This window comes from Manacus candei, unplaced genomic scaffold (assembly GCF_025592945.1).
Source record: "Manacus candei isolate 608988 ecotype Guabito, Panama unplaced genomic scaffold, ASM2559294v1 h1tg000002l, whole genome shotgun sequence".
Taxonomy (NCBI): Eukaryota; Metazoa; Chordata; class Aves; order Passeriformes; family Pipridae; genus Manacus; species Manacus candei.
The window spans coordinates 7,729,627-7,965,463 of NW_026138050.1; the positions used below are offsets into that span (position 1 = coordinate 7,729,627).

The 235,837-nt window shown below is 41.0% G+C and overlaps 13 protein-coding genes across 36 annotated transcripts; 6 read left to right on the forward strand and 7 right to left on the reverse strand.

Moving 5' to 3' along the window:
* Nucleotides 1–988: 988 nt before the first annotated feature.
* ZP2 (zona pellucida glycoprotein 2) lies at nucleotides 989–6,760 on the forward strand. Its single transcript, XM_051786031.1, has 18 exons — nucleotides 989–1,035; nucleotides 1,112–1,185; nucleotides 1,363–1,446; nucleotides 1,534–1,628; nucleotides 2,256–2,414; nucleotides 2,752–2,796; nucleotides 3,053–3,217; nucleotides 3,626–3,722; nucleotides 3,806–3,987; nucleotides 4,377–4,506; nucleotides 4,681–4,862; nucleotides 4,942–5,033; nucleotides 5,120–5,244; nucleotides 5,512–5,701; nucleotides 5,976–6,111; nucleotides 6,205–6,301; nucleotides 6,387–6,473; nucleotides 6,561–6,760. The coding sequence occupies exons 1-18, from the start codon at nucleotides 989–991 to the stop codon at nucleotides 6,704–6,706; spliced, it is 2,133 nt and encodes a 710-aa protein (XP_051641991.1). The 3' UTR covers nucleotides 6,707–6,760.
* Nucleotides 6,761–11,164: 4,404 nt separating this feature from the next.
* On the reverse strand, nucleotides 11,165–15,447 carry LDAF1 (lipid droplet assembly factor 1). Its single transcript, XM_051779025.1, has 5 exons — nucleotides 15,389–15,447; nucleotides 14,800–14,938; nucleotides 13,738–13,906; nucleotides 13,205–13,343; nucleotides 11,165–12,033 (listed from the first exon to the last, which is right to left on the reverse strand). Exons 1-5 carry the CDS (start codon nucleotides 15,445–15,447, stop codon nucleotides 11,943–11,945), a joined length of 597 nt encoding a protein of 198 aa, XP_051634985.1. The 3' UTR covers nucleotides 11,165–11,942.
* A 1,637-nt stretch (nucleotides 15,448–17,084) lies between these two features.
* Nucleotides 17,085–70,970, forward strand: DNAH3 (dynein axonemal heavy chain 3). The gene is made up of 62 exons (XM_051803978.1): nucleotides 17,085–17,187; nucleotides 19,160–19,267; nucleotides 20,806–20,919; nucleotides 21,932–22,157; nucleotides 23,225–23,273; nucleotides 23,763–23,943; nucleotides 24,474–24,663; nucleotides 25,053–25,248; nucleotides 26,155–26,280; nucleotides 26,960–27,155; nucleotides 28,383–28,562; nucleotides 28,918–29,054; nucleotides 29,209–29,314; nucleotides 29,875–30,053; nucleotides 30,764–30,948; nucleotides 32,280–32,403; nucleotides 32,957–33,110; nucleotides 34,864–35,008; nucleotides 35,290–35,501; nucleotides 35,717–35,808; nucleotides 36,229–36,343; nucleotides 36,897–37,013; nucleotides 37,196–37,375; nucleotides 38,023–38,159; nucleotides 38,839–39,040; nucleotides 39,888–39,980; nucleotides 40,281–40,391; nucleotides 41,019–41,133; nucleotides 41,520–41,718; nucleotides 42,733–42,841; nucleotides 43,161–43,274; nucleotides 44,406–44,582; nucleotides 44,838–44,929; nucleotides 45,337–45,556; nucleotides 46,368–46,502; nucleotides 47,735–47,846; nucleotides 48,383–48,624; nucleotides 49,234–49,334; nucleotides 49,413–49,518; nucleotides 50,197–50,326; nucleotides 50,810–51,046; nucleotides 51,440–51,543; nucleotides 52,276–52,570; nucleotides 53,052–53,231; nucleotides 54,161–54,284; nucleotides 54,377–54,533; nucleotides 55,452–55,595; nucleotides 56,174–56,840; nucleotides 56,953–57,118; nucleotides 57,439–57,655; nucleotides 58,540–58,722; nucleotides 59,602–59,800; nucleotides 60,722–62,863; nucleotides 63,797–64,022; nucleotides 64,344–64,588; nucleotides 65,943–66,059; nucleotides 66,664–66,818; nucleotides 67,588–67,755; nucleotides 68,859–69,001; nucleotides 69,491–69,695; nucleotides 70,246–70,383; nucleotides 70,565–70,970. Exons 3-62 carry the CDS (start codon nucleotides 20,830–20,832, stop codon nucleotides 70,916–70,918), a joined length of 12,141 nt encoding a protein of 4,046 aa, XP_051659938.1. The 5' UTR covers nucleotides 17,085–17,187; nucleotides 19,160–19,267; nucleotides 20,806–20,829; the 3' UTR covers nucleotides 70,919–70,970.
* Nucleotides 70,971–76,833: 5,863 nt separating this feature from the next.
* On the reverse strand, nucleotides 76,834–87,198 carry LYRM1 (LYR motif containing 1). Of its 3 annotated transcripts, XM_051809080.1 has the most exons (5): nucleotides 87,098–87,184; nucleotides 84,970–85,123; nucleotides 79,877–80,035; nucleotides 78,756–78,848; nucleotides 76,834–77,179 (listed from the first exon to the last, which is right to left on the reverse strand). In XM_051809080.1, exons 3-5 carry the CDS (start codon nucleotides 80,033–80,035, stop codon nucleotides 77,063–77,065), a joined length of 369 nt encoding a protein of 122 aa, XP_051665040.1. In that variant the 5' UTR covers nucleotides 84,970–85,123; nucleotides 87,098–87,184; the 3' UTR covers nucleotides 76,834–77,062. The 3 variants fall into 3 exon arrangements, with proteins under 3 accessions (XP_051665040.1, XP_051664961.1, XP_051664873.1); XM_051809001.1 differs by lacking the exon at nucleotides 84,970–85,123 and having other exon boundaries at nucleotides 87,098–87,198; XM_051808913.1 differs by lacking the exons at nucleotides 84,970–85,123; nucleotides 87,098–87,184 and adding an exon at nucleotides 82,332–82,546.
* Nucleotides 87,199–87,211: 13 nt separating this feature from the next.
* Nucleotides 87,212–114,431, forward strand: DCUN1D3 (defective in cullin neddylation 1 domain containing 3). Of its 8 annotated transcripts, XM_051808680.1 has the most exons (7): nucleotides 87,227–87,302; nucleotides 90,612–90,756; nucleotides 92,731–92,801; nucleotides 97,810–97,885; nucleotides 99,853–99,970; nucleotides 102,688–103,216; nucleotides 105,136–114,431. In XM_051808680.1, the coding sequence occupies exons 6-7, from the start codon at nucleotides 102,789–102,791 to the stop codon at nucleotides 105,614–105,616; spliced, it is 909 nt and encodes a 302-aa protein (XP_051664640.1). In that variant the 5' UTR covers nucleotides 87,227–87,302; nucleotides 90,612–90,756; nucleotides 92,731–92,801; nucleotides 97,810–97,885; nucleotides 99,853–99,970; nucleotides 102,688–102,788; the 3' UTR covers nucleotides 105,617–114,431. The 8 variants fall into 8 exon arrangements, with proteins under 8 accessions (XP_051664556.1, XP_051664469.1, XP_051664403.1 ...); XM_051808279.1 differs by lacking the exon at nucleotides 99,853–99,970; XM_051808596.1 differs by lacking the exons at nucleotides 90,612–90,756; nucleotides 92,731–92,801 and having other exon boundaries at nucleotides 87,212–87,302; nucleotides 99,853–99,979.
* A 130-nt stretch (nucleotides 114,432–114,561) lies between these two features.
* On the reverse strand, nucleotides 114,562–133,884 carry REXO5 (RNA exonuclease 5). Of its 2 annotated transcripts, none has more exons than XM_051805414.1 (19): nucleotides 133,785–133,884; nucleotides 127,002–127,123; nucleotides 125,988–126,114; nucleotides 125,050–125,134; nucleotides 123,618–123,767; nucleotides 123,387–123,475; nucleotides 122,459–122,574; nucleotides 121,512–121,650; nucleotides 120,873–120,967; nucleotides 119,940–120,042; nucleotides 119,208–119,344; nucleotides 118,781–118,889; nucleotides 118,325–118,435; nucleotides 118,062–118,199; nucleotides 117,481–117,573; nucleotides 116,785–117,004; nucleotides 116,070–116,263; nucleotides 115,687–115,796; nucleotides 114,562–114,787 (listed from the first exon to the last, which is right to left on the reverse strand). In XM_051805414.1, the coding sequence occupies exons 3-19, from the start codon at nucleotides 126,051–126,053 to the stop codon at nucleotides 114,718–114,720; spliced, it is 2,025 nt and encodes a 674-aa protein (XP_051661374.1). In that variant the 5' UTR covers nucleotides 126,054–126,114; nucleotides 127,002–127,123; nucleotides 133,785–133,884; the 3' UTR covers nucleotides 114,562–114,717. The 2 variants fall into 2 exon arrangements, with proteins under 2 accessions (XP_051661374.1, XP_051661282.1); XM_051805322.1 differs by lacking the exon at nucleotides 133,785–133,884 and adding an exon at nucleotides 128,805–128,951.
* On the forward strand, nucleotides 129,012–134,696 carry ERI2 (ERI1 exoribonuclease family member 2). Of its 2 annotated transcripts, XM_051805676.1 has the most exons (8): nucleotides 129,012–129,132; nucleotides 129,261–129,400; nucleotides 129,724–129,851; nucleotides 130,000–130,156; nucleotides 130,652–130,752; nucleotides 131,769–131,850; nucleotides 132,543–132,631; nucleotides 132,839–134,696. In XM_051805676.1, exons 1-8 carry the CDS (start codon nucleotides 129,110–129,112, stop codon nucleotides 134,162–134,164), a joined length of 2,046 nt encoding a protein of 681 aa, XP_051661636.1. In that variant the 5' UTR covers nucleotides 129,012–129,109; the 3' UTR covers nucleotides 134,165–134,696. The 2 variants fall into 2 exon arrangements, with proteins under 2 accessions (XP_051661636.1, XP_051661718.1); XM_051805758.1 differs by lacking the exon at nucleotides 129,261–129,400 and having other exon boundaries at nucleotides 129,067–129,132.
* Nucleotides 134,697–136,365: 1,669 nt separating this feature from the next.
* On the forward strand, nucleotides 136,366–139,994 carry THUMPD1 (THUMP domain containing 1). The gene is made up of 4 exons (XM_051807994.1): nucleotides 136,366–136,627; nucleotides 136,881–137,061; nucleotides 137,420–137,668; nucleotides 138,251–139,994. Exons 1-4 carry the CDS (start codon nucleotides 136,412–136,414, stop codon nucleotides 138,574–138,576), a joined length of 972 nt encoding a protein of 323 aa, XP_051663954.1. The 5' UTR covers nucleotides 136,366–136,411; the 3' UTR covers nucleotides 138,577–139,994.
* Nucleotides 139,995–140,080: 86 nt separating this feature from the next.
* LOC127479711 (acyl-coenzyme A synthetase ACSM4, mitochondrial-like) lies at nucleotides 140,081–153,544 on the reverse strand. Of its 3 annotated transcripts, XM_051807045.1 has the most exons (15): nucleotides 151,153–153,544; nucleotides 148,804–149,890; nucleotides 148,305–148,641; nucleotides 147,658–147,868; nucleotides 146,944–147,151; nucleotides 144,840–144,983; nucleotides 144,252–144,408; nucleotides 143,422–143,501; nucleotides 142,829–142,952; nucleotides 142,364–142,444; nucleotides 142,057–142,158; nucleotides 141,582–141,709; nucleotides 141,393–141,492; nucleotides 141,154–141,273; nucleotides 140,082–140,836 (listed from the first exon to the last, which is right to left on the reverse strand). In XM_051807045.1, the coding sequence occupies exons 3-15, from the start codon at nucleotides 148,503–148,505 to the stop codon at nucleotides 140,750–140,752; spliced, it is 1,743 nt and encodes a 580-aa protein (XP_051663005.1). In that variant the 5' UTR covers nucleotides 148,506–148,641; nucleotides 148,804–149,890; nucleotides 151,153–153,544; the 3' UTR covers nucleotides 140,082–140,749. The 3 variants fall into 3 exon arrangements, with proteins under 3 accessions (XP_051663099.1, XP_051663005.1, XP_051663190.1); XM_051807139.1 differs by having other exon boundaries at nucleotides 140,081–140,836; nucleotides 141,150–141,273; nucleotides 148,804–153,544; XM_051807230.1 differs by lacking the exon at nucleotides 142,364–142,444 and having other exon boundaries at nucleotides 148,804–153,544.
* A 127-nt stretch (nucleotides 153,545–153,671) lies between these two features.
* Nucleotides 153,672–161,836, reverse strand: LOC127479846 (acyl-coenzyme A synthetase ACSM4, mitochondrial-like). Its single transcript, XM_051807352.1, has 13 exons — nucleotides 161,611–161,836; nucleotides 161,103–161,313; nucleotides 160,497–160,704; nucleotides 160,114–160,257; nucleotides 159,213–159,369; nucleotides 158,506–158,585; nucleotides 157,621–157,744; nucleotides 157,024–157,104; nucleotides 156,812–156,913; nucleotides 156,272–156,399; nucleotides 155,498–155,597; nucleotides 154,553–154,672; nucleotides 153,672–153,986 (listed from the first exon to the last, which is right to left on the reverse strand). Exons 1-13 carry the CDS (start codon nucleotides 161,806–161,808, stop codon nucleotides 153,900–153,902), a joined length of 1,740 nt encoding a protein of 579 aa, XP_051663312.1. The 5' UTR covers nucleotides 161,809–161,836; the 3' UTR covers nucleotides 153,672–153,899.
* A 2,728-nt stretch (nucleotides 161,837–164,564) lies between these two features.
* Nucleotides 164,565–189,303, reverse strand: LOC127479313 (acyl-coenzyme A synthetase ACSM3, mitochondrial-like). Of its 7 annotated transcripts, none has more exons than XM_051806586.1 (14): nucleotides 189,180–189,303; nucleotides 172,027–172,291; nucleotides 170,940–171,150; nucleotides 170,272–170,479; nucleotides 169,706–169,849; nucleotides 169,154–169,310; nucleotides 168,709–168,788; nucleotides 167,893–168,016; nucleotides 167,103–167,183; nucleotides 166,870–166,971; nucleotides 166,431–166,558; nucleotides 166,222–166,321; nucleotides 165,506–165,625; nucleotides 164,565–165,124 (listed from the first exon to the last, which is right to left on the reverse strand). In XM_051806586.1, the coding sequence occupies exons 2-14, from the start codon at nucleotides 172,225–172,227 to the stop codon at nucleotides 165,038–165,040; spliced, it is 1,743 nt and encodes a 580-aa protein (XP_051662546.1). In that variant the 5' UTR covers nucleotides 172,228–172,291; nucleotides 189,180–189,303; the 3' UTR covers nucleotides 164,565–165,037. The 7 variants fall into 7 exon arrangements, with proteins under 7 accessions (XP_051662546.1, XP_051662639.1, XP_051662458.1 ...); XM_051806679.1 differs by lacking the exon at nucleotides 189,180–189,303 and adding an exon at nucleotides 174,765–174,866; XM_051806498.1 differs by lacking the exon at nucleotides 189,180–189,303 and adding an exon at nucleotides 174,664–174,807.
* LOC127479591 (acyl-coenzyme A synthetase ACSM4, mitochondrial-like) lies at nucleotides 175,128–189,309 on the reverse strand. Of its 3 annotated transcripts, XM_051806804.1 has the most exons (14): nucleotides 189,180–189,309; nucleotides 183,984–184,248; nucleotides 182,992–183,202; nucleotides 182,300–182,507; nucleotides 181,316–181,459; nucleotides 180,383–180,539; nucleotides 179,749–179,828; nucleotides 178,693–178,816; nucleotides 178,399–178,479; nucleotides 178,161–178,262; nucleotides 177,172–177,299; nucleotides 176,963–177,062; nucleotides 176,220–176,339; nucleotides 175,128–175,597 (listed from the first exon to the last, which is right to left on the reverse strand). In XM_051806804.1, the coding sequence occupies exons 2-14, from the start codon at nucleotides 184,182–184,184 to the stop codon at nucleotides 175,511–175,513; spliced, it is 1,743 nt and encodes a 580-aa protein (XP_051662764.1). In that variant the 5' UTR covers nucleotides 184,185–184,248; nucleotides 189,180–189,309; the 3' UTR covers nucleotides 175,128–175,510. The 3 variants fall into 3 exon arrangements, 2 of the variants coding, with proteins under 2 accessions (XP_051662764.1, XP_051662852.1); XM_051806892.1 differs by lacking the exons at nucleotides 183,984–184,248; nucleotides 189,180–189,309 and adding an exon at nucleotides 183,842–183,977; XR_007907653.1 differs by lacking the exons at nucleotides 175,128–175,597; nucleotides 176,220–176,339; nucleotides 176,963–177,062; nucleotides 177,172–177,299; nucleotides 178,693–178,816 and having other exon boundaries at nucleotides 178,195–178,262.
* PDILT (protein disulfide isomerase like, testis expressed) lies at nucleotides 186,686–210,484 on the forward strand. 3 transcript variants are annotated; one of them, XM_051807453.1, is made up of 11 exons: nucleotides 186,686–186,984; nucleotides 194,167–194,373; nucleotides 197,232–197,365; nucleotides 199,536–199,673; nucleotides 200,386–200,496; nucleotides 201,415–201,573; nucleotides 202,537–202,734; nucleotides 203,729–203,849; nucleotides 205,258–205,439; nucleotides 209,113–209,202; nucleotides 210,318–210,484. In XM_051807453.1, the coding sequence occupies exons 1-11, from the start codon at nucleotides 186,786–186,788 to the stop codon at nucleotides 210,384–210,386; spliced, it is 1,608 nt and encodes a 535-aa protein (XP_051663413.1). In that variant the 5' UTR covers nucleotides 186,686–186,785; the 3' UTR covers nucleotides 210,387–210,484. The 3 variants fall into 3 exon arrangements, with proteins under 3 accessions (XP_051663413.1, XP_051663501.1, XP_051663591.1); XM_051807541.1 differs by having other exon boundaries at nucleotides 201,448–201,573; XM_051807631.1 differs by lacking the exon at nucleotides 201,415–201,573.
* The last annotated feature ends 25,353 nt before the right edge of the window (nucleotides 210,485–235,837 follow it).

The window sequence follows — 235,837 nt, forward strand, 5'->3', positions numbered from 1 at the left end:
CGTGGCTACAAAATTCAGAGATGACGACAACATTTAAACAACAATAAAAGCTTATTTCTTAATTTCTTAGGGCGGTAAAACTGCTGTGCCCCAGGACATTGCTGCTGGATGTCCTCTTGAGCAGCCAGTTCCCAGAGCCAGGCTGAGCATGACCCACGCCAGGCTCAGTGTGACCCATGCCAGGCTCAGTTGACCCACACTGGTGCTGCCTGAGACCCATGATCTGGGGCCTAACATGATCACTGCTCAGGTGTGGGTCCAAGGGCATCCTTGCAGTGCCTTCACATGTCATTTCAGGAGCAAGGCCTTAATCAATAGGTAAAAATACTCAAAACTGAAAGGCAACAAAGCCAACTCTGCCAAAGCTCTGTCTCACCCCCACACCTCGATGCCCAGCCATACTGGGCACATAGAAGCAAACTGAGGGGCTTCTGTAGGGCTGGAAGCAGTGACATTATCTATTGTATCATAGTGACATATCAAATAAGTGTTTTTGCTGTGAGTGCTCAAAAGTAAAAGCCCTGACCTGGCATTCAGGCTCTTTGGTTTTGGGGAATTTTTTTCCCCCATGATATAATCACCAGTGCTACAAACAGTCCCAAGGAAAGCCATGCTGAGCTCATTGGTGTCTCAAGTGCTGCCAGCGTGTGAGGGACAGGGACAGCAAAGTGGCACAGAAATCTCCTTTTTAAAAAGTAACTGCCAGAAAGACAGGCATTTTTCTATTCACTATCTGACAAGGGAGTGAAGGGAGTACACAATCAGAGCAAGACAAAAATGCCTTCAAAATAGAGGGAAATAACAATCCATGCTAAAGACTCAATATCACCTTAAGGTCTCCTGTGAGCCTTCCCATCTCAACGAGCAGCAGGTGCAAGTGTTCTGTTCCCAGGGCAGCAGAAAGGTGGCACCTGTGTGGAGTCACACCCGGGTCCTATATAACCCTCCCTGGGCAGCCAGAGGGCAAGCTTGTGGTTCTACTGGAGAGATGGGGTTGTTTGTGGAGCAGCAGTGCTGGAGCACCTCAAGGATGTGGTGAGTGGGGTTTGGAGAGGGATAGGAAGCTGAGTCCTTTCCCTGCTGCTCTCTCATTTGGTTCTCTTCCCTGCAGGTTGCTGCTCCTGTTTGGCTTTTTGCTGCCCTTAGCCCCTTGTGCTGATGGCCTGGGGGATCAGGAGCTCTTGGGTAAGGTGCCCTCTCTGGGCTGGCAGTGGTGTGGATGTGGGCTTTAGGCTTGCTTGGAGCTGCTTCCCCTCTGCCTTGGCTTGGAAGGGGGCTCTGAAGCAGGGCTGGCTGGGGGCTTGCAGGGTGTGTGCCTCAAGCAGCCTGGTAATGGAGTTCATGGTGGTCTTCCCTCTGCAGAGAATGTGACCTGTCACAGGGATGGGATGGAAGTTGAGTTTTCCAGAGAGCTTGGCAACTACTCCTGGCATGTGTGTGTTGTTGGTATGTATTGCTTCTGCCCTGGCCTTCCCTGCTGTAGCCTGGAAGCAGGTGCCTGTCTGCAGGGCTAATCTTTCATGTCCTCCCTAGATGTGAGTGGTGAGGAGGTCGTGTCCTGTGACCACACTGTGGATTATGAGAGGCTGGTGCTCAGTGTCCTGTTTGAAAACTGCACCAGCCTGGAGGTAAAGAGGTTTTCCTTCTGGGAAGCTGCTGTGATGGAGTGTGGAATTTCTTTTTTTTTCTTTTCTGGATAGGACAGGGTTTAAAAGGGTTTCTAGTTCTAACTTTCTTCAAGACTGAAAATACATACACTTCTGGTAACTAAAACCCTTACAGAAGAAGAGTTCATGTCAGAAGTTGAAAAAAACTATCAGAATTCTTGTTTTCTCCATGGTGGATTAAACCCCTCAGAGCCTGCCATAAATGCTGTGTTCTCCTGTAAAGGCCTTGAGCTACTTTACAGATTTTCTTGTAGGGATATGGACCAGGTTCAAGTGTTTCAGAGCACTACTATATTTAAATGTATGTATATTGACAGAGCAATTAACAACACATGCTAATCACAGCAGTTGAGGTAGAGTAGTAAATGGGATGCCAAAACCAGAAGATTTACTGGTATCTGTTGCTTTTAGGCATTTGAAATGCTAGAAGACTTGTGGTTTTGGAATTCATTAGTTTAGTTTTTTTGAACAGCTGACTCTGACACTGCAACCTGCCAGTTCTTGAAGCTTTCTTCGGACTCCTGCAGTTTTCTCAGATATCTTCTGTTCAACATATTTTTTTTTTCCCCCAATCTATCTTGTCTGTAGCATGGTCAGCACAAGTTAATGTTGAAGGTGATGGTGAATGACACAATGGGAGAGGAGATGAATGTAACCTACAGCACTCATTGTGACAATGCTGATGCAGATGAAGTCACTACTCCCGTCTTTGCTGGCGCAACAAACTGTACAAAAGACTTCATGGCAGTAAGTAGAGGAACTGGGAGTGCTGTAAATTCTACTTTGAGGCTTACAAGGTGGGATGGCTGTCTCCTGGAATTGTGTGGCTGGGATCTGCAGAAAGCTGGGGAAAGCTCCAGTCACCTTCAGGGAGGTCTCTTGGCTGCGTGTTCATGTTGGCATGGCTGCTGGCTCTTTGAAGAGCTAGTCTGCAGGAGGTCATTAGAATGCACACAGTCTGGCTCCTGCCCCACTGCAGGGGGAACTGGGATGCTGGTGTTGGCTGTCTGCTTTGGGAAGCTATAATAGAAGTTTTCCTCCATGGTTACAGCCCTGCAGCCTTCTGTGTGTTTCTGTGTTTCAGGTTACTTTCCTAGGACTCATTTCAAGCTTTGGTGATGAGCATATGGTATGTGCCTTCTGCTGGCAAAGGGAGCAGGTGGGAGTGTCTGGGTTTTTTGACCTAAACTGAGCCTGATGTCTCCAAGCTGGAGTAGTTATCTCTCTGGTGTAATTGCACCTTGTTGGGAAGTCTTGTTCTATGCTGTCAGTAAAGGATGCTTGAATGTAAAACCTGTGAGGTGGCAGCACTGCAAGGGGGGAAGGTCTAATGCCTTGCTGCTTCTGTGCCTTCCCTCCCTAAGCAAGGATCTCTTGCTTTGCAGGTTCCAGCAGCTCCATTGTCCTGGACTCTGTCAGTTGATGATGGAACCACAATACATCAGCTAAGCCTTGGGCAAGCAATGCAGCAAGGCTACAACTTTCTAGTTGATGGCCACAACCTGATCTTTCAGGTGGCCTTTACTGCCACTGGAGTCGTGTCCTACAAGGTAGGTGGATGGAGAATTGGCACTGAGGAGTTAGTGCTGCTGGGCACTTCCCTCCTGCAGACTGTGGAAAGCATTTTCAGGCCATGGGCAGAGCTGATGTCAAGCTGATGTGCTGAGCTGGTGGGTGTAAAGCTGTTTGACTTTGCACAGCTGTCACTGAACTGCCCAGCACAATGAAATGGGGGAGCACAGTGTTGCACCTCAGACAGCAGCACAGCTATAGCCTGTCCTGGGATCATCTGACAGGCAGTCTCATGAGCAGCTTTTTTTAGAAAGGGCGAGATGGGAAGAAACTGCTGTTGCAAACATGAACAGCAGCAGTAGTCTGATGTAGTCCATAACCCTGTGGGGATGGTCTTGTGATGGATCACAAGCTGAGCACTAACAGAGCTCCATCTTCTTTGTCAGTACAATGAAAAGGTGCTCTACACTGTGGCACTCAAGCTCATGTATGGCTCTCCTGAACGCAGGCTGACTGTGGAGACAAGAATGCTTTGTGCACCAGGTAACCCACAGAAGAAGTCAGAACCTGACCTGCTTTTGCCCCAAGGAAACTGGTGTTAAATGTAACAAAAGATGTTGTTGCAGGTCCAGCAATCTGTAATGCCACACACATGACTGTTGTCATCCCAGCCTTCCCAGGGACCCTTATGGCTGTGGATGTAGAAGATAAGACCATCCCCATGGATCAGCTTCAGGAAAATGGAATCACTCTGGACATGCAAAGAGGGGTCAGGTTGCATATTAGCAGGGGAGTCTTGAAGTCCAGGGTGAGTTCTGATCCTTGAGTCACAGGTATTGCTGTGATACCAACTTGGTGTTTTAAGAACCAGAGCACAGCAGCTTTGATTCTGACTAAAAGCATCTCTCAAGTCAGTCATGTGTCCTGTGGCTGGCTGAAGGCAGGTGTGATTTAACTGACTTTGTAATAGGTGGGCATCACTTGAAGGTAAATTGGGTTTCATGGAGTCTCTTGGCAAAAACACAAGGAGGTGAAATTATTCCTGGGTGTGGGGGGGGTGTAGGTATTCTGCATGCCTGGGGCAATGCAAGCTAACAAATAAGCTGAGGTTGAAGAGCATAATGGCCTCAAGGGGAGCTAAGCAGCTCTAACACATATGTGGAGTACTGCTCCAGGAGAGTAACTCTTGTCCTTCAGCTACATGGGGAGAGCTGCTCAGGACTTCAGTCCTACATGTCCTCCTTGAAACTGGCTTTTCACTTCCATGGGGAGACCGTGGCAATGGTGATGCACCCTGAGTGCCCCTGTGACCAGCACACACCCATAGGTAAGTGAGTGACTTCTGCAGTGCCCTCAGCCCCTGTGCTGCCTGGGTGGTGGTGCTTCAGCACAGCCTGGTTCTTACACTTGCCTGTGATGGACCAGTTTGTCTCACCAACAGCCCTTGATGGACTGAGCTGTCACTGACTGGCATGACAACTTCTGTGAACTTCTGTTACAGCTGCTGTATGCACCCAGGATGGACACATGGATTTTGAAATCCTTGCTGATAGTACCACACCACTGCTGGATTTGGATACCCTTAGGCTCAGAGATCCTGCATGCCGGCCAGCCTTCAAGTCACCTTTGAATGACAGGGTTTGGTTTCATGTCCCACTGAATGGGTGTGGGACCAGGTACTGGGTAAGTCTGTAGCCAGGATTGATGGGGGTGGGCTTCATGCATTTGGAATACCCTCACTAATGCTGCTACTCATCCACAGTTTGATGGGGAGAAGATTGTTTACGAGAACGAGGTGAGGGCATTACAAGCAGGTGTTCCACTGGGCAGGATCTCAAGGGACAGTGAATTCAGGTGTGTCTGGAACCTCTTTAGGATATCCAGGACTAAGTATTACCCATATGCTCATATAAGACTTACCTACTCCTTCCTTGTTACAGGCTAACAGTCCTGTGCTCCTTCAGCAGCGGCGATGCCTCCCTCACTATAAAAGTAAACAACCTTCCTCCTCTGGCTTCTTCAGTGAACCGAGGTTCCCTCTCCTTAGTTCTCCTGAGCTACCCAGGTAAAGCTGACTCTGGGCTCAGTGGCTGGGAATGAAGTAGAGCTTGTGGAGGGGAGGATGTATGAGTGAATTGCTCCAGCACATGGATTTCCAGGGCTTGGTGTTTCCTTTCCTCCCAGTCAAGCTATTTGAAGTAGATGCCTCACATTTGGCTTTAGGACGGACTGCAGCTGTTCAACCAGCTGCTGTTGAAGAGCTTGAGACCAGAGTTGTCTTTGGGACCCTCTTTGCACACTGACTTACGTAACAGGGCTTTGGTTCTTGCAGAGGACTCGTACAGGCAGCCGTACCGTGAGGATCAGTATCCCATAGTGAGGTACCTACGGCAGCCCATCTTCCTGGAAGTTCAGGTCCTGAACCGCAATGATCCCAACCTCCACCTGGTATTGGATGATTGCTGGGCAACAGCTTCACAAGATCCAAGCTCACTTCCCCAGTGGAATATCGTTGTTGATGGGTGAGTGCCCTGCCAGAGAAAAAGAAACATCTTTTGCAGTGCATGGGGAGTATTTCCTAGTTTTCCCCTGCACCATCTGTAGGAATAGAGCCCTGGGAAAAAGGGTTTCATTTGAGGTGGCCTTTCAAGTACTGCCCTGGTATGCTGGAATCTGTAGGAAGATAGTAGCACCTCTATCTTGAACTCTAACCTGTTGCTTAAAAAAAAAAATTGAACCCAACAACCCAGACTTTCTTTACCCTGCTGTTCTGACTTGTTTCTTACTTATTGGCAGGTGTGAGTATGACCTGGACAGCTACAGGACTGTGTTCCATCCTGTGGGGCACGGGGTCAGCTATGCCAACTATCGCCAAAGGCTGGAAGTAAAGACTTTTGCCTTTGTCTCTGGTGACAAAGCCCTCCCTGGCCTAGTAGGTGACATTATCCTCCTACTTGGGAGCAGTAATAAGAGCAGGTATTGTCTCAAAATACAGTAATAATGGAGCTCTCATTCTCTGTCCTAGGTGTACTTCCACTGCAGTGCTCTGCTCTGTGACCGTTTCCACCCAGACTCCCCACTGTGCATGGCAAGATGCCCAAGGCCATCTAGAAGCAAGAGAGGTAATGCCAGAGTAGTTCTTTAGGTTGCACTGATCCAAGATAGTCCACTGCACTCTGGGGTTCAACTCTGCTGTCTCTGTTGCAGAAAGTGGGATGCCAGAGGTGAACTCTGCAGTGGTGAGCCTGGGGGGTCCTGTTCTCCTCATGCCAGTAGAATGGTCCACAACCAGAGGTACTGAGCCAGTCTGGTGCTGGTGGGTGTTTGTGTGGGTTTAATAAAAAGCTGTCTCCACAAACTACCTTTCCCTTTGCTTTGTAGGGAGCACTCTCTTGAGCAAGGAGGCATGGGCTGGCTTTGCAATGACTGCTGTTGGTATTCTCTCTCTGGTGGCTACAATGCTACTATTTTTGGCTCTTCTTAAATGCCTAAAGAGAAGAGCATACATGGTGAATGTGGTACATTAATGTATATTGCTAAATAAACTTGGAGTAGTCACTCTGTCAATTATGTCTGTCATGTATTCCCTCTCCTACACTTATTTATGAAATTCAATACTTCTGGTCCTCTGAATATCTCCTTATTGTAGATTTGGCTTTAGCAATGACTATAACACTTCATTTCCTGAGTCTTTGTTCTGAAATTGCCCACTGCTGTGTTAAATTCCCGTTGGATTCTGCAGGCAATTTGCTTTCTGAAGTGCTTATCAGATACCTTTGTTCACAATTGTGATTTCATTCAAATGGGTTTTTAAAAAATCCATGTTGTGCCAATATCTGCAGTCTGTGCAGCTCCTTCAGATCTTGAGCCCTGTGCTGCAGCTGGAAATTAGAACTTGGCTTTATTGAAATTGGTTAGCAACACACCCAACACTTGTATTAAAACGTTATAGTAAAAAAAAAAAACCCAACAAAACCCTTTCTCCTTACTATGGGAATTGGAGAACTGTGAAAGGTCTTTGAAGGAGATTTATAGTGGAGCCTCCCTTTTTAGAGTACAGCAGTCTAAAAGAACTTCAGGAAAATCAAAGTGGACCAGACTTTTTCTGCTGCCAGAGCTGATCTTTCTGATGGCCAGAAGCTTCATGGCCATGTAACAGGAGCACCAGAAATATTTAATCTGGAGTCTCAGAAAACTGGGTGAGGGGCAAAAGGGGTATGACCATTGGATAAAGTGGTCTCATCTGCAATACTTACATACTGAAGCAAAATCTTTCTGCTGCTGCTTAGGAGCAAAGCTATTCATTATAACTGTTTTCCTCCCCCTCTGCTTAAGAGGCATTTGAGTTATAAAAGAGGGAATGTATAGCATTAACTAATTTCAGTTCACTTTCTAAGTTTTCTTTACTTGCCTGTTTTTTGATATCGTATAAAAACTAGAAAATTCTTCCAATTTATTCGCATGCCAGAAGAGGCTATAATTTCTCTTGTCACCTTTTGCTATTACTTGAGCTATTAATACTCTTTCTACCAAACCCAAGAGTTTGACTTTTTCGATATGTTCCTCTCTAAAGGAATGTCTTCCAAGTTTGAGTAAGTTTGAAGGGAATTACCATGTAAATCAAATAACACTAGATTGTGGGCAGAACAGGGTTTAAGTAAGTTTAGCCTGCAGGCAGGGAGAACAGAGTTCTAAAGCTGCCTTTGCATTAATACAAATCCTCTGAACACTGGTTGTGCCACACCAACTTCATCAGGTTGCATTTGACCTGTGGCTTCCTTATGCTCTGCTTGGTTACAGCAACTGCTCTCCACTCCTCTAGGACTTATTATTGGGACAGGTCTGTTAGTACAGCAAGCTAACATTCATTTTATCTCCTACTCCTCCCATTGTCACCAGTATTGCAGTTTTAGTGCATACACTTGTAAGATGTAGTTTCTTTTGCTTTTGTCTTACGCCAAAATTTTCAGGGAAAGCTTATATTCTTTGCCTTTGGCCATAAAAGTAGACTTGTCTTAGCAGTTACTCCCCTTCAGCAGGGTAAGGAATACATTGAGTGTTTTGTTAAAAGTTCAGTGTATGTTTTTAAAATGTCACTGTAGTTGTCTGTTGCAGCTTTCAGTATAGACAAGGACAGCACTATGTGCAGATGTAACACTGCCCACCTGAGGTGAGACGGTCTTAGTCATGCTGTTGTTTTCTGTCTTGTATTCTGTACACATTACTTTGCACAGTCAAGGAAATAAGGCATAAAATACAGTTGCATGTGACAGAATGAAAAGGGATGACAGTGCTTTGCACTAGGAGTGTAACAGCCTTGGGTTAAACACTGTCTAGCAACTGTGTGAGCAGGGGCAGTGATCATCACAAGTCCAGCTCCATGTTTTTTGCATGTTCAGGGCTTCAGGTCAAGTCACTATGCAGACCCTGCTAATTGTCAAACATGCTATGCATAAATAGCATAGGGCTGGGGGCTCATCTGCCACAGCCCTTACTTTGCTGAAGCATTATTAATGAGCTATTCCTCATGCAACAGGTTTCAGGGGACATTTTCTAAATCCTAACGTGTATTTCATGCAAAAAGAGCATGGAGTACTGAGAATATCAGTAGGAAGACATGCTGGTGTTTAATTAAAATTATACTGTCAGTATAAATACAAGGCAACCATAGATCTCATTGGAGCTACTTATTTTCAAGTCACTTACTGTCTGTTAGGCAGAGGTTAGGGTTGAAGTGGTTACTTAGGCTACTGTCCAGCAAACCTCCTACTATACTTAAGTCCTATTGACTTAGCACTTGGCTGGAATATGAAGTATTTCTGTAAATGCCAGAAAAGTGGTGCCTGAAGAGGGTTTATGTACTTGACAGCATGTTGTACTTACCTGTATGGGCTTTTAGCTCTTCTGACCTAAGCAAACCTACTACTCTTAACAACCTCTCTCTCCATCCTTCTTGGCACGTTCAGGCAGAGGTCTCCTTGTTTCTCATTGCTGGATGGAATCTGTGTGAAGATGGTTGGAGTTTACTAAATAATGTGATAGTGACTGTTGTGTAAACACTATGGGAAAGAAATGGTAGTTTAATATTCCACTGTGTTAAAATATTTCTTACATAGCTTGCATATATGGAGACTTGCACTATGAGGTTATTTAAAAGACCTCACGTTTCCTCACTTAGGGAAGAGGTAAGAGCTTTACTTTTGTTCTTTGACTTCTATATTTTGTACTACTTTTACTGCCCAAGGAAGTGAGACAAAGGTTGCACACAGTGACAGCCATCCAGGTCAGAGGGAGGGTTGTTCTTGCCTGGTTTCTGTCCCTGACTCATACTGTCTGCCTAGGGGAAGATTGTCAGAAGTGGCACATGAGAGATCTGTCGTGGGGAGGATTAAATATAATACTCCCAGGGTGGCTTAGTTATGCTCTATTTGCAGATGTTGAAGGGCCAGTTTAAATGAAGGCTTGTGTAACTTATTTAAATCAAGGAAAACACAGGCTTTTATTCCTAGCTTTGTAAATAGCTTACCTTAAAGCCCAGCCACACATTCCTTCCCTCTTTCTCTGTGTGTGCTGCTGCCTCTCAGTCCCTTGCTGGAGTGTGTTTTCAGGAAAGTGTAAGCTCCCCTTACAAGTCCAAAGGATTCCTTTACTACACTCAGGTCTGATGTCCCTCTCTTCTGACACAGGGGAGGGCAAAGTGGAATGATAATGTGCAGCAAGAGGAGGCAGAGGAATTAGTCACTTGTTGCAGGTGTAGGCAGCACTGGCTCTCTGCAGCCTGAGCTCAAACAGCTGCTTCAGGAACTGTAGCACAGTTGGTTGCTCCAAATTCCCTTAGAAAGACTTCAGATGTTTTGGGTCCCCCAGGACATAGGGATTAGGGCTACAAGAGTGGTTGCCTATTAAGGCATGTTTATGCCTAAAGTAAGGGGCAGAGAGCTGGATCCTTAGGGCTGGGTAGGCTGAGACCTGGTTGGGAATGGTGCCACTGGTATGTGAAAGTCTCCTGCCAGTTCCTTGCTGGGCTGGTGCTGTTCTGCAGGAAGCTAAGAGAGCAACCGAGAAAAAGGGGACTTGGCAGCATCTCCCCAGCCTCTCCTGCTAAGGGCTTCTTAGCTCTACTGCAGTGTTTAATAATTTAAAGAAGAAAACAACCTATGTCCTCATTTAAGGGATGGCCTTACTGATTCCAGTAAAAACACCTCCTCTGTGCTGACCTAGTTTTTTCCTTAGCATATCCCCATGGAAAACCATACTAATGCAGTGATGGCACAGCACAGAAAGCAGCTCTTATTAAAAGGGCACAATGAGAAGCCTTGAAGTGACAGATTGACAAACAAGCAAAGGTCAGGGCAGCAGGAGTGAAACTGTTCCATGTTGTACCTGCTGGTAACTGAGAATTCACAGCTTTAGCTCCCGATAAGTGCTGATGACACAGTGAATTACATAATGAAAAATAAATTTAAAATTCAGAAGGAAATGGTTCATGTGGGGTCAGACTCTGAGTAGGAATAAATCAACTTGCTTTAGTGTCTGCTGAACTTAAGCAGTGCCTGTTCCCTTCAGCAGAAGATGATGGTATAAAGGGATGGCTGGCTAGATAGCTTTGTAATATTTGTTTGCTAAATGAAGGGCTCCTGGAAATCTAAAGATTATTTTATTCTACTGCTGAAGTATGTAGCCAGCTTACCTTAGGGGCTGAAAATATTACCAATACTGTGTGGAAAACATTACAGCTCAGACTTTGCTTCAAGTTGGAGCCAAATAGCATGTTTGTTCATGAAAAACTAAGTAAAATGCTAATTTAGATCCTAGAGTTCTGTATTTTTTTTACAGGGATGAGAAAGGGAGTAATCTACAGTTTGTAACTCAGCAATGCTGGCCAGCCACAGTACTTTAATCAAGGTGAAATGTAGCCTACCTTAGAAGCAGATGTGGAAAAGTTGTTTTTATTGTAGAATACACAGAATAAGTGTAAGACAACCTGGTTAAACAAACAGCACTTTATTAAACTAATATAGTTAGATAGTTTCTTAATGCTTAAAAATATAATAGCTTTTGCAAAAACAAAACCAAAAAAGTTTAAATAACATACAAGAAGTTACAACTGAGAAGCAAACCAGGCAATTTAAAAAGAGGTAAAAATGCACCATTTAAGCATGCCACTGCTATAATGAGGCAATGAGAACAAGAAAAATATCCCTTTGGAATAATGCAACATCTAAAGGTATATAAAAGCTTAGAGCATGACTTAATATATGACAAAACCTTATTTTCCCTGTATAATAAATATAAAGCATTAGCATACTATTTTAACAAAGGCTGTTAAGGCTTACAAGTATTTTTTCCACATTCAAAATGCATTCTGAGCATGTTCTGAGCTTTGGTACTTCTGTTTCAAAATGACCAACTGCTGCACAAAAACTTCAAGAGAATACATCCAGAACTCCAGCAACTAATGAGAAATCAAATCCCTACTCTTTCTTTCACCTAATTACCACTGACTTAACAGTACCAGTCACATCCCTTGCCCAAGCTCTGTGGAGCATTCCATCATGCACATACACTTACTACTGCAATACACTGCTGCTTAATGGTTACTCTTAATATCCATTTTACATTGACTATGTAAGATGTACATTGATTCTTTTCAGTTCCCAGAAGGAGCACACAAAGGCTGAATGCTCAATGAGTAAACAGTTATATAATGAAGGTCAGAACTGGGCAGTTAAGTGCCTATGGAGGAAGTGGGGACAAACCCACTTATTCACTCTTTCCATTATTGGCAGAAACATCCAAGTCAGGTTTCTTCTGTGGCAAACTTCCATTAACATCTTGCTTCCTTAGCTGACCCCTGTATACATAAGAAAAGAATGGCTTTACAGTCTGTTCTTCCCTGAAATTGTTGTATTTTAACTTTTTACTCAAGAAAGCTGAGCAGTGCAGATGTAAACCTGTCTGAGGCTCCTGGAACATCTGCTGCTGGTCTACTAGAACTTCTCTCAAAAGGCACAGGAATGTAAAAATAGCAGGTATTATCTGTTTTAACATCAGAGCTGTAAGTCAATATGACAGGTTGGGTTGTGCACTTGATACACTATGAAAAATAGAAATCTTCTGGAGCGGGTGGGCAATGTTATGGACCTGGCAGCAATGTCCTGGAGGGGTGGTACAGAGCCCTGGAACAGATGTGAACACACTGGGCCTTGCACCATGGTTTTGTCACCCTGCTGGTACCACCAGCTCCACAGGGAGCTCTGTGCTGAAGGAGCAAACTGAGGAAGTCTAAGAGGGAGCAGCTGTAACTTTATTTCTTGCTCTTCCCTACGCTTAAGTGATTATCACGATTCCTTCCCTGGCAGGGATCTCAAGGTGCCAGAGGTGGCATTCCAGCACAATCTGCCAGTGCCTCCTGCTCCCAGCCAGGTGCTCAGGGAAGGGTGGCTGAGGCAATGCTGACTGCAATGGGCTTCTGAGCCCAAAGTCCTGGGAAACATGAATGGCAAGCTGCACACGTGCAGTGTCCTGCAACCTGTTATTGCTACTTTGACCACTCTGTCCCTCTTAAGTATCATTCTGCCTATCCTAGATCTACAACTAATTTTGGTCCATTACTCTATAAATGCAGGTAAGCAGAGAGATCTGGGTTATCATAGAGGAAGAACTGCAAAAAGCTCATCCTCTACACAAAATTTAATTTGGCAGCATGTTTTAATGATATTTAAAGCAACAAACTGCAGCGAGACAAAGCTGTATTTTATTGAATGTGTTGTGTTAGCACAGGCACATTTAAAAAACCATTTACATTTTCTCTTTCCCAAAAAGGAAGAAGAGCATGTATTAACTCTTACTGAAATACATCTTGATGACTGAATATCTGTATACTGCATATTAAGCTATAAGGGTAGCTCAAGATTCAAAGCACTCAAGAGACTGTTAAATGAAGCAACTTAATGCAGTAGTCAATGCAATAGTACAGTTGCAGAATTTGAAATCCAAGCATGGATAAAGACATCCATACTCACCTTGAAGAACACCAGTAGTTGACCAGAGTTGAAAGTGCAATGTAAGAAATACTCAGTACTCCAGAAACTCCCAGGGAAACTGCCCCCAGGCCACACAGCACACACAGGAGGGCTATGCCACCTATGGCTATCACAACACCTAATAAAACAAAAGCAGTTCTTTAAACAAGTTTATGTACAAGTAAATTAAAGAGAACTGACATTCTACCACAACCACAATTTCAAATCAGTTGGGAAAACAATCTTCCTCAGTCAGCTGGCTGGCCTCTATGAAAGCTATGCATGGTTAAGATAACTGGTTCAGATGTATCATGGTGGCTGAGATTAGAAAGGAAAATAGGATTTCCCCTGTATAGACTACACTTAATCAGATTACTATTCTTATATTAATAGTTTTACTACTGCTGAGACCTGAGGACTACACACATAAATCCTCAATTGCTCAGACTCAGAATTCCAGAGAGAAGAAGAAAAGAAGGAAAAGATAACATGCCTTGAAAGGGAATAGGTAAGTACATACATGCATACAGTACCTTCCATGACTATCACACCAATACAGGCCATCACAGCTGTTGTAACAACGAAAATCAGGAAAAATGCAACAGGAATAGCAGACACTGCAATAAACATCAGGAGTGACAAGGCAATAAAAGGATGGTCATCTAAATATTGGCCAACTCGAGAATTCATAAATGCAACAACCTGTGGATGAAAGAAAAACATTTCAGATTTTATTTCTTGTCATAGGTAACTTTCACAGATCACTGCTAATGTAGTGAACTACAGAGAACATCCTTTTGCAAGTCTGCAGCTTGAACAGAGGACAGCTGTTGTCTGTTTCAAAAGCATGGAAATTTGCTGCAAATTTAGATAACTTCATAGCATATAAACTATATATATATATATAATAATTCTAGCAAAACCAGACATTGTTTCTCTTGGACTTCCCAGTTCTATTCTTGCATAAATTAAAAAACAAACAAACAAACAATCTGAAAACAAGTAAAAAAACAAATTGCAGTTTAGCTGCAGATTTCAGTGAGGTCTTTGCAACTATTACTTTGATCTAGAAAACTGTATCTGTTAGGAAAAAAACCCCTGTAACATCTAAAAATTATGATTTTTCTTTTATCTGTGGCTTAGTAATATCTGCAACCTGCTCACTTATTGAATTTAAGTACAACGCAGGCATGTCTGTATCATAGACTTTTTAAGAATTTAATTATAATGTTACCAGTAAAAAAAAAAATTCTTTTCACAGAGGCAGTCATATCTATACACTGGAATTTAACTGAAGTAGGTTTCCATCCCTTAAGGAAATACATATTGTAGTTTTAGTTCTTTTTATAGCAGCACAATCACTTCACTAAAATGCCACTCTACTATCTCTAATAGTTATGCCAGTAAAATACAAAAACACGGAGCAGGCTTCCCTTTTTCTTGATTGCTGAAGGCGTGGGAGGACAGGCCTTCTCACAGGCCTCACAGCTCTTACTTTAAAAAAAGGAGTACATTTAAATAAACTGAGCTATGACATCCCAATAGTTATTAAAGGAGTAACTTCATAAATATATAAAATTATATTCCAGACCCACATTTGCGTTGCTGTGGATGATCTGCACCACAGAGTGCCATTGCTTCTGCAGTTCCTGCATTTCTTTAGATATGGTACAATCCTCAGTCACGATCTCTTCTTCTGGACTACCAGTTCTCACCCAGCCATCCAATTTTCCTTGAAATTAAGGTACAGTTAGTAAAAGGTTCATACGCGTGCTTTTTGAAAATAAAATGTTTCTTCTGTATAAAGAGAGAATGTAGATGCCAGATGTCGATGTGATACACAACAGTGTGACACACTGCTTTCACCAAAGCACATCTACTGTACAGGGCTTGTCCCTGCAAGCTCTTCTGGAACTCCCAAAAGCCGAATATCAAGATACAGATGCCTCTCACTTTCTTTCTTTATAACATTAACCCTGTGTTTAACTGTGAAGGTTAGCAGCAAAACCAGATCAGTTTTAATAATCTGTATGGACAATTTGTTGCTACTGGTGCTGCAAACCAGTTAACACACTGATGAGACTGATTGTCTCGTGCTCAGAATTGAAAACATGCCCTGTACAGCTTCAAAACTCTGTGTATAAAGGCAAAATCTGACAGTTTAAAGGAAGCCTCAGCCCAGCGATCCCCCTTCCCCCACGACCACTCCCATCTGTTGTTGCAGGGGAGGTTAAAAGACGCATTTTCCTGTTTGCAGACCCTCGCAGCCACCGCGCCGGTGTCACTGCCGTGCCCTGTGCCCACGGGCCCCGCGGTGCTCTACAGGCTGTTTTCACGGCCGAGGTTGAGCTCTGGCCGCCGGCAGCGCCGGGCAGGAGCCGCCCGCGGGGCGCGCCCGAGCCCCGGGCGTTACCCCCGCCCGGCCCGCGGCCTGCACCGAGAGCCGAGCTCAGGACGCGTTAATTAATCACCCCCCGTTAATCACCGCTGCAGCCGCGCCGCCGGCGCCCCGCGGAGGTGAGGGGTCCCACAGCGCCGGGGCCGCCGGCCCTCCCGCGGCGGCCGGGCCGCAGGGGCAGCGCCGGTGGCCGGGCTGGCGGAGCGGGGCTGCCCCGCTGCCCGGGGCCGGCCCGTCCCTCTCACCTGCGGCTCTGCCCGCCGGGCCGCGGCCCCGCTCGCTGCCGGGCCTGCCGGGGCCCAGGGAAGCGCCGCCGCCCTCCCGCCGCTGTCTCCTCCCCGCGGGGGCCGGGCAGGGCAGGGCCCGCCGGGCGCGGCTCCGCGGCGGGTGCTGAGCGGGGAGCGGAGCGGGCTGGGCCCCGCAGGGCAGCGGGGGCTGCGATGGGAGCCGCGCCGGTGCCCTTGCGCGTGGCTCCTTCTGCCCTCAGCCCGGCCCTACCTCAGCCGCTCGGGTCCGGGCACCCTCAGGAGTGTCCAAGGGCTTTGTGTTGTTTTAGGACGTGCAGCCCCGTGTTTTCTGGAATTGAGGGTGGGAAATGAGGGTATGTGCGGTATCCGTGCCGCTGTGCGGGCGTGCAGAGGCACGTTCGGCCCCGGGGCACAGGGTGTCCGGCACCGCGGCTCCGAGTGCCGGGAATCGCTCTGTGTGCGTTGGCAATCCAGGAATCGCTCAGTGTGTGTCTATAATCCCCCCGTCCCCAGCCTGGGGGGCCGCTGCCATCGCAGTGGGAGGCAGCCAAGGCATCTTGCGGCGAATTGTGGCTGTTCGCTCACGCCCTGAACAGGCAGCTGCGAAACTCATCACCTGGCACAACCACCTTCCCCCGTCCCGATTACTTGTTCCCACACGTTTCCACCCTGTCCCGAGGCCTCCACGGGTGTTTTGGTGGCCACGTAGCAAACCTGTCTGGGGAGGTGCACCACATGAGGAATAACTGCTTGAAAAACTCATCTGGGTTTTCAGCAAAAACAATGAATCCTACAGTGTCCCAGCATTTTAGATGGCACTGTTCACCTCAGCAGTGATGCTCGGTGAGGTGTGTTGCATGATGGTTTGGCCTGGCTGCTTTCCAGAACCACCAGGATGATGTTAACATGCAAGCGTGAGGCTTCAGGGAATTCTCAGCTTTTGCGACATGTAATTTACATGCTGTAAATTACAATAAGTAAAACATTTGTGTTTCTCATGACTGCTTTAATAATTTTTGATTGCTGCCACCTAAGAGAGTATTGCGAAACTGAATGGTAATGGTTTCATGATTATGTTTTTAAAGGCAACAAAATAAATAGCATGTTTAATTTGGAGCGTGCTGGTCTTACAATGCAAAGAGAGATTTTATGAAGTCTGGGAGTTTTAACCTATCAGACTGTAAGAGCTCTGTGTGTTTGAGATACTGATTTCAATGATTTCTGCAGGTACAAGGATTTGTGTAGACAGTGGAAGTAAGACTTGTATATTAACACAAATTTGGACCATGGGCTCTAAAAGCCCAGCACAAGATACCTGCAAGAAGAGGATGGTGAGGGTAAGTTTCTTTTGCTTGCACTCTTAAAGTGTTTATCTCACATATTATTAAATTGCATCATGTATTGATATTCCTAGTACACTAGTGTATATAATAATAAATTTGAATTTGTTGATTTTGTATACTTTTTTTTAAACAGAGCATAGGGACAAAGTGACTGGCAGAATTATAGTGTGACATAATCCAGTGATAATGGCACTATAAAGTTTAATGGCTCCACTGCATTGAAAGTATATTGAAGATTTTAAATTTCTGGCTCTTTTTAAACATGTCATAGCTGTGGTTTGGAATATAGTCTCGTGCATCTTAGTAAATTATTTTCCTGCTATTCATAATTATGTTTTCTGCTGAAAATTCATATATAATCTCTTTCTATATAAAATAACTAGTTTTAATGTTTCTCAAGTAGCACAAGTCATTTATTTAACTTCAAAGGGCATGAATATATGAGCAGCTGAGTTGATGTGCACAGAGGAACAGTAGTTAGTCTAACTGCTGCTTAGTTGAGCTTGTCTTCATGCCAGTGTCAGCTCCAATTAGCAGGAAAATACTCGTGTTGCAAACCAGCACTGAAATATTTGGAGAGTTAGGCACGCAGTGGGCAAGCAATTACCAGCATGAGCAGTGCTGGTTCTGTACCCCACACTGTTTAAAGAGGAGCCTCGTTTTTGGTAGGAACTTTCACGTCTGGCCAGGCAGGAACAATATTCCATTTATAGTTGGTATTACATCAAAATATAAGGAAAACTGTTAATAGTTGACTCAGGGATATCAGCCATTCTCACAGCTTACAGAAAATTGGAGCAAACAAATAGCATCCAAATATGGTGGGAAAGAGTTTAAAATGGAAATCTTGCTTTGTTGTCAGAATATGGACAAGGCCTCTTTTGAGGGTCGGTGTAAAGAGACTGTGCTAGATTTCATGTTGGGTGGTAATAATTCCCATTTGTGGAGAAATCTGATGGAGGACTCTTTCAGGACATGGTGATGACTGTGAGTGGGAGGCAAATGCATACAAGTGGACTTAGAGGAATGGGGAGGACCCCACCTGCTGCCCTCAGATCTCCAGGGAATTTGATTCTGAATGGTGGAAAAGTGGTGGAGATGTTTGGGTTCAAGATTTTGAATCTTTAATATTTTTTTTTTCCTAATTCCTTCTAAGAAAATTTGGGTTTATATGGCCTTTACTGCTTCAGGAGCTTCCTTGCTCTGTGCAGTATTTTCATGCAGAAGTCAGAATATCTCAAGTGTTTTAAGACTACATTTTTAGTAGCTTTCAGAGGTAAAAGGAGCCTGTACAGTTCCTCATTGGTTCCACAGCTGAATCTCCCTGACCACAGCTTGGCACAACACTGTGCTGAAAGGGGCTGTTTTCTCTCTGCTGGGGAAGGAGAGGGAGGAGGGAATTCCTGTCTCCAAGCACGGGCTATGCTGTAACTGGGGCAACAGAGCTGAGGAGTGAGAGGCAGAGTGTCAGCTGGGACAGGCAGAGGGACTGGTAACAAGGACACCTTGCAGGTAGTACCTGCTCTTACCCTGCTCCCTCATGCATCCTGTGGATGTGTAAGGCACGCTGGGCATTGCTCTCATTCTCTTTTCCCATTCCTTTTGAGTTGTGCTTATTTCTCGTGGCAATTAATGTGTGGCTTTGTCTGCTGTAAACCATAGTTGGGGGCCCAGAGTCCCTGGGGTATTAAAAGAGTGGGAAGGAAGTTGGTTTTGGAGAAGGTGGAAAGAGCTGGGCAGGAAAAAATCTAGCTTGAAAGACATCTGGTGAGAGTTAGAAAGATTAAGGTGAAAAGTGAGCTTGAGAAGAACGGAGAGAAAAAGCATGAAGGTTTGGAGGGAGGGAAGGTTTACTGTTGTAAACAAGACAGGGAAGAGCTGAGATTATTCCTCTTCCTGGCAGTTGGGATAGAAGCTGATTGAAACCTTGTGTACTGCCTGAAATGAGTCTCTCCTTCTTTTACAGAGCATGTAACAACAAGGGTGTTTATAGTGAGGGGAAGGACGGAAAAAGTGTTAGCAAACAAAAGACCAAAACAAAATAAAGCCAACACAGAACCTGAGGCTCCTGAGGGTAAGTTCTTTCTGCAGTTACTGTGAAAGATCAGTAACTTTTTCAGAACTGCAGATGAAATTGGCCATTACGTGTGGTTAGTGGTTTGACATTGGAAGAACTCTAATTAGAAGACACTTGCTGAATATTCTTTAGATCTAATCCTTTATAATGTACTTATTAAGGATTTCTTTGCTCAAATATTTAGCTGTTTGAAGGGTTAGTTGGCATCTAAGTCAAAAGTTGCTTTAGAATGAGTAATGGCTTTTTACATAAGTCTCGTACCTTTACGAATGAATGACTCTCCTAATAAACTTCATAGTTTATTCATGTTTAAGGCACCCTAGGGCCCAATCCTTTAGTCATTAATCAAGAGCAATTCATGCTCTCTTTAATGAGTTACATCTGGCAGTGGTAATGTCTTCATTTCTTTGTGTGTGTGTGTGTGTGTGTCTGTGCAGGCGTACTGGGGAAAACCAAGGAGGTAAATCAAATCAGTCCTTTCTCAAATTTTATTTCTAAATGGGCTCTAATTTGATATTGAGGAGGTCACAATTTTGTCTGCTGGAAAACTAGGTTCCAGCAGCCTAGTTTTTCAGTGAAATATCAGAAAGCTATAACCATGTGCTAAAAATGTGTTACAATTATGTAAAAATAATTATGTTATTCAAACATAATTTTATTGGGTAATGATTTCCTCTTTCATGGTGATTTAACTCACTTGTGATCAGTTACCACATAGTTCTCACCTTCTCCTTCTGGTAGTGTCACTGTGTAGTCAGGAATTTGTTCCTCATGAATCTCCTAAACAAATAGGATTTAGGAAATTCAGAGCAGACTGTGGGTGAGGCTTTGGCCTATACTGAGGAAAGCTGCCATTCAAAAGAATCTTAAAGCACTATGAGACTAAATAATTCTGAGAAAATATCCTGAGAGGACTTTATATGGAGTCTTGGAAAGCCATCTCAAAGTATTGGCACCTTGAGAAGGTGGAACATAATCCTAAAACATATCAGTTCTGACATTTGCAGTAAAACACTTTTCTGAGTCCTTGTGAGCAATCTGTTCTTCCAGCAACATCCTAGCAATAGTTTGTTCTGGCACTGGGTCATTATAGACATGAAAATTATCTAGTGTGTTTGTCTTTTTTTTTTTTTTTTCCTGCCCAGTAATGTGTTTCACACAGCTTCACTGTCAATTTGGCAGTCTGGTAGGCTTTAATATTTTAATATCCACAGTTTATACCATTACAAACTCCATGTGAAGTTTTTAGTATAACTTAAAATATTTAAATAACTTTAAATTGTATACAGTGTTATAAAGATAAGGCGTGGGTTTTTTTTAGTCTGAGATCTGTTGTTGGTTAGAATTTTTATCAAACTGCTGCAAAGAGCATGTTCTGCTGAGGAACCCACTCCACAGAGTGTCTGTTGCCTTAAAATTGGAAAAGTTGCAATATGTAATTTTCAATAAAAACTGAAAGCAGCTGTTTTTACTTCATTAATCTTTTTTGAAACATTTCATAAATATCTTTGAAGTTGTTTTTTATTTCTGTCTAGTCACGAAACAATTCTCTGTACAGCATGAGTCACTCAGAGCAGTTCCCGGACTTCCCGCCCCTGCCTGCCTCTGCCTCTGCTTCTGCTTCAGCTGCACCTGCAGACTTGCAGGAGGTATGTGCTCTCTCCCCTTGTGTCAGGGTTTACATTACATTCCATGTGTAGCAAATTCCCATTTTTTTGCCATGTGGTTTAGTGGGCATGGTGGTACTCAGGCAAAGGTTGGACCTTGGAGATCTTTTCCAGCCTTAATGATTCTGTGGTTCCAAGTACATTCATGATTCTATCTTATGTACTTTTTCTCTCTGAGGATATCCTGAAATATACTTCTTGATCTCATGTCTCTTGTACCTGTGAGCTGTCTCCTTAGAGTTTAGACATTAGGACAAGCCAATCAATAGATCATAGAATCATAGAATCAACTGGGTTGGAAAAGATCTCTGAGATCATCAAGTCCAACCCTTGATCCAACACCGCTGTGGTTACTAGACCATGGCACTGATGCCACATCCAGTCTCATCTTAGAAACCTCCTGGGATGGTGAATCCACCACCTCCCTGGGCAGCCCATTCCAATGTCTGGTTACTCTCTCTGTAAAAAATTTCTTCCTAGTATCCAACCTGAGAAAACATGGAAAACAGAGACAGAAGAAATCCTGTACTGATGTGAGAGAGAAAGATGAAAGATGAATTTGTTAACTTCTACTATTGTTCAACTATTATGAGGGTTGTGTTAAAATTAGACAGGTCATTAACAAAGCTTGAGGAACTGGAATTTTCTAATTTTAAGCAAGTGTAAGGAGAAGAAGAAAAGCAGCAAGATGGCGATGTGGGGGAGTAGAAAGTACCAGATAATGTACTAATGTCTTCTTTTATTTATAAAAAAGACCTTGATTATGCAAAAAAAAAAAAAAAGTAGGAGTACTGCTACTGAAGTGTTGTGTAAAATTATCCTTATGTGTGTGTGGAACACGGTGATCAGAAGGTAGATCAGTGGTCAAACGTCCTTGTCAGACCTTTGTATTTGCTTTTTATACTAATTGGTGTTTAATCCTGTTCTAGCTCTAAGAAGGCTTTTTCAGTTACTGTGCTGTGTAAAACTTTTGCTCTTTTCCCCCCAATTTCAGCTTCTCCTTCAGAAGAGTGCCTATCCCCCTTTGATGCAACAGTCATCACTGACTTTGGCAGCTCCATTCAAGGAACAGAGTCACTACCGGAGCCCAAGTGACTCCATAGCTAATAACTACACTCTTACTGCACGGGATTTAAAAATGAAAGATGTATCCAAAGTCAAGTCCTCTTCAATGACAGAGTTATCACAAGCTTCAGGAGGGGAGAGGACACCCTCACCACGTATCCATATTTCAATGTGTTCATAAGTTTAGCCTTGCTTCTTATACATTTTTATCTCTAATTCTTTATCTGTTAAACTATCAGTGCTGGAAAATCACTTCTCCCTTATAAGCTTATAAGCTTATCACTTCAGAGTCAGTGTAGACAAATTTCCCAATGCATGCATAACTAATAAATGAAAGGCCAGTTTCTGATTAACTAGTTAGGTTCATCCCTCCAGATATTCATATGTAATTGCTTGGAGGGAATTGTTTGCAAAGCAGTAAATGAACAAACTACAAGTTAGCTTTTATTATTGCTAGAAGTAGATGTTAGTACCAACAGGAAAATAGAAACAAATTCTGTGTGCATCCCTGATATGCTCATATTCATGAGTCTTGCCTACCAAACAAGATGGGGGACAGGCATTAAAATTATACCTGAGAATCAAATCCAAGAAATATTGCTTAACAAACTGTTTTCTTCTGAACCATGTAATTTAGTATTTGTTAGCAAACTGTGCATGCACATGTTAATTCTACATTAGGAAATATTTTATGCTCTTGTTTCAACACAACATGTGATATAAAGCAAATAAGATTAAGTTGCAATACTTTTGCTGCTTAAGTTTACCAACAGTTTAGAAGAGCCAAGGTGTTTAGGCTTTAAGTATATTGCCAGCTCAAGATATCAGATAAACTCCATTAATTAGTTTGAAATTTTTTTCTTGTGCAGTTTATTTGATAGAGCTATGCATCTTGTAGAAGTGCTTTTATATTCAAACCAGAAAGTCTCAGTGCAGAAAATAACATTTTTGCAGGGAGATAAGTAAGCTCTGAAGTCTTAAGCATGAGCTGAATGCTTTCCTGAAGCTAGTTTATAGTCCCTGAATCAGCAAGATTATTTAACACGTGATTTTAATGTCTTGCTAAAGACTGACTCAAGCCTAAATACTTCTTTGTGACATTGTAGTTCTCTTTTATTTCATTATCTGATTAGTTATCTTAGCTCTGTTTTTCACCAGTCTGAAATAATATCTTATTTGAAAAATATATATGCATGTGATTTTCCTTAACTGGTATTTAAAGCTCCAAGAAAAAAGCTCAAACGTTCACAAAGACGATGGAGTTCTGATAGGTAACGTACTGTAATGTCATAAAGATACAGATTATTACAACCAGGCTAGTTTGAGTTGTGATTTAATATTTCTTTTTACTTGGATGCTCTGTTAAGCATCCAAGCATGAAATGTTAAGTGTCTACAAAAAAAATGTGTGCATCAAGACTGACTTTTGTGTTGTAATATTTTGATAAGATGACCACGTGAAAATCTTGAGCAACCTAAATAACTAGTAGGGCTAGTAGGTTTGGCTCTGATTGAATGGCTTATAAAATATTGCCTGAGGATGCTAGGCAGTTGTAAGGTTTACATGGTTGTATTCTTTATGTTAAAGTAGTATGCTTTATTAGACAATTTTAATGAGTTTTTTTATTGAGTAATTGAAATACTTCCATAGGTTATATTTGTCCTCAGCATAGGGCAGGTGGTTTATTTAAGGCTTGTGGTTTGTCCTTATCCATTACTATTTCTTTATTCACTAAGCTTGTTTGTTTTTTTTTTCCAAAGTACTTTGTTAAGCATTTTGAATCCTATTTCACTGAGTACACCTGCTCATGTGCCAGACCTGCATGTCCTAAATTACACAGACAACCAGCCACTGACCCCAGAAGAACAATTTGCTGTTATGGATTTACATGAGAAGGAGACAAGTAAGCGAGAAAAGCCACCTTCAAGCAATGATATAGAGGTATTTATAGAATTTCTTTTTAGGACAAAAGTAGCAGCAGTAATCATCCTCAGTATATCTGTAAACTGTTTACTAAAATTAGTTGAGAAAAGAAGGCAGTACATGAGGTTTAGAAGATGTAAGTATTCAATATAGCAGACTGCTGTTAAATATTGTTAACTCCTTTCTCATTTGTTTCTAGCTACTCTGATTTTTGTTGTAAATTGTGTAATTCACAAGTTGAAGTACTTCCCAAATTCTTAACCCCTCATGTTGTTTGCTAGTAGTTTTTCTTTAGTAATTTAATATGTTGTAGTCAGTTCTAGCAGTATATATACTTACAGCAAAACAGATGACTGTGTTGTAAAGATGTCAGGCATCAGCAGTGCTTTAAAAAGAGCCAAGAGTTAGATAGCCAAAATCCATTTCATTCAACCACCTTTCAATTACAGAAGAGGTTCAAGTGATAGAAAAGCTAAAAATACTTTGTAGTAATTTGTTGTCTGTCAGAAAATTCATACAATAAGCATAATATTTTAAACATTTTTTAGCGATACTGTTACTACATATATAATGGAGTGCAGGAAGACATGGTGGCACCTCAGGATGAGGAAGTGATGAATGAAATTTTAAGCCATGTTCCAACTCACATTCTTACTAACCCAGGCCTGGAGAAATTACTTGCAAGGTTGAAAGAAGAGATTAAGGCAGACTATTATATCGGCCTCATGAAATCCATTGGTAAGACTCAAAATCTCTGAACAGTTCCCAGTGTGTAGACATTTATTGCACTTTCAAGGCAAGTCTTCATTCTAATCTTAGCCTCTGTGGAGAATTCCTTTGAGGTCAGCAGAACTACAACAGGTATCTGCAAGAAAATAATCTGTAATCGTTCTACATAACATTCCAGTTTCTCTCATTTTCTTTTCCTGAAATAATTTTATAGACAAATTTTTAGTTTGATTTTTATGCTGTATTTTATCCTAAAAACCTACAATTAAGGATATGACTATGTTAGTTTTAAATGTGCAGAATTCTGCGGCTTCCTGCACTGTTAAGAGGTAGGGTTGTTGAATGTAGGTTTTGAACCATACATGCAGTCTCACCATGATATAAATGATTTGTTGTAGTTGATTATGTCCTGATGGATCCAGCTGAGAGAGAGAGACTGTCTATTCAAAGTACCCCACGCCCTTTTCCCCGGAGGGTTGTCTGTGGACCAGTCCCATGGCACAGCTCTTATGGAGAAGCAAAAACTTGGAATGAAAGGAATCTATTCGTAGTGAATTCATTGATGCTCACTTTGCAAGACCTCTGGCTTTCTGAGTAAGATGCCTTGTTCACGGGATCTTAATGAAATTCAGGATGTGTTTATTTAATGGCTTGATTAGAGAGTGCATCTGCTGTGACTTCTCTATGTATGCTTAGGAGATCCTGGGGGAGCCACTACAAAGTGGCAAAATATGTCTGTTTTCTAAGTAATTCTTTTTTCTGAGCCTCTAAGAATTTCAGTGTAAAATGATTGTTTCCTGCAGTCTCTGAGTGCAAGCATGAACACATTTTACATGTCCACAGTGAAGAATGGGTATATTTGTGCTGTGAAAAGATCATCCCCTTGGTTATAAAATGTAATCCCTAAATTAAGATTCAACACTCAAGTAAATGGTGATTTGGAATTCTCATCCTTATTGCTGAACTTAACAAAATTAACTCATAAAATTGAGTATCTTTCAAATGTCTGTACTTGGACTTTGCTCTGGGGACATTAGAAAATTAAGATCTGTTATCTTATGAAGTTAAATGGTAGTGTAATCCTAAGAGCTGGATTAGCATTTAAGAAACATTTTCAGGAATTTAAAGTCTTGCATGTTACAGACTGTGATATGTGTCCTACAGAGTAGTCAGGATAGGCACTCATTGATATGGAATAGAAACAGTAGGTGTGTTCTTTATTCATTCTGTGTGTTCTTTAATGTCTGGATACACTAATAAAACTAGGAAAAGGACAAGATTTAGTTTTAAATACAGCAAGTCCAAATTAAATTTATTAAGTGTTTCATGTTTGTTGATAACAAAAACCCCATGAGAAATGCACTTGTCAGACAGCTTAGCAATGGAGTGATACCTATCAATGAAATTGTATTTTTAGTATTTATAAGTACATATGAGACCTTCCTGACTATTCATGGGTGTTTTTTTTTTTTAAATCTACTGTTTGTTTTCCTTCCACAGGTACAGCCATCTAAGGTTTGTTCGCACTGCAGAGATGCTTTGTGGACACCTGCCACTGCTGCCTGATGAATTTGAGGAGATCGTTCGAAGACACTGTTTGGAAGCTCGAGACATCCTTCAGAACAAGTCAGTGCCAACTGTAGGAGCAGTAAATAGAGTGTTTTAGGGTCTGATTTACATGAAGGCCCCCTTTTAAAACACAGACTGAGATGACACTAGTCCCAGCCACAAGGCTGTTAAAACAAAGGGGTGAATAGCAGAGGGGAATAAACATCTGGATGATGACAGACCCATTGGAACTGCAAGAATGTTTGTACAAGAGCAAATGGTAATAAAGTATGAGTAAATGTAGACTGAAAATCAGAAGGTTTCTAACTATGAGAGGGGTGGAGTCTAAATTTGTAAAAATAGTGACAGAAAACCTTTTTTTAGCTATGGAAATCGATGAATTAAAGAAAGATTATATGAGGCACATGAGAGAAGGTGCCTGTATTCTGCCACCTGAGATCTCTTCCAAACTCATTTCCCATTCAATGCTAATAAATGAATATTGTCAGTATTATTTTGTTTATTGCTAATAATTTAAACTAATCGTATGGCCTATTATAACAAGAATCCTTAGCTTTAAAACTCAGGTTTCCTCTAAGTCCTGGTAGGTACAGTTTTGTTTCATATCTAGTTAACAATTCTCTTCTAGCCCTTTGCATCTTACTCATTCTTTGGGTAATTTCTGAGCTTAGATTTCATTGCAAGGAGCAAAGTAAGACTAACAAGCTTCTAAAAGCTTTGTATTTTTTCGTTGCAGGTGGATCCCAACCTGTGCATCTGTTTTCATTGATCAGAAAAATAAATGGCTTCATTTTGCTCCTGAAAGGGACTCTGATTCCTCTGAGCGAGTTGAAAGCTATTTTGGTTCAGTGGCAGCTCTGATGTCGTTACAGTTACGTGAGATGGTTGTTAACTCCTTAGAAGATCTTCTTGAATTTTTTATGATCCACAAGGTATATGCTGTGAAGTGTATCTATAGTTTTTTGTCTTACATGGAGGTGATTCACGTAGCCATAAAATCTAATGCTCTTTGAAGGCTAAAATGTCCCACGTGGCTCTTGCCTCCATAAAAATTGGCTGTGTCCTTTAGTTGTGCATACTCAGTGGATTGTTAGCATGGTCAAGAGCTGCTCACTCGAATAATCACAGGCCTGGGGTTACAACCAGCAGCTTATAGGAGTTTTCAACTCTGTCTTGAGAGAGCGTGCATTTATTTTATTTTATTTTTAGTTTAATTTTTCTTGGTCTTAGCAGACAAAACACTTTTACACATGATTCTCTGAAAGCTCATGAATAATCCACTTTGAAGTCAAAAGTGTGCAGAGTCAAGTGTGTAATCCTTTGCAGAGGTGATTTTTGTATGTGCTGTTCCTGTCTATACCCAATGAGTGCCATATATTATTTCAAGTAATGTACAAAGTTATAATAATAAGCATTGCACCATGAGAGTTTTTACCACTGTTTTGAGTACCATAAAGTTGCCTCTTAGTAGAAATGAATTTTTTAAATATAGCATCACCCAGGAGCTACCATAAGACAAAATGAATGAATGTGGCAGATTAAATACTGCATTGCAGCCAGAAGATCACACTTAATATAATACTGTCAGACCTTGCACTAAACCTTTCCACTAAGCCTTGCATCTGGGTGATGATTGGGTTTTTAAAATATTTTTTAATTTTTGTCTTGTGACTTGTTTTGGGTGGGCTTTGTTTTGTTTTGTTTTTGTCTGTTTGTTTGTTTGTTTTTTAAATCATTATAATATCTACATTATGAGTCTGGTCATGGATTAGGACTCCACTATTGTAAAGATAGTTTGGGGATAGGGCAGTTCTTACCAACCTAAGGCAATTAAAAAACCCACAGGATTCTAGATTTTATGTCTGATTTTTGTTTTCCAGAGTTTTAGTTTAGTGATTAGTGCTTTACTTCTGTTATTTAATGGAAAATCAAGGCATTTAGGCTTAAATCCAGTTTCTTAATTCCAGCTTTTATAGATTCCTTTAGGAGTCAGCACCTTAAGATCTTATTTAGAACATCAGGTTTTGAATAAAAATCAGGAAAGATGATCTCATTGCTGCTGTGTAGTTAAGATACTTGGTGGAGTTTAAATATTTTTTAAATTATTATTCTTAGGGCTCATTTCATTGTTAAGTAAAATTTTCATTCTTTTCCCTAAGGATGGAAATGATTTTACAGAACCATATCGAGGAATACAGTTCTTTATACCTCAGATACTGAGAGTGGGACTGTGTGTGAAGGAACCTGATATTGTCTTTGAGCCATCCTTGAGAGGATGTTGGGATTTAATCAGTCATGCCTTCAAGGAGATCCTGCACAGTGCTGAGGAACTTCCAAAGGTACTGGATAAGTTATGGCTCCATACAAAATACAATATTAATAAAAATTGTCTATAATGTAAGGTTGAAGCAAAAAACTGACAAATAGAAGATAAAGATGAGGGTTGTTCACACAAACTGTGTGAACTTCTGTGATTATAGAAGATATTTTTCAGATTCACTGGTTTGATTTTCATATAGTTTTCACAAGCAAACTATGTGTGTAACAGGGTGTTAATTATGGATCAGAGCCTTTTGACATTGCAGTGTTTTTACCAAATAATAAATATTTTGAAGTGGTGGGTGAATGGGTAATAGAATACCTTATTTCCACTATTCTATGTTTTATTACAGTATTTACAATGATTCCCTTTAGGTAGAAAGACTTCTGTTTCCAAAATTACAAAGAGATAATCTCACTCTCAGTACAGTCAAACCAGAGGAATCATTGTTTTCAGACTATATCAACAAACTTGAAAAGATCTTTAAGAGCAACATACTCGGTCCACAGAAGTAAGTTTTGGCTGATAACTCCATTGACCTTCCAAACCCTCAGTTTTGTAACACTGTCCATTTGACAAAAATAGTTTGAGTGTGTTTGTTTCTTTTTATAGAGAAGCTTCATATTGGAATCTTATGGTCATTTTTGTGATCTTCTGTGTTTAAGGTATTTAAATGTGTACAGGAAATACAGCAATCTTTTGAACAATGAGGCACTGCAAGATGTCACAGATTTCTGGAAAAAAGGTCCTTCTTTAGAAGCTTTAACTGAGGTAATGTGTTACCGACAACTGCAACATGTTCATAAGCAGCTCACACATCACACTTGACTTCCTAATATATGGCCTAAAGAATGAACTACTTGTTTCACCCTTGGGATTACACAATTTACATAGCCTCTTACTGTAGGGCTGCAGTGCAAATGGAGGAGGAGGTTTCTTTATGACCATCTTCTGTGAGTTTTGTTGTTTTTCCTTAGCAGAAGTCCAGTGGAAGGCTGCCCAGAGTATTTGGTCAATCTGCAGCTTACTTGTCTTTTGAATGTCTTGTCCTCAGTCAGCCCTGTCAGCTCTTCTCTCTGCATTCCTGAGTTAGCATATGGCTAAATACTTCTTTAGGCATCTTGTGGTCTTCCCTAATATGGCATATTACACTGCAAAGCTTTCAGCCCTGGAGTCTGTGGGTAGGAGCAAAGCTCTGGAAAGATAAAAATTAGTTTTCCTTCTTCTGTTTGGAATATACTATCCATTTGTTGGATGGAAACTCTTAGTTTAGCATTTTTCATCCATAGACTTTTAGGGAAAATAACAGATGTATTATTTTCTGTTTGTAGAAGATTGACAGCTTAACAAAACTGAAAAGAGAGATTGCTTCTATGCATGTCACTATTCCTCTGGCCTTGTTCTGTCTGGATGCTCTACACCTGCATGAGGAACTCTGCAATCGGACTCAGAATCTGAAAGACAAATTGATTGAATTTCAAGTGATAGAAAACAGAGAGTTAAATCAAAGGTACCTGTTGTTTGCGTGGATGGTTCTTGCTCTCTGCCTGGACTGGTGCTCTCTGTCTGTGGATGGGATAACTTTATTCATTTGCTAGGTTTCTTAGTGCTGACCAGACACGTGCAAAGATACCAAAGTGAGTATTTAAAATTAACAGGAACAGAAATAGTTGAAAATAAATGTCTAACTTAGGATGTATGAAAGGTAACTTCCTGGCTCAGCTGGTGAGGGAGCCAGCCAGGGGTGATGCTGGACCTGCTGTTTGCAAACAGAGAAGGACATTGTGGGCGATGGGGTGGTTGGAGGCCGTCTTGGGCACAGCGATCCAGGTTTTGGGTCTTGGAGAACTAAGGAATGGGGTCAGCAGAACTGCTGCCTTGGACTTCTGGAGGGCAGACTTTGGCCTGTTCAGGACACTGGTTGATAGAGTCCCACAGGAGTCAGTCCTGAAGGGCAGAGGAGTCCAGGAAGGAGGGACATGATTTAAGAAGAAAATCTTACAGATACAGGAGCAGCCCATCCTCGTGTGCCAGAAGATGAACCAATGGGGAAGGCCAGCCTGGCTGAACAGGGAGCTTTGGCTAGAACTCATAGGAAAAGAGAGTTTAATTTATGAAGAAATTTAATATTTTTGTTTCAAAGACAAAATGAATTTACAAGATCTTACATCTCTTTTCACTTACAATCCCAGTGATCTGTCCATTTTCTTTTTGTTGTAGAATTTGTGATGATTTTAACTTCATTGCAAAGAAAATGAGTGAGGTGCCTCAGAACACTGAACAGCTGGTGGAATATGATGCATTCTTAAAGAAATCCAGTGAAGTTACTGTTGTTAAACTGAAAAAGGACCTCGACAAAGCAACACGCAGACTGCAAGTGCTCATGGACTATGCTGATCTTTCTCGTATGTCTCAACTACAGAATATAAAATTTCCATATGAAAATTTTATGTGTAGATAATGGGCTCTGCATGCCCAAATGTTACATCTTGTAGAATGCTAATGGAAAGTCCCAAAAGAGACAGAAAGGAAATAAAAAGAATTCAATAGAGGCCAAAATGTACCAGTACTGCAAGGAAGGAATGGTAGAGAAACGGCACCCAGCACAGACAGGGCTTTTCAATGTGTTTTAGAGAGTGTTTTGGGTCTTATCAAATTAATGTCATGTAATCTGGCCAAATGATGTCACACTTCTATGTTATTAAGTAGAAATTCTTCAGAGAAAAGTCATCTAAGAAACCTTGTGCCTGAAGGCTCTACTGACAGCATGTGGGAAGTGTGAGAACTTGCATCTCTGTGGTTGAGGATTACCTCAGAGCAGGCCTTTTGTTGGCTTGCTGTGATGGTTTGCTACTCTTGGGTAATAAATATACTTTAAGACAGAAGAAACATCTGTAGAAGTTGCTTTTAGTTTGCACTGTTATTCAGATGAAAAATGTGCCATTCACAGATGCTGTCTGTTACTTGCTGAACATAAAAAGGAAGAGCAGTTCTATGAATGCATACCAATTTTAGTGGCAGGATGATACCTTGTCCTTAAGCAGAAAACACTCTTGGATCAGACAGTGATAGAAATAACTAGGATATGCCATGTTCATTGATTTTATGATAAAAATTAGGATGCCTGTGGAAGCCAGGACATTTTTCTGTTACATTTTGGACTGGAGTGTTTGTAATTACAGTATTTCACCATTACATATTCTTTGTAGCTGGGATTATAAGCATGTGTCCTGCATTAGTTATAATGAGCTAAGTGCACTGAACAAACAGACAAATAGGAAGATGGAGATGTCTGGTCATCGTAGTTGTTATGCTCTAGGTTTTGTGAATAATTCAACATTTACAGAGTGTGGACTAGAAATGTTGTAAACCTTTATCCATCTAATGTAGGTATAATATATATATAGTTAGGAGTGGTCTGTGTCTGTGTGTAGTGGAATGGGATTGATATTCTGGAATAGCTGCTCTTACTAATTGTCTCTGCCTAGCTAAGGTCTTATTTAGAGAATTTCACATTCTTAACTTGATTTTACAGTTTTGCTATTAATCTAACTGGTTTTAGGGAACAGTTTTCTTTGCAGTGAAGATAGTCTAGCCACCAGTTTCTTAGCTTATTCCTAAACATAGTTTTAGCTATTTTGCTTATTAGTAGGCATTCTGTTATATAATAGCCATTCTCCTGGATCATTGGTTAAAAGGCATTTTCTTAAAGATGTTTATGCGTTTTTTATTTTAGGTGATGACATAAATCTGAATAGTGCAGTTTTCCATTGGCCTGATCAGATTCAGAAAATATTTGACGACAGTAAACAGCTGTCAACTAAAAGGAGGGATCATGTAGAGATGCTGTTGATTGAAAGGTATGGTGCTGAGTAATTTTTTTTTCACTGGGTATTTTTAGACAAGAAAAATCTCATTATCAGTAGAAAGGAGATAATGTTAAAGAGGGAAAACTTAGAAGGGGGCTGAGAAAGTAAGGAAGAAACCTAGTTTACAGTGTGATGGAGATTTCAGAAAAATACTATTGGTGAGAGTAGATTAGAATATTCCTATGCTTAAAGAGATCTGAAAGGAAGAATGGAGGATTGATCCAGAACATTCATAATTTTATGTTGTCATATTGATTAGTACAGCATTACACATAGTTTTGTTACATTCTTTTCACTCTTCCTTTATTTTCTCCAGGTAGTAAGGCAGCAAAGGTAAGTAAAGTAAATCATCTGTTAGGTTTGAAAATGAGCCTAGAATTCTAATCTTGTGAACTGCATAGTATTGATGCAAGTGATCAATGGGTTTTCACTGGCATCCGTGTTTACGCAGATTTCATTTGACAGTGCCTGTTAAAATCAATAAAATAATCGAAACCTGAAAAGGAATGAAACCATCGTATTACCTGAACTGTCTTTGCCTCAGGTGTTCTCAGTTTGAGAAAACTCTTCAAGGTTATAATAAAGAACTAGACAGCTACAAAAAGCGGGATGTCATGACCGTAGAAGACATGAAGAACAGCGCTCGGCATTTTGAGGAGTTGAATAAGAATCTAGAAAATGCACTAATAGAATTTGAGGTTAGTACTTATTAGTCGAGTATGGAATGGGTTGCAATGTGCTGGATGAGCAAAATCTTGGTTCCTGCCTCTGATTTTTTGTTTTCCAAGGTTCTGGCCAGGATGTCTTTAGAATTTCCAAATTCACAAAGGATTGGCAAATATCTTCTTGTCTCTGTGTACTGAGTAGTCCCCACTACTGGGTTGAAGAGCATATTTTGAGGGAAAAAAATTTAAGGGAGTTTTTTAAATTGAAATACTGAACTTCAGTGTTTCCAGGCAGTCAGTAGTAACAAGATGCTATCCACAGAAAACAGAATTCTGGCAGAGTTGGCAGAGGCAGAATATTAAGGAGGTGGCATTTTCCCTGAACCATGGTTTGTGCACTGGAACTGTGTTTTCAGTCCCTCTGCTTGTTCTCTAATTAAACCCACATGTTTTTCAGCTGTTTGTATAATTGCCATTTAATGCTGATAGGCATTAAATATATATCATATCACATAAAGGGAATTTCTAGAAGGAAACTGAAGACCAAGATTCCTAACTTCTACTCAGGGCTCTCCATCCAGTGTACTGTGTCATTCTAGGTTAAACAGTTTGTCTTAGCTGTGACTTCACTGGGAAATGAGGAGAGTTGTCTTTGAGAGATCTCACAGGCATTGTGAGGCTTAATTAATCTTCTAAATCACAGTGAGACAATGGGATTTCTGCATATGTGGAAGCTTAAGGGTCAAGATTTTAATTAAGTCCCACTCAAAAGAGAAAATGGAACCAATTAAATGAGCTTGGAATTTAGATAAAATGCTAGTCCCACATATCAATACTATTAATCTGATTTAAAGGCATCTAGTATATTTAATTAGTTAACAGCACTGATATCCTGTTATAGGTAGATCAAAACAAGTAATTAAGTGTAAGTTTCTTAATACATGATCACAGTGAGAGGTGTATCCACACAATTCAAATGACATGACAATTAGCTTAGTGAATACATGAATTTAAATATTATCTTGGAATGTGGATCTTTATATTTTTCTGCCTACATCTCACATTGAATTACTACAAGTTTTATGGAGGATCTGTTGGCATTATAACAGCACAGACTTGGGACTCAATCTGAATTCAGTGTCTGCATTTCAGGCAGCATTTCTCTGTGCTTCACCTCCCACCTGTAAAATGAAGGAGGCAATACTCTTTTTTTATTTTTAGATCTAATTCTTTGCACATTGGTTTATACTATAAAATCTTTTGGACAAAAACAATATCTTACCATGAATAAGCACAGAAATTAATATGTGTTTTGGTTGGAACTCCCAGATGTTTCGGTAAAAGAAAAAAAATAACAATCTCAAGTTAAACAAAATTCCTGTAAACCTCTTTGACTGAAGAGCTTACATCCAGATTTCAAAGTGGATTGGAAACTTTTGAGCTTTGGTTTCACTGAATGCCAAGCTACATTATCTTATTCTAAAATGGGTATAGATTTTTTTAATTATTTGGGCAGTAAAAGATACCAACAAATGCCAGGTTAAGAGTTGGACTTGATGATCTTAGAATTGTTTTGGCTGGAAAAGATGTCTGTGATTCCATAAAATAACTAGGGGAATTTTCAAGAACAGTTACCTTATGTCCCTAAAATCCACAGGCCTATATCTAGAGATCTGTCTGGCTTTAAGACGTGTAAAATAATTGTATTCAATATTACCTGTTTAAAAGTTTAAACCCCAGTAGGGATTTTTGATGGAAATAATACACTTTTTTTTCCCCTGTAAAGGATATTACTAGAGAAGAAGATTTGCTTGGGCGAGAGAAGAGTCAGTTTCCTCTATTGCAAAGTATAATTGCCAGGAAAGAACCCTTTGAGCAACTTTGGGTAACAGCATATCATTTCCATACCAAATCTGAGGAGTGGATGAATGGTGAGGCTTTGGTGTTCATTTGATGAAACATGTTATTTTCAGTGAGTTAAGTAGAAGCTGGAAGGGTTGATTAGTTGTGAGAAGATAATTTTGAAGAAATAAATGCTCTTAAGCAGTGTGAAACAGAGTTACTGACTTGGATTTTGTATGAAGATAATTTTTTGTAACACAATTGATTTCCAGTTAAAGGAGAATGACTATAAATAGCTGTAATTAAACCACCCTAGAAATCCCCTTGTGCTGATGTGCCTGATGTGCTTTTTTTATACTGTTGTGTTCAGGAACTCTACAGCAGTTTAGTGCTGATGAAATTACTGAAGAAATTGGAAATATGTGGAGGATTATGTACAAGCTCTGTAAGAGCTTCCCAGACCTGCCTGGGCCCAGACGTTTGGCAGAATCTATGAAATATAAACTTGATAAATTTAAACAGCATATTCCTATCCTGGTAATTGCCTGCAATCGTGGAATGAAGCAGAGACACTGGGAGCAGGTACTTCAAACTCTTCCAAAATCTTTTATCCTGTCACAGAATTAATCCAGTTTCGAAATTTATAATTCTACAGACAGGAGCTTCTTTGAATTAATAACTTATGGTTATTAGGGGGGCTGCACTAATACTTCTTTAGCATTTATGGATTGCTGTTTGAGAAGTCTTTTATGAAAATGCATGTTGTTAATAGGTTTTATTTCTTACTTTATTTTCAGATTAGCGAAATTGTAGGGTGTGAGATCAAACCTGATGAAAAGACTACTCTTAGAAACATACTGGACTTTGGACTCTCAAAATATGTTGAACAGTAAGAAACTTACTCTAGTCTCATTTTTAAGACGTTGTGTTTCATAGGTCAGATACCAAATATTAGTTCTTTTGGGGTTTTGTGTACTGTTAGAATGTGCTCTAAAATCAGCTGTATTTTATCAAGCTATGAACTGTCAGTTGTTCTTGTAGCACAGAGGCATTAAAATCCAGAGTTGTATTCCTAAACCACTTAATTTGCACATTTAGAATTTTCAGTCTGTACTTGTCTTGCAGTTAATATTGATATCTCTAACTTGGTGAGCCTGAAAGTTCAAAAATATTTCTTGAAGTAAAATTCTATATTATTAACAAATTATTATTAAGGGTATTCTGATATGCAGCTCTACCTACAACTGCTTTTTTTTGCTCTTCATCTATGTTACAAAAACTTTCAGAGCTATGTTTCATTTCAATTTAGACTGGAACCTGTTGGAGCAGCTGCAAGTAAGGAGTATTCCTTAGAGAAATCAATAGAGAAGATGCAATCCGAGTGGGTCAATGTGCATTTAGTTTTGGTGCAATACAGAGATACTGTAAGTAAACACCAAACATAGCTGAAAAGAGCTACTTTGATTCTGAATACCAACTGAGAAATATTAGAGGGAAGTTACCACTGATTCATTGTGGCATGATGGAAAGTTGTATCATACCCCAGAGCTGGGCAAATGTCTCCATTACTGTAAATATCCTTTTATTTGGGCCTTAGTATCTGGACAGCATATGATCTCACATACTCATCCTAACAAATCTGTAAGCTCGAGAACTTCTCCAGTGTTGTATGGAAACCTGGTTAGCAGTGAAGTTTTAACTTGGCCAGAACATACAAGAATCCCAGTGCAAAAGATGGAGTGAGAAGGCACTGGCTTCCTATTCACAAAACAATCTGTCTCTGGACCTTTGAAACAGAGATGTACAGAGGAGATACCATTTGATACCTTCCCACATTTGCAGGCTTTCTCAATTCCTTGCTGCTTCAACCATCATAGAGATGGAAAACTCAAACAGGAAGCTGAATGAGTGGGAGGTTGAAGAGTGGTGAAATAAAGTGACTGCCTTTTGCCTTAACAAAATGTGATGTATTTACAGGACATCAACATCCTGGCGTCAGTGGATGAAATCCAGCTTTTGCTGGATGATCACATCGTTAAGACTCAGACAATATGTGGCTCTCCCTTCATCAAACCAATCGAAGCTCAATGCTTGGTAAGGAAAAGCCAGTTTGATTGAGCTTACATGTCTCACAATATGCTTTCCCTAAGTGCTTTAAGCTATTTTGACATGGTAAGACATAATACAGTTTTTAACTGTTCCTAAGAACACATATTCATATTTCTTGATTTACTCTTGAGGTAATTTTGCTTAACTATTAAATGTTTTCATTGTAGGCTTGGAAAGATAAGCTGTGTTTAATGCAAGATATTCTAGATAGCTGGCTAAAATGTCAGGCAACATGGTTGTATTTGGAACCAATTTTTAGCTCAGAAGACATTGTAGCTCAAATGCCTGAAGAGGGCAGAAAGTTTCGGATTGTGGATTCATACTGGAAAAACATTATGGCAGAAGTGGTAAGTGCTTACATTTCATAAACTGTGTATTTTTATTAAGTAAGTGCAATTTGGCATCCTGTTCAATTCCCTGTAAATAAGAAGTTTGGTAAGAGGCAGATACTTAATGTTGGTGTGAGCTGAAACGTTTGTCAAAATTGCTGGGAGAGTGGGGTTGTGTGATAAAGGTGTTGAAATAACCAGCATAATTAAATAGAAGTTGAGACCTGTCCAACAGCTCAGACTGTGAACGATGAAGCCTGTTCTGAAATAGGACCCTCTGAAGAGGAGTGTTACCAGGAAGAAAAAATGCAACCTAAATAGAAAGAGCAGAGAATAATTGTCATCTACCGTGGCTGTGTTTGACAGAACTTATTTGTGAATGGAAAACAATGTAGCAAGCTCAAGACACAGGAAGAAGTGCCAAAGATTTTAATTCCTGATATTTCTTTCATTACTGTCTGTAAAGTTCAAGTTGGTAAAACTGACAGTCTGAAAACTGAAACTATCAAATAATGAATGCATATTTAGTGACATAAAAGCACACTACAGAGAAGAATATTTAGCTTTTTAGCCTCCTGCAATGTATGTGGTTGACGATAATAATTTTATTGTACAAACTTATTACAACTCTTAGCAGTTTCTGTTGTGTGTTTATTTTTACAAAGGTGAAAGACACAAAGGTTCTTGTAGCAACTGAACAACCCAAGATGTTAGACAGACTTCAGGAAGCAAATACTCTCTTAGAAGACATTCAGAAGGGGCTGAATACTTACTTGGAGTCGAAAAGATTATTTTTCCCGAGGTAAATTAATTAAACAGGCCTAAGTTAGAAACAAGAAGCCATAAGCTCTTGCAAACCATTTCTACTGAACTGAAAAGTCTCATTTTACAAACACCTGTGGAACAAAAGTCACATGCAGCAAAAAATGAAAACCTATCCTTATCTCCAGACATAACTCATTTTCCTCAGCTCCAGTTATGAAATGCCAGGGAGGGGCTGGGATGGGGAGGCAAAATCTGTCTAGCACAGTGTAAACTTGTGATTAGAAAGGCATTATTTCTTACAGGGTATTTTTGAAGGAACTTGCTGCCTTCCCATGGCTGATATGCAATTATGGCTCTGCCCTGCCCTCTTAAGTTAGGGGTGTGTGGTGCATAGAAGTGGTATATGATCATGAGGAGCAGGACTCAGTGTTTTTGCAGGGTGCTTATTGACCTCATAGAGTTATCTGGTCTTTCTCATGTGAGTTTGAGAACCCTTATTTCTTCCTTTGCATAAAAGAGGGGTCACATTGAAATTCTGTAAAAACAGATGTGATGAGTTTTATAATGTTAAAAATTGCTTATGGAAAGCAATTTAATATAACCATTTCCTCTCTGAATACAGTGTCTTAAGCAACAATAAAACCAATTCCATCTATCTTGCACATATAGATTATTAATGACAATTTTCATGATTGGAAATTGTATTTTTCTGGCAGATTCTTTTTCCTGTCTAACGATGAGCTGCTTGAAATACTGTCTGAAACAAAGGATCCCCTTCGAGTGCAACCACATTTAAAGAAATGTTTTGAAGGAATTGCTAAACTGGAGTTCACAGAAGATCTGGAGATCGTAGGCATGATTAGTTCAGAGAAAGAAGTTGTTCCTTTCATAGATAAAATCTATCCAGTGAAAGCAAATGTAATTTTTTTGAATTTTACTATATGAAATTAAATTAATACTTTCTGTAAAGTGCACATTTTTGAGGGAATTAGGTTTAAACTATTTAGAGTCACATCATGAAAGGTGTTTAGGAAGTGAGAGTGCAGACTGGTGTTCTAGAATAAAAAGGATTTCCTACAAGAAGGAGTAAGACATAGCAATTTTCCAGTAAATTGCTCTAGGCAATTCTCTGCAGCTTTATGCACCTACTGCTTTTAAGATGTAGATAGAGATATACACACAGACATACACATATATAAAAACTCAAGCTCTCTATGTATATATGTAACATTTCATAGCATGGCTGAAATAGAAATGAGAGAAATGATGAATGGTTGACAGTGGAGAAACAGGGCATTAGTTCAAAAGGGATCTGAGTAGAAAAAGTAGCATTATACATTTTGAAAAGTATCTCAGCTCTTTGTATCTTCTGCTGTTCTCAACATGGAGGTGAACTGCTGAATTGCTGTATGGTAACCAGAAAGAGCTGAAAGGTGGGACAAAACATGCCCTGGGTTAAAATGCCCAAGGTTAGCTGACCATGCAATCTGTGATGTGTGGTTTTTTGTTTTGCTTATTTGAAACATATCCAGCTACTTCTTTAGCTGGATTGTCTTTAGAGTTAGGTTAATATACCTGCCTTCAGACATTGTAAACTGCAATATTGCCTGTCAGAATTTGGTAATTTCAACCTTTATTCCTTTTATAAATGACACCCAGATCAGAAGGAAGCATATTTAAGCCTAATGCATTTCAAATAATTTGTCCTTTAAGAGGAATATAATCAGGAAATGTGTACTGACTCTTTAATATTTTTATCTTAAAGGGCATGGTAGAAAAATGGCTTTTTCAAGTAGAGGAAATGATGTTGGCCAGTGTAAGACAAGTTCTTCATGATGGCATAAAAGGATATAGTGAGGTAACTATTTCTGAACTATAGTATAAATTAGATTTCACAAGCAAATGTACAAGAATATGTTGCTGAAATTCTTAACCTGGGAAACACATTTGAAGCTAAGTGGAATCCTACTCTTCTTGTTCAGTAGTACCAGTCTGAAGTTCTAACTCTAAATTTCTTGAAGAAAAAGTATTAAGGCCTTCTGTGCTAATTCTCATTTATTTACAGCATGAGGCAAAAGACATTTGGGGAAAGTAATTGTTATCACTGCCATAATCTAATATGTTCATATGACTTCTGGAATGAATCTTTTTGTTTAAGGTTCCTCGTAAAACATGGGTACTTCAGTGGCCTGGGCAGGCAGTTATTTGTGTTTCATCCATTTACTGGACAGAAGAAGTCTCTGAGGCCATAAGCAAAGGAATTTTACCAGTAAGATTTTCTTCTAACTTTCTATTTCTAAGTACTGAACTCTGATTAATTAGTAAAAAGCTCCTTTGAGCAAAGAAGATCCTCAGTCAACATATTGCAATTTATTCATGCAGTGTGCTTTATTTTCTATTTCCTTTTTTATTGTGTCTTGGCAAGGGTTTGTTCCCACTTACTCTGGTGTGTATCAGGAGAAATCCTACGGCAGCAAATTGTATTACTTTATTTACAAGTGATACAGGTGTAAATGAAAGTACCAAACAAAAAGTTTGGTGACCTCTGGACATGTAGTCCAACCCCTGTTTGAAGTAGGGCCAACCAAACCAAGTTGCTAATGGACTTGTAAGGGGGAGAATCTGTTCTTCTCCCATCGCAGAATTTTGTTATTTCCATTAGGAAGAAAGATAAGACTTCTGCTTATACTATTTTTAGGCCATAAAGATTTTTGAAGCGTTCACAGTGAAATAAAAGGCTGGTATGCAAAGGAGAATTTTAGATGTTTGTGTAGAGCCCAGACTTCCATTATTATGTTTCATTGGAACAGGCTGTCTCCAATGACTGCATCCAGGGGAGCATAGGAACTGCTACCTACAGCATGACATTAATACCTGGGTTCTGTTTCTGTGGCAGGATTTCCTGGAGAAGAGCAATCTACAAATTAGGGAGATTGTTGAGTTAGTGAGAGGGAAGCTGTCCAGTGGAGCCCGGCTGACACTTGGAGCTCTTATTGTCATCGATGTGCACGGTAACATGCAGTTGCTGGTACTTCTGTTCCATCTGGTGCAGTGCTCCTATTGGTACTTGGGTGAACTATTTGAGAGAGGCAGCTAAAATGCTTTTTCTAACTTGAAATAACCTTTACAGAATTATTGCTCAGTGTCTCTGAGCAAATGGGGATTGCCCACTACTGCACAAAGATCTCCCATCTACTTAGGCACTGGAATCTAGATCAAGTTAAGCTGATCCTCTATGCAAAACAATTGCAAATTCCTTTCTAACATGAAAGTCAGCCTACTACTCTAGATGTTCATAAGTATGAGTAAATATTACTTTTACTTATATGTTGTTTTAAGTAAACTAACACAGTAGAAGTATTTACATTTTTCAGATAATCTATTTCTTACTCTGCAGCTCGTGATGTCGTTGCAAAATTGGTTGAAGACAAAGTCAAAGATCTGAATGACTTCCAGTGGATTTCTCAGCTGAGATACTACTGGGAAGGGAACGATGTAGTAGTGCGAATGATTACAACAGAAATGAAATATGGTTACGAGTATCTGGGCAATTCCCAGCGTCTGGTTATAACCCCACTGACAGACCGATGTTATAGGTAAAGCCACACTGTCTGTGAATAATGTTTTCATTTGTTGGATTGATCTGTATTTACTTTCATTTGTTATAGTTAATAATAGCAGGAACCTCAGCAGCTAAGATTTTCCTGTAGATTTTGGAGGCAAATCTTGTATATCTTCTTTGCCCAAATATGGTAAAATATTTACTGTGTGTAGGTTTCTACACCCAGCAGTGTAATTGTTTCTGTTGTATCCAGGAAGGTGCTTCTGAAAAGAGGTGGCAGCTCATGGTACTGGAATTATAAGCAATTCCACAGTAGCACTGGTCAATTAATTTATCTGAATTAGGACACACAGGTTGGGTGTGCCTGCCTGTAAGATAAATGAGGCAATTACAGAGCCCTTCACAGATGTTTGAATGCAGTTAGCTTCCTGTTCCTCCACTGGCTTGCAAGAGGTTGAAATGAAAACACTTCATTCTCAAGGTTGAAATATTCAAGGGCATTTGGTATTTCACTGCTGGTGAGCCCTAGAGACACAGGTCAAAGCCTTTGAATGAGTCTTTTGTAAAATAATCAGATCACTGCAGCGTTAACAGGGATCTCATTTTAGAAGTTCTCTTGGAGAGCAATACCATTTCTAGGTTTTTGAAACAACCTTTATGCTTTCTCACCCATTTCTAAAGATTGACTTAATTTATAAAGTCAACCTGAAGTTCTTGCCAGTTCAAATACCACTTGAGGAAAATGTGTGTTTTTGCAGACTCTGGCATTTTGCTCATGGCACTGTGCATTTTCTTGTGTAATTGAGGATATACAAGGTGGATGTTATAAAAGCTTTGACATTCCTTTTAGGCCAAGTGGGTAAATGTAAGCATCCACAATGGGGAATCACTTAGGAGAACAATACTGGTTTTTCAGGATAAGCTGCAAAGTCACTAGAGAAACAAGTAAATTCTTTTCAAGGGAACCTGTGTAGGAAAATACTTATCAATCTGTTCAGAAACAATCTAAAGCTTACTATTTCTAATGCCTATGTTCTTGATAATGTAGGACATTAATGGGTGCCTTGAAATTAAATCTTGGTGGTGCTCCAGAAGGGCCTGCTGGAACTGGCAAAACAGAAACAACAAAAGATCTAGCAAAAGCACTAGCTAAGCAGGTACTTAAACCCCCTTTTTTCTTGCTATGTAGATATTTCTTGAAATGCTATTCTTTAATAAGTACTGCTTGTTTTGTAGCTGTTCATTTATGGTTGGACTTGAAGATCTTAAAGGTCTTTTCCAACCTAATGATTCTGTGATTCTCTATTCAGAGAAATAGTTGGTAAGAAGCAAACATTTAGGGCTGTGTCTATATGGCATCCTGGTCTTGTAATCCAAAATTAGCAACAATAATCCCTTCCCATTTTATATGCTAAGAATTTTGTGGTGGACTTTATGTTAATACTGAGAAATGTTCTCTGTGTGTTTCTGTTGTAGTGTGTTGTCTTTAACTGCTCCGATGGTCTTGATTACAAGGCAATGGGCAAATTCTTCAAGGGACTGGCACAAGCTGGTGCATGGGCCTGCTTTGATGAGTTCAACAGAATTGAGGTAATGTTCTAACTCAGACAAATAAAAGGAGAAAGCTTTAATTTAAGACACAAGAAGTTTTAGATTTAGGCATGACAGCATTATTGCCGACTTTCTACTTTTACTTGTGGTGAAGCCTCTTTGTTTTGATAATCAGTGACACAGAAATAGGCACTCAGCTGCCTGCTCTAGGAGCACATGCCTACCTGTGCTGTGTTGCAGCAGTCTTTTATTCTGGGTTAATTTAGCTGAAAAAAGTTGTTCCTGTACATTTTTTTCTCTTGTATGTGACACTCATTTGTTGGGAAAGAACTGTTCTTGTCTTCTTGAGAAATCAAGCTACAGCTGTGGGGTTGCATTTGTCTATGTTCAAATCCCAGTGGAGGGCTTCCTGTAGTGACTAGCTGAGTGGCACTAGCTGAGTGACCTGGTTAACTAACTGTGTAAACAGACACATCTAAATCCCTCCTTGATCTTGCTCCAATCTTTTTGAGTTTGTTTAATTTGGTCACTAATGACTTTGGATAAGTTTTGTTGTTATTTTGATGGAGTTTGATTTAACTATATGCTAGTAAATGTGGAAATTTCATTAAATTCTATTTTATATTAGCATTCTTAACTCCTTAATTTTTCCATTTTTCTGCTGTAGCTTGTTTTCTACTGAATTCAAGTGTTAGCATTCCTTTTCTGTTACCCTGATGTGTTATATTCTGTTACCCTGATACTTTAAAACACTGAGGATTGACACTGGGCAGCCTTACCCATTCCTTACCCTCAATTTGAGGCATTGAATGAATCAATCTTTCTGAAGAGCCTAAACTATGTCATTTGAGTTGAAGGGAAAGTGCTTTTAGAGGCCTCCAGAGGGAGTTCCTGTCCAGCTAACTTAGATGTCTACACAGGCACATGGCATTTCCCTGTGGAGGCTTTTAGAAGTCTCTGTTGATCTGTCTGTGTTGGTTGAATAGAGAATGGTGGCACTAACTTTCAGAGGATGCCTTCAATAGGCAGCTAATATTTCGGCTCAGTTATCAGACACAGGGTGATTTTCACCTGGAGGAATGCAAAGATAGCCATCAAAAGATATAAACAAAGCCATTTTATATTGTCTCCAAGTGTCTTATTTTTTCCAATCTGTTCTGTCTGTATTAGGTTGAAGTATTATCTGTAGTTGCCCAACAAATCCTTAGCATCCAGCAAGCTATTATTCGCAAACTCAAAAAATTCATCTTTGAAGGGACAGAGCTCTCTCTTAATCCTACGTGTGCTGTGTTTATCACGATGAATCCTGGGTATGCTGGACGGGCAGAGTTGCCTGATAATCTGAAGGTAAATCTGAAATCCTGATTTCTTGTAGAAATTAAAGAGAATTTGCAACTTCTAGTCTGTTGTCATAAGAAAAGTCAGCAATAGAATAATACACTGATGTGTGTAATGGTTAAGAAAAACACCATCACTCCGAACGTGCCCTTGCTTGCTGCTTCTGCCAAGCATGACACTATATGGTCTGGAATATTCCTGCAAAACTGGCACAATTTATTGCCATATTTCATAGTCAAAAGGTGGTATCTTTTTTCCTTACAGGCACTGTTCCGAACAGTTGCCATGATGGTTCCAGATTATGCTTTGATTGGTGAAATTTCCCTTTATTCAATGGGATTTCTGGACTCTAAGAGGTAAGACATGCTGAATTTTCCATCTCAGTTGAGTCTGATATACCTCATTCCTCTGTAAGGCATATATGTGTGTTTGAGGCATATAATTCTGGAAGGCTGTCCGTGTTCTGTGTCTCCAGAAAGTACTTTTCAGCCTCCTGCTTTATCATCAATTCCTATTTACCACCTCATGTTGACAGATATGCACTTCTACACAGGATCTTTTGGAAAATGAAACATAATATCAAACAGAATTCCTAAATGGCACACAGATTTTCTACCGTGGCATAATCTTCCTTCCCAGGTGTTTTGGGCCATCTTGTCAGCTGATACGTCTTATCATCACTGCAGTTACTTTGTGTATGTTAAGGATTTTCCTTGCATGGTGAGATATTTGTCTTTTACATGTTGTGTTTTAATATCCACAGTCTTGCCCAGAAAATTGTTGCCACGTACCGTCTGTGCTCGGAGCAGCTGTCATCCCAGCACCACTACGACTATGGGATGCGTGCAGTCAAATCTGTCCTGACAGCAGCAGGAAACCTAAAGCTGAAGTACCCAACTGAAAATGAAAGTGTGTTGTTACTTCGGGCTTTGATGGATGTTAATTTGGCCAAGTTCTTGTCACAGGACGTGCCATTGTTTCAGGTAACCTGTCAGGCCAGTGTGTTTGAGGTTTTTTAATGAGATCCATTAAAAGAACCTAGAGAAACAGATCATTATCTTCTTTTGGAACATTTTGATCTAGATGATGCCATATTAGTGTCAGTTTTCAGTCCACTGATTTGAATGAACTCTTTGGTTCTGTTAGGATTATTTTGAGAAGCAAACTTTCAGTGGTGCCTTTTAAATTATTCTATGGAATGTTTTAGAAGATATCTTGCTAAAAGTCACCTTGTGCTGTTTCATTTGTAGAAATTATTCTTTGAAGTTTGTATTCTGGCTTTGTGCTGCAAGAGATGTGCACAATTAAATTAAGCTCGATTAGAAATTTGAAGTCAGAATAAAAATTATGAAGCTTCTGTTTGCATGCTGCTTTAATAGAAAATAAAGACTATGTTAAGCTACAAAACAATCAATATTAAAGACTAAAAGCTAGGGTAGAAGCACACACAGTCACTGCTCTGATATTTTGCAACACATACCCTTCTACTTAATCACTGAAATTCTTTCAACAACTTTCACATCCTTATCCTGAAATACTTTTGGGGACAAACTTCTTTTTACAATATCAGTGTGTTTATGAAAAATGCAGGCACTGGTTTCTGTTTCATGCATACAGAAAACTTCCATGGCTGCAGTTTGCCTGGAAGTTAGTTTTATCCAGCTGAGGACATTTGCTTTCAAGCTCCTGTTTTCTGTATGACTCTTGTTTTACTTGTAGATTTTTATGCTCTGGGAATTTTCCCTTTTTCTAGCCTGTGTTTAAGTAGTGTTCTATTTTGTCTTTCCTTAACAGGGTATCATATCTGACCTGTTTCCTGGAGTGGTTCTTCCTACACCAGACTATGACCTATTTATCAAGGCACTAACTAAAAATATTGAGAAGATGAATCTTCAACCAGTTCCATGGTTTATTGGAAAAATTATTCAGGTTTATTTTCTAATACTTCTAGGGAAGAAAAGCATGAGAGCAGAAACACTCTTCATTTCCTGTCTGTGTCATGAATGAATACCTAATAGTTTCCAATATCAGTTAATGGAATATTATCAATGGGGTATTTTTACTGAGTGAAAATCACGGAATAAAAGCCTGATTTGCTCATAGTGATTCTGTAATTTAACCAGCCTGTGAAAGAGCTCATATGTGCAGCCACATTGTAGGTCTTGTGGTTCAGGATAGAAAATTGAGCTGAATCTGTTGCTGGCTAAGGCAGTGTAGCCTAGTGAACAGAATGGGACTGGGAGTCAGGCTTTGTTCCCAGTTTCATTCACAGTGTCCTTGAGAAGTCTTGAAAGAGGTGGCATTTCTCCCTTTGCGTATGCTTCACCTCCAGCTCTGTGTTCCCACTCTCTCCCATATGGTATTGGTGACCTTTAACTTTTTTTCCTTGTGAGTAGTGCAGCCTAGTGACAGGGTGATGGAAGGGTAAAAATGTGTGGTCTGGATCAGGGTCATGAGTGGCCTCTCCAACAGCAGTTCAGACTTTGTGGCTTTTGTTCAGATTTGCCTTATGCTGCTTTGCAAACTGTGCTATATCTTTCTTTTAGATAGGGGTAGTACTAATTGGTTAGGAATTTAAGATAAACCAGAAAATATCAGCCTTAACCTGAGATTAGAAAATAATCTTCTTAGGGGTTCTTATTACAGGTCTGTTTGAAGGTGTTTTGTCAAGGCTTCGACTTGAGCTTTGACAAGATCTTGTGGGGTGACTGAAGAAGTTACTACTCTTGCAGTCCAAAGTCAGCCTCTGTGGGACCAATCCTATGACAAATCCTCAGAGCTGGAGTTTCAATCCATTTGTGTCAGATTTATTGGTAGCCATTGGTTTCCACTTCAGGCTTTTGCTGGGCTGTGATCTGCAGTGTCTGGGTAGTGCACTGACCCTGTACAGTGATGTTGTTACAGCTGAGGGATAACATTTAGTAAGGAGAAAGGCAGGATGTTGGGGGTAAATGACTTCTTAAATTATATCTGTGAGAATTGCCATGCAAATATGACTGCCCTCTGATTGGAATTAAGGATTTGGTCAGCCAACAGAGTGCAGATCTTTGACTGATATTTTGTCCTGTCACATCTGAATGCAGAAGAGAGACCTCTGTTTTCATACACATGATGCTTGTTTTGTGCTGTGCTAAAGAGCCAATGTCTCATCCCTGACACAGGTCTATGAAATGATGCTGGTGCGCCATGGTTTCATGATTGTTGGAGATCCTATGAGTGGGAAGACCTCTTCATACAAAGTGCTGGCTGGAGCCCTGGCAGATTTGTGTGCAGGTAACATTGTTCAGCCACAAAATTCTTATTAAGTTCATTCCATGACTAATATTTTTCCTTTGCTGAGATATGCCAAGGTTGTTAATTGTCCTGTATTCTGCTTTTTTGACTGCAAAATTTCTATTTGTTTAACTGGTTTTGGCTGGTATATTTGTCCAAAAGTATTTTTGTCTGCATCTACTGGAACAGTAAGCCATACTAATGTGTTTATGCTTTTCTGAATTTTGTTATACATTGTATTTGTCCATAATACTCTTGAAAAAACTAGCTCTGATAGGGAGATTGTAAGAAGCTCCCATAAATATATGAAGTCTATGCTGCTCTGCTTTTTCATTTTTTCATGTGTTTTTGTACAGAGGACGTCTTACTTCCCTTGTACAAGTAATGGATTTTCTTATTTACTGCCAGATGTCTGGGGGTTTTTACCTTGAGCAGCTAAAGTAGGATCCTCAGGAATCATCTTGTTCTGTACTCCAGCTGTTGAATGAAGCTAACCTATCAGGTTCTCGAGCTCATCTATTTGTCTTTTTACACAGCAAAATGCATGGATGAATTTGCTGTTGAATACAAAGTTATTAATCCCAAAGCCATTACTATGGGACAGCTGTATGGCAGTTTTGATCCTGTCAGTCACGAGTGGTCAGATGGAGTTCTTGCAAAGGCCTTCAGGGAACAAGCATCTTCTACCACAGACGATCGCAAGTGGATTATTTTTGATGGCCCAGTGGATGCAGTTTGGATAGAGAACATGAACACTGTGCTGGATGATAATAAAAAGGTAGCCTAATTTTTGCCCATAACCTCGTCCTTGAAGAAACATACTTTATTTTGGTAGTAGCAATATTGTTACTACGTTAGTCAAAGGACACGTGGGACTCGGGAAAGGCTGATGTGCTTAAAAGCATCTCTGTATTTTCCTAATGGTATGAGTGGGTTTGGAAGGTATTAGATGATATTAACCTGTTACTTCTCCCTAGAAGCTTTGTCTTACTCCTTCTTTATTGAAATGAGGTTGCTCAGTGAGGCTCTTTTATTGACCCTTTTAGGAAACTGAAATGCATGAACTCAGTTCTGTGACTGAAAACTGAACTTGCTTAAATTACCTAGTGAATAAATGAATTTTAAAAAAGCTACGGGTCATAATGGCTTTTTCTTGCAGAGTTATTTAAAGATTGAGCATTGTTTTCTGTGTCTCTGCAAGCCTTACAGTAACACATGGAAAAGTTGAGACAAGGTCAGAAAATATCGTGTATTGTGAGAATACAAATGATTGAATGAGGAGTGACACTAGGTAGAATGTTCAGTGATTTTATGACAGACATTGCTTCGACTGGGTTGATCGGCAATGACATGACTAGACCATGTTTATGTGATACTCTTCTTCTAGCTATGCTTAATGAGTGGTGAAATAATTCAGATGAATTCACAAATGAGTTTAATCTTCGAACCAGCGGACTTAGAGCAGGCATCTCCAGCAACCGTCAGCAGGTAATGTGAAAGCATCCCAGCTTGAACTGTCCCACCTTGCACATATATTCCTATATCAAAGATGTTTGTTCTTTCCAGGTGTGGTATGATCTATATGGACCCACAACAGTTAGGTTGGAAACCACTGAAGGATTCCTACCTGAAAACTCTGCCTCCAAACCTGCAGGAAGAACACCGAGCGCTGGTGCGAGACTTCATTTTTCACATGGGTCTAGTTTAGAAGATTGACTATAAGGTGACATTCACAGTTTGCCTACTTGAAGGCAGGCATACAGAGTCAGAACTTTTTTATTATTGTCATTAACAGCTTTTATCACCTCATTGCTTGCATAAATGAGAGCTCTTTGTGTTGTGTATTGTATGTCTTCAGTGTAAATGCAAATAAAAGTAGGTTTTGGTGAGAATCAGCTTTTAATCAAAATTTAAAATTCCTATTACTTGGCATCAAAGTCTAGTAAAAGAATTGGAATAATACTAGGATTGGAGCTGTAGAAGGCTTATTCATGTGATTTGACAAGACTCTTGTTGAGGTTTTGCAGGAAATTACGATCAAAAGTACCAAGACTTGAAGAGCTCTATATGGACAGTTTTCTAAGCAAAGCAGGGATCTCCCTGGGCTGAGCTTCTGCTCTGCTGTCTGGATTAGTAACTGGGTAGATGCAACTTGTTGTCACCATCAAATAAGGATGGTGTGACTTTGTAAACATTTCACTACTGCTTCACCCAAGTCCTTTCTTGATCTTCTCTCTGCCAACCTGGAGAATTTCTGATGCCTTATTTTTAATTGAGAGTGAATTGAGGGACAATGGGAAATGTGGCAAATTCTGAATTGTTATACATCCATCTCCTTTTCTCCTGGTAGGTCGATGACTTGTTTATGTGGCTAGTCCAGCCCTGTTTAGATTTTGTTTTTCATCGTTGCAAAGCCATTGTACAAACATCCTCTATTCATCTGAGTTACAGCTTGATGAAACTCTATACTTGTCTGCTTGGTAAGTACCCTGAACCTTTTTCTTTTTATTTCAATTTTTCTTTTTTTCCCTGCCATATCCTGTGATAAAATGCAGGTTATCAGATGCAAGGAAATACCAAAAGAATTCTTTATTGTTGAGTTCATAGAACACACTCAGTGATCTCGATGATCAGTATTAGTAACAGTTCTTTGACCAACATACAGAGCTTTCACATTTGGAAACTGATGTCATTACAAAACTGATATTCCATATGTTTTGCTTGCTGTTTGCTGGGATTGGAAGAAAAGAGTTAGGACCTCTTATAAATATTTTTTCTTCTAACTTTATTTTTATTTGTAAACAGTATTTTACACAGAGAAGATCCTCACTTTGTAGACTGACTTTGTACCACTGAAGACAATTCTCTAACTTTGTCTCAGAATACTTTTGCAAAAATGTATATTGCATTGGGATTTATGGTTATTACTGGCATTTAACTAAAATCCAAAATATGTGTTTCAGATGAAATACATGGATCTGAGGAAGAGGAGCAGGAAGTCATGTCTAGTCAGCAAATCACCTTGTGGCTGCAGAGCCTTTTCCTTTTTGCTTTGGTGTGGACAGTTGGTGGGATCATTGATGCAGACAGCAGAAAAAAATTTGATTCATTTTACCGCAACTTGCTAATGGGAATGAATGAGGAAAACCCACGCCCTAAAAGTGTGAAGCTTACCAAAAACAATATCTTCCCAGAAAAAGGTGCTTCTTCATAACTGTACTTGCCTGGCCTTTTATAAAGCACTAAGAAAACTTGTCACTTTAAGGGAGAATAGAGTGCCTGGCAGATGTTAAGTCTGCAGCAGAGCCACCATCTGCCAAGCCTTGGCTGCACAGTTGGATGCTCTTTCCTGGCTCTTTTAACCAGGAGTAGCATATGCCTCCTGTTGTACTCAAACAGTGTTGCTGCATCTGACCTAAAATAATTTGGTGATGGTAATGGCAGTGGGGGGGTGAGGTGGGGGGTAAAGGGGGGTCTATCTTGTGTAGTAGAAAGCTTCTGTTATCTCACAGTGTTGGACATCTCACACTAAAATAACTGAAGTCTGTTATTTAATCAGTGAGTTTTCCTATGTTGTGTTTTTCAATTAACAGGGAATGTTTATGACTTCTATTTTCACAAGCATGGCAGTGGGCAGTGGCACATGTGGACGGAGTACATCACAAAAGAAGAGCAAGTCATCTCTCCTGGGGCTAAGGTTCACATTAGTATCTTTATAATAGAAAATAATTATTTGACTAAATGATTTAGAGGTATAATCAACTAGCTTAGCAAGGTCTGATCCTATTATATTAGGCTGTTTAATGATATTTCTGCAACATTTCATTAATCTCTGTAGGCTCCTTTTCACAGCTATGTCTGAATTCTGGTAACACTGATACTGAAAGTTCAGCACTGCAGGTGCATGTGGAGCCCTGAGGTTGCCTAATGGTTAAAATTTTGGTTCTGCTTTGTTTTCTAATAGCATCTGACATTGGGGAAACTATGGTGGGGAAAAAGCCAAAGCCTGAATTTCCATTCCTTCTTTTTTTGTTTTCTGTGGTTGATCTCATGATATTATAGTATGAGTTACTTAGAGACAGCAAGCAAAGAGACTTATTGCTTCTTTGGGATATGGAGAGCAGTAGTGAGAGTAGAGGAGCAGAACTAAGCCATACTTTACTCTGCAGTTCTCCTTCCAGTCTTATATAATGTCTGTGAACCATAGGTAGTTTTGCTACTTACTGAATAAGCCCTGAACAAGAAGTAGGGCCATACTATCTACTAGAACCCCACACTATCTACTGTTATAGCCTAGGTTTTCAGAGAACAGAATTTTTAAAAAATGCATTTGTGCTACAGGATTCCTGGATTTGCTTGCAAATATTCCTGTTGATTGAGGTATCAGATGTTTGGTTTTCATGTGCTGTTTTACTTTCCTGGGTAACAGGTATCTGAGCTGACCATTCCAACAATAGAAACTGCCAGACAAATGTTTTTTCTTAAAACATATGTGGAACACAGTGTGCCTTTGCTTTTTGTGGGTCCCACTGGCACTGGAAAAACAGCTATAACAAACAATTTTCTACTAAAACTTCCAAAGGAAAAATACATCCCGAGTTTCATCAACTTCTCTGCAAGAACCTCTGCTAGCCAAACCCAGGATATTATTATGTCCAAGCTGGACAGAAGAAAAAAAGGAGTATTTGGACCTCCTGCAGGGAAAGAAGCTGTAATATTTGTGGGTAAGACATTTTTTCAGGGTTTTTTTTCTAATCATTTTAATTCTGGCTTTTGGCAAAGGAAGTGGTTCATTGAGACTACTAAATTTGGATTGCTTCAGTGCTCTTTGGCTTTTTTCAGGCACCCAAAGGATCATAATCCTAGAATTTCCTGAGTTGGAAGGGACCCCCAAGGATCACTGAAGGATTAGCACTGTCCCCTGCCAAGAGGTTCAAGTGGTGGTTGTCTTCAGAGTAGTTCTTAGAGTTTCAGTGAGACATGACATGAAATAAAACAAAATCACCAACCACACTAAGTTGAGCCATCACCCCTAATTATGCCTGTGAGGTATAATGGCATTTGATTCTGGTTAGTTTAATGGGAAGCAAGAATAACAACATACAGCCTTTTTCTACCTCTAGTTCAGTTATTTTTCCTTCTTCGAAGAAAACTAAATTCCTAAACACTGAGACTTTTTTTATTCAATGTCCATGTTCTCCATAGATGACCTAAACATGCCTGAAAAGGAAGTGTATGGAGCCCAGCCAGCTATTGAGCTTCTCAGACAATTGATTGATCATGGTCACTGGTATGACAAGAAAGATGCATCCCAGATTAGTATCATAGATGTACTGCTTGTTACAGCCATGGGTCCACCTGGGGGAGGCAGGAATGATATTACAGGTAGGAAATACATTACTGTGGGAAGTGGTTATCTGGTTCATTGAAGTTGAGAGGTTCAGTTTTGCTGATGACAAATTCTACATTTATCTGTGACTGCTGGACCTACAGATACATTCACTGGCTGGGTCATTCCAAATGGAGGTCTGTATGTTCAAGTTCAAAGCTGTGCCTTTTCCAGCAGTAACTTAATCAACATTAGACACAATGTTTTTAGTGTTGATTAAACTGTGAATGATGATTAAACCGTGATTTCTATTTCTTGGCAAAGAGAGGGAACACATCTTCTTGCAATTCTCTTCTGAAACTGTATCTCCTGCTGCTAAGATAGGCTGCCTGCATTTAATTAACAAGCATGTTACCTGCAAGGCCATCATTCCTGACACAGCACCGTAAGGAAAGTTATATTTTCTAATGAAAAAACTATGTAAATAAAAGCCCTAATGTAGCTGCACCTACACTGCTATAGGGCACTTCAGGCTACTTTGCTTTATATAAACACTGATGTAGGTATAACTGTATATGCTCTGAGAAGGCTTTATGAAAATAACTGTTCTGATACAGCTAAATTTGTAAAATCTACTAATGTATAAACTGATTCTTTTTAGGTGAAAGCCAATAACAAGGTACATGATTTTGTAAAGTTTTATTCTGTCACAATCACAGTCAAGAGGGCTGAAGTGAGCTGAAATTTGTTTAATAGAGGCCTTGCAATGAAGATGCATGTTTTACATATGCAAAACACTTATTCCAAGTGAAATACTGATATAAAACAGAAACATGTTTATATTTCTTCTGCATCACTGCTGGGGCAGAAATTTGCTGGAAACAAAATCGTGTGGCTGGAGCCAGCTTCAAATGTTGTTGGTGGAGTGAGGTGGAAAAATATTGGGACATTTTAAATCTCTCTGCATCCTTCTGTTGTGTTACAGGACGCTTCACTCGGCACTTGAATATTGTGTCGATCTGCTCTTTCAATGATGACATATTAACCAAGATTTTTACTGCAGTTACTGACTGGCACTTCAGCAAAGGCTTTGACTCTTCATTTCTGAAGTAATGTGATCTGTTTCCTGTATCACCTTTGTCATCTTTTGTCCTGTGATTTATCTGCAGAAGTTAAAATTGTACCTCTTTTCCTTCTTAAGGCTGGGTAAGATGATGGTCCAGGCGACATCAGTGATTTATAAAATGGCAGTTGATAATTTTCTCCCAACTCCTTCAAAGTCCCACTATGTCTTTAATCTGCGGGATTTTTCCAGGGTTATTAAAGGAGTTTTGCTCTGTCCACACACTCATCTGCAAGTAAGTTGTAGTTTAATTATGTTAAAATAAAAGAGAGCAATGGAAAAATTAATTATTTTTATAATAGTAAATATATAAGTAAATATCTCAATAAGTAAATATCTCAAAATACATGAACTATGATTTTAATAGGGTTACAAGTTTTAAAATCCAAATAGTCCCTGAATACCTTGTTATATATTTTCTGTCCATCTCTGAGGGAGAGAGCTGTTGTTTCGTTAATATTCTTTAATGTATTACAGTTGGACCCAGAGGTCCAAGGTTCTCCTTTAAAACCTGTACATCAAGTTAGACAGTCCCCTCTCCTGAACTTGCAAACTTAATACACAAAGTGGGAAGAGACTCAGTATCTCCTTTTCACAATGGCAAGCTTATCATGAACAAGACTAAATAATTTAGCCCTGAGTTTGTCTGTTGTCACAAACTACAAATGAATACTAATAGATGTGTATGATTTTCACCCTTCTACTTTTTTCATCCATTTCCAGAAAAATGTCAGGTTAAAAGAGTATTAAAATTTTTATTTCTGCTGGGGGAATGTCTTTGGTGCAGAAACAGAACAAAACAGCCACAAGCTATTCAGGAGAAATCTTAACCAGGAGGAGTTTTGAGAAGGGATTGAGTTAGAGCTCACGAGCCATATCTTGGAAGAATGGGGAGATTTGATACAGTAGAGAAAAAAGCCTTGACATAAGAGTCTCAGTTTGTGTTGGCAGGAAGGACGAGATGGTAACTAGGTGAGGAATCCAGTTAGGTTGGCAGATGCTGAGCCATGTGCTGAATGGCTTGGAATTGAAAGATTCCCACTGAGTTTAGTACAAGGTATAGCAGGGTCCAGATGGACATTTCTAACCTTTTCTTTTTGAACAAATCCTGCCTGAGCTATATTTACCTGTTTTCTCATATTTGCATTTTCAGGATGGAGACAAACTGATCAGACTTTGGATTCATGAGGTTTACAGAGTTTTCTATGATCGCTTAGTTGATGAGGATGACAGGAAGGTATTCTTTCAGATGGTACAAGATACAACATTAAATAGCTTCAAGCAGAACTTTAATAAGGTATTTTTGGGTAATGTGCTGGGACCGAGAATGAGACTGATGCCTTTTCAGAAATACTTAGACATTGAGATTAAATTAGTATTGGAGACATTTTGAATTATTTCAAACAGTGCATTTAAAAAGTGTGGACCATCTCCTATTCAGCACTGAGTATTATACATGTTCTTAGTCAAGTTAATACAAATGACTTCTTATCAAAATGATTCATAACTTCAAAAGTATTCTGTGTTGGTACAGAGGACCAACTGGAATGGAATAAATGTCTTGCACAGCTTTTATCTGTGCTTTTACTGAAGTTAATTATTTGAATAAGGCAATGAATGTAGTGGGTACATTTCTGAGAAGCCTTTTGGGAACTTGTCCTGTATTTGACAGCAGTAGCTCTCTGTGAGGTGTGCATATGTGGAAACTTGCATGTCAACCTACAGTATTCTTTCCCAGACTAGGGTAGTAACTAGAATAGTGGAAAACAGTGCTTTCCACAGTAGCAGTACTATACAGATAAAGATTATTATGACTTCAAGGAAAATAATTCTCTAACAGATAGAATTATCTGTTGATTCTTGTCTGTTCCCTAGGTGCTGAGCCATCTCTCACCTACTGGAAAAGTCACTGATGATAATATTCGCAGCCTGTTCTTTGGAGACTATTTAAAGCCCAGCAGTAGTGTAAAAGTATATGATGAAATCACAGACTTAAAGCAGCTGACAAGCGTGATGGAATACTACCTGGAGGAATACAACAATGTCAGCAAAGCACCAATGTCCTTGGTCATGTTCAAGTTTGCTATTGAGCATATCTCCAGGATATGCAGGGTATTGAAGCAGGACAATGGGCACCTGCTGTTGGTGGGGGTTGGCGGGAGCGGCCGGCAGAGCGCGACCAAGCTGGCCACCTTCATGAATTCCTTTGAGCTCTTTCAGATTGAAATCACCAAGTCCTACGGAGTCAATGAATGGAAAGATGACATTAAACAAGTCATGCTGAAAGCAGGTGTTGGAAACACCAACGTGTCCTTTTTGTTCTGTGATAATCAAATAAAGGATGAATCGTTTGTGGAAGATATCAACATGCTTTTAAACACTGGTGATGTGCCCAATATCTTTGCAGCAGATGAGAAGGCTGAAATTGTTGAGAAAATGCAAGGTGCAGCAAGGATGGAGAACAGGAAGATTGAAGCCACTCCCCTTGCTATGTACAGTTTCTTTATTGAAAGGGTGAAGAAAAATTTGCATATTGTTTTAGGTGTGTATTCAGTATGTTTTTTCTTAGAATGTTTTTATTTAGGTTTGGGGTTTTTTTTCTGCTTCTTAACTGCAAACAGATTCAGGTAACAACCATGATTTTATTTTTGTAGCCATGAGTCCTATTGGAGATGCATTTCGGAATCGATTACGGATGTTCCCTTCACTGATAAACTGCTGCACCATTGACTGGTTCCAAACCTGGCCTACAGATGCTTTGGAAATGGTTGCTAACAAGTTTTTAGAGGATATTGAACTCAAAGATGACATTAGAAAAGAGTATGAGTTTATCTGTCAAGAAACATATGAAGCAAATATTTTTTCCCCTGTCCCCCATGCCCACAGCATATTTGACCAGGAAACTGTCCTTATAAATGGGCAAAGCTAAGCCAAATCTGGGATTTCAGTGCAAGTCAAAGATACTCAGATGTATATATCTGATGTTTCTTAGAAAGGAGTCAAAAATATTTCTAATAACAGGGAAAATACATCTCTGCCTCCCTAAGACTAATTTGATTTCATAACCTTAGAGTAATTTTCTGATAGTTAACATATAGACAGACTGTACTTTCGAAGTAATGTGGAAAAATTTTCTCTAGGGTTGTGTCACTGTGCAAATATTTCCAAGAAAGTGTGAGGGAACTCTCTGTCAGCTACTACGCGACACTGCGAAGACACAACTACGTGACACCAACTTCCTACGTTGAATTGATTCTTACCTTTAAGAGTCTGCTGAATAAAAAAAGGGAAGAAGTTGACATGATGAGGACTCGTTATCTTGTGGGACTTGAGAAACTTGATTTTGCATCTTTACAAGTAAGTTTCAGATGAAAATGCTGAATATGTGCCGTCTGTGTGGTTAAAACTTACAAAAATAATACTAAGTAAATTTGCTCTTCACTGTGTTCATGATGGTATTAATAGTTTTCTATAGAAAGCCAGCAGGAAAAGTTAGATTACTGCCTAGCCACTTTAAGGAATTGTGATCTCTAAATTTGAATTATAGCTCTTAATAGAATAACCCTTATAAATGTCATCATTTTCTCAAAACCTTATATGGAGAATCCATAGCACAGCATCTTAGTGCCTAATACCCTTTTCAAAATAGGGGAGAAATTGAAGAATGTTGTAAGACAATAATAAACATTAATTCCTGAGTAGATTCCTAGGAAGAAGTTGATCAGTTCCAGATAAATAACCCACTTTTCCAACCCATGTGATCCAGGGATTGATCTTTCCAAGATGCAAAGTAAAAGGGCTTCCAGATACTTTTTGAAGGAAGAACATTCAGTTTGCAGCTGTTGCTGTCACCAACTCTTGTTTCCTTCCAGGTTTCTTTTGGATTTTGTTTTCCACATGTGCAGTAATGGATTATTTGGGGATTTCACAAACTGAAACTGACTGTGAGGAATAAATAGAATTAATCCATTTATTTCTCATTATTGAAATGAAGTGGATCTTAAAAAAGCAAGTGTATTGCATAGATGATGATAAAAATATGTTTAAAAATCTATTCAGTTAAATAAAACAGCTCTTAGTAAAAATAAACTGGAGAACTATTAATAATTCTTTAGATCAAATGTCCCTTTTTAGATTGTATTAATATAGTGTCTTCTGATATTTCTTCCGAAGACATCATGATGTGAAATGCAGGCAATGTTTACACAGATCTTTTCTTGACTTCCTGTTACATTCATCAGGTTGCAGAGATGCAGAAAGAACTGACTGCCCTTCAGCCTGAACTGATTGAAACTTCTGCTGAAACAGAAAAAATGATGGTCAAGATTGAAAAGGAAACAGTTGAAGTAGATGCAATAAAGGAAGTCGTGTCAGCAGATGAAAAAGAGGCCAATGATGCAGCTGCTGTTGCCCAAGGCATTAAGGTAGAGCACAGGGGCCTGAGCTTGGAGCTGGATGGGTTCTGAATAAATGGGAGCTGTGATGATGTGTTAATGGGCTTAGCCAGTTCTTAAAGTAACAAAATTGCAAGAGATGATGAATGACATGTTCCTAATACAAACAGGGTAAATTTTGGCTGTTTGGAGAATGACTGCATCTCACAGTGCTGCATAGCTTCCCTTTCTAGTCCACATTCCAAAAGCTGTAGAGCTCTTGCTTCTGTACTAATATATCCTCATTTTCAACAGATTGAATAATGAGTTTATACTGTCTCCAGGCCCAAAGACAGTTCATTTAGAGTGAGCTGAGGTAATTTGGCACAGTGCTGTAGGGAGCTCTGTTAAGCATAACTTTAGAGATAATGCCATAGCCAGATGTCTATAACAGAATTTCCTGTGGGAAGCTCCAGGATTCCTCATTTTTTTTTTATAACTAATTGGAAATGTCAGTGATAGATAAGATAGATAACTACTGAGATCTGAGTATAAGATAAAGAATTTAAGCTACATCCATTTTTCACCTGATGAGCGCTGTAAGATTTAACTAAGAACAACTGTATCTAACCTTTATTTTAATTCTTATTGCCAGACCAGAGAGACAGTTATCTTGAAAGCTTGTCTGGCTTTTTCAGCTATCCATTCAGTTTATGGAAGTTACTGATTTCTCTACAAACCTTCTCCCTTTAAACCGTGCAGTCAAATTGTGAAAGTAGTTTTCTCTCCAAGAAACACAATGTTGTGAAGAATCTCTTTACTGGGTACTTAACAAGAGAGAAGGTTCTCTGGGGCTGTGTGGGGTAATCAGGCTGCAGACCTGGTACTGGATGAAGCTTTACAGGTTTCTGCCCAATGTCTGCCCCACAGGACGAATGTGAAGCAGACCTTGCTGAGGCCCTGCCAGCTCTGGCTGCAGCACAGGCAGCTCTTGATACCCTGAATCCTTCAGACATCTCTCTTGTGAAATCCATGCAGAATCCACCTGGTCCTGTTAAGCTCGTCATGGAGAGTATCTGTATCATGAGGTCAACTAAACCAGAAAGAAAACCTGACCCAAGTGGCAGTGGTAATGATGTGGCTTTTGTTATCCCTGCACTAGGAATGAATGGGGTACTGCTGTGGCGTGCTGGTGAAGTGCTTCTGGTGTGAATGCAGCCATGTGCACATGCACTCAAAGTGCATTTTGGCAAGTGGTGATTTACAAGTACACTGAATAGCTAAGGCTGCTTTGGCCATGGTCACATACTGCCCTGGCTCAACACTGTTGTACAGGCTTTATAAATGTGATCCCAGTCACCAGCACAAAGTCATGTCTTCAACTTACTTTGACCTAGTCTTGAGTTTTGCATTGCCTGGAGGAACTCGGGGAGCTGGAGATGTGCTGTGCACCATTCACCTCCATTTCCCCCTGTAATTCCTGCTTCCAGACTATCAGTTATGCTGGGAGGCAGAATTCTAGTTATACCCCTGCCATAGGTAATGACTCTAACAAGCTTTTTATGTGTAGTTTATGTTGTTATTGTGGGATTGCACAGAATTTGTAAGGTGAGAAAGAGACATTTTTCTTTCACTTTTCTTCTACCTTATACCTTTACAGTTCAACTCTTCATAACTGAAAATAAGAATTCTATAAATGCCTTTCATCCAAAACTGTCTTATCTAGGTTAGGAAGAAATACTTTCACATAGTTACTGATTTATCTAATAGACTATGCTAAGAAAGACCATATAGTAATTTGTTTCCCTTAATGTGCTTGGTTGTTTTAGAATTAATATGCAATTAATAAATATTACATTGGTTAGTGATGCTGAAGTTCCTGTCTGAATTCCTTTAGGTAGTGATTTTCCCAAACTATTTAACAGTCTTTGCATAGTAAAATTCCATTGCAAAATCATTGATGTTAATTCTTCATATTATGTTTCTAAGTATTCTTTTCAGTTTGAACGTGCATGTACTAAGCCTGATTTTAGTCTCATTTGCAATATAGGTAAAATGATTGAAGACTACTGGGGACCAGCTAAGAAAATTCTTTCAGATATCAAGTTCCTTGAGAAATTACAGAAATACGACAAGGATAATATTCCTCCCGCTATAATGAAGAGAATTAGAGAGAAGTTCATTGGTCACGCAGATTTTCAGCCAGATGTGGTAAAAAACGTCTCCTCTGCCTGTGAAGGACTTTGCAAGTGGGTGCGAGCCATGGAGGTGTACGACCGCGTGCAGAAGGTGGTCGCCCCGAAGCGTGAACGTCTGAAAGGGGCAGAAGAAGCACTGGAGGTTCAAATGCAGAAGTTAAGAGTGAAACAAGCAGCGCTGAAGGAGGTAGTCGATCGCCTTCAGGCTTTGCAAGATGAGTTTGACAAAATGAACAACAAGAAGAAAGAACTAGAAGATAATATTGAACGCTGTTCCCAAAAGCTCGTGAGAGCCGAGCAGCTGATTAGTGGTCTGGGTGGAGAGAAAGAGAGGTGGACAGAAGCTGCACGATTGTTGGGAATTCGGTACACGGACCTCGTGGGAGATGTGCTGTTATCATCGGGAACTGTGGCGTATTTGGGAGCCTTTACTGTCGATTACCGCCTCAAGTGCCAACAGCAGTGGCAGGTTCTGTGCAGTGAGAAGAACATCCCGTGCTCCAGTGATTTTAGCTTAAGTAACACGTTGGGGGATCCCGTCAAAATCCGGGCATGGCAGATTGCTGGATTGCCAGTTGATTCTTTTTCTGTTGACAATGGTATAATTGTTTCCAACTCAAGACGATGGGCTTTGATGATAGATCCCCAAAGGCAAGCTAACAAGTGGATAAAAAATATGGAGAAAACTAACAAGCTGTCAGTTATCAAGTTATCTGACACACATTATGTGAGGACATTAGAAACTTCTATTCAGCTTGGAACACCAGTCTTGCTAGAAAATATTGGTGAAGAGCTAGATGCTTTCATAGAACCCATTCTATTGAAACAAACATTTAAACAACAAGGAGTAGAATACATGAAATTAGGGGAAAATATAATTGAATATTCAAGAGACTTCAGGTTTTACATGACAACCCACTTAAGAAATCCTCATTATTATCCTGAGGTGGCTGTGAAAGTTTGTCTACTCAATTTCATGATTACACCTTTGGGTCTTCAGGACCAACTTCTTGGAATTGTAGCTGCAAAGGAAAAGCCTGAGCTAGAAGAAAAGAAAAATCAACTCATTATAGAAAGCGCAGCCAACAAGAAACAACTAAAAGAAATAGAAGATAAAATCCTGGAGGTCCTTTCCCATTCAGAAGGAAACATCTTAGAAGATGAAACAGCAATTAAAATTTTGTCTTCATCCAAAGAGTTATCTGAAGAAATCTCTGAAAAGCAAAAAATTTCCTCTTTAACTGAGCAGGAAATAGATTCTACTCGAATGGGGTATAAGCCAGTTGCTGTTCATTCAGCTGTTGTCTTCTTCTGCATCTCTGACATGGCAAACATTGAGCCTATGTACCAATATTCATTGGTTTGGTTCATTAACTTGTATGTTCAGTCTATTGCTAAAAGCAAAAAGAGTGGAAATCTAGAACAGAGAATTAAAAATATAACCGATCATTTCACAGTAAGCATCTATAACAATGTCTGTCGTTCACTGTTTGAAAAGGATAAGGTGTTATTCTCCTTCCTTCTGACAGTAGGCATTATGAAGGGAAAAGGCCAAATAGATGATGAGGTTTGGCGTTTCCTGCTGACAGGAGGTGTTGCTCTTGACAATCCTCACCCCAATCCGGCTCCAGATTGGCTGTCTAACAAATCATGGGCTGAGCTCGTCCGTGCATCTTGCCTGACAAACCTCCAGGGACTTATGGAACACATGAGAGACAATTTTTCCAAGTGGAAGCCAATCTATGACTCTGTCAAACCCCACGAAGAAGCCTTCCCAGATGCGTGGAGCAGACTGACGGGGTTGGATCGCATGGTTATTCTCAGATGTTTGCGACCCGACAAAATTATCCCGGCAGTGCAGATGTTCATTGTGGAAAATATGGGAAGGACGTTTATTGAACCACCCACATTTGATCTTGGGAGAAGTTACAGTGATTCAAATTGTTGTGCCCCTTTGATTTTTATATTATCACCAGGTGCTGATCCTATGGCAGGTGAGATTGGTATTAAAAATATCTTTTTTTATCTGGTTAAATGTCACTGAGTATGACTAAACTGATAATAGGCCCCTTCATTTGATCCTTAAAGTGTCTTTAAAGTACAATACAGCAATGATGGAATATCAAACATTTGCATCTGCCCATATATAAACAATGATAATAAATTTGTTAGAGAGTGGGATGAATGTAGTGGTGATGAAATGTCTCAGTGTCTGAGCTGCAATTTAGGGATCTACCAGATTGTAGCATCCAGACCAGTTTATAATTTATACTTTCATTACAATTCTTTCAGTGGGTGTTGGAGGCTTGCCCCACTCTTTGTTGCAACCCCTCCTCCAGAAAATTTCCTCCCTCTTAGTTACTAATTAAATGGTGTATATGGCCACACTTGAAACACATTTGTTAAATGTCCTTTAAAGTATAACCACCCAGTTTATTTTTAAATCTGGTTTTCTGCCAAAAGAATTGTAATATGGAGCCATACCATAAGGATGTATTTCCAGAAGGTACTGGTTTTGCTAGCAAAGCTGGAGGGCTATTTTTAACCAGATCTAATTTTCAGCTCAACCCCCATAAACAATTGTACCCAGGCAACAGGGAGAGTCAAGAGCCATAGTGCAGGCTGGAACTGAACTCTTGGGGCCAAGGGAGAGGACAACCATTGCCATTTAACCTACCTAGTTTTTGCTTTGAGGGTTTTTTTTTGTAATACCTTATACCCCTAAATTTTAGTACATGCCTCAGAAACAGACTGATCAGCATTTGATACTACTGGGTTGTTGAGGTGGTTTTGTTTGGGTTTCTTTAATTACGATATGTGTTGACTTTTGTTCCTTTATTTTCATTATAAAAATGATTAATAGAACATATTCTACTTTCTAATAGACTTTGTCTTTGTTTGCATGTATGAAACACTTGCCATCACAGGTTTACTAAAATTTGCTGATGATGTCAGCATGGGAAGTACAAGCATTCAGACTGTTTCACTTGGACAGGGCCAGGGCCCAATAGCAGCAAAAATGATTTACCAGGCTATTACTGATGGAACCTGGGTAGTGCTGCAAAACTGCCATCTTGCAACCAGCTGGATGCCTGCCTTGGAAAAAATCTGTGAGGAAGTTATAGTGCCTGAGAATACCAATGAAAAGTTCAGGTAGGAGTTTCAGTGTTTTGCACATTTTAATGGGAGTATTTCTTGTTTGCTGAGGACACTACAAAAAAGAAATTAAACTACTTTTGTGTGAATGACTAAGAATATAATTGATTATGTGTAGCGATAAAATAAAGATCCATAATTAAATGTCATCTTTTCTACCTGTCCAATATAATCTACTTCATGCCTGCATTTCAGAACAAAGTTAGATGTTATCATCCTAGTTAAGCAAATAGTAGAACTTTGTCTTCTATGATCAACACGCAGGATTTGTCAGTATTAATGACTTTTTGGTAATGTGCCTTTTGAACTTCTTTTTAGGTTGTGGTTAACAAGTTATCCATCAGAAAAGTTTCCTGTTAGTATCCTCCAGAATGGCATTAAAATGACAAATGAGCCCCCGAAAGGTGTTCGAGTGAACCTGCTCCGATCGTACCTGAATGACCCCATCTCCGACCCCGTGTTCTTTGGCAGCTGCCAAAAGCCAGTGATGTGGCAAAAACTTCTGTTTGGCCTTTGCTTTTTTCATGCTGTTGTACAGGAAAGGAGAAACTTTGGCCCATTGGGTAAGGTTTAGATTATTTTGCAGTTTGTTTCAAAAAAGATTAGTGGAGTTGAAATGCATCGTTGGGGTCTCTCTGTAAGAAGGCAGTATTGTTAGCAGTGTTATAAGAGTTTAAAAGTTGTTATTTGCAGGAATTCTTTTTCAGGCAAAGCTACTCTTGAATCTACTAAAAGTATTACCCGGGGGAGAACCAGAAAGTACCGTTTTTCCAAAAATTACATTAAATTATAGCTTACTAAATTATCAATTTATTACTGTAGTTTTCACTAACAATCAAATCCAGTTCCAGTTTTAAATTTTTGTAAGGAAAGATGTGCCTTCTTCAATTCTGCTTTTGTTGTTATGTTATGCATACTTTGTTTTATTGAAGTCAGTGCATACTCAGTGTGAAACAAATTTATGTAGCTGCAACGTGTTGTTCATAAGACAGCAATGAAAAGAGGTGTATCATAAGATTCGTGCTTCAGCTTTTTCTGTAATCTTGACACATGTGGAAAACTCTATAGAATTTCTGCATGACAAATAGAACTTATGGAATTATAGATTCCAATTTTATAACACTATAAAGTTTATGCTCTCCACTGGTGCACATGAAGTTCTCAGTCTTCCAGCTGAGTCTGTCTTCCTCATAACAGGTTGCTGTTATTATTTTGACTGAAAACCACTGTCATTATTTTAATAGGCAACTGTTTAAATAAACACTAAACTGCCAGTATGAAGACACTCATATATTGCTATGAAGTAAAAATAGAATTTTTGAAAGTGACAAAGAGGCCATTTTCAAAAGCAACATCTACTGCTTAATGGGACCAGCTATCTGGGGGAAGCAGGATAGTTGCAGCAATAGCCCTATTTTTGATTTGCACTAGGGTATAGGTTTTCTGAAGGATTCTCTTATCTGGAGTATGTTCCTGTTTGCTTGTTTGTTTTATTGCACTGTTACTCTGAATGTCATACACAAATAGTATTAATAGATGGGCAGGTTGATGAAAAATTGGAATCAATAAATGAATTAAAACTCCTGTTTTCATTGTGTCCAGATAGCAACAGATTAACTGAAAGTACCAAGCCAGTAAAATATCATTTTCAGGAGAGTGTGATGTCAAAATGCCTATGTTTGTTTATGTTTTAATTACATAGAATGATGATAATAGTGCCTTAGGATACAGTATTGTTATGGAGTCCTATTGTCCCTCGTGCAGTACACAGCCTGGTATTCCAGGGCTCTTCTAGGTATGTCTGGCAGATGATATCTTCAGCTCTGTGTAGCAGTGTGGTCCCAATACCATCATTTCCTGAGCCCAGCTGTCAGTGCAGTGCACCACTGCCCTGTGTATCTTTTCTGAATTGAACAGGTTGGAATATTCCATATGAGTTCAACGAATCTGACCTCAGAATAAGTATGCAGCAGATCCAGATGTTTCTGAATGAATATGAAGAAATCCCATTTGAAGCTCTGACCTATCTAACAGGTACATGCACTACATCCTCTCCTGTGTTGACTTTGCTGGGCACTTTCAGCTGGTACAGTGACAAACTCGTGAGTTCCTGACAAATCAAGTGGATTCCACTCAGGTTTATTTTCTTGGCCCTCCACATACAATTGGTTGTTATTGGTGGATGCTGGAGTTGAACTGTCCTTGGAGTTGGATCCCAAACCCTCAGTTGCTGTTTTGACTTGTATATAGGTAGAAGAATTACTAATGGCCCAGCAAACCTTCTGGTCTTTGCTTCATTTACATCAAGTAAAAATGTCGATGGCCTCTGATTCACCTTTGCTGATCAATGTGAGCCTGACACAGTAAACTTTGGCAGTTTACCAGAGGATGTGATAATAGTCATGAGTTTTAAAGCAGGAGGTGTTGAGCTGTGTAAATAACTTGGTTGCTGTGGCTATTCAGTAAGATAAGATGCTTTTTGGCACCTCCTTTGTCAGCCTTGTCATTCCTTATTTTTGTTTATAGATCTGGAGCTTTGGAGCTTCAGTGTACCAAACTTACACATTATTGCAAAACAGTTTTTATTTGTTCATTTAGTTTCAGTTTTTTTGTCCTTGTTTTCTTTGTCCTTTCCCAGGGGAGTGTAACTATGGAGGTAGAGTGACAGATGATAAAGACAGGCGTCTTCTCCTGTCCCTTCTGTCCATAGTCTATAACAAGGATATAGAGCAGGACAAATACATGCTCTCAGCTGGAGGTGACTACTACATACCACCACATGGCCCATATGAGGTGAGAAGAAAATAGGTGTAAATTCTCTCTGAATTTTTGGGAAGGAACTTACCTACACTATACTTTGATATGCTGAATACAACAAATTGAAAATAAACCCCATAAGATCACAAAGCCAGGCCAGAACATATCTAATGTATGAAATATGAATCTGGTATTTAATATCTACCACACCCCAATGGGGACATAGTGACCATCTAATATTCTGCCATTTGTTGATGCAAAGAGCCACCCCTGTGCAGGTTTCCAGTACAGTCCTAGATAGTCAGTAGGAAGCTACAGGAATTCATAGGGTACTTCTGTACCCTCTTGCACCACTTTTGCCTTGAAAGCAGTGGTCAGGAGGAAGAGGTGGAATGACAGGTATATACTCAGTTTTCATCCCCTTTTTCCCTTTTAACAACTGCATAAAGATAACAAATGTGCTCAAATCCCACCTATTTGTGTAGCCCACAGTTGTAGGGGTGACACATACAGCATCCTACCCTGTTCTGTGACTGCTGCCAGCACTCCTTGGATATTTCTAATGTACTTTCCTTTTTCTTGCCACTTACATGAGGGTGGTAATAACAAATCCTCCATAAGTCTCTGAATCACTCAAAACTTTTATATTTATCTCTGTGGATTGTGTAAGTCAGTCCCTGGATATGTTTAACAGGGAACTACTGTGTTTGGTTGTAAATGGGAAGGTTCTGTCCAAGTTGGATATACCAAGTGTTTATGAATTTTGCATTGTGTGATGTCTGGTATCTGAATGTTTGCTTTACAGTCTTACATTGAATACATACGAAGTTTACCAATTATAACACATCCTGAAGTGTTTGGACTTCATGAAAACGCAGACATCACCAAGGATAACCAGGAGACTAACCAGCTTTTCCATGGAGTGCTCCTGACTTTGCCTAGGCAAGCAGGGGGAGGTGGCAAGTCCCCTCAGGTAACTGGGGAAGAAAGATGAACTTACACTCTGGAAAGGTGCCCTTTCCTGTCATCTCTAGGCAATTGTTAAACTATGACATTTAATTCCAGTCTGCAAATTCTAATGATGGAAATTCATGCACTGCCTGACTTCATCCAGCACTGGTTGTATGACCATCCCTGCTATTCTCACTAGGGAACAGAGTCCAGAGTGCCAGGAAATTAGATCAAGTCATTCAGCCATCAGGCAAGGCGTATAAGCCCATTGGAGGCAGAAGTTGTCTTCCTGGTGAAGTCTGTGCTACAATGTCTGTTATTACTCATTGAATGCTGGGTTTTTGAGATGTGATTTTTTGCTTCCCCTTTGCTGCTTCACTTTCTACAGTCCCAAACACGTCACTGTGTTTGAGGCTTATGTGGCACAAAGGGGGGGGCAGTTTGACAGGATGGACACAGACCTCCCTGTCATCCTCCCCTCTGTGGGACTTGGTTGTGAAGGTGCTGGGAATTTCTTCATCATGTCCTGGCAACTCAAGCCAAATCCATGCCCCTTTGAGATATAGATAAATGACATTTCAAGCCTCTCAGATTTGACATCCTATATTTTACACACAAGTGGATTCTTGAAAAGTGGAATTAATGGAGCCTCATATCTGCAGGGTTGTCTAAAGACAATGTTCTCTGATGTCTAAGATGCTGTAAGTGAAGCTTCTTTCCTGGCTGGGGTATTTGTGTGGTCTTCCCATAATTTCCCCCATGCTGCATGCTTTGTCTTTTCCTTCATTGTGGCAGTAATAGGATTATACTTGTCTGCCCTTCTGCCAATTTCCTTAGAAGTCACATAAAACCTTTTTGAAAATAAAACCAAAATTGCTAACAAATTTAAATGTATTGAGAAGGAAAAAGGAGCCGGCAGGCACATGTGGAGACTGGCAGACAGGATAATGCTCAAAGCAAGTAAGAGCATGTAAGCACTATATCTCTAGAAAAATGGACTAAAATAGCTATGTGGTTGTGCAGAAAAAAATACAAAATCTATAGTATTTTGTGGAATTTATTCAATAAAAATATGGGGGGTGGAAAAAGGAATATTCCTTATTCACTGCAAACTTGTGATTTCAGGAAATTGTTGAAGATTTGGCACAGGACATCCTATCCAAATTACCAAGTAGCTATGACATGGAAGAGGTTATGAAGGCATACCCAGTACTTTATGAAGAGTCCATGAATACAGTTCTCAGGCAAGAACTAATTCGATTTAACAGGTAAGGCTCAGTGTTTTGTGTAGTACTGCCAATACCGAAATATGCTTGTGTTCATCAGTACAGGCCTTAAACAGTTGTAAGCTTTTACAAGACAGTTTTTTTAACATGTTATATTCTGCTTTGGGTGAATCTTTTAAAAAGACTTGAAAGCTGCAGCTGAGTACCTGAATATAGAAACTGTACATGTATTCTTGGGAATATGAACTTAAATCAGATTTGAGCTTGTTGTGACAAGGTAAGGCAGCCTACTTTATTCTTTGTCAGTGATAGCCAATATTCACAGCACACTATGTCAGTGTTACAAGCTTTAAACCTCTGGCCCCTAATTTTTCCTTGTTTAGAGTGGAAGTTTTCATTGTCTTTTATTTCTCTGTGTGTGTTTTTTCTTTGTTTGCTTTTCTAAAGTTAAGTAAATGTTGTGATAACTACAGGTGAGAGAAGGAATTTCTGACAGGACATTGATGACAGTTTCTTTGTTTCAATCTGAAGGCTGACTGAAGTTGTTCGGAGCAGCCTCATTAATATAGGCAAAGCCATTAAAGGCCAAGTGTTGATGTCTTCTGAACTTGAAGATGTTTTCAACAGCATGCTAGTGGGAAAAGTGCCATCAATGTGGGCTGCCAAATCCTATCCATCACTGAAACCACTGGGAAGTTACGTGTCCGATCTCCTCTGTCGTTTGGTCTTCTTCCAGGTATGCTGAGCTGGACTGACAGGGTGCTGTAGTTGAAAGCTGAGTGGGTACAATGTGTATCAGTGCTGTCCTCACTCAGCAGTACTCTGAGAGCTCCAGGTTGTGAACTACTCACACATACACTGCATTAAAAGCACTGGAATTAGCTGGGCAATTGCTCAGCAGGGTGAGTTTGGAGTATAATCCCTGGGTGCTAATCCAGTGCTGCTTTTGATAGTTCCCATTTTTCTATTTCTAGAAGATTCATTTTAATTGGCATTGATGTCTTAACAACTTCCCTGCTCAAAGGGAACTGGGTGTGAGAATGCTTTGGAAACAGTGCATAGCAGGCACTATTAAATTTTATATATGTGACTGTAAATCTCTTCTCTTTCAATTTGAACAAAAAGTGACACTACTTCCAGACACTTTTTGAACAGCTGTTTTGTTCTGAACTCACCCTTCCATTATTTGTCTTGCTCTCACAGCACATCCTTTTTCTGGTGAATTGGCACAGTGAAGACACAACTGTACTTTTTTTCTTACATTTGTTTTTTCTCTCCATATTCAGGATTGGGTCGACAATGGGCCACCCACAGTCTTTTGGCTCTCAGGATTCTTCTTCACTCAGTCTTTTTTGACCGGTGTTTTACAAAACTATGCCAGAAAATACACCATCCCAATTGACCACATTGGATTTGAATTTGAGGTAAGACAAATGCAGAAGAATTTTGGTTTTCTTGAACAGCTTGAAACATGTTATAGGGCAGCAAGAAATAGTCTTCAGATGAAAAGAGATTTTATTTAAAGGAGAAATTTCAGACTATCACTTACAGGATTTAATATGCTACAGGTAAAAACAAAATCAAGCAATGGTTTAATCATTTTAGGTGATGAAGGAGGAGCACACAATGGAGAAAGTGCCACAAGATGGGGCTTATGTGAGAGGCCTTTTTTTAGAAGGTGCACGATGGGATAGAGAATCCTCATTAATTGGAGAATCACTACCAAAAATCCTTTATGATCCTTTGCCCATAATCTGGCTGAAACCTGGAGAAAGTTCCAAATTTCTTCATATGGACATCTATTCGTGCCCTGTATACAAGACAAGCGCAAGAAGAGGTGTCTTATCCACCACTGGCCACTCAACCAACTATGTTCTCTCCATTGAACTCCCTTCAGACAAGCCCCAAAAACACTGGATAAATCGAGGTGTGGCAGCTCTGTGCCAGCTGGATGACTGAGAGGATCCAAGTCAAAACACATTTTGTTATTGTAAAGATATACTTTACTCCTCAATGGCTGCATGGTTTGTTTTTTTTATGAAATTGGGCCTAAAGAGTTTTGATGCTGATTTTAATGGGAATCTACTTCACAGCTCCTGCAAATAAGACTCTGTGGATTTGCCAGCCACTCCTGTGTCTCAGGAGTATGTAGGGCAAGGAGGGAGGAGGTGAGAATATTCTGTTGTCAACATATAAAATCAATCCTCATCTAGAATGAACTGCCAGAGCTATATCATAAAACTATAGTCATTCCTCGATGATGTGTCTCAGAATTTCCATGGAAAACGTCTAGACAGCACATGTATGGGGAGCCTGCCATTTCTCAGAACAGTATGCTTGTCTCATAATTTTTTAACTTTTTTTTTTTTAATTTCATTATGATTTTACTGCATATCCCAGGTACCTGACAAAAGGAACTGTTTCCTTTCTCCCATAGTCTTACTTTACTTCCTTCCAGTCAGCAGCCAAGCCCCACACAGCCACTAATTACCCCCCACAGCAGTCAGGGAGAGAACTGAAAGGGTAAAAGGGAGAGAACTCTTGAGTTGAGATAAAGGCAGTTAAATAGGAAAATCAAAAGCCATGTACACATGCAAAGCAAAAAAAAAAGGAATCGATTCGCTGCTTCCCATGGGCAGGCAGGTGTTCAGCCACTGAGCCCTGCTCAGCAATAACAAAAACATTTCTATATTATCAATCCTGTGCTCAGCACAAATCCAAAACACAGCTCCATGCCAGCCACTGCGAGGAAAATTAACTCTATCCCAGCCAAACCCAGCACACTTCCTCATCCTGCTCACTTGCATATTGGGCTAATGAGCGCCTGAAATTTTGTACTTGTTTAAGCCCTTTCATCAGAGAAGCTCAAAGTAGCTTGCAAGCATTAATTAAAAATAAAATAGCCTGAACATCTTCAAAGAGCTGTACAGTCATTAACTAAACCCCACAGCATGCCAAGAAGGTTCTAAAGAAGCATCATTAGACTTGTTGTGTACATGGTACAAGAGAAACACAAAGATCAAGGCAGACATTTAAGAAAACACACACTGCATAAATATCCACTAATTTGGGGTCATGTACTTTTTTCATTCCCAGATTGTAGCATTTTAATGACTTGCTCAAGGCCTCACAAAGTCAGAGATGCAGCCATCATTCAGCAATTCCCAGTATCCTGCTACAAGCATTAAGGGATGCTGCTGCAACTCTTTAAAACATAAAGTTCTTGTCAGAGGAATTTATCTGCTGTGTTGTGCTTAGCTGTGACAGGTGACAACAGTGTTCATTATTGTTTTATTAACCATTGGCTTGTTTTATACAGATATTCATAAAATAGTAACTGTTAAGAATGGTAAGCCAGGAGTGTTAAGGGTATGTTGTGCAGTGCTGCTCTGCACAGAGATGCACACAGGGAAACACACACACAGGTAAACAGTATCTTCATGGAGCACATTTGATGCCTCATTAACAGTACAGTGTGCAGGTATTTGGTGCATCATTATTGTTACATGGTGACTAAGGCAAAGGTGTCAGGCCAGTTCACTTCATGGATGTTTGTTTTAATAAAAGGGACAGATGTGCAGGTGTTTCAAATTACTGACAGGAAGCAACTACTCTTAGACTTAGACTTAGACTAAATGATATTTGGCACTTATAGCAAAACAAAACTTGTTTATGAATGCTACAGCACAGCTATCCAAATAGAGAACAATTTTTAAGAAGAGAATCGTGTTTCAGCAAATCTATAAATAAATTAATTAAAATTGGTCCTTTACATTTTTTTTTCTTAGGCTTCTTCTTGCTAGTATTGCAAACACAGTCCTCTAAATTAAGCCATTAAAAAAAAAAGTCAGATTTGCAACCTAAATTATATTTTATGGACATCAATTACTTTTAAACTGTTGGAAATCTGTGTCATAGCTTGCCACGTGGGTTTCTTGTTAACACCTTTTTGTGAACAGTAATTGATAGTTTATTAAATGACACACTTGTGGTTCTTGTGAACTTATAGTGACTTTGCTACTGCAAGTGTGCAATGTCCTTGTTACCGTGTGGTTTTCTAAATGCTTCCTCTGTGTTGACGTTTAGTTTGGATATGAAGGCATCTCTTGGAATGTAATTAAAGATGTATTTCAAGCTTTTGTAGATGTGACCAAAAATATATAGATAAGAGTCCGTAAAGGAGGGTTTGTGCATCTGTTGCTTGCCCCTTTGCCAGGGATCAGGCATGGCTGAGTGGCTTTAGCTGATGATTACTGCAGGATGTGATTTCCTGGGCTGCCTTCCCTGTTTGAGAAAAAGTAATGAAATTTACTGTCAAGGGATATCTGTCTTAGAGATATTTTTCTGTGGTTCTTTGAAATGAGCTTCTCAACCTTATTTCCTGAGCATTGTCTAGACCTTCCTGGAGAATGATAAGCTGGCTAAACGTTAGAATTCACCAACTTTCTTGGCTGAGATGCATTTTAAGAAAGACAACTCAGCTGCCAGTTGGACATGATAAAAATGTGAAAAATTTTTGGACAAAGTGCCTTATAACAGTAGTATTAGAATTCTGGCTTTACAGGTTTAGTATTTCCATTTCTTAATTAGAAGCACTCATTAAATAAACCACAAAAACCGCCTGTAATTACAGCAAACCATAGATTCACAGCCTTGCTAATAACTCAAAGCAGATGGAAAAAAATGTAGTATACAGACATTATGGAGTAAGAGATATTTCTGCCTTAGCAGAGAAAGATTTTCAGCTAGGGGTGCTGTAATACAGATAGGTTTGTACATTTTCTTAGGAGATTGAAACCTTTCTCTTATCTGTGCAAATAACCATTTCAGAAAGTACTGTCTCTGTTGATTTTAACGTTGTTGGGCTGTTAAAAGGAAAATTATACAATGAAAAAGCAAAAGACCATGCAAAGGCCCCAAATTCTTCTACTTATAGCTAGAATGTTTTGCCTAGTAGGATTAGAAAAATCAGTGAAAGTTGCAGGTCTCAGCTCTAATTAGCATTCTTGAAAATGAATTTATAGGTATGATCAAATAAGTGACCTGTGGATAAAACGTGGATGTTACTGATATAATTTCTGGTGGATACATAGCAGGGCCCCAAGAGAGTGAGGTCCAGGTTGCCTTATTTTCTCCAGATCTAAAAGGTATTACAAGAAGAAACTTGTATTAGTAGGGAGATAGATCAGATAACCTAATCCATCTTAACATGTTTCAGTGCTGTAATGCTTCCCTTGGGTTGCTGCTGCAGCATAATGAGGTTTTCCTCACCCCCAGACAATGCTGAGGGATACATCCAGCAAGCAGGTGCCAAGTGCATCTTCCTAAATGATTGTGTGCTTGCTAATGTTAGTCATAAGTGCATGGCTTCATAAATTGCAACCTTACTAGTGATGGATTTAGGGACAGAACATTCAGAAAGGAGGTGTTATTTAGATATTCAAGACCAGATATCATGTCAACAAATTATTACTGCAATTTATTGCCTACCAGTTAGCTTTGCAGGAGAGTTCATGCAACTAACTCAGGGTTTTTATTTCTAAAAAATATAAAGTTAATGTAATCTTTTCTTCTAAATCATGCTAAAGCATCTCCTGACTACTGTGATAAATTAGAAAGAGACGGTATTTACTGGTAGGGGAATAAGAGAAAGTTCAGGAAGTACAGGACAGAGTGTACACGGACTGGTTGAATCCAGTGCATTATAAATTCTGCAGAACTCAGAGGCATTTTAGGACAACATCTTTTTGCAAGTAAAATTAATGTGTAGGAATGACATATTGGGCAGTCATTGGGATACTTCTTGACAGAAGCTGTACAGTCCTTGGCATTTAATACAAGAGTACCGGTTGAGATGTTTGCTGACCTGCTGCACTGAGTTGCAGATGAATTTTTTTTTTTTTATAAAACTCACTCAAAATGGTTTGACCTCCAAAACAAAGGACTCCAGTTAAGGCAGATTCTCCTTTCCATACAGAGTTTAACTTAAGCTGCAAAATAAAGGTTTTTCTCTCCAGACTTGACAAAAGTGCTGATCTAGTCCTTCCTTTAGCAGAACAGCCTGAGGTTTCAACAAATCTTAGTCTTTGCTTTCTGGTGCTGGAGAGTAATGAGGATGAGGCACTAGTTAATAATTTTTCCAACACTTATTTTGAAAAATCATTAGGCTTTCTAGCATTTTAAGGCATCTCAAATAATGTGATGCTGTCACTACAGTTCAACTTGCTGGCTTCTCAGTTAAGCAGTAACTCATTTGAGTTATCAAGGCTATTTGATCCTTTTTAAAATTGCTTGTTTGTATTTTCCTTCAGTAGTAAACTCAAACTCATGTTGTTATTTCAATTTGGTGTAAATCTTCTGTGATTTTAGGGATGTTTTTTTGAAATAATCTAAATCTTATGGTATGTGCTTAGGAAAGAGTTGTGACTATAACAGAGACAGTAAATTCAGACTGCTTGTTTACAAAGCTGTTTATTCACCCGATGTGTCACAGCATCAGCACCTTCATTAACCACAGGAATTTTAACAATTCAAAAGATTCAAATGATACTTAAATGGCAAAAAGGGAGCTTAAACTTCCATTCAAACCCCTTGTCTCTGCACATTTTGATTTGGCTCAGTTGACACATGCCTACAGTGGTGTATCAGAATGAGGGTAGGAAAAGACTGTATTTGGACTTCTTTCAGTGAAGGATTAAGCACTGTGTATAATCATGTTATTTTTTTACTCTCTTTATTCCATCCCCCTTTTCCTAGGCTAAAGGACTTCTGTGTCTTCCTGACAGCACTAAATTTGCAAAGATCCCACTGACAGGCAGAACAATGGCATTTTACCTATTACTTCCCACATGTGGCATCCAGGAAATAACTATATGGAAATAGATACCTTTGTGGACTGGAGCCATGAAGGGCAGTGAGAAATTGGGCCAGCCAGTACCTGTCATGCTGATTCACTCCTGTTATTGTTTCCTTGTACTTTCTCATCTGCTTGTGCTTTTTTTCACTCTTAGGAGTGCATTCCTGGGGGAGGGACTGTCAGTCTGTTCTGCACATGACCAGTTCTCACTTACTTTTCAGGTTGACAAGAATATTTCTTTGTCATTGTCTATTAGAGCTGGGAGAGTTTAGGATGAATTGGAGATCTCAGAAGAGGAGATTTCACTGATTTCCCCCACTTTAACAGGAAATCATACACACTGCATTTTTAAAATTTGCTTTTTTTTGCCACTGTTAACTTTGGGCTAGAATAGGTTTTCCTTAAAGCTCTGTGGACTGTGCTTAGGTAGTATCCAGTACAGTGTGGCTCTTGTCCACAGCTTGGTCTCATTGGCACTTTCAGCCTGAGGGATGAAAGCTTCCCCCAGCTTTCCTGAAGGACAGCCTGGTAAAGTCAGAGGACTGAAAATGAGGCAAAGTAATTGACGGCCAGTGAGAGGAAAATTCATTTAATTTTAATTCCATTCAAGAGGCACCTGTAAAACAGAAATACCCCTCAAACTTTAGAGACTTGTAGATACTTCCTTTTACTAAAGTTGGGGTTCTGTCCATAATCTAAGAGTTAAAACCTCACACTAAAGTTAAAATAATTGTTGAGAAAGTCCCCATGGTGATTATGCTGCAAGACTGACCATGTGAAAACATAGTCCTCACACCAAAGCATCCTAAGCTTGTTTCCATAGTGATACTCGTGATACTCTGAAGGGAGAGTCCATACATGGGAACCTAAGGAACCCAACACTGGAATGTTTTACTCAGAGTTGTGTAATGGCATTCCAAACTTTGCATTTCACATCCACACCCTCTCCAAAGGAAGGAGGAAAAGCTGACTTGGAGTCTCTAGACCATTACAAAGTAATCTTTGTATCACACCTCACTCCTTGAAAAGTGTTATTTTTATTGATGAGTCAGTGGTTAAAAAAAAATATAAATAAATAATAGACCAACCTTATCCATCACATGCAATGTATCAATTGGCTTTTTGGCCTCAGGAAATGTGTGAGCAAGTGACCAAAACACCTTAGTTCACAGTTGTGCACACGAATCACCTGGACTGCAGTTCACAGCTTAAAGGATGTGATTACACATCACAGCTTAAGTGGTGGGCTATGAAACTTCATCATGGGATTTCAGGTATATTGGCTTAGAAATCTTCCTTAACTTTTCCTGGTGTCGCAATGTACGACCTTGTTTGTGGGCGAGACCCATAGGAGGCAGATGGATCTGGAAAAGAAAATCCCACCAGTTAGGAGCAAACTGGGAAGAAAAAAGTCAGCATATATACAGACTAGGTGTCACTGAGATTTAAATAGTTTCTTCACATGTTGGAGAGGGCAAGTGTATTGTCTCAATCCAGGTTATTAGATTTCTAGGAGGAGCACTGTCTAAGGAGAGATTAGTGGTGTAACTTTCAGGCCCTAAATGTTGTGTTTATTAAAATCCTATGTTTTAGGCCTTAGTAACCTTGTTTTGCAGTTTGATATCAGACTGTAATGATAAAATACTTGTTGAAGTAGGACTGCTGTTCCAGAACAATAAGACCTAGATAATCCTAAAAATTCCTCAGTAGATGTCTTGAAGCACTGTGTGATTTATTCATACCTACTTAAGAAGTCACAAAATAACCCCAAACTGTATGTATTGAAAGCCTGCCTTCTTTTTGTCGTGATTATATATGCCACATTAAAATGCACAATCAATGTCATTGACTCCACAAGCAGAAGGAGCAATAGGTGACAGGCTCTTCCTTTGACTGACAAAGTCTTTTTATTTCATAAGACTCTCCGTGGGAGTCATGCAGCTGTAACCCCCCTAAGTGACTGGAAAACGTAGGTGGTAGCAGTCAGATGTTATTGTTGCTGAGGCTGTCAGGCTGTAAGATGGCTGTTTAGGTGCAAATAGTAGTAAAAGCACTGACTAAAGCAGGAGTAGAGATTTCTAGAATCTCAGAAATAATAATCATCTAGTTTGTCTGAGAGAGCTGATCCTTTGGGGTTTTGAAGCCACTGTAGAGAACGCATTTTAGGCCCATTTCTAGGAACACTGTTTGCCAGATGTGCACTGTAATTCTGTATTGTGAAAGAGATGCTGACAGTGACCATATTTTAAGCAAGAATCTGATGAAGATACAATTTGCTTTTCACCGTGACTGCATTGATCAGGGAACTATAGATGTGAAAATATAAACTAATTAACAGGAGTAGAGAGGAAGCCTCTTTGAGAGGCAACATAAAGTACTACAGACAAAAGTGACTGGGCAGGGAGGAAACTGTATTGAGTGGTGCAACAGAAGACACTGCTGCAACTTCCAGTATTTCAGTAATCTTTGGTATGTTTTTCTGTAGGAAGAAGGGAAAAGAAGCAGCAACATAGACAAGAGTTTCCACAGGACTTGATTTATGACCAGTAATGTAGGCTATGAAAATTATTGTATCTATGGCAGATGCAATTAAGTATTTTTATTCTCTCATTCTTGTTTGTTATTTGATTCCATTACCATCTTTTTCTACATTCTTTGGTCAGACAAGACTGGCTAAATATTCACAGGCCTTGGGAGTTTGGCTCAGACAACTCCATTTAAGCTTTGACTCCTTATTTTGAGAAGAAACCCGACAATTTACAGTGAAAGAAGATAGATGGAGAAGGTTTAAATGTACACTTGGCTCTGATTTAGCACACATTTAAATGCCAGCTCATCTGAAAATGCAGTGCAGTGACAGTGATGTAAACTCATGGTTTCATTGTGCAGGGAGAGCTAAGCAGGTAATGCTGAAGACTTTGTGACTGGATTTGTACTCACAGGTCTCGGGTAGGGGATATTATAGTGCAGTCCAATTTCTATTCTTGCCTCACATTCTTCTATGCACTGCTCAATCAGCTTTGGATCTGTTACCTAAGATCATACAAACAAATATTTTGTAAAAGTACAGCAATTAGCACTTGGAAGCACAAGTGTAAATGATGCACAGCCACATGACTTTCTTTAGCTTGTTCTGGCAATCCCAAGGATACAAGGATTGTATTGTTCCCATCCATAAAAGGTAACATCAGTATTTTCCTTGACTCAACAGCTCTGGGTGTGATGGTGCTGGATGTTAAGGCCCAGAGGCTGTCAGGACTGAAGCTAAAGGAGGAGTTTTTTACCCAAACATGGTATTTTCTCTGTAAAAAGACAATACACACGTAAACTACTAATACATCCATGAAAAAGCCACACTCACCCATCCGTCACTCTGTGAGGTAGCTAGAGGAGAAAGGAAAGACACTCCTTGGTGCACATTCTCTTATCATGCTATCCAGAAACTCCCTTTGAAGTCAGAAATGTGGTGTAAATTATGACTTAAATTAATTTTTTGACTTTGCATTACTTCAATTTAGTCCCAGAGCAATATAGGCTATAAATAAAAATTGTGATCTTGAATTACAAGAAGGACCTTTGATTACCATGGAGTCTGTATCGCCTCTTTCAAAAGGGGTTTGAAATTTCTTCCTTAAGAAAAAAATTAAAGTGGTTCTTTTAAAAGAAGTGCCAATAATTGCTGCTTTGAAAAGAAAAAAAGAAGCTGCTGAGCTCTGTTTGCCATTGCATGGGTAATGATACACTTAGCTAACTTTGTAAAGATCAAAAGCTGCTTCAATTACACAGGCAGTATCTTTGGAATTTAATTTTTCTTGGCACTTTTTTAGTGAAAAGAGACCTTTTAGACTTCTACAGCAGTTAATGAAGAGCTGAAATGGTTTGACTTTTCTCAAGGATGAAATTTAAATTATAACCCAAATACACCCAAACCATTTAAGGTGAATAAAATTTTGGGAACTCAGTTCTTATATTCGTATCTTAGCATCCAGTCACTGAGACAGTGCAAAGAGCAAGAGGAAAGAAGCAAAGAGCAAGAAATTCAAAGCTGTGAGGACACTCACGTGTTTGTTTTTTCGGAATAATGTTCTGGCCTCATTTTTAATGTACTCTTTCTCTTTAACAGTCTCCTCTGTCTGTCCTGATGCCGACTGCCATTTTTTGGCTATTTGAAATATCTTGCGGTAAAGGCCAAGAACTTTTTGTCGAGTCGCTGGGGTCATCTAGAAAAGACAACACAAACCCCCAGACATATGCATGAACATTTGAGTTGCTAAAAGGCCAGCAAGCAGTACGTGTTTTCACACCGTTGAATTAGTTTAAAAATATTTCCATCATCTAAAAATATGCTGAGCTGTATGAAAAAACCCTGAAATAGCTGTAAACAATAATTAGCTGTTGAAAGCTGGAGACCCAGTCCAGCAAAGTATTTAAACTGATACTTAAATCTGTCTCCATTCAAACAGCTTGAGCTCATGCTCAAAGTTAAGCACTTGGTTTAGTGCTTTGCTGAATCACAAGCCTGGTACAAGAATGCCTGGGTTCTGTTTCACGGCTGTTTTGCAACAGACATTGGGCAAGTCACCGAAACTGTAAGTGCCCCCCTTCCTGAGACGTCGTTGTACCAGTGCTGACCCTGTCTTTGCAAAGCATCTTGAGATCTGTGAATGAGATACGTGATAAACCCACCACGATATTGATGAAAACCTGTGTAGGCCTCAGGGGCTGAGAAGCTTGTTTGTGGTACCGTGACAGGAGGCAGTAGTGATTCAGCTGGAGTTTGATGTGATGAAAAGGTGATGAAAGCTATTTTATCTAAGCACTGCAGGAGAGGCAGACTAACTGTGGATTTAGGAAAGTCCTGAATGTCTTGATTTTCAGAGAGCTGTGTACCTGCTGAGCCCACTGAATCAGCCTCCAGGTGTGATAAGAATATTTGTCAGAAGAAAGAATGAAATCCTATTCTTGTTTTATGTAATTGAGCCTTTTATCATATAAATGGTTACACTATTTCATGCCAGACCACAGATATCCCTGAGACAAATCCACTTCTGGAATAACAACATTTCTGACGTGGATTAAGTTAACAGAAACAATGACTTCTGCTTTTGGGGCACCACAACTGTCAAAGGCACTTTACTGTCCCAAAGGAAGATGCAGCAGCACTCCCAAGTAAGTGTATGGATGCAATGAGGAACAAGTGTCAGGGACAGGACATTATCTGACTGTCTCAGGATCCATTTGCCAACCTGGAACCCTAATTACTGTGGCTGAATCTATCCTGAAATCAGACCTGTGTGCTGGGAATGGCTCCTCCAGAGGACAGTTTGGAGAAGGGTAATTCAGATAGCCTGAGCTGCCCTCTGGAGGGAGTGCTCTTTCCCTCTTTTCCTCCCACATGAGGAAAAGCTGCTTTCTAATGCGTGCACCCAAACTACTGTGGGAAGCATGGCAATGTGCTATCGCTCATCTCCTTGCAGTCTGTGGCAATTCCTGTTTTTCTGGGCTGTGGAAGAGAGGCTTGAGCCAAAGTCTTCCCAGGCCATTCCGTTCTCAAGTGGCTGCCTCTGCCATGGTGACTGACCAGAACGGGCCTCCTGTGGCTCCAGACACTCACCAAAGTTGGAATTACTGATACTAACGTGAAGACAGGATTTGGCCCATAGTTCTTTATTGTAAAAAACCCCAAACTATTAAATCCTAGGCTTTTTTGTCTTAACTGTTGCTATGATCTGAAGACTTTCATGGTTTCATGAACTCTTTTTCTCTGGTTTGTAAGAGAGAACAATTTTATTTTGCTATTTGTATTTTAACATGTTTAACTAATCATATTTTTTCCCCTAGATGGAAAATTGTTCTTCCTACCCAGCAGAAGGTATTTCTAGTAAATGTTTACGGTATTTCTAGGAAACAAATATCCACAACATTATAACTAAGTAGTCCCAGCTCATCAAACACTATGGAGTAAGTGCTTCAATTTATCCACTCTACAGCTCCACTTCAGGCAATGAAATTAGTCAGACACAAAGCCACAGATGAACATATATCTGAAAAATCACTGCTTACCCCTGCCCCATGCATATTTTGTACAGAAAACAAACAGTTCAATTACAAGGTCTGACCAAGCACAAACTGAGTCCCAAATCCTGGCCTCACCCCTGTGCTTTTATCTGAAGGTGTCACCTTTGTGGAGCTGATAATACTCTTTGTTCCCTGCTGACAGCTAATAAAAGGCAGTACTGTGCTAGAAACTTTCACCTTAGGTTCTCATGTAATCCATAAAGAAAACAAGAGGAACAATGTTAGGGGAAAAAATGTTTAAAATACAGGTTTCAGTTCTGATCTACACAGAGAATTTCCAAGGCCACAGCTTGGGCCAGCCCTTTGTTCAGAGCTGATCACACCTTCTGCTCTTGGATTTTAAACATACCGAGTATCTGTTTATAAAGATGTTATTGAAAAGTTTAGAACTCACTTTTTTTCCCCACTAGTTGTTCCACTGCCCTATCTAGAACTTACCCTTTCATTCTTTAACTTCTTTGTGTTGGAATTGCTACAGAAGTGTGTAGCCCCTCGTCTAGGCATGGGCTGTGCTTTTGCATTCTTGCTCTCCTTCCCACATATGCTGGATGATGTAAAAGACATTAAGCAGCTATTCATGTACACTCAGCAACCAGCTGCTCCCAGGCTGATTTAGTTGACAATTCCTAACAATACAGACCTGCTCAAAAGCCATTTCTGCAAAGATACATAAATGTAGGTGTGAGGAGCCCTTTACAGATTGAGGACCCCTGCCTGTCATAGGAAAGGATGAGAGAAAATAAGACAAAATTCAAAGCCTAGGTCAGATTCTGATCTGAGTGGGAGTATAAACAGAGAATAATTCCACTGAGAGCAAAATCACTTCCAACTTAAAATGTTGTAAATGAGATTGGAATTTTTTCTTTGGTGTAAACAGAGCCCACACTGACAGAAATGTAAGTGACGGTACAAGTCATGTATCAGGTGTAATTTCATCAAGTGACACTACTTTTATTAGTTTTGTGGGTGTGCAAAATGATTCTGAGTGGGATAGAAAGGAAGATAAGGAAGGCTTTCATGTCCTTGTAGTTACTCATCCTGCAACTTACATCTTTGGCATTTAAATCATAATTATATTTCACATCTCTGGAATGCTAAGTGGATGTTACACCACTTTCCCACTAACACCCATCTTGTGGTAGTCACACCCATTGTTTAACTTCTACCACCCTTCATTTTATTGCAGCAGGCAGCCCACAGAGGTTAACCACAGGCGTTTCTGTCAAAAAGTACAGGGCTATTGTATTAGCTGAGCAAATTTCGGGTGTTTGCTGCCACAGAACAAACCAGGAGAGGTCAAAGGTAGGTGTGTGCGCACAGACGTGTCACTGGGAGAAGCGGGAGGCTGCAGCTGGTTTGGAGCCCCCTGTCAGAGTCCGGGCTTTGGAGGGAAGCCAGGCATTGGCTTCCAAACAGGCACAGCTGGATGCTGGGGCAGAGCCCGGCAGCGCGGGGCTGTATCGCTCTGGGATCTACATGCAAACCCCTCTTATCAACAGCACATCGAGCACCTGAAACATCCCATTGTATCCAAACTCGCAGCGGAGATCTGAGCAGTTAATGAGTTACTGCGTGGTGAAGATGCAAACTTTTTTAACTGTTAATTAAAACAAATGATACCTTAGACTATAAAATGCCATAAGTTTTTCTTTCAGGAATAAACATTCCTTTGGATTTTTAGATAGTTGACCAAAAAATTCAATAATCTGAATAATCAGTGAAACATCAGTCTTCTTTTGCTATTTGCAGGCTTGTTTATAGAATTTAAAAGTTTATATAAAAATAACAAAAGGAATTTGTCAACTGTAAAATGACCCCAACAGTGCAGTGTCAAAGCAAAGCCAGGACTGCAGGCAGGCTGCACTGAGCCTGACCACAGATATACAGGCAGCTCAATCCTACCTGCTCCCCAGTGAGGGATGCCTGGCTCCAAACGCCTGTCCAGCACTCTCCTGCTCTCCGCACGGTGCCTTTGCTGGTTTTAAGACTATTTTATTTGATCCTTTCTTCTCACATCAAGCATTAGCTACTGACTTTAAAGGTAAAATGTGCCAGCAGTGAGTACGTAGAGGATTTTAGAAAACAAAGAGTGAAAGTAATGGCCCATGGGGAAAAAAAGAGGATCTTTTAAAACAATAGATCTCTTTTACATGCCAGCTAACTGGGGCATGTGTTAGTAATGCACACGTTGTGCTGGTGCTGAGAAATTATTTGCTCGGGGAGGAGATGGTGGGGAAAAGAACTCTGCATGAAGTAATTGGAAAAGGCTGCTTTGAACTTCTCAGATGTAAAATGTTTTACTTAGGAGCAACACACCTTTTCCTTGACAGCTGGTTTGTTACTGGCAAGGAGTCCTAAAGACACAGTGACAAACTGCTGGGCTGACTTGCCTTCCAAATCAAGCTGTGCTCACATCTCTTGATGGGAATAAATTACATCATTCAAGACCATGGTGTATCAACATTCTAGTGCAGAACACCCTCATGTTCCATACAGTGTGCCCCTATGACAGTCCAGCCTGTATGACCATCCACAGGTCCTCTCTGCTAATGTTTATTTAAGGAGATGCAGAAAAATGCACATATCTGGCCTTTTTTTTTTTTTTTAAGAGCTAAACAATACCACTTAGCTAAAGAGCGACCTGCAGTCTCTCTCCCGCTGCTAATGAGCAGATAATCAATCATTCCTTCCACAGTTCTCCCCAGCAATGAGAGGTCAGTAATCCATATTCATCTTTCCCACAAGTCTGCCAAAATGAGTCTTTAGTTCCTAAGGCAGCAATGGTTTTGGTCTGTTGGTTCTTTGAGGGACAGCAACTGAGACAATGAGTTCCTGTGGCACAAAGAGGAGGGGTCACAGATTCCTGTGATAGCTGGGCAGCTCACATGCCTTCCAGCAATACTAAGTTTCAAAATTCAGTTTCCACAAAAGTAATTTTGTCTTCTTTTGCTCAAATCAAGGTCTCAGTGGCCTGTGACAGCTGGCACCCTGCAAACGCCGAGCACATGTGGCTGCAGGATGTGCCTGGCAAAGTGGAAACTTCATTTGATTGTCATTCTTGATTGAACATTCATACCTCTTTTTTTTAAGATTCAGCCAAAACCAAATCATAGCGAAACTTCAATCACAGCTAAAGTATTCCATCTCCACATAGTGAAAAACAGACTAGAATGACAGATCATATTCTTCTATGATGGTGTCACATCCTCATTTCTACCAGTGACAGAAGCCTGCAAATTTCAAGACATTCCATTAAGGATTTATTTGACTCAATTCTCACTGTTTCCATCTGCAAGCTGCAATCACAAATATATGCATCTTTGGTGAAAAAGAATGAAATTACTGAATCAAGTTATTCAGTAAGGGTATCTGAAATCAGGGTAACTTTCACAGTGTTTAGGATTTTCTAATGCCAGTGTCTTTCTGCTGGCAAATTGATCTGAAACTCTGATCTGAAACCCCAGTCGATACCTCTGAACCTGCCTCTCTAAGTCATTGAACTGACACTGTTCATCAGCTGGGATAAGAACTCTGCCATTCTATCTCATGCCTCAGATTTCTGACTGAACTTGGATCTCTTTTAAGCTTTCTCTTACATATGGAGCAGTATTTTGATCAGAAAAAGAAAACTGCATGCAAAGAGAATATAATTAAATAGTAAAAGCAAGGACATGGATTTTATCACTGGTTTCCTGTATCATTTTAAATAAGCCAATTTGCAGAAAATTAGTATTCTACAACATTCTTTTAATTTGAATAAACGAAAGTCTAGTCCCTTTTGATCAGTTTTCATTCTTTTAGTCTGAGGTGGTCGAGGTATTATCTGGTTTTAGTAGGACATACAGACTCTTGCCCTGGGAATGCCTCCCATGCCATAGGAGCCTGAGGAAGACCAAAATGCTGACTTAGACTGTGGAGAGGGGGAAGGGAAACAAAAAAAATTGCTTTACTTATTTCTTAGCTTTCTCATGAAAAGCACACAGTGTCCAGGTAAACTCTAAAGCAGTATGAACTTGTCTCTTGTCTTGTCCAACTGTCACTCATGTTTTCATACAGTTAGAATGGTTTTCTCCTCCTTTCTGTTTAGTTCTCAATTACTTACAAGTAGTGAAAGAGGTTTTAATGCAGTGTGAGAAATATAGCAGAGAAAATGAAGTCTCTGCTATCCTTGGATGGCCTTGCTTATATAATATAGAAGCCTACAGAAATATAACACCATGGACACAAACCCCAGTATAGATTTATGCACCTTATTCATACCTTGGCTTCCAGCCAAATGCAACTGAATGCATGAATAGAAATATTTCCCAGCATTGGAAACACCCAAGCTTAAAAACAGGTATTAAGGCCGGCAGAGACACAACCCTCCCTGCCCCTTTTCTTACTTCATTCTGAGGGTCACTCAGTGAAACTCATTGATGCTCACTGATAGACATGACTTTTAGTCACTATTTGAGAAGCATAGCAGGGCTGTAGGCTCAGAGAGCTGTGGGCACTGAAGGCTGTGGGGCACAGAATCACTGAATCAAAGACCTCTGAGACCATTGAGGCTAATGTGTGACCAAACATGAGCACGTCAACTAGACCACGGCACCGAGGGCCACGGCCAGTCTTTCCTTGGACACCTCCAGGGACGGTGACTCCACAACCTCCGTGGGCAGCCCCTTCTGATGTCTAATCACTCTTTATGTGCAGAAATTCTTCCAAATGTCCAACCTAAACCTCTCCCGGCACAACTTAAGACTATGTCCTCTTGTCCTATTGGCACTGAACGCTGTGGGCACCGAGCACTGCGGGCACGGAGCACTGTGGGCTCTGAACGCTGGGTGCACCGAGGTTTGTGGGCACTGAGCACTGTGGGCTCTGAATGCTTAGGGCACTGAAGTTCGTGGGCACCGAGGTCTGTGGGCACTGAGCACTGTGGGCACGGAGCGCTGCCCGCCCCGGGCGCCCCCGCAGCCGCCGCCTCCGCCAAGATGGCGCTGCCACCCCCGCCGCGGCCTGGAGCTGAGCGGCCGCTGGGGGGCGCTCCAGGCGTGGGCTCCCTTGCGCCCCCCGGCGGCCGGGGCGGCCCTGCCCCCGCAGCCGGGTGGAACCAACGCGCGACGCGCGGGGGGGAGAGCGGGTCAGCCCACTCCACACACCTCCACCCCCTCCTCTCCCTCCGCCCTTTCCGTATATCCACACCCCCTCCCCCGCTTTACCTTGGAGCAGCCGCGCCGCGGCCCCGCCCCCGCGGGGTCCCGCCGCGCTCCGGTGGTCGCCTGCCCTGCCCTGCCCTCACCGTGCGTGCGGCGTCGCCGCGCACGCCGCCCCGGCGTCACGTGTCGTGACGTCACGGCGCGTCCGCCAGCTGAGCGCTCGCCCGGAAGTGATGCGGCGGAGGCAGAGCCGGCCGGAGCCGCCGAGGTGAGCGAGGAGTGTGCGGGACCGACCGCGGTTCTGCCCGCGGCTCTGCCTGCACCGCCGGCAGCGCAGGGTGGCGGCGGGGCGGGACTCGGCGCGGCGCGGGCGGCGGCGCTCGGCCGGGGCCGCCGCGCTGCCCCTCAGCCCCGCGGACGGCCGGTTGGGTTCGGGGGGGGGCCCGCGTCGCCGCCGCCCCCTCACGGCAGGGCCCCCCCCGAGCCGCAGCCCGGCGCTGCAGCCCCGCGGGAGCGCCGTGCCCGGCTGGAGCGGGGCCGCCCCGGGGCCGCGGGCGGGGCGGTCCCGGCGGGCGCTGCCCCGGGAGATGCCGGCGGGCTCCGGGAGCGCTCGGTGCCGCCGGGCCCGCCCCGCGCTCACCCCCTGCCCCGGCGGCGGTGCCGCCTCGCCCCGGCGGGTGGGTGCCCCGGGTTGTTGTGTTCCCGTGTGCGTCGCCCGCGGAGTCCTGAACGCCGCTCGCACGCCGGCGATGCGGGGGCCCCGCAGCCCCCGGGCCGGGCAGCGGCTGCTTTGTTCGGGTGCGCTCCGTACCCGGCCCTCGCACGTGTCGCGCCGGAACGTTAACGTTCGTGGTGTTTTCAGGAGAAAGGCAGAGAAATAAACTGCAAAGCGATTTATTTCCGAGGTGGTTCTGGCAATCTGAGCATGCCCCCCCCTTTGCATAGCCACTTTTCCTCCTGCCTGAGCTCTCTCCCTCCCCCGAGCGTGTTTACCCTGCAGTCTGCGCTCATCACTCTCTCTCCGAGGCTGTGGTGGGACTAGTAAGGTGCTGGTAACAACTTAAATTATAACTTGCATTATCAGTGTTTCAAGCAAATATTGGTTGAAAGAATGTGCCTTTCCTATCGGTGCTGTGGTTGCTGGAAAGAATCATTGATTAGCTTTTAAATAGTTAACACTGCTGATATGCTGCCCTTCAAAATGTTACATTGATAACTGGACAGGCTGATGCCAAGTGTCAGGATACAGCATTGATCCACAGCTGGTAATTTTTTTGAATGGTAATGTCTGCCATATAATTTAAAGGACTAATAAGTTCTCTGAAAAAAAAAGGGGTATAACTGTACAAACAAAAAGCACAGAACTGCCCTACCTTCCTGAAAATTACAGGCCTCACTGGCATGGTAGTCTTCTTTTGGCAGATCAGTTGATAAAAAGACTGATCATCTAAGCAAATTCTTATTATCTAAGAATCTCTTTGTTAAACAGTTAATGTGTAACTACAGTATATGTATTTTATTTGGGCTGTAGCAAGGGGAAGAGAGAGTGTCTGAGTGCTGGTGTTTTTTGAGCACCTCTCAATGGTGCTGCTTGTTTCCCTGGTGAAAGCTAATCCTCAGAAAAAGAAACATAGTCCCTTAGTTAAGGTTGCATGTGAAAGTAAAGAGATCTGACCTCCTGTTCTTTTCAGTTCTGTAGTCTGTCCCTAAAGTCTTCCCCACACAGGTGTGTTGTGGTGGTCTGTGGAAAACATTCATAGCCCTTCATGTGAAAGGCAACTCACAGTCTAAAGCAAAGGTTTTCTGACATCAGCAGAAAAAGGAGAGCTTGTGATCTGTGTTGAATTAGTTCAGATTTGCAAAGTACAACTGGCTTTACGAACTTACTGCAAATACCAGCTCTTGTAATGATTTCTAAAATTCTGATTATTTCCTAATAGCAAGTTGTGGGCAGGCATGAGTTACTATAATCCTTAAAAAATGTCACAAAGCTATCAGTGGAGGAACTTACAGCTTTGGTAATACTTGGCTGCTCAAAGTGATGCTTTTGAAATTGCTTTCATCTTGACACTGACAGCCTGCAGTATGAGCTGTAATCAGCTCTGGATCTTTAAGGCTGGATTAGGTGCCTTCTCTGTACAGTTTCTTGCTATATTTTGAAGCTGGATGTTGTTTTGTTTATAGCAAATTCCAACTGATTTGTGTCAGTAGTTCTCATAATTTGCTGATCTTGGAAATTCATTCATAATTACATCGTGCTTCCATTTAGCATGAATTGTATGGAAAAAAGGTGATCACAGGAAGGAGTGGCTTTGAGAGGAAACTAAGAACAGCTCTTTTGGAAGACTGTCATTGAAACTAATTAAAGAAGTATATATTGAGCAAGAAAGGCTGCCAGACAGTTTGACAGACTTCTAAGACAAAGGGACTTGTTCTGACAAATTTGTGAGTGGATGAGGAAGAGCCTCGATTCTGCTGCTTGCCTGGGTTCAGCTTAAGGAAGAGAAAGAAATCCTGTGTGTTGTGTGTCTGTGTATAGGGGCAGATGCAGAGTAGATGGAAAGGGGATGGAAGAAGCACAGACAGGACTCTTCTACACTTGCACTTCCTCGTGGCAGAAAGGGATGTACAGGTGGTTTGGATGTAAAGAGATGCACAGCTGTGGGTTGGCAGGAGTGCCCCAGCACTGCTGAAAACTGAAGCACTTGGTTCTCTTTATTGGTGCTGGGGAATTGTTGCTAAATTTAATTTAGAGCTTTGGAGCACTGTAAAATCCATCGTGGTGGGATTTTGGCAGTTTGGAAGAACTTGCAAATTACAGAAACAATGTTATTGTTTCATTAGGCACATGGGTCTGTGCGAGTGAATGTAACAGGAAAACTCTGCTCTGAGTAAGAAGAGACTATAAAAATAAAGGCATGGGATGTTAGAAAAACAGTCCTTTCTTTCATCCTTGTAATTAATAATACAGAAGGAGCTGAAAATTGTAGCCAGAATTCTTGGAAGACTTAAAGAACAATCTGTAAACACTTGAGGGACTTGGTAGTGGCAGGAAGATTAGAGGGAACCCCCTTAACAGCTTCATCAGAATTCCCTGGCTGGGCTCCTTCTCTCTGGCTGCTTCTCCCTAGGGGTCTGCATCTTATCTCGCTGGCTTCCTTTCTTCTGTTTGCCTCTGACTAATAGGCTTTGTCTTCTGGTTACTGGAAGTCTAATAATTTCTTTTGTCTCTTCCCCCTTCCTCCTTTTTAAAAACACTAGATTAATGGCTGCAATGTTTTGCAGACTATCTGCATTGGTGACATGGATTAATTGTATACTTGACTCTAAGTTATTCAGCAGTAATGACATAGTAACTCGACTTGAAACAATTGTAATTTCGTGGCAAATGTTCAAGGCAAATGTTGCCTTCTGGTAAAGAGCCACCTGCAATTTACCCCCTGTAAACATATGACCCGAGTAAACTGTCTGTGCTGGTTTTCTCAGTGTCCTCTGTACAGTAAGTTGTCTCCAGTGTGTCTTCTGAAACAGTCAGTGATCTATCTTTTCTCCTCCCCCCCCTTTCTTTTGACTCCAGCTTGAGTCAGATAATTACAGATCTGGGTTGAAACCTTCCCTGGGAGTGATCAGAAAAGCCAGGACTTGCAGACGTGCTCCCATCGCTCACTCGCACCTTGGCTTCCCCCCTCCATGGGAAAGGTTGTGGAACCTCCTGGCTGTTGGTGAGCAAGTCAGAGAGCCCTGGGGGAAGGGGGGTTGGCAAACCCAGGGAGAGCTCTGATTTCCACACAAGTGCCAGTGTTCTTTGTGGTGCCATAAGGAGGTTTTCCGTGTCACGTGTGGCTTTGGTGTGACAGTGTGGTGATGTCTTTACATTCTGATCTCAGTGCTGACCATAACAGAGCAAGCAGGGGAAGAGAAAGGGAATCAGAGCCTCTTGCTCTGATAATCTGAGAACTAGCCCATTTAGGTCTCTGTTTTATCCATATGTCTTGTGGGGCACTTTCCAGTCCAATGATCTGCATCTTAAAGGAAGCAGAAAACCTGGATTTTAGGTAAAGGTTATTTAAATGCAGCATTTTGCTGCTAGAAGAATGATGGCTAGGGGACTACTTAGCTGCAAGTATTAAAGAACTCTTTCACAGAAGTAGGAATACAGTACAGAAACCAGCAAAAGCATGGGTGGAGAGACAGGATTCCAGTAAAGGGAATGAGCTAGAATAATCTTCTGGTATCTCAGAAAGAATAGTTATAAATGCTGTTCTGTCTACAGCATCTGTTTTGTGAAAGACAAAACTTACTTTGCAAAATGTGAGAATGCTGTTACTGACCTCCTGTCACAGTTTGTTATTCCCAGAAAGTCAGACTGCCAGAGACAGTATGGCAGTCATAGTTGTTTGTTGTCTCACTTTTCTGTTTAGTGAATAGAAGTGGGTTTTTTTGAACCAAAAGGATTCAGTGCTCCTGAAATACACCAGTCTTATTTTTGCATCCATGTAGTAGCAGAAAGTGACAGTTTTTAGTTCTTACTCTGTTTTTTTTTTTTTTAGTGTAATACTTTTCCTCCTGCAGCTTTGAAACTTCTAATGCAGTCAGTCTCATCTTTTTGTTTCAAAACTGAAAGGGAGGGAGAAAAATCATCATAATGCCTATGATTATGGGAGGCATGTGTAGCTTAATGAGAGTCTCACAAACATAAATATCCTGGCTCTTGGTTTTGGTCATATGCTGACTGTTCAATATTTTCATAGCCAATGAGTCTGTGCAGAAAGCCTTGAGAATTCTGGATCAGCACATAAATGGGCGGCCTGGAAGTGCCAAAGGTCTGATGTGTACCAGCTTCCAGCAGTTACCTGTACTTGGAGTTAGTGATTATGTCTCATGAAGCACAGGATAGAGACCTACACACCTTGTCTCTTGTGAGGCACAGGACATCAAGTGAAACCAAAGAGATGTGAAAATCTGTGAAAAAAGGTGCGTGTTGGTTGAAGCTGCCACCAGATTTCTTGAGGAGAGTGGAGAGTCTTTGTTACAACTGGTGACCAAATTCAGGTTCTCAAAGGAGCTCCTTTGAGGCATGGAAGTACTGCAGGATCCTTGTACAGTGGGAAGGGTTGTTGTTCTCTGCAATAGGGAAGTTGGGACACAAATCAGGAGAGAGAACTAGGGCTTCTGCAGGTGGCTGTGTGTATTTTCTGCTTTAAAAACTGTGGTCAGTTTAAAAATCCAAGTGTATGCTCTTGAAGCACTTTCATATGTCAGTGCTTTCACTTAGAACAATTTGTTGTACATAACTTAGATATGATTCCAGTATTTACGTGGTCAGCTGGTACTGAAGTTCCTACACAACTGCATGCAATGAGTGATTCTTTTGGCTGGCAGCCTGTAAACTCTGTTACACTTACTGAGATGGCCAGCGGGCCTTCTGTAAACTCCTCAGGAACATCTGCTGCCAGCATGGATCTTATGAGGTGGTCTGGCTATTGTCTTTAGACTTGTCCCTTCACTGCCTGAAGGCTGTTTGGGTCACGGTCCTCACATCTGCTTTGTGCTGGAGAAGGGACACTGTTACCCAGAGCTGCTGGAAAGGCTTCCTTTTTTTTCTGTGACTGCTGTCTTTATTGCTGAGAGCAGTATGAGAACTATAAAGTTATTCTCTTACTACAGTTAGTTGAAAGCATATCTTATTATTACAGGAGTCAATTGATATCTACCTGAATTATATTCAGCTGAACATAGTGGATGAAGGCGCCCCAGACACTTCAAGGTGAAGTCTGATAGCTGAATTCAGTGTAAAAGAAAATCTGTGCACACTTAGCTCAGTTTAAAAGTAAATGTTTTTTTTTCCATTGCAGAGTAGGTTGTAGACCAAGGTGGTTTTTCAAAGTTATTCTGGTTTGGCTGCAAATAGTTGCAGTTTTCCGTAGATTAATTTGTGGAATGGACTGAACCAGAGTAAGATAAATATTTGCAGCACAGCTGCTTTCAGATGCTTGCAGTGAGACACATCTCTGTCAAATATCTGTGGGCTGTGGTTTCTTTTGGTCCCATAATCTGCAGTTTTGCTGTAGAGATGTGAACTGGTTGTGTCAGAGCACAGAGTAGCTCTGCCCCTGGCATGTGCTGCTTTAATTATTCATAATACAAACCGAGGTGCTAAAGGTCTGTCACGCTGTGCAAAAGTTACAGCGTACCCTGGAAAAATACTGAAGGATTATTCTTTTATAAGCCTCTGCACATGAAAGGGAAAAAACCAAACACTCATTAGAAGATGATTTGCTTTTTTGTATGTGCTGGACCTTGAGAGTTGTGTGGCCTTTGAGAAGGATCTTGGGGGAGAGGGAGAAGACCAGTAGTTTTTAAATGGATGGAGGTGAATTGCTCGGTGACCAAACCTTTGTTTTTTGAAGGTGGTTGAGTTTTGTGCAGTGAAATAAACGAGTTTGTTCATGTCTAAGTGTGTATGAGGTAGGGAATTGGATGGAATCTGATTTGGGTTCTGGTTTCAGCTTTACTGAAAACTGATGGCATGATCTTAAGCAGCTGTGTCGTTTGGCTGTCTTGATTTCCCCTCAGCCCCTTGTCTTGCTCATAGTCTAAATAGACTTCTCAAAACAAGTACTGCTACTGCATGAATTAGTTCATTAATTTATTTATATTACAGAGACACCTGAAGGCACCCTTCTAAAGTTATATTTTGTTTAGCTAACTGGACTTGGATTTGTTCTTTGAAAATACAATAATCCTAACAAATCATCCCACCCACCTAATAAAGTAAGATGAAGCACATAATAGGAAAGGATTTAAAACTTTTTAATGGGACCAAGTGGAAAAACAATAAGAAGTAATCAGTTAGTAAGGTATTGTGTGGTTAGGGAATGTAAAAGAAAGGGAGGGATTCAAGGATGATGTATGTGTCTCTGTTGAAAAAGCTACGTAAGGAATGTGTCTTACAAAAGAAAACATAGTAGGATGCCTTCGGGCTCTCTCTCCCTATAATTTTTCATATTATTATTATTAATTTTTCCTTATATAATTAGCTGCACACAGTGAACTACAGTTCCGAAACATCTGTTCCATTTTTTTCTTAAGACTACTTGTTGGACTTTGAACATGAAATGTGATGTCATGCTCTGTGTGTTAGTCAGGTGCTCTTCAAGAGTGCAGAAAGCAGGTTTCTTCTGCCCCATCTTGAATGGAAAAATCTCCCTTGATGTCCCAGTTCGTGACTTGAAGTGACAGCACACCATGTTGTGGTTCAGTTGTTTGTTAAGAGGCTTTTGCCTGCATCCTGGTGACTGTGGGAGCTCCTCTAGGAAGAGATCTGGGGTAACTCTGGTTCTTGGCACTGAGACCTGGCCCAGCATTATGGACTGTAAGCATTGTTTCTGAAACTTTTTGGGATTTTTGTACCTGGTCCTCTCTTCCCTTCCAAACTAGTTAAGCCTTTCCAGTATGGCCTTTCTCAGAGAAGTCCACTTCTCATTTGAGGAGGTATTCAGGCTTCCAATATATGCGTTCCTGGCTTGGCTTTCCCATAGACTGCCGTGTAGCTTTCTACCAACTCTGCATGGTCCCTTTTCATGTGTTTGTATAACTAGCTGTATAGGCATGTTCTGTAGAGACAAATTTTACCCAGTTTGATCACGTTTCTGAAGCTGGTTTGTTTCCAAAGCTCAAACCAAGGTTAATCAGAAATAGTTTGTTACCCCGCTTTGGAACACATCGACAGAGTTCCCATCTATCCGCCCCCAAAATCATAACCTCTCTGGAGTTCACTGAAAGGTGCTTAAACTGCAGGAAGCCTCACAAGCTAATAATTCATTTTAACTAATTGCAGCAGGACATTCCTGCTTTTAGACTTCCTCTTAAGTGACTTTGCATAAGTGTATTTGTGCAGCAGAGGTGCAGGGCAGATTAATGTGACAGTCTGGTGCTGGGGATGTGGTGAGGTGCCTTCTGGGCTCCTGAAAGCCCTTAATATGCCATTGTGCTGCACTCAGAGTGCTTCTGCTGGGAAAGTTTCATTGCAGGTTAAGACTTGACATAAGCAGTTTCCATACCATGCTGGCTTTGCTGGGCAAAGCTTGGTTTGTGCTGTAACACTTGTGCACCAGGTGCTTTGGTGCTGGGGTGTAGAACTCTGAGCTGCACTGGGGAAGGTTCCAGCAGAGCTGATCCTCTCCATTTCTGCCTGCTGAAGAGGGAAAGGCTATCACTGATTCCCCACGGAGTTGCCTTTGGTGAGAGCTCTCTTAGCCCTGGCAGGGCTGCCGAGGCTGGGTGAGGAGGGGATGGCAGCTGTGGCACTGCAGGGCCCTGCAGGGATCTCTGTGCCCCAGTGCTGGGAGAGCCAGAGTCACCAGGGGGTCACACACAGAAGGAGGCAGGTGAGCAAAACTAAGGCCTCCATAATCCTGAGGGTGCACACTATCTACTTATCTATTTCCCTGTGGATTGCTGAGGGCTTGCTAATGAGCAGTGCAGGGCTAATGAGCAGTGCAGGCTGTTGTCTGAGTTGCTGTGGCTCCACACGCTCCTGGGGGTTCCTGGTACTGGGGGATGTGGGTGATCACAGCAATCGGCTCCACCTTGCAGCCCTGACCCAAGGACTGAATGAAAACCTGGGCCACCAAAGTCTTGAGGCTTCTTTCCCCCCCCTACTACAGTCACAGTGTGATTTAGGATGAAGTCAGCCACAAATGCATTGCTGTGCTATGATAGCCTTTAAATACAGACTTGAAGAGCTTGATTTTTTAAATACTAACTCATACTAACGTTTTATTCCACATCCCATAAGTGTGTTGTCACCAAAGTTTACATATGCTGCTACAGTAAAAATTTTCAAAAAGGTTAAATGGGCAACTTGGAAGAATAGAAATATAAAGAAAGGGAAAGAATTGTAGCTGGCAGTTCTAACAGATGTTAAAATTTCTGGCTCCAGACAGTGTGTGTGTGTGTGTAGGTCAGCCAATGTGGAAACTACTTCAAACAACCTGAAAAGGTTTGGCTTTTGCTGGGTAGGGCTGAACTCCATCAGATTCAGCTTCTTTTGAACTTGAAATAAGTGTTTGCTTCCAGTGTGTGTAGTAGTCAACTGGAAATGTAGATTTGGTGGATCACAGATTTCTTCCAAAGAAATACAAATATATTTGAAAAGTAGTTTGTTGCATAAAGTTGCCATGACAATGATCTTCAAAATGTGAACTGTAAGATGTTGCTTCTCCTCTGTTTAAACAGGTTCCTGGGGGAATGAGGCTTTGCAGTGCCCTGTGTCCCTCCTCTCTTCTTTCCTCCCTGATGATTTATAAAAGGAATTATTTAGATGCAGGGGACCAAAAGAAATTAACATAGAGTGCCAGATGTTAGATTTTCTTACATTCTTGAAATTCATGGGATGCTATAGTCAAATAGGAAGAAATCCAAGCTAGTACTTCCACCACGAGAGAGGCAGGCGCTCCTCTTCTCCTCTGCACATTAAAGTTGGCTGATGGCTGTGCACCCACAGGACTGTCTGCTAAAAGAGCTGTGAGGCCTTGGAAGAGAGATTGCTTGTGTGGAAGATGAGGTTTGAGAGCTAAGAATATAAACCCAGCATGAAGGAGCTTTTTGGTCTATCCACCTCAATGGATAAATGGTTCAGTGGAGATACGTTTTTGCTCTGTGTGTGTATATGTGCAAAAGTACAAACCAGAGTTTCTAGGTGTTTTGAAACCTTTTGAATGCCCATTTCTCTGGGCTTTTAAAGCTTTTTAAAAAACTTTGATCTGAACTAGGTTTTATTTGTCAGTCGAATTTGTCCTAGTCCAAATACAGGACTCGGGTTTTGGGAAAACTCAACTTTTGTGGAGATTGACATGTATGATAAGACCTTGTTTCATGGTTGTCTGTCTACATTCATTCCCTGCTTTCTACTGAAGAAAGCACTGAACAAGCTAATGTTTCTACTTGTTTCCTAAGGAGTAGATCTTATGCAAAAGGTAAGCATGCAGCAAGGCAGCTTTTGATCACTTGTCTGCTCCCTAGATGTACTAAGAGCTGTAAAAACAAGACATTTTAGTGTTTCTGTTTGTGTGGTAGGGCAGGGGAGTGTTGCCAGAGATTTCTTGTTTGTTGTTTTTCTTCTAGATCAGATACAGAGGTGTTGACTAGGGGCTACAGTTGTAGCTCTTGCTACACAAACCAGACATACCTTTGTCTGTCATCTCTTCAGAGGTTCCTAGTTGTATAGCAGAGCTGGGAATTTAAGAGAAGCGAAGTTGAGCCAGCTCAACTGAACATGGGAAAACAAACATGGAAAAGAATGTGCTAGAGAATGAAAAAAAAGAGAATTACCCTCCAGACCCAAATCATGCTTTGCTAGGTAGCAGCTGTCTGGCATTCACAGATTAAACAGCTGCTTAGCTAACATGCAGTGACAATGATAGCATGTCCTCTGTTTTGCTTTGAGTGCATGAAATGAGGAATTAACTCTCCCATGCTGAAAGCCATAAAAGTATCCGGAAGTGCATGTTTACTCCTAACAAACATTTGAACTTGTCTGTAGTTTTCAGTACCTGTTTTATTCTTGATATGACAATACAGAGTGAATGGTGTTTAATGCTACTTTATAAGTTAAAAATGAAGTAGTTTTTTATAAGATGACTTTGAACAAATGGAGTTTGGCTCTGAAGGGTTTTATTAAATGCATAATTGGTTCTCAGTGGTTTGGTGCATTTCATGGTTTTCATGACCTCTTCTAAATGTGAAGATTTGTGTGGTCTTTTGTCTTTCAGCATTACATGTGGAACCCAGGGAGCCTGAAGGAAGCTGTGAAGCTAATGGAATGATTCCCTGTGTAGCTGGAACTACGTAAGTATTAGATGTTTGCTTGCAAGATCACCTGCCCAGTATCAGTTGTTGGAGCAAGGACTCCTTCGGGTTCAGCAGTGGCAATGATCCCCTCCTGCCTCCCCAGTGGAAAGCTCTGTGTGTCTGTTCAGAGCTGGAAGAAGACAGGGCACCCATGATACTGTTCCCTACTCTCAGCTGTTTTGGAAGTCATGTATCCCTGTCCACTAAAAGGTAGACAATGCATAGTGGAATTCTGTGAAATTCTTACAGACTATGCTCGAGTGTTTGTAAAAAGCTGAGGTGGATTGAGGCTTAGTTAAGCTCTAGCAGTGTTGTCTTTGCCTTAGCTAGTGAACTGCTACTTGGAAAGGGATTTAATGGTTGGCTGAGCTGTGTCCCCTTTTGTTATGAGATTTCCCAAAATTTGTCTTGGAGGTGTTCTTGAATGTATGGAAGGTTTTTTTCTTCTACTCTCTTGATACTTTCTCTGTTTGGAAACTCATTGTAAATACTTTCTGATGCAACACTTTACTAAACAGCATAATGCTTGTTTTGCTTGTTATTCTCTGGACATATCCAGTAATTTCTATTACTACAATAACACCAGTCATCAGACAAAAATACAGGGTTGCTTAAATATCTCCTTTGCATCTTCTCCCCTCCTGCCAGCTCTCCCCCACTTCAGTGCTGCCATTTTCAGTTGTACCATGGTGTGCCTGTATGACAGAGAATTATTACTGAGTCACTTTGTTTTGCTGCCTTCAAATCTTGGGTTATGTGGGATCTGGTCCCTTGAAAATGGAGAAAAACTGAATTCCTTACAGCACTTAGAAAAAAATCCCCCACAAAACCCCCACCAAAACAAAAAGCCCCACCAAGCATTAGCCAAGGCCTTTGCAATCTCCTCTAGGTTTTTCATTGTATAATGAGGCCATATGGTTCTGTTCATCCTTTTTTCTTAGAGAGTCACTTGCCTTTCACTGGCTGTATTCACCAGCACTGATCCTCCTGTGTTCCCCATTGCTGCCTCCTTTCTAGAAAGGTGCAGAGAACGTCACTGTCAGTCTCTGCTTTGCAGTTCCTGTTATGTGGAAGATGGCCTCATGGGCTTCTTGGTGATTCATATGTGCTGGAGGTCATTGCTCAATCCTTGTCTGACTAATAAACTTCTTTGGGACTTCTGCATCCTGTAGCACTGGGCACATTCCAACCTTAGCCCTGAATTTTGACCTTTTCTCGCAGAATGGCCAAAGCAGTGGTCAGTGCTGCCTTTTATGTCTTGCTTTTATGTTGTACAAGCCTCTTACAGTAATGTTGCTCGTGGGAATTGATCCTTTTGGAATTGGTGCTTTGCCACCAATCCAGTGTAACCTTTGGGCACGGGAGGAGTTTATACTTGTAGTTCCTGATCCAGCTGGGAGAAATATCTCTGCAGGTCCTTGCACTCCTGTGGCTGTGCTTGGCATGACCAAGATGTGACACTGGCATTGCTGTGCAGGAAAATGACAGCTTTGCTCACCTTCCTGAGAGTGCCCTCTCTCACTCCTTGGACACTGGCTTCAGTGCAGCCCCTGATGCTGCAACTAGATCCTCTCTCCAGCCTTCCTTAACAAAAGGGCCGACTTCTCCCACTTGTTTCTATCTCCTTCCGAGGCTCTTGTTCCTTTCATGCCTTGAAACCTGAGTCATGTAGGAAGCGGAGGTGACTCCTAAGTGAAGTGGATCCAGCTCAGTGAAGGCGATTTACAGAAGGGTAACTGATGGAGTGCCAAAAGACTTTTCTCTTACAAAACCAGATACATGCACAAGCTGCCAGCGGATGCAGTCTGGCTTTTTTTTTTTTTTTTTTTCTTCCCAAGCTGGTTTTGCTATTTTTGGGGTAGAATGCTTCTAAGTATCTGGCACATGGCATCAAGTTTCGTGTAGTACAAAAGTGAGGAATTGCAGCAACTGTACATCAATATCTTCTCATGTTTGTTCATAAGGAGTAGGATTGTGCTCTGAAAATCTCGACAGGGAGGAGGAAGGAAGAACTTACTGCAGGGAAGAGCAGTGCTGGCAGTGCCCAGGCAGGAGCTGTTCAGGTGCAGCGCTGGGCTCCTGGTAAGGCAAGTAAGAGTACAGAAATTGTGTTTGTTAGAGGGGTACGATGCAGGGGACGTGGTTACTTTGCACTCTGTGGGTAAATGCTGCTGTGCTTGCCAGGGGTTTTTGGGAACAGCTGTTGGATTGGGACACTTTCTCACATACAGGTGTCTAATAATGCTGGCTGACCTTCTCTCTCCGTATTGCAGTGCTTTTTTTGTGACAGCAAATGACTTTAAACCCCATCTCTTTCATCAGGCAGGTGATGTCACTTTGTACACCTGAATATTGGATTATTATCATCTTTAATACAAGCTGTTGCTTAGGAATGGCAGCATGAATGACTTGTATTAGGAAAAGTTACAGACACAGTATGTCAGTCTCACAAACTGCCTTTTTTTTTTTTTTTTTTTAGCTTTAAATTGGGATCCTAAAGTGAATTGGATTAATCTCTGTCAATTATGCTGTGTGTGATTTGAGTACTACCAGCTACTTTAAAGGAAAGTACTGCTCACTAATAGGCAGCTATTCTTTAACCTGCCCATAGGGAAAAGCTGTTCCAAATCACCAATAGCTAAAAACTGCTGTTATGTGTTTGAGCAGAAAATTTTTTGTACTGCTTAAACTCTGCTTTAAACTCTAACACTGATCTTTCCTCCAGATTTTTTTATTCTGCTCTTTTACCTGCATGTTTCTCTCTAAAGAAAAACTCGTCCAGTGTAGTGCTACCTGCCCCTGAGAAACTGACTGAAGAACAAGAATTAGTGTAGATTGAGCGTTTGAGTTCTGCTGAATTTAAAGATAAGGGAAAAAGCTGGTATCTGGGAGCTAATCACTAAGCAGTTCTTACTCTGCCTACTAATATCCTGTTTATTTTGGTGTAATGAAGTAATAACTGGTGGAGGCTGGAGAAGATGATGTTGCTCAGGCACATGGCAGCACAGGAATCAGTGCCAGGCTGTGCTCTGCAGTTCACAGAGCTATGAAGTACTGAGGGCCAGTGAAATTGTCTTTTGGGTTGTTTATGTGGACATGCATATTTTCAAGAGTCCTTTAAGATACAAATTACTAAGAATTTTTTTAATACATTAAATTGAACTTTACTTGCCTATAAAAATGATGCTACAAAGTTCATCTTCAAAGCAGTGTGATGACAGGATGTATTAGATGTTTGTTCCTTTGGCTGCTTAAAAATAAGTATTTGTTTGTTATGTGTATGGGTTATGTGCTTAAGAAAAGGGATTGGGGAAGGAAAGGGAAGACAGGTAGTTGAAACCAGCATCTTGGCTGTTGTAACCAACATACAGGCCTGTTGTAGTTGCAATGGCAAAAGTTTTTGTTCATGGAACTGCATGTGTGCTGTTTTCTCAAAACAGGGACAAATGGCTGAGAGAAGATTTATGTCTGAAAGCTGAGAATTCATCTGTACTTGTTGCTGCAGTTGGTTTACAGCTTAAAATGGGCTCAGCCTCATAAGAGCTCTAGTGAAGAAAGAATGAATACAGAAAAACTGATATGACATCTATTTTATTATATTTATTTATTTATTTATTAATTTTTATCTCTCTTCTTTCTTGTACTAATTCTAAGCTGGAAGCAGTACACAAAGACAAGGCAAACCAAATTTTTGTGTTTGAGGCTTTTGCCTAGCTGACAGCAGAGATGAAATGCAAATGAGTGGGTAAAGGAGGAATATGATAAGCAATTGCTTTCTTGGAGTTGATGTTTCTGAGAAAGGGACTGTCCACAGCGTGGCTGCCTGCTGATAGGGCAGCGTCAGAGTGTTAGTTTGGCTTTAATAGGGAAAATTTGAGAACCCTTTTCTGTGGGTAAAATATCTTTTCCAAATATGCAAGGCTTTGTGATTTATAAAAACAGAGTATGATGAAATCATTTTGGCATTTTAATTTTTATTTAAAAAAAAAAAAAAGAAAAAAGCCTGAACTGGAATTACTACTTCTTATCTGCATGTGTCTGTCTGAAGAAGATTCATTAAGAAGGCCCCCTCCCCTGTCTGTCTCATTACCTGAAGGGAGGAGCCCACTTGAAACAATTAACAATTCCTGAACACCCTCTTGGATGAAAAGTGAGTGTTGCCTCCTTTCTGCAAACACGCTCTGTGTACGTTTTAAGTATTTAAAAAAAACCTAATTCCAAACTCTGTTTAAAAACAAACACACAACTTCCACTCTCTTTCTTTCATTAAAAAAAAAACAAAACCAACAGCCAAACCCCCAAGCCCCCTTTTGCTGATTTGCTGAAGGTACAGTTTACATTCAATGCTTAGGTCTCTGCCAGGTTGTCCCATCAGTGTCCCTGTCCCCTCTCCCCTGCTTTGTTTCAGTGTTCTATATTCTATATATAAAATGTGGGTATACTTCTAAAAACCATTTCCTTTAAAATATTTCTAGGTTAGAGTAGTCTGTCTTGATGAAGCCTGTACATGAATCAACCTCTTTGTAACCTATGTTGCGGTAAGAATTTTAGGAATTTCCTTTATTAGGACCCGTTAGGATACTGCAGCCACTGAGTGAGCTGCATTGATTTCTAGGTAAAACAGTCTGAAATTGCCTGAAATTTATGGCATTGCCAGCCTTCTGTACACTGCTCCTTTTCAGTATTTAGAACTTAAATATCCTGAAGTCGGTCGCTTACTGGCAAATGTTATCCCACATTTAATACTTAAAATATCCTTTGTAGACAGACAGCAATGTGACTCTGAAACTGTTTTTCAGGTTAGCTGAGTGCTGCTAATGGCATGGTGAGATGTGTTGAAGAGCAGCTGCGAGGGTGTCCAAGGGCAGGGGGACTGCGCTAGGAGCTGGTGTGCAACATCATGGGCCAGTGCGTCACCAAGTGCAAGAATCCTTCTTCCACCCTGGGCAGCAAAAATGGGGAAAGGGAATCCGGCAGCAAGTCCCACAAGAGAAGTGCAGTCCACAAAGATGACCATGGCTCAGCTTGTGGGAAGGCTTCAGGAGACATCCTTGTGAACGGGACAAAGAAAACGGACACTGCTTTGGAGTCCAGTCAGCCCCCGACGTTTCCTGGAGATACAAAGAAAGACTCTGTTTGCAGTGCGGAAGAATCTTCGCTTCAAAGGATCGGGGAGTTGTTTAGGAGGTACAAGGATGAACGGGAAGATGCCATACTGGAAGAAGGGATGGAACGATTTTGCAATGACCTCTGTGTTGATCCCACTGAATTTAAAGTACTAGTTTTGGCTTGGAAATTCCAGGCTGCTACCATGTGCAAATTTACAAGGTTAGTTCTTGTAGAACTTGTAATTATTTTCATATGTTAAAGTATATCCTGTCAGCTGTATGTTGGAGACACAGCCTCATTAGCTTCACTTATTTCTTCTAACACTTGCATTTTGATCAAATTAATTCCTACCACTGCAGAAGGGAAGCTTTGTATTGCCTTCTTCTCCCCTTCCCCTCACAGTGGGTTTCAGAAGACGTAGTTTTGGTCATTATGGTGCTAGTGATGAACAGTGTAGTGAGACTGTAGACATTCATTTATTCTTGATTTACCAAAAGCAGTTTGCTGTACCCAGCATTATCTTGGACACTGAAATTAATTTTTCCTTTAAAGTAATGTGAGATTCTTTAGTAATTGCTACCAACTCCATTACCAGTCTGTGGAAGAATGACAAAATTGTTCCTGCCCAATCAGTGTTATACTTAATGTCTTTTTCCAAGAGTAATCCTGTTAGAGCGTAGTGAGGGAAGGAAATGTGAGGGGTTTGACTCTAGCAGCAGTTTCGTACCCGCTGACAAGCGATTGCTATTCAAATGCTGTCTGCCCTTCTGGACAAGGGGCTCAGTCAGCAGGCTCACAGCACGTGTGATGCTCCAGGAAACAACAGAATGGCTAAAACCTACCCCACAAAGCCCACAGCCAAAACCCAAACTGCAGCAGCCTCCCCCAACTTGATGAGCAATGCCCAGGTAAGAGCAAGTAAAGACTGTCTACAGGGACTTGCCAGCAAAGGAGAAATTTTTTAATTTTTTGGTCTATCTAGATTGGTTTGAATAATGCTGCCTATTTTTACTGAGCTTATAACTTTCAAAATTATTTTGGTGTTCAGAGCCTTCACCCAAGCCTTTGTTGTGCACTGAACACAGATAACTATTCCAGCGTCTTCAGAGTCCTTGTGTCTGTGGGTGTGTGTCACATGGGTGAGTTACTCTGGAATGCAGATGTGGATTTACTGGAGGCTGAAGGCACAAGTATTTGCTAAGATGGTAAAGGAATTGTAAGCAGTGTCTGTGATTCTGCACTACCACCATGAGTGTTATTAATATGGTTTTGGTCTTTTGGAGGGGCCAGATCTAGTGGTGAGCAGTTACCATTGTTTCAGGGCATGCTCCATGATACAAGTGCTGACTGACTTTTTCCATTAAGGAAAGCTTCTCCTGCGTGCTGCTCCATCTCTTGTCCTCCCTCCAACCCATTCTGCAACACCTGCTGGCTCTGGTTAATATTGACTGGTTATAACACTTGCTCATGAGCATCAGAGATCAGAGCTAACACTGGTCAGAGTGTTAGTCAGCCAGTGAGTCCAGCAGTGGAGCTTTGAGCAGTGTTGTTGTGCTGTAGCCCATGTTCTGTGATGCCCTGCTCCCTTCCACACTCCCAGCAGGTGCCTCGTTGACCATCACTGTTGGCACCCTTTTGATTTTGCAGGTTGGAAGAGCAACAAAAAACCACAGGCAAGCCACCAGTGAAGTACTCTGTCCCTTGAGAACAGCTGGCCCAGAACATGGGCATTTAGACATGGGCAATATTGAATCAATTTGGGGTAAATGTGTCCATTTCAAACATTTGGAATTTCCTCTGTGGTACATTGGAATTCACTTTTTAATGTGAAAGGCACTGGATGTGGCAGTGTCCCATAGTCAGAAAGCCAGACAGCAACATCTTCCAAATGCTCACAGTGCCCCAGTGGATCTGGGGGCTGGGTGTGGTTCTCCAGACCATAAGGAATGCCTTGGAACTGTCTCTCTTTTCAGTAGGTTCCATTGCCAAAATCTTTGTGCCACCTGGGCAGAGTGTGCACCTTGTCTTGTCCAGGTGATCCTGTTCTGATTTGCTGTAGCTGAACGGAGATGGGAAGCGCTTGGCACGCGAGGTCGGTGGGAAGTGCTCACACTAATTTCTCTTCTCTTGCTTCATAGGAAGGAGTTTTTTGAAGGCTGCAAAGCAATAAATGCAGACAGCATTGATGGCATTTGTGCAAGGTTCCCCAGCCTCCTAAACGAAGCCAAGCAGGAAGATAAATTCAAGGATCTCTACCGTTTCACCTTCCAGTTTGGCCTGGACTCTGAAGAAGGACAGAGGTCGCTACATCGGGAAATAGCCATTGCCCTTTGGAAATTAGTCTTCACCCAAAACAAGCCCCCTATTTTGGACCAGTGGTTACACTTCCTCATCAAGAACCCCTCAGGAATCAAGGGAATCTCCCGGGACACGTGGAACATGTTTCTAAATTTTACTCAGGTGATTGGACCGGACCTTAGCAATTACAGCGAGGACGAGGCCTGGCCGAGTCTCTTCGATACCTTTGTGGAGTGGGAAATGGAGCGAAGGAAAAAGGAAGAGGAAACCAAATGTGTTACATCTTTGGACACAGAGGGCCTGTGTGAGGAACAGACTTAGCGGTGTCCAAGCAGCAGTGACGAAAGCAACTTGTTGTCCTTCACAAAATGTAAACTCTGGATGTTTCTGGAAGTTACCAAGGCTCCAGATTTTTCTACTTTACACCTTTTTCTGCCTTGTCTTTGAAAGGGCTCTAAAATGCTGTATCATTTTTAGGCACTTTCTTAATTTTGGTTATTCCTTTTACTCTTGCCCTGAAATATTTGACCCTGGCTACAAGTTAAGCGTTTTTGGGGGTTGTTTTTTTTTAAGACTTCAGATTAGTATAAGTAAGTCTGATATTTCTTGCACAATGTAGATCTTTTTAGTTAGGTTAAATTAACATTGCTAAGTTATACAGTGCCAGATTAAGTTTTTCATACTACATCTGTCAGGGCAGGTCTGTACTGTGTGTAGTGCTGTTTACATTGTTGAAATTTTAGGCTATAATAATTTTAAGGTTTTATACCAAGATGAACAGCAGTGTTAACTATAAATGCATTAATCCCAGGTAATAAGGCTCTAAAAACCAACATAAGCAACAGCTTTTTGTAATATGGCTAATTCTCATGTTGAGCTAACTCTTAGTGAATGAGTCCAGATCATTCCTTTTTTTTGGACTTTCAAACTAAATGTTGGGATTGTTTTATAAAATTACTGTACCTGTCAGTCAACTGAGTGGTAGATGACGATTTGTATCTAAATCTCTTTACACGTTCATGTAATAAAAGAGCAGTACTACCTCAGTTTTATTGAAAGTGGACTTGTTGATGGACTTCCATTTTCTCTGGAAGTTGTATTTTTGTGGTTACATGAGAATATTTTTACTTGACTAAAAGAACCAAAGGTTCTGCTTCTTAAGTTTGCTAAACATTGACAGAAGCAACACACAAATCCTAAGTCTTCAAGGAAAACTGTGGTATAATTCTGCTTTAATTTGTTTGATTTATACCTAAAGTATTACCTTACTTGTCTGGCAAGCACAGTACTTCTATGTAAGGAACTATCTTTTGCATTAATATTGACGAACCAATTTTTTAAAACCTATGTTTAATTGCTAAATTGCAGTTAATACTCCACACTTTCTGGAGAAACAATATCGGCATCTGATGACAAAGTGAATTCTTAATGTGTTCTTAATGACAACAGTGTAGATGAGTCATTTTTAGACTGATTTGATAATATTTGGATAGGAGTCAATTTATTATTTTACAATGCCTGTATTGGGACTATTTGCCTGTTGAAATTGTTGTGACTTAAAGGGAGTTTTATTAACACTGGTTGAAACTTTTTTGGTTATTGATGCTACCTTTTTCAATTTTAGTATGTCAACTTTTTTACACCTTTTGGTAAAAGGAATGATTGCCAAGGCTTTCTCTATAGCCAAGTGCTGGCTTAGTTAATTTGATAAACTTCCGTTACACACCTTTTATTTTCAGAACTGCATTTCAGGATCATAAAATGACTTCATCTGAAAAAACCAAACCAAAAAAAAAAAAAAAAGCCTGGACAGTCATCCATAGCATCCAATGGCTTTTGTGCTATAAGGGTTTTAAAGCTGAAGGGAAACAGGTTTTAACTGGTGAGCTTGCCACCAGATGCAGGATGTCGTGCTTTGCACGTGTGCTGTGCCCCAGAGGGGTTAACAGAGAGAGGAGCAGGATCTGCCCCAATTCTGGGACTGGCTTTGCTGGTGTGCAGCCTCTGCAATAGCTTGGCTCTGAGGTCATAAATCACTAACAAAATGTGGGTAATGGAAACTGTTTAAAAACAAACCCACAAGCCACAGATAGCATCTCTTTCATCTAATTAAAGGAGAGTTTGGTCCATGCTGCTCTTGCTGGGAGACAAGCTGTGGAAAACAAATGTGTTTGGTTTAGATGCAGCTGAGTCTGTCCCTTGGCAGGAGGAGAGCCCTGAAGTTGCTGTTTCATGGGTAAATATGCCCAAAGCTTTGTCCTTGCTACTCTAACCTTCCAAGCTACTGTGGCACGAGCACTGTTTGGCAGCAAAACCTGATTCTGGTTTGGTGAGCAAAGCAGGCCAAAGCACTTGTGCTGGTGTTGAATTTATGGCAAGACTTTTGTTGGTGCTGTTACTTTTTAAAAACTAAAATAAATTCCCCAACAGAGGCTGCTTTGTTAGGAAAAGTTCCAAATGAAGACTGTATTTCTAAGTTTGAGACTCTTCATTCATTCAGCTATTAAACGCTTTGTTCATCACTTAAGTTTTTTTTTTTTTCCTAAAGGGAAATTAAAATGTCCAGAGTGTGAAGACTCTTCAGTTGATAGCCAGTGCATGCCTGCACACCAGATCAGGGCAGGGGCTGCTTCTCATTTACATGCTAACATGCAGCAGCTCCAAAGGATGAGGGATAGAGCTTTTTTAGGAAGATGTTTATCTTGTGGTTGGAATGTGGACAGCAGGGAAGAAATCAATCTGTGGCACATCAAGCTCAGCCCATTTAATGTATCAGATGTAATACAGCTTCTTTTTAAGGCAGAGGTGAACACACAGGAAGGGAAAATCTGGTTTCCTGTTGGGGAAAGGACATACCATTGCCAGTGGCTGAGTCTCCATGTGTTCAGTGTGGGGGGACAGCCCTACTCCTGCTCTTCTGCTTCCAGGAGCAGGAGCAGCTCCACCCCCTGGACAGAATACTTGCAAAAATAGCCAAATGATCTATCTAGCAAAGTACCATTTATTTTTAGCCTAATTTCAGTCTTTTAATTACCATTTACAGAATGCAAACCAGACCTGTATCAGTTTTAAGCTCTGAACCAGGAGCTGGAGTTGCAGCTCTTTGACAGTGCTGACAGTGAGCAAGGCTGTCAGACCTTCCTTGGATTGCCTGGTGATTTTGGGATCCTAAATGAGACTCACCCGTGCTCTGTAATGCTGGGGTGGGGGACTGGGGTTTGCACAGGTTTCTGAGAAGTCTTTCATAATATTGGAGCCTCTGAAAATATGTTTGTTTAATGGTTAAACTGTGAATTTCTGTGGAACAGGCCAAATACATTCACTCTTCATTTTTATATAATTTAAATCTTTATTGTGTAGGGCACAGGACTGTAAATGAGCAGTGATGCTGATGAAATCCTTGAAACCATTGCAACTGTTTAATTTTTTTTTTGAATTAGAGTATGCATTAGGGAACTTTATGCATGTAGTGAATCTGCTGCAACTTGGGATAAATAACTATAGGTAACTATATAATTCTAGTAATATACTGGAAAACTGGTCTGACATCCACAGTCTGTGGCATTTTACTGCCTTCTCTTATATGCAAAGAAATACAACTCCTGTACACTTTAGTCCCTGGTAATAAAAGGCTGACCACCTGCACCATATTATAGTTTGCAACACCTTTAAAATTTGCCTTCCAGGTCAACTGGAGGCTCAGTTGTGCTAAATTTTACTCGCATGGGTGCATTTCTGAGGTCAAAGACTGATGACTGATTGATTCAAGTAAGGATTTGAAAGGTCCTGCCCAGAGAACACGACTGAGGAAATGAATTGGAATTGAACACTGTATTGTGAGTTTACTTACTGCTGGTGCTACTTTCCATGGAGAATTACAGCTTTTTAGTACTGTGCAATTGTAATGAAAGAACCACAGGAAAAATAACTGCAGGTGTGGCAGGTGGTGCAAAAGCAGACAGCTGGAGCCTGCAGAGGGAATGCCAGGAGCGGCTTCCCCAGGCTGGGCTGCCAGATCCACTCATGGATCAGCCTCTGGACCATGGCAGCTTCTCAGCCAAGCACAGGTAGAGCATGAGGGGAGTTCCCCCTGCTCTGCTGACTGTGAGTGACTCGGGTTGGGGCACAGATGCAGCCCCTGCTCCCACGGGCAGGGTGGGTGCCAGGTGGGTCAGTCAGTGCTGGGGCAGCAGCAGCTTTGCCTGTGTAACTTTGATCATTCACTCCTCCCATGTCCACCAGAGCCTGAAGAACCCATGGATGTAGGACTAGGCTGTCATCCATGGTTCCCAGGCGTGGCTATGCACTGCCCAGTGACCTTAGTCTTTTCATGACACTGTCAACATAAGTATCTTCCTTACAGTTCTAAGCCTTGGTTCTAAAAAAAGCCCAGCAAAGTTAAAAGAAATGCCATGTAGTTAATAGCCACCTCAGTCGTGATATAATTTGTTGGCTGAGGTTACATCATTCCCATTCTTTGGAAAATAATAGTCATTGTGAGTTTCTGGGTCTTGCAGCCTTGTGTTCTGCAATGTGATCCTTTTTTAGAAGGTCCTCAGTAAATTAGGCACTCAGTTCTTCCCTTGAGTTCACTCTGCTCAAAGTGTGTGCATGTGAATTTAGCTCTTCCTGTTAAAAAAGGAAGATGCTTAACCTGAAACTCCAAATTCTTCAGGATAGTGCTTCAATATAGAGCAAAACGTATTTTTTCAAATAAGTATTACAAGCAAAGTGTCTGCTTAAACTTTGTTGTGTGCAAACAAACCCACCAGTGTTAAGATTTTCTCTCTGGACTATTGAAAATCGAACCTTTGGTTTGATAGTGTCAACTGAAGTGAAATACATGAGATTGTAAGACAGAAAGAAGGCTGTAACTCCTTCACCATGAAGTACATAGGTATCTCTACCTCTTGTTCTTAGACTTGAATAGTTGAAGGTTACCATCCTTTTGTCCCAGGATTTTATGCCTGGGTGAGTAATCTATTTTTTTTAATCGACCCAAGTTAAGTATTATCTATTTGCCATAGTTTTTGGTATACTGTGTTTAATGTGTATGCAATGGACCCTTGGAAAGGGAGCCGGGTCAAGCTGCAAACCAGTGTGTTGGTCCTCCCGGGTGCTACTTTTGGAGTGCAATAGAGTGGCCGAGCAGAGCTCCACGGCCTGGGCTCAGGGGCCTCTGTCAGCACATCCTCTTCCCTGCTCGGGCTGCCTGTACTGACAGTGAATTGAAGATGGAGCAGCTGCTCCCCAGGAGGGAGCCACCAGCCTTTTTGTTTGCCCTTGAAAAGCTTTAGGAACCCACCTGATGCAGTGCCATGAGTGTATTTTTATTTTAATCAGAAATACTGTGTTTTGTTCATGTTGGACTGGACCTGTAACACCCAGCAAAGATGGGAGCTGCAAAAGCATAAAGGCTGCACTCATCCTTTTCCTCTTGGAGGTCAGAATCCTGCTCAGGATAAAACCCCTATGCTGAGTAAAGCTGGAGTGTTCTCAAGGGCACTGGAGGTGCCAGAGTGGCTCCAGTGCTCAGCTGTATTAATTAATGCATTGAGGGGGGGTGTTTTTTTCATGCAGCACATCTGTGTCCCCTGCTCTCCTTCCCCAAAGCAAACTACAACACAATTACTGTCATGGCAAATCCCCAGGAGATGCGATGCTGTAGCAACTGTTGCTGCAAGAGTCTTCTTCCAGTGTGTGTGTGAGGGCTGCTTTTGGGGTGTGACCTCTTGCACTATTAGGATGGGCGTGGGTTTCAAGAGAACGGGGGGACGTGAGACAATAGGTAAAAGGAGCATGGACGTTCTTGTCCTGACAGCTTGCCTTAAATCACTGACATTGCAGCGGTTCCTTGCTACTATTGCAATCCTCAGTCTTTGAAAATCCAGCAGGTTCTGTAGGTTATACTATTTTTGGTTTTAATTTTGTTAATAAGTATCTATCTTTGCATAATTGCACTCTTCAGATAAGCCCTTTTTGGATAACATGTCATTTCTCACACAGGGGAAAAAAAAAAATCCATCTCCAATGTTTGTGTTGTAAAGTGGGGGTTTTTTTCCCTCCTGTAAATTATATTTGGACTAAAGGTTGCCTACTCTTGAACCAGCGTGTTTACTTGAATGTTGCCATTTTATGCAGTTACAGCTGCTGACTCTTGCTCTTCTCTGGGCCCATGAGAGTGGAGATCGTGTGACCAGAGGTGGCAAACCTTGCACAGAGGATCAGTGGAGCTGAAGGCTGTGCTACTCCCAGGTGTATTCCACATCAGAGGACTGAATAGTACTCGATATTTTGAAGTTGTGATTTTTTAAGTCACGTTAAACATAGTTATCTTAAATATATGCTTGCTTTCTTACCTGTAAGTTTGAAATAGTCTTTAAAAAGGACATGGACTGGCAGGAGTGGTGGGAGGGCTTCATGCTTTTAGTTGTTGAGTAACTCGAGTTCCAGGAGCTCCAGGATGGGACTGTCAGAATTAGGTCCTGATCCAACACTGTTGGGGTTTGCACTGGCTGGTCTTGAGGGCATGAAGCAAATGCAAGGCCTTGATGGGCTCCCTGGAGAAGGGTCAGCCTGGGAGAGCTGGTTGGTGCAGCTGGGTTTCTTTCTTGAGGCCCCAGTTTAGCCTCACATCCCCCTCTGTGGAAGGAAGGCATTTTGATAGTGTTTGCTCCAGTGTAACCAAGGAAGTCCCGGGAGCACAGCTCTGTGTGGCTGTCACTGATCTCATGTGAACACAGCTCCCTGATCTCTCGGCTCCTCAGTAACCAGCAAGAGTGGGCAGGGTCAAATCTTCATGCCAGGAGTGTGTTTTGCCTTTTCAGACTTACCAAGAGAGAACCCAATTTTCTCACTCTGGGAAATGATGAATGTGTTGTGTGTCACAGAGCAGCCCCTGGTTCCTCTCTGGGCCAACAGTGTCAGAAATGTAAATGTAATGCTTGAAAATGGCTGGAGTAAATTCTGTTTCCTGGAGGACCTTTTTTTCAAGGGGATGCAGCCAAATTTGAAACCATGATCTAGAGGAAAAGTGGGAGAATTTCAGGACGATTCATCTACTGAATCCCATTTGGTTTTTAGTTTTACAGTTACTCTTCTTGTATCAAATTTTGCTCACTGTTGTTGTCTGGAACAGAATGAAAACAGCGTCTTATGGAATGTGCAATCTAAGGCACAATGCAAATAGGGTGTGATAAGAAGGTTGTCTTTACTTGATAGCAATCCTGAGTGCAATGTTTTTGTTGTGTCCCTTTTGGAAGAAGAGCATTAAGTGCAGTCTGAGGTGTTTTTTTTTCTTATAAGCAAAGCATTGGTTTGTTCATTACTGACTTCTTGTGAAATTTGTGCCAGATGTATATTAAATATTTTGGTGCTTTTTCTAATCCAAGCTGCCATTCATTTACCTGTGAGATTATTGTACTTCTGTATATTTAAATGACCAATCCCTTAAAGAAAAAAAACAAAACAAAATCCTTTAGTCACAATGTATCCTGACTACTGTAGCTTGTCAGTGTTCCAAAACTTCTGGGTTTCCTGTATTCCAGTAAGGTCTGAGGGGAGGGGAACAGCTACAGAAATCTACCCCACTGGAAAGGGAACTCACACACTGTTCTGTGCGTTACTGAACAAAGGAGTAACATTTGTGGTGTTTACATAACGACACGTTGGTGTTCACTTTTTTGTGCTCAAGCTTTGTACAAAATGTCTTATTTAAAGCTGAAGTCCTTTTTACATTTTTCAATTAAAAAGGGACAAATTACTTATTTTTTCATGCCTATAAATAGGACTCTTGCTACTTTTATTTGTCACCTGAGTTTCTCAAGCAGGAATTCTGGATGCTTACCTGCCTACTCCTTGCAGCGAGGTGACCACATCATTTTAGAGTGTGTGGGATGAAAACTAGCTGGGTTTTTTCAACTTTGCAGTGCAAGTGTCTGCAACAAGTGTCTGCTGGATGTGAACAGTCTGATCAGGAGCAAATCCTTCCAGAGATGGGTGCTGGAGTCAGTACCATTCACCCTCTCCTCCCCTAAGCTGCCTGACCCCGTGCTGGGCTGGGTCAGCAGCAGGGAGGGATGTGCTGGGGAAGGCACTGGTTCTCTTTCATGTTGATGTTGTTGCTTATCCCAATTTGCAATAACTGCAGCCAAAGGATGCCAGGCTCACTTGGAGTGGCTAAAGTACCTTTTTATAAGTAAAAAAAATTGGCTGCATTCATCTTGCTTAATAACAAATTTCATTTCAGGAGTTTTGGAGGCTTTAAATTTAGTCATGACTGACAGTGACAGGAGCTCACTGCCCGCTCTCACTGCCCGCTCACTGCTGCTGCCTCTGGGCTCGTGCTGCACTTGCCTATCTCCTCCTTGCCTGTAATTGCACCTGCCTTCTCCACACAGCTTCCACTCCTTAAACAGAGCCCAGCACAGTGAACTTGGAGTTGGAAAGTAGGAAGGTGTAAGTACTCTATCAGCTGTATTTAATAATTTCTGGAATAATAACTATTTCAGCTTTATCTCAGCTTATTCGAATTCACATCAAGAAATCTCTTGACTCATGGTCAAACCTTTAAACAAGCGTTTCCTTTTACTTTTACGTTTTTCTGAATGCCAGAAGCTCTCCTAAGCCATCCCTATGCTTGGAAATTCCCTATGTTAACAAGAGGTGCTTGAGCAGCCTCTATTTTAGGTGGCAGGTGCTGGAGCACCTCATCCTGCCTCCAGCTCCCTGTGGAAAGTGTTGCTGTGCTATGTCCACACAACCATGTGCTTTCCTTAAAATGGCCCTTGCCCCTCCCACAGCCACACTAAAACTTCTTTTTTTCCTCTTTTTTTTTTTTTTTTTTGTGTGCAAGGGGTGGGTGGGGGTGGTCGGGGAGGGAAGAGAAAGTGGAGATTGTCCAAGAAGTATGAATCACCAATTCCTCCTTTCCATGGACTAAGTACAGTACTTTCCTGGAAAGGAGGCAACGACTCCATTTCAGGGGCTGGCACTGCACATTTCCAGAAATCCACACAATTCCTGAGGGAAGCTGTTAACTGCTGAGCAGCTGCTGCAGGTTCTACACTAACCTGGCTGGCTGGTTTATGGCCTGGGTTTCAGTGAAGATGCCTCAGCTGGTCCCTTGGTCTCCGGCAAGGAACGACATCCTACAGGCCAATCCTGATCTGATCCTAAGCAACACTGACCCTGGTTTGCCCCAGCTCTGCCCAAGCACTTGCCTGGCTCAACCCACAGCAAGAAGGTCTAATGGAAAAGGTTTTGTGTTTTAAGATGTTTTGAATGGCTTTTATTTTTAGACTTCATAGAAGATACAAAGTGAAAGCCTATTGTTCTTGTGGTAAGAGATCTTTACAAAGACATCAATATTTCAAGTAATTAAAAATATCTTAACAAAAGACTTTGCTTAAAAACTTGGCAGTTTAACAAGCACTCCTCCCTCCGTCATTTTTTATTCCCATCAGACCAAGGCCGGGTTGTGATCCATGTGTGCTGCAACACAAATAAGAGGTGTGTTAGTTTTGCTCAGGGCAGCCTTGATGCACATAACCTCGGCCAGTCCGGGAGCGAGGCCTGCAACCCTCAGGGTCAGCATGTTGAAAAACTGTAACTTTTTTCCCACCCAGCAATTATTTGGCATTCTTTTTAATCAAGAAACCTCCTCGGGACTGTTGGTCCTCTGGGAAACAGCAATACAGGAACCTCGCCTGGCAAGAAACCTCTTTGGAGCCTGAGCAGGAGCTCCTGTCCAACCACTCAGCAGTCTGAGAGTGTGGGCCAGGCTCTGTGGGCTTCCATAGGCTCCCTGTGGATGCAGATCACTGAATCCACCTGTTCTGCTGGTGGGATTATACCCCTCGGTGGTGCAAGCTTGTGTGAAGTGAGGGCAGCTGGAGATGGCCCTTGAAGAGTCAATTTGGACCTGCTGAACCCAGTGACTACTGCAAAAGCCACAGGGCGGACTGTAACTCACAGCCATCCTCACCTCAAACCTTTCCATGGGGTGACCACCCAAAAAACCTGCCTCCTGTGGAAACTGCTTGATTCACGGCCACAAAAAACTTCCTTCATTGTCAGCGGGGATGAAACATTCATCAGGGGAAAGAGGGTGAACTGATACGACTTGTACAATTAATTAATACCGTGGACCCTCAGCTACATGAGTGGTGTCAGCTTTTGTGCTTGTTGTGTCTTAGGCCTGGCTTATGGGCAGGACTTAGGGCTGAGGTTTTATTGGCTGGACAGGAAAATCAGACTAAGTACAACAGCTTCTTCGGGCCTTCTCTCAGGCTTTCACTCCCTTGTGCAGGGTTTTAATTTTTAACAGATTAAGATAGAAATATTCAGCTCTGTATTTTCCTTGGTTCTGTGCAAAATAGGTGGCAAGTTACCTGTTCAGTCCAGGAAAGAGAACAACACACAGGGTGTTATTCTGCAGACTTCTATAAAGTTTTTTGATATGGTGGTCTAACTTCTTCACCTTTTTCCTTAGATCCTGCTCCTGCATAAGAGAATATAAGCATTAAACTCCCAATTCATCAGCAGCTGTACCTGGGGAGGCTGCATCCTGAAAACATCACGTTATCTCGTGTGATATTGCCTCTCCAAACTGCCCTAGAGAACTGATCCTTGGCAGCCCCTCTGCTCCAGCACAAGGAGACCCTTCTGTCACAAGCAGCTCTGCACCTAAGTCAGCTCAAAGTTACCACTCCAGGTTCCCAGGGCAGTCCCTCCTCAACAATTGCAACAAACATCAGCATAGCCTCACACTCACAGAGTCAGACAGCTGCTCCATTTTCTCATAGAAGATGTGTTTTCCTTGTTTCCCGTTCCTGTGATTCATTTGCCATATCCATCTCCAGAGGTGACCTGAGGCAAGAGCATTCCTACTTCTCAGCTCGCTACCCTTCACAGTCCATCCATTTATAGCTTCAAGGGCATCCATGGCACTCTGTGATTTCTGGAATTCTGAAATGCAATGAGAAGGGAACATGCTTTGGCATTGCTGTTCCTGCCTTCCTCCTTGGCACCTGCAAGGCAGGGCTAAAGGTGTGGAGCAGGAGAGAGATGAGAAACTGAAATCACTGCAGCAAGCAGATCCTCATTTTGCTACAGATAAACATCAGACTGTGGAAATGCCAGTTGGCTGCAGCAGCCCTCATCCAGCTGTCCTCACCTTTTAGAGGTGATTACTGGGCTGTGTGAAGCTGCACAGTGGCCAGCCCTCACTCTGAAGTACTAGAGCCCAACACCTAGCTTTGGAATTTTTCTAAGGGTTATTTTTTTAAGCAGGCATTTTTTCCTTTTAAAGATTTAGCTGTAAAAAGTGTTCTTCCAAACAATATGTGCTTTCACTGGAGTATTTTAAATACCATCCCTTTGAGCATACCTGAGTTTCAGTAGTTCTTGCTGTGTCTGTGCAAAGTCCCAAGGGCTGCTGAATAAGCTTATTTGAAGGAAATAAGCAGGCTGTGTGTGAAGCTACTTACTGAGGAAACAGCAATTTCTGTGCTTTCCACTCTGGAGATCCTTTGGCAGGAACAGTGTTTCCAAGTCTTTCAACTGGCTGAATTCTTCTTGCAAGTCTGTCTCTGTTAATGACTTCTTTAGACCCGCCACATAAATCACACCTTCATTTTCTACATCCAGTTCTAATTCCTTTATCAGAACATCACAGTCCAGCATTGCTGCAGTGACAGGTCTCTGCACCTGGGGTGGATGCAGCAGGAACAAACAGCACATCAGCCCACACAGCTCTGTGTTCAGAGCTTCTATTTTAAAGTATTTTTCTCCCATTACCAAAAGTTGCCAGGCTATTTTCCCTCCCTTGAAAAAAATATGACTAATGAAGGCTAACTTAATTAGTCATGAAAAAGGAAGAGAGATCATATTTGTAATGCAGAAACAGTACAGAACTAAAATGCCATAGCCCTGTTACTTGGCTCTTGCTTTTAAAGCTCCGGGTGGAGGTCAGAATGCTTTCTAACCCCCTTCTGCTGACAAGCAGAAAGGAAAAGAGAGGGATATAACCACTTGCTTTCTGCCAATGGGCCTAAATTGTCCAGGGACAAGAAGACTGTGACAGCACAAGCAGCCAGCAGTTGCCCAGACACTGCTGTGAGCAGATGTTAGAGACAGACTGGAGGCTGAACCTAACTTGTGCTTTGGCCATTTGCCTTGTTTACCTTAATGCAGGATCCTGCCACCTCAGCTCCATTTAGGCTTTCCACAGCAAGCTGGGCAGCTTCCAGCACTTCATACTGGACACAGACATAGGGCTTGAAACAGAACAATAAGATACTTCAGGGTTATCAGTGAGACACATTAGCCTTCCCTTTTTAAAAGTCAGGCCTCAATGAAGTTGTGTTTTCTTTTAAAAATAGAATATAAAAGGGTTTGGGAGTAATATATATATAACATTCCATATACTCCAGCCATTAAAAAAACCCTTCAATTAGTTCATCAATTAGTAATCAGCTTTCCTCCTCTGGGCATTAAAGGCCTTAACCTATCAGTTCTCTTGAGGGAGACAAAAAGCATCTTGGTTTCCCCAATGCTCAAAGTCCTCTGAGCAGCAGACGAGCTGCGTTTGTTCTTGTCATTGTGTGGAGCAGTTTTAGGTACCCTGAATTGTTGTAGCTGTGACTAAACAACTAGAAAAAACCTGGACACAGAATAACTAGTATTTCTGTGGTTCTAATCCATATCTTTCCAAGAGATTACTCAGGTCTTCCTGACCTGTCAGCAACCTTTAAGCGCTCCTCACCTGGAATGTTTCAGTTACCACTGTAAGAGACTGGATTGGTCCACACCTCCCAAATTCTTTCTTCACAGTCTTCAGGCAAAAGCTTTCTTCAAAAGGACCTGCGTAAATTGTCAGCATGTCAGTCAGCTTGCTTCTCACCTGTTGGAACACAGATTATTGAAGGAACTTCACAAAGCAAAGGAACTAATGACTCAGTGCCCCCAGATAAATCACATCTCTTTACAAGCTCAGTATGAAGATTGTTCTCAAAAAAAAAATAGTACCTTTTCGTAAAGTGCAGTATGAAGGTGAGATGCAATGTACTCTGGACCCAAACTGAACTGAATGATACTGAAGGTGGACAGGGGAACATCTTCCAAGGCTCTCTGAAGAATCTGGAGGGAAAAAGAGTGTACAAGGCTCAAAGAGGTACAAGACAATGGTACTGCAGAGGATCAGAAACAAAGCTATTGAACTTAATTCCCAACTTTAATTTTCATTATTGTCCAAGAAAGCCCTCAGGCAGAAATTCTTCTTTCATGAGTCAGGAGAGGATGCAGAGGATCAAAGCTCATTTCTGAAATGTTCAAATGGATTCAGCTAACCTGGTATTAACACTATTGTCAACAGTACTGTCAGTCAGCTTTTTAAAATAGGACTCATCTACCCACCCCCAGAACAAGAACAACTTTGAACTACTTTGATGCTTGCTTAGACCAACCCACTCTAAGTCCATTCACCTGTTTGTTTGACGTGCTCAGGTTACTCTGACACAGGCCGGAAGAGTCTAGTCCCTGTCTGCCCAAAAGGAGGGGTTTTTGGCCAGTCACCTGCAGGCAGTCTAAAAAGCTAGCAGAGAGGAGCAAGCTGTGAATCACACTGCTTATCAACGTGGGGGATTAAAAGCTTTCAAGAAACGCTTGTCAGAGAAAAATGATACAGTTCATTAAAGAAATCTGAAAGAATGTTCTTGTCCACAGCATCAAAAGAAGCCTAGGAAATGTGCTGTGAAATTTAAGATGCAACTGCTCAAAGTTTTTCAGAGCTACACTACAATTATTTGTGTCTCTCTGAAGACCCTGATGGCTTCTAAAAAACATAAGGCACTTTTTTGATCTTACTGAGAAATCAGGTGAAGGAAAAACGTGTACTTGAGAATCTTTTTACCATGGTTTAGATAAATGTGGAGGCTCATTCAGCTCTTTCTGGACCCCACATCCTTGTGGCTGCAGTGCAGCTTTGTTCTGTGAGACCTCAGCCAGTTTTTCAGCTGTCAGAAGCATCTCCAAGTTTAGTTCTGCTACCTTCAGGAAGGAAGGAAGATTAGTAGTTGGCTTTCATCTCATCAGCTAATTGCAGCTAACCAAAAAGCCTGTGCTCTCCCTATGAGTCACACAGGCACACTCTGGCAGTGAAGAAACATGGGCATTAATTTCTTGCCTTATTATTTTCTGTTGTCATTTTCAAGCATGCAGCACTCACAGCATCAACCAGCAATCATCTCCAAAAAACTTCTCTCAGAAATCAAAAACACAAGCAAGGGACTCATAAGACCAGCTGAATCACTACCACAACACACAAGGTGTCTCTCTTCTTTCATCTGGAAAAATTACAGGCATTCCTGTAGGTTGGAAGTGTCTCAATCCTCCTTCACCCAATGCCCCTCTTCAAGATGAGCAGCAATGCTGACTCATGTCAGTGAGTACTGAAACATTGGTAATGCTCAGGTTATTCAGATAATATATGGATATATGCTGAAAATTGAGGCCTCTATCACAGCTCCATTTTCTCTTTTAAATCAGTGAGAGGATGGGCAGGAATGGTTCTTTTTTCCTTCATAAGCACAACATGTATGTTCTGTGTTTAAGGATAGAAATCTTAATTACATATTACAATTACCTTTGCTGGTCCTTGCTCAATGAAGAATTGAGCTAATTCCAATGCAGCTCTAGCATCTTCTGTAGGATCATGCCCAAGCTTCTGCTCACACTGAATCTCCTTCCTAGGGCATCAAAATTACGTGTACAGGCAGGTTATCTGTTTTTCCACACTGACCAACATCCTGTCTTTTCTAAACTGGGTCCTTTTCAGGCAAAAGAGCTTTCCCTTCTCCAAAAAGGATTTCAGTTCTGTGCAGCAGCATTCTTGTGAAATACTCCCAAAAGTTACTGCAAGAAATGTTTTTGCAATGTTGAGCAAAACAGTTTACGGGGTTTGACAGAAGCAGTGCTAATACTTGGTACTCTGATACATGAGTATTTTTAATTTTACTTCTTTCTTGACCAATGACCTAACTCACAATTTGCACAAAGAGAAGGAGGCAACCTCCAGCCCAGTGAAGTTTTGTGCTGCAGAGTATTAACACACACTGTGAGCATGGTGAGAACTGTGTCACTAAGACATACTATGCAGTGGTAGGTGGTACACTGAGGAATATCATTTAAGTCAGTAAATTATACTTTCATGTATGTATTAGCCTTTTTTTCTTGCCAACTGCAACAGATCTCATTTGTGTGAGGCAGAGTGTCTCTGCTGCTCCACAGTTCAATTCACCTGTACTGCTCCAGGTGTGCAGAAAGGCCAGTTTTGCTGGGACTCCAATCTGGTTGGGTCACAGCATTCCTTGCTTGCTCAAAGACAAGCCCAGTTATTATGCTGCCCGATGTTTAAAGCAGCCAGTAAACACTTCTTTACCGTGTCTTACTTGCACAGTCATTTTTTTAATTTTAGTAAAAAGATAATAATTCTCATGTGACTAGTGGCAGAACAAGACCCTATGACCCACCATGACAGTTTATAACATTTCCCATGACAATACAGTAATAATCTTACCCTAAAACAGCTTTGGCTAGAAATTTTAGCTTAAATCTTCGACCTTCAGTTCTGGCAAAAAGCAATGAAGTATCAATAACACTGGGGTGGATCATCTGGAAGAGTAAAAAACATCACCCATTTAATTTAAGAACAGCAGTCATATAGAACTGGGCAGTAACTTCATAGTTTCCTGTGCACTGCCTTTTCATTTCAGTTGCCAGTGTCTCACTGACAAACACCTGATCCACAAAAAAAGAACAACTGGAATAATGAAACAAGTCCAACTCTGCTCTCTAAAACTCTAGTGGGAAGATCTAGATTGGGTTAGAAAGATTACTTATGATTCAAGCAGTTCTTCAGTTCTTCCCAGGACAGAGCTCTCAGAAGCATCTGGGTGAAGCAGAGGTAAAGCTTCAGCTGCAACCATACCTATGTCTGGACAGACTCCTCCCTTCCTTTTGGGTTCTGAACAGACCCTGCAAATTTTATAGCTGTAAAGACAGCCCTTCTTCTTTAAATCCTTATAGGTATAGGGCTATTCATAATTAAAAAAGTAATTAACAAGTATTCACTAATAAAAGAGGAATTACTAAGAGTTTTCATGTCTGAAAAAGAGTAACACAGGGTTGAAAAAAATACTCTTAAAAACATACTCACTTCCAAAGCCTGAAGATCAGAGTTTAGAGAATGACCCACCAATACTGCATCATGGGGAAGCATTTTTTTTAGCTTGGTTTGGATGTCTGACAGTCTTGTTTTCACTGGAAGAAGCATTTTTTTTGTGACTCCTGAGAATCTTTAAAACAAAAGTTGGATGAGGTAAAAGCAACATATTAGCAACAGTGTCTGCTGGAGAATATTACAAGCAGGTAATGTAAAATATGAACTAGGTGTAACTAATCACAGAATGCCATTTACTGTTTTCTGTTCCAACATCAGAGGATACACTGCAGGTGTTATTAAACTGCTGTGAGTGCCACCACATCTCTTTCAAAAGTTTATTTCTCTCAAGTATTCTTAAATGATGCAGTTGGTAGGATCAGATAGCACAGCAAAGGATATACTGCAAGACTGATGGTGGAAGGAGATTCTTCCAAGTAATCTGAGGGGACTGGCATGTCACCTTCTGCATAAAGCCAGGTAAAGTTTTGGAGAAGACAAGGCTTGAGTTTTGCCTGCTTTTGTTATAATCCTGAGCCTAGCCTTAGAAATGTGTACAAGCTGATAAGCTGCTCTATTAATATTTTATATATGAGCAAATTTAGCTATGGAGCAGAGAGATGCAGACTGCAATCCTGTACTCTTACCCTCCATCTTATTTTATAGAGAGCAGTAAAGAATAACTTGCACTGTGTATCACTAATTTGTAACAGAACTTTCCCTAGAGTGCTTCAGAATGGCAATGTTTCTGCCTAGCAGCCACATGGGCACTGTGCAGCAGAGTGTACATACAGTGTTGGTTATTTTAGTCACACAGCAAGAACTGTATTAACACTGAGGGAAACACAGCAGGCACCTGTGCAAACCAATGCCTTCTGACAGGGCCTGTGTAACAAAGAGGCTGAATCTGAAAGACAGAGATAAGAAGCATGTGTGCCAGGGACCTGGTGCGGTAGTTCCTCACTGTGCTCTCAGGTTTGACCAGCTCGTTCAGGAGGCACTGACCCCGCGCGTCCACCAAAGACACACGGGTGACTTCGTTTCCTTTTGCAGTCAGGCACTGTCAGGAAGAAGCAGAGGCAGTTGTTGGATCAGCATGATGCTGCCACTCAAAAACCTTAGCTCACACCTGCTTTGGCTGCAGCCAGCATCTACTGCTAAGGAGTTACTTGAGTTGGAGATCTACCACTCATAGCTGGTTGTTTTATACTGTAGCACGCTTCATTTTAACTGATAAATGTGCACCATAAGCACAGCAAACACACAGGCAAGCACAGCACACAGAAAACCATTATAAAGAAGTGCTGATTTCACAGAATCAGTCTGTGCTCTGCACTGCACAGCTGTCACTGACAGCATCAGCACCAGAGACGCTGTACAATTTAAAAGAGCCCAGGCTATATCATTAGTTATTCAGTGCTGATGCCAAATAGACATCTCTGCAAGGGCAAAACTGCACTAAAGGAGGAATCTTCACCACAGCATGCTGCCAGAGGAACTGTGATGGCTAAAGGCAAGATGTATGACAGGGAAGTATCCTTCCTTTCCCAAACCTCGGGGAGAGCTGAGGAGGAATTCCACAGCAGTCTCTGGGGTTACTGCAGCATTGCTGATAGGCCTGGCAGATCCATCTGCTGCTGAGAGCCAACACAGACCTGAGCTCTCTGCTCAGCATATTATCTCTGTCTTGTTGCCAGAACCACTTCCTGTGCCCTTCCCAAGGCTGCATTAGTGCTGGTACCATCAGTGAAGGGACTGGCAGTAAATATTAATATATCGAAATTGGTTTAGCAAATACAGAGGGGGCTTGGCTCACTTGGGAATAGCTGGTGCTTGACTCTATTTTGTAAGGCCACACACATTGATTTTTACCATTTCACAATCCAGACCAAAGAGGGGGCTGCTGTCTGTCCTCTGCTGATCACACTCTGTAGAGATATAGTCCTTGCATCCAGGGGAGCCTAGAGGGAAAACACATCCATGATAAAAGAAAAAGACCTCTTTCTTCTAAAACTCATCATATCTCTTACATGACAGAACATATAACTGTTAAAATTATAAAAACCAAACCCAAACCCAACCAAACAGCCCTCAAAAACTGACCTTCTATGGGATAGTCATTTTTTTTCTGCTCTTCTAAAGTCAGAGTATAGCTGGTAAGGCCTCGTCTTTTTTCTCCGTATCTCTGAATGATGGGATCACATTGCAAATCTGAGCTTTTAGTAACACAGTCACTGCTGGTGGAAGTCAAGCCTGTAAAATACAGAAGCACCTGTCAAGCTCAGAGAGCACTCCCCACTTGCAGGCAGTTTCTGCATTAGTTGAACACCATTTCAAATAATAACACTACCTAGAACAATGGACTGGAGAGAGATGGGTAGATAGAAAGACTGACACACAGTCTGTCTCCAGTTTATTTTTCTCTCTCTCTCCAGTTTATATAATATATCTCCAATTTATATCTCAGTTATTGTGTGTAAATATACACATGCTATATACATTATATATACATAATAGTATACCTTATGTATACTATATATAATAAATATACTTGACATTCAGCATATTTTATTCTTTTTCCCAGTTCAGCTACTGACACTGTTGGCTGAAGCAAGTCACATCACAAGTCTCTGTCTCACATTCCTTTCAGAAACAGAGAGAACAAACTTGCTTCATAAGCATGACAACATAATCATGTGTTACTTCATGTAAGCTGTGAAAGAAGTTCTCTTTTTCTTTTCCTACCTTCTCTGTGAAATTTTTCCCTTGAGAATTACTAGGAGACAAATGTGCTTTAAGTGTGGCTCACAAAGAAGTAAACACTGAACTGACCCCAGAATCCACAGCTGTATCAATTACCCTGAGGGTGATTCTCTGAAGATTGCTCTTGAAAGAAAAGTATACCTGAGCTCCCTGACCTGTGACTGTGCAGTAGATTTACAGTCAAGATGCTACAGGACTGTTGATACACTGACAGTCACAGCTGCTCAGTCTCCTATTTAGGACCTGAATTCAAAATTCTTTGCTATCCTTCTAACAGTTTCAGTGAAGTTCTCACTTGAGTGTCTTGCAGGCTTTGTACAAGCCTGTTGGATTACAACCACCTCTATAAAGAGGGTAAAAATAGGAAATCAGTTGTCAACACACTTGTTCTTCTCCTTGATTTGCTGCTCAGTATAACAAAGCAAACTAAGAAGAAATTAGTAACTTCTTAGCTCAAATCTAATTTATATCTCTGTGTCTTTTATTAGGTACATCTTAGAATAAAATAATCAAAAGATGGGTAATGAAGCATCAGAATTTGGAATTAAATATGTTAAAGACTTTCTCTCTTTTTGCATTTACTTGTAACAATCAGCCCAAGAAGTGTTACTGAACTAGTCAGGGTAAGAAGTCTCATGGTTTCAGTCATTGCAGGTGTTCCTTTGTAAACAAGTTTACAGCCTGCTGGGATTGCAGAGGATGCAAAGTCATGAATTACTGCTCAAAGTGAGTCATTGTCTTGAAAGAGACAATGCAAACCCAAAGAAGGTACCTTGTGCTGCATTTTGAGGTTTCAGGTCTGTTCCTTCCCCATACAGGCTGGCGAGGAAGTCAGCAGATGGTGTTAATGTGAATCTCTGAAAAAAGAGATTTTGAAACAGAGGCAGAAATAACAAGCAAATAAGTTTCTTCTTGATCCCCAAATCAGCCAAATTTAGGGGAGGACAGATAAAGAAATAGTGGAAATACGTTTGGTGTTTTCTCAAGTAAAAAAACCAACAGAAACCAAACCTGTTTTAATGACATATGGTATGGGATTCTTTGTACTAAGGGACAGATTTGCCTTGCCTGATACAATCAAGAAGGCAAATCTCAAGACTTTCTTTGATAGAAACTAAAGCCAGTTCCAGTCTTTCCAGTTAAGTTGTGATTCACATTTGCTGGAGTTCAGGAAGAACTCTCTAGGAGCCTAGAAGTGCTTCTTTCTTCCTTCAAAAATGTTGCTTGTAAGGCAGAAAATTAAAAAAATTATTTTAATAATCCTTTTGGGAAATGGGAGAAACTTAATATAAAAGTGCAAATAATAAAAGTGAAATTTTCCAACAGTGGGACTAGCATAACTCTACTTGGAGTCTCCTCACTCAGAATAAGTTCCAAGTTACTGAATTATTCCAAGATATTTTTAATCTCATTGGCACCCTGAAGGTGAGGATATGTAACAGTCAGAGGACTGAAACATCAATACATGTTTCACCTGGTAAGGCTTCAAAGACATAAAAGTCTTGAAATCCTGTGTCTAATATCAAAGCCCTGGCCTTTGTTCTGAGCTGACAACTGCAGCAAATAGATCCTCTCATTTGCTTGCTGTGAGAGTCAAAGATGGCCACATCCTGAGGAAAGGCAGTAATTCCACTGTAGCCAGTAATCCCTGGGATGTGGTTTCAGAACTGGAAGAAGTTTAGAAGACACCAGTGCAGTTTGGGGACTTACATGCCGGAACAGTTTTCTGAGGTGTTTGAACTGTAAATAGAATCTGTAGAAGTGGACTTGGCTCATTTCGTGTAGAACAACAACCACAACTCCAGCCAGGTGGCTTTGGTGATAAATACGGCACCAGCTGCAGGCAGAAAATAGCATTAATTAAAAAAATAAAATAAAAATCAAAGCAAAACAATTATCAAGTACTCTTAAAAACAAACTTGGAACCAGCCCAGCTTTTAAGTCAGTGAGTGGCAAAGTGCCAAATGACTTCAATGAGAAGAGGCTTTGTAGCTTATCTCAAGAAGACACATATTCCTGGAAGCAACAGAATATGGGAGACAGAGAAAGAATGAGTTATAGCCAACTTCTGCTGCATACCATTTCAAGACATTTATACCTCATTTATATGCATCAGAATGTGCATACACGTAAGTAACTTCAGCTGCAGTGATGCAGTCTAGTGAGTTAATGCATCAAAAAAATCCCACAAAATAATTTTCTATTCACTATTAAAAATCTAAAGTGGGATCATTTTTGCTCTGAGTTTCATTTTAAGAATCATTTCACCATATTTTTGTTATCCAAGGACCGTCCTCAGCCTTTCTCTTCCAGTGCTGAGAAGTTGCCCTGAGAAAAGGAAAAATGATTAAAAATGTTTTTCCCAAAGCATTCCAGAATGCTGTTTCAATTACATCTAACACGAAACATGTTAATATTTGTGTTAATATTTTAACATGGTATTTTGTTCGTCAGTGTGTGAAGCTTCTTCAGTTCCACCCACAACAGTAGTTTAGTTTTTCATAACTGCACAAAACAAAACTATGAAATGGTGGGATTTTTGTCAGAAGAGGAATTCTGGTCTCTGGTCAAGTCTAACAACAACTGTATCTGCACAATCCAGGCTGCCATTATGGCAACCGTGCTGCGAGTGTTTCAAACCCAGTGTGCCCAATCCTGAGGAATGTTTTCACAACACAGGAGAGCACAGGACAGGGCTGATTCCTGACTGTGGATGTTTTGTACCTGGGTTGTGCTGCATTGTGGCATTTTCCCAAAGCTGCATACTTCAACAACTCATACAGCTGGTCATGGCTGATTTCACAGTCCTCCCCAAGCAAAGCTGCTGACAGGCGACACGACTTTTCCTGTGGAAAGGGAAATGCCAGTAAAGAGAGGTTTTATGTAATCACACCAGTTCATGGAAAATAAAGTAAAAGGAAAACTATTTAGATACAATCAACGACATTTAAAATAAGTCTTCCACTCGTTATAGGCAAAAATTTCCTTTCAGATCACACTTTAATATTAAATTCACTGTCAACATTTCAGTAATTCAGGTATTCTAACTTCAAAGATTTCTTTAATAAAGATTAATGTAAGCAGCTATATGCAGTAAGGAGATTTAATTCATCTGCAAACACAATGTTCTACTCTCTCAACTCTTTCACCCACTTCCTGCTGTACAGCTTTGAATATTTGTACAAGTACCCACTCCATCTGAGGTTTTATGAAACCCATTTACTCCATTTGCAGTGTGTGATCTGCTCTGGCAGAGGGGTTTGCTGACCCCTGCAGGGAAAAACGTCTCAGTAAAATCCAAAAAAACTGCAGAAAGCAAACACCGAATGGATGAGGTGGGGACTGTGCCACACTGTTCAACACAGCAGTTCTTTAAGCCTGAATGCACAAATTCTTCTAAAGGCTAGTCAGCGAGGAAATGCAGGGTTTTGGAGACCTCCACTGACCAGATGGCCTGTTCCAAAGAATTCCTCCTGTAAACATTTTAAAGATGCTCCTCTCATATGTGATGAAAAGACATCACCCCATACAGAGGGGAAAAGGCCTCAGAACACTACAGAATATCACACCCTAAAGAATAAACAACCACCAGAAGTGCTTTCCTCTGCACACTAACAAGTCTTTGCTCAGTAATTTGGCCAGAGCCTGCTCATGTGGGACTGTGCTCTTAAAGACATTTGTCATTGGGTAAGGAAGTTAAAGAGAGGTGACAACCTTCGAGGTTCCCGTGGTTAAGAATCATCTGGCAAGATCAGCACAGGCTGGTGCCTCATCTCTCATGCTAAGTTAGAAAAGTAAGTAATGACACTGTTGTTTTCAACATGGCCTAATTAGAGTTTTGCAAACAAACAAACAAACAAAAAAAAATAGACAAAGAGTAGAAGTTTTGATTCAGCAGGTAGAGGGTACTGCCAACCACAGGAATTTCAGTCTTCAGTTGGGTACAAACAAGGCTGATCTCACAGGTCGGACACAGCGACTCCTGTCCCGCACTGAGTCAGGGCACCCTGGGGGAGGTGTTCCCTGAGGCTGCTCTGCACCCTTCAGACACAACGCTCCTTCCAATATCTGCTTTGTTTAGCAGATTATACTGGAGGACGTATGTACTTTTTAAGCAAAATTCCTTAAATGTAACGCTGAACACTCCAAATGAGTTCGTTTCCACATTCCTTGGAGCAGAATCCAAGCCATTAAGAGCCTCCCCAGGGCAGCAGTCACAGCATCAAAGCTGACACAGGTCAGGAAGCATTTGGACAACGCTCTCAGGCACGTGGTGGGATTGTTGGGGTGTCCTGTGCAGGGCCGGGAGTTGGACTCGATGACCCTTGTGGATCCCTTCCAACTCAGGGCATTCCATGGTGTTACCCGCAGGCACAGCCTGTAGGCGACCCTCCCGGTGCACTGTTGGCGAAACATGAACTCGCTGTTCCCGGCGCCCCACCGTGTGCCACAGCAGCACCTCGGGAAGGGGCCGTAAGGGACATGCGGCCCGCACCGCTCTCCTCCCGCTCCTCCCGCCGCTCTCACCTCGGGGCCCGGGCCGGGGCCGCCGCCATCCGCCTTCCGCCTCTTCCGCGCCGCCCGCTCTCCCTCGGCCCCCGCGGGCCGCTTGCGCCCGTTGAGGCAGAGCCCCTCCGCCATGGCCTGGGCCGGAGCGCGGGGCCCTGCTGCCCCTCACGGGTCCGCTGCTCCCGGCCCGAGGGGGGCACTCGGAGCCCGCCGGAGCCGCGCTCCCGGCCCCGCTCTCCCGGCCGGAGCAGCCGAGCGCCGAGCGAGCGATGGGGGCGGGCCCGCGGCACGTTTGAAATGGCAGCGGGGCGCTGAGGGCGGCCATGGCCACCAAGCGCCTGGCCAGGTGGGGCCGCGGCTCTGGGGGCACCGCGGGTGGAAGGGGCCGCGGCTCTGGGGGCACCGCGGGTGGCAGGGGCCGCGGCGGGGGCCGGAGGGTTGTGGGCTGTCCTTGACCGCGGTCGGTGTCCGCAGGCGGCTGGGGCTGGCGCGGAGCAGCGCCCGGGCGCGGAGCGGGGCGCGGGCGGGCGCGGGGCAGCGCTTCGCCTTCCTCATCGTGCTGGACTTCGAGGCCACGTGCTGGGGGGAGAGGCAGCAGCGCTGGCCCGAGATCAGTGAGTGCTCCGGGGAGCGGGCGGGGGGCACAGGGGCCGCGGTCTGCCTTCGAACGTTGTGTCTTCATTACACTATGTTCCTTCTGAATCCTGACGTTTCAGCCCCAGTTTAATGGAGTAATATAATATCTAAATTATATCTATCTGTCTATCTAAAAAATATATATAAATCATATTTATATATTATATCATAGATTCAGCTGAGTTGGAAGGCACCCATATATAAATGGAATAATTTCTCTGGACAGCTTTAACCTTTCTGGCTTCTTTGTGTGTTGGGTTGTTTCTCTTTTTTTTTTCTTCTCCTTCTGTGTTTGTCGCAGTCGAATTTCCAGCAGTCCTGTTAAACACTTCAACGGGAGAGATTGAATCTGAGTTCCACATGTATGTCCAGCCTCAGGAGCATCCTCTTCTCTCTGAATTCTGTACAGAACTAACTGGCATAACACAGGTATAAATTGTGATTTAGCATTGTTTTACACTTGTATAATTGCTGTTTACAATTTTATTTAAAGAGGCCTTTAAAGGGCTAAAAAGAAATAAACCTCAAATGAATTTCATTGCATTCTAAGACACACATGTTGTTCTGTTTCATAAAGGATCAAGTTGACAAAGGGGTCCCTCTCAACATTTGCTTATCACAGTTTATGAAATGGATTCAAAAGATACAAAAGGAGAAGAAAATTATATTCAGTCCAGATACAGAGAGTAATTTCTCTTCGGAAGCAAAAGCTTGTACCTTTGTTACTTGGACAGGTAAATAATATTTTCATTTGCTTTTTCTGCAGAGTAATAACATTTGGTGGCACTAGTGAGACTGTGTCTTCACTTCTGTTCTGCCAAAATCCTGGTATTAGGTATTAAAAATGTGCAATTTTGAGATAAGGCTGAAAATATGGAATGCTGATGTGTTTGCAGCACTTCTGTCTCCAGGGTCTGACATTGTTACATTTTTCTGCTTTACATAGTGAACTCTGTCACCGTTCTTAATCTGTCTAAACAATTTAGTGATTGAGATCTTTACTTGTCTGAAGTCATTTACTAACAGCAGGGATTCGCTGCTCCTGATGTCCCATTGCAGCAACCCCAGTGTTTTCTGTGGACAAAGACTTCACAGCCTGTGCTTCCTCTCCTATCGATGTTATGTCTCTTTATGTAGATTTTAGGCCACATAAAGGGCCACATAGGCCACAGTATGTGAATTTTAGGCCAGTGCTGTAGTGGTGCATTGACTGTGGTTTTCCTGCACAGACTGGGACCTGGGTGTGTGTCTGCAGTACGAGTGTAAAAGGAAGCAGCTGCGAAAACCTGACATTTTGAATTCCTGGATTGATCTCAAAGCAACATACAGGGTGAGAATATCTATAGACTGAAACATTTATATCCACATTATCACCCCAAAGGGTAACTATACCTGAGCTTGCAAGCCAGTGCTGTATGTCCCAGTGACCAGAGTAACCTGTAACCTGTTTTCTTTTCATGTTGTTATCACTCAGTAACCAACTGCATGGCCTAGAACTGTGTGAATTTTAATAGAAATCTTAATGGTAGGAAAAGATTGTTGTCTGATAAATGATTGATAATCTCAAGAAAATTTTGAGCTGCTCTTCCTTTCTTTAAACCTTTTGCTCTGCTTGTTTCCTGACATCCCTTGTTTTGAGTGCCTTATTGCTGCCTTGCATTGCTGTGTTGAAAGTTATCATCATAGAGGTACTTACAGGTCAAGACCAGAGAGTACATTCTGAATAGTATGGATAACACTGAAAAAATGAATGTATATTTTATTACATAGTCTATACCAGAACAGAGTTCTAACCTGGGGGCTAACAGCACCTAAATGTACCTTTCCCTGTGTAATCAAGAAAACTTTCAGAGGGTGACCCACAAGTCTACCTGTGCAACAGAACTAGGTCTCTAAAAATAAACAATGTGAATATTGCCCCTTCCTAGTGATCAAATCAGATACTGGGAGTAAGTAGCAAAACTCACTTTTTCTCATTTTAAAAAAAAATCCCATACCTATGTCAAATATATTAATGCCTGTGCCTTTGATTGTATATTTAAATATGTCAAGGTATTATTTATAGTTATATTCTTCAATGCTGGTCTGTTAAGGCCTTCATCAATGTAAGCCATAGAGTGCAGACAGAATGGATTTGCTTAAGACTGAGAGAGGGGATTCATGGTTCTTTCCATTCTGATTTGTTACAGGGTAAGTCACGGTCTTATCCTCAATGCAAACACCCAACTTGCACAGTTGACTTGTGAGACTTATTATTCATAAGGTGATATTTCTGAAATGGTTTTCATTTGACTAGGAAGAAGTTTCGAAATGCTTCATGTTGAGCACCTGCATTTCTTTCCTTAGGCCTTCTATAATAGGAAGCCTAAAGGGCTAAATGGAGCTTTGCAGGATTTGGGGATAGCTTTTGTAGGACGGGAACATTCTGGTAAGTGATATGATGATCCTCATTTTAATATAGGTATATAATGCATATTAATATCTTTTTTATAAAGCTAAATATTTCCTATTTAGTTTAGTTAGCTAAACTAAAGCAGCGAGTCAGTAGCTAGTCATTACTCTGAATAGTAACAATTGTTTCCAGGTTATGCAATGAATTTGCACAACAATGTTCTGTCCAAAGGAACAGCAAAACAAGAAAGGCAAAATGCTTCAAAGATCAGAGTTAGTTATTTCAAGACTCATACTTTTTTTCTGAAATCTCTCTTAGTGCTACTGAGTGCATGTTCACAACATCAATTTCTGAATTGCTAGGATGCAAAAGAAAAGAGGTGGAGGGAGGATAAGAAAACTTGAGCTCTGAACAGCATGTTAATGTGAGAAAATTCCAGCACAATATGAATTTATATTTTTGGACTTGATTAATAAAACAGGGAAAGGATTTTTAAAATTGTGAATAGATATTCAAGTCTGTGGATTGGTCCTTCAGATGTTTCAGCACAGGGAATTCTTTGGAATTTTCTACTTCCACTTTCCTTTTTTGAATTAGATAACTGTGTCAGAGTTCTGTGACTCCTTGTCATTTATGTAAGGCTTACCTAGATCACATTTTTCCTCTAATAAGAACTGTCCCCAGTAGCAGTTTTACAAGAAGTCATTAATATAATCATACTTTTGAAGGGTTGGACGATTCTCGGAATACTGCTCGTCTTGCTTGGAGGCTGATTTGTGATGGATGTGTGCTGAGGGTTACTAAATCTTTGGATAAGGTTAGTAACTACTTCGTCTACTTGCTTGGTAGCTTGGAATACAGATGAAAGATGAGCTATTCAAATAATAAACCCAGCATCCTGACTTTGATTTGAACAGAACATCCGTAGGCTGATACGCTTATTAATTTTGTGCACTGATTCCCAAAACTTCTGGGTATTCACTCTCCAAAATTTCCTTTTTTTTTTTTTTTATGGACTCCCTAGGCACGTCTGCAGTGTAATTTAATTGCCAGAACACTGGCTGGAAACTTCACTGACAACACTCCACTGGGAAGTAAGAGCAGGCCTGAAACATCTAGAGATAGAACATCAGAAACAAACTCTCTGGCTGAGAACAAACACTCTTTTGCTGGAAACAACATAACTTCTAATGTACAGACCAAGGAACAACAGACCAATTGTACCTCAGCAGATGTCCATGCTGTACCCAGCAGCAGCTCAAGGACTGAATTCCATGCTCAATGCCAAAGCCCTTCAGCAGCATCTACTGAGAGATTTCCTGTTCCTCCTGAGCTGGCACAGCCATCTCCCAGTCCTGCACCAACAGGCATCCAGCAGGGATTGAGCAATGGGCAGCTTCTGGGTACAGCCAGATACAGCCCCCCAGTACAGGGACCAGGACTGGTGCTCGTCTCCACTACCATCCCCTCAGTTACTGTCTCCAGTGAGGAGATCAGTACCAGTGCTGACTGCTTGTCTCTGCTGACAGACTGGGAAGATGTTGCTTTAATACCAGAATCTCAATATGAACAAAAGTCAGACTCTGTTCAGCTCAAGGATGACTCGAGTACAGATAGTTTAACAGCGTTTGAAGAAAAAACAATTTCAAAAGAATTGGCTGTGGCAAGTTCAGATAATCAGAGTTTGGAGAAAAGTGCAGTATCCGTGGAACCTCTGAAACCTGTCATTTACAAAAGTCCTGATACTACAATCTATAATGTAGGAACAGTGCAAAGGCAGACTTCAAATTTTTCAGCTTTTAAGTTACCATTTGCAAAGGGAAATACCATTTCAGCACTAACTGGAAATTACTCTACTTCTTCAGAGGTTCCTAAAAGAAAGCCAACTAGTCCAAAAACATTCCCACCAGCAAAAAAACAGTCTTTTGCTATATATCAAGAGAAGACTTCATCTTTTGATCATTCCTTACCTTTGAGAAGTTCAAATTTGCCGAGAGTGTCTCCTGCCGTTCTCAACTCCACAGTCAACTTGAATCCACGTGTAAGAGCTGTGAGAAGTGGAAAACCAACTCCCCCTCTGTGCAACTGCGGTCGAAGAGCCAAAAAACTCTGTGTGTCAAATGCTGGCCCAAATCATGGCAAAGCATTTTTCTGTTGTCCTGTTGGCAAGCAAAACAGTGATAGAAAAGGTTGTGGATACTTCAAGTGGGAATATGCATTTCTCAAAGAGAAGTCTAATGGTCTCACCCTGAATGCGGATGCTTTGACCTCTCTTAGAACTGTTTCTAGTAATTTAGGAAATTCTTCCAACAAAAGCTATTTATGTCTTAGACCCTCTATGAGAACATGAAAATGGATAAAATTTTTTGTCTGAATCTTAAACTCGCTAAGTTTCATGCTTGATGTAATCAGGACAGTCAAATGATATCAGATACATGTTCTCAGAATGGGACAAAACAGTTCTTGGTTAACATAGATAGAAATGGAAATTGCTGAAGCACACAAAAATATCAGTAGATCCTGAAGTAACTCATTAATGACGTGTGAGAGAACAGGTAATACTGTAAGTGCTAAAATTAAAGTATGAGTAGCTGTTGCTACAGATCTTAAATTTCTGCTTTATTATATATTTTAAATTCTTTACTAGCCCAGTCTTTAAAGACAATTTTAATGACACAGATTTTATTTGCACTTTTTTGTAAATATACTTGGGATGACTATAACTAACTTTTAAAAATCTATTTAGAAGTTGTCGCACTTCTTGAAAGTGATTCTTGAAGCAATAGTATCCTCTTAAACTCCTACTGGTTTTTTTTTTTATCCTTTAAGTAACAATAAAGATGAGATGTTGGTGACACTTCATTAAATAACTTTAACTCCCATCACCTGTTGTGCTCCTGCCTCCCTGAGTTTCCCATTTCATTTGTACCAGTGCCTGCTTTTGTCCTGTTAGCTGTTGGTGTAGCATCTGGGACAGCGAAATGGTGGGAATCAAGTAAGGGTGTATTCAAACCTAAACTAGGAATGATATAGTGCCATGTCTTTTACTTGGTGTTACTGTGTAAATCTGCAATACCTTACTTTATAAAAAATCCTACGAAACACCAAGTATCTTAATTTTTTTCTCCACTCTTTCCAGCACAGTTCATTTCTTCAGATCTTCCCGCTAACAGTCTTCCCATAGGAATGAGAAACAGTCCTTGGATTTTGGGTTCAGCTATTATAAGTGGTCTATGACTTACAGAAACATTTTTATAGTGTTGCTTATTGCAGCTGACTTTTCCCTTGGAAGTTGTGTCTGATAATCAGTTCAACTGGAACGAATAGGACTCAAGAACAAAATTCGTCCTATATAGAGAGAACCCTACAGTGCAGGAGCACAGTAGTGGATGAGGCACAGCAGGGAGCTGGCTGCCAGTTGTGTTCTCTTTTCCACTAAGCTCTACCTTCAAAAGCTGCAGCACTGACTGCTGGGAAACAAATCAACCCACGGTGATTAGTGGAAGAACGGAAAGTGCAGACTGGGCTGGATATTCATGAAGGCTGTGGACAGACAGAAACAGTATGTTCTGCTTTGCCAATGTAGAAATGTATGCTTTGCAGATACAGCAGTGAAGTCTATTCAGGGTGCCAACAAAAAGTAATTCAAATGATTATCAGATACAACTTCCAAGGGAAAGTCTCAGGTTTCCATTTACCTGTTCAAAAAGCTTCTGTTTTCAGCTGGTCCCTCTACACTGTGACACTTTCAGGACTCCGCCAGCCAGGGGCGCAGGGGTCGGTGTTGGATGTGGCGTTGCAGTGCAGGACTGAGGGCTGCTCGCTCCCCTTCAGCCACTGGGTTTAGAGATGTAACAAGAATTCATAGTATTTACAACATAGAAACTACACATAGCCAAGCCAAATGATTTAAAGAAACAATGAGGAGGAGAACTGAGGCAGCCAGCAAGGCAACACCCAGTTACTTTTTAACCATGTGCATCATCTTGAACAGGTTTACAAAGCAGTCTCTTAGAAGCTGGGGGGGGTTTCAGACAGAGAAGAGCACCAAGACCCTCGATGAAGACCCTCAGAGGCCTTATAAGGACATGCATATATGATAATGAGCGTTGGGAAATATCATGACTATGTAATGAGAATGAGGGGAATGAAAAATAAATAATCATGTAATATTGACATATAAGCTGTCGCAGTGATACCTCAGTGTGCACTCTGGCGAAATGATTCGCAGGGAACCTGGCGTCGCAATAAGGAATGCCTGGCTTCTAAAACTCAAAGACTGAGTCTTAGAAGTTTAAGTGCCGATTTTAGGCAACACGTTCCCTGCCCTCCCCTCAATTCCGGAATCATGAACACAGGCTAGAGTTCGAGGGAAGCGAAAGCGTCAAGGGCTATAAGGGACGGCGTTTGGCCGCGGCTGAGCTCGCCCCGGAGCGCGGGTCACCGCGGGCCCGGCACCCGAACCCCCTCGCCGCCGCCCCTCGGGCCCGGGCGGTGCCGCGGCCGCCGCTCCAGGCGCGGCGCTGTGCGGGCCGTGCGGGGCCGCGGGGCGGGGGCGGCTCGGGCGCCATCGCGGCGGTGCCGGCGGAGCTGCCCGATGGCCGCGGCGGAGCCGGGGGCGCGCAAGCGGCGGCCCAAGGGGCACTTCGCGGCGGCGGGCCGGGCCAAGCGGCCCCGCGGCGGCGGCGGGCGGCAGCTGGAGGCCGGCATGCGGGGCATCCTCATCACCTGCAACATGAACGAGCGCAAGTGCGTGGGGGAGGCCTACAGCCTGCTCGGAGAGTACGGGGACCTGCTCTACGGGCCCGAGCAGGTGCGTGCGGCGGGGCCGGCCGGGGCTGGCGGGGGCAGCGCGGACCCGGCGGGGAGCGGCGCCCCCAGGCCTCTTGTCCTCTCCCTTTCTGTGTGTGAAGCAGCCCGGCTGTGCTCACCACACCCCCCCCCAGGGCCGGTTTCTGTCCGCGACCCCCTGTGCTGGCTGCGGGAACGGCCCGTGCCCAGCTCCCCCCGGCCCCTGGTGATCTGCGGGCGCTGTGGCTCGGTACTCACCGACAGGCTGTGTGAAGTTTTCAGATCACGAGGAGAGGCTGTCTGGAAGCGACAGGGAGGAGGATGAGGACGACGTGGAGGCGGCCCTGAAGAAGGAGGTTGGCCAGATCCGTGCCTCGACGGAGCAGAAGCTGCGGCGGTTCCAGTCGGTGGAGAGCGGTGCCAACAACGTGGTCTTCATCAGAACCCAGGGCATAGGTGGGACATCGGCTGATGCTGAGTAATGCAAACTGCTCTGAACACCCTTAGTGATAGGCCACAGAGCCTGGCTTCCAAGAAACACGTGGATATAAAAAAAATAGTGTTTCCCCTTCCCTTTGGCTGTGCCACTGAGTTTTGTCATTAATGGAGAAGCTAAGGCTAGAGGAATTGTGCTTTCACAAAATAAGCTTTGATTATCCAGTTTTGGTATAGTAAATCAGCTCTTTACATAAAAAAGATTTGAGGCTGACAGCAATGGAGCCAAGTGTGCATTTCCCCAGCTTATTATTTAGAGGGGGAAGGAGGGAGATAATGCCTTCTATTTGTTTCTCATACCTAACTCTTTTCCTTGTAGAACCTGAGAACCTGGTGCACCATATATTAAAGGATATGCATACCACTAAAAAGAAGAAAACAAGAGTCATTCTGCGCATGCTGCCCATTTCTGGAACTTGCAAGGCTTTCATGGAGGATATGAAAAAGTACACAGAAACGTTTTTTGAGCCTTGGTTTAAAGCCCCTAATAAGGGCACTTTTCAGATTGTTTACAAAGCTCGTAATAACAGTCATATGAGTAGGGAAGAAGTAATTAAGGAATTGGCAGGTATGTATGGATTTCACACGAAACAGATCAAGTATATCCACAACCCACAGTTGCATGCACAGCATAGGTCAGACAGTTAAAAGTGATCTTAATGGGCACACATGTTTGTTGCTGAAAGCCTGTATGTCGAATTATAAAAGCTTCTCTAAGACTTAAAAAAGCTTGACATCAGTATTTCTTGTTGCTGTTGATGTCTTAAGAGACAACAAGCAAAATAGAGAACATTGATTATAATTTGCAGTGTCGGTTAAATGTGCTTTGAAATACCTGTTCTCAGGCTTTTTCTCTGGCTGCTATATTGAAATAATGTGATACTATTTCCGTTGAATTTTTGACTTATAAAATAGCTTCACCTTACTTGAGCATTTTGTTTCTTGGTAATTGTAGTGGGATAGTTTTTCAGCTACTCCAGTCTTACTGGTGGTGTATTCTGAGAGTCCTGCTCTGTTCTGCTATTTTAAGCAATTACAAAAATGAGTAGGATCTTGCCTTCTCACTCTTAACTTTTATCCTTTCAATAAGGTGTACTTATGCTCTGAAACACTTTTCCCAGCATCTTTTAAACTGCATCTTCTTTTGCAGGAATTGTGGGCAGCCTCAATCCAGAAAACAAAGTTGATCTTAATAATCCACAATACACAGTTGTGGTAGAAATAATAAAAACCGTCTGCTGCTTGAGTGTGGTGAGAGACTATGTTCTGTTCAGAAAATACAATTTACAGGAGGTGGTGAAGAGCAACAAAGAAGACACACAACAAAACCCATCAAGTGTGACAGAAGAACAGAACTCAAAGGTAGTAAAACCAGAAACTGAGGAGGAGAAGAGCTCAAAAGAAGTAAAACAAGAGAACAAGAATCAAGGTGAAATAGAAGCTGAGCCCAAGGGGAATGATGCACTTACAGTGTAAAAAATGCGACAGAAGGGAAAAGTAAACATAATCGAAACATATAAAAAAAGTTGCCCTAGAGTTCTGAAAGGGTGTTTTAATGAGGAGAGTGGGTTTTGTTTTGAGATCCTCTTTTTAAAATCCACATGTGTAAGAATTTTAAAGCTCACTGCAGGTGGAACAGATACTACAGCAAATGTAAGGGTGCTCAAGAGGATATCACCTTTCTGGTGAAGCTGGCTGTCCTACAGCTTTGTTCTGCATTTCCTTTACCTGGCACAAAAAACAGGAGTGTGTGCATGTATATGTAGCTGTAGCCATCCTGACATGTATGGAGTCTCCTTTGTTATATCTGATGGCTACAGTAACCAAAAGGCAGCACAGAAACAGCTCTATGGTGAGAGATCTGGAAAAGACAGTTGATTGCAGAGGGTTTTGAAGGAAGTGATCTGACAACTGTGTAACTGCAGAACTCAGTAACATTTTTCTGTGTGAACAACAGAATTAGGTAAACCTGATAATTTCCTGTATGGGAGGGTTTTATACATATATATATATATATATATATATATATATATATATATTTACAGCTCTACAAGGATATGCTGTCTTGAAATGAATGGAAAGAACTGCTGTGATCAAAATACTTGAATGTTATGAGACGATTTAGAGTAAGAGATTGAACTGTTCTAGAACAGTAGAAGTACAGTGCAGGCATTGCAGATGGTTTTATCAAAAACTACACGTGTTTACATTAGCTGTGTATGCAGCAGTTACTGGTTTATAGAAAATGCTGTAGTCACTGAACAGAATCCTTTTGACTAATTTGCTGCAAATAGCCTTTTGCTGCTCTTTCCAAAGAATTAATCCTTGAGGGATTTTATAAAGTTTTTTTTGTTTATATTCTTTTCTTACATCTAAAAATTTGAATTTAAATACTGCTTGGAAACTTCTTCTGAAAGAAGCTCTCCATTTTACTATGCTACATAAGGGGAATTAAATTTTATTTTTTGGTACATTTTTGGCTTTACAGTAATAATTTTGTTTCAGATTGAAAGTAATGTTAGTGAGTCTTTCTGTTGTCTGTTACAACAGCTGTTTGAATATCCCAGTGACTTTTAAAAACCAACCAAAACCAGTGCAGCTATAACTTGTTTTCCAGTAGGGTTTTGAATATGCTTCCTGTACAACTGTCTAGTTTTAGTATTTAATTTCTAGCATAAAAGCCTGTGCATTGCTAATGGGAGAAGACTCATCTTGAAGAACGCTACTTGTTACTTGTCTTGGTTTAATGAAAATGATGTGTTCAAGTCTCTCATAATTTATATTTTCCTGTTCTCTCAAAATTGTTTTAGAATTTGGAAAATGCAGATGACTTTTTTTCCCTAGTCCTGTCTTCCTTACCACCCATTTATTAAAACTCTGCTTTCTTACCTCCATTGGTGTTTTTTTTATATTTTAAAGCTTTTTGTGTGTGGGATAAAACCAGCAATGTGTAGGTCACACAAAGGAAAGAACCATTTGAGACCAGATAGGAAGGCCAGCTGTGAATGTTTATTGGTGGCTGATGTTGGTGATTGATTTGTGACAGCCTATTCATCTCCCAAGGACAAAGACTCAGGGGTAGTTAGTGGGGTATTTTTTGTTTACTTTCCTTCTCTCTCTCACTAACTCCTGTGCCTACACAACTTACAGTTTACTTCTGATTTTTCATAATTTGCACTTAGTGGACATCCACTGTTAACACATTAATTCCTAAATCTCAAGTCTTTCAAGATTCATACAGGCTGCTTAATTTGGATGCATGCAAGATCTGTGGCCATTTCTGGGAACTTCATTCCATACTGTCATGATTTCCTCATTAATAAGCCTCTTGTGAGTTAAAATACCCAGTCTCAAAGAATGAACACACTGCACTTTCACCTGACGAACACTTGTACTGTAATTCTGAATTATGTTAGATGGCTGGAAGATGTGTTTGCACATGCCTTGCTAAGGATGCTTGGTTTTTGTTAGGCAAGAACACAAGCATTTAAAAACCAGACAGTTGGAGTGTTTAAACTTTGTGCATTATTGCACAATCACTGCCTAACAGGTGAAATATAATCCCATATTGGTGTTTACAGTTGTAACAGAAGAGCTCCATTATGAATGACACTGATAGGGGTAGGCTGTTTTAAACCATTTATCAACACTAAATCTGTCTCCACTCCTTGTTCCTCAGTTCATTCCGCCTGATTTTCCCAGAGTTTGTCTTTGGCAGCTGCTGGACAAATTCAATCTGATTCAAAAGAGGAAAAAAGTAAAATGAGCATTTATGATTTTTTTTTTTTAAAGCATAGATCTCCATACTACTTAAATTTAAACAAGATTTTGGGAAAGTAATTTAGTTTTAAACTGTGTTATTTTTCAAAATAATCTTTAAAATAATACTTGACATATTCCTGCACAGCACATATTTGGCTTTTTTTTTTTGTCGTTTGTTATTGTGTTTTAACTGAGTCTAATATTTCTGTTTCGAAACTTCCCATGGTTAAAATTGGCGTTTGGGATTGTTTTTTTTATTTTTGTTTTTATTATTTGTTTGTGCTTACTTGCCTTTCTGGGGTATTTATATGGAGCAGTGACTTTCTTGACATGCTCTTGCAATTCACAGGCCAGTTTGTTTGGATCCTGTGACTTAAAAGAAGGAGACAAGACCACGAAAGCTTTTACCACCTACAAAGGGAAAATAAATTAAAAATACAGCATTAATTCAACTAGAGCAACCTAAGAAATGAAGCAATTAATTGAGAATTAGGGGGCCCTCTTTGAATAGATGAGTGAGCACTAATTACCTCCCCTCTGATGGGATCTGGGCTGCTTACAACAGCTGCCTCAGCCACAGCTGGGTGCTCTATCAGGGCACTCTCCACTTCAAATGGCCCGATACGATACCTGGGGGAGACACAGTAGATGTTTAATACATGACAAGGTATAGGGTTATTTCCAGACACTTCTTGGCATTTTAACTGAAATCTACAAACCCAGAGGAGATGATGACATCATCAGATCTCCCCATAAACCATATGTATCCATCCTCATCCATGCTCCCTCTGTCTCCAGTGATATAGAAGTTCCCACGGATTGTGGAAGCTGTTTTCACTGGATCGCCCTGTTGAACAAGCAACAATAACATGTTCTAAATATTGAGAAACCTTAAGCTTAGAGATGAGTTTTGCCTTTTTGGACACTACTCATAGTGTCTTTCACTGCTTGTTTTCTCTCTCAAGAATGTAAGAGCTTGTGCTTCCTTCTTTCAGAGGGGAAAGCTTATCACAAGGGCAGAGAGAGATCACACAGAAGGTCCGCAAAGAACGGAGGAGAGAATGGAAGTTTCATAAGAACTTTGTCAAGTCAAGAAGAGCAACAGCTCTTTGGTGTTGCAGCTGCTCCTGTTGGTGTAAGTACATACCACGCTGCAGACCTAAGGGGGCTTCTGAAAATTTGCTTTTGACTTACCACATATTGAGTGAAAAAAGTAAATGGCCGCTTCGCATCCACTTTGATAGCAATGTCTCCTTCTTCCCCAGGAGGCAGAACACTGCCATTCCCATCTATAATCTGCAATAGTAAAGGCAAATGGGTGATTAGAACTTCCCATTTTGAGAGAGCCGTGTTCTAAAACTTACCAGCAACCAACAGCTCAACCAAAAAAAGTCAGCCTGCCCTGAATGACCACTGTATGGTACGGAAACTTGGGCAGCAAGTTGCACTCTTGTGTTTTACTTCTGTGAAATCAACAACAAACAGAAAAGGGAACCCATACCTGAACATTGTAGGGGGGAGCTGCCTTCCCCAAGGAACCTGGCTTAATTTTCATTCCTTTCATATTTACACATATGACTCCCTGTTGGAAAAGACAAACAACCAGCCCAGGTAATTCACTGTCATCCCTGAGCAGTCACATCCCTGTTCCTATTCATGTGCTACTGTTGAGTGAGCACAAGATCTAAATCTTCCATCTGTGCAAGCCAGAACATTTGTGAACTTCACCAAGAGTCTTGGACAGATAGCTCAAGATGTTTTACAGCGTACGTAGTCTTTAGAAGCAGTATCATGACCAAGCCATTATTCCAAGCAAAACAATAAACCTTGTAGCAATGCCACAGATTTTAAGTCTCTTAGTCAAATATATGTATGGCCAAGTTCCCTATTTACCAAGAGGAATGAGATATCAAAGTCCCCTGAGTGACAGCCAAGTTGTAACCCTTTATAAAACATCTGAACATACAATTTCGGTTTGGCCATAGCCTTCGTAGATCGTCAGTCCTGTTTGGCGTTTCCACTGTGCCATCACTTCTGGGTTCAGTGGTTCCCCTCCAGTCAGACAGTGCCTCAGCGTCTTGAATGCATACCTTCACAGACAGAGGACATTGCTGAGAAGCAGAGGACAGAAAGGGACAAATTCTGCTCTCCCTGACATCTGTATGGCCAACCCCATGACTTCTGGACACACCAAGCTCTCATTTTAAGAGGTGAGGTTAGGGTTGAGAGAAAGCCTAGAGTGCCTGTTGGAGTGGGCCTGGAAGGGGGCTGCCAAAGGTGAACTGCAAAGATGCCCAGGACTGATGGCAGTGCAGCCACACATGTACTTGCAAGGGCTGACTTCTGTATTTGCTGTCAGTAACACCTCGGGGCAGTTGGAAGTGCCCGAGGGGTGGATTTCCTCACCTCTCTCTGCTGTGCTAAGGCAAAGACTCTGCCTTCTCACAGCCCCTGCCTATAACAAAGAATCTTCACCACTCTGAGAGTTTAAGTGGCTATGAGGGCCATCAAAATCAAGTGTTCAAGAGCCAGGCAAAAGTTTGAACAGACACGTGGTACCTGCTGAGGTCGTGCTGTACCAGCATGCGGTAGACAGTTGGGGCACTGCACAGAGTGGTCACTGGGTATCTGCACAAGGTCTGCCAAATTAAAGAAAAAAGGAACAGAAAGAGAATTAAACAATATTGTTTAGGGGGAAAAACTGCTGCTAGCTATTCTACTCTGTACTAGGGCACAAATTGTAAGACATGATTAAAATCTCACTTACATGAAAAGCAAAATAATTGCTGTCACTGTCAGTGTTGAGGAAGGATGTTACAGTGCCCAAACACCAGCTGAAGAGGTGATACACTGGCTGTGGAATCATTGGTGTACCTAATTTGTCCTAATGCTGACCTGAAGCACGAGCACTATCCCTTGGTGTGAAACCTTGGCCCTGAAGGTGTACTCTTACCCTTGTGCTAGATTAAAACTCAGATTGGTTTGAGAAGCTTGAAAATAATTTCCTTTAAGAACAAGCCATTCTCACAGCTTCGGCGTTTTCCAGTACTGACTTGTCTTTCTTCAGGGTCACAGCTGTGTAATTAAAATATTAATTTACATGTAATTCAGCTCATTTATCATTTCAGTAGTGAAATACAGTAGGGGAGAGGTCTAGGTAACACCAATAACTCCTACTGATTGGAAGCTACTGATAATATCCTGTGCCCAAAAGAATCATGCTGCAAAAATCCTTCCTGTATTATATTCCTATTCAAAGAACAATCACCCTGTGGTTATGCCATCTTAAAACAGCTAATCCCATAAACCTAAGAGGCTTAGTTTTGTGGCCTGCCTGGAAAACAACATGAAATATGAGTAACTGTTCATTGTGAGCATGGTGTTCTTACATTTAAGATTCCTCTTGGATCAAACTGTGGCATGGCATGTACAAAAACACACGTGCCCTGGGACCATGGACCAAAAATGCTTCCAGCAGCTCCCTTTACCCAAGCAGGGTCTGATATGTTCCACATGATGTCTGAGGGAGTCAGATCCATCCAGTACCTGTTGAAGACAAAGGTGGCCAATATAAGGAAGTCCGCAAGTGGGAATTAAAAATGTGACGGTTTGTTGTTGTTTGGTGGGTTTATTTTTTCTTTAGAAAGGCATGGTAAATTTGATCTGAAACTCAAGAGCTCGAATAAATGCCTTTTGCCTAACCTTTATACTGACGGCAAAGATAAAGAAAATCAAATGGTATCCCAACTCATTATTTAATCTGGATAAACAGGCAAGTAGTTTCTAAAACGGAGCCATATACTGTATTGAACGAGATCCTTGTCTTATGCATACAATTCAGCTGAGGAGACCAAAAGAAATGGCACATACAAGATTGTGGGAGCCTCATAATCTATCATAATTTTACCACATACAAAAGTTCTTCTGTTTGCTTCACATTTCAGTGTTGTAAAGGCATAATTAGATTAATACTTTACCTTCCACAGAGGAAAAAACCCAGACCAAAGCTTCCATAGGAATGTTCAACCATTTTGGGAGAGCCTGTGGTGCCACTGGTAAAATAAATTACCATTGGATCCCGACTTTTAGTCTTCACGCAGTTATGGACAGCAGGGGCAGCCCTTAAATAAAAAAGGAAAGGTTATGTGAAACAGTGGATGGTGTTATTCAGCATCCTTAGCTTGGATCCCTTGTGCCTAATATATGCAGGACTGTATAGTGAGCTATAAGGTATAAGAAATTAGATCCCCTTGCTCTTGCACTGCTAGTTCTGTATTAAAGGGCTGCTGATTTTGCTCCCTAACCATATTCCATGTCCACCTTGTCCTGAGTAAAAATGCCAACTGACTCTCTTCTATTTGGCTTCCTTAACAATGACCAAAATGCCCAGTGTCTTGTGTTTGACTCAAGTCCCCCCAGTAAAGCGTATCTCCAGTCTTAATGGGTTTGGCTGAGGGAGGACCCACCATTCACGTTGGTAGGTGGACCCAGTAGTTAATTATCTTTACCATGTTTGAGAAGTGTGGGGAAGCTCAAACTCCTGGTTGTCTGGCACATGACAGGGATATATTGCTCATCTCTTACTAGGATGAGAAAGCAAAACTCTTTTGTTTTCTCTGCCAGACTGATATTTGAAAAGGTTTTGCTTGACAAGCAAACATTGCCCATTCCTGCAAGGTTATGTGTGGGAAGTCTGCCTCCCCAGGCCAGCTGTGTCCTGGTGCTGGCTGGCAGGCAGAGATGCTGCCCAGGAGCTCCCACTCCACAGTTCCACAGCCTCTGGCCAGCTCAGCAGTCAGCAAAGGCACCTGAGGACACGGGGAGCTGGAAGTCAGGGCAATCAGCCAGGCAGACAGACTGACAGTGCTCTGTGGAGACCACGAGCCAGGCAGGATGGCAGGACAGAACTCTGGGAAGACTGGGAGCCTGACAGCTGAGCAGCCCTGGAGCCAGCCAGCACTTTGAAGGCAGCCTGTGGGGAACCCTGCCAGCCCACCTGCCTGACCGCCAGCGACAGCCTCTGCAGGACTGACACAGCTCCAGACCAGACGGAGGTTTTATCAAATCCGCTTTACCCTCTGCCATGGAGCTGAGCCATGCAATATTAGCCCAGCATGAAAGAAGATTCATCAAACTGACAATGTTTTGGTAGCTCTGGGAGGTTTGAGAATGCAGTGTTACTGTTTCCTCTGCCTTCCACTTTGGTGACACTGAAGTAGGCAATTGACTGAAGGAGCAGGTGGAAATACAGTGGGACTGTACAGTGGTCTGCACAGATGATGCTTATTCAGACACCTGTGGTTGTGAGAACGTATGGTACATCTTATAAAGCTCTTAAAGAGACTGGAGAGCTTGGATCCTACCTTGAAAGAACAGTTTTAGCTATACAGTGGCTTTAACAAAGTATCAGCTGGTAAAATCACACTGAGGGGCCTCGAGGACATTGCAGCAGGGTGTTTGCTTCCCTGCCTCACTCTGCCCCTCCACCCCTTTCACAATCCCTCACACTGCAGTGAAGAGCTGCCTGTTGGGTGCCATTTCAGTAGCTGCTTTTCAGCAGCCGCAGAATCACAGAATATTCTGAGTTGGAAGGAACTCACAGGGATCACTGAATCCAACTGCTGAGCAGTGAAGCAGGTGGATTCCTAATACATTAGGTTCATTTTACAGTGCCCTTTTTAGCCGTTCATAGTGAAAAGCTATTCAAATAAGCCTCATTATCATCAAGTTTTAGGAATATGTATGGGAATACTTTGTATAGAGTATTTCTCTTTGTCTTTTAGATGGTAAATAGGCCACGGCTATCAATAAAAGAGACATTCCTGTCCACTTTTCTGTATTGTTTCATAATCTCATGTAACAAACTTAGACATCATAAGACTACTTATTTTTTTAATTAGAAGTTTGGCTACTCTCAAATATTCCTTTTCTACATAGAAAAGAGACTAAATTGCCTTCTTTTCTACCTCCTCAAAGCTTTCTAGTTCATTAATAAGATACAAGTGCACAGGAGTGTTTAAATGACATGAAAAATTTTGTAGTAGAGGAAACTATAACAGAGTTAAGGTAGAAGGCACTTACTTGAGCAAATCACTAAAGTTCAGCCACTCAGCCCTGCTGCTTTCAGATACAATTAGCTTTGTTTTCAGAAACTGGCACTTAGATGCAACTGAGTCCACTGCAGGAGCAAGAGCATCAGTTGTAATAATGCACTTGGCCTTCGAAGCCAGCAGTCGATAACAAATGTCTTGTGCTGTCAGTTGTGTTGTCCCTGGGATGATGATAACACCTGAAAGTGCAACAAAATTGGAAATTCACTAAGTATTTTCCCCTTTTAGTCCTTGTCACTTTACATCTTCTCCTGATTTGTTGAATACCAGCACTATTCAATCCAGAAATGAGAAAGTGTTAAAACAGGTTCCACACACCTGAACTTGAATACAGATATGAGTACAAAATAGCTTCTGTTTCTGTGAGGTCCTATACTACAGGCACAATGAAAGTAGAAAGTATTAACTTTGGGGCAATAAACACTATCAGCTTTAACTGAAGCCTGTTGAAGCTAAACTGATTTAACACAACCAAATTGACTTAACAACTGCTGCGGAAGGTGAAAGAAAAATGATGAAGGTAATTCCATCAGTCACAACAGACTTCCTCAGTCACCCCTTTGATTGTCAAATGTACAAGCGAGGAAGTCAAATAAGGAATCCAATTATTAAATGAGTTGTTAATCAACTTTTGACACAGAAGGTAACAATCAATCTACAGACCATTAGGAATGATACAATTCACCTGTTCGCATACAAGCCACGTTCAGCAGCCACCACTCTGGGATTCGGGGTAGAATCACTAAAACCCGGTCTCCCCTTTGCAGACTGCAGGGTCCAGAGAGCACATTGGCCACTTTTTGGGACAGGAAGCCCAGCTCTCCAAAGCTCCATTTAATTTCATCTCCTTTTCCATTTATCCACCACAGAGCTGGGTTTGATGGTCCCTTTCGTTCCTACACACAATAGGGGCAAATAACATTCTGGTTACTTCGGAGTCTCCTGTAGTTCCTTACAGAAGTTTTGGGATGCTCCAGTCAGTGGAATCTGATAGTACTATGTATTCTAGGGCAGGGATATCAAGCACATTTTGGTTAAAAGAGCCCTTTTCCAAGGTGTGTATGTCTACTTGATTTGCAATTCTCATAAATTACTTAGAGGCTTTCACGAACCCCGCACTGCTGAATCAGAGTCACAGAGACAAACCACCAGGTCCCCTCTGATGCAAAAGCAAATTGCCTCTCCTTTCTCTGCAATGTAAGATCATGTTAGAACAGAAATCAAGGAGGAAATTCTGGTCCCAGTGAAGCCAGTGATGATTTTAGACTTGGCTTTGGGGACTGGAGCACAGTTTCACTAAAAATACTGAATCTACAGGGTCAGAAGTGCTACCTTTTCTATTTGAGACCACTTGTCCAGCACATCACTTGCAAAATTGAAGTACTCAGGTACTTGCTTTTCACAGCGACCGATAGCTTCATAATCTGAGAAATTCAAAGGTGCAAAAGTCTTGTGATACTGGTGGAATAACCTCCCAAGTGTCTGGATGCTCCGTGGGGACCGCAACGCTTGAAATTCAAGTAAAGTCTTCATGGCACAAAAGCAGGTATACAGGGGTTTTGAAGAAACCCCTTTCTTTGCAGAAAGAAGCTACTTCAGTGTTCTTGATAAAAAACAGCAAAGTATAATTGCTCTCTGGTACTTCACCCTTCTTCATAAAAGCGAGAATCTTGTGAAGAAAAAAGAATAAAACACAGCATTATAGTTTGGTTGGCTGTTGGGTTTTTTTTACATTAGCAGATGGTGTCTTCAATTTTTCAGAAGACTAAGTATTTTAACAACTATTAAGTAAAAACTTATTTATCAGTGTGTTTAAATAAGTTGTGCTTACCTGGAGAGGTTATTTGTGATCAGGTGAGACTTCTTACAACTCCTCCTCATGTACCTTGCCTAGTACTTAATTGGCAAGTATTCCCTCCTCCTGGCTCCCTCCAGTTCTGTGAGCAATTGTAGCTCCTCATTAGTATCACACATCACATTCCATAGTGGGCATTACTTCCCCCAAGAGCACAGATTTCATTTCTGCAGTTAGCTTCCAAAAGAAAGGCACAATTGCTGAGAAAGTTTAGAGCAGATGGAAAGAGCACTGAGTATGAGTGACTGCATTTCTGGTTCACTGCCTTTGGAGAATGGATAATCCACCATAAATTAATATATAACTCTATTCTGTGGCATCAGTGACTTTGGAAATGGTAACAGTGGGGCTTTATTTTCAGATTCCAGACTTAAACATAGTATGAGAATTGGTATGATATGAAGATTTGAAGATTTTCATAAGCCTGGTGCCAATAAATATCACCTATAATGTCTGATGGACACTTCTATGGAGCAAGTATGTGCACTTCAGACGTGGGCCATCAGCTCTGTGGAGGACAATAAGAACTCAAACTACAAAGTCATTGCTATGAAACTGGGTGACAAAGGGATGAGACACAAAATCCATGCTCTGGAATCCATGGTTTAGTGGTGGATTTGGCAGTGTTAGGATTATAGCTGGATTGTGTGACTTGAAAGGTCTTTTCCAACCAAAATGATTCTGTGATTCCATACAGAGGCAATAAAGGGTATAATTAAGGATCAGAGTTAGGAAACAGTCAGAGATGCTGCTAGAAACAGCAAACACAGATAGCAGTGGTGGAAGTAATGGACGATGGAGAGGCAGAACCAGGCTGTTAGAACCCATGTGTGGAATCTCTGCAGGCATCAATGCATGGCCAATGTTTCAGGAAAGCTGCTGAATTACAGTGTGTTAGTATCTGAAAGTTTTCAAATCACTTTTGCAAATGGAATGTAAGCTCTGAAATTACTCAGAACTAAGCTGTCCAATCTGGCATCTGTTGTACAACCTCTCTTTCCCTGTCTTCTGTGTCTCTCTGGCATGTCACCTTCTTTCAGGCAGCTTCAAGTTTTACAATTCCCTTGAAAAAATGTAATACTTTCAGCAAGCAAATACCCCCTACAGTGGGGTTTATTTTTTGTTTGAGGTCTAATTCTGCTCCTAAAGAAATAAATTCTCAACTATTCTCTGGTTTCAGTAGTGCAAGCTTAGACGCATTTAGATTAATGTAATTTACACAGACACAGCATTTTGTGCGTTTGTTTTCTCTCTGTCTTTGACCTCAGACAATAACGTGCTTTGTAGCTGGAAAGCAAAGCAATATCCATTTCAGAGCTTAAGGGGGTGAAAGAGGTGAGATCCACCTGCAGAACCCTCCTGGCACAGCCTCTCCTGGGACTTGTGTTTGTTAGCCAGTTAATTGTTGTCCTGAAAGGTCATCAACAGCTTTACCACAGAGCACATTTGCTGTTTTCCCAGGCTCTGGTACAACAGCAGGTGTGTTTATGGGTAGTACACAGCAGAACCAGGAAAACTGAAGATAAATGACCCTGTGCGCTTTTTTTGGTTCACTGGTGTTTTTGTGCTCCTAGTAAACACAGCCTTGGTCAGAGAGTTCAACTACTACTTATATCTTCTGAATCAAGTGCTGTAGCAGCACTGTGTGAAGTGCAAGTGCTACAGAGAGGTAACAAGAAATGTGAGATGTGCCCTAACAGGGATGATCTAAACCTCTGCTGCATCCATACCCACGTTATGGAAATATCTCACAGTCTGAACTGACTGCTCAGTCCAGGAAATCCTTGATTATATTTAATCCTGAAACTACACAACACAGAGATAGAAGTCTAATCATCAACAACAGTTAAAAAACATTCTCACAAAATAATATTAGTCACATACTCATTATTTATAATTTCCTTTAAAAAAATGTAACACTCTCAGCATGCAAGTACTCCCAAGAGTGGGGTTTATTTTTCATTTGAGGTTTAATTCTGCTCCTAAAGAAATAAATTCTCAACTGTTTTCTGGTTTCAGTAGTGCAAGCTCAGATCCATTTAGATTAATGGAATCTACACAGACACAGCATTTTGTGCATTTGTTTTCTCTCTGTTTTTGACCTCAGACAATAATGTGCTTTGTAGCTGGAAAGCAAAGGAATATCCATTTCAGAGTTTAAGGGTGGCTTTGAGTAATGCACTGCAGTTACAAAAATAAAGGCCAGTCTGATTTCCCCTCTTCTATCATTATTTTCAAAACCCTCCCATGTACATTTAAAATTATAGAGAATATATTGCTTTAGAAATATCCCAAAGCATCAGAATAAAAATTGGTATCTTCTACTCTTACTCAGAAGGTTGTCCAGCACCTCTTAAGACTGACAGGGAACAGGATGCTAGAAGACACAGAAGTCCAGGATGAGCATGTTCTGGCCAGGAGCTCAGCAGCAAAGCTAAGCTCTTCCCCACTCTGTGTTTCTTAGTTTCTTCCTTTGAATGTTCCCAGAGATCCTCTTTGGTAGTTGTTGAACAAGCCCCAACTCATCTGTGAAGAGAAATAACAATACTTAGCAGTTTGACACAGTTTCATTCCAAGTTGTGTTTCTGTGGCAAGCCTGCAAATATAAAAGCTACGGGCTCTTTTGAGGATTAAGGGGGCAGGCAGCACATCAGTCCCAGTGCCCAGCACAAAGAATGAGTTATGTTTTAAAGAAACAGAGAATATCAGTTGGTTGACTCAGTAATTCCTGAAATCAGTAGTGCAGGACAAGCACACACCACTGAACTTGAGCCCAACCTGGACTTCAAAGGGACCAACTGAGAGGCTTTATTTGGTCGCTTAAACCCTGGGCAGTGAGGCAGAGACAGGACTCCTGCACACATAGCAAACACAAATGTTTTGATTCATCTGTTTGTTTCTTCCTTTTCTTCCTGGTCAGGTTCAGGTTTTGTGTCATTACAAAACTGCAGTAACATGTTGGCAAGTCTGACGGACCAACATGCAGCCTGAGCAGTCTGTGACTGCAGCAGAGAGGAAACCTCCTGAGCCAGCCCTTCCCTGCTGAAATGAGCCATTTGCACCACGAGACCAGGGGACAACCTAGCCAGATCTGTTTAAAGCCCAACACAGACCAACACCAAACCCCAAGAATCTGTCCCAGGATTATATTTTTAAAATTGCTTTAAAATCAATTATTTCCCAGGGTCATAACTAGATTATGTTTAAAATGTATTACTTACAAAGAATAAATGGATTACATGAAAAATCTGATTACTTCACTTCAAAGTGGATTACTTTTCCAAAAACTACTCACATTTGAAATCTGAATGCGCTTAAAAAAGAAACAGATTCTGATATTGTGAACAGGTTACAGTTTTCAACATGTTTTTATAATTGCGCTTAAAAATCAAATCCTATTTCTTTTTATTCTGCTCCAAAAATGGGATTACATTTAAAATATCCAACATGTTTTTCCTCTGTCCTGATTGAATCAAGGAGGAAAAAATTTAATCCCTCAGAACAAACATGTAATACAGGAAAAGTGAAGGGAAATTTAAAACCGTACCTCACGGTTATTGGAACCCTGTGCAGGAAGTGAGGGAAGCCAAAGACAGTGAAGTGTTTTCTGAAGACTTTTGGTGGGAGCTGGTGCATCATTGCTTAGCCAAGGGGAGCTTATTGTGCTATTCCTGATGAACTATTCATGTTTATCTCCGAATGTGAATGCCCTGGGGTTCTTTTCAACCACTCTAGATACTCTTCAAGTGGTGTCTGATTCCTGCTTCACTTGGAAAAGCTGTAGTACTGTTTCACCTCTGCAGAGCCCACTGCCAGCAGCAATGAGACGTGAAACTCGTGCTGAAATTCCCCCAGACCTGCTGTACCCTTTCAGCCTGGTAATCTGTGCCCAGTGCACACTGTGACAACTCTGCTGAGGAACCCGACAGGATATTGATCGTTGCCAGCTGAGGCTTTCAAACGTGCTGTTGTATTCAAACCCTCTCTTATTGTAACATCCAAGCATTATCTTTCTCTGTTCAACTAATTGTTCAGAATGTCACTCAAAATTCAGTATTTTATAACTGTATTGAATTGGTAAAATCTGATTCTTTTGATTAAAATAATTAGGATAAATTTATGTTCAGAGACACAACTTGATTAGGCAAATGAACATTTCATTTCCCTGTACATAATCCCAGTGGTATCTAATACAGGTTCATCTGTAGTTTCCATGGAAGAAGACAACATCAGATCCTACCCGGATAGGCCTATGACATTCAGCTGTGTTTACTTATGGAGTCAGCATGAGGTCAGATTGTCAGTGTTACATTTCTTGTACACTCTGATGGTGCTCGACAGTCCAGTAAAAATATCAGGATGCAGATTTTTCCCCCAAAAGAGCAAATACTTTGTCAAAACCATCCATGGTACAAAATGGATTGGTCTAAGGAGAAGTTGCATCTCTTGGTAATACAGATTCTTTCTTAGTAAAAATGAGTAATGACATCTCCCTCTCCAGCCTGAGGCACACTCTGACAAGACGTTTCAGCAGCAGAAGTTGCAGCAAATGGAACTCCTCTTTTAAATGCCCAGAGTCTGTCAACATTTCCTGTCTCATGAGGTTGCAACATGATCTTACCAGGTATCCCTTCCACTAGAGCCACTTTGCAGGCTGGAGCTTTCCACCTCAGTCCCTTCCCACGTGGTGACTAAACTCTTAGGAAATAATGCATCAAAATATATTTGATACAGAATACCTTTTCTGATGCAGATATCACCTATTCTATTGTCTCTTGAGAATAACATCAAATAGAAGCTGGGCTGTAAGAGGGATGGAGAGAAGGTCTCAAAGGGAAAGGCTATTGAAATAGTCTATTGAAAAATTTATTTTTCAGCCAGAATAATACAATCCACTCAAGTACTGACATTAGAAACTTTGCAAGCAAGCATTAATATCACATCTTGGTGTTATCTGTAGTTTTTGGTGCTCAGGTATTTAACAAAAAGCGAGTAGAATGAGGGCAGTTATATTAGTGAAATTTATGTAGTGCTAATGGAATGAAAGAAGTTTTGTTAAATTCCTAACAATGCTACATCCGTCCCCACTCTTTGTCTCTTAATTCATTCCTCTTGATCTTCCCAGTGATTGTCTTTGGCAGCTCTTGGACAAATTCCACCTAAATAAAATAAAGAGAGAAAACAATGTAGCATGTTCTACCGTGTTGGTTTTCCAAGACCAGCTCTCAGCATATGTGGAAAACTGAGAGGACTCCTGTCAGTAAGAACTGCCTGCCTAAAGGATCATGTCCAAGCCAAATCAAGGCAGCACATTGTGCCACTTGTGAAACCACTCCTTTGCCTCTTATTTATTAACTGTGAGGAACAGTAGATAAAAGCTTATTCAGATTCAGTCATGTGCTCCCCTAAAGGCACCAGTGAGTGCTTGGTTGAAGGTTAAATACAAAATGGAGAATTATGATTGTGGGTCTGACCTAGAACATGCAGCTCTAACTAAGGATGTATGAAGCCTAGAAATTTTTGAGATATTTAAACAAACACTTTACTCAAATGCATGAAGATCAATGTGAACTAGTATTATTTAGGAAAGCTCTTCTGCAGCCAGTGGTCTAGAAGAATCTTTACTGCTGCCTCTTTCAGCTGAATCATGAACCTGTAAATAGTAATTCTCCAGAGACTTATGGAAGGGTGTCCTGGTTTAAAGTTTCTCCTCAGAAGCATTTACCTTTCGAGGGTATTTATATGGAGCAGTGGTTTTCTTCACATGGTCCTGCAAGTCCTGGGCTAAGCTCTTCAGGTCACTGGATGAAAAGGCTGGTGACAGAATCACAAATGCTTTCACAACCTGTGAGATAAGATTAACGAAAGCGGTCTGATGTGGTCCATTTTTAAGAGCTGATATACAGGTCACCAGGGAGCAGTGCTGCTCCGAGTCATGACATTCAAAAGGGAGGAACAGGGAAACCAGCACACTGTAAGAAATGATTGTGCCAGCTTCTGCACATGCATGTGCAGAAGGGAAAGTTGAAAGCACAGCTTTCCTGCCCTCGTTACAAAGCAAAAGCCTTTGCTGTTTCCTCTCAGCAGCAAGAGGAAGGGGCAACAAAAGGTGTCTGTAGAATTCTCCCCAAGGCTAAGGGACAATTTGTTTCTTTCTGAAGTTCACACTGAGGACGGTAAGCCCTATTATCCTAGCACAGGACTGTGCTTTCACCACCCCTGCAGCCCAAATCTAATGCCAGGGCAGTTCAGTATAACTTTGGCTACACCAAGACAGTCATAAATGACAATTTCAGTATACAGAAAAATGCTTAGGAACAAGGAGAAAGTAAACATCACTAATATTCTCCACAAAGGAGACCTGTTTGGGATCAAAAGAAACTCAGAAGAGCAAAGGCATGTAAATGGGAAGGGATTTTACTTGTCGCCCCAAGTAGGATTATGCATGATACAAGTAGACGAGGTGCTTAAGGTCATGGTTTTGTGGTGTATGTGGCAGTGCTGGGTTGGACTCAATGATCTTAGAGGTCTTTTCCAACCTAAAGGATTCCTTGATTCTAAGATGACATGACTGCCTTAGAGCTGTACATTATTCAGTAGAAATTTCTTTATACCATCATATGTTTAGACAAACACATTGCTTTCCTCCTCCACCACTCAGAGTCATTACCTCTCCTCTGAGGGGATCTGGGCTGCTGACAACAGCTGCTTCTACCACAGCTGGGTGCTCTATCAGGGCACTCTCTACTTCAAATGGCCCAATGCGATACCTAGTAAGGAAAAATAAAATGGGATTTGGCTTTTTTAAGTGGAAAACAAGTGCCAAATGTTTTTTAATTGTACTATTGAAGAAAAAAAAACCTCCAAACCAGAACAAATTAACAAACAACTATAGAAACTTCAGCCAAAATGGGGAAGCTGGTTGTGTTAGAAAGTAGGAGCATTTCAGAGTGGTCATGTTGTAGAGGACTGCTGGGGCTGTGGATTCCTCTCCATCCTTTCTTCGGGGCTCCTAATCTGGAGCTCCATCCCACTGATAGTTGGGATCTGCAGTAGCAGCTGGTGCCACATTATGGTATCCCATCATATAATACCAAATTTTGTCATTTTATTATGTTAAAGTGCTTCAAATGCTCTTTGAATCCAATAGAGACGTCCTTCAATTCTAGTCAAAAATGAACTAGATAAAAATCCCTCCTCAGCCAGTTGAAGTCTTCATTCTTTGTTGAAACAGATGAGATGTTGCAGGGGAAATGGATACAGAGATGCCACTGATATCACCAAGATGATACTGCAGGTCTATGAAAAGCTAATAATAAAAGCAAGTATTCCTAAATCAAGAGGTCAATACATTCATCACAGGATTATTATGTCAGAAGCTCACTAGGAACACGACATGTAAGATGATATAATGGCAGATTTAGAGAGAAGTGTGCAGACTGACCCTGAAGAAATGATGATGTCATCATATCTTCCAATAAACTGATAATACCCATCTTCATCCATAGTCCCTCTGTCTCCAGTGACATAAAAATCCCCACGTTCAGTTTCTGCAGTTTTCTTGGGGTTATCCTTAAAGTGGTTTACAAACAGTAGTTTAGATTTTGAGCATGAATTAGCTATTTATCATGCTATAATGCACATACTGTCAAATGCACTGGAGCTTAATTTTTCAGTCAAGGATGTGTAAGAATTGTATTGATACTGTTATCATCATCATCATGGCTAGGCTTTGTGAAATATTTGCTATATGATATTGCTATAAAATACAATAAAATATTTTTAAAATAATTGTTATTCTTTAAAAAAAATTAAACTCAATCTTGAGCAAATTCTTCCCTTTTCTAACATCCACCAATCCAAATAAACAAATTACTGTGGTAATAAATAATAAACTGGTGAGAAATATTCAGCCTTTTGAACCACTATGCAACTGGAGAGATTTTGGAGGAGATTGGTGGTGGTAAGAAAATAAAGTCCTTACTACATATTCAGAGAAAAAACCAAGTGGTCTTATAGGTTTGCTTCTGACAGCAATTTCTCCCTGTTGTCCTGGAGGCAGGATATTAGCATTTTTGTCTACGATCTAGAACGAAAAACAACATGTATATTAGTTCAGTGGGAAAACAAACCCTAAACACAACCCCAAATAAACAAAAAGCCCTTATGATAGAATCTGAAGAGCAGTCAACAAACCTGAACATCATAAAGGGGAGCTGCCTTCCCCATTGATCCAGGTTTAATCTTCATTCCTTTAAAAACAGAGCAGATTATTCCCTGTAAAAATCAAACCAAAGTTTTGCAATAGAAACCTGCTATGTTTACACTCAATTCATTACATATATTTTCTAGACTAATTACAAAGTAAGGAATTAAGATTCATAGGATCCTATATGCCAGTGCTGTATGGTAGGGGTAAGAAAAATCAGGAAACTCCCTGGAAGAATCCTGTTCCACGATCTGGGAAGAATTCATGCCCTGTGCTAACCAGTCTTCTTCCCTTAGGTTCAAACTCTGCCCTCTTGACTCTCACTGTTACTTGGAATTTGCTTAAGGACATTTGTGGAAATATTAGGGAACATCTGCTCCCAACAACCCACGTTTCTGGCAGGTTCTGTGGGGGGAGCCATGACAGGACCTTCTTTCAGAGGTTATCAGGGGAGGAGGTTGCTGAAACATTCACGGAAACATGAATGAAGAAACACACCGTATTCATTCATAACAAACCTTAAAATATCGTGAAGCAAAAAGGAATTCCAAAGATTTAATAGAACATGGACCCTACAGATGTACCGTTTCAGTTTGGCCATAAACTTCATGGATGTCCACCCCAGTCTGGCTCTTCCACTGCTCCATGACTTCTGGGTTGACTGGTTCCCCTCCACTCACGCAGTACTTCAGGTTCATGAATTTGTAGCTTCACAGGGAGTTAACAAAACAAGAGGCAGTACTTAAACTACTGGGCAAGACAAGGAGCACACAACTGTAAACAACATTGGAGACGCGTTTACTGGGAGAGTTAGTCCCATGAAGGGGGGAAATCAGAGCATCCCTGATCCTTCAGCTCCTGATAGAACAAGGACGTCGGTCTGTGCTCAACACCTAACATGAGTAGTAGCAGTCAGAGTTAAGCACACACGAAAAATAAAGTAAAACTTTTGCTGAAGTCAGCCTGGATTATAACTAACCACAGACTGATTTGCTGAGCCAGGGCCCTGATTGCTGACCCTCTGCAACAGGGCAAGGGAGAAAGTGCAAGAGGGGAGGAAGGAACAGGCAGTGAGAACTGGAGCAGGGGATGATGAGCAACTGCCACAACCACTAACTCCCTCACAGTTGTGCTGACACACACTTTCTAGGATGAATTCCTTCCCAAAGCATGGACAATGAATGCGGTAATCGAAAATTATGATAAAGAATTTAAGAGACTGTTCCATACCCTCAGGGGTTTGCTCACAAGTTCAGTAGCGAAGTCTCAAATTTCTTAGGGAAAGCATCAAGTTTCTCTATGTTTGATCACTAAAACTCATCAAAACTCAAATTTTGTATGACGGCCTTTTCATGGAGAATATTGTGAACTAAATTATTGCCCTATTTTGGGTCAAACAGCTGGATATGGGAGATCACTAAAGCTTAGTCAGGGTAAATTAAACATTAGTAAATAATTTCTTGGCATACCTGGAGAGATCATTTTGCACCAGCATGCGGAACAACGTTGGAGCACCAACCAGCACGTCAATTGGGAAGCTGCAGAGAGTCTGGTGAGTTAAACAAGATGGGCACGTGAAGCTCAGACAAAAAACTGCCTTGTGAATGTACAGTAAACAGGTGACATAGAAAGGAGAACTACATTTGCCCCCTCTGTAAAAGTACCACTCTGTTGGGTAAGGAACCCTCCTGCAGTTGGTGCAATATGCAGAGATTCACAGTATATCTGACTGGACAAAATCCCATGCTCATACACGACAACTAGACTCCAGTGCTTGGGGCATGATCAAAATAAGCCCATCTCTGTCTGCATCATAGGGAGGTTTTCACTTTCTTCTTGTCCAGTGTAGGCAGAGAAATGCTTTAGTTTCAGTCTCTATTAATACCAGCTGATATCACTTCCACAGTCATTAGAATGAATGAATGGCAAGCAGTAAGTGCTGCTTTTGGATGATTTTCATTGACATGCTCACCAGTTTTGAGCAAAATGTATGAATGAATCATATGTTTGGCCCCTTCTGTATACATGAAAAATGCAAATATGGGCTTTACACAACAGATGGAGCATCTCAAACACAACCATGGACACAACCTTCATGAAATCTATGGAAGCTGTTAAGAATTATTTTTTGTGCCCTTTCTGCAGGTTAACACATTTTCATGAGTTTTTCCCTTACATTTAGGATGACTGCTGAGTCAGTCTGTGGTAGGTTATGTATAAAGACACATGACCCAAAAACCCAGGGATCATAAACAGATGCCACTGAAGTTAGTATCCATCCTGTGTCTGCTGTGTTCCATATCATGCCAGAAGGTGTCAAATCTAACCAGTACCTGATGGAGCAGGAAAAAAAAAGAATGAAAAGATAATGAAAAATATTTGCTTAAAAAGCCCAAACCCAAACCACAAACAAAGAAAACAAAGAAACCCAAAGAAACCCAAAAGGCCAAGATTTCTGACAAGATACATGTGCACTGAGCACTCAAATAAGTTTAAGAGATAGCTCTAGGATAAAAGGACACCTACCTATATGTTTGCACAAATATACATATACAAACCCACATATGTATATCCTACATATATGATGGCAGTCACAATATAGGATAGAGTGGAGCAGAGAAGGGAGTCTGAATATCAATGCAGTGGCTTTCCAGTAGGTAGGAGGATAGGGCTGAAACTGCAGCATTCAAGGATTCTGTGTTGGAGACCAGATATTTCAGTTCTAAGGCTGCTGAGAGACTGAGTGACCTGTGCAACCAACAAACTCTGCTCATCTACACACATCACAGAGCTTTTTGCAGCCCAGTGTGGTATCTCTTGGTTCTCTGCACTGTGATATTCCCAGCTGACTGCTGTCCTTTGAACCACTCTGGAAAGAGGGTAAGAGATATTAACTGAAACATAGAAACATTGGGGATGATCCTACTCCCCTGGAAATTTGCTGGAGTTTGTAGTCCGATTTCAAAGGGAGAAGGACCAGAGCTGTACATTGGTATTTCTTACTAAGTAATTTTTCACCAGTTCTACTATGCAGCTTCAATTACCTTATGTTCAAATCAGGCTCAAGCCTTTCATACCTTTCACTTAAAAGGGGTCTGAAACCAAGACTACCCTGGGAATGTTGAGTCATCTTAGGAGAACCTGTGGTTCCACTGGTAAAGAAGATAATCATTGGGTCTTGAATCCTTGTTTTGACACAGGAATGGTCAGCAGCTTGGTTTCTTTAAAAGAGAGAACATAATAATGATTTCAATGGTTCCTTCACACAGCCTTCAGAATGTAATGAAGTATTCCAAATAAGCCTCACAGAGTTTCACAAAATTATACTAAAATAATGTGATGTTATACTTCCTCAAAGACAGACCTCCCCTTAAAAAGAAGAGGGTAGAAGCATCCCAGAATGAGACCACTGTTAGCAAACATCTCAATGTGGATTAGCAATCTATTAACTCATACTCACTTGCAGAGCTCAGTGAAGTTCAGCCACCCTTCCCTACTGTCCTTGGACACCATTAGCTTGGTTTTCAGAAGCTGACACTCAGATGCCACCGAATCCACTGCAGGAGCCACTTTGTCAGTGGTAATTATGCACGTGGCCTTTGATGCCTGGAGTCGATATAGGATGTCTTTGGCTGATAACTGGGATACCCCTGGAATTAAGACAATTCCTGGAAGAGAGATAAAGTTAGTTTAGGTTGGCATATTTTTTTTTACATCTGATTCTTTTCTAGGAATCTAAACTATAAACTATTCCCAAACTGACCTCTGATATGGATTTGTCCCGGTGTTCCCCAGACAAACAGTTATACTGAATAGTGCAGATGCTTGTGCTCTCCTGTAAGCAATGACACGTGGACCTGCCTGGTGACTTCCATGGCTCTTCCCTGTGTTCTGGTCAGCTGTCCTATTGCACCTAGTGCAAACCCTTCAGGACTGCCTGCATAATTGGTAGTTGGGCCACTCACTGGATTATTACATTACTTTTCCTTCATAAACCACATACATTCTTGATCCTTTCAACCTAATTGCAGTAACCATTTTGCCAGTCTCAGATATGCTCACTGACCTGCTCTCATACAGGCCACATTCACCAGCCACCACTCTGGGATTCGTGGTAGGATCACGATAAGTCTGTCCCCCTTCTGCAGCCCACAGTCTTTAGTCAGCACATTGGCCACTTTCCGAGACAGGAAGCCCAGCTCCTCAAAGCTCCACTTCACTTCTTCTCCTTTTCCATTTATCCACCAAAACGCAGGGTTTGGTGGTCTCTTTCCAGCCTACAAAGCATAAGGATTCAAACACAAAACATTTTCTTCTGACAGACCGTGAAATTATAATGCAAAACCAACCACAAATTATGGAAGATCTGACTATTTCACAACTGGCTTATAAGCTGTTATTTTTCCCTTGTCCTTAATGGATTGAGATGTGCTATGCGTCACGCTCAGGTATTCCCAACAGATTCTCCTTTTCTGAACCTGAAATGTTTACCAACCTAATTGTCTCCAGACCCAAATTATTTCAAATGAATTTCAAATTAGAGTATCTCCTTGGCACAACAAAAGATCATCTACCTTTTCAATCTCAGACCATTTGTCCAGTACATCACTTGCATAGTTAAAGTACTTTGGTATTTCCTGTTTGCCCCGTCTGATGGACTCATACTGGGAATGCACATCAGAGGCAAGCAGCCTGGGGTGTCCATGGAGAGCCCTATTAGGAGGCTTCAAAGTCCACAAGAATTTTAGACTCTGCAATTTAAACAACTTCATGGCAGAAAATGAGGTCTGTAGATGCTGTAGACTATGTAAGGAAATGAGCAGAACTGTTGCTATGAATCCTGCAACAAAAACAAAAAAAAACAAAAAAAAAACAAACAAAAAACAAAAAGAGAAAAATAATATTAAGATTATCCAAAGAAAATCCAGTTATGAATTAATGAGTTATTAATTGAATTCACTTAGGCTAGTAACAGCCAGACTGATGATTTTAACACTCCAATTAAATGTGAAGTTCCCTATCCTGCTTTCTCATATTTTTGATTTTTTATTTAATTGCCTACAACTCTCCATACTCAAAACCAACATCAGATGTTATTGTTTGCATTAGAATAAGGTTCCTGCTTTTACTACAAAGCATTCAGTAGCTAATTCTCTATTCCTTTTCTACTAGACTTCTTCCACTAGATACTGACTGCTTTAGCTTCAACAGTTGCTGACTGATATATCCACTGACCACATCCATCCAAAGAGCCTTCACTTCAGTAATCCCTTATGCAGGCACCAAATTTGATACAGACATTTCTGCATATGCTTCTTGTAAATTCTCTCTTCCATCTGTATTCACCGTAACGATCCTAAAATTCTCAAGTCTAATTACTTCCTTTCCACTGCTACTTTTTTCTTTCTCCTTATATAATCTTATAATGCTGCTGCTGATTATTTCTTTTCCACAGACCAGAGGATTATTCCAGAGCTGTGCTCAACTCTAAAGATTGTAATGGTATTTAGAGGCTTCTCATAAGTGCACATGAAGATTATCAAACAGGGGGAAAAGAAACTGGCTTGGGTCTGGAAAAGCCCACAGTCAGAGCAGGAGCCAGGGGAGTCCTGGAGGCCTCTGATGATTTCAGAACCTAAGTCCAACTATCAATTTGCCTTTTTCAACCACTAAACTCAATTACTCAGTTACTATACTCAGTACAAGGTTTAGGGTAAGTGACTCCTGAAATACAGGGTAATTTTAATTTCTGTTCTTACAAAGGATGAAATCATCCACAAACTATCAACAAAATTACAGGTAAACTCTTAATCAAATTCTTTTTGATGCAGAATTTCTGTGGCCTGAGTGAATCTGCAAAGTTTTGCCCTTTGTCCCAGGTTTTTAAGTACACTTTGTAGTCTTTCACCCCTTGTCCCATGTCTTCGACCATAACCATTTGTCCTCACATCTCTGATGCATGGATCTCAGTCTTGATCAAGTTTTATTCCTCAAGAAAAAGTAACTTCTTTAACATTGGAATTATTTCCTTATTCCTCTGCAGAAGCTTTTACAGGAAGATTTAATCTGCCTATCAGGCAAATTAATTCAAATACATAGAAATTAACACATCTTAATTTTTCAGCCATATCTGACAGCATAAAAAATCTGGATGCAGATTTCCCCCCAGAACAGAGACTTAGTCAAAACCAAGAGTAAAGAGGAATTCCTGGTGTTCTCCATGTTCCATGGAGGTTGTGGCAGAGAAACACTGACCAGTTGTAAACAATCCTATAGGATATCATTTGCTGCTGAGAAAGAGTCTTAGGACCTGGATATAAAATTAAGTGTTATGATGTCCCTAAATGCCACTGACTTCAGAATCAGGATTACATAAGAAAAAGTTCTTTAGAGAGTACTTACACTTCAAAGCAGAGCACTATTAACAGGACTTGGTGGAAAAAAATTCTTTTAAAAAAGTTTGAGTGGTGAAAACTCCTATTTGAAATATTCCCAAACTCTGTGCAGAGAAAATGGGCATTAATAAAGGGGGGGTTTATGTCATATTTTGGGATATACAATAATAAGTATTGTTTTTCTCTTACTTAAGGAAACAACTACCAGTAAAAATATCACTATTTTCATGAAATGGAACATTTCTTTGAGGTTGTGAGCTCTACTGTTAATGCTAAAAAACAATGGATGCACTTTGATTCCTTGAACAAACAAGCCTAATCATTTTGGTTATTATTTTCAATAACTTAAAAGGATATTTATAATTTCTTAGTCTGCTCTATTTCTATGATTTAACCGTGACCTACAGATTTCAGAGCATTACAATGACAAGATCTACACAATACCCTGTCAAGGAAAGAGGGACAGAACATTCAGGAACAGTATTCAGGATCAGAAATGGTATTCAAGACTGTCAAGATGAAAGACATTTTAAATTCAGGATTCCCCAATGATCTACCAAAACGTCTGCTAAGTTTTGCTGTGAGACCCTTCAAGATCATAGCACTTTCTCACCTGCAAACCTGGAGGTGAAAATGAAGTAAAAAAAAAGACCCAGTAATGGCAAAGTCCTTTGAATGACTCCAAGAACCAGGAATTATTATTCTTGGTTTAGTACCATCTGCTTCTGCTCAACGATCATTAACATGAGGAATTCAGACAAACAACATTTTACTGACCTGTCTGCTGTGGACAGGAGAGATTGAGAGCTGGCTGGGGCAGATCCTCTCCGTTCAGTTTGTTTGGCTTTCACAACATATTTCCCAAAAGAGACGCTCACCTGGAGACGTGAAACCCGGACTGTCTGTCAAAAAGGATCTGAAGTGAAACCCTTCCTACTTTATCCTTTGCTTCTTCTGAAGTAATGAGAACAGAACGTAAAACAGACTAAGTAGGAAAAGTGTTTCCATGAAGTAACCTTTTTCTTGTAATCATTTACACCCTTGTTAATTGTGCATAATTTGCACCTTAACCTGAAGCACTTTGGATCTTCTTTTACCTCCACTTTAACCATTCAAGTAGAACAGAAATTCATCAATGTCTTTCTCTTTCCACTCAGAAAGAATTTGGAAATATTACAGTGGTATTCTTTGAAGATAATGTATCAATGCTCTGCTGGTACCCACTACTGGAAAAAGCAAGACAAAGACTATTTTTATTATTTTCCCTTTTATTTATATGTATCAAAGTATTGTAATTACACTTTTTAAATAAAAACAATCCTTTGTAGGCTCCTGGGTGTGTCCTTTCTCTCTCCCATTCCACACTCCTAATTATTTGCATCTTCTGTGTTCTGAAAATTTTTAGGTTGATGGCAAAAGAGGTTCCAATACCAATACCACACATCCTCAAGCCATATGAGTGTTTTTGCCTTTTTCTTCCATAGTTTGTTTTTCTAGATGTTCTCCTAGTTCTCTGGGTCATGACCACATGCCAAATTGATGTGTTATTGCTGGTACCAGTGATGGAACTTTTCTCTCCTCGTTTTCCAGATCACTCTTGCCCTTGTCATTCTCTCCCCCACTCTCTGTTCCTTAGGACTTTTCTCTGGATTTTCCCACTAACCGTCTTGGGCAGATCCTGAACAAACTCCACCTGAAAGGCAAAAATACATTCAGGCTAATTTCCCAGCTGAAGGAAAAATACATTTTACTAAGAGTGGGGGTAAAAAGATGGGAAGCTGCACAGCGAGGGCTGGGATGATGGAATTCTGACTGAATGTCTTGCCCATTTGTGCTGGTGGGAAAACCCCAGTATTCCATGAAAGGAAGTACAGTCATGAGTCCCTTTGGGTTCTTTTGAGCACACACAGTGAACCCAAAGCTACAGCTGCAACACACCCTGTCATCTATTCTGATTTTATTTAGCTGTTGTTGGAGTGTTTGTCAGAGTGCAGCTGAAAAGGAGCTGAGGCAGGACAAAAAATGCTCAGTTTCTGGCACAATTAGAAGACCTGTCTTTTGGGGCTGTACTTACCTTCCTTGGATACTTGTAAGGTGCAGTCACTTTCTTGACATGCTGTTGAAGCTCCTGAGTCAATTTTTCTGGATCATGTGATGCAAAAGCAGGAGTTAAAACAATGAAGGCTTTGACTACCTGTGTCAGAAAAATTAAGGGATTCCATTAACTTTCAGAGGTGGGAATAAAGAGATACATTTCTTGTGAAAAGTGTCTAAATTCATAAAAAAAAATAATCTTTTTCTTTAATTTCCCTTTCATTGTCTCTTTGTGACAGAATGGTGTGTTATGAAGGCTGTGTTCTGCAGCAGAGGATTTTTTTCCACTTTTTTTCACTTAATTTTATATCCTATTAAAGCTGAAGATCTCATCCCAGTTGCTCAAAGAAATGTTGCAAGGTTGAAAAACATAAAATAAAAATTAAACACCCTGGATATCATGGCTACCATGTGCTTAGTGACAAAAAGAGGAGTATATAAATTCCATATCTTATGCAAAAGGATGCCACAGTAAGTCTGAAAAGCCAAACTTTTTTTTCCCACATCAAACCCCACAAACAAAGAAATAATTCTGAAATTCTAAGATTGGCCAAGATATGGATTTAAAAAATTGGGTTTAGCCCATTTCATTTGAAAAATCTGCAATATGCTGAATTCCAAGGAAGCCTAGGACATATAGGCAACTTGATGTTTAAAGAGCATTTTTTTCCACATCTTTTTTCTTTTCCTTTTTACCTCCCCTCGATCTGGATCAGGACTGCTGACAACAGCTGACTCTGCTACTGCTGGGTGTTGGATTAAAGCACTTTCCACTTCAAATGGGCCAATACGATACCTGGGAGAGAGGGAAGATGTGTCAGCTGCAGCAAGATGGGCCAGTCCACTGGTCTTCCCAGATTGCATTTTAACAGGCAAATGATCAAATCTAAAAGCAACTGACTTACCCAGCAGAATTAATGATATCGTCATCTCTTCCAACAAACCAGATATAGCCTTCTTCATCCATAATCCCTCTGTCCCCAGTGACATAAAAATTTCCACGCACAGTGGCAGCAGTTTTCTCTGGATTATCCTGACAAATAATTATCCAAATATTATGGAGGTTCAGAAGCAGATTAAACACAAAGATAGGTCCTGCAAAGCTTATTCAATGATACTTCAAATGCAGTGGACAATAGGTTTGCCTGATTCTACTCTTTTCTTAAGAATATACTGCACCTCAGCACCACCACACAACCAATCAGGCTCAAAGTCCTCAAGTAACCTAGTGAGACCTTCTGAAGATCCTGGATGAAGTCCTGCTCCTGGCATAAAGGAACAGAACTTTGCTCTGGGTCTCCCCTGAGTTTCTCAGCAGGCACAGACACAGCAGCTCAGGCTCACCAGGTACTCAGAGAACAGACAGAAGGGTCGTGTCGGCTGGATTCGGACAGCAATGCTGCCCTCTTCTCCTGCAGGCAAAACAGCCCCATGGTCATCTATGATCTGCAGAAAGGACACATCATTATTCCTTTGGTTAGCTCAGAGGAATGAATCTCTGTTCCAGTGCAGGACAGAGAAGGGACACAGACAGCATTCCTTCCTCATCTACCCCGAACTGCAACATATCGACGTACCTGCACATCAAAAGGGGGAAGGGCTTTTCCCAAAGAGCCAGGTTTAATTTTCGTTCCTTTCATGTTGGCACAGATTGTCACCTGCGTAATAGATTTTAATTTAAAAAAATTTTTTGCAACACCTTGTAAATTTTATTATTGTTTGCATTAGGCAGGACATGTCTTTGTGACTTTTTGTGACAAGGGCTGAATCAGGACCAAAGTACTGTGGTTCTTGAGAACATCAGAGAGGGGTTGAGAGGCATTTCAGGTCAGATCTGTGGAATGAGGTTGGTTGTGCTCAGTCTGAGGCAGTGGGTTCGTCTGCAAACACTTGACTTTGCAAGAAAATAGATGCGAAATTATTACAGATCTTATTTCAATAATCTAGGACCATTTCAAGGGTAGGATGAGAGAATGCCTGACATCTGACTCTTAATAGCTTTGTTAGTGTTCACTTCCAGAGAAGTCTGAGATGTGAGCTGCTTTAATATTTTTCATTAAAACCTCGGAGAGGCCAAATTTATAGCCAGAGCAAATTATTCCTTTTTAGTTCTGCCTTTGATGTAAAGATGATGACAGGATCACCTACCACTTATTTCATCTGAGGTGTCTCTGGCATGGTGCTTACAGGGATGTGAACCATTAAAATATGCAGCTAGCTGATTCTGAAACTATATAATCATAATTATAAAAAGTCTTTAAAAAAATACGATGGATTCTCACCTTTTCCACTGATTTATCAAGGACATTGTGACTCTGGTGTAGTTACCTTTGAAAGGGCATAATGCAAGAATTAATGGAAACGTACTGTTTCAGTCTGGCCGTAACCTTCATGGATATCCACCCCTGTCTGGGACTTCCACTTTGCCATCATTTCAGGATTGAGTGGTTCCCCTGCAGATATGCAGTGTTTCAGACTCATCATCTTGTACCTTTAGAGGAATAGCAAATGAAATAATTTTTTTTAACTTTTGAAGAGAGCAGTGAATGGTCTTAACCACACAGCCTCCCTTGGCTTTCCAAGTACACCCAAAGCTGAGGGTAAGGCTGAATAGGAACACACATCCTGAGCTTTCTGTTTAACCTGTGTTGGCTTCTGCCAGGATGAAAGACCTATGTGAGAAGAGTAAGTACCTTACTGAAGATGTGAAAACTCCTTACAAACCACTTCTCACAAGCTGAGTATTTTACAGTGTAACAAACTGGTGGGAACAGCTGCCAAATAACTCTCAGCACGTGAAACTCCTCTTACTGCTCATTTCATTCTCAAGCATATGAGAATAACTCCACTACACTCCAGTAATTCCTTAATCCAATGTTGCCTGAAACTTGACATAAGTTTAAATTATGAACAATAAGTTCAGAGGAAGTGACAACTTAAAAAGATTTCACTTGGGCCTTCTGTGCTGTCTTTTCAAAGACCCAGCCTGAAGCCTGAGTGACCTATGGTGTGACTAGCTATTCTCATATTTCAGAACACAACTCTCTTTCCTGAGAGCACTCTTCCTAATTAGATTTCCTTTAACTGGAAAAAAAAATAGATTAGAAATAAGGAGCTGGAGGAACTAAGCAGCCAGAGCTGTCACAGCATTATATCCCAGCCTCCCTCCTACCCCTGCAGTACCTGCTCAGATCATGTTGGACCAGCATGCGGAAGGCAGTGGGAGCAGTGCAGAAGGTAGTGATGGGGTATCTTGAGAGAGTCTAGAAAAAGAGAAAGTTATTTTGTAGAGAGAAAATGTAATGGTGGGTCCCACTGCTGTAGAACACACAGAACTTTCTGTCCTACAGAAGTCATATACGAAAATGAAAGACCACTGAGCGCAGTAGTTCCAATTAAGATTGTTTTGTGCTTTCCAAGGTGTCCATGTCCCAGGCCCAAGCCTAAGTGCTGATAGGGAACTAGACCAAAGCTTTTCCAGATTTATTCTTGGGAAAGTCAGGGTCCCATCCCCACACAAGAGGCCAGGGTTGAGGAGAGTTGGTCAGCTTAGTGGTTTTGAGAAATGGCTGAGAGAAGGAACAGGAATTCTGGCAACTCTGGATGGCTTGAGAAATGGATTACTAACCTCTGCAATAACTGCTGGTTTAAATTGTGGCATGTGGTGTACAAAGACACAAGATCCACAGATCCATGGTGCAAAAACACTGCCCCAAGCTGCTTTTGCCCATCCAGTATCAGAGGTATTCCACATTATATCTGAAGGAGTCAAGTTCATCCAACGCCTGGTGATAAAGAAGAGGTGAAAAAAATGCTACATAGAGTGTGAGAGACTTGGGCACAGTTCACAGCAGAATTCAAGGACAGGGCAGGAGGCTTCCATCGGAAGAAGTGGTGTCAGGAGGCAGGGCCCTGTAGAAAGTTTGTAAGAGTCAAAAAGGACACTCCTTATTTCTCCTCTGCAGTCTGAGAGACAGAACACTGCACACAATGATCTCAAGTGAGTCTGCAAGAGGGTTTTAATATGGAGGGTTTCACTGTGAAAGGGAAAAGATGGGGAAGAGGCAAGACCCTACAGTCATTGAAGGTCTACATTTACTGGAGTTTTACAGTCACATTTTCAATGTAATGGGGATCATGTCACTTAATGAGGACACTGGGAGCAACTCCAAGGTAATACCTGCCACCAGATACAAGTCCGATGCCATAACTGCTGTGGGACTGCACCACCATTTTTGGAAAGCCTGTAGTTCCACTTGTAAAATAGATCAGCATTGGGTCTTGACTTCTTGTCTTGACACATTCATGTTCAGCAGATGCCACCCTTCAGAAGAAAAAGTATAATATAGTCACTATATGCATTTTTCCACCAAGGAATCTGTATTTCTAAGGTTTAGGAGTTAAACAGGAAAATAGCCCCAAACTGTATGATCTCACTAAATAAACAGATGCATCAGATACCACAGGCAAGAGATAGAGAACACATTTTGCCTGTCACAATTGCACTCTGAATCACAAGGCTCCTGAGTGAGGAGATGGTGAAGGACCTGAATTTAGGTCCCCAAACCTGTCTTGGACAAATCTGTACTTAATACAGTGCAACAATAATGCAGTGAGTTGACAGAAGGATGCAAAAATGTAACTTATTTGTGTTATGGAAATGAACCCCAAAACTCAGCAATGCCACCTGACTGGTACAGCCTCCTTCCCCTCTCAGGCATGAAGGTCAAACAACTGCATACTCACGCAATGAGTTCTTTGAGGTTCAGCCACCCATCCCTGCTCCCTTTGCCTACAATTAGTTTACTTTTCAGAAACTGGCTGTCAGACACAACAGATTCCACTGCAGGTGCCAGTGTGTCACTGGTAATGATGCACTTGGCCTTTGAAGCCTGGAGTCGGTATGAGATGTCTTTGGCTGTCAGTTGGGATGTTCCTGGAACAAAGATAATTCCTGGAAAAAAGCAATGAGCAATTGAGAAAACTCAGCATTTCTCCAAAACACTTGATCTCGTCCCTGTTGATGCTGAATTGTTCCATCATAGATGATTAGCAGTTTCAAAATGCAATGGGTCAAATCCTTCCTAAGCATTTGCAAAACTGCAACAGCAGAGAAAAATACTGAGTAATTAACCCCTTTGATAATATAGTTACTGCATTAGCACTGTCCAACCAGATAATGTATCTGGTCAAGGCTGGCCATTCAATCTTCACTGGCTTCAGCTGAGGGTGCTGTTTAACTGAACAGCCTATCCCTTTTGTTCCTATGTGGGTGCAGCCAATTCTCCTTCCATGCAAAAGCTGAGTTGTTCAGGTCACAACAGAATATTCCTGCTTATGTTTTCTCCACATTAATTTTGCATATTGACTGTATCTTCTATTTATGTCCTTTCTGCATCCAAGAGGTCACTCACCTGTTCTCATACAGGCTACACTGAGGAGCCACCACTCTGGGACACGAGGCAGAACTGCTATAACTCTGTCTCCTCTCTGCAAACCACATGCCTCAGAAAGTACATTGGCTGCCTTCCTAGAGAGAAATCCCAGCTCTTCAAAGCTCCACTTCACCTCCTCTCCCTCCTCATTTACCCACCAAAAAGCTGGATTTGCTGGTTTTCTTCCATCCTAGAACACAACAGAAGATATTCAAGTAAGAAGAAAGGCCTTGAAAGGTTTCATTTCAAAACAAAATAACTCCAGACTAGGCACATCCTCTCTGGTGACTAGTCTCAGAGTGATACCTATATTTATGACAAGCAAAACAAAATGGTGCATTCCACTCTGCAGCTGATCTATCCAGTATCCATCAGGAAAACTGATTTGTATCATCTGAGATCTGTTCTAATGTGTCCTGGTTTCGGCTGGGGTAGAGTCAATTTTCTTCCTAACCACTGATAAAGTGCTATGCTTTCTGGATTTGGGATGAGAATAATGTTGATAACACACTGATGTTTTAGTGGTTGCTAAGCAGTGCTTACTCTAAGTCAAGGACTTTTCCATTTCCCACGCTCTGCTGACAAGGAGTTGCACAAGGAGCTGGGAGGGAGCACGGCCAGGACAGCTGACCCAGACTGCCCAGAGGGGTATTGCACAGCATAGAATGTCCTGCTCAGTATAACCTGGAGGAAAGTTGGTCTGGAGGTGCCAATCACTGCGTGGGCACTGTCTGGGGGTGGTGAGCAATTGTGTTGTGCATCACTTGACTTTCTTGGGTTTTCTTTCTGTCCCTCTGCCTGTTGTCTCTGTTGTCTCTTTTCATCACTACTACTACTGCTATGATGATGATTATTATTACTATTATTATATGTTATTTTATTTCAATTTTTAAACTGTTCTTACCTCAACCCACGGGTTTTACCTCTTTTTTTCCTGATTCTCCTCCCCATCCCCCTGGGGGCTGTGCCTGTGTGTGTTCATGTGATCCAGTAGCTCTGTGGTACTTGGTTGCTGGCTGGGGTCAAACTACAACACAATGTCTATAAAGCAAAAGAAAAATACTACCTTTTCCAGTTGTGACCACTCATCTAAGACATCACTTGCAAAGTTGAAATATTTAGGCAGTTCCTTTTTATACTGGTGTATTGCTTCATAATGGGAAATAATCTGAGACGTCAGAAGCCTGTGGTATCCATGGAATGATCTGCAAGGCGACCTGAGAATCTGCAGACACCGAGGAATCCATGATTTAATAAACATTCTCATGATAAATGATGTTTTATCAGACAGTGGGGGAAAAAATCAGGAATACAGCTTAGGAATCTGTCACCTGAAATGAAAGAAAACACATTTAAAACTAGCCAGGTATAGGACACCGTGTTGTTTTTGATATTGGATAAATTAATGCAAACCAGCTTGAATATATGGGTTGTTTGTTCACATCCTCATTTTATGATATGCTATCTGTATTTTCATTATGTGAATATTTAATATTACAGTATGCAGAAGGGATAAGCACAATCATTTTGAGGTTAAATCAAAATGTGGACTATAGAAAAAAATTAGCAGAATTGTTGTTATGAATCCTGCAACAACAACCACCAGCCAACCAACCAAATTTAGAGAGTATTCAAAGACAATCCAGTTCTGAACTGATGGGTAATTCTCTGAAGTCACTTAGGGAAGGTGTTCTGATATGCTTAGATGTGGAGGGAAACCAGGTTCTAAAACACTCCCATAAGTGAGATTAAGGCACAAACTAGGCCAGAGGCTGGATTCCAAAACGATAATTCAACTTTATTTTGTAACACAAAAGAGCGGAGAGAAAGGAAGAGGATAGGAAAGCAGGGAGAAGCTAAGGGTGACTGTTAAAAGCACAGCACGGGAGTTACCACCACCACGAAGTGCTTCTCCCTGGGTTGTGTTGTAGCTCTGAAGCGGGAACAGGCAGGCAGAATAACACAGGGGCACCAGTCCCTCAGCAGGCCCCGGTACCAACCTGGGCACCCCCTGGGCACCGCCCTAAATACCCTCTCCAGCAGAGCCTGGATGCCCATTGGCCACTTCTCCAGTATCCAAGGGATGGTACCAGAATGGACCCTGACTGTCCATTGGCTGGTTCCCCAGTATCCAAGCGGGATCTGCCTGGCACACCTTATTTGGGAGAGTAAGTACTCCCCGTGTTCTTGATTGTAACAACTTTTCGCTCGCTGGGGATCTCCTGGAGCTTTTGAAACAGCTCAGCTCCTGCAGCAGCTCAGCTGTTGCATCAAGATGTTTTAGCTCCACACTCAGTGGCACAGCAGACTCCACCTTTAATCAGTCCATTGCAGTAGGTCACAGCCAAACTGATGGTTTGAATAGTCCAATTAAATATGAAGTTCCCCATCTTGCTTTCTAGTACTTTTTTTACCACCAGATTTTCAAGGACCTAATGTCCTGTACTGATCTGGCACCTTGTCTGTAGCTCAGCTGATCCTTGCAGAATTTTGATGTATTCTTTGGGGATTTGAATTGCCAGCAAGTCTCCTTCCTTAAACACAACATCAGTTGTTATTGTTTGCATTAGAATAAGGTTCCTGCTTCTTACACCAAAGCACTCAGGAGTAGATTCTCTATTCCTTTTCCTTCCCATGGAACTCTGAAGGATGTTTCCAGATGACTTCTATCAAGGTGCTCACTGCTTTAGCTTCAACAGTTGCTGACTGATGCTTCCATTCAGCACATCCACCTCAAGAACCTTCACTTCAGTAATCCCTTATGTAGGCCCCAGATTTGATTTCAAAACCTGAGTCCAACTATCAATTTGCCTTTTTAAACCACTAAACTCAATACAAGGTTTAGAGTGAGTGATTCCTGAAATACAGGGTAATTTTCATTTCTGTTCCTACAAAGGATGAAATCATCCACTAACTATCAAAAAAATTACAGGTAAACTCTTAGTCAAATTCTTTTTGATGCAGAATTTCTGTGGCCTGAGTAAATCTGCAAAGTTTCGCCCTTTGTCCCAGGTTTTAAAGTTAATTTTGTAGTCATTTGACCCTTGCCCAGTGTCTTCGACCATAACCATTTGTCCTCACATCTCTGATGCATGGATCTCAGTCTTGATCAAGTTTTACTCCTCAAGAAAAAGTAACTTCTTTAACATTGCAATTATTTCCTTATTCCTCTGCAGAAGCTTTTACAGGAAGATTTAATCTGCCTATCAGGCAAATTAATTCAAATACATAGAAATTAACACATCTTAATTTTTTCAGCCATATCTGACAGCATAAAAAATCTGGATGCAGATTTCCCCCCAGAACAGAGACTTAGTCAAAACCAAGAGTAAAGAGGAATTCCTGGTGTTCTCCATGTTCCATGGAGGCTGTGGCAGAGAAACACTGACCAGCTGTAAACAATCCTATAGGATATCATTTGCTGCTGAGAAAGAGTCTTAGGACCTGGATATAAAATTAAGTGTTATTATGTCCCTAAATGCCACTGACTTCAGAATCAGGATTAAATAACAAACAGTTCTTTAGAGAGTACTTACACTTTAAAGCAGAGCACTATTAAGAGGACTTGGTGGAAAAAAATTCTTTTAAAAAAGTTTGAGTGGTGAAAAATCCTATTTGAAATATTCCCAAATGCTGTGCAGAAAAAATGGGCATTAATAAAGGGGGGGTTATTAGGAATTCAGACAAACAACATTTTCCTGACCTGTCTGCTGTGGACAGGAGAGATTGAGAGCTGGCTGGGGCAGATCCTCTTCGTTCAGTTTGCTTGGCTTTCACAACATATTTCCCAAAAGAGACGCTCACCTGGAGATGTGAAACCCGGACTGTCTGTCAAAAAGGATTTGAAGTGAAACCCTTCCTACTTTATCCTTTGCTTCTTCTGAAGTAATGAGAACAGAACGTAAACCAAAACAGACTAAACAGCAAAAGTGTTTCCATGAAGTAACCTTTTTCTTGTAATCATTTACACCCTTGTTAATTGTGCATAATTTGCACCTTAACCTGAAGCACTTTGGGTCTTCTTTTTCCTCTGCCTTAACCACTTAAGTAGATCTCAAATTCATCAAGATGAAGAGAAGTATTAAAATAAAACAGCTTTCCACTCTGAAAGAATTTGAGAATGTTACAGTAGTAGTTCTTGAATGTCAATTAATTGTTGATACTCACCTCAAGACAAACATTATTTTTATTTTCAATTTCCTATTTACTTGTTATCAAAATCTTGTAGTTACACCTATTTTTTTAAGGAAGTTGTTTATATAAATTCCAGTACAAAAATTAAACCTTTGTATGCTCCTAGGTGTGTCCTTTCTCCCTCCCATTCCACAGTCTTAATTACTTGCAGCTTCTGTCTTCTGCAAATCTGTAGGTCGATGGAAAAAGTGGTTCCAACATCACACATCCTCAAGCCATATGGGTGTTTTCTCCTTTTTCTTCCATAGCTTGTTTTCCTAGTGCTCTGGGTCATGACCATATGCTCAGTGTCACGCTGTATGACCAGCACAGATGATGATTTTCTCTCCCTGCTTTCCAGATCACTCTCACCCTTGTCATTCTCTTGCCCACTCTTTGTTCTTTAGAACCTTTCTCTGGACTTTCCCAGTAGGTGTCTTTGGCAGATCTTGAACAAACTCCACCTGAAATGCAAAAATGCTCACTTGTAGCTAAATACTTTCTAGTTAATTTCCCAGGTGCAAAAAAAGACACACATTTATTATGACTGGGGATAAAAAGATTGGAGGCTGCCCAGCGTGGTCTGGGACAGTGAAATTCCTTATTACACACTGTAGTTGACTTGTAGGGACAAGTACCACAATCCCAAAGAGATGAGTGCTTCAGCAGTCAACACATGGAGCTACTGGTGTCTTTCTTGGGGTAAAGAGGTGAATTCCACCCCCACTGATGCCAGCAGGAATTTCCCCTTTTCTTTGGCTGAGAGTCTGAACAGAGGTCAGGGGAGGAATGGGTAAGTTCAGTGTCTTGCCCATTTGAGCTGGTGGGAAAACTCCAGTATTCCATGAAAGGAAAACTGGACCCTGATGAAGTAAAACCACACAAGCATTGCCTCCCTTTGGGTTCTTTTGAGCACACACAGTGAACCCAAAGCTACAGCTGCAACACACCCTGTCATCTACTCTGATTTTATTTAGCTGTTGTTGGAGTGTTTGTCAGAGTGCAGCTGAAAAGGAGCTGAGGCAGGACAAAAAATGCTCAGTTTCTGGCACAATTAGAAGACCTGTCTTTTGGGGCTGTACTTACCTTCCTTGGATACTTGTAAGGTGCAGTCACTTTCTTGACATGCTGTTGAAGCTCCTGAGTCAATTTTTCTGGATCATGTGATGCAAAAGCAGGAGTTAAAACAATGAAGGCTTTGACTACCTGTGTCAGAAAAATTAAGGGATTCCATTAACTTTCAGAGGTGGGAATAAAGAGATACATTTCTTGTGAAAAGTGTGTGTCTAAATTCAGAATGCAAAAATTCAAGCTTTTTCTTTAATTTCCCTTTTATTATCTCTTTGTGACAGAATGGTGTCTTATGAAGGTTGTGTTCTGCAGCAGAGAATTTTTTTCCACTTTTTTTTTCCCTTAATTTTATATCCTGTTAAAGCTGAAGATCTCATCCCAGTTGCTCAAAGAAAAAATATAGCTCAAAGGTGAAAAATATAAAACAAAAAATGAACACTCCAGATATCATGGCTACCATGTGCTTAGTGACAAAAAGAGGAATAATACAAATTCCATTACTTAGGCAAAAAGATGCCACAATAAGTCTGAAAAGTCAAGTCTTTTTTCCCACCCCAATCCCTGCAAACAAGGAAATAATTCTGAAATTCCATGATTGGTCAAGATATGGATTTAAAAAATTGGGTTTAGCCCATTTCATTTGAAAAATCTGCAATATACTCAATTCCAAGGAAGCCTAGGACATATAGGCAACTTGATGCTTACAATAAAGGGCATTTCTTTCCACATCTTTGTTTTTTATTATTATTTCTTTTTACCTCCCCTCGATCTGGATCAGGACTGCTGACAACAGCTGACTCTGCCACTGCTGGGTGTTGGATTAATGCACTTTCCACTTCAAATGGGCCAATACGATACCTGGGAGAGAGGGAAGATGTGTCAGCTGCAGCAAGATGGGCCAGTCCACTGGTCTTCCCAGATTGCATTTTAACAGGCAAATGATCAAATCTAAAAGCAACTGACTTACCCAGCAGAATTAATGATATCGTCATCTCTTCCAACAAACCAGACATATCCTTCCTCATCCATAATCGCCCTGTCCCCAGTGACATAAAAATTTCCACGCACAGTGGCAGCAGTTTTCTCTGGATTATCCTGACAACAGTCAAAAAATATATCTGACTGTTAGTGAAACATAACACATCAACTTTGCAGTGGTGCTAAAAACGAACAAGAAAATTGTTCTCAAAATGAGTTTGTTCAATACTATTGTGTGTCTTCAACTGAAAGAAACAGAGCCATGTCAAATAGCAGTTTGGTGGTAGAAATATGTGAGAGGGGGGAAAGAGCACTTGTGTATGTACAGATTAGAGTGTTAGAGAGAAAAGGCTGTGCTATAGCTAAATTCCCATCCATCACAGCAAATGACTAAAATGTGTAGCCCCCTGTCTTCAGGGAAATGATTTTTCATTGCAGGGGGTTGCCACAATGACCTCCTGTCTATGGAAACTTTACCTTTAACTGTCAAGACCAAAACTCAAATGAGGTGACCTTCAGAAAAAAATTTCATCCTCTACATTTTCCTATTACACAGGAAAAACATGTTGACAACAGACATAGTTAAAACCTGAAGTAGCAATATTGAACATAAAGAAATTTTTTATCACACAGCGAGCAATTACGTTGGACAAGTGGTTGTTTGAGGATGCTACAAATATCCAAGTATTATTTGGATTCACAAGAGGATTAAACACAAAGAAAGGTCCTCCAAAGCTTATTCAATATGATACTTCAAATGCAATGGACAATAGGTTTGCCTGATTCTACTCTTTTCTTAAGAATATACTGCACCTCAGCACCACCACACAACCAATCAGGCTCAAAGTCCTCAAGTAACCTAGTGAGACCTTCTGAAGATCCTGGATGAAGTCCTGCTCCTGGCATAAAGGAACAGAACTTTGCTCTGGGTCTCCCCTGAGTTTCTCAGCAGGCACAGACACAGCAGCTCAGGCTCACCAGGTACTCAGAGAACAGACAGAAGGGTCGTGTCGGCTGGATTCGGACAGCAATGCTGCCCTCTTCTCCTGCAGGCAAAACAGCCCCATGGTCATCTATGATCTGCAGAAAGGACACATCATTATTCCTTTGGTTAGTTCAGAGGAATGAATCTCTGTTCCAGCACAGTGCAGGACAGAGAAGGGACACAGACAGCATTCCTTCCTCATCTACCCCCAACTGCAACATATCGACTTACCTGTACATCATAAGGGGGAACAGCTTTTCCCAAAGAGCCAGGTTTAATTTTTGTTCCTTTCATGTTGGCACAGATTGTCACCTGCGTAATAGATTTTTATTATTCTTTAAATTTTTTGCAACGCCTTGTAAATTTTATTATTGTTTGCATTAGGCAGGACACATCTTTGTGACTTTGTTGTGACAATGACCAAAGTACTGTAATTCTCAAGAACATCAGTCTGGGATGTGAGCTGGGATGAAGTAAAGATGGTGAAGGGATCTACTACAGTAATTTCATTTATTGCAAACGTACTGTTTCGGTCTGGCCATAACCTTCATGGATATCCAGCCCTGTCTGGATTTTCCACTTCGCCATCACTTCAGGATTGAGCGCTTCCCCTCCAGATAGACAGTGCTTCAGACTTGTGAACTTGTAGCTTGAGAGGAATAGCAAATGAAATAATTTTCTTAGCTCCTAAGAAGAGCAGTGTGTGGCCTTAACTGAACAGCCTCCCTTGGCTTTCCAAGTAAGTACATCTAGAATTTCACAAATTCCTTGGAAATGACAATAATCATCCTGTTACACAGGCCTCGACTGGACTCCTAGATTGCTTGTGTTACCACTGAAGATAAAATGGTTCAACTCTTTGTCACTACAAGTAGGTTTTTCTGCTGGCACATGAGTGAGCAAATGTTTTTTTTGGAAGGGCTGACATGAAAGGAGAAATCTAAACAAGTGCATCAGATATTTGCAGGAAGCTGAGTTATGTACCAACATCCAAGATCAAATAAAACACTGAGAATTTTATAGAGCAAAAGTAAGCCTGAGCTCTCTGCTAAACCTGAGTTGATTTTTGTCAGGATGAAAGACCTATGTGAGAAGAGTAAGTACCTTACTGAAGATGTGAAAACTCCTTACAAACCACTTCTCACAAGCTGAGTATCTTATAGTGTAACAAACTGGTGCAAACATCTGCCAAATAACTCTCAGCACGTGAAACTCCTCTTACTGCTCATTTCATTCTCAAGCATACGAGAACAATTTCACTGTACTTCAGTAATTCCCTGATCCAATGCTGCCTGAAACTTGACATAAACTTAAATTATGAACAATAAGTTCAGAGGAAGGGACAACTTAAAATAATCTCACTTATTTTCTCTGTGCTGTCTTTTCAAAGCCTGAGTGACCTATGGTGTGACTAGTTATTCTCATATTTCAGAACACAACTCTCTTTCCTGAGCGCACTCTTCCTAATTAGATTTCCTTTAACTGGAAAAAAAAATAGATTAGAAATAAGGAGCTGGAGGAACTAAGCAGCCAGAGCTGTCACAGCATTATATCCCAGCCTCCCTCCTACCCCTGCAGTACCTGCTCAGATCATGTTGGACCAGCATGCGGAAGGCAGTGGGAGCAGTGCAGAAGGTAGTGATGGGGTATCTTGAGAGAGTCTAGAAAAAGAGAAAGTTATTTTGTAGAAAGAAAAGGTAATGGTGGGTCAGACCTTGTAAAGGTGCAGGTGAACAACCCAAGAGGCCAATGTTGAGGAGAATTGGTCAGCTGACTGGTTTTGCAAAGTGCCTGAGGGGAGGAATAGGCACTCTGGGAAGTAATTGAAAATTCAGGATAACAGTGCCCTAATTTTGGTCTATGCCATATTCTGATAACTGGCCCTCACATTGGGCCCAAAGCAGCTGGAAGGCCATACCTGAAGTGAGCTTTAGGCTCAATATGGGACAAGGTAGCAGTGATCCCATGATTTTTATATCCTGCGTCTTTCACCAGTTCTTCTCTACACTGAAGCCATGTCACATGGCTTAACCAGGAGTGAAAATACTTGTTCCTCTAGCTTATTGGGCACCAGAGGCAGGGAAGATTGCTTGGAATGTGGGGAGTACTATCCCTGCTGCTACAGAGCAATGGTACCCATGCACTGGAGCCCAGCTTGTTTGCTTCAGTTTTGTGAAGGGGAAATAAACCTCCCAGTATAAAACATTATGCTTACCTCTGCAATAACTGCTGGTTTAAACTGTGACATGTGGTGTACAAAGACACAAGATCCACAGATCCATGGTGCAAAAACACTGCCCCAAGCTGCTTTTACCCATCCAGTATCAGAGGTATTCCACATTACATCTGAAGGAGTCAAGTTCATCCAATGCCTGGTGATAAAGCAGAGATGAAAAAATTGCTACATAGAGTGTGAGAAACTCAGGCACAGGACACTGCATTCAAGAAAAAGGCAGGAGGCTTCCACTAGAAGACGTGGTGTCAGCAAGCAGGGCTCTGTAAAAAGTTTGTAAGAGTAGAAAGGTCTCAAACATTTTCTTTTTTCCCTTCATTCCCTTTTGTTTAACATTTCCAGCATTTGCTTTTCTCCTGAGCAGTGCAAAACACCCTTGGTTTGAGTTGCAGAATCTGGATCTAGATCAAAATATGAATTATTTCTATGGACTCTCTATCACCAACTTCCACCTCAGAATGCCTTGGGAAAGGCATCCTTTGATTTTCATGAAAATTCTCACTCTTTAAGAAGCGTAATTAAAAGACATTCAGTGAAAGCAAAACAGCACCAAGCCACAGATTCAACCTGAACTGTAACTTTTAAGGTATAATGCTATAGCCAAGATTGCTTTGGTTTCTCAAGGAAGGTTGACCCAGTACTAGAGCACTTGACTTTCTCTGGTTTTGCCACAGGGACACTCCTTATTGCCCTCTGCAGTCTGAGAGACAGAACACTGCACACAGTGACCTCAGCTGAGTCTTCCAGAAGCTTTTATTAATGAGGGTTTTACCATGAGAGGGGAAAAGATGAGGAAGAGGCAAGATCCTAGAATCATTGAATGCCTACATTTACTGGAGTTTTACAGTCACATTTTCAATGTAATGGGGATCATGTCACTTAATGAGGACACTGGGAGCAACTCCAAGGTAATACCTGCCACTGGTTGCAAATCCGATGCCATAACTGCTGTGAGACTGCACCACCATTTTTGGAAAGCCTGTAGTTCCACTTGTAAAATAGATCAGCATTGGGTCTTGACTTCTTGTCTTGACACATTTATGGTCAGCAGATGCCATCCTTCAGAAGAAAAAGTATATTACAGTCACTATATGCATTTTTCCACCAAGGAATCTGTATTAGGAGTTAAACAGGAAAATAGCCCCAAACTGTATGATCTCACTAAATAAATAGTTGCAATAGATACCACAGGTAGGAATCAGAGAACACATTTTGCTCGTAACAAGTATCCTCTATATGCCATAACATTTAAGACGTGAGCACCTGCAGTGTATTCTGGTGACTTTGTCTGCAGCTGTTTTGCAAGGGCATACAAGGTACTTGCTATGGCACACCAGGCAGATACAAAATCAGCTTCTGCCTCAAGACATACTGACTCCCAGCCTGAAATCAACAGCAGCCATATGGAGGTTGTCATGCCAAGTAAGGTGGTCTTATTACTAACAGTATGCCATTTATGTTCAAGAGATTGATGAACAAGTCAGATTCTCTGGACTACCAAGACAGCATAGGGAAGAAATAATTGAGCACCAAGAGCTGGCAGTGGGTATTTTAGAATTGAATCAAGAGGCATTAGAACAGGTTCTAGGAAGGCAAGCACAAAACAACTGATTAGGACAGTGTATGCTTGTCTTGTGATCACAGCAGAAGCAGAGAGCTTCTAAAAGCTGGCAGGGTGCTGAGTGAGGGGACGCTGAAAGACCTGAATTTAGGCCGCAAAAACTGTTAGATGAATCTGTACCTAATGCAGCGTAATCACACTGAAGTGAGCTGACAGAAGGAGGCAAAAATGTAACTTATTTGAGTTATGGAAATGAACCCCAAAACTCAGCAATGCCACCTGACTGGTACAGCCTCCTTCCCCTCTCAGGCATGAAGGTCAAACAACTGGATACTCACGCAAGGAGTTCTTTGAGGTTCAGCCACCCATCCCTGCTCCCTTTGCCTACAATTAGTTTACTTTTCAGAAACTGGCTGTCAGACACAACAGATTCCACTGCAGGTGCCAGTGTGTCACTGGTAATGATGCACTTGGCCTTTGAAGCCTGGAGTCGGTATGAGATGTCTTTGGCTGTCAGTTGGGATGTTCCTGGAATAAGGACAACTCCTGGAAAAAAGCAATGAGCAGTTGAGAAAACTCAGCATTTCTCCAAAACACTTGATCTTGTCCTTGTTGATGCTGAATTGTTCCATCATGGATGATTAGCAGTTTCAAAATGCAATGGGTCAAATCCTTCCTAAGCATTTGCAAAACTGCAACAGCAGAGAAAAAAAAGATTACACTGATTTATTAATCTCTCTAATCATATAAATTAATGCATTAACACTGTCCACCTGGATAATGTATATGGTCAAGTCTGGCCTTAGATTGTAACCATTCAACCTTCACTGACTTCCACTGCAGCTGCAGTTTAACTGGACCATATCTGTCCCTTTGGTTCCTGTGTGGGTGCTGCTAATTCTCCTTCCATGCAAAAGCTGAGTTGTTCAGGTCACAGCAGAATATTCCTGCTTATGTTTTCTCCACATTAATTTTGCATATTGACTGTATCTTCTATTTATGTCCTTTCTGCATCCAAGAGGTCACTCACCTGTTCTCATACAGGCTACATTGAGGAGCCACCACTCTGGGACACGAGGCAGAACTGCTATAACTCTGTCTCCTCTCTGCAAACCACATGCCTCAGAAAGTACATTGGCTGCCTTCCTAGAGAGAAATCCCAGCTCTTCAAAGCTCCACTTCACCTCCTCTCCCTCCTCATTTACCCACCAAAAAGCTGGATTTGCTGGTTTTCTTCCATCCTAGAACACAACAGAAGATATTCAAGTAAGAAGAAAGGCCTTGAAAGGTTTCATTTCAAAACAAAATAACTCCAGACTAGGCACATCCTCCCTGGTGACTAGTCTCAGAGTGATACCTATATTTCTGATAAGCAAAACAAAATGGTGCATTCCACTCTGCAGCTGATCTACCAAGTATCCATCAGGAAAACTGATTTGTATCATCTGCACATTGTTCCAATGTGTTCTGGTTTTGGCTGGGACAGAGTAAGCACTGCTTAGCAACAACTAAGTCAAGAACTTTTCAGTTTCCCACAGTCTGCTGACGAGGAGATGCACAAGGAGCTGGGAGGGAGCACAGCCAGGGCAGCTGACCCAGACTGCCCAGAGGGGTATTGCACAGCATAGAATGTCCTGCTCAGTATAACCTGGGGGAAAGTTGGTCTGGAGGTGCCAATCACTGCGTGGGGACTGTCTGGGCATTGGACAGTGAGTGGTGAGCAATTGTGTTGTGCATAACATGCCTTTCAGGGGTTTTATTTCTCCCTCTTTCTTTCTATTGTCTCCAACTACTACTGCTATGATGATGATGGTTATTATTATTATATGTTATTTTATTTCAGTTACTAAACTGTTCTTACCTCAACCCACGGGTTTTACCTCTTTTTTCCTGATTCTCCTCCCCATCCCCCTGGGGGCTGTGCCTGTGTGTGTTCATGTGATCCAGTAGCTCTGTGGTACTTGGTTGCTGGCTGGGGTCAAACTACAACACAATGTCTATAAAGCAAAAGAAAAATACTACCTTTTCCAGTTGTGACCACTCATCTAAGACGTCACTTGCAAAGTTGAAATATTTAGGCAGTTCCTTTTTACACTGGTTTATAGAATCATAATGGGAAATAATCTGAGACGTCAGAAGCCTGTGGTATCCATGGAAGGATTTGCAAGGCGACCTGAGAATCTGGAGACACCGAGGAATCCATGATTTAACAAATGTTCTCATGATAAATGATGTTTTATCAGACAGTGGGGGAAAAAGTCAGGAATACAGCTTAGGAATCAGTCCCCTGAAATGAAAGAAAATACATTTAAAACTAGCCAGGTATAGGACACCGTGTTGGTTTTGACATTGGATAAATTAATGCAGTTTGAATATATAGGTTGTCTGTGCACATCCTCATTTCCCCCTAGTATTTTATGCTCCTTCTTATCTGTCAAAGAGATTGTGCACTGCTTTTTCATTAGAATCTTTCTTCTCCACTTTGTCAGCTGATAAATGGTTCTCATATCTCATCTCTAAATTTCACTTACCAGTCCTTTTCTAAATATGTGTCTTAATTCCTGTAAATTTTATATTTTACTCTGCCTGCTTACAGAAATGAAATGCCACTAGTTATTAAGTGCTTTGAGGACAGCATCACCTTGACTTAAAAGGGTCTCTGTAATTATGCTATGCCTTAAATATGCACTAGATGGCGAGTCATACTGAATTTATGCACCAATAAAACCAATGAATCCCTGAAATATTTCCTTGTGAGTTCTGTTTTCTTTGGGGACATGGAATAAACACAAAATAAACAGTGGGTGAGCACAGGTGAAATGCCAAAGAGTTCCATTTGCTCTGCAGTTCAGCTGAAGTGTGCAACTTGGGAAAAGATACTGGTCATAAAACAAATTCGCAAAGAAAATGTCAACACTTCCAGTTTCTCCTAGTGTTTCCTGTACAATATACAGGTGTATGTCTAAAAGAAAACATTGTACTCCACCAGTTTCAATTTTCTGTTCAGCTCTGCAAAATCCCACTTCTTTCCTCACTGCAAACTGTCCCGGCAGGATGGACTGTTGTATGACCCTCCTTTCACTGCCGTTTCCTTCCAGGACACAAAGCTTAGAAGCCCTTCCAAAATGGTGCCTATTTCCTGGTAGGAGGCTTTCAGGAGGGATTTAAGTTGACTGCTATTTCAGTGGCAGATAGGGGAAAACCAGCTCTCTATTCAAATGGTTCTGTCATCCTACCTGTGCTCTGGGAGCCTTAGGCTGCGTTCTGAGCTTGCAACACTGCCTGTTCAGATCAAACAGACCTTGTCAGTTTAACCTGTAATTCTAAAAGATGGGTTTTAACCTTACTAAGATGTTACTTGAAAGATGTCTATGGAAAAGAGCCTGTTATGAAGAGAAAGAGACCACAAAGTCAAATGGGAGACTCTTATCTTTCTGCCTTTTTTTTTTCTCTCCTTTAGTACCTGATTGCTGAATCTGTATTTATGTGTGATCTTATCTTGCAAGCAGCCTGAATACACAGTTCCCTCTGATTTCATTAGGCACCCTGTACAAGTACAAATAGAGCACATCTTAAGGTGCATTACAACCCAAACCCTTTGAGACTTAGGAAAGAATTCTCTTGAAACCCAGCCCCACTCACACCAGGTGCAAAAACAACCTAAACTAAAGCAACGTGTCACACAAGATCCTTCACCCTCCAGAAAATGGAGGCTACCATGAACACTCCTTCCTTTTAGTAGTACCCTCCTTGATAAAAAGTCTGCTAAGGGCATGAGGAGCAGAGCAGCACTTACTGCTCCTTGAGAAGGAAGAGTCATTATTGGAGGAATTCCTTTAACTCTCACTTTGGTTCTACTAATCCAGACCCACCTGTCCCCAGGTCAGCTCCATCCTTTGTTCAACTGAAACAACCACTAGGATGCCTGATCCCCTACAGAGAGGCTGCAGCTCTGGGGGCACAGTTCACAAATTTCAGCACAGTTTAAGGGTCAAAAATGTTTCTGCTACAATTACAGATATTTACAGAAATAATAACTTAGTAACTTGTACCTTCTCAATATTTTTGTAAGATATTTTTTAAAATGTTCTGAGAAGACAAGCTAGAAAGGCCTCATAGTTCACAGGCATGGTTGATAGCTATCCAAAGATGAAAGAGTACATTTAGTCCCTTTAGTTTATTGTACAGATATTATAGCTGCATGAAATTGTGCCACCACTGAAAACCAATGGTTTAACCCACAAAGTACTATCTTACTTGAGCCACAACTTGGCACTTAAGTAGAGAAAGGAGTCTCAGAGACAAGACACTGAAGAGATGCAGATATTAAAATTACATATACAAAACAATGAGAGTTTTTCCCTGCACACTCTCAGTCAGATCCACAATAAGTAGCTCCGTAAGTGCAAGAGACAACCCTCAAATACTGTCCCAGGTACCTCACCTGCTGTTTTGTCTGCAGCCCTGCACCGGGTAACACTGACAACAGCAGGGTGTCTAATTACAGAAGTGCACTGGCCGCAAGCATTTCCTCCTGTGCTCTCTCTCTCACCCTCTACCCAGGGTTCTGTTACAGAAACACTAAACCCAACTTTCCCACAGGTACTTTTTCCCCCCAAACATTGCTCAAGATCAAGAAGCAGGTAACTGTCTTAACCTTGTTGTGGAAAGGGGCAGTTGGCTCCGCTGGTGGTAGACTCCTCTATCAACCTTATCAACCTCTTGGTTTGGCTGATACAGCCACAGCCACATGAGCAGCAAAACCTACTGCTTAGTGCTCCTTTGTTTCTTTCTTTCTCAGTATCTGGATAAAGGCAGGACACGATGAAGACACATCTGCTTTTCCCTCTTCTATTGCTATTTCTTACAGGCTTCCTGGTAGCAGACACCATAAGCCCAAATGAAGCAAAGCTAAAGAAAGACAAGCTCCCCAAAATAAAAAAGGAGAACAATGTTCTTTTGCTGAAAAAGAGCAACTTTGACAGAGCATTGAAGGAAACCAAGTACCTCCTGGTGAAGTTCTGTGAGTATCAATTTGCACTGTCTCTTACCCTGGTGGCTCTGCAGAGCATGACTGATGCTGGGGCACTCAAGTACTCTTGTTTTACCATTGCTCTGTCCCCCAGAAGTCCTTGTTTGTTTTGTTTTTCTCCATGTATCTATTTCTGATCATAACTGCAGTAATTTATTCCTTTTGGGGTGGTTAAATACCAGTCTGCTACATAAGACAGTGCTGAGTTTGCATTCTTCACTTCCACTGCCTAATTTTGCAAGTATGTGTCTCACAGCACATGGTGAAACATTAGGAAAAAAATAAAACTAAACAAAAAATAATCAGCAACGCTTTTCTCCCTCTTACATTTTCATCAGCACTTTGAATGAGGTTTTTTTGGATGGCAACTCCTCTGGGAGTGCTTGGGCTTCAAGGAACATCATTTTACAACATTTTGGTGTTTGTAATATGGCCTATTTCCCTGAAATTAGCACTTGATTAGGTGGATGTAGGTTTGTGATCCTTCTATTAGGTTCATGTTCATTCCTCACAGGGAGAAAAGTAGTGGGGGCTTTTGAGTAACTAACTTTGTTATAGGGTCTGGCCATCAGGTACATCACAAAAGCAAAAGCCAAAATGTGTATTCTGGATGTAGTCTAGGTCAGTCTGAAATGAAAACACTTGTATTTTTCCAAAAACAAAACCTAAAATACACTGAAACTAAACATATATTTGGATCATACCAAACATTCACTAATCCTAAAACAGTGTTATAAAACTTTAAATATTTTTAAGCTTTCAGAATAACCACATTAGAAAATTACTTAAAACATAATGTTTAAAACTTTTAAACACTCTTGAAAGTGTTGAAATTTAGGAAGATTTTATTTGCTAATTATGGATGTTCTAAAGTTATTTGCCAAATTCACGCTACAATTGTGAACTGTTTTATCTCTCTGAAGATAAATTATTTTTTCACCAAAATGATGCATCAGAAAAACCTTAGTAATTCTCTAATCTTAGCTTGGTAAGAGCTGATTTTATGTACAGAATCTAAATGTCCAGGTCAGAGAAGAGTTTGTAGCCAAACCTTCTTAGTACTGGCACACATTATCAACAAGGAGATATTGCAACACACTTTAGGATTGCAACCTAATACGAATGGAAAGCAGACATGTGAAGAGACTCATAGAGGGACAGAAGTTGAAGAAAGAATTGTTCTGAATACAGTAGCCCAGGACTTGGGCACTCAAAGGACGGGGAGATCCAAATCAGGTTTTCTTCTCCCTACTTCAGAGGTCTTGGACCTCTCCAATATCCCATCACTCTCACGACTGGCTTCTTCAGAAGGGAAGGACAAACACATTCCCCATTCCATTCCCCACTGCATCTTCCAAAAAACATCAGAGGTGAAACGCTGCTCCACAACCACACCTTGCTCCAGTGATCCTCATGCCTTTCTGGTTTGGACTAAAGGTCAAGATATCTGAAGGGCTTATTGAAAACTCATGAATTGCCTTTCCCCCACAAAACATAAAGGCATCTGCAATCCCTCTAAAGAATTATGAAATCAGTCACGAGAGTGATGAGCTCCACAGCCCAGATACATTACCTGGAAATCACTGGCCTCATCCTCTCTGGCTCCCTTTGGAGACATGCCAGTAAACAGCCTCTGGAGAGTGAAAAACTATCCTGCAGTGAGGCAATGCCCCAGGATGTTGGAAATCTGACTCCACAGCACTGAACAAGATGATTCATTTGCTGTAATCATTTCATTGCCACAACACAAAGAGACTAAAGATGAGACACGCATGTGCACCTGCACAGGGAAGCCATAAAGCCCTAATATTTTATGTCCTACTCCCTAAAACAGGTTATCTGAATAAACAATCTGTGTGAACTATTCAGGAAACTTAGATAATGTGAGAAAAGGCAATATTGCCCAGATCACACAGGAAATCTGTGGGGCTGTCAGGAACTAGGTTCAGAAATCCAGAATGAATGCAAGACTTGAGATCTTTCTTTTCTTGACTCACTCTCAATCACAGAGACAGTCAGAGAATGGGAAGGAATCCCAGGCTTCCCAGAAGGTGGGATTTTTTCTAGTGCTGTTCCAACACAGGGAAAAGTTTGAGCTCCAAACTTTGGTTCAACACTCTCTCTTAGACATGTTGATTATGAGAAAACCCCAATGCTTTCCCTGTGGCATAAGATTATTTACTTACCAGTCCCACAATATTTATCAGGTGAGGTCTGTTTTGATGTCTTCTGCCCAGCGACCTCCAAATCCTCCAAAAGCCCGTCAGTTCTACCCTCACAGCGTCCCAGGTCTGCCTTCCTTCAGGCAAGATTTACTATAAATACACTCTGACTTTGTGCCAAGCAGTGTACGGGTACCCTCTGGAGCTGGGCAAAGTGCACAGGGCACGTACCCAGCAGGAACACAAAGTATTGATCCAGAAACCCAGCACTCTTCTGCCCTCATCCCAGCTGTGCTGTGGAACAAGACATGTCTGAAAACCATACAAGCATCACACAGGAATGTGCAAGCCCTGCTGCCTGCCCAGCTGAGTTATGTGCCCTGCCTGTGCCAGGGGCACATGATCTCAGTGCTCAGTTGAAAGTGGTTCTTCTGCTGTGGCATCTCCTAATTCACGTTAAACTGACCCAAATTTCATACAAATGCCTTTTGGCACAGGGAGTACACTTGTCACCAGCAGAAGGTAGATCAGTGATGCCTCCATGGGAGAATTTCACTGTTTACGTTATACATTGGCTGAATAGGAGTCCCTCTGTTGGCTTTTACTGCAGAAACAACCAAACACAAAAAAGATCCCAAGCACTGTAACAAATAGGCTTATCAGAGGGAGGATAAACTCATAAACACAAACACTAGAAGCACTGCTTTCAGAGCACATGCTAACACCACTTCCTCCCACCTATCAGAAGAATTCAGGAAAAGGCACAGCTCCCACTGAATGCTTGATTCCACAGATCTCTGAGAATGCCTGCTCCTGTCCTTTCCAGTGAAAAATTGTCAGTTCCTGGATAAACATGTGGTTAACCTAAGGACAAGCACACAAATGGTACAGACCTTGTCCAGCTGCTTTGTGTACTAAGCTCACTCTCATTTATGGAAAAGTGATGTTTACCTTTTCTAGCAGAACATTTGTACATCCAGTGAGGCACCGGGTCACCCATAGGATTCCTGCAACCTATGACTGACCATTAGGCTGAGATAATGACATTTAATAGGCAAGAAAAGGGTTACTCTTAAAGATAAATATCTCCTTTTAAAGACAAAAAGGCTGAAGGTGATGTTATTTAAAAAAAACACCAAGAATTTGCTGCCTGTGTATGTATATACTAATTCATAAAAAGGGAGATTTCTAGAATGCAGGGTGGGGCATGACTGATCTTAAATCAATTATACAGCTCAGATGATCATCTCACTTATAAAGCCAATATCCAAAGCATACTCACTCCTGTGATATGAAATGATTTCAGCATTCAGGTGTGGTCTTCTCACCACAGGAGGTGAATGCAAACAGTTCAAACCCACATAGAATAGTTATTTCTTACAACTAAGCTTCCCACAGGAACATAGTGCAGTTTGTGAAAGACAGTGGAATGTGGATGCCCCATTCCACTTCATGCCTCATTCTGACTTCCTCAGAAATCTGTGACAGTCTTTAAGGAGTAAATCTTCTGAAAAGAATCACTTTAATTGTTTGCAAACTATGCATATAAAAATGCCCAGGACAGTGGAAACACATGTGTGGACAGGTAAAAGAGTCACTAGACGATGTTCTAGTTGCCTGCTGCAAACTTACTGACTACCATGCGTTCCTCATGTAGGTGCCCTCCTTTGAGTAAGGATCCAAACTTAAAATAATCCTCGATGTTTGCATAGCAAAAGATCTCAAATGTACTGCAAACATCAGTTAAAAAGTAGAGGTCAGCACAGACCATGCCTGTATCTCACTGTAGAACAAAATGGGAGAATTCAAGGTCATACAAGAAAGTTTGCAACTGCAGCAAGATTAACACCCTTCCACTCTGATCTGTTAAACATGAATCTATTCTTCATCTCAAGAGTCTTCTACAGAGAAAATTATATATCTGTAACACAACAGTAAAAAGTAGCCTACAGGGAAGATGAAAAATGGGACTGCTAAAATGATTTTGTGACCATGTCAGAAACTAACAGGTAGGAAATCAGTATCCAGCATGACAACAGGCACAATCACAATGACTGCAGCAACCCCTAAACCATGAAAACAGACAGCAGATTAAGATTGGAGGCCATCAGCAATTAGCTAAAGGAAAAGGAACTCGTCGTGCTTCCATGTATACTGACTTCAAGAATGCTTTATGGTCATTAAACACATCCATGTATCAGCAAAAATTTCAATCCACAGTTCAATATATTTTAGCTCAGTAAACTGCACTATGAAAAAGAACCAGCAGCTTACTCAGGTTATTGATGTACTCAAGAGGAAGAGTTTCTCAAAATACAAGGTTTCTGGTTCTCTTACCACTTTTAATTTTCCAACCCTTAATTTATCCTTGTTTTTATTTACAACACAGCTAAAACTACAGATAATGAAGACACTCTCCTACTGTGATACAATGCTGTTCCTGAGCTGATGGCCTTTGAAGGGCCTCTACCTTCTGGCAGCTGTGGCACAGCACCCTGGTTTACACGGGTGTCCCATCACCCACGAATGCCTTCCCTGGTGACCTTGTCACCAACTCCGTTGCCTCTCATCTGTGTCTGTTCTTGTACTCTGCTGATGCTCAGCTCTCCTTAAGTTTGCAGCCTGTGATACCACGTTAACCTCAGCAGCTGCTTCCTCATCCCAATGCCTGACGTGATCGGTGTCAGTAAAAATCTAAACCAGAGGAAGCGAAACAAAACTCAAGAAAAGGCTCCAAAGAAAAGGAGTGATGATTTGCTGCAACACTCAAGCGACTTGAAAAATAAAGCACCTGGGAGGCAAACAGAGAATGAGTGGAATGAAAAGGAATTGATGGAAAGCTGAAGAGGAGTTTAATCACTCAGGAAAGCAGGGGAAAGGTGCACGATGGATGTTTCCACATGGTTTCTGGGTAGCCAAGGAAACAGTTTTTATCTGTCTGATGAAGAAGCCTGTTCACTCACTGAACTTCTGTCTCACAGTTTTCAGGTTAATGGTACTTGAATTTCTCCTGGTCTCTGACTGCAGTGATTACTTTTTACATGATGGAGTCATGCACTTTTCCCAGCTCCAGCCTAGAGCTGCTAACTCTACCAACTCTCATTATCTAAACATTCTACTTGCATTACTAGTTACCTGCAACTCTGACTACTCAAGTCATTCAATGATAGGAGATCATTCTTAAAATATCTGTTTGGAACTGAAATATTTCTGAGAAAAATGGATCTTAAAACCCCCCTGACAATCTACATCAATGTCTCATGTGCATAAAGCTTAATATTTCCTGTATATTTGTGAAGCTTCAGCTTCTGTGTCTGGACTTCAACAACAATTTCTTCTATCCCTTCTCATTTCACTGTGCAAAAAGCACATAAGTTTCCAAGTTCCCATCTGTGGTAAAAGAAGCTGTGCAACATTAGGTTATTAGGAAAAAAATCGCTATATTGAAATTGCCTCTGGTGTAAAACATTGGCTTGGAATTAGCTAGAAGGTGCTGGATCCTGATTTTCTCTGTGGTTTCCTGATCCTTATTCCAGCTGCACTCTGTCCAGACCCGGACACCCTTCCTCCTGGAAAGCCCAGTAAGTGTTCTGGGCTAGCCCTACCACCTGCGGTCACTGTTTATCAGCACACTTAAACTCCATAGCAAAATGTCCCAGGACATAGCACATTACAATCTTATGGGGGAAAAGGTTCATAAGACCATTTTTATAAATTGGAAAAAGGAAGTTAAGGTTAGGATGAAATTTCTTTGACAAATTATAAATTTCTTTGATGAAACAATAATTTTACAGGCAATTAGAACATAGTTTGTTTTGGACTGTTGTCTTAAGGCTCATTTACTTTAGAGAAGCACCTTCTTTTCATCACCACAGTATCTGAGTGTCCCCTGAACAGGCACTAAGTTTTGTCCTACTAACAAGCTTTGGCATGTGAGCAGCTGGAGCAGCTGTTCCAGTCCATTTACTTTTTGGTTATAACTACACTGGGTAATATCTGCAACAGGTAGGCTGTAGGGAAGTGCATCTGTAGTTTTGTGATAGAATAAAAGACAGATGCTTTGTTAGATTTATGCTTTCGTGCATTTGTGTGTGCGATTGTGCAAGTATGTGTCTGATCGTGTGTGTACACAAACACACTCATGTAGGCACAAAAGAGTAAACACAAATGTACGAAATCAAGATTAACTGGATGTTTTTCATCTGTTCGCAAAGCACATTGAAGAAACTAAACATTTGCTGTGCAGAATCTAAAGAAAAAAGTTTTGCTCTTTATAATAAAAAAAAATTTAACAAGACAGGGTATCTCAATTTTAATAAAAATTATTATTTTTTTTCAACTGAAGTTGCAAAACTGTAAAGCTTCAGGCCTTCACCTCTTACTTAACTTTAAATACAGATATGTGACTTGTTTCCTTCTCTTGTCCTTTTTTCATATTTATATAACTTACAGCTCCAGATCCCAGACTAGGATGGCCCTTCTCCTTCCCCCAAACACAGAGCTGCCATGTGAGCTAGAGAAGGGTTGGCACACAGCACAGCAGGCAGAAATACATTGCCAGTCCCTAAAAGACTCTGTTCCTCTGTTTCTTTCCTCGTCTCTTATCTGGAAAACTAATTTCTGCATTACAAAGGTTTGCCTCATGAAGTGCTTACAAAAATAGGATCTTATCAAAGAGTGTTAATGTGAGTGATATCTAACTCTATCTTTGACCTCCCTTTAACTCATACCCAGCACAGTCAGTCAAATTACTTCTTAATTCCTTGTCATGTCTTCCCAACAGAAGACTACTGAAATGTTAGTAGTTGTTCACCACGGCTAGTCAAAGGACATGCAGAGTGGTGAACAACCAGCATTAATATAAAGAAGTAAATATAATCTCTCATTTATTTCTGAGTCGTATTTCTGCATTATTCAATTCCTCCAGCTACTACTTGACACAACAACCTCCACTAGAAAGCTTCACCCTGTGGCTTATGTAACCCACTTGCTTTTGATTGGTCTTTTCCAGATGTTTCTTTATCTCAGTCATCTCAGAATTTCTCTGAAGAATTTGCTGAGGCTGCACGACAACTTAAAAAAGAAGCTCCAAGAATCCAGTTTGGCAAAATTGATGTGACACACCAACCTGATTTGAGAAAAGAATTTAATATTCAAGCATTTCCTACTGTGAAACTTTTTGTGAATGGCAGCAGGGAAGATCCAATAGACTGCAAAGGTAAACTATCTTATACACTGATAAGATAATGATATGTAATGACAGGATGTACCTCTCTATTATGCTGTTGAGAAGAAAAACATAGATGTTCAGATAAGAATACGCAAGGTAGCAAACTGGGTTTTACAATTACCTTTGTACCAGTACAAGAACTTGAATCTAAATTCATCTTCCAAGTGCATAAGTGAATATGCTTCTCTGTGTTATGTTCACACAGCCAAATTAATTGCTGGTGTTATTACACTGAACAGAGAATCACCTCAACAAGACAACTTACTCCCATATACTACAATAAACATTAATGAGCTATGCCAAACAAGAATTTGGTCCCAAACTGCTCCATTTACCCCTCTGGTCCACTACAATTCCCATGGGTAGTGTGCCTACAGGAGCAGGCTGGAGCAACACTGTGCATCTATCAATGAACTGTGAATTCACTAGGTTCCCTGATATACAGGTATGCTTCCTAAGCTAAGGAAAATAATTTTGCAATTTAGCCATCAGAGGGAGCTCATACGTGGCTCAGAAAAAACGTGGAATAACTTGAAGTCTTTTGGAGAAAGTTGTTAAGCAAAGACAAGGACAGACTTGAGCAATCCCAGCAATCCAGGCCTTATTAGAGATTTTTGTTCACTTACGGTATGTACAAGAAAGTTTGGGCTTTTTCCTAAAATGATGAACTTTTACAGAGATGATAAAAATTGCATGAGTTGGGCAAGAATTTCTTAGTGCACTCTGAGCACATACAGGTGAATCACAAGTTTAATACAACTAACAAAAGAAAGGAACCTAAAGTTTGCCTCCTGAGTCTGTACACAACCAAGTGCTAAGATATCTTTAACTGCTGAGCCCCCTGTGGCTGCTGCTGAAAGCTGATCTTCAGTATTTTTAGTAACTTGCTCCTCCTTGCTATTGAATTTCTTACCAAGTTCCCACCACCTAGACTTGTGCAAACAGCAGCTTCTGCACAAATGCCACTGAAAGCGTGATGTGCCATACTGAACTTTTATTAGAGGTGCTGATATCTGAAAGCAAAAGCCCCTGCCTTCAGTCTCCGATTAAATCTATAGCATTGAGAAGAAAACCTCTTTTAAGCTGGTAAACCTGACACATTTTCTCATGTGAACCAGTGAGTACAGAGTATCTTAACAATGCACACAGAGCCACCGTTCAGTAGAGCTGCTCTTTCAGACACACTTCCCAGCAAGATGCAAGAATTAGGAAATTGTCTTCTGCTCTGTGTTTTGTACACCAACTGTTCAGAGCACACGTGCCACCAAATAATGACTTAAATTACATTTTGCTAACTGGTGAATGCTTATGTGCAACAATGAGTAAAACCTCACCTACCATGTATGACTCTTAAACCACCGAGCATTGACAACTGGAAATGTGCAGTGACCACCCAGTGACTCCTCATGTAGAACTCTGTGCATGCTTCATACCACAAAAAACCCTGCAGAGTTTGCTTAAATCAATAAATTAATTCAAACATTTTATGGAAGATGGAATTTTTGAATTGCTGCCCTGGCAATGGACAGAACATGAAAGCCAAATTCTAGGCTTTGTAAAATCGTCACTTACAACTGCCAGGCCAGAATTTGGCCGGTGGAAACAAGTTACATAGGCTGTTTAAAGCAACCCAATAGAAAAATTAACCACATGGAAAATATGCTAAGGGACTGTAGCACTGATATAAGCCTCAAAATCTCAATGCTGGATTTAGACAGCAGAAGTCAAGCACTATATGACCACTAGATATTGCTCTGTGCTTTGCTCTGCAGCCTGTACACTCCAGAGTAGATGTCTGCCTGCTTAACCTTAAAAAAACCCTGTATTTTAAACAAGTTGCAGTATTGCGTGCTGTAAAATTGAGGACAGTAAAATGGTCAGACTCTATTTTGATCTTGTCATGCTGCTAAGTCCAGTACCAGGACTTCCATCTTTGATAATCCACTTGTTCTGTACATCTTGACTCTAGCACTTCACAGCATACAGGCTTTTTCTTTCTCATGTATGATTTTCATTAGCCCTTTCATGGACTCTTGCTCTGGTCCAACAAGGCTGTCTCTCACAACAGACAGAGATAAAAGGGTTACTTTACAGCTGAGATTTTAATCACCTGAGCCTCAATCTGTTGCTTCAATTCCTCTGTAAAGATGATAGCTTGAAAACATATTTTTTAAAGATACACGAGATTCTAAAACTCCTGAAATCTTGAAGAGAATTTACCAAAGAAACAGACGAGATGGAACAATCCAGAATTAAAGAACAACTTCAACACTTGCTTTTTTTCTTGTGTCTAAACTGAAGTGATGCTACAGCTCCACAGAGGAATTTTAACATGTCTCTGTGCCTATCAGATCCCTCCTGCAGCACCAGAGGAACAGTTTTGACACCTAATTTAATTGAACAAACAGTTCAATAAAATCTGCAATTGGTTTGAAGTAATTTTGGATTAAGCCTCAGGTCGATAGTGCTTTGTAGCTTACTGTGATTTTGGGACATATGAAATCTTGCAGGACAGGTTTTCTACTTGTCTGAATTTCCTCATCTCTATTCTCCCTATGTGATTAAGAATTTAACTGGATTTGCAACTATTTGCAGGGGTCCCAGAAAACACAGTACTGATCCACCATTGATCTTCCAGAGTCAGCAATAGTTTAAATGATGACTAGACCCTGGGGTTGAATTTAGATGTCCCAACCCAATCTGAATCAGCTTTGACCTCAGTCTTAAGGTGTCCAAGTCCATTTGTATTCAGCAACCCCCTGTACCTACACTGCCTCTATCCTGATTGCACAGAAATTTCTGTTGTTCGTTTTGGTGGTCATTTTAACTTTCTTTTCCTTCCACAGGAGTCAGACAAGCCTCAGCCTTTATTACATGGGTGAAAAGAAGAACAGGACCCAGCACTGTTTTAATCAACTCTACTGCTCAGGCTGAAGCCCTCATAAAAGCTGATGATTTGGCAGTGATCGGCTTCTTTAGGGTAATTCACTGGAAAGCTTAAAAGGCTGGTTTCTGTTCCAACTTTGGGATATACTGCTCGCTCTCACCACCAAATCCCACACACCCAAAAGACCTAGAATTCACCTGAAAAACTCAGGCCCTCAGTTTTCTAGACATTTAAAAAAAAAAATTAATTGTTTCTATCTACTCTTTCACACTTCTAGACAAGCATCCCAAGCAGAGATAAGAAAACCTCACACCACAACACATTTCCTTAATCAGTACCCAGGCACAGAGACCCTGAGAACAGATTCTGAGAGCATAATGCTATAGCAGTGTTTGCAGAGCCCTGGTTGGTCACAGCAGTCTTTCCTGTATCCTCAGAGAAAGGGCTTCTGCCAAACCATCCCATATTTGGTGAGTGGTGGGAAGAGGGCAGAACTATTGAACTTCATTCTTTGGTTCACAGAGACTTAACCCATTGCTGGTGTGAGTTACACTGCTACTGGAGTCTGCAAATGCAAAAAGTTGTTGCCCAGAGTTGCTACCTATCACTGCATTTCTGTTCAAACACAGTGTAAAATCATAGACATGATTAGTTGGAGGCTGTTCTGGTGAAGGAATGTTCCCTTACTGCTAAAGTCCATTAAAAAAAAAAAGGCAGTAGATATTATCTAATATACTGAAATGCTTTTTTTTCATCTTTCCAGCTGATGATTTAAACAACTTCAGTGAAAATCAGGGGTCAGAGCACAGTTCTATGAATATCATGCTAACTGTGGTTTTCAGCTCCTGTCAGCTGCCAAATCTTCATGGATAGGAAGTCATAAAATACTACCACTGTACATAATCCAACACATGTAGTCCTTTCTCAAGCAAATTCTGCCAGTTCCCAGAGCAGAATAAGATTGCTAGAGTTTGGAGCTGAATGCTTGTGAACAATAGTCAATAGGCATGCTGTCAGAAGTCAGTAAAACAGGAATAGTTTTTTCCTGTTTTTTCAATTTTTAATATCTGAAACATTCAGTCAAGGATTTTCTCTATCTAAAGAGACTTTTATTCTGGTATCTCTCTGCCCAGTTGAAAGCACAGTGTCTGGACTCATACCTGAACTGATAATGTCCCAAGTGTGCTGGCTAGAGTAGATAGTCCAAGTTTAATGGATATGGAAAACAGGATTCATTAGCAAAATACCCCATAGTAAAAAAGCTGGTGAACACACCCAGCATAATAGGACAAACTGTGAAAGCGCTCAGAGTGCCCAGAATTTTTCTTTGCAGCAATCTGCTCATGGGCATTTAGGAAGGAAGGTAGCTTTTCTGTGTTGGGCCAGATTGAGAAGCCCTTCCTATCACAGTGATGCCAGAGTTCCCTGAACCACACTGATGGCAGATATTGCCTGCAGATGTGTTTGACAGGACACTGATTTCACTCGGGGGCTGAAATGACAATCGATGAGCATGAGCTAGGGCATGTCAGAATTCTAGTGGGTGGAAGCCAACAAAATAGTGTTCAAGCAAATAAAGAGCTGTATTTGGCCTTCTATTAGTCACAGATTGCTCACAATTGTGAGTGCCAGGATGTGTTAGAAGGTCTCAGCATATAAATTACTATTCATCTAGCATGAAATAATTGTCTGATTAAATCAAATCTGGAAGTACTGCCGCCTTTCATCATGCTTATTTACTATTAGTTTGAGGGTGGACAGCACAGTGACTATTTGACAGATGTAGAAGTCAAGGTCCTTGCCTTGAAGAGCACTCAGTCAAAGCCCCAAACACATCAGTCAGGTCCTCTTGCAAGCAGAGAGCCCTCCTCTCTAATCTATCACATCCTGCTGGCTGTGCAGGTACTGTGGAAGGGGAGCAGCTGGTGGCTCCATCCCTCCCCACTGGCAGAAGGGGAGTGCAGGGCAGGTGAGATTAGGGCAGGAAGGACATAGGGGACCACACACCATCCCTACTCACCCATGTCAGCCAACACTAGCTGGAAAGGTGAACACACTGGCCATGTCACAGCATTTCTATGATCTCCCCTGTGGTGAAGAACTCCCCTTGGAGCTAATCATGGCAAGCTATACCCACTTCACAATTATACTCTCCTCTCTACATCACAAGCCTTTAGGGGCCTGTCTCTCCTGTAGCTCTCACTCCCATGCGTCTTGGCAGGATGCAGGACACAGTCTTAATAAATACTCTTTCTTGGACTAGGAACTTCACAATGACAGTGTGGAAGTTTTCTGTGAGATGGCAAGAGATGTGCCAGAGATGCCTTTTGGGATGACAGCCAGTGAGGACGTCTGTGCTGACTACAGCATCCAGAAGAACACTCTTGTTGTGTTTAAGAAGGTAGGAGTACAAAAGCCTAGCTGTGCTGTGGCAGTTTTGGGCTATGGAAAGGCAGTTTGGGAGTTTTTCAAGTTAAATAATTTCCTAGTTGAAATTCAAACAGCTTAACACAAAAAATAATGCATTTACAGACAGGAGAGACAAGTGGGTGGCAAAATGAGCAACCTTTGGACAACTGATATTTTCAATCTGGCTGCCTATATTCAGGCTTCTAATTTATGCTTAAGGATCTGGATGTAACAGCTTCACTTGCCAACCTGCATTTTAATCAACATGTGCTGCCAGGTTCAGTGAGATTTGCAGACATTCACCTCTTTTCCTATCTGTTGTTTTTAACCAAGAATCTTCTTTTCTTTCAGTCCACAATATAAGAAGTGGCCAACAGTAAAAACAAAACTACACAGAGTAACACCACTATTTAGGCTAGGAAGCAGTCAGACCTAGAATTTCCTGAGAGAGTGTATGTCACAGATAGTGTGTATAGATGTAGAAAAGATTTTTCAGTACGTTAAGATTACTGAACAAATTAAAACTGTCAGCTGTACCTTGAATTTTAGCTATGATTTCATTCTGTAATCTAGCTGTGACATTTATTTCACAAGTTACGGAATTTCAGTTGTTAAGGATCATAAAACTCTTACTTTTAAAGACTGTCATTTTGCTGCTTTAGTTGATAAGGCCAACAACCTCACAAACTTCACTATTTGTCCAGGGAAAACCTGTGCATAATGAAGTGCTTGAAGATGACAGACAGAACAAACTGGGTCTAACAAGGCTAATCAAAACCTTCACTTTGGATTTGGTCACTGAATATAATATTGAGGTATGTATTTCTCTGCATTAGCAAAAGCCACAAGAGAAAGACAGGAACCCACGCAGAAAGAGACCTAGGGAGCTCTTCTGCTCCTTAGTGACTGAGAATTTTGTTTGTTTGTTTGAAAAGGCCAGCCCTAAACACATCTAATAACACCAGCAGAACCCAACAGACAGCTTTTGGTCTAACCCAGGCAAAATGATGCTCTCCTCTGGCAAGACATTGTTTCCTAGAGGAGAGGAGGAGTGGCTGGTTGAACAATGAACTCTGAGCATGCAAACACCTTCCTCCTGTGGAGCCAACGCAAAGGCCTGGGCTGCCTCTGCAGCAGCTAAGTGGGATGGGAAGTTGGAAGGTCCTGGCTCCAATCATTCCACTCCAATGCAGCAACCAGGTGCTCTGGCCAAGACAAGGACAAAAGAAATCAGCAATAATTGTTGCTAGTGCAGGCAGGGAGGGAAAGACATGGAAATACCTGCTTTCCTGGGGGACACCCCACTTCCTCTGATCATGGGGTGGCATGAGAAAAAGGGCAGCTCTGTGCAGGGAAGGAGACACAGGCTGCTGATGCCACGTAGAAGTGAAGGATGTGCCCAGCCAGGTCTAGCTCCTGCAGCTGGGCCTCCCACGGTAACACTGCCTTTTACTTTCAGCATTCATTCTTCAGCGTGTGTTATACAGGAGGGCAGACTGGAAGATCACAGTCCCTTCTGACTGTAAAAATCTATGAATAATTATGAGGTTTTCCCTGGAACAGAAAAACACCAATCAGCAGCTGCTGATTCTTCTCACTTTATCTTCTTTAAAACAATGAAAAAAACCCAACGGTTGTGGAAATGATTGGGAATTGAGTCTTAAAAAGTAAAATTTGCAATAACAGAACTGAGTGATACACTGAGCCTCTGATTCACTGTTCTGCTTACAAAGAGTGGAACAGATGTTGAGCCTTTTGTTTCCCAGACATCTGTGAAGATTTTTGATGTCCCTGTTGAAAATCACATCCTGCTGTTCACCCCAACGAACTCGGAGACGTTCAGTGAGATTTATGAAAACTACAAGTCTGCTGCTGCGGAATTCAGAGGACAGGTTTGTAATGCTGAATCCAGCTCTGCAAATATGAGTGCCAAAAGATCATGGAAAAACACTCACCAACATTATTACTGGTGAAAGTACTGCTGTCAGCTCATCTTCTAAGTCTACCAAACCACTTAAAAACAGTTTCAGTAACTATTTGAATTTGTTAAGGACAAGCTGAAAAATAAACTTTACTAGGACATGATTTTTTAAAATATAAAGTTCACACAAAGGAAGACTAATTCCAGCTGCTCCCAATTAACCTGTTTCTGATTTTACAAATATGACTTTCCAGGAGCAGCTTCCCACCAAAGATAGTTTTAGCAAGGTTCTGGCAATTTCTGGCACTACCAGGAAATGCCATGAGGATCTCAGAGTATTGCCTGAACCAAGGGCTGGAACCAGCTACAAAATCTGAGGAATATTGTAAGGTATGTGCATAGCCTTGCTTGCAGCATGTGTTTGCATGTGTATGGACAGTTATAGGCAGTCATACTCACAAGAATTTCAGTTTTCCATTGTTAATCACTCTGGTGCTTTTCCTGCTCCAAGTACATGACACATTGAAGAATTGTACTAAAGTCATCTTGTACTAAAATATCACATGTTGGTAAAGACATATGGTTACAGGTGTTTCAGCTCTTCTGTCCTGTTAAGATTTATGAGGAAGAGCAATAAGCACTCTGAGGAGTAATTTAGAAGTGTTGCTAAAAGACGTGATAGCAAACCACTGTGAAAGGACAGAGGGGAAAACTCCATTACTTTTGGCTGCTTTAGCAGTTGTTATTAAGTAAGGATGAAGGTATGATAAAGTCCATAGAGCTGCTGGTTTCTGGTCTGAGACCAAAAATTGTTCTACACAATTCCTTGCATTTAAGGTTAGATCCTCCTGCCCTGCCAAGCTCCATTTCTCTAAAATGGCTAATCCAAACCTGGAAGAATCAACCAGATGCATGACTCTCTCTTTACTATCAGATACTGTTTGTTTTGGTGGATACTAATGAAGGAAGGAATGGACGAATTTTTGAGTATTTTCGCATCAGGGACATTGATGTTCCTGCTGTGAGAATCCTGAATCTGACAAGTGATGCAAAGTACAAAATGCCTGCAGACGAGGTGACTGTGGAGAACCTTAGAGAATTTTGCCAGAGCTACCTCAATGGAAAAGCAAAGGTATGTCCATTACTAATAAGACACCTCTCTACTACACCAGCTAAAACACTAACAAATTTGCAAGGCGCCCCTTTTTAAGTTAGAACAGTGTCCTGTTCTGATCATCAGTCTGTTAATCTACTGTCACCCTAATGCATTCATCTACAGTTGTTGACAGAGCATTCCTCTGTATTTAACAACTGAGGTGGATTACAAAGTTTTCCAGTCCTTCAATGTAAAAACTGGATGGAATAATTTCTGACTCAATAATTTAGTTGATGTCAACTGTTGCATTTTAGTGGTTTAAAAACTTCTGATGTCTCAATCTTCCCAATACTATAACGGAGATATTTCACTCCCTTAGTTGGGATAGATGCAAACAATGATTGTGACAAATGTTGAGGTTACAGAAAAGTCCAGTAAACAGAGAATTGACAGTTTCAGAGTGGAGTAGGATTTGGTATTTGTTTTAAGCTAGTTTAGCAGAGTGAACTTTCCCAGGGGGATTATTCCCAATGGTAAATACAGCATTTGTTGTCATAATGAGGCATCATCACACTCATGTCAAAAAGACATTAAAATGTTTTGCTTATTCAGTGCTCTTCAGACTCATTTACAGGGAGAAAAGATGGTCAGTCTGACAGCAGGCAGAATTTAAGAAATTTGAGTAGTAGATCCTGATGTCAGTGTTTGAGGGGGGCAGAAAGACAGAAGAGACAGTATGTCACCTTATCCCCATCAAGATCCTCTGGAGTGGCACAGTCCCACCAGGGACTCTATTATAGTAGAGTCTGTATTCAAGAGAGGGATGATTAATTCTGACTAATAACTATGTGAGACCCCAGCTCCCGCTGAAGGGAGAGGAGGTAGTACCATGTGGAGGCTGGCTGAGATATAAAGATATAAAATAATTATCACGTAGTAACAGTGCACATTAGGTAATGTTCCACCATTCTCACATTAACTTGAGCTGGAATCCCTGCATTTTCACAGCAGTGTTTCTGTTTCTGCTTAGGTACATCTCTCTAGTGAAGAAATTCCAGAAGACTGGGACAAGATGCCTGTCAAAGTGCTTGTTGGGAAGAATTTCAACAGTATCGTCTTCAATAAGACCAGGACTGTGTTTGTTATGTTTTGTAAGTGTTATTGTTGAATTCAGATTTTAAGCTGCTTTAACATGATCAATTGGAAGAAAAAAATGAAAGCTCATGCTCATATACCAAGCTAACATGCTTATATACCAAACTAATTTTTTGTACTTTAGAGAAGCTGAGCTCAATGAATCTTTATTGCTTGTGGAAAGCACTGAAGAAAAATTTGTGTCATATCTATGGTAACGCTGTGATACCTTTGCTGACTTAGTGTTGCGCTGAGTAGTGCTGGATCCCTTCAGTAAATATTTGTCAGGGCCATATCAAATCTCAGTGTTGAAAGACAACATGACACTAGAGCATCATGTTGTACAATGGAACATTACAGCGTGTTGTACAGCATGAGTCAGGCTGTCTTCCAAGGGCAGAGGGAGAATTAAGTGAAATGGTCTGGTTATAATGCTCTAGGATTAAATCCCAGAGGAACTGTGGTTTAGCAAATCATAGCTCCTTTTATCCTCCTCTGTCTGCAAGGGAAGTGGCTTTCCTACATGACTCTTTCCAGCAAGAAGCCACTGCCCTATCCTTGTACCAGCCAGCACGGATTAGTTTGTGCCTTGGTTACTTCAGTAAAGCAAACATGCAGCATTAAGAGAAATAGAGATGACTAGCTGTACTGCCCCAAATTCCAGAGGCTCACGAAGGCAGTACATTCCTGCCACCCTCCTTGTTGGCTGCAGCCATTTCACTCACACAATTAATTTTTACATTTCAGTGCCACGAACAAGCTGAATGATCTAAGCAGGAATTGAACCAAGTCCTCTGGAAATGAAAGGCTGGTAAATGGGAGGTACTCTACTCAGCAAAGTGCCCCAGAAATTTTAATTCTGTATAAACTGAGTATGAGCATTGTTCTCCTGACTGAAGGACTGCAACTGTGTTTTATGCTGTTTCAGGGGATTCTGGGTTTTCAGCAGTTTGCCTTTCTGCTAACCTGCATCAGTGCAGTGCTCAGAGTCAAAACAGCACCATACCTCAAACTCCTACTTTTAGTGTAAATATAGCATGCTTTAGGAACACAGTTAATTTTAGTCTTCAGGAAGTATTTTGTGCCTCAGACAAATATTTCATCATAGGAATGATGCAAGACTTACCTGGGTGGCATTGGTTACCTGGCACACCTCTCCAGCAAAGTTGTCCAAGTGTTGCATTTATAGTCATAAAAGGCTAAAGAGAGCTAAAGCAGTGCTGCTACCAGAAATGCATTAGTGAATAACTAGTTATCACTACATGAAAACCTGAAAGTCATGAAGGGTGAATGGTTTCAAGCAGAGACTGACCACAACTGAAATCCCAAACCCTGTTAACTTGAAGAGCTAAATAGGTCCTAGTGATCGCACCAGCACATGCTCTCCTGTCAGACTGTATCCTACCTTTGTTTTTTAATTTGCAGATGCCCCTTGGTCCCATGACTGCAGAAAACTCCTGCCAATCTGGGATAAGCTAGGAGAGCAATACAACAGTCGTGAAGACGTAATCATTGCAAAGATAGATGTCACAGCAAATGACATCCTGTCTGTTGGATTAGCTCGATATCCATTCTTCACACTCTTCCCTGCTGGATCAGATTACCAGGTGAGAAGCTGTCACAGAAGAGTGTGGAGACACAGCTGCACACCAAGGGAGAGGGGGTGTGTTTGCATGTGCACATGTGTCACAGTGAGAAAGGACTCCTTTAAGTAAGAAACCTTTGGTCCTCATCTACTCAGCACTGGTTTTTGAGCAGAAGACATTGCTGTCAAAAACCTGAATTAGAGGAGAAAACCTTCTATTGTGTCCTTCTGTGTATGAGGCTGTGGCAAGAGCCCACATATAATTTACTGACTTGGACTACAAGTCATTACAGCCTCACATTCTGCTGTTCAACAGCCTCCAATCTTCCTGTTGGGTTCTAGCAACAGTCTGAGTGAATTTACAGATACCTCCTGATGACTGCAGGAGATGTACTGTCACAGAATTACCTATGCTAGTTGTTTCCAGAGCAGGTATGACCATAGTCTCTAAAATGCTGGTACTGCTCTTGTTATAGCCTCTACATTTTCACAAAACTCAAGTCCCAAAACTTTCTTCTATACACTCATGCCAGTAATTTTACACAGCCTCAACTGGGAATAAATATTTGTTGTCAAGACCAATGATTTTTGCACTATGCAAATATGAATCAGCTATGTTACAAAATAATCAGAAAATGATGCTAAAAGAGATGGCAAGGAAAAATACTAAATAGCTTCATTTTCCATCTATGTAGATTATCTAATTAAAAAGAAAATATTTCTGAAGAAAAAATCAAGATACTGCTATAATTAAGATATTACTAAGCTATTCATTTTTCTTCTTAGTACTAAACTTAAATTAAATTCTCAGACATTTGCCCATGTCCTCATTTAATCTTTGAAGGAGAGATTTTCCTCTCAGATGTGCACGCACATCTTCTAATGAATTGAACTGCCGTCCTGCACACTCACACCAGGTTTAGTCTTCATGCAGAAAAGCAGAAACCCATTAAATGCTCATAAGAAATGTCAGTTTGCAAAAAAACCCAAAACAAACAAACAAAAAACCAATAAAGACTTCCATTAACTATTAAGGGACTGCTTCATACTTAAAAATACCCTGAAATGAAAGAGTATTTGAAATCTCAATTTCATCCTTGTGCACCATGTTTTTACACTAGTTCCCTCAAATACAGAGATTTTGACTTGTACTTGACCAGCAATGCAGGTGTCCTGTACATGTCTGCAGTCTTGTGTTCTGACCTTCTTTCTTATGGCACAGTTGGCCACAGACATCTTTTCTCACTACAGATGACCATAAATGGTCTGAGACACAACTGAACTGATAATACACAGTCACCTCAACATATTCATTTCCTGCCCAGCCAACATTTACACTAGGAATTCTCCCACATGTCCTTCGCTAGAAGTTAATGAAAATCAAAGCACAGGATACAAATGTCAAGGCTCTGAGTATCTCCCGTGTTTTTCACCGTATAGGCACCGCCCCAAAATTACAAACCCTACTCCCTTATTCTGGCCAAGAAAAGAGCAAGGGGTTTGGAGCTGAAGAGAAACTGGTATGTTCAGAATGAAGAATAAGAGGAACAGGAAATATATGGAGTCCAACAATAACACAGTGTCTCTTCTAGCCTTCAGTATCTTGTTAGATTTAGAAACACAAACACATGAGCTTTCCAATGATCCCTACTGATCCTTCCCATTGTTTAAGGACTAAGAATGAATTGAACACTAGCACAGAAGTAGGACCTCTAAAGATGAAATAACTATGAAAAGACTGTAGAAAGCACACCAAAATGCATGTAAAGAAGTCTAGACCTGCTTCTGATAAAGCAAGGGAAATGTGGCTAACATAACACAAACCAAAGCTGTTTCCTAGAACTCAGTTATTGCATTCACCACAGACACCCTCACACCTTGTTAAAGGCACAGCCATAGGCAGAACACATTGTTGTGCAGTCCCTTCCAAGCACTCTCACCTGATGAGATCATATCAGATACCCCCCTCCTCCAAACAGAAGTATCTGCCAGGTCTGCAGGCTATGAACTGTCTTCTTTCCATGGACTGCCACTCCTTTGTCTGTTTAAGAACAGATTCAGCTTTTCATGGAGTTAGAGACAAGTCACTCTCTTCCTTTCAGTGTATGCAAAACCTGATGAGTGACAATATTTTTAAATCAGGAACCACTTCAACTTAACTGGAGTTAAATGGAGCTGGATGAGCCTAGAGACCTAGATTACAGCTAGGTGTTTAAGCATGTGTCCAGTTTTCCAAAGCACCAACTAAGTTTCCAAGGAACAGTTATAGCCAGAGCTGAAGGAATTACAATTAATCTGATGATTTATATTGAGGAGGGAGGTAACCAGGCATCATCTGAGCTCCATCTGTGAAGCTGATGAACAACTCATCCACTGCATTATCCACTCCAAATTTAAGAGAAAAACATGCAGCCTTTCAGATCAATTTAAGATGATTCTATTTGTTTCCATGGGTTAAGTGAGAAAAATAACATTTATATACTCTTATCCCCTGATTACTCTAATGAGAAGTGTTGACACCTATCCTCAGTAACCAGTGCAGGAATCAGCTTCTTCTCTGGATTTACAGGTCTTCAGGCCCTGAGAAATTGCTGTTCCAGCCATCATCAGAGTCAATAAAAATCAAGACTCATCTGAGAATATTAATTGCCTCTGGAGAAATAAAGTAATTTTTCTCAACTGAAGCTTGCAAACATATAAAAGTAGTTTAAAAGCTGACACACTTTTTATTACAAGAGAATACCTTACTGATTTGGAATAAAAAACTTTTCGTATACCAGAAGTGTACACTTCTAGTGAATTCACCAAAGACTGGAGGTGTTTTGTTTACAGGCCTTTGAACTCAAGTAAGGTAAAAACGTGACTAGCGTAAAGCAACACAAGATTATTGGTCTCAGTGGGAGTAAGTGAGCTTAACCCACAGGATAATAGGCATCTAAATAATAGGCCTATTTCTAAATACACTCAGGTAACAGCAGACAATTCCCAGTGTCACGTACATGAGCTTTTACAACTTTTTTTTAGAAGACTTGTGCAAAACCCTTTTATACTTCCAGAGAGCAAAGGTTTGGTGGGGCGGCATCTTTGAAACACAACACAGTGCCTAGACCCACTCAGAGAATTTTAAAGCTCTAAACTGAAACTTCTTCTTTCATTAAACTTCCTCAGGAGAAAGTCCTCAGTAAATCCCCAACTTAAGGTGAAGGATAAGAAAATTGATGTCACTGCTCATCTTCATCCTGTTCTTTCAAGTTGTGCAACACTTGGTACTTCTGGACTGTGTATTTCAAAACTATTTCAGAATTTGAATTTCCATCAAAATCTTTAGAAAACTTTGAATATCATGGCTGGACACAGAAAAGAATTCTCTTCAAAATATCTTGCCAATATTTATTGTTAAGAACAAAGAACCCCACTGATGTCAGCAGTTGGCAGAATCCCAACTGAAACTATACAATAATAGTTATATTTTTTATACAAATCCTTTTCTTCTCAGGGATGTAATCTACTTCTTCTCTACACTTGAGTTTCAGATGACGTCGGAACCTGCTGTGCCTCTGCCCTCACTTTCTAAACTGAGCACGAAAGTCTAGAATTTGGTCAGTCTAAAGAACTGAAATGCTCCAGCTGATTTTGCTGTTATTTACGGAATTTTATGTACAGAGTTAAATACTTAACCTTAAAATTCTTTTCAGGAGGTGGCCTATGCTGGGGACTATACACTGGAGGCATTTTCTGAATTCTTAGAAGAACAAAGCAAGACAAAAGTAGAACCAGGAGAGAAGGTAGGCATTTGACCCAGACACTGATCTGCTGTGTGATCCAAGGCACGTTCACACCTTGTGTGGGCATACCTGAGCTGGCCATGGCACAGCCACACTCCTGGGCCACTGTCATGTCAATGCTTAGGTGGTTCTTACCAGCTCGTAGCTGGTTTCAAGCTGACTAGCTTGGCATGACCACACCAGTTGCAGTCATACACACAGCCTGGCAGGCACACACCCCCTCACATCCTTGTTTCCATCACACAGGAACCTTTTCTCCCACTGCTCCTGTTATCGCTGAGTCACTACATCAACACTCTGGCAGTAAGTACTGCATGGCAGAAAGGAGCCTGTACCCTGAGAGGTGTAAGAAACACTTGGTCACGATTTTAGCCGGAAAAAAAAGCCCTAGCTAAGGAAGATTCAGCTGCAGCTGGAGTGGTTCAAATATCCATTGCCCACCTCATTCTGTTACATTCATTGCAGCTTCTCTTCATGAAAAAAGGACTAACTGAGAGCAGATGATGTCTGGTTATGATAATCTGGTTATGATAATTGTCTGGTTCCTTGACCCTTTCTTCTCCACTGTAAATCAGACCAGATAAGTGCTTGCTGTCCCAGATCAGCCTGTTATTTAATCACAGGTACTCCACTGCAAAAAGACACACTTTAAGTGAGTGATGAGAACAATCTCCACACAGACAGCTACAGGCAACAGAAAAAACCTGACATGTAGATGGAGACACTGTCCACCCACTATAAGAACCCTGGACCTATTCTACTCAGACATGAAGTGGATCCACAGGATGCCAATATTATGAATGCTCTTTTCAACTAGTAGGGAAGCTGTCTGTGGCTGAAGAAATAGTTTTAAGTTTTCAGACTTATCTCCACCAGACCTTTGGTTTGCTCATGCATTCACTGCTCGAATATAAACCAGTGAAAAGGTTTGAAAACCTGAAAAGCACATTTTAGCAACAGCTGCTCTACTTCTGACCTCATTAATAAGACCTCAAGCTGCTTGCTTGCTGTGCTTCAACCAATCTTAAAAATTTTTTGAAGAGAATTACTAGAGCAATTGTCTTTGTGAATATTAGTAATAAGCAGCTTTTCTCTTGCATTTCATTTTTTAAAAGGATCCTTTGGGAGGAATCAAAGAGGATCGCAGCCAAAAAGAGACTGTAATAACAGAGAAAGAACTTTAGTAGTACAGAGAAAGAGAAAAATTCTGAGGATTGTGGGGAATCATTCCTGGAAGGAGCTCACTGGAAGAATGAATCATCTCAAGTGAACACAGAGCTGAATTAAAAAATAAAAATAAAGAATTCGGTATCAATGGCTCATTATGTGTGACTTCTCTTCTGAATCTGATTTAACTCCTAGTTTTACAGGGATTGGTTGTCATGGGTTCTTAAAATAAATGCCTTTATTATCAGTAAAACTACCCTCATTTAGAAAGGTATATGTGCCACGGAAAACAGATCAAGATATAAAACTATTCTTTCTGAACAAGATCTGCAACAGGATGACAACCAATTTCTCTCCAATTTACCCTAAGACAGCCCTTTTGTTTTCAAGAGGGATTAACTGCTCCCACAAGGATGGGTCTAACACTGCAAAGAGCATTTTTACAGTGATCTTCAAAAGAAGTAATTGAACCTAGGGGCTGTGCCCGAAGGGGCAGCAAGGCACAGTTCATGATTTTTTAAAATCAAGCAGTAAAAAATGCAGAAATATATGAGATATAATTTAATTCCAGTAAGGAAAATACCATATCTGATACACAGGCACAGGTATGACTCACATTTTACTTACATGAGGTCCCTTAACTACTCCTCACATGTTTTAAAAATGAAACAGGTGAAACTGCTGGAAAACACTAAATTCTTCCCGCAAGGACCAGATAAAGCACAAATAATTATGAAGATTTTAAACCTTTTCTTACACAATTAGAGAAGGGAGAACACTTATTAAAATTTCATTTCACAAACAGGTGCCCAAAGTCTTTGTTCCCAACTTGTTATTGCTAATAAGTTACTTTCTTAGATAAACAGAGGAAAAAAATGATGAAAACTTGGAAAAAGAAAGAATGCCTATTTGAATGGAAGAAGGCTTAACCATTGCAGTGCGAGAAATCATGGAGACCTCCTAACCCACCTGTCACACAAGTCAGCAAGAGAGGGACAATTTTAAAATACTGGACCTCTTACATTTTACAACTATTTGCTAAAAAGTGCAGTTCATGAATGATGGCTTGTTTGCTGTCCAAGTTGCAACATGTAATCAAATAAGCACATGCAGAGATTTAAATAACTTTTCTACTTCACAGTTCTTGCAAATAAATGGGATTCAACATGCAACACTCCTCATGGGGCTATCAGTTGTTCTTCACTGATGAGGACTTAACAAGAAGACACAGAATGTAAAACAGTTTATGTTGATTCTTCATGGGCACAGTTTAATCTCTGCTGGGGTCAACATTCGTTGGGACTGCAATTAAATCAGCCTAATGGAAGAGTATTCTTGTGGAAGCATATTCAGTGCTAGATCACCATTCCTAATATGGTCCACCTGGGTTTTGTAGGTCTAGTTTCTTGAGCAGTTTACTTCAAACTATCTGAAACTGCTGAAGACCACAGAGCAGATGGGTTCCACACATTCAGGTTTCTGCCAGCTGTAGCTCCCTCCTCATCCAGAAACATCACCTACAACGGAGAAGAGACTTAAAGCTACACAGGGAAACTGTAGCTTAAAAGTCAGCATGGTAGAGGTGAGAGATGCAGCCCACTTTCACTTCTAGTTGTGAACCACAGCCAAGTTATTATTATTCGAAGCAATTCTCTGAAGATGACAAGTAAAGTTTAATTCTCATGTGTTCTAGGACAGATCAAATTTTTGATAGAACTGCAATATGGTACAAATCAAATCTAAGTGTCACTTAGTGGCATGAGGAAAAGATGGGATGGTTTTGAAGAGTTCAAGCTGTTTGCTGTGGGTGGAAACTCCCAGTGCAGCTGGACAGTGTGGGATGCAGTTAACAATAAGTGTTTCTCAGCACCCTTGTTAAGAGGACTTCATTTATGAATACCACACAGAAAAAATAACTTGTCAGTTTGATCACTGAATTATACCCAAACCGCCTCTCTTATACACACTGAAGAAGACAACTCTCCATTGGATGTCAAACATGAGTTCTCTGGGACACTGCCAGCAGGACCTTGGACAAAGTAAACCTGATCACTGCTGGATATTGGGTTTCATTTGACTTTCATTTAACATTGGGCATTCATTAACAAACAGAAGCCCTCATTTGATATCCCAGGAGGTCAGATTAGAAAGTGAATGAGATGAACTGAATCCCAAAGAGAAGGAAGTGTCAGTGTGCTTTCCCTTTGCTGCTTACATGATGAAATCTGAATGGCAAGCAGTGCCACCAATATATTTTGAACAACTATTTAACACAGAAGCTATAATCTTTTAATTAGTTTCCTTACAGAAAAACAGAGCAAGTGATGTTCAGCACCACTCTGTATCTGGCAGATGGGTTTACCATTCAAGATAATGAAAAAAAATTAATTTTCACTGCGTCTACCCACTGTACACAAGGCTCAATCCTGAAACTGCTATCTATCCTATTATAAGGTGCAAGATTACATTTTAATGAAAACATGTGCCATCTCAGCAAATGATGTTCTCATTTCTATTCCAGCCACTCTCAGATGTTGTGTCAAGACAAGGGGCCAAGTGCAGACTCACATGCCAAGCCCTGACACATGACAGGAGCTGCAAATCATCTGGTAAGAGCCTGACTGAAAAACAAGTCTTCCCTGGTTGAAAGTTTACCTTGTTGCTGGCTGGGTTCCTCCAGCCCTCAACAATGGCAGGATGTGCCCTCAGTGCCAGGCAAGTGACCTGGCACATTGTCTTATTTTTCCTCTGACTCAAGTCAGGTACGGAATATTTTCCTGGAACAAAAATTTAAAAATGTCACAAGGAGAATTGAGCCCTAAATGTGTGAAATGGAATTACTTCCTCAGGCTTTGCTAAGTCAAACACTACTTGTAATTTAGTCTAAACATGAAGTAAATCTGTTTAATTTTAAAGAGTACATAATTATAACCATGCTCAGACATTCTAAGCATTACTTAAAACCATATAAAATATTTTAAAAATCAATATTTATTAGTCGAACTTGTTCCTGTAAATGAATACCCATATTTTGAATGCCACAATCACATGAAAAATCTCCTCATGCACATAAACAAGCCCTATCAATTAAGACTGACAGGACTAAGTAAAGAGATATCAATGTTTACCAACAGTGGAGCTGCTTTAATCTGCAGTGTCAAGCTGATTTGTTTATCAATGTGAAACAGCAAAAGCAACACTCCTAGCTAGGGATCATATTTATAAAAAGCCCACCAAAAAAAAAAAAAAAAAAAGCAAAGCATAGCAAAGTTTAATACAAAAAAGAGGTAAACCTGAACCATCCCCAAGAAATGCTGACTTGTTTTTTACTAAATACCAGCCTATTCCGCCTTAAAATACAAGTTTTTAGTACCTTGAAGATAGCAATTAATCTCATTAAGTTCTTTTCTTAAATCTTGAGGAAGAAAAATGATGTTCAGAATTGACAATCATTCATAAATGCTCAGATGAACAGGAAAAATAATCAATCCTAAAGAGAACAACAATAATTCTTTTTCTCTTTACAACCGTTTAATCCTAGCTTGATTTCCCTGGAATTACTTTCAGCTGGCATTAGCATAATAACAGAAATAGAGCCACAATATATCAAAAGAGATTGATACAAACACAAATACATTGACTGTTCAAAAAAAACCCAACCCTGATGTGTAGCAGTGGCATAATTGGTATAACCCAAAAGGTCTGGCTTGGAGGTCAGAAGTTTGGTGTTGGTAGAAATACATACGTGTACTATGTGCTTGAAGACTGATGGGACAGACAGAGAGAAGTGTCTAAATCCAGTATCTCAGGCATTTAATTCAGAGAATTGGATTGTCAAACTTCACATTAGGAAGTTTGATGTTCTTGTCATTCCTTTCTCTCATACTCCTGATAGTAAAGAGAGGAGAGTTTGTCCAAGGCCACAATGATTTGATGCAGATACATTAAAAAAAAAAGAAACAACTTACACTTTAATAAAAACATGCTCTTGTGTTAACTCAAGTGGAGTTTGACCAGTGGAAATTACTCAGCTCAGATGTCTGCAAACCATACTTGGTATAATCAGCTGTGATGGGGAAGGAGGGTACGTTAATTTAAAAACTTTCATTTTGGAAAAGCTTTAAACCCATTTGTCCTCTGGGTTTGTGGCCATGCTATTGTGGCTTTGCATCAGGAGTCCCACACAGACTGTCAGCCACTCACACAAGCTCATGGACAGTTCAGAGGGTTCCCAGGTGGATTTCACTGCTCACGTTTCATACTTGATTCACTACATTTGGGAACTAACATGACTGAAAGGCCAAGCCCAATGCAGCTCTTTTGTTGGTTTTAGAGGAGGCAGCTGTTTCTCATGGTGCAGTTTTGGACCAACAGGATCACACATTGCCCAATGTGTCCTCGGTTTCCAGTTTCTGAGAATCACCTTGGAAATATTTGCTTTATGTAAAACATTGACAGAACTAAAGCTGTGCCAGCCCTGCTGCCCACCCCTCTCTCTGCTGAACAAACATGCAGTGGCTGCCCACCCCTCTCTCTGCTGAACAAACATGCAGTGGCTGCCTTTTCACCAGAGCCTGCCAGTTCCCCTGCACCAGGTCCTGGGTGGGGAATTTACTGCACAAGGACTCTCACTGTTCACACGCTGCATCAGCACTTAAACACCATGCAGTGAACACAAACAGCTAAAGAATCGTTTTCTCCCCCTCCCCAGCAAGACACACCATGTTGTATTTCATTTCAGCTCTCCTGGGCAAATGCATGTTACCAACAACTGCTACCAGCGAGTAATAAATATTAATAAAACATTTAATTGGAATCTTATTGAAAAGCACTTTCACCAGCACAGCTGGCAAGATCCCCCTTGAACAAATGCTTCTGCTTGCCAAGTACAACATAGGTAGAGTCATAATTAGTCAGCAGAGGCTAAGGACCATACACGTGTGAACATCACTGCTGAAGCCTGAGCTTTTCAAAGCACGTATTTAATAGACTGAAATAATTAGGGAATTCTGTCTAAATTTTCCTCCTCTGGCCTTGTCATTTTTGAGCAGATGTTGGTTATTTCTTAGCACACACACTACATACTAACCAGCATCCTGGGAAATCATTCCCTCCAGCCTCTACATCCCAGGATACATCACCTATGGCTGCCAGGATAATAAATCTTTAAGACCAGTAATGGATGAAAGGTTTCATAAAATCTGGTTAACTATCGTTTCCCTTTACTTAGTTTGACACTGGTGGGTCCTTGTCTGCCTCACTCTCCTGTCCTCCAAAGCACTGATATTTGCTGAGTCAGGGGAAAAAAAAAATCACCCTCTTCCTCCATATCCCAATCCTTTTCTTAAATAACTGTTTGCCAAGGTCTAGGAGCTTCAATGGACCAAGGCATTTGCCCAGAAACCACATTTGCTTTTAAGACTCTGAGAACATAGCAAAAATCTGTACCACTGTTTTACACTGGCTGCTCAGCATCAAGTGCCTCTGGGAATACTTGGTTTAAAGGTGGCAACTACAGTCTTTGTAAGAGTCAAGTGTGGGATTTAACAGCTTTCCAACTGGCATTAAATACACACTCAAGTCTAAACTATTTCCATTCCAGTCTTCAATATTTTCCTGTGTAATCCTTTATTAAGATTCACAGAAAGAAGAGATTGGACACTTTTTAGTGTTCACTTAATTGACAATCTTTGCTGCAAATTCATCTGTGTGGTTTCCCACTTGAAACCCTTGCACTAAGATGCTGCTTGGCATAAGAATTCTCAGGACAATTTCCTCAGAGAGCACACTGGTGTGGAAATGTGAAGAATGTGCTCCCTCAGTAACCAGAGGACTTCATACAGAAACAAGGAAGATGGTCTTCTACGGAACAGTCATTGGGGAAAGTGAACCATAATTTGTGACAAATGAAAAGAACATTCATTTGGATAAATGAATGCCTTCATTTTGAAATTTTGCAACCTGAAATCTTCTCTTACAACTGACAGTCACTGCTGTTTAGAACGGAACAAATTCTCATTTATGTTAGGAGCATGCAAAATACTTTTTCAAATATGTTTATTCTTCTACAGACTTGTTCCTAACATTTCATTCAAGCCAAGCACAACAACGAATTCCAATCATATGGTCAGAGATGAGAAATAATACATGACTTAGGAAAATCACACTGAGTGTTGGACAACAGAAGCTTAAGGTAGTCATTCTGCACAAGATTTGAAAGTGTCAGAAAAGCTGCCCAGGTGCAGCCTAAGGGGATGGGCTGGCAAGCCAAGAGGTGACAAGAACAAGCCCAGTTTCGCAGGAGCCACTTCTGCTAATTCCTTTAGCAGTTCCCACGGCACTTCCCTCTCTGCGCTGCTACCACCACCTGCTGGGGGACCGGGAGATCCCACTCCCTGTGTTGGTTCCCTGGGACGCATCCTGACCTGGGGAACAGCACGTTCCAGCACCAACGGAGCCAAAGAACAGTGTATTTGGGAGAGAAAACACTCATGGGCTACGCTTATGGGGACCCAAAGGATCACAAGTCCATCCATGTATCCTCGTGAAAAAGAATGGCTGAATGAAGATCTACCAGATCCTTCATACCTGTACATAACACACTCACATGACTGGATTATTTTTATGCTCATTTCAGAGCATTATACAAAATAGATGTACTACTTCAGAAGAATCTCCAACTGCAGCTTACCAGGAAAATACACTCATACTACAGGACAGCAGGATATTTATGGTCCCAAAGCAGTATAAGCAACCCCATGCCCACCTCTCCTTAGTCAGAATATTCATCTGTCACCACTGAGCATCAGAAGGTGCTGGGGCAGGATTAGCTAAATAGGTAAGTACAAAAACTTGAGGTTCAGTTTGTGCAAGAACTGCAGATCTCTATGTGTGGGAAACTTCCTCAGACTTTTTAAGCTTTCAGGAGCAGCAGGGGTTCTTGCTGTCACCTCTTTTCCTTCTTATCGATTTGTTGATTTTAATTTCCTGTTGTAGAATTGCTTTGATGACAACAGCAACAGGGCCAGACACATGCTCTTCTACTCATGGAGCTAAGCCGACTGATACATGTCGAGGGTAAAATCATTAGTTAAAGTTAGTTTTATTGATATTGTCCTAATTCTAATTTTTATTTGCTCATGAGCATGACTGACCACTAAACATACTCATTTGAAAGTTGCTCATGTTGCTGTGTTGAATAAACTCTTCCAATTTTTCTTTGTATATTTTTGACTAAAGAAGCCAGTTTTCTTCTTTCCCCTCTCTGAGGAGACAAGAAGGAAAAAGGGTAAGTTACAGTTTTACACTTGCTCCCTGAAATGGAAATGAGGGAGGCAGAGTTTGTGTTTCCCTGCACAAATCAGCTTTTTCTGTACACAAACACCACTAATTACCTTATCTTCATGTCTGAATATCAGAAAAATTATCTATATTTAGCAGACTCAATATAACATAAGGAGTAGGATGAGGCTTTGGAGCAAAATACATTGAAGATCTCATTCAAGAGAACTCAGCGTTTCTCAAAGCTTAATGCAGTCAATCCATTTGCTTACAGAGAGAAGAGAATGAATTTGATTAAAATTTCTGCTATCCTTTCGATCTTATGGGTTCTCAGCAGAAATCTTTTAGAAGACAACATGAAAGACTTGTGTTCTGTGCATGTTATTCCTTCTGTGGATACTACTTTTTTATGTGTTCTACACCATACTAAAGCAGATAACAAATGACACAATCTCCTATCTTCAGTATGTTGTATCCCCTCTTCCCTCCTGTGTTCTTCTGGTGTCACAATAAATACAGAGGTAAGGGCAGAGTGCAAGAAAGGCAAGGGAGATTTGTGAAACGGAGAGATGCCATGGAACTGGTGAGAGACCAAGCCACTGACTAAATATGGGACTCCCAAAGGAAGAAAACCTAAAAGTGGTAAGTAGGACAGGACAAATAAAGATCATGAGAGGAGATACATATAAGTGTGAAGAACTGAAGAAAAAAAGAAAGAACCAGTTTTACAAGAGGGGAGAAGCTCTACTGCTAACTAATGCTGCATCCAGTCCCAAATACAGAGCCCTATTGTACCTAAGACACCTCACATTTGGAAGACTAACTATCAGTGCAAGTCTCCCTCTACAATTTTCTGAGAAGAGCCTTTGGATTCTTCTATGGAATTACTTGGGTTTGATTCAGAAAGCCTCTACTTTGGGGAAACAGTTTTAGTGCAGTTTTATTGAACCCCAGAAGAGTGCCAGGCAGTGGAGAACATTTCAACTAAACCTAAAGTGAAAACTGTCAATATGTGATAAAACCAGTTCCCTGAAATTTTTCTGATCATGAAGTTGCCATTAAAACTGTGCAGTATGCCCTGTGGAGGTTACATCAGGCTGCACTGTGTTATTTTTCCAAGTACATCATTACCATGTTGTCAGGATAACAACCAAGGAGAGCTGAGAGATTATGACATCCCATGACGGCACTCGCCTCATCTCAAGTCATGAGAGGTAAAATGTACATCTCAGGAGTGAGAGAACAGCCCTCATTCTCATTCTAGAAGACACTGACAAGTGAGTTTTAGTTAGAAGTACTGTAATTATCCACTTTGCAAGAGATAGTGATCAGTGTTTCTAATTAAAGATAGGTGACTGTACAGAACTTTGTAATTATGTGAGATAATCTTTGCATCAAAATAACACAAGACCCACACTGCATTTGTGTTACCCAGACATGTAGGTTTGGAGCATGGCAAAACAATTTCACCTCTAGGCAGTTACACCAAAAACAGAGGTACAGACCTGTATGAAGAAGATCATACCCTCTGTACAACTCATTTCACTCAGGGAACTTGCACACACATGTTAATTTGGGTGACATCAGTAGCATCTACAAGGAGAGTTTGCCAGGCTGCTTGCCATCAAGCATTTTCTAGTAGAAAGATCTATAGACTCTACAAAGATCATCAGACACCTACTGAAGCTTCAACCATACGGGTCAAGCCTATTTCAACAAATTTATTGGGCATCACTTTGAGGAATGGAGCCTCTGGGAACTGTCAGTGCAGGCATTTCATCTTAGTCCCCTTCACAATGGTTTCTATGGTCTTGAGCCAGCCTGCTTCCTGTGACAAACCTTTTAGCTTGGCCAGTTGACCAACCATAACCCAGGCAGAGAAATCACAGGCAATCACTTTCCTAAGCAACCCCAAATTTTCAGAGGCATGAGTAGAAGCAGCTATGCCCCAGAATGATCTGTAGACCATCAACATACAAGTTATACAGTGAATTATTTGATGAGAATCTGACCTGCACTTTCAAACCAACAATTTGTTCTTCAGTTTCTGACTTTTGTCCTCAGGGCTAATCATTTTGATGGTTTTATACCCAGAATGAACCTGCCCTTGTGTGCTTATGGTTGTTCCTTCAGTATCTACATACTTTTTCCTCCTTGCTTCAGCACAGAGATAGGAAAAGACAATGAGTGCTTCAAGACAGCAGTAGAGCAAGGTAATAGCAAGCAGTGATGAAGAAATGTGGATGGAGGTGTTACCATGGCAACAGGGGGATAGAGAGTTTTCCAGCTTTGGGAAAGCAAGAACATTTTTCATCACTGCTTCTACTCTGAGTTCTGAGCAGCCCTTGTGACTTTTAGGGTGAGGGACAGGAGTTTAAACAGCATTTGGCCCCAGGGAGCTGTTACGTTATGGAAGAGGGTAAAGGATAAAGAGCAGTTGAGAAAGCAACAAAGAAATTCAAATTGGTGTTCAGGTCAACACCTTCAGTATAGACTTACACTACTGAATTTTGCAGTAGATCCATAAATCCATTATTTTTCAGAATAACTTAAAAAGATAACACCTATCCTTTTCTGAAACAAAATGTTTATTATCACATTCCCAAGCAGTGGCTACATTTGCCATGTTTCATGTAGGCACAGCATTTTCTTGACGGAACTGACTCCAAGTAGAAAGCACCATATGTGACAATAGGTGTGGAAGAATCACATTGCAAGCAAGGGATACCATAGGTCTGCAGCTAAATAAGACCACCTATTGACAGTCGTTTAACAGGGCTAACTTTGTGCCTTTTTGTTGGTAGAGGTTTTCCAGATGAACAGTATAGCATGTGGGATACACAGACAAGCTCCACGTGACTATGGCACAACGCTGTGTACAACATTCTCTCTTTAACAGGCACAACAGTGAAGACACATTGCTCACACCAGCTATCACTTACAGTAACTTGTTCCTAAAGAGCCCAGCATAAGCACAGAGAAGGCCAAAACCAGAACTCATTTCCCCACTAAAGTTATCAAAACATCAAACACAGTGACTGGCCAGTTAATGTGGCTATACTATAAGAGAGAGCACCAATTTTCTTTTAAATGTGTAATGAAATAGCAAGAAGGCTGCAATGCTTCCCTAAGATACAAAGGGTATGTATACATGTGTTCTTAAATATAAAGAAGCTGTTAGCCTAAAGGACGAACCGCATGAACTCTGCAAGTAGGCAGAAGATTTACAGAGAGGCAAAGCTGCCAATTTGCAGAGATCACCTCCTGGGGCAAGCAGTCTACAGCAGTTATAATTTCTGAAAGATACTGTGGGAGTGCTATTAGGGGGAAGTGCCATTTGGAGTAAAGGAACAAAATGCAAGAAATTGTATCTGAATATGTAGGTCTGTGGATGGCAGATGTCTCTCCTGGTCAATACAAATACATTTTAGAGGAAATAATGGTAGTTCTAATGTCAAAGCAAAGGCTGCTAATATCAAAAAGAAAATGCAAATCTTTCACCTTCTCAGGGGTGTGATACAGCTGACAGTGATATATGATATAATCTCATCTCCTGTTTCTTAGGGAAGCTGAGTGTGACAGATAATCTCACACTGTTTTTTTGGAGGAGTAGATAAATTCATCTGGTGAGCCAGGAAGACCCTTGTCTAGGTCACAGCAGTTTTTGCAGGATGCCATGTCACAGCATCAGTCATTTGCACTTTCCAATTTCTTTCTGACTCAGTCCACAGTGAGACCTCAGCAGCACACAGAATACACTCCAGACCACTTTTAGAATATGAAACAATAACCTAGGAGCAGGAGTCTCATGGTATTAACCCACCATCAGTAGTGACCAGTGAGGCATTCAGGCTGCTGGCTGCATCAAACAGAAAGCTTATGGACACAGCTTTGCTATTCCCACCCAAACGTTGCCTGCCTCTGGCTGACAGCTCGCCCAGAGCAGGAAAAAGCAAATCCCTCCAAACCTGTGGCCATATACTACTTTACATTTGTGGGATGGTGAGTATTAAAGGAGTGAATTGATCCCTTCACCCACTGACAATGGAGTTGTGATCTTCAGGTTTTCTAGGAGATGCTCAGCTGTTATACTGCTGTTGGCTGGAGTAGAGTTAATTTTCTTCACAGTAGCTGTATGTCTTGGATCTGTGCTGTAAACAGTTTCCAGAGATACAGAGATGTTTTTGTCATTGCTGAGCAGTGTTCACACAGAGCTAAGGCCTTTTCTGCTCCTCAACCCACCTCACCAGCAAGGAGGCTGGGGGTGCACAAGGAGTTAGGAGGGGACACAGTTGGGACAGCTGACCCTGACTGGTCCTATTCCAGACCATGTGATGTCATGCTCAGTGTATAAAACTGGGTGAAGAAGGAGGAAGGCAGAATGTTTGGAGTGAAGGCATTTGCCTTCTCAGTTCACTGTCACTGTGATGGAGCCCTGCTGTCCTGGGGTGGCTGAACACCTGCCTGCCCATGGGCAGTGGTGAATGAAGTCCTTGTGTTGCTTTGCTTGTATGTGTGACTTTTGCTTTACCTGTTAAACTGTCTTTACCTCAACCCACGAGTTTTCTCACTTTTACCCTTCTGATTCTCTCCTCCATCCCAGTGGCAGTGTCTGAGCAAGTGGCTGTGTGGGGATGAGTTTCTGGCTGAGGTAAAACCATGACAGCTGCTCTCAGCTGTGCAAAGCCTGTGCTGAAGCCTCTGCAGGCCTTGGGAGTAAACTCTATAGACACAAATACCCCATTAACATCACATACTGAGAGAAGCTCTGTTATCAGAGACACACAGTACGTTCCCAGGCACCTTATACCTCTGTTTCCCATACCTAGTCCTTGCTATATTCCACTTGCTGGTAAATGTGTAATAACAATGGGCACTGTCAGCTTGAGTCAAATATGCAGGAAAAAAAAGAGTCTGATGTTTTCTGAGAGGACTCAACATCATTCACTAATCTAAGGTGGGGGAAAATCTGGAATAACAGATTTTTCTCAGTCATATGGTATGGAGACTTCTATGTGTGCCCAGATGTGCCTCTGGGAAAATGAGAGGTCACAAGTGGAGTAGGCAAATGGATACGATCACTCGCTTTGTACTTCCCAGAGAGCTGTTTTCTATGTGTATATTAACTCCCAGGAAGATTGAAATGATGTGGTTTCAATTGTTACAAGCAACCTCACGCCTGAAATGATGACTTTCTTCAACAAGCAGAGGAATCTTCTCCCCTTCCTGTATCACCTCAAATGGTAATCCTACAACTTAGCAGATGACAGTGCTTGCAGAAGCAGCTGTTTTCACTTATAAAATGGTCCCTGACAGTTCCTGCCCACTCATTAAGAGCACATTTATATTCACAGTGGGGTGGATACCTCTCAAACTGGCAGTTAATACACTATCAGACTTTTCTGAATAAAGAATTTAGTTTTCCTTATTCAAATCTCAGTCCCAAAGGGGATTTTCTGTTACCAGCCTGTTAACAGTGGTCTGGATCAAAATAATGTGGTGACTGCAGCCAGATGGTCGAGCAGGAGGATTTCAATCAGCATAGCCAGCAGTTTCTGTGGAACCAAGACTTCACTTACACATGGCAATCACAGGCAGGAATGTCACTGTGCTGTCTCAATGTATGCATTTTGGGTAGGAAAAATTCATCAGCTCTAGTTTTGAACCTGAACTCCATTCCTAACTCCCATCCACATTGCAATAGTGAACATGGGCCACAAGGCACCAGGAGACTATCCTCCAGGCAGCAACCTGACCAAGTCATTGCCCAAGGTTGGGTTGGAGGTCTGAATAACTAAGATGTGAACAAACAGATGTTCCCCAGGTGCTTCAATACCTCTTCATCTGGGATGAAAAAAAAAAGAACTGTTTCTCACTTGGCCACCCCACCACTGAGCCATGTTTCCAAGAAATGCCGAATACATTTCTGTAACTCTGTCCTAACTATTTCATGGAATACCATGACAAATAAAAGAAATAAAAGAAAGATATAAAAGAAAGATATAAACTATAGTTGCCCAACTCTTTCATGCAACTATCACCTTCTGCTACAGAAAAGGAACCAAACATCAGCATGGGAGGAAAATACAACAAAGTGAAAGGAACTAAACAGAACAGGTACAGACAGAAAAACTGCCACATACTTTTAAAGGCTTTTGAGGTTTAATAAGGAAGAAATACCTTACTGAAAGCAGAACCACAAGTTGTGAATTTTTGCCTTTGCCTCCAATTTGTCTTAAAATACTATCAATCATATCTCAACGGATAAACACACTGCTGGCAGTTTCACCTTACCATAGGCATCATCTCCATCTTCAGCCAACAGAGGTGAGCATGTTTTCTTTTGCACTGCTTTGGAAAATCCTGTAGACCTACCTGGAAAGGAAAATTCCATCTCAGGAGTCCCTCAAGCTATAAGCAAGCAGAAAAGCCTCAGCAGAAGGGGATCACTCAGCTGTTTGCACCAAGTGCTGCAGCAACACTTTCAGGGCTGCAGAACAGAAGTGTGGGCCAAGCAACTGAAATGCTCAATGGTCCGAATTCCAGCCTGTTCCCTAAACACAAAGGCCATATCAGTGGAGGGATGGGCACTGAATGGGCACTGACAACAGGAGACTGGATAGTGCTCAGGTGGGAGTCGAAAGGAAGTCTGTGGCTACATTTGGTGCAAGCCTACTGACATGTCTTCTCCTCCCAGGCTGATCCAACAACAAAAATGTACATGTAAATTAATATCTAGGAATCAAGGGCAGGAAGGTTAAAGTTATTATTTGCTCTGGATCACAGCTGCACCTTATTACTGCTGCAGAATACATTTACAGGGTAATCTTGAGGCTGCGAGTTGTTCTTTTTTACACCACTAAGTTAAGGAGGATCATCTCTAAAGGAGTCAGATAGGGATAGAGTATTTTTCATGGAGCAGTTATGAAAAATGTACCAAATAGCTTGGGAGGAAAAAAAACCATCCAGAAGCGTGAAACTATTTTCCAGTTCCTACTGCCTTTCCTGCTTCATTCCCAAGGCACACACCAGGGTTGGCAGTCCTTCCCCCTTCCACCACTAAATAAACCTCCAGGTAAGAAGACACACAGTTCAGCAGAGCACACGGTGTCAGAATTGATTCCACCCAGCATCCAACTTGACTTCTCAACTTCGCTTTATTCAGTTAGTGCCTATGACTACTACAGCACAGTTACTGTGTGTATTCTGTTTTGATCTAAACTTCTCTCCATAATTGTGGATTTAGGCTACTTCAAGGGGGAAGAACAAAGAACAATGGCAAAATAATTTTATTCTTACAGAACAATCTATTTGCAGGAGAAAGAGATGGTAAATTGCTGCCATTTTACTGTCTTGTTTGAATAATTTTCTGTAGGAGAATTTTAAATGCCTTGTGTATCAGGAAGGGGCAGCTGCTCCGTTTTCCATATGGGTATTATGGTACGAGGCACTGATGCAATTTGGAAGATGGACTATTGACTGTTGTGAAATGATGCTGAAAATGATGCAATCAATTTAATTCTCTAATGGCCTAAGGAAAAGAGGGGAAACTTTCTGGGAATTGTTTGACCTGCCTTATGAGAGGCTGAAAACCCTCTTCTGGGTAATCAGAAGATGGATCTCATTTTATACAACTTTTTTTGATTCAGTAGCTGAAGGAGGAAGAACTGAATCTCAATTTATAATTCTAGTTCCTTCCACTATTACTCAAAATGAGTGAAGACAACAGTTTTCATTCCAAAACCCAGAGTGCTCCAAGCCTTTAGATGACCTTCAAGAGAACTTCAAGATAGTCTCACCATAGTCACGAAAACATTTCTGGTTCAACTGATCTTGTAGAAGTGTGCTCTTTTATCAAATATTTTGTGGCAATCAATTAGTTTGAAGTTTTCTTTTTTAAAAAAATAAATACAGAGTGGGATGGCTGTATCACAGGATGAAGGGAGGCATCAGTTCAACTCCCTGTTCTGACCAAGTCAGGGATATTTGGAATGAAAAATGACCTAAGCACATGAACCTCTGTGTGTGATTTAGAGGGTGAGAGAGTCCATGTGTCTTGGAGTCACACAGAAAAATGGGCTTTCATTCTGAGAATATAAATTGTGGCAATTCTACATTCACAGTAAAAAAAGGGTTCATATTGCTCCCCTGCAGAATTAACATGCATTTCAAAGCATAAAAAGTTGCTGAAATTGGAATTTTTGCCCTTTAATCGATAAAATATTGGCATCAAAAAAGAGGGAAATTGTTTCTGAGGTACACGCACTCCCTTAAGCAACCTGTATTGCCCAAGAGGATGTGACAATCATTTCTGTTCCATTATTATTATTATTTATGTACAGTGGAAGACAAATATCATGTTATCATGTTCCTTTTTTTCTTATTAATGAAGAATTTTTTAAAAGAACAGGGAAACTACAAAAGATAGTTTTACCTCACACCTGGTGAATAGAGATTCCGTGGACACATTCAAAACAGGTATCATTTAAACAAAGCACCCCTAAGTTCAGAGTATTATCCATTGCTCTACACCTGAAGAGCTCCTGTGCATCTGCAAGGTCTCTCCTGAGCCATACCCTGGGCCATACTACTGGGATGGCCATAGTATTTCTCTCTGTTTATTGTATAATGAATTATTGCTTTGTAACAGTCTTCTGACCCTAAACAGATTAACCTGAGCTGCTCTCAATCACATCAAGGTCCAGGGAGCAACACTAATCCAAAAGTTGTTTGTCTGCATTAGCCTGGTGCTGTCTATAAAGGACAGCTTGGCTATAAAGGCATGGGATAAGGATTCATGAGATCTGTTTTCAATTCTCAGTCCCACTACAAGTTTCCTTAGCAGAGCATTTAATTTCATTACAGCTTTCACCCACTCCAAGTATACACTTCCTGCTTAAACTCCAAATTACCCAAGAGCAGGGCCACCCAACCCTGAGTACCTTTAACAGCTGGCAGAGAGCAGAGAAGGAGTTGCAGCTGGACTCCAGTGCAATATTGCATTACGAACATTAATGTACCAAGCAAGCTCCTCCCTGCCAGTGAGACCTGGCTGGACATTTCTCCCACTGTATCACTGGCATTCACAGGCTGAACATGCAGTGAGACACTCTGAAAAAAAGTCAGGCACTCAGCTTTTTGCAGGAGGATTTGCAAGGTAAGCAGGTCCAGGACCTGATGCAACCTTGCTGGTTCAACCTGCCTCCCCTCTATCCACCACATATTCCCTTTATAATGAGTCTTCAGGATAAACAATGCCTGAACATTTTTGATTAAATGCTTTTCGAGCTCTTAAAGTCCCCAGCAAGCGAGTTAGTTTGGACTGTGATATTGCATTATACAAGAATGATTGATTGAAACAAACCTTTTTCCCCTTTCACTCTGCAGCTATTTCCACAAGTATTTTGAATCTGGCAAGAAGTATGACATTATTGATTTGCTCTGCACTGCTTGGTCTGGAGCCTCATCTGCAAAAGCATTATTCCTTATTGCTTCAATAATTTCCCTGAGTGCAGAGAACTCCATTGTATTTTTTTTTACATAGCATTTAGTGATTCCTTAAATTTTTTATGTGCTCTGAAGCTGAATATCAGCCATTTGCAGAAACACACTGGAAGGTAACCAGAAATTCAGATGTCTCCATAGACATATGACTATACTCCTGCTGATCCAAAGTTCTCCACAGACATTTTGCTTGGTCTGGGACACTGACAGCACAAAGCACTTATGCAAGATTTCAGGTGATAAGGAGGACTGGGCAGAGAAGAGAAACTGATTCTGAGCTTGGGGCAGAAAACATTTCTGTGCTAAATGGCTCCTGGTCAGTAGAAGTGAAAGCAGTGTTTGATGCCTGAGCCAGGCCCTCAGCAGATCCAAGCAATGGGTATCAAAGCACCTTCATTTTACCCCTTTTCCTTTCCAAAATCAGCACGAGGAGAAGGAACATCTACAAAGTCAGGCTACAAGGCATTCATCCTAGGAGCCTCTTCCATATGGAAGAGAAAACAGACTGACAGTGGGGTCAGGAACATGTTGGACACTCCAAGGAAATGCAATCCTGTAGCCCACTCAAACTAAGGGAAGCCCGAGAACACACAGATACAGAGTGGTGAGACTTGAAGGAGCTTAGGTCCAGTCGTTTTGTAATGGAGAGCCAGTGACTGCTGCTTATTTTCACAGGCTGTTCCCTTGTGTTTCAGCTACGTGCTGTAACCCAGCTTGCAGGCTGAGGACCAAAACAATTACAGTAAGACAGAAAACCTCCCCCTCTCATTAGAGATGTGAATGAGCTGTGATCTTCACATTAAGTAGCATTTTAAAGTTTCCAGGATACTGCAACACAGAGAGTTATTTAGCAGCCTGAAAAGGTCACATCTACTCTGCCTCCCACCACTGTTTACAGAGCACAGTAGGCATCAAAAACAATAGGTCGTGTATTTTCATGCTATAGATTTAGGGGGAACAGAAATTAGAAAAAAAGAAGCAAAATAACACAACTGTGAATGGGGCAAGTGAACAGCAAATGCATCCTCTGCTATGAAAAAGTTTCTTTTCACTGGTTTTAAGATGAACACTGAACATTTTTCACATCTCAGGAGTCAGACTCAAGCCTTGAATAATGAGCCAAGAATAAATCCATAAACTAAGATTTCATTATACACCACATCTGCCCAGAAGCCATTTTACACCTCAGTCTTTGCTTTATGGCCAAAGAAATTAACAGCTTCATGTGAGATGTCAGCCAACAAGTTCTTAACACTGAAACCCCAAAGCTTCTCTTTGTCAAGCAGCTAACTTGTCTATTTTGGGTAGCAAAGAGCATTTCAAAAGAAAGGGACAGTATTATACCCCAAGATATTGCACTATGACACTTAAAAGATATATAGTCTTATAACAGATTGTGTGGTAATCTTCCCCTGTAGAAGATAAATATCTTTAGAGGATATGTTTAGAGGAAGGAGAATGCTATAAAATGTCCAATGCTGCTAGCATATACTGAAACTCAATATATAAAACCTTTCCATGTTTTCTCTCTCTTCAAGCAGCTGGATGATCTGATGCAACACAGCTGACATTCCCACTGCCACTACCCCAGACTGTATTTCCTGCAGGATGGAGGCAGAACATCAGCCCAATAACCAACCTTACTCACTCCTAGAAGTGCTTCACTAACCATCTCCTTACCTAGCTAAAAAATAAAATGTCTCTTTTCAAAGTAATGAAAGTCCCACCCAAATCCTCACAAAAGCAACTCTCCTGTGAAGGCACACAGACCTCATCCTGGTGGAACACACAGAGCCTGGGCTGCCACTGGAACTACGGTCCCACAGCATGGCTCTGCTGCATCACTTGCTGCAAGCACACACAGACGTGCTACTGGGGGTCAGAGCAAGGCTACACTAAAGCATTAGCCTCTGGTTTTGTATGAGTGAAAACTGGGTCAGCTCCACTGGAATCAGCAGAATGCTGCCTCTCTACACCACTGAAGAATCAGGCTCAAAACTATTTTTATCATATTTTTAAAGATTGTCTCAGTGGTTTTAAATCTATTTCTTTGGTTGTTCATTTTTTGACCTCATTTAAGAGACTCTTCAGCAGTTCTAATCTGCACATCTGTTCAACCCAACAACAGGGCAATTACAAAAGCAATTTCAAAAGATACTTCTAGTATTTAGGACTGACAGATTCTCGCAGGTGACAGCTGCTTTGCCATACTGCCAAGTTCACAGCAAGCTTTGCATCACTCCCAGAGGGGCTGCAGGAAAACAATACACAAGGCACACGTCGCTGCAGTGACGTGAAGAATTTGTCAATGGATAAAACATCACACGGTCCTGCCAGGGCACCTCAGCTCACCTCAGCTCACCTCCAGCACTGCCAGCTCAGTGGCACCACCTTCCTCGTGTGCCAGCACCTCCATCCTTTCTGGACTCAGACAGCACCCCCCTTGTTCCAGACACGTTTGCTACACACAGCATCTTTCCAGACACCCTTGGGAGAAACTGAAATGGAGGGGTTAAGGGGAGAGGACATTATTGTCTTGTTTGTACCCTTACAGATTCGGTCTAAGCCTTTAGTTAAAGGGGTACACTTCTGCTGATTTCAGGAAATTGGGGACAGTTTAAAAACTGTTGCGATTTGGGGTTTTTTTCCTTAAATTAACACTTACATGTCTTTTTCAGCATTTGATGCAAACTTGGCCAATAACAGCTGGATACTAACTGCCATCCTGCAGGTCATCAGCCACCATCAGACTAAGTGGAAGAGGAAGACACTGCCTGCACAGCTGCAGTGGCTGGTACTGATCACACCACACCAACAAATTGGGATGTGCTCCTGATCACAGCTGCTCTTCAACAGTCCATTAATATCTGCACTGCTTTAAACTCTCACTTCTGATTTTAATCCTTAGGGCAGTCAATGTCATTATAGTAAGTGGCTTCCTTGTCCCTATCCCTACTTATACTGTATTGAATTACATATTTAAAGAACATCTTTCCAGACTGACTGATTAAACCTCTCTTTGCTAGGTGAGCTCAGGCTTTAATTTTGTCTCAGAAACATGTCAGGTCCTTAGCCTGTTGTGAAAAAATTAAGTTTACTGAAGTATTCTAAGAAGCTCTTCTCTAAAAAGTCCTTAGAACAAATCATTTTCTCTCTAACTAAGCAGGTATACTTCTTATGAAATACCAAACATTTCCTACTTTCATTATTTCAGTATGAAAAGTGTGCTTTTCTTTTTGTAAAGTAACAGGTCAGTTTGAAGGTCTAAATGAAGCTCATGTTCCCATATCTAATTTAATATTTACCACTACTGCAAATGCTGTTCAGAGGTTATTTTGACTTTGGATTTGTGAGTCAAAAGAACTTATTTGCTCATTGTTTGCAAAGTCTAACTCCTCCACAGGAATGGTGCCTAACATACTTAGCAAAGACTGGAACACAGAGAGTGAAGTTAGGTGGGAATTTTGCTCCCTCTTTGTTACCACTTGCCTAATGGCATTCCCTGCTTCCCGTCCTAAACAGTACCAGCTGTAGATGTCAGACACATTTCTGGAGGCCTCACAACTGCCAGTCACAGAAAGCTGACTTCATTTGTTGACTACAAAGTGCTGTAACAAAGAACAACTCCACAGCTAACAGCAGCATCTCTTCAAAATATGATTGTCAATACAGTACCTTTAAAAGCTGTTCCCTGACTGATTTTAAAATCACATATGGTTCAGAATATAGACATTTTTTTGCTTTTTCAAACTGCTTTTAAACTGAAGAAAGAAGGTAAATTAATTGCTAATAGGGGATTATGCAGGGGACGTATATAATGGGGACACGGAAAATCACTGCACAGCACTGGAGAATAATACAGCCACTCTCCTCTCCCACACCAGCCAGACAGTTGACTGAAACCATCATTTATTATTCCATTTGCATCAACTGAAACGAAGCAGCGTATTAGTGTGCGTTGTCACATAAGAAGTGGTGGAGATCTGTTTAGTATTTCAACAAAAAGATGAGATGTGTGTTGACTTCTGAATTCAGCACGTAGGTAGCATTCAGTACCTGTCCCTGCGTTGCACCAGGAGGGCAGGCTGGGGACCCTCCTCCCTGTCCTCAGACAAAACTGAGGACAGGGAGCTGCTCTGGCAGCTGCTCATTTCTCATAGAATCTCATTACCTTTAATAAGACACGAACAGCATTATCAGACTACAGCAAGTGGATTCACCACCCTCTTTGCCAGCCTGTTTTCCCCACAGCCTGGCCTGTTTTGGTTGTTTTTTCTCCAGTAAAGGATAGCAAATCAAGTCCATGGGAAAAAAAAGCAGCCCTTGGAATTTGTCTTTCTGACACTTGGATGACTGTTTAAGAGGTCTGCTTTCACAAATTGAGCTCATTCCCACTACTTGTGCTTTTATTTGCAAGTATAACACAAGCTCCTACCAACTCTGCATTTGATGTGACTTCACGTGCCATTTAGTTAGGAAGAGGTGCCAAGTGCTATATTTTCCTTGGCTAAATATTTTATAAAGTCTGTATTTCACCTGCCCAGGACACACTGATCGATCCAAAACAGAACCTCCCTCTTTTGAATGCTCTCTGTTAAGAAAACAGGAGCAGGAGACCCCAAAACTACGCTAACACAGCACCGAGCACTCTGACTGCAGAGTGCTTTGGGGGCTTGGAGAGCCTGTTGGTTCTGCTTGGACTTCAAATTAAGTAACAGCAACTGCAGCCTCAATCACAAGGTTTTACAGTCATTTATAATAAGCTGATCTCAGAGCACTAACAGCTAGGATGCAGCTATGCTGCATGACAGAATTTGGCCCCACAAATACGGTGAGATATTCTAAGGATGTTTCCCATACGAATTTTCTCCAATAAGTTCACCCAATGATTCAAAGCAATTGAGACATTTTTTTAATCTGAGTTTAAAATAGAAGATTAACAGGTTTTCTGTCAGCAGTTTATGTGTGTTTACTGCATATCTAACTCCTTACTGCATTTAGGTAGTGTTATACCCAATCTGCCAATGTCTGACTTCCTGTCTAGATTTGTGAAGGAACATAAATCTGGCAAATGACCGCAGATCCTTTTTTCTTTAAAAATCTAATTTTGGTTTCAGCTTAGTGCTGATTCACATAATAACCGATTTTTAAAAAGCACATTTTCAGATATTTCAATCTTACAAGAGTTTTCAAATTCAAGAGCTTCATCCACACTGGAAAACCACTCAGAGAATACATACAGAAAATTAATTAGAGTTCAGTTCCTGACAGAAGCTGAGCATCTGCTGAGTACAAAGATCCAGTTTCCACTGGGAAATAAATAAATAAAAATCAAACCCTAAATTAAATCAATTTGTATTACAGGCACTCAGAACCATTCAGGACCGGGCACTTGTGATCTAACTTTAACATAAAGATGTTCAGAATTAGCTGCTGTAAGCAGCTTTTTCACACAAGTTTTAACATCAGTATGGCATTAACACAAGGGAGTTTGGACAACTTCAGAGAGAGCAGGAGCTGCCTGTTAGCAGTACCCTGTATCACACCCAGTTTTGATGAAGGACTCAGGATGTTTTACACTATCACATACCATAGTAGAAAAAACTATGATAATTACTACTAAATGCAGCTGTTTTTAACAGAATTCAGTTCCTTGTCAAGACAAAAATTCTTGGCATAAGTTTTTAGCACAATTCTCAGTGATTTAGCTCATTAGAAGCCACTTTCCTTAAAGCCTTCTGTGTGGACTGTAAATTTTTTGCTGTTGCTTCAGACTTTCCTGTCATCTCTCCAGAGTTCATATCAACAAATCCCTTGCAAAATCATCTCTGTGCTTTGTTCTATGTATTAAGGACACTCTCCCATCTGGGCTACTCAAGTCATTAAGTGGACTCTGAACTGCACATATTCTTCTCTTCCCCTCTCTAACTTCCTTATAGTATTTTATGCCTTACAAAATATGGTAGTACAAATTATTGATAATTTAAAGGGTCACTATTCTAACTAGGTTCTTGTTGATCTAAAAATGCCTGTAACTAAGACTGATTCAATATGATAATTGAGTCTACCTGTGATATGCTGGCAGGGCAGATACCGGGTTTGTGTGCAGAGCTTGGAAAATAGTCATATCCCCAAAGCCCTGGTCCTCAAAATTCTGTCCTGGACAGAGGCTTTGTTTGTAACATGGAACCCGTGTCTCAGGAGAGAGAAACACCAATAAATTACAAGGCTTTTGCTGCTTTAGGATGTTATTGTTGCCCATTCATCCTTTCATTCTCTCTGGTTTAAAAGAAAAAATCTCTCACTTAAGCAGCCTGTTGATAACCTTTGGGCATATTTCAACATGGGATCAAAAAGCAAACCCAATAGGGAAATAAACACCACTACTAATTTATAATTAAAAAGGATGACCAGTTACAGTCTAAAACAAAATCTATCACATGACTGAAACAGTTCAAGACAGTAATTAATAGCAAACGGCAACATTATTAGAGCACTAATGCAGGGCAGTCATGTGGGAATACTGAAATCCCTGGAATGTGAGAAGCATTTAAAATCCAGCTGATACAGCTGTAAATCATCACTCAGCCAGTAGGGCTGCAGGTGTGAATTGTGCTGAAAAAACGGAGTGGTAAAACTCCATCATTCATTTCATTATCTTCTTTTCCCTCCCATCTCTCCCTCCCTCTTCCCACTTAGAATTTGTAACAAAATTACAGCAAAACTCATGACCTTTTCCATCATTTATGACTATTCTCTTCTAGCTAGCACTAAGTTATTGGAATGAAAATTGCCTTCTTGATTTTCCACTGCCTTTAGTAATATACAAGACTAATTAATTATTTTGCAACAAGAATACAACAGATACAGTGCATGCCAGCTTGCCAAAAAGAGAAATTAACAGTAAATATGTTGATTAGTTGACATTGCCAGGGACAGGCCCACAATTTACAGTAATTTTTATTACCCTACCCTTTCTAATCAAACATGACTACCAATTAAATGCAAAATAGATCCAAGACATTTTTTACATTATTTTAATCTGGATTTTGTCAGAATAAAGAAGTTGAATCAAGTCACTGTTTGGTGAAGGCTTTTCAGAAGCCAGGTCTTGCAAGGAGAAGTGCCACCAATAGCAAGTTTTTGCACTGGTAGTTGCAAGCTGTGAATAAATTTCTGTACACATACAAGCTTTTGTGAAATCCAGACCCAAATAATTTCAGAAATACAGACTGAAACATCCACTGAACTACTGATGTATCACACAATGGTGAATACATTTTAAGATGCTCTTATTTTCTACCAGCACTGTATGAAAATAACAAGCACTGTTCAGAATGTGAGAGTACAGCAGAATCATGAGTTTCTTCAGAAGATTAGTGGCATTGCAGTATATCACCAAATCCATGTTCCCACCAGATCAAACATACCACACTTTAGACTGGCATTTAATACAGATATTTGTAGCCTGCAGGAATAATAAATGAAACTAATTAAGTTTAATAATTCAAGAGATCTTGGCATGCCTGATTGCTACATAAAGGCTAATTATCTTTCTCCTTTTTTTTCCAAGTCTTCCCCCGCTTCCGCCAAATTAATCTGGAAACTTCAAAAATGTGAAAATATTAAGAAAAATAATAGTTATGGTAAACCCCTTCAACATAGAGAAAAAACCCTGTAACACATCTACAGCTGATGCAAACTTGACTAAAATCCTACAGACCTTTTTAAAGAGTTAATGCCTGTTTTCACAAGTAGTCAGCTTAGTCATAAAGGAGACTTATTTTCCTGTACATACTCTCATCATAGAAACAGGACCCAAAAAGCAGCCTCAGATAGACCTTAGTAAAACCAAGTCATCAGCTACACTGCAGCAGAGACCTGAACAATTGCAATATCTGTACCAACTGGTTCATGTGCGTTGGCATGAATAATAAAGACCTACTTCATTCAGCAGTGGAATGTTTAAAAGTGTTAATAGACTGCTCTCTTCTTTCCCCACATTTCCCAGCCAGGGCTACTATCAACACACATTTCAATCAACTATTTAAAACCTGTAATAGTATCCTAGACTGAGAGAAAAACAATTCATCAGTTAAGAGAAGACAAAATTGAGAGCAGGTTTTATCAGAAGCACTGGACTCAAGAGGGGAGTTTTCCCTGGATGGAGGTTATTCAGTGTGAAGCACTCCAGATTAGCAGGTACCCATATAGAAAGTAATAGGCAGGGTGTTCCATTTTAACAAAGAATGTACCATCAAATAAAAAAAAAATCCCAAACCAAAACCCAATCCGAGCTGCATCTATTAATTTTCTTCCAAAATCCACTTCTAGCCAATTGTCTTTTGCCAAAGCAAAGAGTTAAAGAAAATACTTTTTAACAGGTGATTAATTTCCTTCACAGTACAATGAAAATCTTTAGAGCCAGAGGTTGACTTAGATTACCTTGCTAACTAATAAAGAGAACAGGTTTTTAATTAGGTTGCCTAAAGCTTATTCTTCCTTCATTATTTATGATTCTTCTTTTGTACGGTGTAATTACTAGCAGCAACATATAGATATTATAAAAAAATCCCTACACCCATATATATGTAGGTACATGGAGAGAACAACATGTCAGTAAGAAGCTTCCTCCTCCTGCACAAGCATTTCTGCATAACAGTAACTGCAAAAAGAGAGCTGG

Excerpts from the sequence above, each read along its gene's own strand:
- LOC127479313 (XM_051806159.1), bottom strand. The coding sequence starts at position 173,596 with ATGGGAAGGAAAAGGAATAGAGAATCTACTCCTGAGTGCTTTGGT. Across the intron at positions 168,789-169,153 it reads AACCAGCAGTTATTGCAGAG|ACTCTCTCAAGATACCCCAT; the intron begins GTTAGTAATCCA and ends CTCTTTTTCTAG. Across the intron at positions 166,972-167,102 it reads TTCCCCCTTTTGATGTGCAG|ATCATAGATGACCATGGGGC; the intron begins GTACGTCGATAT and ends TCCTTTCTGCAG.
- LOC127479711 (XM_051807045.1), bottom strand. The coding sequence starts at position 148,505 with ATGAAGACTTTACTTGAATTTCAAGCGTTGCGGTCCCCACGGAGCATC. Across the intron at positions 141,493-141,581 it reads GATGTCATCATCTCCTCTGG|GTATCGTATCGGGCCATTTG; the intron begins GTTTGTAGATTT and ends TGTCTCCCCCAG. Across the intron at positions 141,274-141,392 it reads CAGATCCCATCAGAGGGGAG|GTGGTAAAAGCTTTCGTGGT; the intron begins GTAATTAGTGCT and ends TTCCCTTTGTAG.
- DCUN1D3 (XM_051808596.1), top strand. The coding sequence starts at position 102,789 with ATGGGCCAGTGCGTCACCAAGTGCAAGAATCCTTCTTCCACCCTGGGC. Across the intron at positions 103,217-105,135 it reads ACCATGTGCAAATTTACAAG|GAAGGAGTTTTTTGAAGGCT; the intron begins GTTAGTTCTTGT and ends CTTGCTTCATAG.
- LOC127479591 (XM_051806804.1), bottom strand. The coding sequence starts at position 184,184 with ATGAGAACATTTGTTAAATCATGGATTCCTCGGTGTCTCCAGATTCTC. Across the intron at positions 178,263-178,398 it reads TTCCCCCTTATGATGTACAG|ATCATAGATGACCATGGGGC; the intron begins GTAAGTCGATAT and ends TCCTTTCTGCAG. Across the intron at positions 177,063-177,171 it reads GATATCATTAATTCTGCTGG|GTATCGTATTGGCCCATTTG; the intron begins GTAAGTCAGTTG and ends CCTCTCTCCCAG.
- ZP2 (XM_051786031.1), top strand. The coding sequence starts at position 989 with ATGGGGTTGTTTGTGGAGCAGCAGTGCTGGAGCACCTCAAGGATGTG. Across the intron at positions 6,302-6,386 it reads GCCATCTAGAAGCAAGAGAG|AAAGTGGGATGCCAGAGGTG; the intron begins GTAATGCCAGAG and ends TCTCTGTTGCAG. Across the intron at positions 6,474-6,560 it reads AGAATGGTCCACAACCAGAG|GGAGCACTCTCTTGAGCAAG; the intron begins GTACTGAGCCAG and ends TTTGCTTTGTAG.
- THUMPD1 (XM_051807994.1), top strand. The coding sequence starts at position 136,412 with ATGGCCGCGGCGGAGCCGGGGGCGCGCAAGCGGCGGCCCAAGGGGCAC. Across the intron at positions 136,628-136,880 it reads TGCTCTACGGGCCCGAGCAG|TTTTCAGATCACGAGGAGAG; the intron begins GTGCGTGCGGCG and ends GGCTGTGTGAAG. Across the intron at positions 137,062-137,419 it reads CATCAGAACCCAGGGCATAG|AACCTGAGAACCTGGTGCAC; the intron begins GTGGGACATCGG and ends TTTTCCTTGTAG.
- LOC127479846 (XM_051807352.1), bottom strand. The coding sequence starts at position 161,808 with ATGAAGTTGTTTAAATTGCAGAGTCTAAAATTCTTGTGGACTTTGAAG. Across the intron at positions 157,105-157,620 it reads TTTATGGCCAAACTGAAACG|GGAATAATCTGCTCTGTTTT; the intron begins GTACATCTGTAG and ends TGATTTTTACAG. Across the intron at positions 155,598-156,271 it reads GACATCATCATTTCTTCAGG|GTATCGCATTGGGCCATTTG; the intron begins GTCAGTCTGCAC and ends TTTCCTTACTAG.
- ERI2 (XM_051805676.1), top strand. The coding sequence starts at position 129,110 with ATGGCCACCAAGCGCCTGGCCAG. Across the intron at positions 130,753-131,768 it reads ATCTCAAAGCAACATACAGG|GCCTTCTATAATAGGAAGCC; the intron begins GTGAGAATATCT and ends TTCTTTCCTTAG. Across the intron at positions 132,632-132,838 it reads TTACTAAATCTTTGGATAAG|GCACGTCTGCAGTGTAATTT; the intron begins GTTAGTAACTAC and ends TGGACTCCCTAG.
- LYRM1 (XM_051808913.1), bottom strand. The coding sequence starts at position 82,472 with ATGAATAGCTGCTTAATGTCTTTTACATCATCCAGCATATGTGGGAAG. Across the intron at positions 78,849-79,876 it reads TATTCCGAAAAAACAAACAC|GTAACAGATCCAAAGCTGAT; the intron begins GTGAGTGTCCTC and ends GTATGATCTTAG. Across the intron at positions 77,180-78,755 it reads ATATCCCCTACCCGAGACCT|ATCCATCTGCCTCCTATGGG; the intron begins GTGAGTACAAAT and ends TTTCTTTTCCAG.
- PDILT (XM_051807453.1), top strand. The coding sequence starts at position 186,786 with ATGAAGACACATCTGCTTTTCCCTCTTCTATTGCTATTTCTTACAGGC. Across the intron at positions 200,497-201,414 it reads TCACTGAATATAATATTGAG|AGTGGAACAGATGTTGAGCC; the intron begins GTATGTATTTCT and ends CTGCTTACAAAG. Across the intron at positions 202,735-203,728 it reads ACCTCAATGGAAAAGCAAAG|GTACATCTCTCTAGTGAAGA; the intron begins GTATGTCCATTA and ends GTTTCTGCTTAG.
- REXO5 (XM_051805322.1), bottom strand. The coding sequence starts at position 128,918 with ATGGCGGAGGGGCTCTGCCTCAACGGGCGCAAGCGGCCCGCGGGGGCC. Across the intron at positions 119,345-119,939 it reads TTGAGCAAGGACCAGCAAAG|GTAGCAGAACTAAACTTGGA; the intron begins GTAATTGTAATA and ends TCCTTCCTGAAG. Across the intron at positions 115,797-116,069 it reads TGGAGCAGCTGTCTGACTCT|GAGCAGGATCTAAGGAAAAA; the intron begins GTGAGTGTGAGG and ends TCTCTTATGCAG.
- DNAH3 (XM_051803978.1), top strand. The coding sequence starts at position 20,830 with ATGAGTCACTCAGAGCAGTTCCCGGACTTCCCGCCCCTGCCTGCCTCT. Across the intron at positions 32,404-32,956 it reads GAGATGCTGTTGATTGAAAG|GTGTTCTCAGTTTGAGAAAA; the intron begins GTATGGTGCTGA and ends TCTTTGCCTCAG. Across the intron at positions 36,344-36,896 it reads TGGTGCAATACAGAGATACT|GACATCAACATCCTGGCGTC; the intron begins GTAAGTAAACAC and ends ATGTATTTACAG.
- LDAF1 (XM_051779025.1), bottom strand. The coding sequence starts at position 15,447 with ATGCGTCTTTTAACCTCCCCTGCAACAACAGATGGGAGTGGTCGTGGG. Across the intron at positions 13,907-14,799 it reads TCATCCACAGCAACGCAAAT|GTTGTTGCATTTATGAATTC; the intron begins GTGGGTCTGGAA and ends TTTCATCCACAG. Across the intron at positions 13,344-13,737 it reads TGGTGTGATAGTCATGGAAG|GTGTTGTGATAGCCATAGGT; the intron begins GTACTGTATGCA and ends TTGTTTTATTAG.